Source organism: Mastigoproctus giganteus, chromosome 10, assembly GCF_048544385.1.
Source record: "Mastigoproctus giganteus isolate SK-2022 chromosome 10, ASM4854438v1, whole genome shotgun sequence".
NCBI lineage: Eukaryota > Metazoa > Arthropoda > Arachnida > Uropygi > Thelyphonidae > Mastigoproctus > Mastigoproctus giganteus.
Genome location: NC_143584.1, coordinates 43,778,434 through 44,066,791, shown reverse-complemented (window position 1 = coordinate 44,066,791; position 288,358 = coordinate 43,778,434). Strand labels below are relative to the sequence as shown.

The 288,358-nt window shown below is 38.5% G+C and overlaps 1 protein-coding gene across 1 annotated transcript; it reads right to left on the bottom strand.

Moving 5' to 3' along the window:
* Positions 1-123,541: 123,541 nt before the first annotated feature.
* LOC150079004 (pyrokinin-1 receptor-like) lies at positions 123,542-286,841 on the bottom strand. Its single transcript, XM_090382668.1, has 2 exons — positions 285,797-286,841; positions 123,542-124,388 (listed from the first exon to the last, which is right to left on the bottom strand). The coding sequence occupies exons 1-2, from the start codon at positions 286,617-286,619 to the stop codon at positions 123,901-123,903; spliced, it is 1,311 nt and encodes a 436-aa protein (XP_090238794.1). The 5' UTR covers positions 286,620-286,841; the 3' UTR covers positions 123,542-123,900.
* Between the last annotated feature and the right edge of the window lie 1,517 nt (positions 286,842-288,358).

The window sequence follows — 288,358 nt, the reverse complement described above, 5'->3', positions numbered from 1 at the left end:
AACGGACCTTTGTACAGCATCCCAAAGATGCTCCTCAGGGTTCATGTCCGATGAACGGGGAGGCCATTTCATGGTGGTAAAAATCTGCGGAATGCTCTTCGAACCATGTTCTAGTCACGAAGGCTCTGTGGGGAGGCGCATTGTCCTGCTGGAAGAGTCCATTGCCCTGTGGGTGCGTGCTGACCATGAAGGGATGCAGATGGTTTACAAGGATGGATACGTAGCCTGGACCGTTCAGAGATGCGTCTAGATGTACTAGAGGTCCCAACGTGTGTCAGTTGAACACGCACCAGACCATTACCGACCGTCCACCTGCCTGAACAGTTCCTTGTTGACGTGACGGGTGCATAGCTTCGTGAGATTTCCGCCAGATACGCACCCTCCCTTCCGCTTCAAATAACTGGAAACGGGACTCATCGAACCAGGAGACCCGTCTCCAATCATCCAAGGTTCAGTGCCGATGTTCTTTCGCTCATTTGAGGCGTATAGTCCTGTGTCGTAGTGTTAGCAATGGGACTCTGGCTCCCATAACCTATTGCGGCTAATGATCTCCTGATAGCCTTGGTGGAGACGTTTCTGGCACCTGTCTCGTAGAAGTCGGCGGTGATTTGTGCCACTGTCGCTCTCCGGTTGGCTTAAACAATGCGAGACAGACGTCGACGGACACGTTTATCCACCACTTTTTACGCCCACAGCGCTGTCCACGATGAGATGTGATTCCGGAAATTACGTATTCCCTATACATCTCTTGATACTGTCCAACGGGGACAGTGCAATTTCTGTACCGCATCCGCGCTAGAGTGACCCATGCCTCGGGCACCCACTATCATCCCTCTTTCAAAGTCAGTTAACTCACGACGTTTATCCATACTGACATCGAATTACCGTCTACGTGAATGTAGTGTACCTATATACCTGCCAAGCGGTGGGTTCGTCCACTAGCGAGAGGAGGGGGTGACGTCGCGTTGCCCAGGAACCAGGTATCCCATGAATTCTACCCTTTCAGTGTACATATACCTAATTTTAAATAATAAGAAAAGCGAAATACAAAGCAAAAATTCAAGACTCGATTGAGGGGATGACCTTTTGAAAATTTCTCAAATCTCCCACATCGCTGATCTCTCCAAATGAGTGATGAGTAGCGAAACCACTATACACCCACAGCGAACCAAATTCCTGAGTTGTGAGATCCGAAGAGTGTCCATGAGCGTTCCTCCTGTGATGTGTTCATAGCCGAGTCGTCAAGGCTGAGGGTACGAAAGTGCACGCACGTTGAGTGACCGTTGTTCAAGCCCGCATGATTACTGAATACGTATAATGTTTTTGTATTCTATCTTGCGAACTCCTCTGACCTTACGTAGTCGTCCTGGAGTAAAACAGAATATTTATTTGTTTAAATTTACTGTCCAGATAAGCACGGACATTTTGTTAACGTGCGATTTTGGTCGTTCAACAGGATGGTGCATCAAATGTCATTTGTTTATTCTCACTGACTTATGATTTATCAATGTCAAGATTTATCTGAAACAGGGAAATATTAGATGCAAACTTCTTTCTTCAAATTTCAAGTATGGAAACCGCACCTAAAAAAAACAGAAATGGAGCTTCTTGAAAGGGTCCAAAGATGGGTAACTCGCCTGGTGAGATCGGCAAAAGGGCGTCCTATGAGGAAAGACTTCGAATATGTGGGTTGCACAGCTTACAAACTAGACAACTTAGAGGAGACTTGATTGAGGTGTTTAAGGCTCCGAGAGGAAAAAGTAAAATGATTCTAGAACTAGGGGCCATAAATTCAAATTATGGGGGAGATGTTTAGACTGGATTGCAGGAAGTTTTATTTTATCCAGCTAGTTATAAATTACTGGAATAAGTTGCCTACATGGGTGGTAGAGGCTGACAGTTTGGGGAAATTCAAAGGTCATCTGGATTACCTACGGTAGGAGGGAAATGCATAAGTTGCTTTTTCCTTTTCTTTTATTATTTATTTTATATGCTTTTTAATTTATTTTTTTTCCTTTTTGGCTGGTGTAGCATAAGGCTTAGGCTTCCTTGCACCGTATGGCCATTACTAATTTATTGTAGTATCTGAATTGTGCAGCAGTTTAAAGTCTTTGCGCATATTTGAATAACTCTTTATATAATTATGCAGACATAAAGTTAAAAATTCCATATTAGTGCAATCAAAAATGACCAAGATGGTGTGCGTTTAATTATAACTTCATAGCAGAAGAAAAACCCAGTAATTTTCATGAGTATAATTGTAATTATGATTAATTGCAAAACAACACGCATTGCGTTCTGTAATAAAAATAAATTTGTTTATCCAGAAGCATTCAATTCTGATAACAGTATTTTTGAGAGAAATTTTAAGAGAAACTCGCCAAAGGATATTTTTATTATGAAGCAGATAAATTCCGTATTTATTTGTAAAAGGAATTTCCTTGTGGGACATCCGGACCTCGAAATAAAGAGTCCATCGTGTTAATGAAGTTCATTGTGGCGAGATTTTATTTCGGTGCTTTGATATTCCATAAGATTCCACTGCTAGCGAGAAAAAATCCACCTTACAGTTTTTGTCTAAGCCTTTTTTACTCTCGCGCTGCTTTAAACATCATGTTTGCTCCAAATCGGAAGAGAGCGACAGCTTGATTAGTAGTCTGACAGCTTTTTCCAGATAACGTGAAGTGCAAGGACTGGAGGGAAAAAAGAGAGAGAAAAAATGGCTGCATCGATTACTGCGTCATATTTTGCATGTAGGCCACTCAGTGGGATTATCAAGTGGATACGTCATTAAGAACATAATGCACAAAAACACGAGAAGTGCTTTGATGACAACAACCCAGCTGCCTAAAGTTCACTAAGGTTTTTGTGTGAAAAATCATTAAAGAAGTGTTTAAAAAAAAAAAGAAATGATTAACACTTCGTGTGTGTTTATCGCTAAACATCAAACCGAAATCAAATATATTAAATGCAGTTAAGAAGCAACGATTTTCATATTTTTAAAAATTATTTAAAGGTTAAAATATTGACTTATTTTTCATATTTAAGCTTTCGTCCACTTTTCATTTTAATGTTTGCTTTCGCTCTGACAGCCGGCTCTCTAAGCGAGATGACAGGTTCTATGAGATGCCATGCAAACTGGAGGAAGCAAAAAATAAAGCCCACTTCCTCATCACCTTTTAAAGATAAACAAAGATACCTTTCAAGAGGACTTAGCGCCCTCTCACGGTAAACCATTGTAAACACAGAACATCGATCATGTTTATTTTATGAGGTATTGCTAACCCGCATGTAGACAAAAAATATATATTTTTTAAATAGCTCATTTTGTATTCATGTATTTTTCCTTCGACGCGTGAAGGCAAAAAGCAGTCATTAAAATTCAAATGAATTCTGAAGCAGGCAAGCAGCTGTAATATTTGCATGGGGTATTGGTATTAATGACTCCTCCACCCCTTCCAAGTGTGCGCTTACACCCGTAAGTGTATTTTGTTCCTGGAATAAATGAATAATCGTTTATCGCCAAAACTACAGGTAAGCCTGTCAAGGCCTCATGGATAGGAGCAGGAACTAGAAAAATTTACAGATATAATAATAAATTAGTTACAAATTGGAAGTGTGTGTGCATTTTGTTCACATTGGGTCCTTTGTCCTCTGTAGCATAATAAGGTTATTATTCGCCGGATCTTTGAAGAAAATCTTTAGGTTCGAATCCCTTCTCGTCAAAAGCTACCTAACCTAAAAATACCCAAACCTTGATTCTCTATAGCTGACGATCTATCCACAACTCATTGCCGATTTTGGTGTTGCATTGGGGGGTGACTTTGTGAAAGAAGCTTAGGTTACCCATTCTGGTCCGATGACCGAAGATAAAGGATGAGAACAACCATGTCTGACAGTTCAAAGGTACTAAAATTAGAAAAGTTTTTCTTCCTGAAAATACAATATATTTATGTACTTGTGGTGATTTTTTTCCCTTCTGGGCTTGGATCCTTTCACATCATGTAATTTTGAAAGAATAAGCCAATCTTAACGGAAGTTGTAACTGGTTGGTTTGTACAAAGCTTTTTCCTAAACAATTGGAGTAATTTAACTTACTGTCCATATATTATATCGATATTAACGTGGATGGCTAGGTATCGACAGTTTAATGTATTTAGATTAAAGAACATAAATACTGCAGAATTTTCCTTTACCAGTAGGTATTGAGGATTTTCCAAGACAGATTAATGCGTAGAAGCGTAACCGTTCAGAAGCATTGAATACTATAATTTATTCAATGAAACCCAATAAAAAATTTCGATATCAACAATTCGAAGAAATCATTTTTATTGGTGTTTCCATTTCACATGTCCATCCCTTCTATGAACTTGAGTTTGACTACATAATTACCCCACCAGGTACTTTTCATTCCCTGCTATTCTCAGTGTAGTATCACGCATTTGTTACGCTAATCTGGGATTATCGCTTCCTGTATGAATTACCTTCATTTGTCAATGTTCAATTCCAATTGTCATTACTCAGCCCATCTACCTAATTTGTCTAGATCTTGTTGCAGTATTGATTACCCTGTTTGCTGTGATTAACTACCCTGACAACCTTCGTATCATCTGCAACCGTGGACATAAAGCCTGACATGCCTTCATCAATATCATTAATACATATGTTATACAACAGTGGGGGAGCACTGAAGGGTGACGAGCTCAGCTGATAACATTATTCAAGACGTTCTTGTCGAGTTAGTCCATGTACACATTGTTCTTTTTTAACACCCTCAGTTCATAAGATATTTCATATTTTAGCCTTCACTTACTTATATTTTGATATATCTGTTTATATTAGTTAGATTGCTGATTGATATGTTCTGGAGTCAGGAATTTTCTAGATTTTGCTGCAATGATTGATTTCCAGCAGTTTCTATACTATTCTTCCTCACCCCTCTGTTCCCTGCATGTCAGACATATGTAATAAAGCACACCTCCACAGATCAATCAGTTGGATTATAAGTTAGATGTAACTATAAGCTATAAAGAAAATATTTTTTTCTTGTTCGGATAAAAAGTATGAACATGCTATGGCATGGATCCACACGATTACAAAACAAATTCGAAGATGTGGCTTGTCATAATACTTGCGGAGAATTCCAATTAATTATGCCACTGTGACCGGTGATGGATTCATACTTTTCATCCCGCTCTACTCTCCCATAGATGTTCGACACGAGTTGATATTGGAGGAGTGGGCGGGCTAAGGAGCGAGCCTTTCGAGTATTAACCAAATATGTGGACGTTTCACACAGTTCTTTCGCCTGTTGAAAGCTCCCATCGCAGTTTGGGAAAAAACATTCAGATTCATCAGCGTACTTTTATCCTCTTTAAGGTGTTCAATAACTTATACATTTTTGTATTAGGGGTTTCCCGAGCCGAAGCTCGTAGCCTCGCATTGTATTACATCTGTGAATTACCTTTATCCTCTGTTAATTCATCTCGATCTGGGCACCTGCACATAGTGAGAAAACCTCCCAGTGATGCTGCTGGTCCTTTAGATTAGCATCACTGGGATCCAATGCCGACAGTCTAGGTTCCAGGCTACCATCATGGAATCCAGCGTATTTTCCGTGAGCTCCGACCCATGAAAACTCGAAAAGGGGGATCCTGGAGGTTGAGGGGTCCACTGGGACCACTCGTCTTGTCCTTTAACTTTAAAATTATTATTTCAATGCCACCGAGTTTGTTGCTCATATTCGGATCGTATTTTTGTCTGTAGATGTGTGTTCACAGAACGATTTGTGTGCTGTGCAAGCTAAAGATAATTCACTGCGGAAAACCCCACTCCCACCGCATGAAATTATCCCGCTACAGCCTCATTTAAGAGGATTTCAGAAATTCCTCCAACATATAACACTTTGCAGCCGATGCATGTTGCATTTGTATGAAAGGATTAAGAGACCCAGTGGACATTCCCAAAACCGTTATACCACCATCTCCCCCTCATTGTCTGATTCCAGAAACACATTCGACTTGTCAAAGACAAAACAGGATATCCACATGTCCTTATGGCTTTGTTCTAGAAGACGCATCAATGAACCTCAGAACATTATTTTTGTAATTTATGCATTACGCTACCTTGCTGAAAAATATAAGCATTCATCGTTTATTGACTGAACCACTAATGCAGTGTTTTCAGAATAACCAGGCTTTTTCTCATTCTTGCGTATCTTCTTTACATAGATAAAGTCGCGTGATCTGTGCTAAAGTTGCTGTAGAAATTGAAAATGTAAATACTAAGACTATGATGATGTATGCAAATCTAAAGATAAGTTTCCAAATCACTGAGTTGGTCATTCAAAGCAAACATAAAATGGCAGTTTCTCGTGTGGTTGAATAAATAACTTTCTCTACCCACGACGCGTTGTATTTTTTGTGTTATTACCCACACAGAGTGCGTTTAAATATTTACTTTGAACAAAAATTCCAACTGTAACTTTTCTCTGACTTCCTCCACCGCTTTTATTCGAAAGAAACTTTGAGAAAAACAGAAAATGCAATCAGCCATCAGAATGTTCTCCTTCAAGGGTTAGACTAAAAGTATGAATAACATGCTTAGGCTAAACAGACAGGAGGCAACCAGACAAACACTGATGCTGCTTCGTTAACATATTTCAAGCCTCCTCTCCTCATTTTAAAGTCAAATAGAGAATTGATATGCATACTCTTGAGAAATTGAAGCCACAATCGAACCACGTAAATCATTACATAGAAACATGGTGATATGCTTGGCTAATTTAACCCACGTATACCTCATTAGAGAAAACTCTTATTTATTTATTTTTTTGTTACATTTTCCCATCCACCTTAAAGAAAATCTCCTGGAATATGGTTCAACATTAAGAACGAATAAGAAATGTATGTTAAAGCGTAGAAAAGTTTTATCATGTAGACTTTTGCTGCCATCTAGGAATGGACATGGAAACTAAAATCCTTTGTACTAGAAATTATTACTGTGTTTTTTAAAAATATAATTTTTTTCATATATCTAAAGTTTTAAAATTCCATATATATATATATATAATTATTATCTGCTTGCTGGAAAGCTGGAATATTTTACTATTTGAATTTATTATTTATAGTTAAAAAAGAAACGTATTTGTTTATAAATAAATATAATATGTACGTTTATTAAAATGTATTTTTTTTTTTACACACGTTCTTCAGAAATAGTAATCTCGTGCGCACGCTGAATAATAAATGAAAATTAAAACAATAATTATCATTTAAAACAGTATGAAACAAAATGTCATTAATTTGAGTCTATATCTTTAATAAACTTGGGTTTAGTAAATAAATGTAAAATTCAAATCTTTAAAACGTCTTCTTACCCGGAATCGAACTCTACTTTACTCATGGAGGATTTAACTCCAGGAGATCAGCAACATAACTCTTGTCAGCGTCCAAGTCCAACTTATTTTAATTGTTCTGCCTTGTTTTATAAGTATATTTTTCAAAACATGGTTTGTCAATACAGCCTAACAACAAGAATGTTTTAGATCTTATTTAAACCTCCAAAATGCTTCCAGCAGGAAGTACCACGAAGATTTAATTAAGCAGACAAAACGGTTCTCAGACACATTCTTCATTGGTATGGAGAAGTCGAGGTTCAATTCGTCATAGACTGGAGGGATTTCTAAAGTCCTCTTCAGTCGTGGCTGTTAATCGATCTCAAGTGAAAGCGGGTAGGGCTTCATCTGTGATTTATGTCAGTTTTTTCAGCAAGCCCAACATGCAAATCGGACTTGAGCACGCACACTTGTACAGACATAAACCACAGTGGTCAACAGTGGTTCATGTTACGCCTAAAACACAACAACAACATCCTTTATATTGAAATCGACGTTTACTTGGACACTGACATGTGAACAGAGTTTCAAAATCTTCTATTTTAATGTAGTTTTGCTTTGAGAAATTTGCAGCCACCTGTTGGATTAGAGTATAGGTTCCCAAAATGAGATTAAAACAGATGGCAGAGTATTTTCTGTGAAGAAAATCTTTTATATCTTTCTTCGATAGCCTGTATCAGTTAAGCAAAGAAGATAAAGAAAAAAACAACTTTGGTTGAGTTCCTCACGCGATTGCATGTAGTTCGTGTCAAACTCAAATTCAGACTTCTTTTTTAAGGTGGCTTAATAAGATTTCGTACATTTGGAAGCAAAACGTGATGGAAAGCAAGGCAGCGATTTATCTACAATCACAGCAATTTAAAAAAACCCCAGACACGTTTCTTACTAAGATCCTTTCTAGATAGCTCTTTAGATTTCCTGACTTACTTTCTTTCAAAGATAGTTGTGCACAAAACTACTGGAAGAGAATTAACAACATCCGCTAGTGTCTCCAGACTATTAAATGAACCTCCTTTCCTGTCACAAAAATCAACGAATGGTGCTTCCTATTCGGAGAGAAAGCGGGGTCAATTGTAATTTATGTCCGTTCGTTTGTTGGGGAGCCCTCGACGAATACAAAGTCGCCTAGAAATCTTCACGCAATGGCGTTTCTTCTCCTTAAGCCCTATTTAACGTAGTTGGTTTCTCTGGTTGTTTGGAGTTTCTCGCTAAGCTTCTACTATTTTTATTTTTGTTACACTGTGCGCGCGCGTGTGTAATTGAATCATAAACTTGGTCTCTTTATTGTGGTGTGTGTGTGTGCTTCGATGCTCTGAATGTTCACCAACGGGAATCTCTTGTAAAGTTCATCGTACTGTAATTCAATAGTTCTGTTTTCAGTGTGTTTATGGAAACTTCAGCATGTGCTCTGTACTGCTAAATATATTCCAGACAATTCTAGGATATTTTAGGTCATGGAGTCTGTAAGATGGATACGTTACTTAAGATGAATATTTTTAAGATTACCATGCCTTCTTAAATTTTTTTCTTAGAATAGTAGCCGCAGTATTTTGATAATTTGCCGAGCAGTGTTCAATTCATTACGCCATTACCGCGTGGCACGAATGGACTGTTGGGATACTTTAGATGGTAATAGATATCTAAGAATGGATTTGAGACAGCGTATTTCACCACTTCTGGGGTAGGCAGAAGTGGCGTAGCAATTAACAGATGTCGGCGAAAGATAGCACTTTTCCAGCTTCCTCTTCAGTGAAGTAACATTTCTTGGCGAAGGCTGTCAGCGCTAATTTACGAGTATCTTTGCTTTACTGAAGAAAATAACTCTATTCACTGCTCTCTGTGGGAACAAACGAGTGCTCTGGGAACGAGGATATATTTCCCTGTGATTTATTCCATTCCCCTGGTGACCCAATCAATATTTTACTCGTGTTTGCTTTTGTTTTTTCTCCCTTCTGGACCCTAATTGTTACTGTGATGGATCAAATTGCATTGTTTGCTTTTATTTTGTAAATTGAATGCGGGGCCTTGTTTTTAAATTTTATCTTAGATTAATTAATTTTTTTTCTTAATCTCTCGTGTAATGTTGATCTTATTTAATGAATTTGAAAAGAATCTGTCTGATGGCTTCATATGATGACATCCAATGTTTCCTTTTTCTTCCCTACGGCAACGAAGAAATGGGTGAAGGCCATGGACATCTATTAGTTATGGCAAACTGCCTACACACGCGCGTAATATTGAATTAAGTATATTTTCTATAAATACCTCATGCGCAAAATAGAAATCACAGGAAAAAAAGATACCCTCACGATTAGCGCAGTGGTTACGATCGTTTTTACACTGCTTGCGGTCACATCCCGTTAAGGCAGACGGAATTACAGTTTTCCAATTGTTGATCAGCATCCAATGAGATTTCCTGAAGTTTGAGTATTTTTCTTACCTCGGTGAGTTTGAGAATGGTCAAGTGAAATACATTGGACTGGAAATATATTCGAAATGAAGGACGACAGTTGCCTTCCTCTCAGTGTGCATGAAGGAAAAATTACATCTAAATGTGAACCAAATCGAGTTAAGAAGACGTAAGTCGAAAATTAGAAGACCTCCTGTCATCAAAATAGTTGGCCTCCCATTACGACTAAACGAGGAGGTCAAATACCCTGGTCTCTACCTCTACTCCAAACTTACCTTTAGCATTAGTTGAGGCATATGATGCAAGAAAGCAAGCTTATAAAGCATCAGACAAAAAAGGACCTTTCCATTTCACCCATCCAGTCACTCCAAATGTTTGTCCAGTTCTTCCTTTTATTTATTTAAACTATCAACTTCCACAACAACAGATGGAATTTTGTTCCAGCAATCAACTACCCGCTGGCTAAAGGCAAACTTCCGCACATCTATCCTACAACTGTCTTTCCTCAATTTGAATTTATACCCTTGCAGGCAATTATTCTGAGCGAGAGAGAGGGAGAATACCATCAGCATTGAGCATGCTCAAACCATTCAAGGCCTTGTACACCTCAATCAGATCATCTCGCAGGTGCCTGGTCTTCAAATGCTGCAACTTGCAGAACTTAAGCCTCTCTTGGTAAGAGCACCCCTTTGTTCCTCTCACCAATCTTGTTGCCCTTCTTTGTACTCGTTCTAGCAACTCTACATCTTTCCTAAAACGAGGCCTCCAGACCTGTACGCAGTACTCAAGGTGTGACCTGACCATTGCCTTATACAAAGGAATAATCACCTCCTTGTCCCTGCTAGAAAACTTCCTATATATTATTGACAAAACTCCATGACCTGCTTTGGCAGCTCGTCTGCACTGCTCAAAGAACTTCATATCTGACTGCACACCTTCTTTCCGCACCTGAAATATCTTGCTACCAAGATACAAAAGTATGCTGCCATGATCAGGTGTATTAGCAGGACTGACTGGGGGGCTGAAGAACAAAGCACTGACTCTGATCTATAAAGCCGTTTTTGTGCCAAGAGTATGTTGCGGAGCCTCAGTCTGGTGTCCTTATGCTGTAGCTGAGGGGAGGATGACCATTTCACACTATAGTTGATTTGGAATGTGAATGTAAAATTTGTATTGTTAATAATTGTATACTGTTACTATACCATTTCTATATGTATGGTGGATTGTCCAGATTTTTTTGGACAGGGGCGCTTTACTCAATAAATGAAAATATCCCAGGGTCTCCCTGGAGAGAAGAAACAGGCAGAAATTGTCATTCATACAGCGTTTCATTCTACTCTCCGTGACCAGGGCGTGCCGCACTGTCAGCACCCCTGCTGTCCAAGTTATAGCAGGATGTATCACACTGCATCTTGAAGTTGCACGTAGAGGACTGTTCTACCGGTTAAGGAGAGGACTACCAACTCAAATCCTGGGACTGGAGCTTGGACTGGAACCTGGCCAATGACTCTTAAGCAGGAAAAGAGACGCATCTCCAACTACCTCCTAAACCTATGACAAGAAGAATGGAACTACACTGAGAAGGGACGTACTACCAACAAGTTTCTACTCTCAGTCAACTTCACCTTCCCCAGGCCTCCTCCCTGGTTTTCCCCCGGGCTGTCCAGCCTACGATGACCCATGCCTAAGACTACTCACGAAAATACAAGGATCTCCACAGAACCAGGGACACGTCCTCCTAACTGATGAATCGACATATGCTGCTTTCTCATGATTTTCGCAGGCTGTACTCACTATCAAACGGACCAGGCGCTCCAATACTAGAATTGGAAGGGCGCCACGCTTACCCCCACTGGGGTAGAACTATGCTACCTCCCCCGAAGTAGTAGGTTCATGCTAGCACTTCAAGTGCGTGATCTGCAGTTACTCTCTGCAATGCTAACCCCTGGCCAGGGTAGGATACTGGCACCTCATGCAGGGTGCGGTATCCTCATACTGAGCGAATGGCTATTGGCGCTCGCACAGGGGCACCTCTTCTGTGACTTTCACTACCCTTCCCCAACCCCCACTTCGCCTATACTGCTTGGTGGACCTTCTTCCCTGTTGGTTCGCCTTCTGTCACCCCACATTCTGACCACCTCTACCCTTATCTCTCCGTACGCTCTCCTTCCCCTTCCTTCCTGTTTTTTTTTTTTTTTTTTAACTTGGACTTCGTCCATGACGCTCAGGTGATCCTGGCGGAGACCAGCTAGAGAATAATGGAGCAGCCTGGCTTACCTCCTGGTGCTGGTGGCGGGCAACGTAGGGGCCCTGCAGCCAAGTAGCTAGAGGAACAACAGAACACAATGGCGCCTCCGTAACCAGGTGGGCAGGAGCAGGAGTGCGTAGCACACGCTTCTTGATTAGACCGGGGTTCGAGCCTGTCACCACCAAATACGGAGGATGCAGAAAGGTCAGGGAATGACCATCGCATATCCCCGGAGCAATATGGCCTTAGTTGCTAATGCTCCTAACCAAATAACAACAGAACACGTACAACATGACACACACTTCTGTCGCGCCTTACCCTAAAAATTATGCCACGCTGAGTGGAAAAGATCTTAGTTGAGTCCCGTCGATGATGTGAGGAATTTTTATGAGCCTTTTTCACAATGTAGCTGAGTTAGCGGTCTCAGGCGAGGGTAGCGTGGTTTTTTCTCCCGGAAACTCCAGTTTTTCGAGAGAAACACAGAACAGCACTCAGAAAATTGACCTTAGAACACATGTAATTTAAGGATAATATACACGGAGCAATATGGCGTTAGTCGCTGATGCTCCTAAAACGCTACAACAACAACAACAACAACATATTAAGAAAATTTTTAACATGACTGTAGCTTCCATCGAAAGTGGAGAAGGGATGCAGACAAGCACAATAAAGCTTTCGTAGGTCCCAGTTTAGAAACTGAAGCAACCAATAATAATAAAGCAGGAACTGGAGCCCTGGAAACTAGCAGTGGTATCTTGTGGGATACGCGTTATTCATACCCATCTGATGTTCGGTGTATTATTGTACATGATAGGAGAAACCTGCCTTCTTTGTTGAAATCTGTAGTTGTTGCAATTATTCTACAGAGATTTAACTTCCCCTGAAAGGTAGCGTTATTAATGGTATGATGACTGAACGGAACAGCTGGGGATGATGTTTCCAGCTTGTTTCTGTAATATTCAAGATAATAGACTGGTGGGACCTGATTTCATTCTGCTGAATGTCACACTGTGATGCTCCCTTGTGAGTTGAGTAGATGGAGTCTGCCTTGATTATCCCTTTTGTGACCGAGTAGGACATAGTTAAATAGATCGCTTGCAATAAAAGTGGGCTCATTGGCCAACAAGTTAAGCACTTTGAACTTTAATGTTGGCGATTGCCCTCAAACAGCGCTATGATCATCCTTCTCTTCCGGAAGTCGTTCTGCCCTCACTTTGTTTACGGCCTTTGTTTGAGATTGAAGAGTTGTTGTTTGTTAGCATCGATGTTGCTTGTTAGCGTTATAGCCAGTGTGATCTTGACTATTCAGATATTGGGCGGGTAGTCAGTCGAAGGGATTTGCTTCTTCTGGAGTACAAGATAGCTCGAGAAATAGATCTGTTTCATGTGGGGATGATGCTTTTACATCCGTATTTCAGTTACCGTTGGTAGCTGGAGAGAGAGAGAGAGAGAGAGAGACTCGTTCTGTAAGTGACCTTGAAAACAGAGTGGGTGCAATGTGAGCACGTGGCGTTTATATGTATGAATGGTAAACAGCGCTATATAACCATCATGAATATGAAAGATAAAAAAGTTGCCTCACATCCGTTTGATGCGTCACTCTTTGCAAAGACAATTAAGGTGGAAAACAATTTTGACATATCAAGTTACCACATTATTACTGGGTTGAAAAATACCTTAATTTGAATACGAAGCGCAAACTCTTCCAACTAATCAGTTTATACAGAGAGGGGCGTTACTTTTATTTAATTATAGTTGAAAACACTGCTTCCTGCGTTAACTATTCATTGCTTTTATATATTATTCTGGTGTCTCCGTAGCCAGGTGGGAAGGAGCAGCAGTGCGTACCACACGCTTCTTGATTAGACCGGGGTTCGAGCCCGTCACCACCAAATATGGAGGATGCGGAAAGGTCAGGGAATGACCACCGCATATTCCGGAGCAATATGGCCTTAGTTGCTAATGCTCCTAAAAACCAAACAACAACAACAATATATTATTCACAATTTCCCTAGTGAAATGTTATCAGTGGCAGATTACACTTATTTGTAGCGCTATTTCGATGTATACTAATTACTGAAAAGATAATATTACAATGAAATTATATGAATGGAAGTGTAAGCCTTCTCCAGAGCATCATATTTGTTATGTGCATCTTCTTGTATTATATTTTACAGATATATGTGGGCGGGCGGTTCTTATACATTTTATCCAAAATGGTAAAGAATGAACGCAAAGGCATAAAATTTCCATAAAGTTTCCGAAATAACTTGGAAAATGAGCTACAACAGTTTGTTTTAATCAAGACTAGCTAACCACAAAGAGATCTCTCTCTCTATTGATCGATGAGACTCATTCTGACGTGACGTTAGCATTATGGACCGAGGAAGTGTGGGTCTCTGATAATGACCCTCATGGGAGGTCATTGGCACCACTTTCGTTTCCAGCATTGGAAACGTATGTCCGATAATCGACACAAATGTTTGTATCTTTAGCACTGCTTGCCTTCAGAAAAGATATGTTATATCCGACATTCCATTTGAGAGCTTTTCTGTTTCTCTTGTGAGATGTCAACAGTGCGATTCGGAGAAGTTTCGTCCTCCAAGGCGAATACGACATCGTTTCTGTATAGTTCATTCCTGAAAAGGAAAGAATGTTCGCGGATAAATATCCTTTTTATTGGAACGTTTCACTCACCTGTACTGGGCACTCTATTAATAACTCTACCCGAAAATCGACCCATTAAATCTGAACTAATTTATATCAGTCATCTTATATTTATTCATTAGTTAATTCATTTTAATGAATTAAAATTAATAGATACCAGGAAAAAATATTTAAAAAATTATATAAATTAACATCTAATCTTTAAGAAAGCTTGGGTATTTTTGCTGTTGCCTTACCATCAGTCGAAATCAGCCTAACCTTGAATAGGCGCCAATGCAGCCGTATTCTAAGGAGGTCTAATAAAATGCTACGCGAGATTCACCAATAATTCCAGCACTCCTTAAGAAATAAAGATAATTGGACTATCATTCTTTTCGAGGGATGTCTAGTGATCTGGCTATATCGAAGAATTCAGACACCATATTATGCCGAGAATACGGATGAGCGCTGCGATCTCCTTTGAAATCGTAATTTCTTCAATGTAGAGTAATTCCTTAATTCATTCTACTGCCCTCTTTTACTTTTAATTTTGCCTGTAATTTACTTTAATTATAAAAATGTTTCTGAACTTCGGCATTGTTGAATACATCGGTATAAATTCTGCATACCGATGTAGTAGCGTAGTCGAAAAAAGGCGATTAAAGTCCATTAGAGCTAGTTATGCTTTTTGGTTTATAAACCTACTTTCATTTTCTGAAAAAAGAAACCTGAAATTGTCAACTGTCTTAAGGTCTGTAAGGTTCACCCCATCCACCCATAGTATACATGTTTTTCAAGGTTTATTCTCAGTAGTTAGTAAAATAATTTCCGTATGAACCATATGGACAAAGTCAAAGGGTTCATTCTGTAAAGTAACTTGCCATTATTCTTTTTTCTCGATAAAGATATACTGCGCAGCCAAAGATTAATGGGATTGAATTCAAATAAGACAAAATATGGGTAAGGAAAATGATTTCTTACTCGTCTCCCTAAAAATAGTCCCCAGTGTGTCGAATACACGTGTTGTAGCGTTCAATCGCGCTTTGGAAAACTCTTATAATGGTATATAATTTTGCTATCCTCTGATTGTCATAAACATTATCAAACCTTTCGACCTCATCTTCAACTTAGGAAACAGAAAGTCTGCAAGGGCCAAGTCAGAGGAGTAAGGAAGGTGGTTGAGTACTGAAAACTGCTTGAGAGCCAGAAATGCCGGAAGTTTTTCCCCATCACACAAACAGTGCGGAACAAATTGAGTACTGTGTCCACTAATTTCGGGGCTACATGGTTTTGGTCCTTTCGAGGATCGTCTGCTATATTTTCTCTGCCACTTTTAAAACATTTAAACCGCTGAAATGTTTGTTCGAACAGAGCTTCCCCGATAAGCTGATCTTAACATTTTATGTGTTTCAGTGGGAATTTTCGCAAGCTATACACAACTTTATGTTAATCCTTTGTTCCATTCTTTGGTTTCTGACAGTGACGTTAGACTCGATGCACAAAGAACTTCAGTAAAAAAATAACTGTGCCGAAGTGCAGAGGAACGCCGTTCTGGTTCTTCACACACTCACTGGCCAAGAAATTAGAAGCTTTTTGCAATCGACGTGAGCAGATAATCGATTGGGTTATGTGGAAGATAGGCGATCTTTCCGATTTTCAGAATTATGTTATTTTTGGTGCACATTTAGCTTGAGCCACAATTGAAAAAGCAAAGAAACTCGCTGATGTGACGAAAGCAATCATCTTAAAAGTATACAATGAGTAGAAAACGGGAGGAGAATCTAGCTTAAATTGGAAGTCGGTACTCTAAGAAGGAGACCGCAAGAATTTAAAGTGAATTTTGCATCAGAATAGAAGGTTCAGTATGCGGCAGACTGAAAAATTCTTAGACATCGTACAATGCGGCGAAAGTTCAAGAATTTGGGATTCTGTATACGGAAGCCACTTCTTTCTTTAAAAAATCTCTATGGAAGCCACTTCTTTCTTAAAAAAAATCGAAAGATATGACTGGACTGGTGCCATCAACGCTAATTCTGGACTGTGGAAAAGCGTAAAAAACCATGTGGTCTCAAGAGTCTCGATTTACACTCTTTTCACCAATGGTGAAAAGAGTGTAAATGAGTGAAAGTGTGGCGTGAACCTCATAACGCCATATATGCAGACTGTCTAGTGTCCACTATTCAAGCCAAGCGGCTGTAGATGATGTTATGGCATGAGATATGTTCCGTTGGTGCGGACTGGGTCCGTTCATACCGTTAGAAGGTCGTGTTACCTCCAATGATTATATTTCTGTCGTATCGGGCCAACTTCACCCCCAAGTGGTTCATTTTAACCGGATGGAGATGGATTATTTCAAGACGACAATGCAGCTATCCACCGTGCAAAAATCGTATCTGAATGGTTCGAGGAACATTCCCAAGATTGCCAACATCTACCATGGCCGCCTAATTCTCCAAATCTGAATGCAGTTGAGAATGTCTAGGCTATGTTGGAAAGGATAGTTCGGATTCACGGTACTTTTCTGTCAATAAGATAGCAGCTGACAAATATACCTTTTGAGGAATGGTCAAATCTGGATCTAGATTCCCTCTGACACTTAGGTGGAATCCATACTACGACACCACACAGGTACTGAATAATTTCTAATATTTTGGCCAATGAGTCACTTTGTTATTAAAAAAGTGGATACAACTTCAAGTTAAAGAAAAAACAAATTGAGTGAATGAACAGTTTTACAGCTGAATGCTGTGTTGTTACTGGGCGTGATTCGTTCTTACGCTTTTATAAGGAATGTGCACTACAAAATATTTATATATGAAATAAGTATTACAGTTAAAACATTCTTCAATTTCGTCTTTCCAAATTGTGATGCATTTTATAATCCGAAGCGTCTTGTAGTGAAAAAAAAATACAGTTTAAAATAAAGGCTGTGCTAAAATGATTTTAATTATTATGGCAGTGATTATTCTCAGTTTGCAATCGCTTTTATAATTAGTATTTTAATACAAGATAATTATGTATAAATCCCAATTATTATATAGTAATATAATACGCAATAATCCATTAAAAATTTTTTATTATAACAATTAAGTTTACATTGCCAAAATTTATATTTAAAATTTTAAAATTATTGAACGCTCTGTTTCCGAAGGAAAACCAGATTTCCACGATAACAGCAGCATTTTTCTAACATATCCAAGAATATTATCAATAAAATTTGATTTGCTGTTTCTCTTGAAGTGTAATTATGATTGGGTTGTACTCGTTCGTTAAACCTTTGGTGAGTCATTCATTAAGATGTGTCTTTGATTAACGTGGTTCCGAAGAACAGTGCCAATGACCTCTTGGAAAATGCAAAGATCAATGAAGCTGCGTAATTTTTCCCGTTATTTGAGATCAGCGATTAAATTCCACATTCTCTGACAGTGAACTACCGGGACAGTCGATTATCCATTGTATATATCGATGGGCTTTCTAAAAAATCGAGTTTGTTAATTATCCCTAAGTAATGTGTAAGGTGAGATCTATAAAATAAAAAAGCTTATGAGTTCCCCTGTGTGTATACTCCAGGCATTACACCTTAGTTGTGCAGTAAAGTAGCCAGTAAGGCATAGATTTCTATCCTCAGTTTGTTTTTTTACCATGTCATGCAGAATGTAGAATTACATACGCATATTATTGGATCCATAAATAGATTGTAATATTGATAGTCCAACAGTTTTAGGTAGCTTTTCAGTCTGACCGACACGCTGCTTCCTATCACTATTCTGAGTAATCTTCCTTATTAAACACCCATTGGCTTAACGGAAAGGTATTGAAAGTTATAACCTTGAAGCCTTGGCCTTTTACTAAAGAGTACTTTTTTTATAAACCATCGACTAATGCGTTCTTTCAGCAAGGTGGCCAGTAACAAAAGATCTTAATGTCACCTTCATTTTGCTTCACCAGATTTCCTGATTTCGATCTATTGTTAATACGAAACCATCCATCATAGTTCAGCGTCGCTGCTAAGATGTAAAAGATAGTAAACAGGACGCGTGTCCTTCTAAATACTACGTGATTCGCAGAAATCAGTAAAATTTTAAACATTATTTTTGTTTAGGTTAAGGGTACTCTTTGGTACGCTGCTATATTTATACATCCAGGTTTTTATCGGTCTACTACATATAAAGTAATTGAAAATTCTGTTTATAAGAATTAATATATTAGCCTGAGAAATAATAATAGAGCAAAGTTTAATGTCATATTCAGAGGATAAAATATAGAAGAGTTCAAACTTAACCAGCTAACTCATTTTATTTAAATATTCAATAGAAAAGGCTATTTTAAAGGTTAACCCTGAAGGACACCTCTCTTTGTAGCAAACACTCCATAACCGAAACTGAAAGGAAGTCCGTGAATTTTCTGCTATTTTATTAATCTGTCATGCAAGACAGAATGGAAGATCGTGACTTGTCGTTATAAATCACATCGATTTGTCGGCATTCCCCGAAACGCCAAGAGGTATAACGTCAGAATGTACTTGAATTCATGGCTACTGAAACTCCACGTTTGAAAATGTGAGCAAATACATTTTAAGCAAGGAGTGGAAGTTTTTTGCGTTAATCGAATTAAAGATGTGACTTTTCAATTACGAAAGCATGATTATAAAAACAATTATAGTGAATGCAATTGGACGACTGTTTTTAGCCTATTTTTTGAGTATGTTCAGGCGCGTTAGCATAATACGCCTGTTGTCTTAACTATGCAGTCTGTCTGACAGCATCTAATATCTCGCGACTCCCAGTGGATGGATTTTCATGAAATTTTATATTTCACTCTTTGAGAACAATTTTTCGAGCTGTCCCAGATGTCATTTAAATCGAATCAATAGAAATATGTCAGTTATTTCTTTGTCCGTCCGACCTATTAATATTTCGCTATAATGTTTTTTAATATTTCATTGAATATATGCGACACCATAAACTCCGCTTAATTTTTAGTAACCCCCTCCCCCCATTTTCAGCGTACAGTTATTTGATGACGAATTAGTTATTTGATGTTTCGCCATCGGGTTTCATGACAAAGTCAGCAAGCCAAACAGAGGATCCAATATTTTATCGCTCTTTGCATCTATGCCGGGAATAAATAAATAAATATTAATTTATTGCAAATAAAGCAAGCCCATCACAGCACTAGGCTAGGGGCATAAACTCAGTACAAAGGAGACAAGTATAAAAACAAATATACTGTATAGCATATTCTATATATACATTAACAACGAATATGAATTATAATGATCCAAAATATATATTGCAGAACACCACATTCGGCTCTCGGATGCAGTTACTGGGTTGCAGGCAGGCAGCTGTTTTTATTTCTCATCATTTGATTGGAAATGAGACTCCTGTAGGCTTCAGAGTTGAGCAACCTCTTACAATCAATGCTGTGATAATTTATGAGGTGAAGGGATGCATTGGGGAACATCCTGTCCATTTGTTTTAGTCTGGAGAGTTTGGATTTGAATTGTTGTTGGTTTCTTGAGTTTTCTCTGTTGGTGGGAGCTGTTATGTTGGCTAAGTTTGGTGAATCGGTTGCAGAGGTAATTAACTTTGCAAGAGGCATGACTCCAGACTCTTTGATCATCTATTCAAGAGGCTTTGTTTTTACGTTTTTATAAAGTTGTTGCCTGGATATTGTATAGGGAAAACCAAGTTTACTGTTCAGCCATCTAAGAACCCAGTACTCTAGGACAAGGAATTTCTTGACGGTAACTTGAGGAGCGCCAGAGCAGATTTCGGAGGCATAGGACGGAATGGGAAAAATGCATCTCTGAACAAGGTTTATGACTGTTTTTCTATCTTGAATCGCTGCAGTTTCTTGCTTGATCAGCCATTTTGATTTTTTAATTTTTTTAGCAACATATACATAGTAAGAATTAAAGGAAAGATTTTTGTCAAAAACAACTCCTAGGTCTTTGTGAGCATATACATTTGGAATTGGAACACTGCAAATTTAATTTCTATGTGGTTGGGTTGTTTCTGTAAGGAATAAGTTATTTGAGCAGATTTGTTTGCATTTATAGTCAGATTGAGATTCTTCAGATACTTGATGATTCCGCACATCTGTAAATTCGCATCATGGCTAACCCTGGAAATGTCATCACAGGATTTGGAAATAATAAACAACTTTAAAGTATCGGCATAAGCCAGCAGATTTGGATTTTCTTGTAGAAGTGGTTGTAGAGATGCTGAAAATATAGTACTGGAGAGAACACCTCCTTGAGGAATGCCTGTTGTAGTTGTGACGAGAATGTTATCGGTATTAGTGAGGAAGATGAGATTTCTGTGATTTAGACTGTACTGTAGATAGGATATAACCATTGTGTCAATGAGAAAATGATTTTTTAGTACTTCAATGGCTTTCTTGTGATCAATGTTGTCGAAAGCACCTTTGATATCCAAGTAAAAGACATCGCATTGTGCGTTATCTTGAAACGCAGTTTGGATGCGTACAATGGTGTCAGCTAGGCTTGTTGTTGTGGAGCGCCCTGTAGGACTAAAATGCATGTTGACATGTGCATTAGCGAAGATCGCATCCTGGAGATATGGCAGCATGATTTTATCAATACTTTTAGTGATTATTGACGATACAACAATTGGACGATAGCTTATATGGTTATTACTACTAGCCTGTTTTGGAATCAGGATAATTCTAAAAGGCTTCCATAGTCTTGGAAGGAATGGCTGGGAAATGCACCTGGAAATAATATGAACTAAAGAATCAATGATGAATGCACTGGACATTTTAATATTAAAACTAAGGATGCCATCAGGGCCTTCACTACTATCAATTCGTAATTGGTTAATAATTTCCTGAAGTGTATTTTGTTTACAAGTTGGTTGATTAGCAGGGCTTGACTAGGAAGCATTTCATGTTGCACGCGATTTGTGTGTTTATAAGAATTGAATTCTTTAAATCTGCTTTGCATATCTTCAGTGCAGATGTCAAAATTGCATGTTTCCATATTGAATTTTATCCATTCCAAAGTCTGGTCATGCTGCAAGGTAGCTATTGTTTTTGAAGAAAGTGCTGTTTTGTTATGCTTGAGCCTGAACCATTAAATAATTTTTGTACGCCCGATTTTTTTTGAGCTCAAACAAAGCTCTGCTCTTTTTACACTTTATGTATGTTGATGAAGTGCTGTAGAGCGCAGCTTTCATATTTAAATTGAATTTATAGACCTCAATTGTAAGATGAATATCTGCAGCTGCTACCGATTAAGGCAAATCTAGATGCCAATATGCGATTTTTTAGGAAGAAATTAAATTCTGCTAAAATATGAGCAGGATTGTTAAAGTTAGTAGTAGCAAGTCGACTTGGAGACACGTTAAAACAGTTTCATTCTTATCAGTTCTTTCGTTAACTTTAAAAATTTATCTGGCTGTTATAATTGGTGATTTGTTTCTTCTTTTTATTATATTTTGGACAGAATTTTTACGCTGGAAGTTTGCGCATTTTGCAATAGACAAGAATTCGAATTAATAGTTCTTGGTTTCGATGGTGGTGGTGTGTTAATATTTGCTGGCTTACTTTTCGATCTATTGCTGCCAATACTAAAATAGCATGGTCCTTCAGTCGTCCATTTTATGAATGGTACTCCTGTTATTGATGGTCTTTTCTGTTGTTGCCGTAAAGGCTAATAATGATCGATGCGTAGTTCGGAAGTATAGATGTGTTGTCATTTGTTGCCTCCACAACTGGATTTAGATTTGTTGACGAATTATTCCGTTTCCGGCTTATTCGTTTCTGTGCGTTTGCCTGTTTCTTGGCAGACACATATTAAATGAAGCTTTTAAGATAATTATCCTTTGTAATTTACCTTTAAGCAGGGAGTGGCAAAATTTTGAAATATGGTGGAATGTATTGAAGAATGATTCTTGATTACAATGCTATTAATTTGGGCATTTGACATAAGTCATTTCATTTCAAATAAAAAGTCAGAGATTCTTTGGAGAGCACATATCAGTCAGCTTATGTTGTCTGCTAGGTGCTCTCGGTGAATACTCGATGGATTTCAGTCGATCCAAAGGAGAAACTTAAGATATGTGAAACATTATACAATGCAGATTTCTATTATTTCTATCTCGTATTTCTATTCTGGCATTATTGCAGCTAGATTGAAACAGCACATTGATATGACATTCCTGTTGAATTATTTACAACAACCCTGTTGCCGGTGGGTCATTTTTCGCTGCTCTCGATTCGAAATAAATTTTATTTCGTTTGTAATTTAATATTAGTGCAAACTGTTTTTTTTTCCTCTAATATTGCGCAGTGTTTCTCCTGTTTCCCCTTCTTCAATACCAGTATAGATAGCATAGTGATCAAGCTAACTTGCATGTTATTCAAAGTAAAAAAAAAAAAATGATAGCTGTAAGAAGAGAAATGGTAAGCGGCGGTAGTGGCCTCTGCCGACACTCATTTACTTCCTCTTATCTTGGCAACTGGCTTGTGACTATTATTTCCGACATCCACTTGTCACAAACGATCAGGACCTAATGTACAAGGGGATGTTACGCACGTCAAGCATCCTGAATGTAATGGACTGCAGACCGAACCCTCCTTCGGGATATAAGGTCGTTGTTCTTCATAACCAAGTTAGGCAGGACAGCATATTTTCTCTTTTTAAATATGTTTTCAAGTCTGGAATGTTTTTCACGTTTTGTTTTAATACGGGTTATCTTTTTAATGGGGAATAATGTTTCTTCTTTTCTACCATTGTTTTACCCCCTAACACATTTTTGGTTCATTCAAGTAGGAGTTTCTCTCTATCAGAATTTATTTTCTTAAATACTCCAGTTATAGGAGGAGCTTAATTTATTGGAATAATAATTATATCATGTTTTTTTTCCATTTCGGTTGGAGGTTCTCCGTGAAGGAATAGTGGCTCCCCACCTTTTCAGTGTCTGCGCAGTAGCGCAATGGTTATAACTACCGGCCTTCCCAAACCGGGTACAAAAGGCCCAGGTTCGAATCCCTTCAAGAACGGATGCACTTTCATGGGCTTTTTCACTCTGTGGCAGAGTTAGTTAGTCTCAGGCGTGGGCATCAAGATTTTTTCGTCCAACACAACAAGCAAAGCCATCGTGGGTAGTTCAGTTAGTAGGATCGCCGTCCTCCCCACACCGTGTGGAAAAGACCTGAGTTCGAATCCCATTGACCTTTTTCACAACTGCACATGAGTAAAGACCTCAGATTCAATTCTTGTAACAGCGAAGGAATTACATGAATGGAATTTGCTGCGTTGATCCCAGTGAACCGACCCCGTCCAAATTCCTTAAACTGTGCATAGCAACTCATGTTCAAGGCATCGTGGACTACTAGACGGTCATTCGCTTGTCGCTTTGTTTGCCCGATAACGTTTTATAACACCTACAAATTCTCAAGTTAGAGATATAACAGACTTTTTCTTGGTTCATTTTTTATAGTAGAATAGGAACTGTCTCCTTAATTTTGTGTGGCCTTTAATTAAAACGTTATGGATGATATTCATTATTTTTAGCTTAATTAATGCATGTAATGCGAACATAAATATGAAGTAAATCTGAATAGAAAAACTATAAACTGATCATTGGATCGAATCAGAAGTATCCCTTTTATTGTTTCCCTTCGGCATTTTTAGCTGAGGCAAAACGACAGCAGTGCTCCCATAGTTCAAATATTTGTAACACTACCCATGTTTCTTTTTCTGGCAGATGTACATCATTTTTTGCAATATCTTCATACTAATAACTCAAAATGGCAATTTGTGGCTTAGGTTATTATTACTTTTCGCTGAGGTGCAATTTGTTTTCATTAAATCGTTTGAGCGAATACATCTAAGTGATATTTTGAATGATAGTTTGATTTTTTTTATTATTTCCTCCCTTTCTCATTTTAATCCTATATAATCTCCGATGGATTAATAAGTACTGAGTAGTTTTCATCAGCAACACCCTCCTTGTGTAGAAATGGACTGGTCTGTGTCGTTGGTGAAGGCTCAAAGTCAAAGGCTCAAAGCTGTGATATAAGAATGTAGTTCGAACACATGGAGATCAGTTTCTGAGTGTTTGCGAGGAACAATAGGTTGGCGTTGAGATCTTTCCGACCTTGAATATGGAATGAGTGCGGGGGCAAGACGCGCAGATGCCAATATCTCGACGATAGCAAACATGGTTAACTGATCGCGTTCTGTAGTGTTACCAGTGCACTGTAATTTGTTTACCAGCGATCGAACAACCAGCCAACTGTCACACGTGGGCAATCCAGTTGACGCCCGTGATGAGGGTCTTGTGTTTCGTCGTATAACACAGTAGCAACGCAGCACAGTGGCCCAGCTACCCAGTACAAAGTAAGACTAGCAAGACCAATATTCAAAAGGAACATGAGCTAGATATTATCTCTCACAGACTATGGCAGTCGACAATCTTCACGTGTGTCCATGCCCACCGCGAGACACATAAAACTGCTCCGTGCATAGGCTCGTTAGCACTGACACTGGACCACTGGCAGTGTAAATCTGTCGCCTGGTCCGATGGATCCCGTTTCCAACTATATTTTGCTGATGGGCGTATCTGCATTTCAAGAAAGCAACATGAGGTCACGGCACCTGAATTCAATGTTCGTGGTGTTCGGCAAGCGAACGTGGCATTCCAAGTTTGCTTAAAACATCATACGCAGTACGCATGCATGCAGTACCTGGTAGTTCGCGAGTGGGCATCCCCTGGCAGAGATCTATCGCAGATGAAGAACTTAGGGCATCAGAAATTTTATTTTACTCGTATGAGCAATTTAAATCTTTTTTCGCTTCTGGGATCCCCCAAGAAGGCGCTATCTAATCCATTAGATGATACCTACAATACTTCTGTAAAAATACCTAGAACTGAGAGTACATCACCACCATCAGTGAAACCACTTTTCCTCATTCTCCATCCCACCGGAGAGTAAGCAATCGGGAAAATATCATTCTTCTTCTTCATCGATTCGTCGAGAAACGATTAGAAGATTGAAGGATCTCCAAAATCTGTACAGAGACTGCATTCTGGAGACCTTCTAGTTGAAACTTCATGTCCAAAACATGCCCACCAAATCCTGAGATTGACATTGCCGTGGATTCCGACGAAATATTAATGACATCAAGGTCCTCCTCCAAAGTCATGAGCCACTTTACTTTTGTTTTTCAGGAGACATACCTGAAGAAAAATGAAAATCTTTCCTTGGATAATATTACAGTCACATGTAAGGACAGAAGTGGAGATGGACCTGATCACGAAGGAGTTGCTATCCTTGTGGGCAACCAGACTATTTAAAACTATACGTCTTACACAAACTTAGAAGCGGTTTCCATCCGCCTTGCCGTTGAGTTTTTAATAGCCATCTGTTGAATCCGTTTGCCACCTGGGAACTGATATCCTCTATACAGAATTTGATAATCTTATTTTACATTTGCATTCCCATGTTCTACTTCTCGGGGATCTCAGTGGAGATAACACTCGTGGTGTAGTGCTAACATTAATGGAAGGGGACGTGTCATAAAGAATATGCTCATTGACAGCGTCTCCTTTCTAAATGTCGGAACTAACATCTTCCACTTGCCTACCCGTACGTTTTCTGCCGTTGATCTCTCTCTCTCTCTCTCTCTCTCTCTCTCTCTCTCTCTCTCTCTCTCTCTCTCTCTCTCTCTCTTTCCCCCCATCCGTCACTTATTTAGGAGGTGGAGGAGAACCCGAAATAGAAGCGGTTACTTCCCTGTGATAACTGCTCTAATTAGCGGTGGAAGACTGATCAGACTAACTGAAATTCGTTTCAACATCTGGCTGAGTTTGACACCACTGTAGCCTCAATCACTTTTGCGCCAATAAAACAGAAATCAAATCAAATCTGATCTCTTTCAAAGCCGGACTTCTTCAAAATGTAATTTGTTTCAGTAACATTTACCTCTATTTCAAGATTTTAAACAGAGAAAATATGAAAATTGGCAACTCTTTTGTAAGTCCCCATTATTTTTGCAGTCATGTGGTTCAGTTATTCTTTTTCACGCGCTTGAATTCTATATCCAAATAAAGGAATTATTATCAATCAAAAAGGAATGATCGATGGTGGAGTAAGAGCTCAAATTGACTTCTTTTGATGTATGTAATAATTCTAATGCCTTTGCTTTTCCATCTTAATGTGCCCATTAAGGATTTAGCCATATCATTGCTGTACCTCAGAAAAAATAAATCGCTTTCGCTTTACAGGGAAATGGTTATGTTTAATTCCTTAAATATCGCTGTAAAAAAACCCTTCCAGCACGAGCATTATGTAGATTTTGGGAAGTGGCCTCATTAGAAATGGAAACTTTCAGTTCTTCCTGCCAGCTGTATTCCCTGAAGATATGACAATGGCGAAGAACGGGTCATGACTTTAATTCTTTAGTTGAAATTATCGAAAGATAAAATGTAATAATGGATTTGTCTATTTTGGAAACCCCAATGTGTAGTTATCCATTAACCAGCTTTCTTTAGATTGTATGGAAAGTTATCTCAGAACAAACAAGATAGGAGAAAGACAGTATTGATTCTTTTAGGAAGAAGTTCTGAGAATGATTACTTTAAAACAATCCATTGTAATAAAATATTAGACATTTCTCAGTTCAGTTCTGTTCAATACTGTTCAGTTCTTTTAAATGAGAGGATTAATTAATAGCAGATAAAATGGCCAGTCGGTTATTTGCCTTTAAAACGATATAATTTTTTTGAGAATAACAGTTCATGTGACTTACAATACCAGTGTACGTGCGCATTCCTGCGCGTGTTATGAGTTATATTTCCACGAAATGGTGCGCATCTGTAAAAATTCAACAATTATTTTATGGCAGACAAAATAAAGGAAAAGTGCCCGTTTCATCTTCAGCCTTAAAGTCGAACGAATATTTTTGTTGGTTCATGGGGATCAAACGTAGAGCAAAACTAGAGAATATCGCGCCGAAGAAAAGTTGCTTGGAAGAAAATCCGTCTATTAGGAACGGTTCGCGGGCATTTGGGGCTCTCTAAAGTGCTAGGTGTATGGAAGCGGTCAATAAATGTAAGTTGAGGGAGAGAAGATCGCTTGGTGATTTGTGATGGTCTGGGCATTGCTCGCTAAAAGAAACAATTCAAAGGACGCAGATGGAGGCTCGGAAAGAACTTGCGGTAATATGTCCTCAAGGAATGAGAGGTGCTGGATGCTGTAAGGAAATTGAAAGATAAGGAGTACTCTCATGGGATTTGAACAGTACTGCATGTCAAAGGCTTTTGTAGTCAGAAATGTGCCGAGAGTCTCTCTCTCTCTCGTTTCACAATCTTCGTTCATATTTACTCTTCTTCTTTCCTGCATTTTCATCTTTAATGTCTTATTCCTGTTTTTATATTCTTTTTCCATCCTATTTGAACTCTGGATTTCCATATTCGCAGCGTACATATTTGATTGTTTGTGCGTCTGTATATAACAATCATAATTCGTTGATAAAAACACCAGAGTGACATTTAACCGAAAAACATTCTTCTGGTTTCTTTCGCATGGCTTTAATGGTTGTTCAAGAATTTATAAGGATCCACTACAACGTAGGGTAGTTGTTTTTTTTTTTCCTTCCTTCAAGTTTCTTTACTGAGCTGTCACTGTAAGGTGCGATGATTAGAGCCATTTTTAATGAACTTTGTCGGTTCTTCTTTTTCATACTTGGTGAATAGCCCTTTTGTGTAGATTGCAGCGGGGTGTCTTAGAAAGCAATCGATTGTACTCAGCTCTTTCAAAGTCCTTTAACTCACTTGTGGTGGATTATAAGATTAGGAAGTGGGGTAATTTGATGGTGTTCTTGTAGCCTGTAGGTTGCGCTCTGAATTCTCCGATTCCTTTAACTTCGTGTCTGCGAATGCTGTTTGCTTTCTCCTAAATATTCTTCCAGAAATCAATACTAAAGAGGCGTTTGATGTACAGTGTTTAATTTCGAGTGGCTCAATGAGCATTATAAAGTTACCTCGTGAAGTTCCTTTGGACACAAAAAGAGCCACATATTGTTCATAAAACATTTTTTTTTCATATAAATGCGCGTAATGTTTCTGTAATTGCAGTTAGCACTCGATGATCCTTTCATCTGACTGGAATAGAATGATGTTGATTTATTTTACGATCATATTTAAAGAATCCATTTCTAAAGGCACATTTGTGAAGATCCTAGATGTCGTATTGTTTATGACACGTTTCTTCTACGTTAAATATTGATGCGTGATTTCACACTGATAGCCATGGAGATTTAAAGATGGTTTTACTGTAGTTGAAATAAATTGTGCATTTTGGCTTCCAAGAAACACTTGCTGGCTTTAATTGTTTTTGGCTGCACCTAAAAATTAGCCATTAAACTCCAAGAAAAACTTGAGTTAACTGAACTTGGAAAGGCAATCTGATCTAGCTTCAAGATAATGTGAAATAGCTGCGTCTGGAGTGGTGTTTAAATTTACCTCTTCATCTCGAAACTTCCAAATGTTAGAATAAAATCATCAATCAAAAAGATGCACGATGCTGAGGTCATAAGATTTATCCGAGGATCTTCAATAAAAGCTTTCCTTAAATTCTTAGTTTTAACTACAAATATCCCTGTTTAAGTATACAGATGGAAAAAGTCTACTTCTTGATTTATGGGTTATTCACTGGATATAATGTTACATTATAAAAGAATTAGTTCTGTTCTAACTCTTCAATGAGGGTTGTAGTAACCGATTTCAGTGGAACTAGTTAATTACAGCCCTAGTTTTCAAACCCGTAATGCGAATCAGTTTTTCTCATGGATCTTTTTCTCAACCTGGCTGAGTTGGTCTCAGACGAGGGTAACATGGTTTTTTCTTCCGAAAACTCGGGGTTTTTCGTACAGCAAACAGAAAATTGTCCACAGAACACGCGCAATTTGCAGACAGTATACACAGAGCCTAGTTGCCGATGTTCCTGAAACCAACAACAACAATAACAACAATATCATGCATAGATATAACTTATTATTGGAACTCTCATGCATTTCTTATTATGAATCACCGGCCACTATTATTTATTCTCACAAAATGTTGCTGCGGCCAGTTACGACCATTATTAATGCAGCGGGAGATAAAGAGTCCTAGTGCTGACGTATTGCATGTAGTAGAGGAACATCTCTCAAAATTGTATTTCTTACTGGATTAAGAACGTTGTGGATAAACTAAGAGCAAGGCATCCTACCTGTTTTGATCAGTAACCAAAACACATGAAATTCTGAATGTCGCCGCACTGATTCACCGCGGAATCAGTGTGGCCCGCAAGACATTAGATTAGTCCTTAGATTTTTCAAAATACGATTTCTGGTGATCAACATTTGTATCTACAATTTAATTTTTTTTTACCTAATAATTAAATACGAAAATCTGACATTTATTATTCCATAATATATATTCTTATTATATTGGTTGTAAAAATAGCGTTAAATATGGAGAATGACGCATAAAACATCATATGAAAGATACAGTATTTCGCAAATTGTTGGTTGGAAAATATTGCAGAGGGCGTGTGGTAATACAGGAGTATGTAGAGTAGTAAGTAAAGCAGAAAAAGTTGGAAATGTTCAATCATAATTGATATGAGCTTGTTGAATTTGTACATTAGCAGGTGGTGGGATGCCAAAGTGCAGAACCAAGGGCAAGATAGATTTCGGAGCTTTTCAACATTCTGAAGTCCTTCATCTGGACCATCGTAGAGAATCAGAAGGCAGTTGGCTTTGCCAAATCCGACTAGGGAGACAGCGCACTTTGAGGAAAGGAGATACCAATAGATCAGTTAGCTGTGTTTCCAAAAAGCACACCGAAAGTTGAAAAGAAGGATCCAAGAGATATATGAAAGCTAAACTCTATACAAAGAGCTATGTTACTGGCGACCCATCGAATCTGCCGTACAGTCTCTACAGCAGCTCTCCAAGTTATAGCAGGCACCCTCCCTCTCGACCTTTACACAATCTACAAGGGGCTCTGCTATCGAATTAAAAAATGTATTCCGGCAACGATCCTGGATATAGAACTCTCAATAACTACGGATATAAAGCAGGAGAAATCTCGATGTCTCAATAAACTCTTCAATGTATGGCAGACCAGATGGGATTCTTCTACTGTAGGGGTTGTAACTCGGAGTTTTCTTCCGGAGGTAACCTTTGCAACCACTAAAAATAACGCCCGATGGTTCTCCCTCAGCCTCTAATCATCCTTTCTCATTACCGGACACGGTTCTCTAAATGAGAAACTGCATACACTGGGACTCATCGACACTCCATACTGCTTTTGCGGACAAAGTGAAAGTTGGAAACACTTGCTTCTAGAGTGTGTACATTACAACGATATCAGAAACCGTCTCCGGAATAAGATCCAGGACTTCCCACCAGCAGATCTGCATCAACTGATATGTACCCAAAACAATCTCGAAGCCTTCCAGACCTTTGCAGCTGAGGTATTTGCCTGGAGGAGGACACTGATCGTCAGTCACCGACGTGGAAATGCCGATCATTAACAATTCCACTGCCAACTGAAAGTCACCCCTTCTACTGACTATTTTTTTTTTTTTTTTTCTAACCTCCGTTCTGCATTGTTTCCGGGTCCTGCCCTGGAACTAGGAGCAGCTTTGGCTCACCTTTTCTTCTTTCCCACTATGTGCAGGATAGATAACCACTCTTATTATTTTTTTTCTTTTTTTTTTTTTCTTTTTCATTCTCTCTCTGCTGGCACCCGATTTACATCTTTCTCTTCACTGTAGCCAGGGTGTGGGATTAAAATTATTTATTTATTCCTCAATTATTTTTATTTTTTATTTATTTTTATTTTATTATTATTATTATTTTTATTTATTCTTTTTTATTTTTCCTCAAACCTGCGTTCTGCACTGTTTCCGGGTCCTGCCCTGGAACTAGGAGCAGCCTTGGCTCACCTTTTCTTCTTTCTCCCTCTGTGCAGGATAGATAACCACTCACATTTTTTTCTCTTACTCTCTCTCTGCTGGCACCCCGACTTACATCTTCCTCTTCACTGTGGGATTAAAATCATTTAATTATTCTGTAATTATTATTATTTATTATTTTTTTATTTATTTATTTTATTTTATTTTATTATTTTTTTTTTCGTTTACTTAGCTTCATTTTTTTTTTTTTTTTTTTCATCACAGGGAATTTATTTTATTTTTCTTATTTTATTTATTTATTTATTTTTTATTATTATTATTTTTTTATTTATTTATTATTTATTTATTTTTTTGTTTTTTTGCACCACGGGAAATACGTTTCTGTTTTTAGTTTATTTAATTTTTATTTTATTTATTTTTTTCCCCCTCTCTGGAGTGGGCCCCCAGAGAAATCTGGCCCACCTTTTGGCAACATCAGGTGGTTCAGAGTCTCGTATCGAGACAGTACGTGCTCCATTGGGACTGGCCCACCTTCCCGTGGTGTGGACGAGTACCCAGAATCATCTATCCAGGTGATTGATGCTTCTGGGTAGCCAAGAGGCCAGAACATAACAACAGAACACACACACACACACAATACACAGAAACCGACGTCACACACATCTGGCCCATTTGTAGTGATACAGTTCTTCACAGAGATACGAGGCGGAGTTGAACTCACGTTCTAGGAGCCGCCCTTTACAAAAACACATGTCCACATATATGAACGTCCAGATGCAATTTTCAATGTGCATATTGTTCTCAGCATGTTGCGCCAACAGATGTTCTCAAAACAGCTGTCTCCACAACACTTTCATTACGAAAGTTAATGCACGGCGACGAATTGAGTGGGTGTTATCTTTGAGGAATTTGCCTCTGGTGGAGGCCAGTTCTTCGAGAATTAATAAGTATGTTTCTTTCCTTGTGGAATTTGGACATGACTCGACAAGGAAAAGTCACCAAATTCTTGTCATGTGTACTGTTAGTCTGTGAGAATTTGCAGGATCATTCATTTTGATTTTTCTCTCCAGTTCCCCGCTCTCGAAAACTATAGAGTCTCGGATTGGGCCCCCATCTCGTCTGAAGGCCACAAGGACCACAATTTCGAACGTTAAACATAACTGACAAATATCTGCTAGCCGATTCAGTAGATTTGTATAACGGTGGCCCGTACGCAGTAAGAAAATAACACGTAGCAGCACAAAGCAAAACTAAATTGCAAACCATGAGCAGAATTAAACAGAAAATAACCAGAATATAGATGGTATTATATTTTTTTATTTTATTTACTTTTTATATTCTTTGTTACATTAATTTAAACTTAATTTCCCTATGTTACACCATAGCAGTGGCCCGGGATGCTGAAACAACGCCCATACCGCCATCTATATCGTGATTATTTTCTGTTCGTGGTTTGCAGTTTGGCTTTATTATATGGGGTTTTTTCACAACCTGGCAAAGTTTGTGGACCATGGGAAAGGTTGCACGGTTTTATCTCGCATAAGTTCCGGTTTTTCGTTCAGCAAAGCAGACAAATCTATCACATAATACAGTCACAAATATATTGATGCTTTATAGCCTTAGTTTCTTTGCTGATTGAAAACCAATGATACCAACGTGCCCGTTTGCGTAATATTGCCACAATAGTGAATAATCGACCAAAAGGTCTACGTAGATCAAGGCACTTCATGGCTTCTGGTACCAATGGACCAAGTCCAAACCATCTAAAGTACACAGTGTTGAACCCAAAGCTACGACTCCCTGAAGATGGTTAGCGTACTTATTGATGTTCCTCTGGAATCTTGGGCTTGCTATACGATGATTTCCACAGACAGTATGAGTGAGGACGAACTTCCCACTTTATGATCTTCAATCTTCGAACACCTGCCACATCTATCACAATAGATTTTAGGATGTTCTTCCCACTACTGCACAGACAGATCTGCGAGATTAAAACTGGTATGTGAGAGCCGATATGCATGCATGGATGGACTCCTAGCACTGTACACAATATTCATGGAAGGAGGAGCCGAATACTTTTCCTCATACAGTGTAAATTCATATCCCAACGATTGTTTTCCATCTGCATTGATCACACTTTGGTTGCGTTAAAACAAAAAGCCCAATCTTTGTTAACCCATCTTGAGAAAACATTTTTGCTTCATGTTCATTCTCTGGGATACGTCCCAATTCCATTGAGTGGAACGCAACCTGTTTCTGTTCCCTTCCCTTCCCAACCATAACGAATGGTAAGTTTTATATACGATTGGGAAGGGAAGGGAAATGGGTCGTGTATCAGTGTCTGCCTGATATATCGTTTAACAACTTGTGGCGGTAAAAACATGCTCTTACATTGATTATATGCTCTTACATTGATTGATTAGATGCTCTTACCAACTTTTCTTCACGAACTGGTCATTTCTTCTTGTTCTCTGCACTTAAACTCTCAACTGGAAGCCTAAGTGATGTTAAGTGCTGCAAATTCATATTTCCACTTTTTCTATTGTTTCCAAAAAGTAGTTTTAAGGAGCTAAAGACATACATCTTTCCTTATTCACTTCTGCTTTTCCTACCTTTCCAATATTTCTCCTAGAATTTTTAGCAATTTGTTCAGAGCCTTTCTTCTTAGCTTAGTAATATTGTTCGTTAATATTTTATTTCCCCCCACTGGTTCGATAGAACGCAAGCTGAATGAAGCTATCATTCTTCCAGCGAAAAACGTGATGTTCTGTTTGAATTGCCTTCTTTATTTAAGCTCTCCCGTGCACGCATTCTATCCGGATCGCTTAACTATTATTAAGAAACTCTTGCAGTACGTTGCCTTTTATAAATAAATGACTACTTTAATTTGTTTCATACTGTTGGACACAAAGTGTATACGAAAACAGCATCGTCAGATATTTCCTTTTGTCTACGAACAGTATTCTTATCGACACCGACCATGCAGAGAATTTGACTTAATTTCTTTTCAATTATAAAATCGCGCTTATGTAGAAAAAGAATAATAGGAAAAGCACTAAAACCAGTGAGACAGTATGTCTCTTTGCGAGTTTAGGGTTTATCAATGGAAGAAAATTGTCTAAATTTAAATTACGTGTTTCACGAGCGTAAATTTAGACATTGGTATTGTTGTTTGTACTGAAGAACAGGGCATTTTCCCCTTACCATATGCTTGGGGAGTGATAAACAGCAGCTGAGACAATATGGTGTTCACAGTGACGGCTACGTACAAGCGAGCAAACGAAGTGTCGAAGTATGTGAGCGTGTTTCCAGCAATTTATCGGTTTATTGGATACGTCAATAAGTGTATGTTACGCTCAGAAGTGTACCAATGGACCAGCCCTTGGTGGGAAGGAAGAAAAATTCTATGGAGGACGATCCTCGCCCAAAACTAACTCTTACAGTTGCCAAATAAGATACTGTTTCAAGTATGTGTTTAAGTGCCAATTTGCATGTTGTGGGGGCTGAAAACCTTACTCCCTCCATCTGTGATCGGCTGATTACAGCCTCAATTGTAGTTGAAGACCTTGGAAATTCCAGATCCCTTCAAACTAGTGATGAAGAAAATGTGTTGTGATAACTAAGCTTCAACGGAGCTCCATATTGCAGGAAGGGAAGCTTTGTACCCACCTTTGTACCACCAGTTAAAACTGTTATATTGGACAATCCATCACCTCTATGCAGGTTTGTGTTATTTTAAAAATAGAAATATTTGGTACTATTTTATAGGCGTACTGTATGAAGATTCCTTTCATTTCAGCGTGTGAAAGTCTCTTTCCCCAGCCTTCACCAAGAGGACAGTAGAGAAACTCCTCTGGCTAGGTGATTCGGCTTATCTTTCCGCTTCTCTTGTTGTGACAGAGTGTTATCTTCACTGTTGTTTTCTGTGGCCCGAAGAAGCAGACTTTTTTTGGCTCCCCGCTCCTCTTCTGCGTCTATTCATGCTAATGTGAACAGATTTGCTCCAGATGGCTTTAGAAATTCCCTTCGGTTCGAAGGGAAATTGCTACCCTTGCCGTTAGGAATTTCGGGAGAGAAGCCGATGGCGCGTGACGAGGTGTAATCTTAAACTCTTAGATTATTTTTAGAACCGACAAGTTATGGCCAATTCATTCATAATTTATTCGCGAAAATTTAAATCTTTCTAAGAGTGTTATAAAAATGCTACCTGGCTGGAGGGATGCGGATCTTTTTCCACAAAATTAAATGTGCCGTGATTTGATCTCAGAACTAGCAGGGGTGTTTTACATACAAGGTGGCTGCAATTAAATTGCTTTTAAGTTTTAAGAAATCACGCTTTTCTGCATGAATATTGTTTTAAATAGTTTATTGGTAGGAAAAAATTAAAATGAAAAAATTAATCTGTCCCAATTATATAAATTTAAAAAAAATGCGGTTATTTTCTGAATTCCATATTGAATACCATTTTTGGGCCATGTTTTGGGTTTTACAAAGGGCCATTCATTTCGGTCATAAGGACTGACCGAAATGAATCCATATTAGACCTCGCAGAAGCGAACATGGACACAGAGCTCTGGCCTTTCGAAAAAAAGAAAAACAAAAATCAGAAAATTGATCGCCGCAAACTGGACCCCCCCAAAAAAAAAGGAAAAGACAGATGGATCATTTGCAACTCAAAAAACCAAGCGAAATGCAATATTTAACATATACTTCAATGGAACTGTAGGCGCATGCTCACTAATACCGATGATTTATGTTAAATTATACAATCCGATGGATGTTTGTTTGCAAGAAGCCATGAAGAACTTTACAGTATATAGAAAGGACAAGAATACTCTAAACTTGCATTTGGTGGAACGGCGATTTTAACTCTAAAAGTCCACGGAGTATCCGTTTGTAAACGCAGAAATCGGTGACTCAATGCTTTAAGGAGGCTGGAAAAGATTGCATTTGCTTCCTTCAACTGGAGGTGTAAGGGTTTAATTTGCTACGGTACTTCTTTGTAGAAATGTCTTCCTGTTCGGCTAAGTGGAGCAGGTTTTTGATATATGAAAAACGCTCTCAACTTCATATTTCGGAGATCCAGGAAAATATTCAGAACGTGCTGAAGCTGAAGCTGGGGGTGGGGGTGAAGCACAAAATTCGGTTTCAGAAATGCTTCTAACAGTGATAAAATTACTGCACTCAGTGTATGAAGTCTCATGGAACTGTTTATTAGCAGTCAAAATTGATACCAGAATCGAATCTGAGCCACCAGTTGATAGCATTGTCTTAGAAGAAAGCTAATGATTTGTGGATCAAATAGCTCCAGCTATTTGATCCACAAATAGCTCCAGCTATTTGATCCACAAATCAGGACTAACCTAAACATTGAGTACAAGGCCCGATGTATCCAAGTGGCCAGGAGCGATAATGCGGTAGCGCGGACATTTATTGTAAACTTATTTGACCTTGTGGTCGTACCGGAGTATAAACAAAACCAAATCAATGAACCAAAACAGTGCTCATGATGCAGAGCGTGCGTCGCATAATTGCACTCGGTAGCATTTGTAATCAGTGTAGTCAAAACGTTTTGTTGCGAAGATGGAACTAAACATAAGGTTGAATTATTGTAATTGTCATAATCGAAGGAATGCGAAGTTTCATAATTATTAAACTGAAACTGTTTTCCTTTCATTATTATTACTACTCATTTCCACCCTCTGCTTTCTTAATAAGCACATATTTTAAAGTGCAATCAACTGAATCTGAGTCTATTTATGTGGAATTTATTAATTTGGTTAGAACACATGTTTCTGGTAGATGTATCCAAGGAAAGGTTAACGATGTTTTTCGATTCCTCTCCTGGCGCAGTCTAATTACAATACTTGAAAGCTATCATGCAGAAAATTGTTTTCCTTAATTAGAGAGCTCTTCTTGTTTCCACTTTTAAAGGGAAGATGGAATGGGGATTTGATAGGGTTACAATAGCTTATCGAGCGTGAAATCACGGTAGATTCTTCTAATAAGTAAAAGGAGGAAAGAAACAGCGGATGCATAACACTACAGATTTCATCCATTAATATTATAAGCTGAAAGTTAAACATAGAAGTAATGGGAGGAATTTCTTTGAGCGCTTCAACCTTCTAGAATCTATGAGATTAGTGAAAGTTATATACACAAAGGACGTTGCTTGGTTATCATTATCATTTTGAATAAGAATTAGTTTTCCTGCTGATCGTTAATAATAAATAAATGAATGATCCACATAATTCCCATAATTTTGTTGATTATCAAATCGATCAAATTATGAACTTAATAAATAAACAGAAGAAATAACAGAGATATACTATAAAAATAGACAGATACAAATATATGTATATAAGTGAAATAGATTTAGACTAAGATAAATGTAAATTATTCGCCCTTTCTATTTTTCTAAGGCATGTGAGCGAGACATGGCCCATTTCGCAAGGCTGTTAGAAGCCAGATGTGTATAGAGACGTAAATAAACTTCCGCGTTCAAACAAAACAGTGAAAACTCGGGGCGCATGTGCAGTGAACTTCTGCTGTTTGGTTCGAGCCCAGGAACAAACAGTAGTTTGATTTTATACACGCGAAGTGCGTTGGGAGAGAGAGAGAGAGTGAGAGCGAGCTGCCTCCATTAAAACCAAAATGATACATTTTTTAAACTTAACCCTCATAATCAGAAAAATATAATAACCATGATATATACTACAACTGTGGGAATTTCGTACATTATTCAATCTGCCATTATTCAACTTACCATAGTAGGAGAAATAGATTATTATACTCAAACTATTAGTGCTTAACGTATTGCCGGGTGTTTGCTCATTTTTCAAAATCTGTCATACTTTAACCTATATACTAGGAGAAGATATTAGGTCAGGAGTCTAATATACAAATGAACAACAGGACTTCTGAAATGCCCCTTGTAGATGAAGGTACCTCTGCTCTTATGTTGGCAACGTTTGAGGGCTTTCAGCTACAAATTGATCTTGTAGATCTGAAAAGACCTTCAAATGTTCTTCTGAAAACAACGATTTCCACACAGTATGCCAGATGAGGGAATTTGTTGTTGTTGTAGGGTTTTAGGCGCATCAGCAGTTTAGCCCATATTGCACCGTATATAATATGTCTGTAAACTGTGTGTATGTTCCGGGGTTGGTTTGCTGTGCGCTGGATGAAAACCAACCCGATGAAACAACATCCGAGGGAAACGAACCGTGCCACTCTCGCCTGAGATCGACTAACTGAGCCACGTTGTGGAAAATACCTATAAAATTCGTCGCGTCATTAATGGGATTCGAATTCAGGTCTTTTCTACCCGGTTTGAGGAGGACAGCGATTCAACCAACTGCGCTACCAACGAGGGCAGATGAGGGAGGAGGTGTTCAGTGACTCGCATCATAATATCGGACTCTTTCCGCTGAGTTCCTCTGTTGAAGCGATCATGGACAGCGTATGACTTCTGTGCAGCAGTTCGCGAGTGAACAGAGAAAAGGAAAGAACCAAGGTCATTCGAGGTGGCGTACAATTCATTATCGTGGAGCGTACACACAGTGTATTGCACTGCTTATGGTTAAAATTACAGACAGCTTTGTGTGAACTAACCTTAGATTTTGGGAATTTTTACTTAAAAGATGCTTTCATCAAATACATTGTAAATTTTAATGACTGCGTAGAGAACACGCTGACCTCATTATTTGTCATTCAGATAATTATATTGGAAAGAAATTATAGTATGGTCTGTATTGCAGCCTCTTGAAAAGTGCATTTTTCTGCACGGAAGACTTCGGAGCTATCCACATAGACATCGATTCGTTGGTGGTGGTGGTTGATTGAACAAAATGATGCGAAGAGGGACAGCAAGTTCCAAGGTCTTTTGTTGGTCGATCTGGATATCCGTCCATCTTGGATTTATTTGCCCAGTGCTTTTAGAGTGTTAAATTTTCCAGAAACAATGAGTTGCTCTGACAAAGGAGTCGTCACAAATTGGTAGGGACCTCTATCCAGGTATAAAACAAAGAAATGGAGCTAAAGATCAGAAGAGCTGATACGGCTCATTTCTGATCAACAAGATTTAATGATGAAAATGGGGAAAAAGGGAACGGCAGGGAAAATGATAATTTTCCCTGGCGTTCTGTTATAAATGTTCGCCTTATGTTATAAATAAAATTGTGACAGAAGACGAGAGTTTGTATTTTGTAAATACTCGCCAGTTTGCGTACTCGATTTTCAACCCAAGGTCTAATGTAGAACTTCTAAGCTTTTTCAGACTCTGAGAATGAGAACTATCCTATCTTTAGGTAAGCTTTTTTCTGCGGTTTAAAAGAGATACTTGCGTTTTAATTTCATTCTTATAATTTTCTATTACTTCTGTTAGTTCTCGAAGGAACCGCTGTGTAACCGTTCAATTTGAGCACGATAATTAATGGTGAATAGAATTTCTTGGTGTTATACTTGCGTTGAATATAATTTAATCTTTTGCTAAATAAACTAATGAATGCTAATCGTAATCAGAGAGTTGCTTTGAAAGCTGTGCTAATCTCCTTTAAACGTGTATATGATCATCCTTTCGTTGAAAAACATTCGCTCTATTATCAGATACCTTCCATTTATCAGCTCAGAGACAATCAGTTCACTACGACTACTACAAGGGGACATTCGTATCGCATTTTGCCAGAGTAACAGAAGACTGAGTAATTGATTGGTGCAAATATCGGGATTGATACGGTATATCAACACAGTGTCCCTGACTGATAGTAGGTGAAACGAAAGTTGTAGCTAAGTACAATATGCCTATCTCAGTGCACACACAGATAAGAAAAGTGATAGAGAACCAGCAATAGGGATATAATCACTGGAGTAGCCAGACGTGTTCGCAACCATGAGTGTCGATAATAGGCCACTGTTATCTAAGCAGCAAAACTGCGTGTGTTCTGTACAATATACGTATTCACCCTGATTGAATACGATCACGCAGATTTGAAACTATAAAGTCCCAGTAAGTGATCAAGCCCTGTTTAATAATTTAAATTGCTGCCCATTTATTTTATACATTTTTTCCGGTTTTATATCTTTATCTATAACTACTTAATATTATTTTCCAAAGGATTTTTTTCTGGTAATTTTAAGTAATCAGAAAGAATAAGTTTTATTTAGAGGAGCAAAAAAATTCCTGGGAAGACGGAAGTGGCTTTTTGCACTTTGACTATTTCGCTTCCTGTTTATGAACGAAGGTCACCTTTAAAAAAGTAGTAAAGCTGTGCGTAGAGGAACGAGAAACAGTCGTTTAATAGACCATAAAACATTATTTTATTATTTACAGAATGTACTGGATGGCGAATATCAAGGAATTGTATTATCTTCACATGTTGCGCTCACTGTTCCATGAAATATTGTTGGGAAACATAAATAACATCATGAAATCCATATCGATGCCGAAGTTGCTGATTTACTTCCCAGATACTTCGGCGAATGGTCATCAAAATTCAAATTAAACTCGTGCAGTCAAAAGGTGCAAGCGCTTCACTTTTCAAACAAGATAATAACTAAGCCTAACCTCTGTTTATGTCGAAGCTTAATAAAGAAACACTTTTCTTGAAGATTCCGTATATTGAAAGATTACGAAGAAATATTAGCGTCTTCCAAGATAAACTGTGCTCATAAATTTCATTATATTAATACTGATATGGAATTTATTATATATTTTAATATTTAATTTCATAGCGAAGTTTTAGGTTTAGCGGAAACTTTGTTCTCTGTTTTTTTATTATTTTTATTATTGATGCACTGAGATAATGAATGTCCAATATCATTATTGGAGATTCAGCTAGATACTAAACCAGAAAAAAGTCTATAGTTTAGTCTGCAAATCCGATTTCGCAACAGGCACAGTTAAGGGACAAAACATACCTTCATTGTTTTATCAATGAAATCATCACAAGGCTACTCCAAGAAAAAAAAAGCTTTGTGCTTCAGAGTTGCCCCCCTCCCCCATTATTTTTCGTGTTATCAAATGTTTTTCTCAACTCGAAACAGCATCAATAAAGACAGAAGGAAAGAAAATTACATCTCTATAATCAATAATAACATCTTCAGTGAAGTTTTTCTATTGGAAACGAAGCACGTGTAACTTCCAGACTTTGACATCAACTGCTGCTGATTCTGTTCCTTACGTTGACAGGCAAAAAGGGATTTATGACGGGTGAGTAGTTGAGATGGGTCCGTGGAGATACGATTCTTCTTTCTTGAAGCACTGGTGACGAAAACTTGAAACAATAATTGACAGACTGCCAGTGCGTAATAAGAAGGATAACCAGAAAGAAAAGAAGGTCGTATAGCGAGTGCTATTTTGTGATAGAATGTGCTGAAAATTGGCAGAGTTAGTTGCTAATGTTGCTACCATTTGAACTGTTTAACTACCACAGAATTCCTCTCTTTGAATTGTCCTGGAAGAGTTATTCGCTAGCTCTCATAATAATTGACACTATGATTTAGTTTCTTTCGCATAATGATCCTGCTTTAGTGCCATTATGCCGGCCACTTACTGTGGCTGTGTGGAAAAGGCAACGCCGGGATCAGACTCGAGAGGCGTAATATTTTTATTTTCCAAAAGGCAAATCGGTTTCTCTCAGTCATTAGGAACTGTTTCCTGAAGCGAAACTTTTCACCGAGAGCTTGCCATAAAATTACTTAAATGTAATAGCAGTGCCAAGAAATGTTTAAGGGATGCATGAAAGTTTAAGCCTCGAGTGTCTTGCCGCTGCTGGAAGATAATATTTGGCTTTCTGGTCTCCGAGAGAGACGGATCAAATTTTTAATTAAGAAGTATATTAGTAGTGGGCATTTTAAAAGTGTTTTGATGGAGCTGTATCTTAAGCAGAATTCTCGTTTAAGAATATAAAACTTTAATAAAGGCGACTTTACTTGCAAAAGTTACTTTGTGTTGATATAAGGTAAGGAAATGAAAGGAACGCCATCTTAACTGTAGCGAAATGGAAGAAATTTATAACCTTAACCGCATTTCATTTGGGTTTTTGTCGCCCTCTGCAACAATTTTACTTCAGCATTCCTGGTGTAGTTTTTTACGCTGTATTTCAATAAAGTTCACTTTATTTTCTTTTTACTTCCAGGTCGGTACCGGCTTTAATTACAGTGTGGCTGGCAAACGCCATTAAGAGTACTAGAGGCGAACAAGCGGAAACACTAACGGATTTTTTAACTTCTAAACTCCATCATTCATAATCTGGCCACTAAAAGAATCTCTGCCTGTAGAAAGATGCCTTTTCAGCAAAGTCGTGAAGCTACGGATTGTGGGTCAAAGATTATGGTCTGTTTATAACTATAGTCGAGTATATAATCCTTCGAAAAATGCTGGTTCTTAATGATTTATCTTCGTATAGTTCACGATTAAGAGCTGAAGAAATTCGGAGTACTGTAAGGGAACATATACTGTAGTCTGGAAAGGCGTAGCGTTAGTAGACCTACTGCTTATGCAAACAGTGGATCTGCTAATGAGTTGTAATGGCGCCTTTTACCTGTAGGAAGGTGATCAATGCGTTGTCAGGTGAAAGTGTTAGGATATAGCTTGTGGAAGTAGTGTAGTTCCAAGATGTAAATTGAAGTGCTTGTGTAAACGGCACCTCTGAAGATTGTGCAGGGATTTTTTGCTGCTTTGTTTAGCCAGAGTAGGATACGGTTCAAGGCTGATGAAGATATTGATATATGATCGTGGTGTTAATGCTTAGATGATGGAAGCGTACAGAGCAATAGGATAAATGCACCTTTGTCTGCACTACGATTGATTAAAATTGCATCGTAGAACTCCACTAATTCTTGATGTATATTCTAGAGAGCAGCGAGTTTCTACCGAGATCCCTTGAAATTACGTTTGAATAAGATTCATCCCCGGTGACTTCAAGATCATGTTAACTCTTGACCTTCTATGAAGGTAACAGAACTTTCTGTTACCCGTAAGTCATTTTTCTTGTATTTGTTGGCGAAAAATTGCGCTTTTTTCGAGGCATTTAGTTTGAAGGCCTTGAAGATATTAGAGGGCAGTATTTACTTTCGAGCCGACCGGGCTAGCCGAGTGGGTAAAGTACCTGCCCGGCAACCCAAAGGTCGCGGGTTCGATTCCCGCCTCGGGCTTGGATCATAGTACTGCAAAAACCTTGGGAGGTGCAATATGGCCACAGAAGCCGATGCGCCAACAACTACCAAATCAATCAATCAATCATTTACTTTCATGTCTGGAATTTATCGCGGATATTTTTAAGTACATACCACGACTCAAGGCAATGGGTTCCTTAGTAATTTAGTTATCTTAAATTGAGATTTTGTTTTGTATAACTGGATATTGTTCACCCCTGGGACCTTACTCTCCATCACTCTCTGTTGCTGTTCTAATATGCCTAACTGGATGTTGTTCGGCATGTTAGAACACCTGGGACCTTACTTTCCATCACTCTCTGTTGCTGTTCTAACATTATTTAAAGCGGAGTATTACGATCATCATGATGTAGTTTGCTTGCCGTGATCAAAACGGATACATCTAAATGTTTCCAACATGAAATGACATTCATATTATTTTTTTGATAAGCGGATCATTGCTCATAACCCGATTATCTCATGATGTCATGTCACACTCAGTGCCCATCCTTACAGCGAAACCAACCGCCCAGTTAAAGTGGCTCATGAAATCAATGCGGCCACCTAGCTTATTCCACTTCAAAGAACTCAACATGTTTCGATGTATTTCTTCGTTTAAACTTTTTGTAAGTGAACCCATCCGATTAATACACCATTCATAGAGTAAATGGGTGTGCATTTATTAGTAATCTTCTGAATTTTTCCATTGGTATTTCATACAGTTGTTATTTTTTCTCATTTAGTAGTAGTATTGGCGTCTCTTAGTTGCATTCATGATTCCCATCTTAATAGACTTTTTTTTTGTTTCTGTTAAAACGTTTAATATCAGTTCTGCTTTTTCTCTGTTGTTTTCTTAATGTTTTACGGTTTCTTTTCTGAACTGTCACCACCCTTTATTTATTACCGTTGCTTATTATTAAATGAACTGAAATAAAAATCTGGTTCTGAAGGAAGCGTAAAAAATTGTTTTATTAAACAGGACAGAAAAGATCTGCGTCAAGATAATGTTTCATGCTAAGTAGTGCCACGATGAAGTGGGAGAGTTGACGTGCGATGAAATATTCATAAGAAAAATATGAGTGTTTCATCTAAAGTAGAACAGCGTACTGGTATCGTAAGGGGCGTTGTAAATAAAACAATTTCTTCTGTACATGATTTATCATACGGGTATCAAATGCTGCTTTCTATTCGTAGCGTTAATTTATTTAAATAATCGGAATAAAGCGATTGGACTCATTCCAAGTTTTAAGTGTGCTGGCGACTGATGGTCTCTGCTTGATTCCAGCTGATGCTCACACAACGAATGCCCAACCTCTCGTGGCTGCACAGCGTGTAGGTTTGATACTCACGGTGAGTTATACGGCGTAGCGAATGTCCCGATAAATAAAACCCATTATCCAAATTAAAAATTCTTTCTTGGGTCATTTACCTTGAAGTCAAAAATTCAGATTGTTATCTTCCTTCCACTTATTAGATGAAAGAAGAAACCTATTACAGTCATTGCCGTACTGAATGTCGTAGCTAGCACATGCATTTTATAGACACATACACGAGAAATACCAGCTTCTGGTCAGATGAGTATTTAACCAAAATGCTGAACCTATAATGAAAAAAGTGTGAGAGGCAGAATACATCTTTTCCTTCTCCAGTTTGACGGTATCAAGTGTTCAATTATGTGCACTTTCAGTATCTCAAAACCAGAAAAGGCACTAAATGTCCGAGTCACAACTGCTTTCTGTTGTTCTCACAAGACAGAGTACTACTACATTATATCTAAGATAAAAAAACACGGCAAAGAGAAAGCATAATAGGATGGCTCAGTGTTATAATCTTTGCACAAGAAGAAATGGACACAAAACGGCCATACATTCTAAAACGTCTAAGCAAAAGATTGAAAGACGAAACGCATCAGGCCCTCGTAAGCAAATCGAGGGGTCCCCAAGACAAAACATTGTACAATGGTACAAAACATCTGTCTTGATATAGGTTACCCTATCCTGTATCTCGCGCAAAAATCAAATGCCCATTTTAGGTGCCATGATATGGACATTTCACTTTTTACATAAAATTATTAATTTTTCAAATATCGACTTCCTTTGGAGGATTTGCAGTGGTAAGGAATAAATATTTATATATTTATTTTTGTAATTCTTCCCAACAGAAGTTTTCAACTCTGTAAACGCAGTTGTCAACTTAGCTCTATGTTCAAGGCGATATGACAAGATGGATGATCTTAGCCTTGGGTGTCATTTGAATTAATTGAGGTACTCTCCAAAAATGTGAGCTTAAAGGTAACTAGTGTTTATGAAGCGTGAAAACATTATTTGTTTAAGAATAAGAATAGAAATGTAGAGTAAAAAATTAACTTTAAAAAAATCCAAAAAATGTTTACTGTTTATCTCATAAATAATAGGAATTCTGTTTTCTTTTACGTGTATTTGACTTCCCCCTGTGAATATGTTCCCCCCAACCTCCCCACAGCAGAACGCTGTTGTTCAGTGAGAAATTCATCCTTCAGATGTGCAAACAAGAAATTACTGCGTTTTAGAATTGGATTGCAATTTATTAACATCCAGCTTTAATCGATGTACCAAAACCAATACTGGATGAAAGAACTCGATTTCTTTTGGACAGACAGAAGAAAAAGGAAATCACCCAGGGATGGGTGGAATTTAACCAAGGCGTGGTATATTTTTATATGTCTCACTTCCCCTTTTGATTTTTCTTTGCTGATAGAGGATATGTAAATAATTACGGATTGTAAACTGACAATCACGCCAAATAACATCACACTTTGCCTATTCGTAAAAAGAAACTTTTCAATTAAACACGTGTCCTTGGAAGTTTTCACTAGAATTTCAGTTGTTTGCTCATCTCATCCGCTTAAGTCTTCTGATTTCGAATTCACTATTAGAATATTTACCATTCTTAATGATTCTTAACTCCATTTTCATAATTAGATTTATCATTATAATCCCTGATTATTGGAAGCGCTTAAACATGGCTACAACCTAATAAATAGGCAGCAGTAGACTGAAACTCTCGTGTACCTGATGGTAAGTTCAGAACACCGAAGAAACATATCACCCAAGAATAGCTCGCAACTGTCCAGGCATCACGAAAGACGATTTTCCATGTTCGCCATAAGATTCTTCCTTCAAAATCATCAGCCGCTGCATTACACACTCTTTATACTGTTATCCGCTCACCGCTTTGCTTTATAGTACATATAAAGGCGTTTTATAGCTGCTTTAGATTCCTGTTTTAGGACGATAACACACATGCTTGACGTGTTAATGTTTACGTCTGTATACAGTATGACACATTTATGAATGCAGATTTTCAGGAAAATCCGTCCATTCTTTCAAGAGGTCAAGTTCAGTGACGAGTAGAGTATTGAAGGCGGTTGCGGAAGTCACAGAGTCGAGTACAGCACCACAGAGAGGGATATAAAGATTGAAAGAGCAGAAATTGAAAAGGTGAAGTCATATACTTATCTTATACAAGTCATTAGCTGTAATAATGGTAAATGGCTGGAAGTCAAGAGAAGTATAAATTTTGGATGGATAGCATTCAGGAAATATAGTCACACGCTGGAGAGCAATATTCCAATTTGTCTGAAACGTAAAATAATGAACCATGTATACTCCCCACCACGATTTATGGAAGTGAAACTTGGGCACTCACAAAAAGAATGGAAGAGAAGCTGAGAACTACACAGCAAAGAATGGAACAAATTATATTAGGGACCACACTGTTGGATAAGAAGAGAAGCACGTGGATTAGGCAGCAAAGTAAAGGACATTCTTATCGAAATTGAAGAACTGACATGGACTTGGGTAGCAGGACACATAGCTCGAATACATGATGACGTGGTGGGCTAAGAAAATAACAGAATGTTGCATAAGAGCAGCTAAAAGGAAACCTGGAAGACAACGGAGATGGACAGATGAAATTCAAGAGTTCGTGGGCAGTAAATGGATGGGCATTGCACAAAACAGAAGGAACTGGAAAGTTGCCGAAGAGGACTTCATTCTGCAGTGGATTGAAAATGGCTGATGATGAAGATTTGTCCAGTTACTTAGAAGAGTAAGGATTATAAGAATGGTCTGCTGTGTACCGGCCAATCGTAAAACATTAAGCTAGCAAGTAGCTTACGGCACTGATTAGGGTTAAAACCCTGGGAGATAAACCCTCCAGAAGCAAATAGCGAAGACAGGGGATTAAATGTAGACCTGGAGTGTGTAAGATTCAAAATCTTACAGAATAAAAATAATAATAAGTTTGTTTTTTATTAATTAAGAAATAGGAGTTCTTGTTGCTAGTGAATAAGATAATAATATCATCTGATTTCAATAATAAGAATTTTTCAGCATGGAATATAAACTTAATGGGTAGTAAGTAATAAAAGCAGAGCCATTAGCCATCAACTTCCATTATAAGCAGGGAAACTACTGTAAAGCTTCATGAGTCCAAACAACAACAGGCAAATTAAGGTTTATGCGGGGTCGAACTTAGTAGAGACAGCCAGTCGTAAACAGGAAGTGGTTTCTTGACCACCACACAAGTTTCCAAATATAGGTGCTGTGGTCAGGACATGTGATTTTCGTGGTTTTAGAACGCTACGGGGACAAAGGCGTTATATGAGAGGGGAAAGTTGTTTTTTTGGATAATCGGCAAACAGCAAAGGGCACACCGTATGGGAGAAAATCTGGTAGAATTGTAAAAAGTGGGTGTATGGTAACACGTGCTACTGGGCAGGCTGAGTATAGGCCTTCTAACAAATCAAATGAGAAGAATTCGTAAATGAATATAGGATTGGAAGGAGTCACTGAGAATAGGCGTGGCGAAATCGGGATTGAGATGAAGGAAAAAGGCAGTGAAAGGATTGGAAAGGGACACAAAGTTGAGATTTTGGCGGTGTGAGTGAAAATGGTTTAACAGACAGAGTTGAGGTTTTTTGGTCAGTGTGAGTGAAAATGGTTTAAGGGACAGAGTTTAGGTTTTTGTCGGTGTTTCTGAAGATGAGTTAGTAAGAGAGAAAGTGGAGATTTTGGTTAGTGTTAGTGAAATGAGTAATTCTGTCAGAGTTGAGCAAGTTTTTGACAAAGTTTAAGATGGTATAGTCAATCAGTGTCAGTAAGTTGAGTATTGTAGTATAAGTTAGTGTTGGAGAGAAGAAAGGGGATCAAGTTAAGATGTAGCAGTTAGTCAATCCGTTAGCCAGTAGCAGACACAGTTTTGTTTCAGTAAAGAGAGTTAAGAGTTTTTTTTACAGAGTTCAGTATAGAGCAGAAGACAACTAAAATAGTTGAGAGAGCAGCATACGGCGAAGTTAGCTCATTGTAGGATAAACAAGATGTCTGATGCCCAGGAGATAATGGAGCTGAAGCTGATAAAATCCGGAGCCGGACCGAAGGGAGAACAAACGTGCTGACCAGATGAAATGAATCGTTTTTTTAGGAGCAAAGGTACTCGAAACCCAAGAAGCAAACCCGAAAACTCCTGTCGTACTCTCCATGGGTTTGTGAGATGCGTCCAGATGGAGTTGACCTGCTGTTCACCGCGAGAAAGATGAAGGACATGCCGCAGAGCCTCAAGATAACTAAGTAAGTGGCTAGTTACATAAGTATTCTCATATACACAAAGAACTGTAGGAACCCAGAAATTTAAGTAGCAGGACTTTTAAAAGATACTGTGTATAAGAATTACTCAGTTGTAAGGATAGGTTATTGTAGGATATGTGTTGAAGGACATTAGCCAGGGCAAGTTAATAGATATATAAGTAATTTTGGAAGGGAATACATATATATAAAATATTTGAAGTAATTGATGCCTTGTTTATAATTGCTTGATAGGCTTCAATTAAATATGTTTTGGATGGGAATTAGAAGTGAGTGATGCCTGTTAATAATCATTGTGATAAGTAAATGAATAAGTATTGAATTATGTAAGAAATAATAGGAAGAGGATTGATATTTTGTTATTAATGGTTTTAATTGATGCATGATCAATATATGTAGGAAATAATAGAAAGGGATCGATTTTTGTTATTGATGGTTTTAACTGATGCATGATTAAGATATATATGTATAAGATGAGACTAGATCATGTTGTCATATGTTTGGGTTTAATCATTTTGGTTTTGATGTATTAATGTAAATATGTACAATAAACTGAATTTTATATATAATCTTTGTGTGTTTTTTTTAACATAAAAATTTTCTGTGAAGTTAATAGTCAGATGCGCAAGTGGGGACTTATTCTAAAGTGGAAACTAATCACAAGGGGGATAGATAAAGATAATAATAAGTAAAAGAATAAAATCAATATATATTAATATAAAATAATAAAAAAAAATCCCCACCCCCACAAGTGGTGCCTTTCGAAACTTCACAAATAACAAAATTCTACTTTAAGTAAAATTTAATCTTAACTTGGAGGCAGGTGTAAAAATTAAAGGATGCACTCTGAAAGTCATACTACCTCCAAAATGACAGCAATGTGTTATCTGTCACCAGAATCCTGATACCATCGTTAAATGCATGCATATAGCCGTAATTTTTGTACAGCTTGTCTACATCCATCATTTAAAAAATTAATTAAAGAAAGGCAACTAAAACGGTCTTGTGATTTTTGTCGTGACAGTGCAAGAACCAGCACAAAACCCGATCTGACAACTAAAGAATTAACCTCTGAAAAAAAAGAGAGATAAAGTTCCCAGAAATATCAGGAGAGCGGAAGAATAACACCCGGAGATATCTCTCAAAGGGAAAATCCGATCACAGCTGATAACTCAGTTTGGAAACCTGATCAAAGAAATGGCGATAAGTGCAGCCAACCGATCTATGGAGAGTTAATAAATACACTTACGGACACCAGACGCCCTCACTAATCACTTTATTCAACTTACACAGGACTATTTACCTCAAATTTCTGAGCCCATATCCATCACTCTGCCTCAATGCAACTATAAATCTCTTACTGAGGAGATGCACTTACTTCGTGAGGATAATAAGCGGATATCAGCAGGAATTCATCAAATGGGATGTCGTATCGAAGAACTCAACCGTTACCTAACAATTGAAAGTGTACAGCAGGAGAACCGAAGTGAATTAAATGGATTCCGCCACTGTAAGAAGCAAAATCAAATAGGAACTAACTGGGAGAGGAGGACAACCAACGCTCAACTTCACTTTGAGGTGCGCTTCTTCAAATGGGAATCTTTCCACATCTCTGGCAAAGATCAGGCGCAACATGCTGTGTACTGCCCTCAGACACCCCAGAGTTCCAGAAAGAAAGATAACACAGTAGATTTTTACCTAACTGGCACTCCACGACATGCTACTACAGGTGATAACTGAGTGTCTGTAATTCAGCAATCTTGTCCTCCACAGACCAAAAATAGCTCAACAGACTTCCTCAAAACACAGTCTTTATCAAAATATCTCAGATGATGGCAACCAGATGAATATAGAACAAGGGTTGGCAACCTCCGGTCCGCGGTCCTTTCCAAAATATAAAAAGACGGGCTGGTTATTATATATATTTTTGAAGTAATGGAATTTCTGGCGTAAATTTAGAAAATACTGGCGCCTCCGTAGCCAGGTGGGCAGGAGCAGCAGTGCGTAGCACACGCTTCTTGATTAGACTGGGGTTCGAGCCCGTGACCACCAAATACGGAGGATGCGGAAAGGTCATGAAATGACCACCGCATATCCCCGGAGCAATATGGCCTTAGTTGCTAATGCTCCTAAAAACCAAATAACAATAACAACAACAACATAGAAAATACTCCTCGCATTGCTACGACAAATATTATAGCAAAGATATCGATTCACTGACAAAAATAAATAAATAAACAGTATCATAGTTCTCATCAAATATTAAAAATAAAATATTGCAAATTTTGTTACTGGAATTGCATTTGTATTTTTGTAACATTATCTTGAATTTGTATTTCGCTTTTAGGTTTTACAGGTTGTCCACCCCTGGTCTAGCATCGCAAAATCAGCATTGCGATGGCGATTAACATTGAATCGCTACTCCAGTGCTCCCCCAAAAATAAATCCTTCCTGTGCGCTGTTTGCAGCCATGCAAGTGACGGCTGCAGGAGAAAACTCCTGCACTCAGATGCTACAAAATGAAGTAATTAAAACCACACAGGTTGCTGAAACAAGACTGAACATGGTAGATCCACCACCATTGACTTTCCAACGCGTTGGAAAGGAAATAATGAGGGTGGCACCACCCTCCTGCCCAGGCCTAGCATCCCACCCTGGCCTACAACATTGCCGCTGTTTGTGTCACAACTAAATCGGTCAACAAAGGGGTCGGACATGCGTTGGAATATGGGGTACAGGTGGGAGTGAGAGCCTTGAAGACGAGACACCGAACTTATGCCTCACGTCATTTCATGTGCCCCTGAGAAACAGCTTATACTGCAATATAAATATTTTTGTGCTAGACCTCGAGCGGTTGCCCCCAGGCAACTAAACTGAAGAAGTTTAGTTTCCAGTTAGATTATAAAAGGAGGTTTTGACTGCCTTCTTTAGTGTCCAGTTAGACCACATCCCGATCGCCTACGAAATTTTGCTGGTGCAAACGCTAGATGCAACTTACCACACCCGTCAATGTAAACGGCCAATAACGTCAAAAACAATCTTTTCAGTTAAGTATCTGAAACCTAAAATAATTCTTAAAACACCTAAGGGAGTTTAACTGTCAGAATCTACGTGTATACCTTCCCTCCAAGGGAAGCGTTGTTCTGCTTTGCTGAAGAACTCAGACAAGAATCGCTGGCTGGGGCATCAAAAGAATTTTGGATCACATCCAGAACGTCACAGTGATTCAATTCTGACATCACACTCGCTTTTCATCTCAAGTAGAAGGCTTACTAACGATGGAAAAGGACTAATAATCAACAGGATCTCATTACCTATAAAAGGGAATGAGCTTTAAAACAAAATTCGAGTGTCGCATCCTGTCAATCATCAGCTTCCGGAAGCTGATGTTTGACAGGATGCGACACTCGATTACACGCGTTTACTCGAAAACAGTCTACGACGGAAGCGAAAACCTTCATAGAATGGACAAAATTGTCCTTCGAGCATCCAATAAGCAGCATAATCAATCCGTCTTTCCTGTGGTAGGGCCCAAGAGCAAACCAGTAACCACTAATTTCACCATCTCTCCTACTGATTGACATCATAAAGAAGCTATCGCTAAAGTCAGTAGTAGGTCTGGACGGATTACCGCTCTTCATTTTGCAACTATGCAGCGTCTACATTGTTGATATTCTGGTGCATATTTTTAATCATATTGTCACCAGCGCGGATCCTCCAGAAATTTGGCACCTATTTTGTGCACCCAGTACCAAAATATAAGCCTCCGAAGGGATCGAAGGGCTACAGGCCCATCGCTAGCAGCTGTGGATTCCTGAAACTCTTTGAGAAGGCCATTCAACTTGCACTTACAGAACACTGTTTCAACCACAGGCCTCGCCACCTCCACACGACAATAAAAAGCACGTCTACAAGTACCAACCTGCTTGACACACTTACACGAATATAAAGAACCCTCAGCAGCCGAACGCAGTTGATGTCGTCTTCTTCGATGTGAAAGCAGCATATGAGTCTGCTGTGTCAGTATTGATGCATTAATACATATCTGGGAGAATTATTTCGACGTTACGGGTAATGCTCTACGAATTTTAGAAGCAATTCTAAAACCTAGACAGCTTCTGGTTCTCATCAAAACTATCAATATAGATGCCTGGTCACTAGAGGAGTAGCGCCGGGAGGAGCCCTTCCCCCCTATTGTACGCAGCAGCTCTTGAACTTTTCCTTACATCACAACAGGACTTTTTGTCTTATACGGATGACATTAACCTGTACATAACATCAGCTAATTCTAATCAAGCAGCTACCATCGATCATCTGCAAATAAAAAAACACAACTAGAAATGTATCTAGATTCAATCAGTTTAGAACTTCATCACGCTAAATCAGCTCAAATGACTTTTACAAACAAATGATTAAGGAATAGATATAAATCTATATCGCAGGGGAACCTGTAGGAAAAGTCATTAGGACTTAGGCTTAACGTGGGATGAGGGGCTGACATTTCAGCAGCATCTAAGCGTCACAAAACGGAAGACCGATGCAGCACTGTGGCTGCTACGTCAAGAGCTCGCAGGAATAAATGACCCCTCCTGCTTAATATCCTATATATTCAACGCTTCCTTTATCCCATCCCATACCATTATATTCCTCCATCATCTGGTCCTCACCGCCCAAAACCTACCCACTTTATCAAATTTTTCGGGTTGGAGTACTGGATCCTTAAATGGCTTAATAGAGAGGCAGTATACCATTTCTAGATCTATGCTATACTCGAATTTAGAGGTAATGCCTTGGAAACAGCAGATTGCTGCACGAATTATTCTAACACTTACTAAACTTATAACCGGACTCAGTGATGCTCCCATAATCTACGATACCGTAACAACTTGCAGGACGCTTCCAGACTGACCCTCGACTTCCTCTTCAAGCAGGGCTAGACAATCTAGGCCGCTTAAGTAATATGTTTCCCTGAAACACAAACCCTACCCCACCAAAGAAGACCTTGTTGAAAGAACCACACCTCGTCTTATTAAAACCATCTGGAGAATCTACCAATTAAACCACTGAGACACTAAAGACTGTATTAGTAGAAAAACTTGCCAGGGATTTGAAAACTACTCGTATTAAATCAATACGCGAAACCAATGTGCTTATAGAGACAGCCACCCTCTAGGAAGCACAGTATCATCAACGATCCAACTGTTTCCTCCATTGGCCTAACTGCTGAGGCCCCTAAGAAGAAAGGGCCATGTATCATTATCTATAATGTTGATAACGCGTCATCTTGCATTACACGTTGTCAACACCACATGACCTTCTACAAGCGATCCATCAATGCAACTTTCAGTGCGAGGGTGACTTCTTGGATGTTATTCAAGCGATCAAACCCAGATACAAAACAAAATCAAGATTTTCCAACTCAACAAATTGGGTCATCAAATTATCCCCATTTTCCTGTGGTAGATACTCTTAAAAAATGGCAGTAGTTTTCCAAGGCGGATCAGTCCTCATTTCCGCGATACGTTTCAGTCCCTAAGTGTTTCAGGTGCTACTGCTTTGGGCACACCATACACATATATACTGCCATACCATTAATATCCGGACATCCCCAGTGGATGGAGAAACAGGTTTATGCATGCAGCACGTCACGGAACCGGCTATAAATATACACAAAGTGCGTTAGTTGTCTGAAATTTTGATTTAAAATCGATAAAATTTCGCATAGTTTTCTAGGGTGGAGCTACCATCGCTTCCGCGAAACATTCCAGTCCCTAAGTGTTTCTGGTTTCGAGGGTGTGCGGGAAGATGGCGGCAGCCAGTTTGAGTGTTCCTACACGATCGTTTTAGAAAGTGTTTAGTGAAAGAATTAGAGTTGCCAATTATTTGGTTGTATTCTAGTATATTTTTGTGCTGTTGTGTAAATTTTCAGGTATTTGTGGAGAAATTGAAGTTGAAAGTTTACATTTGCATTATGGCTGTCTTACACCTACAAATGGCCGCCATTGTAGTATTAATCATAGTGATCGTGATGTTAACCGATTGCTTTGTGTAGATCGTGTTATTTGTGTTTTATTAGTGTTCAGAAGATTCAAGAGTTTCGTGAGTTTCTTACAATTCGTTTTAGGAGTTAAATTCAGCTAATTTTGATTTTTAATTTCAATTTATTGTCAGTGGACTTCTAGTATTGTATTGTAAAATTAATTGAAAGGACAGTAGGTTTATTTTCTAATAGTTGATTTGTATTTTAATATAGGGATATTTTCCTCTAAATATTAGGGGAGATTGGTGAGATCATTCATTCTCCCCCCCCCTATATTGTGCAAGATTAAAATATAGATTGTTAGTTTGATAGTTTGAAGTTGTGGGTTTGATATTTTATCAATTGTATGGAGTTGTTGTATTTAACGTGGGTTGTGTTTTTAAATTATTTATTATATTTTACTGACTTGGCCTGTGGGATCGCTGAGTCTTAAGTTACTAACCAGTATTATTGTAAATAGTCGGATCAGTCAATTATTGATTGATCCTTTTAATTGTAAATAACTATATTTTATTTATATATTACTAATACAAACGTGCATTATGACTAATGAGAATAAGGAGATCTTTTACTGGTTCACTTCCAGACCTTACTTGAGGTAGCAAGTATATCTGATGTTGAAAATAATGAACAAAGAACAGATGATTCTGATACAAGTTATTGCTAATCTCAGAAGGTTGGTAAAGAAGTAACGAACGGCTAAACGAGTAAGGGAAGATCCGGAAAGCTCAAGTGATATTTCGTTAGATATGGCAGTAGACGGAATATTGGGTTTTGATGGAAAGAATAAAATAAAGGACTGTAGGTTCAAACTAAGAGAATTACGTTTTAGGAAAGATTATAAAATTCCTAGTGTTGTGACTGGAGACATGCTGGATCTTTGGGGAAGATTAGAATTAGCAATAATAGATTTACAAATTCAGAATAAAGTTTTTTAGAAACTAAATTGGTAGAAAAGGAGAAAAAGAAGGATTCTCAAAAGTCATATGCCCAAGTTGTGTCAAAAGAACAGGATTTAGTAAGACAGCCATAGATGGCTGTTGTAACTTTTAATTATGATAAATTTTTATCTAGTGAAGAAATGAAGCATGAGTTAGCGAAAACAGTAAGACCAATGTTGCAAGACATTAAAGTTACAAGTGTAAGAGCAATGAAGGATAGGAAGGTTATTACAGAGACGGATTCGGACCGAGATCTTAAGAAAATTAAACGTTGTATTCAGTTAAAGATCTTGGCATGATTTTGAAGAAACCTAAGAGATTTTCAATCTTTAGGTTTCTTCAAAGATTGAAAATCTCTTAGGTGTTTCTTGGGTACCAGGGGTACACAAGCTGCTAGTCTTTGATGTTACTGAAGAGGTTACTAAAGAGCAAATGATTGAACAAATATGCCAAAAGAAGTTGAGTGATTATGGAATTACAACAGATCAGGTTGTAATTCCATAATCATGTTGAACATGGAGGAGGATATTCCAGTTTTGTCTATTAATAAAATTAAAGGAATATTTACGATTGGATTTTACAGATGTCTGGCTAACCATAGGCTATTCTTAAATAGTGGCAAGCTATTTATTAACTGGGACTCAAGCCGGGTGCGGAACATTGTAACAGTAACCCAATTTTATAAGCGTTTGGCCAATAGGAATGAAACATTCTGTGGACACAGTAGTGCACAGGATCAGTTATTTAAGAAATGTTCCAAAAAAATTAAAGCTTCCTAAATCTATCAATTGTTGGCGTAAGAAAATCACCGCTAAGAATAGTGCAGTAAATAAACAGTGCCCTGAATATGATAAAGTATTGGAACAAAATAAGAGGAGGATTGATTATGAGTAAAGTATAAATACGTTTGTATTAAATGTTTTATAAATAAATGTTCAGCAGGCAAAATATGTGGCATCTCAGCTATGTTGGGTGGCGGAGGAGTGATCCTATTACATTCTTGTGTAGGAACCCTGTACTTTTAAAGGAAAAGTAAGAGGATATCCGGGTACATATAGAATCATACAAAGTGGAGAACTCTAAACACATTCTTGAAATTTTTGTTAATTTCTCTGCGGCCTTTAATCTGTTATGATGGTCAAGTTTGTTTGCTGCCGATTGCCCTCTTCCTCTTTATAACCTTCTAAGAAGTTATTTTGAAAATCGTACAGTTTCTTTTATTTCTAAGTCTAACTCCGCCTCCCGCTCTGTCATTAGAAGCTGCCCCCAGGGCTCTGTTCTTGAACCACTCGTCTGGAACATTCATTAATTTTTTCATTCACTCACTATCAGTTTATTAACACAAGGTTCACCCCATATACAGCAAGTGGGCTAGGAGGGTGTACAGAAATTTTAAAATATACATTATACACTTTTGTACAAATTTTCAGATCTTTACAATTTAATTATTGTATAATAATAACTATTAAATAGATTTATACATTTGCTTAATTGTATTCACTTTGAAATAACATATATCTTGATAATTGAAGAGTTAAATACGTAGGTTGACTTCTTTATCAGCAACTAACATAACAGATTTATTTATTTTCATTATATCATTGCATTTAATCGTTCATATCATCAAATTTCTAATAAAAACTGCTCAATTTTCACAGCAATCCTGGTGATTTAGTCCAGATTTGGTCTATAATTTGGCTTCTGTAGGTTTTATTGACTTCACACTTTACCGGATCAATGGAGAAGGTGTTGAAGTGTTCAATGGTGTTACATGGGAACATTCCTTTTAGGGAGTCCAAGTTTGATAGCTTCATCCTAAGTGGGTGATGGCTTCTATTTCTTCTTCTTGTTAGTGCGATGATATCTTTTATTGATGGGGCATCAATATGGCGAGTTAGCATAAGCGTTGACCGATTTTTTCTGAGGCGAGTGAGCTTCCAGGAGGTCATGCCTAGGTTGACTAGTAGAATGGATTTCAAGATGGTAAAGGGGTTCCCTCCCAGACAGTTTAGCCACCCCAGAATCCAATATTCCATTGACAGAAATTTATTACATCGAGAGGTAGGTGCAGAGGACCAGATTTATGAGGCATGTAGTGGTATGGGTTTGAGACATCTATTAATGTATTGTCCAATCAGTTTAGTGTTGTGACAGCCTGCAAGCTCCTGGAGGATAGCCCAGAAGCAGCATAGGTCTTCTTCTTACTAATACATGATGATTAAGTAAGTAAACTTATTGGAAATTATAAACTAGTGTTAGTGTATACTTAACTGTAACATTTCTCTCTCTGTCTCTCTCTGGGAACTACAACTTACTGTTATTCATATTATTAATATTTCAGTTGAGGTGTAGGCCCAGCTGCAATTTTTGCAGGTCTGGGAAGAATGCAGTGGGTCTGTTTGTGTTGTTAGTACTGTATAAATAAATGGCCTACGTAGCCCAGTGGTCAGGAACGGGAGTGCAGTAGCACATGCTCTTTGAGTAGACCGGGGTTCAAAGCCCCTGACTGCTAAATACGGTCGATCTGCTAACCAGCACTGGACCAGCGTGGCAGATTATCATTCTGTCACTCTGTCTTTTATCTTCTTTCATTCATTCTACATTGCATTTCCTAGCTTTACTAGCTTACTGATATTTTTCAGCTAATCTACTTCCTGGCAACTTGTACATCTCCCTCCCCTACATGGTTACTTATTTAGTGTGAGCCCCCCCAAGTGTTGTCGGGGCCCCCAACACATCACAGGAGGGTTGTCCTGGGGGTACCCTGTTCAACCCGGTTAGTCTTATCAGGTTACTGTCAGGGTGGTGAATCTATTCTATTTGAAAAATTAATACCTTTACATTATTGAATCCCTTTTGATCCAAATTCTTCAGTGGAGATCATCTATAAACAAGGATCGTTAAAAGGATTAAAGGGATCGACAAGAAACGGAAATCCCTTTACCTAGCACATTAAGGGATTTCCGTTTGAGAGGAGGGATTCAGTTCCCGGGAACTGAAAGGGATCTGAATTCATCATCAGAAACGGGAATCCCTATTGCATAGCATATTAAAGAATTTCCGTTTGAGATGACAGATTCAGATCCCGATCAGTTTCCGCCTAAAGAGGGATACAAAAATGGATTTGAAAGAATAAACAACCTCTATATGAAAGAATGGGATCGTTATCCCTAACAGAGATGGATACCCGTTTAACAGACGGATTCAGTTCTATTTGAAAAATCAATATCTTTGCTTTATTCAATCCCTTTTGATTCAAATTTTTCAGTAGATTCATTTGTAAACAGGGATCGTTAAAGAAATTAAAGCGATCACCAAGAAAGGGATTTGAATCCTTCTTTAAAAAAAAACGGCAAACCCTAGTATTGACGGATTTCCGTTTGAGAGGAGGGATTCAGATCCCGTTCAGTTCCCGCATAGTGGGATTCACACTGTCATAGAAAAATGAATTTGAAAGAAAAACCCTATGTGAAAGAATGGGATCGTTAACCCTGACAGAGATGGATATCCGTTTTACTGGCCGATTCAATTCTATTTGAAAAATCAATACCTTTACATTATTCGATCCCTTTTGATTCAAATTCTCCAGTAGTGATTTTTCTATAAATCGATAAAGGCATTAAATGGATTGAACATAACGGGATCTGAATCCCTCATCACAAAAAATGGCAATCCCTAGCACATTGAATGATTTCCGTTAGTGAGGAGGGATTCAGATCCCGTTCCGTTCTCGTTCAGTTTCAGCATGAAGAGGAATTCACATATTCATAGAAAAATGAATCTCCTATTTGAAAGTATAAACAATCCCAATGTGAAAGAATGAGATCGTTGACCCTGACAGAGATGGATACCCATTTTATCAGAGGGATTCAAGTCTATTAGAAAATCAATACCGTATTGAATCCCTTTTGATTCAAATTCTTCAGTGAAGATTCATCTATGAACAGGGATCACGAAAGGGATTAAAGGGATCGACAAGAAAGAGATCTGAATCCCTCATCATAAACTGCATTCCTAACACTTTGAAAAATTTCCATTTCAGAGGAGGGATTCAGTTCCCATTAACTGATCGGGAATTGAAAGGGATCTCAATCCCTCATCACAAACGGCATTCGTTAACCCTGACTGAAATGGATACCCGTTTTATCAGATGGATTCAATTCTATTTGAAAAATCAATATCTTTACATTATTCAATCCATTTTGATTCAAATTAGTATTAGTAATGGCCGCATGGTGCAAGAAATCCTATGGCTTATGCTGCACCAGCCAAAAAAAAAAAAAACGAACAAAACAATGATAAAAACAAACAAACAAAAAAAAAATAATAATAATTAATAAAAAAGAAGGAAATTAAACCTATCATCCTATGCGCTTCCCTTACCCGAAAGTACTATCCAGATGACCTTTGAATTTCCCCAAACTGTCAGCCTCTACCACCCATGAAGGCAACTTATTCCAGTAATTTATAACTCGCTGGCTAAAATAAAACTTCCTGCAGTCCAATCTAAACATTTCCCCCCGTAACTTGAATTTATGTCCCCTAGTTCTAGCATCATTTATGATCTTGAAAATGTCCTCCTCATTCATTTTACTCATGCCTCTCAGAGCCTTAAACACCCCAATCAAATCTCCTCTAAGGTGTCTAGTTTCCAAACTCTGCAACCCACATATTCGAAGTCTTTCTTCATAATAACGCCCTTTTCCCGATCTCACCAGGCAAGTTACCCGTGTTTGCTCCCCTTCAAGAAGCTCGATATCTTTCTTTAGGTGCGGTCTCCATACTTAATAAATAAATAAATAAATATTCATTTATTGCAAATACAGCAAGCCCATCACAGCACATGGCTAGGGGCAGGTAAAAATACAACGGGAATGACATAAAATAATCGAGTATATGTACATAGCAGATTTTATATAGATATTAACAATGGCTAGGAATTTTAGTTATGAATTTAAAAATTGCAGAACAGGACATTTGGCTTTAAGTTGCAATTACTGGGTTGGATTATTTTTCTTCATTTTATCGGAGATCTGACTCCTGTAGGCTTCAGAGTTGATTAACCTGTTGCAATCAATGTTGTGATGATTTATGAGGTGAAGAGATGCATTGGGGAACATTCTGTCCATTTGTTTGAGCCTGGAGAGGTTGGATTTGAATTGCTGGTTTCTGGAATTTTCCCTGTTGGGGATAGCTATTATATTGACTACGTTTGGTGAATCGCATGCAGAGGTGATTAACTTTGCAAGAAGCAGGACACCAGACTTGTTGATCATCTGTTGCAGAGGCTTTGTTTTTCGGTTTTTATAAAGCTGTTGCCTGGATATTGTATGGGGAAAACGAAGCTTACTATTGAGCCATCAAAGAACCCAATATTCTAGGACAAGGAATTTCTTCACGGTTACTTGAGGAGCACCAGACCAGATTTCGGAAGCATAGGACAGAATGGGAAAGATGCATCTTTGAACATGCTTAATGACTGTTTTTCTGTCTTGAATCGCTGCTGTTTCTTGTTTGATTAACCATTTTGCTTTTTGAATTTTTTGAACAACATATAAATAGTGGGCATTAAAGGAGAGATTTTTATCAAAAACAACTCCAAGGTCTTTGTGAGCGTAAACATTTGGGATTGAGACATCTGCAATTTTTATTTCTATGTGGTTGGGTTGTTTCTGAAGAGAATAAGTAATTTGAGCAGATTTGCTTGCATTTATATTCAGATTGAGATCTTTCAGGTACTTGATGATTTCATAAATCTGTGAGTTCGCATCATTGATAACTTTGCGAATATCATCATTGCCTTTGGAGATTATAAATAACTTTAAATCATCGGCATATGCCAGTAGATTTGGATTTTCTTGTAGAAGTGGTTGAAGAGATGCTGAAAATATAGTACTGGAGAGAACGGCTCCTTGAGGAATGCCTGATGAGGTTGTGACGAGAATATTGTCAGTACTAGTGGGGAAGAGGAGAAGTCTGCGATTTAGGCTGTACTGAAGATAGGAAATAATCATTGTGTCAACGAGAAAATGATTTTTTAGTATTTCAAAAGCTTTTTCGAGATCTATGTTGTCGAAAGCACCTTTGATGTCAAAATAAAATACATCGCATTGTGCCTTATCTTGAAACGCAGTTTGGATGCGTACAATGGTGTCAGCTAGGCTTGTTGTTGTTGTGGAGCGCCCTCTAGGACCAAAATGCATATTGACAGGCGCATTAGCGAAGATTGCATGTTGAAGATATGGGAGCATGATTTTTTCAATAATTTTAGTGATTATTGACGAAACAGCAATTGGTCGATGGCCGGGATGGTTATTTCTGCAAGCTTTTTTAGGAATCAGCGTAATCCTGAAAGTTTTCCACTGTCTTGGAAGGAATGGCTGGCAGATGCACCTGGAAATGATATGCACTAACGAATCAATGATTTATACGCTGGACAATCTAATAATAAAACCAGGGATGCCGTCAGGACCTTCACTACTATCAGGGCGTATTTGGTTAACTGCACGCTGAACTGTATTCTTGTTCACAAGTTGGTTAATTAGCAGGGCTTGATCCGGAGACACATCATGTTGCACTTTGTCTGCTTGTTCATAGGAATTAAATGCTATAAATCTGTTTTGTATACCTTCAGTGAAAATGTCAGATCTGCGTGTTTCCATATTGCATCTTATCCATTCAGAAACTAGATCGTGCTGTAAGGTAGCTGTTGTTTTTGTAGAAAGTGCTTTAGCGTGGACATAACATAATTTTTGTATGACTGAATTTTTTTGAGCTGAAACAGTGCTCTGCTCTTTTTATATTTTATGTGTGCTGATGAAGTGCCTTATTTCTTCCACTGTCTGTGATATTTTTGCTTACTTTTAAAGTAAAGTTTCAGGTGGGATTTGAACCAAGGTTTGGAGTGAGAAGATATTCTAACGAGTTTGGATGCTGACTCTGTTTTCAGTTGATTCAGCCATTTTATAAGAAGAAAGGTGGCGTCCTGTATAGGAATATTTTTGAGAGAATCCCATGGATAGTATTTTAAGAGCTGCAAAAACTTTTCTTTCTGAAGGAATTTAATTGATGATATTCTTTTAGTGATTTCCAGAGGGGAGCGAAGATTCCCACAGCAAATTGTTGCTTGCAGTTCTATATTTTTGTGGTCAGATTTAAATGCAATGTTCGTACTAAGTTTTTCATGCAGTGGAAAGTTAGAGTATACAAGATCAAGCGCTTGATTACCTCTTGTAACAGGGACGTTGATTTTTTTAGCTCCTAGAACTAAAAATGAGTTGGACAGCAGCTTCATTTGTAGATTATATTTGGGCAGGGGAAGGTGAAAGTCGCCCATTATAATGATGTTAGTTTGAGGCTTAAGGACAGTAGTGATCCAGGTTATTACTTCATTAATGATGTCATCAGTAGGTCCAGGCGGAATATAAATATTGTAAATTTTAAGCAGAGAATCCTCAACTTGGATTAGTAGGGAAATTCCTTCAAAGTTGAAAATATTAGAGTTGTATATGTTCAAAACTTTAAAATTGGATTTTACAATCATTGCTGTCCCACCACCTCTACGATTAATTCTTGATGTCATGAATGGCGTGTAGCTGAGATTCTTCGGCAGTAGGAAAACATCTTGTAAAGATTCCTGCATCCACGTTTCAACTAAACATATGATGTCGCGCGATTCTTCAACCATTAATGAAATAAGCGGGGACAGTTTATTTTTTATGCTTCTTACATTTTGAAGAAGAAGGCTGAGATGGACATTCGTGTTAGAAGGATGTTTGCAAACAGATGTATTAGGTGGCAAATTAAATGATGGATTAGGGTGAGAATTAGGAATATTATTCTCTAGCTATGCAGAGAATTCAGCAGATTGAGAATTAGTTGGTACCTTTTCACTAGAGTTGTTGACCGATCCTCCAATAGCTCCATAAAATGGCACGACGAGTAGACCATTTGGCCAGATATCAGGATTTAGATATTGTTGTAGGTCACAATTCTTTAGCTCAATTCTAAATGATGAATATGTGGGATATTTCTTTCTTATTTTGAACGCTCTACCTGGAATTTCTAGTTCTAATAGTAGCTGGTCCATCTGCTGGGAAGTAGTATTGGGGTCTAGTCTGCTAACAAAAATGTTACTACTTCTAGGCGTCGAACTATTTCTGTTTCTAATTTTAATACAGGACTGCATATTTCTAAGTAGTTTGTAGGCAAGCCATTATGGGAAGGCACTTCAGGATATTGCTCAGAGCGATCATTTTGACAGTGCACTACAGATTGCTCGGTTTTTGTTGATTACTAATAGTGGTAGATATCGGTTGTCTGCCTGTGTCAACGCGTTTCAAGGAAGCACGATTGTGTTCTCGGACAGAAAGAGAGATAGAACTTGATTTTTGGGGTCGCGCAGCTGTTTTTTCTGGAACAAATTCAGCATCTGGACTGAGGACTGGAACTGCAGAAGCCTGATGAAAAGAAGGGTGAGGCACTGGATGGCTTTCGACCATAGCCTTTAGTTCGAGAAGCAGGTGGTAGAATTTACATTGCTGATCTTCAATTCGAAAAAGATGCTGTTTAATATCTTCATTTTCTCTAAATTGTTTCCTCAGCATTTGTTCCAGGGAAGCAAATGGGCGATCATTGTTTGGGGCTGTTGAAGGCAGGGGGGGAAAGATAGGAAGCGTCATCCGTTTGGGCGGAGGCATCTTTAGTTGACTTCCTTGTATGGTCTGAGGGCTTAGGAAATTGAACTATATTGACGGGGGGAGACGAGGGATGGTCAATGTTGCTAAGGAGATCAGCATCTGTTGGGGTATCCTGGGAATCCAGCTTATGCTGACTAGGAGACTGTAAGTTCGCACTTCCCTTGTTAGCACTTTTGCATGAAGGGCATCTGAAATTGTTTTTTACTTGAACACAGTATTCCAAGTATGGTCTAACATAAGCCTTATATAATGGGATTATCACGTCCCTATCTCTACTTGCAAAAGTTCGATAGATCATCGATAGGATACCATGGGCCTTCCTTGCAACCTGTTTATAATGCTCAGAGAATTTCATGTCTGACCGTATCGCAACACCCAAGTCCCTTTCCTCCAGTACTAGGTTTAGTTGAACTCCACCAAGTGAATAAGTTATTTTGGGATTACTGTTTCCCAGGTGTAATACCTTACACTTTGTTGGATTAAAGCACAGCTGCCATTTTTCTGACCATTCCTGAAGTCTATCTAGGTCTCTCTGAAGAAGCTCAGCTTGACAGTGATCATTAACTACTCTACCAATTTTAACATCATCTGCAAATTTAGACATCACGCCCTCTATTCCTCCATCAGTGTCGTTTATGAAAATTAAAAACATTGGTCCTAATACTGATCCTTGAGGAACCCCACTTCTTACATCAACCCAATCTGGGGAATAGCCATTTATCACAACCCTCTGCCTCCTGCCCTGAAGCCATCCTTCTATCCATCTAAGAATTTTCCCAGTGATTCCAACCCGTTCCAGCTTATAAAGCAACCGCTCATGTGGAACTGAGTCAAAAGCTTTGCTGAAATCTAAATAAACAATGTCGAAATTATTCCCTAAATCCAGCTTGTGAGTGACCCTTTCGAAATAGCAAACCAGATTTGTTAAACATGATTTTCCCTTTACAAAACCTTGCTGAGTATCCTTGAGAATTTCAATTCGATCCAAATGATCCTGAATTCCACCCTTGATCATTGCCTCCATGATTTTCCCTACTACTGAAGTCAGACTGACAGGTCGATAATTTCCAACTTCACTTTTAGAGCCCCCCCCTTATGTATGGGAGATACATTTGCACTTTTCCAATCCAAGGGAATCTCCCCCGAGTCTAGTGATGCTCGCATAATTAGCCTCAATGGTTCAGTGCACTCGCTGGCCGCCTCCCTTAAGGTTATATGGTATATTCCATCAACTCCAGGAGCCTTACTGGTCTGTAGGCTCGAAAGTTTTTTCATTAAATAATCTTGCAAAATTTCAATATCATTAATTACATATTTTTTAACTTCGCTCCCACAATTTCCCATTGCCACAAAAGGCTTTTCATTTGTAAATATCGATGCAAAATAACTGTTGAGTTCATGTGCAACGGCAGCTGGTGTATTTAATACTATCCCCTTTCCCTTACGTAAAGGTCCGATCTGGTTTGTCCTGCTCTTCTTGGCATTTATATATGTGAAGAATTCTTTATCCCCCCCCTTTGCTCTGTTTGCTAGTGATTTCTCATAACCTGCCTTTGCCTGTCGAACCTTTTCTGTGGCTCTATTACACATCACCTTGTAGCTGTTATAGGCTTCAGTACTTTTTATTGCTCTGTAACCTTTCCATGCCACCTTTTTCTGCTCAAGTAATGTGGCAACTTCACGATTCATCCAACTTGGAACCCTCCTCGTGGAGTATTTTTTAATGGTATATACGCATTCAAGGCATTTGTGATTAATGTTTTAAAAGCGTACCACAGTTCAAATGTATTCATTTTCTGCACGATATCTACCCAAATTCTTTAGAGAAGATTCATCTATATAGAGGGATCATAAAGGGATCTACATGTACATTTAAATATTTCCGTTTCAGAGCAGGGCTTCAGATCCCGTAAACTTATCGGGAACCGAACGGGATCTGAATAACTCGTGAGAAACGGGAATCTTTTTCCTAGCACATTAAAGGATTTCCGTTGAAGAGTGAGGGATTCAGATGCCAATCACTTTCCGAATAAAGAGGGATTACCACCTCAGAAAATGAATTTGAAAGAATAAACAATCCCTATGTGAAAGAATGGGATCGTTAACCCTGACGGAAATAAATACCAGTTTGATCAGATGGATTCAATTCTATGTGAAAAATAAATTTCTTTACATTACTCAATCCATTTTGATTCAAATTCTATTGTGAAGATTCATCTATATACAGGGATCATAAAGGGATTAAAGAGATCGACAAGGAAGGGATCTGAATCCCTCGTCACAAGCGGCAATCCCTAGCACATTGGAAGATTTCCGATTGAGAGGAGGGATTTCAGATCCCATTAACTGATCGGGAACTGGAAAGGATCTCAATCCCTCATCACAATCGGGAATCCCTTTTGCCAAGCACATTAACGGACTGCCGTTTGAGAGGAGGAATTCAGTGAGTACACATAAAGAGTGATTCACACCTCCAGAGAAGGATACCCGTTTTATCAGTTTTATTTCTATTTGAAAAATCAATATCTTTACATTATTCATTTCTTTTTGATTGAGATTCTTCAGTGAAGATTCATCTATAAACAGGGACCGTTTAACGTAATAAAGGGATCGACAAAACAACTATAATATGAATCTCTCATCACAAATAGCAATCCCTAGCACTTTGGAAGATTTCCTTTTGAGAGGAGGGATTCAGTTCCCATGAACTGATTGGGAACTGAACAGGAGCTGAATCCCTCATGAGAAACGCGAATCTTTTGCCTAGCACATTAAAAGGATTTCCGTTGGAGAAGAGAGATTCAGATGCCGATCAGTTTCTGCTTAAATAGGGATTCCTACCTTCATAGAAAATGAATTTGAAAGAATAAACAATCCCTATGTGAATGAATGGGATCGTTAACCCTGACACAATGGATACCCGTTTTATGAGAGGTATTAAATTCTATTGGAAAAATCAATATCTTTACATTATTCAATCCATTTTGATTCAAATTCTTATGTGAAGATTCATCTATAAATAGGGATCGTGAAAGGGATTAAAGGGATCGATAAGAGAGGGATCTGATTCCCTTATCAGAATCGGAAATCCCTTCAGCCTAGCACATTAAAGGAGTTCCGTTAGAAAAGAGGGATTCAGATCCCGTTCCATTTCTGCATAAAGAGGGATTCACACATTACTAGAAACCTGACAGAGATGGATACCCGTTTTATCAGGGATTCAGATCCCGTTACCGTTTAGATTACGGGATCTAAATCCCTGCTCTGAAATGGAAATCGTTCAATGTGCTAGGGATTCAATTGTATTTGAAAAATCAATATCTTTACATTATTCAATCCGTTTTGATTGATATTCTTCAGTGATGAGCCAACTATAAATAGGGATCGTGAAAGGGATTAAAGGGATCGACAAAGAGGAATCTGAATTCCTCATCACAATCGGTAATCCCTTGCACGTTGAAGGATTTCAGTTTCAGAGGAAGGATTTGGATCCCGTAAACTTATAGAAAAATGAACAGGATCTCAATCCCTCATCAGAAACTGAATCCCTCTTGACTAGCACATGAAATCAGTTACGATAGAAAAGAGGGATTCAGATCCTGGTCAGTTCTCGATCAGTTTCCGTATAAAGAGAGATTCACACCTTACAGTAACATGACAGTGGCAGATACTCGTTTTATCAGATGGATTCAATTCTATTTGAAAAATCAATATCTTCACATTATTCAATCCATTTTGATTCAAATCCTTTAGTGAAGATTCAACTATATAATCAGGGATCATAAAGGAATTATAGGAACGAAAAGAAGGGGATTTGAATCTCTCGTCACAAAAGGCAATCCCTACAACATTGGAAGGTCTCCGTTTTAAAGGAGGAATTTGAGATCCCGTTAACCAATCGGGAACTGGAAGGGATTTCAATCCCTCATCAGAAACTGGAATCCCTTTTTCCAATCACAAAGGATTTCTGTCTGTGAGGAGGGATTGAGATGCCAATCAGTTTCTGCATAAAGAGGGATTCCCCACCTTCATAGTAAAATTAATTTGAAACAAACAATCCCTATCTGAAGGAATGGGTTAACCATGACAGAGATGGATACCCGTTTTATCAGAGGGATTCAATTCTATATCTTTATCATTATTCAATCAATATCTTTACATTATTCAATCCCTTTTGATTCATATTCTTCATTGAAGTTACATCTATAAACAGGGATCGGTAAAGGTATTAAAGAGATCGACAAGATTGGAATTGAATCCCTCATCACAATTAGCAATCCCTTGCAGGTTGGAATATTTCCGTTTGAGAGGAGGTATTCAATTCCCATGAATTGATGAACTGAACAGGATATGAATCCCTTTAGCCTAGCACATTAAAGGATTTCCATCTGAGAGCACGGATTCAGATCCCTTTCAGTTTCTGCATAAAGAGGGATTCACACCTTCATAGAAAAATGAATTTGGAAGAATAAACAAACTCTATCCAAAAGAATGGGATCGTTAACCATGAGAGAGTTGGATACCCATTTTATCACACAAATTCCATTCTTTTTGAAAAATCAATATATTTACATTCCCTATTGATTCAAATTCTTCCATGGACATTCATCTATAAACAGGGATCGTTAAAAAGATTAAAGGGATCGAAAAGACGGATATGAATCCCTCATCACAAAAGGCAATCCCTTGCACATTGGAAAATTTCCTTTGGAGAGGAGGGATTCAGTTCCCATGAAGTGATCCGGAACCGAACAGGATCTGAATCTCTCATCGGAACCGGGAATCTCTTTTACCTAGCACATTAAAAGGATTTCTGATTGAAAGGAGGGATTCAGATGCCAATCAGTTTCTGCTTAAATAGGGATTCCCACAGGCGCCTCCATAGCCAGATGGGCAGGAGCAGCGTAGCACACGCTTCTTGATTAGACCGGGGGTCGAGACCGTCACCACCAAATAGGGAGAATGCGGAAAGGTCAGGGAATGACCACCGCATATCCCGTAGCAATATGGTCTTAGTTGCTAATGCTCCTAAAAACCAAAGAACAGCAACAACAGGGATTCTCACCATAGAAAAATTTGAAAAAATAAACAATCCCTATGTGAAAGAATGGGATCATTAACTCTGACACAGGGTACTCGTTTTTGTGAGGGAATCAGTTCTATTAGAAAAATCAATATCTTTACAGTAATCAATCCATTTTGATTCAATTTCTTTAGTGATGATACATCTGGGATCGTGAAATGGTTTAAAGGGATCGATAAGAGAGGGATCTGATTCCCTCATCAGAAACGGAATTCTTAACACTGAATGATTTCCATTTCAGAGGAGGGATTCAGATCATTAAACTTTTAGGGAACAGAACGGGATCTGAATCTCTCATCAGAGAAGGGAATCCCTTTATAATCCCTACCACAATAATGGAGTTCCGTTAGAAAAGGATTCAGAACCCGTTCAGTTCCTGATCAGTTTCCGTATAAAGACGGTTTCTATCTTCATAGAAACCTGACAGTGGCAGATACCTTTTTTATCAGATGGATTCAATTCTATTTGAAAAATCAATATCTCTACATTATTCAACCCCTTTTGATTGAAATTGAGTGAAGGGTCAATTATAAACAGGGATCGTGAAAGGGATTAAAGGGCGATCCCTTTAATCCCTTTCACGATCCCTGAATCCCTATGTAAAATTCATCTTTTATATCTAAAAGATGAATTTTAATTCCATCATCACAATCAATAATCCCTAGCACATTAAAAGATTTCCATTCCAGAGGAGAGAATTGGAACCCTAAAAGTTAACGGGAATTGAACTGGGATCTGAATCCCTCGACAGAAACCGAAATCCCTTCAGCATAGCACATTAAAGGAGTTCCGTTAGAAAAGGGGGATTGAGATCCCGATCAGTTCCCACATAAAGAGGAATTCAGATCCTGATCAGTTTCTGCATAAAGAGGGACGTTCAGTTACCGATAAGATTACGGGATCAGAATCCCTCCTCTGAAATGGAAATCGTTCAATGGGCTAGGGATACAATTCTATTTGAAAAATCGTTATCTTTATATCTTTCAATCAGTTTTAATTGAAATTCTTCAGTGAAGACTCAACTGTAAACAGGGACCGTGAAAGTGATTAAAGGGATCGAAAAAGAGGAATCTGAATCCACCATCGCAATTGGTAATCCTTTGCACATTGAAGAATTTCAATTTCAGATGAGGGATTTTAAAGAGGGATTCACACTTTACAGTAACATGACATGGTGATCCCTTGTAAATTGATGGATTTCAATTTCAGAGGGATTCGGATCCGGTAAACATCGAAAAATTAACAGGATCTCAATCCCTAATCAGAAAGGGGAATCCCTCTGGGCTAGCAGATTAAAGGAGATCCAATACTAAAGAGAGGTTCCACATTAGTTTCCACATAGAGGGAGGGATTCATACCTTACAGTAACACGACAGTGGTAGATACTCAGTGGTAGGTACATTATTCAATCCCGTTTGATTGAAATTCTTCAGTGAAGAGTCAACTATAAACAGGGATCGTGAAAGAGATTAACGGGATCGAAAAGAGACGAATCTGAATCCCTCATCACAATCGGTAATCCCTAGCACATTGGTAATCCCTAGCACATGATCTCAATCCCTAGGGATTGAGATCATGTTCGAAAAACGAACATGATCTCAATCCCTAATCAGAAATGGGATTCCCTCCGGGCTAGAACATTAAAGGAGTTCCAACAGAAAAGAGGGATTCAGACCCTGTTCAGTTTCCGCATAAAGAGGGATTCAGATCCTGTTCAGTTTCCGTATAAAGAGGGATTCAGATCGCATTCAGTTCTCAATCAGTTTGCGTATAAAGGATTCACATCTTCATAAAAACCTGACAGTGCAGATGCACGTTTTATCAGATGGTTTCAATTCTATTTGAAAAATCAATATCTGCATTATTCAATCCCGTTTGATTGAAATTCTTCAGTGAAGAGTCAACTGTAAACAGGGATCGTGAAAGGGATCGAAAAGAGACGAATCTGAATCCCTGATCACAATAGGTAATCCCTAGAACATTGAGGGATCTCCATTTCAGAGTAGAGAATCGGATGAGGAAAATTATTGGGAATTAAATGGGGGTCTGAATCCCTCATCAGAAACAGAAATCCCTTCTGCATAGCACAATAAAGGGGTTCCGTTGGAAAAGGGATCAAAGGGATCGTGAAAGGGATTAAAGGGATCGACAAAGAGGAATCTGAATCCCTCATCAAAATCGGTAATCCCTTACCGATTATTCACTGAAGGATTTCAATTTAAGTGGGATTCGAATCTCGTAAACTTATCGAAAAATGAACATGATCTCAATCCCTAATCAGAAACGGGAATCCTTCTGGGCTAGCACATTAAAGGAGTTTCAACAGAAAAGAGGGATTCAGATCCTGTTCAGTTTCTGTATAAAGAAGGATTCAGATCCCAATCAGTTTGCACATAAAGGATTCATGTCTTCATAGCACAGTGGCAGATACACATTTTATCACATGATGTCAATTCTATTTGAAAACTCAATGTCAATATCTACCTTATTCAATCCCGCTTGATTGAAATTATTCAGTGAAGAGTAAACTGTATAGAAGGATCGTGAAAGGGACTAACAGGATCGAAAAGAGAGGTATCTGAATCCATCATCACAATCAGTAATCCCTACCACATTGAGGGATCTCCATTTCAGAGGAGAGAATCGTATCCTGAAAGTTATCGGGAATTGAAAGGGGGTCTGAATCCCTCATCTGAAACGGAAATCCCTTCTGCATAGCACATTAAAGGAGTTCCTTTAGAAAAGGGATCACAGAGATCGGGAAACGGATTAAAGAAATCGAAAAAGAGGAATGTGTATCCCTCATCACCATTTGTGATCCCTTGCACATTGAAGGATTTCAATTTCAGAGGGATTGGGATCCCATAAACATCGAAAATTTAACAGGATCTCAATCCCTAATCAGAAACGGGAATCCATTTGGCTAGCAGATTAAAGGAGTTCCAGTACTAAAGAGGGATTCAGATCCCGGTCAGTTCCATTAGTTTCCACATAAAGAGGGAGGGACTCACACCTTACAGTAACACGACAGTGGTAGATACTCAGTGGTAGGACATTATTCAATCCCGTTTGATTGAAATTCTTCAGTGAAGTGTCAACGATAAACAGGGATCGTGAAAGGGATTAAACGGATCGAAAATAGAGGAATCTGAATCCCTCATTACAATTCCTAATCCCTTGCATATCGAGGGATCTCCATTTCAGAGGAGAGAATCTGATTCTGAAAGTTATCGGGAATTGAACTGGGGTCTGAATCCCTCATCAGAAACGGAAATCCCTTCTGCATAGCACATTAACGGAGTTCGGTTGGAAAAGGGATCACAGGGATCGCGAAAGGGATTATAGGGATCGAGAAAGAGGAATCTGAATCCCACATCACAATTTGTAATCCTTACACATTGAAGGATTTCAATTTTTGAGTAGGGATTCGGATCCTGTAAACATTGAAAATTGAACATGATCTCAATCCCTAATCAGAAACGGGAATCCCTCCGGGCTAGCACATTAAAGGAGTTCCAACAGAAAAGAGGGATTCAGGTCCTGTTCAATTTCCAATCAGTTTGTGTATAAAGGATTCAGGTCTTCATAGGACAGTGGCAGATACCCGTTTTATTAGATGGTGTAAATTCTATTTGAAAAATCAATATCTGCATTATTGAATCCCGTTTGATTGAAATTCTTCAGTAAAGAGTCAACTGTAAACAGGGATCGTGAAAGGGATTAAAGAGATCGAAAAAAGACGAATCTGAATCCCTCATTACAATCGGTAATCCCTAGCACATTGAGGAGTCTCCATTTCGGAGGAGAGAATGGGATCCTAAAAATTATTAGGAATTGAACGGGGGTTTGAATCCCTCATCAGAAACAGAAATCCCTTCTGCATAGCACATTAAAGGGGTTCCGTTGGAAAAGGATCACAGGGATCGTGAAAGGGATTAAAGGGATCGACAAAGAGGAATCTGAATCCCTCATCACAATCGGTAATCCCTTACGCATTGAAGGATTTCAATTTCAGGGGAGGGATTCGGATCCCGTAAACTTATCAAAAAATGAACAAGATCTCAATCCCTAATCAGTTACACGAATCTCTCCAGTCTAGCACATTAGAGTTCCTACAGAAAAGAGGGATTCATATCCTATTCAGTTTCTGTATAAAGAGGGATTCAGATCCCCTTTAGTTCCCAATCAGTTTGTGAATAAAGAATTCAAGTCTTCATAGGAGAGTGGCAGATAACCGCTTTATCAGAGGGTGAAAATTCTATTTGAAAAATCAATATCTACATTATTCAATCCCACTTGATTGAAATTGTTCAATCAAGCGGGATTGAATCAGTTATCGTCAACTGAAACATGGATCGTGAAAGGGATTAACGGGATCGAAAAAAAAAGAGTAATCTGAATCCCTCATCACAATCGGTAATCCCTTACACATTGAAGGATTTCAATTTCAGGGGAGGGATTCGGATCCTGTAAACTTATCGAAAAACGAACATGATCTCAATCCCTAATCAGAAACGGGAATCCCTCCGGGTTAGCACATTTAAAGAGTTCCAACAGAAAAGAGGGATTCAGATCCTGTTCAGTTTCCAATCAGTTTGTGTATAAAGGATTCAGGTTTTCATAGGACAGTGGCAGATCCCCGTTTTATTAGATGGTGTAAATTCTATTTAAAAAATCAATATCTACATTACTCAATCCCACTCGATTGAAATTCCTCAGTGAACAGTCAACTGTAAACAGGGAACGTGAAAGGGATTAAAGGGACGAAAAGAGACGAATCTGAATCCTTCATCACAATCGGTAATCCCTAGCACATAGAGGGATCTCCATTTCAGAGGAGAGAATCGGATCCTGAAAGTTATCGGGAATTAAATTAAGGTCTGAATCCCTCATCAGAAATTGAAATCCCTTCTGCATAGCACATTAAAGGAGTTCCGTTGGAAAAGGGATCACAGGGTTCGTGAAAGGGATTGAAGGGATCGACAAAGAGGAACCTGAATCCCTCATCACAATCGGTAATCCCTTACACATTAAAGAATTTTAATTTCAGAGAGGGATTCGGATCCCATAAACTTATCGAAAAATTAACAGCATCTCAATCCCTAATCAGATATGCGAATCTCTTCGGTCTAGCACATTAGAGTTCCAACAGAAAAGAGGGATTCAGATCCTGTTCAGTTTCCAATCAGTTTGTGTATAAAGGATTCACATCTTCATAGGACTAATAGATGACCGCTTTATCAGATGGTGAAAATTCTATTTGAAAAATCAATATCTACATTATTCAGTCCCGCTCTATTGAAATTCTTCAGTGAAGAGTCAACTGTAAACAGGGATCGTGAAAGGGATTAAAGGGATCGACAAAGAGGAATGTCACCATTCACGGTCATCACCATTGGTGATCCCTAGCACATTGAAAGATTTCAATTTCAGAGGGATTCGGATTCCGGAAACTTATCGAAAAACAAACATGATCTCAATCCCTAATCAGAAACGGGATTCCCTCCGGGCTAGAACATTAAAGGAGTTCCAACGGAAAAGAGGGATTCAGATCCTGTTCAGTTTCCGTATAAAGAGGGATTCAGATTGCATTCAGTTCTCAATCAGTTTGCGTATAAAGGATTCACATCTTCATAAAAACCTGACAGTGCAGATGCACGTTTTATCAGATGGTTTCAATTCAATTTCAAAAATCGATATCTGCATTATTCAATCCCGTTTCAATGAAATTCTTCAGTGAAGAGTCAAAATAAACAGGGATCGTGAAAGGGATTAAAGGGATCGAAAAGAGACGAATCTGAATCCCTGATCACAATCAGTAATCCCTAGAACATTCAGGGATCTCCATTTCAGAGTAGAGAATTGGATGAGGAAAATTATTGGGAATTAAATGGGGAGACTGAATCCCTCATCAGAAACTGAAATCCCTTCTGCATAGCACCTTAAAGGGGTTTCCGTTGGAAATGGGATCACAGGGATCGTGAAAAGGATCAAAGGGATCGATAAAGAAGAATCTGAATCCCTCATCACAATCGGTAATCCCTTACACATTAAAGGATTTCAATTTCAGAGAGGGATTCGGATCCCGTAAACTTATCGAAAAATGAACACGATCCCAATCCCTAATCAGATACGCGAATCTCTCCAGGCTAGCACATTAAAGGAGTTCCAACAGAAAAGATTCAGATCCTATTCAGTTTGTGTATAAAGAGGGATTCAGATCCCCTTCAGTTCCCAATCAATTTGTGAATAAAGGATTCACGTCCTCATAGGACAGTGGCAGATAACCGCTCTTTCAGATGGTGAAAATTCTATTTGAAAAATCAATATCTACATTATTCAATCCCAGTTGATTGAAATTCTTCAATCAAGCGGGATTGAATCAGGTATCGTCAACTGAATCAAGGATCGTGAAATGGAATAACGGGATCGAAAACAGAGGAATCTGAATCCCTCATCACAATCGGTAATCTCTAGCATATTGAGGGATCTCCATTTCAGAGGAGAGAATCGGATCAGGAAAATTATTGGGAATTAAACGGGAGTGTGAATCCCTCATCAGAAACGGAAATCGCAGGGATCGTGAAAGGGATTAAAGCGATCGAGAAAGAGGAATCTGAATCCCTCATCACAATCGGTAATCCCTTACACATTGAAGGATTTCAATTTCAGGGGAGGGATTCAGAATCCCGTAAACTTATCGAAAAATGAACATGATCTCAATCCCTAATCAGAAACGGGAATCCCTCCGTGTTTGCATGTTAAAAGAGTTCCAACAGAAAAGAGGGATTCAGATCCTTTTCAGTTTCTGTATAAAGAGGGATTCAGATCCCCTTCAGTTCCCAATCAGTTTGTGTATAAAGGATTCACGTCTTCATAGGACAGTGGCAGATTCCCGTTTTATTAGATGGTGTAAATTCTATTTGAAAAACCAATATCTACATTACTCAATCCCGCTTGATTGAAATTATTCAGGGAAGAGTCAACTGTAAACAGGGATCGTGAAATGGATTACAGGGATCGAAAAGAGACGAATCTGAATCCTTCATCACAATCGGTAATCCCTAGAACCTAGAGGGATCTCCATTTCAGAGGAGAGAATCGGATCCTGAACGTTATCGGGAATTGAACAGGGATCTGAATCCCTTGTCAGAAATGGAAATCCCTACTGCATAGCACATTAAAGGAGTTCCGTTAGAAAAGGGATCACATGGATCGTGAAAGGGATTAAAGGGATCGACATACAGGAATCTGAACCCTCAACACCATTGGCGATCCCTTGCACATTGAAAGATTTCAATTTCAGAGGGATTCGGATCCCGTAAACTTATCGAAAAATTAACATTATCTCATTCTCTAATCAGAAACGGGAATCCTTCTGGTCTAGCACATTAGACTTCCAATAGAAAAGAGGGATTCAGATCCTGATCAGTTTCCATATAAAGAGGGATTCGGATCCCATCAGTTCCCAATCACTTTGTGTATAAAGGATTAACGTCATCATAGAAACCTGACAGTGCAGATACACGTTTTATCAGATGGTTTCAATTCTATTTGAAAAATCAATATCTGCAATATTCAATCCCGTTTCATAGAAATTCTGCAGTGAAGAGTGAACTATAAACAGGGATCGTGAAAGGGATTAAAGGGTTCGAAAAGAGAGCAATCTGGATCCCTCATCACAATCGGTAATCCATAGCACATCGAGGGATCCCCATTTCAGAGGAGAGAATCGGATCCTGAGTTATTGGGAATTGAATGGGGATCTGAATCCCTCGTCACAAATGGAAATCCTACTGCATAGCACATTGAAGGAGTTCCGTTAGAAAAGGGACCACATGGATCGTGAAAGGGATTTAAGGGATCGACAAACAGGAATCTGAAACCCTCATCACCATTGGCGATCCCTTGCACATTGAAAGATTTCAATTTCAGAGGGATTCGGATCCCGTAAACTTATCGAAAAATGAACATGATCTCAATCCCTAATCAGAAACGGGAATCCTTCCTGGCTAGCACATTAGACTTTCAATAGAAAAGAGGGATTCTGATCTTCAGTTTCCGTATAAAGAGGGAATCAGATCCCATTCAGTTCCCAATCAGTTTGTGTATAAAGGTTTAACCTCTTCGTAGAAACCTGACAGTGAAAATACATATTTTATCAGATGGGTTCAATTCTATTTGAAAAATCAATATCTGCATTATTCAATCCCGTTTGATTGAAATTCTTCAGTGAAGTGTCAACGATAAACAGGGATCCTGAAAGGGATTAAATGGATCGAAAAGAGACGAATCTGAATCCCTCATTACAATCGGTAATCCCTAGCCCATTGACAGACCTCCATTTCGGAGGAGAGAATCGGATCCTGAAAATTATTGGGAATTGAACGGTGGTCCGAATCCCTCATCAGAAACTGAAATCCCTCCTGCGTAGCACATTAAAGGATTTCCGATAGAAAAGGGATCACAGGGATCGCGAAAGGGATTAAAGGGATCAACAAAGGAATGTCACCATTCACGCTCATCACCCTTGGTGATCCCTAGCACATTGAAAGATTTCAATTTCAGAGGGATTCGGATCCCTCTGAACTTATCGAAAAACGAACATGATCTCAATCACTAATCAGAAACGGGATTCCCTCGGGGCTAGAACATTAAAGGAGTTCCAACAGAAAAGAGGGATTCGGACCCTGTTCAATTTCCGTATAAAGAGGGATTCAGATCGCATTCAGTTCCCAATCAGTTTGCATATAAAGGATTCACATCTTCATAAAAACCTGACAGTGCAGATGCATGTTTTATCAGATGGTTTCAAATCTATTTGAAAAATCAATACCTGCATTATTCAATCCCGTTTGAATTTTTCAGTGAAGAGTCAACTGTAAACAGGGATCGTTAAAGGGATTAAAGGGATCGAAAACAGACGAATCTGAATCCCTCATCGCAATCGGTAAACCCTAGCACATTGAGGGATCTCCATTTCAGAGTACAGAATCGGATCAGGAAAATTATTGGGAATTAAATTAGGGTCTGAATCCCTCATCAGAAACTGAAATCCCTTCTGCATAGCACATTAAAGGAGTTCCGTTGGAAAAGGGATCACAGGGATCGTGCAAGGGATTAAAGGGATCGAAAAAGAGGACCCTGAATCCCTTATCACAATCGGTAATACATTAAAGGATTTCCAACAGAAAAGAGGGATTCAGATCCTGTTCAGTTTCCACTCAGTTTGTGTATCAAGGATTCACGTCTTCATAGGAGAGCGGCAGATGACCGCTTTATCAGATGGTGAAAATTCTATTTGAAAAATCAATATCTACATTATTCAATCCCGCTTTATTGAAATTCTTCAGTGAAGAGTCAACTATAAACAGGGATCGTGAAAGGGATTAAACGGATTGAAAAAAGAGGAATCTGAATCCCTCATTACAATTTCTAATCCCTTGCACATCGAGGGATCTCCATTTCAGAGGAGAGAATCTGATTCTGAAAGTTATCAGGAATTGAACTGGGGTCTGAATTCCTCATCAGAAATGGAAATCCCTTCTGCATAGCACATGAAAGGAGTTTGGTTGGAAAAGGGATCACAGGGATTGCGAAAGGGATTAAAGGGATCGAGAAAGAGGAATCTGAATCCCTCATCACAATCGGTACTCCTTACACAATGAAGGATTTCAATTTTTGAGTAGGGATTCGGATCCTGTAAACTTATTGAAAAATGAACACGATCTCAATCCCTAATCAGAAACGAGAATCCCTCCGGGCTAACACATTAAAGAAGTTCCAACAGAAAAGTGGGATTCAGGTCCTGTTCAGTTTCCAATCAGTTTGTGTATAAAGGATTCAGGTCTTCATAGAACAGTGGCAGATACCTGTTTTATTAGATTGTGTAAATTCTATTTGAAAAATCAATATCTACATTATTCAATCCCGCTTGATTGAAATTCTTAAGTGAAGAGTCAACTGTAAACAGGGATCGTGAAAGGGATTAAAGGGATCGAAAAGAGACGAATCTGAATCCTTCACAATCGGTAATCCCTAGAACCTAGAGGGATCTCCATTTAAGAGGAGAGAATCGGATACTGAAAATTATCGGGAATTGGACAGGGATCTCAATCCCTCGTCACAAATGGAAATCCTTACTGCATTGCACATTGGAGTTTCGTTAGAAAATGGATCAGAGGAATCGTGAAAGGGATTAAAGGGATCGACAAAGAAGAATCTGAAACCCTCATCACCATTGGCGATCCCTTGCACATTGAAAGATTTCAATTTCAGAGGGATTCGGATCCCGCATACTTATCGAATAATGAACTATCTCAATCTCTAATCAGAAATGATAATCCCTCTGGGCTAGCACATTAAACTTCCAATAGAAAAGAGGGATTCAGATCTTGTTCAGTTTCCGTATAAAGAGGGATTCAGATCCCATTCAGTTCCCAATCACTTTGTGTATAAAGGATTAACCTCTTCATAGAAACCTGACAGTGCAGATACATGTTTTATCAGATGGTTTCAATTCTATTTGAAAAATCAATATCTGCATTATTCAATCCCGTTTGATTGAAATTCTTCAGTGAAGTGTCAACTATAAACAGGGATTGTGAAAGGGATTAAAGGGATCGAAAAGAGACGAATCTGAATTCCTCATTACAATCGGTATTCCCTAGCACATTGAGGGATCTCCATTTCGGAGGAGAGAATCGGATCCTAAACGTTTTCGGGAATTGAACGGGGATCTGAATCCCTCGTCAGAAATGGAAATCCCTACTGCGTAGCACATTAAAGGAGTTCCGTTAGAAAAGGGATCACAGGGATCGTGAAAGGGATTAAAGGGATCGACAAAGAGGACTGTCCATTCACCCTCATCCCCATTGCTGATCCCTAGAACATTGAAAGATTTCAATTTCAGAGGGATTCTGATCCCGAAAACTTATCGAAAAACGAACATGATCTCAATTCTTAATCAGAAACGGGATTCCTTCCGGGTTAGAACATTAAAGGAGTTCCAACAGAAAAGAGGGATTCAGACCCTGTTCAGTTTCCGTATAAAGAGGGATTCAGATCGCGTTCAGTTCCCAATCAGCTTGCATATAAAGGATTCACATCTTCATAAAAACCTGACAGTGCAGATGCACGTTTTATCAGTTGGTTTCAAATCAATTTGAAAAATCAATATCTGCATTATTCAATCCCGTTTGCTTGAAATTCTTCAGTGAAGAGTCAACTGTAAACAGGGATCGTTAAAGGGATTAAAGGGATCGAAAACAGACGAATCTGAATCCCTCATCACAATCGGTAATCCCTAGCACATAGAGGGATCTCCATTTCAGAGGGAAGAATCGGATCCTGAAAGTTATCGGGAATTAATGTCTGAATCCCTCATCAGAAACTGAAATCCCTTCTGCATAGCACATTAAAGGAGTTCCGTTGTAAAAGGGATCACAGGGATCGTGAAAGGGATTAAACGGATCGACAAAGAGGGAAATGAATCTCTCATCACAATCGGTAATCCCTTACCAATTAAAGGATTTCAATTTTAGAGAGGGATTCGGATCCCGTAAACTTATCAAAAAATTAACAGCATCTCAATCCCTAATCAGATATGCAAATCTCTTCGGTCTAGCACATTAAAGGAGTTCCAACAGAAAAGAGGGATTCAGATCCTGTTCAGTTTCCAATCAGTTTGTGTATAAAGGATTCATATCTTCATAGGACTGGCAGATGACCGCTTTATCAGATGGTGAAAATTCTATTTGAAAAATCAATATCTACATTATTCAAACCCGATTTATTCAAATTCTTCAGTGAAGAGTCAACTGTAAACAGGGATCGTGAAAGGGATTAAAGGGATAGAAAAGAGATGAATCTGAATCCTTCATCACAATCGGTAATCCCTAGCACATACAGGGATCTCCATTTCAGAGAGAATCGGATCCTGAAAGTTATCGGGAATTGAACAGGGATCTGAATCCCTCGTCACAAATGAAATCCCTACTGCATTGCACATTAAAGGAGTTTCGTTAGAAAAGGGATCAGAGGGATCGTGAAAGGGATTAAAGGGATCGACAAACAGCAATCTGAAACCCTCATCACCATTGGCGATCCCTTGCACATTGAAAGATTTCGATTTCAGAGGGATTCGGATCCCGTAAACTTATCGAAAAATGAACATTATCTCAATCTGTAATCAGAAACGGGAATCCCTCTGGGCTAACACATTAGACTTCCAATAGAAAAGAGGGATTCAGATCTTGTTCAGTTTCCGTATAAAGAGGGATTCAGATCCCATTCAGTTCCCAATTTGTGTACAAAGGATTAACCTCTTCATAGAAACCTGACAGTGCAGATACACGTTTTATCAGACGGTTTCAATTCTATTTGAAAAATCAATATCTGCATTATTCAATCCCATTTGATTGAAATTCTTCAGTGAAGTGTCAACTATAAACAGGGATCGCGAAAGGGATTAAAGGGACCGAAATGAGACGAATCTGAATCCCTCATTACAATCGTTAATCCCTAGCACATTGAGGGATCTCCATTTCGGAGGAGAGAATTGGATCCTGAAAATTATTGGCAATTGAACGGGGGTCTGAATCCCTCATCACAATAGGAAATCCCTTCTGCGTAGCACATTAAAGGAGTTCCGATAGAAAAGGGATCACAGGGATCGTGAAAGGGATGAAAGGGATCGAAAAAGAGGAATGTGTATCCCTCATCACCATTGCTGATCCCTAGCACATTGAAAGATTTCAATTTCAGAAGGATTGGGATACCGTAAACTTATCGAAAAACGAACATGATCTCAATCGCTAATCAGAAACGGGATTCCCTCCGGGCTAGAACATTAAAGGAGTTCCAACAGAAAAGAGGTATTCAGACCCTGTTCAGTTCCGTATAAAGAGGGATTCAGATCCTGTTCAGTTTCCGTATAAAGAGGGATTCAGATTGCATTCAGTTCTCAATCAGTTTGCATATAAAAGATTCACATCTTCATAAAAACCTGACTGTGCAGATGCACGTTTTATCAGATGGTTTCAGTTCTATTTCAAAAATCGATATCTGCATTATTCAATCCCGTTTGATTGAAATTCTTCAGTGAAGAGTCAAAATAAACAGGGTTCGTGAAAGGGATCGAAAAGAGACGAATCTGAATCCCTGATCACAATCGGTAATCCCTAGAACATTGAGGGATCTCCATTTCAGAGTAGAGAATTGGATGAGGAAAATTATTGGGAATTAAATGGGGGTCTGAATCCCTCATCAGAAACTGAATTCCCTTCTGCATAGCACCTTAAAGGGGTTCCGTTGGAAATGGGATCACAGGGATCGATAAAGAGGAATCTGAATCCCTCATCACAATCGGTAATCCCTTACACATTAAAGGATTTCAATTTCAGAGAGGGATTCGGATCCCGTAAACTTATAGAAAAATGAACATGACGTCAATCCCTAATCAGAAACTGGAATCCCTTGAGGTTAGCATATTAAAGAGTTCCAACAGAAAAGAGGGATTCAGATCCTGTTCAGTTTCCAATCAGTTTGTGTATAAAGGATTCACGTCTTCATAGGACAGTGGCAGATACCCGTTTTATTAGATGGTGTAAATTCTATTTGAAAAACCAATATCTACATTACTCAATCCCGCTTGATTGAAATTCTTCAGTGAAGAGTCAACTGTAAACAAGGTTCGTGAAAGGGATTAAAGGGATCGAAAAGAGACGAATCTGAATCCTTCATCACAATCGGTAATCCCTAGAACCTAGAGGGATCTCCATTTAAGAGGAGAGAATCGGATACTGAAACTTACGGGATTTGAATGGGGATCTGAGTCCCTCGTCACAAATGGAAATCCCTACTGCATAGCACATTGAAGGGGTTTCGTTAGAAAAGGGATCACACGGATCATGAAATGGATTAAAGGGATCGACAAACAGGAATCTGAAACCCTCATCACCATTGGCGATCCCTTGCACATTGAAAGATTTCAATTTCAGAGGGATTCGGAACCCGTAAACCTTTCGAAAAATGAACATGATCTCAATCCCTAATCTGAAACGGGATTCCCTCCGGGCTAGAACATTAAAGGTGTTCCAATAGAAAAGAGGGATTCAGACCCCGTTCAGTTTCCGTATAAAAAGGGATTCAGATCCTGTTCAGTTTCCTTATAAAGAGGGATTGAGATCGCATTCAGTTCCCAATCAGTTTCCGTATAAAGGATTCACATCTTCATAAAAACCTGACAGTGCAGATGCACGTTTTACCAGATGGTTTCAATTCTATTTGAAAAATCAATATCTGCATTATTTAATACCGTTTGATTGAAATTCTTCAGTGAACAGTCAACTGTAAACAGGGATCGTGATAGGGATTAACGGGATCGAAAAAAGAGGAATCTGAATCCCTCATCACAATCGGTAATCCCTTACACATTGAAAGATTTCAATTTCAGAAGCATTCGGATCCCGTAAACTTATCGAAAAATGAACATGACCCCAATCCCTAATCAGAAACGGGAATCCCTCTGGGCTAGCACATTAAAGGAGTTCCAACAGAAAAGAGGGATTCAGGTCCTGTTCAATTTCCAATCAGTTTGTGTATAAAGGATTCAGGTCTTCATAGGACAGTGGCAGATACCCGTTTTATTAGATGGTGTAAATTCTATTTGAAAAATCAATATCTGCATTATTGAATCCCGTTTGATTGAAATTCTTCAGTAAAGAGTCAACTGTAAACAGGGATCGTGAGAGGGATTAAAGAGATCGAAAAAAGACGAATCTGAATCCCTCATTACAATCGGTAATCCCTAGCACATTGAGGAGTCTCCATTTCGGAGGAGAGAATGGGATCCTAAAAATTATTAGGAATTGAACGGGGGTTTGAATCCCTCATCAGAAACAGAAATCCCTTCTGCATAGCACATTAAAGCGGTTCCGTTGGAAAAGGATCACAGGGATCGTGAAAGGGATTAAAGGGATCGACAAAGAGGAATCTGAATCCCTCATCACAATCGGTAATCCCTTACGCATTGAAGGATTTCAATTTCAGGGGAGGGATTCGGATCCCGTAAACTTATCAAAAAATGAACAAGATCTCAATCCCTAATCAGTTACACGAATCTCTCCAGTCTAGCACATTAGAGTTCCTACAGAAAAGAGGGATTCATATCCTATTCAGTTTCTGTATAAAGAGGGATTCAGATCCCCTTTAGTTCCCAATCAGTTTGTGAATAAAGAATTCAAGTCTTCATAGGAGAGTGGCAGATAACCGCTTTATCAGAGGGTGAAAATTCTATTTGAAAAATCAATATCTACATTATTCAATCCCACTTGATTGAAATTGTTCAATCAAGCGGGATTGAATCAGTTATCGTCAACTGAAACATGGATCGTGAAAGGGATTAACGGGATCGAAAAAAGAGTAATCTGAATCCCTCATCACAATCGGTAATCCCTTACACATTGAAGGATTTCAATTTCAGGGGAGGGATTCGGATCCTGTAAACTTATCGAAAAACGAACATGATCTCAATCCCTAATCAGAAACGGGAATCCCTCCGGGTTAGCACATTTAAAGAGTTCCAACAGAAAAGAGGGATTCAGATCCTGTTCAGTTTCCAATCAGTTTGTGTATAAAGGATTCAGGTTTTCATAGGACAGTGGCAGATCCCCGTTTTATTAGATGGTGTAAATTCTATTTAAAAAATCAATATCTACATTACTCAATCCCACTCGATTGAAATTCCTCAGTGAACAGTCAACTGTAAACAGGGAACGTGAAAGGGATTAAAGGGACGAAAAGAGACGAATCTGAATCCTTCATCACAATCGGTAATCCCTAGCACATAGAGGGATCTCCATTTCAGAGGAGAGAATCGGATCCTGAAAGTTATCGGGAATTAAATTAAGGTCTGAATCCCTCATCAGAAATTGAAATCCCTTCTGCATAGCACATTAAAGGAGTTCCGTTGGAAAAGGGATCACAGGGTTCGTGAAAGGGATTGAAGGGATCGACAAAGAGGAACCTGAATCCCTCATCACAATCGGTAATCCCTTACACATTAAAGAATTTTAATTTCAGAGAGGGATTCGGATCCCATAAACTTATCGAAAAATTAACAGCATCTCAATCCCTAATCAGATATGCGAATCTCTTCGGTCTAGCACATTAGAGTTCCAACAGAAAAGAGGGATTCAGATCCTGTTCAGTTTCCAATCAGTTTGTGTATAAAGGATTCACATCTTCATAGGACTAATAGATGACCGCTTTATCAGATGGTGAAAATTCTATTTGAAAAATCAATATCTACATTATTCAGTCCCGCTCTATTGAAATTCTTCAGTGAAGAGTCAACTGTAAACAGGGATCGTGAAAGGGATTAAAGGGATCGACAAAGAGGAATGTCACCATTCACGGTCATCACCATTGGTGATCCCTAGCACATTGAAAGATTTCAATTTCAGAGGGATTCGGATTCCGGAAACTTATCGAAAAACAAACATGATCTCAATCCCTAATCAGAAACGGGATTCCCTCCGGGCTAGAACATTAAAGGAGTTCCAACGGAAAAGAGGGATTCAGATCCTGTTCAGTTTCCGTATAAAGAGGGATTCAGATTGCATTCAGTTCTCAATCAGTTTGCGTATAAAGGATTCACATCTTCATAAAAACCTGACAGTGCAGATGCACGTTTTATCAGATGGTTTCAATTCAATTTCAAAAATCGATATCTGCATTATTCAATCCCGTTTCAATGAAATTCTTCAGTGAAGAGTCAAAATAAACAGGGATCGTGAAAGGGATTAAAGGGATCGAAAAGAGACGAATCTGAATCCCTGATCACAATCAATAATCCCTAGAACATTCAGGGATCTCCATTTCAGAGTAGAGAATTGGATGAGGGAAATTATTGGGAATTAAATGGGGAGTCTGAATCCCTCATCAGAAACTGAAATCCCTTCTGCATAGCACCTTAAAGGGGTTTCCGTTGGAAATGGGATCACAGGGATCGTGAAAAGGATCAAAGGGATCGATAAAGAAGAATCTGAATCCCTCATCACAATCGGTAATCCCTTACACATTAAAGGATTTCAATTTCAGAGAGGGATTCGGATCCCGTAAACTTATCGAAAAATGAACACGATCCCAATCCCTAATCAGATACGCGAATCTCTCCGGGCTAGCACATTAAAGGAGTTCCAACAGAAAAGATTCAGATCCTATTCAGTTTGTGTATAAAGAGGGATTCAGATCCCCTTCAGTTCCCAATCAATTTGTGAATAAAGGATTCACGTCCTCATAGGACAGTGGCAGATAACCGCTCTTTCAGATGGTGAAAATTCTATTTGAAAAATCAATATCTACATTATTCAATCCCAGTTGATTGAAATTCTTCAATCAAGCGGGATTGAATCAGGTATCGTCAACTGAAACAAGGATCGTGAAATGGAATAACGGGATCGAAAACAGAGGAATCTGAATCCCTCATCACAATCGGTAATCTCTAGCATATTGAGGGATCTCCATTTCAGAGGAGAGAATCGGATCAGGAAAATTATTGGGAATTAAACGGGAGTGTGAATCCCTCATCAGAAACGGAAATCGCAGGGATCGTGAAAGGGATTAAAGCGATCGAGAAAGAGGAATCTGAATCCCTCATCACAATCGGTAATCCCTTACACATTGAAGGATTTCAATTTCAGGGGAGGGATTCAGAATCCCGTAAACTTATCGAAAAATGAACATGATCTCAATCCCTAATCAGAAACGGGAATCCCTCCGTGTTTGCATGTTAAAAGAGTTCCAACAGAAAAGAGGGATTCAGATCCTTTTCAGTTTCTGTATAAAGAGGGATTCAGATCCCCTTCAGTTCCCAATCAGTTTGTGTATAAAGGATTCACGTCTTCATAGGACAGTGGCAGATTCCCGTTTTATTAGATGGTGTAAATTCTATTTGAAAAACCAATATCTACATTACTCAATCCCGCTTGATTGAAATTATTCAGGGAAGAGTCAACTGTAAACAGGGATCGTGAAATGGATTACAGGGATCGAAAAGAGACGAATCTGAATCCTTCATCACAATCGGTAATCCCTAGAACCTAGAGGGATCTCCATTTCAGAGGAGAGAATCGGATCCTGAACGTTATCGGGAATTGAACAGGGATCTGAATCCCTTGTCAGAAATGGAAATCCCTACTGCATAGCACATTAAAGGAGTTCCGTTAGAAAAGGGATCACATGGATCGTGAAAGGGATTAAAGGGATCGACATACAGGAATCTGAACCCTCAACACCATTGGCGATCCCTTGCACATTGAAAGATTTCAATTTCAGAGGGATTCGGATCCCGTAAACTTATCGAAAAATTAACATTATCTCATTCTCTAATCAGAAACGGGAATCCTTCTGGTCTAGCACATTAGACTTCCAATAGAAAAGAGGGATTCAGATCCTGATCAGTTTCCATATAAAGAGGGATTCGGATCCCATCAGTTCCCAATCACTTTGTGTATAAAGGATTAACGTCATCATAGAAACCTGACAGTGCAGATACACGTTTTATCAGATGGTTTCAATTCTATTTGAAAAATCAATATCTGCAATATTCAATCCCGTTTCATTGAAATTCTGCAGTGAAGAGTGAACTATAAACAGGGATCGTGAAAGGGATTAAAGGGTTCGAAAAGAGAGCAATCTGGATCCCTCATCACAATCGGTAATCCATAGCACATCGAGGGATCCCCATTTCAGAGGAGAGAATCGGATCCTGAGTTATTGGGAATTGAATGGGGATCTGAATCCCTCGTCACAAATGGAAATCCTACTGCATAGCACATTGAAGGAGTTCCGTTAGAAAAGGGACCACATGGATCGTGAAAGGGATTTAAGGGATCGACAAACAGGAATCTGAAACCCTCATCACCATTGGCGATCCCTTGCACATTGAAAGATTTCAATTTCAGAGGGATTCGGATCCCGTAAACTTATCGAAAAATGAACATGATCTCAATCCCTAATCAGAAACGGGAATCCTTCCTGGCTAGCACATTAGACTTTCAATAGAAAAGAGGGATTCTGATCTTCAGTTTCCGTATAAAGAGGGAATCAGATCCCATTCAGTTCCCAATCAGTTTGTGTATAAAGGTTTAACCTCTTCGTAGAAACCTGACAGTGAAAATACATATTTTATCAGATGGGTTCAATTCTATTTGAAAAATCAATATCTGCATTATTCAATCCCGTTTGATTGAAATTCTTCAGTGAAGTGTCAACGATAAACAGGGATCCTGAAAGGGATTAAATGGATCGAAAAGAGACGAATCTGAATCCCTCATTACAATCGGTAATCCCTAGCCCATTGACAGACCTCCATTTCGGAGGAGAGAATCGGATCCTGAAAATTATTGGGAATTGAACGGTGGTCCGAATCCCTCATCAGAAACTGAAATCCCTCCTGCGTAGCACATTAAAGGATTTCCGATAGAAAAGGGATCACAGGGATCGCGAAAGGGATTAAAGGGATCAACAAAGGAATGTCACCATTCACGCTCATCACCCTTGGTGATCCCTAGCACATTGAAAGATTTCAATTTCAGAGGGATTCGGATCCCTCTGAACTTATCGAAAAACGAACATGATCTCAATCACTAATCAGAAACGGGATTCCCTCGGGGCTAGAACATTAAAGGAGTTCCAACAGAAAAGAGGGATTCGGACCCTGTTCAATTTCCGTATAAAGAGGGATTCAGATCGCATTCAGTTCCCAATCAGTTTGCATATAAAGGATTCACATCTTCATAAAAACCTGACAGTGCAGATGCATGTTTTATCAGATGGTTTCAAATCTATTTGAAAAATCAATACCTGCATTATTCAATCCCGTTTGAATTTTTCAGTGAAGAGTCAACTGTAAACAGGGATCGTTAAAGGGATTAAAGGGATCGAAAACAGACGAATCTGAATCCCTCATCGCAATCGGTAAACCCTAGCACATTGAGGGATCTCCATTTCAGAGTACAGAATCGGATCAGGAAAATTATTGGGAATTAAATTAGGGTCTGAATCCCTCATCAGAAACTGAAATCCCTTCTGCATAGCACATTAAAGGAGTTCCGTTGGAAAAGGGATCACAGGGATCGTGCAAGGGATTAAAGGGATCGAAAAAGAGGACCCTGAATCCCTTATCACAATCGGTAATACATTAAAGGATTTCCAACAGAAAAGAGGGATTCAGATCCTGTTCAGTTTCCACTCAGTTTGTGTATCAAGGATTCACGTCTTCATAGGAGAGCGGCAGATGACCGCTTTATCAGATGGTGAAAATTCTATTTGAAAAATCAATATCTACATTATTCAATCCCGCTTTATTGAAATTCTTCAGTGAAGAGTCAACTATAAACAGGGATCGTGAAAGGGATTAAACGGATTGAAAAAAGTGGAATCTGAATCCCTCATTACAATTTCTAATCCCTTGCACATCGAGGGATCTCCATTTCAGAGGAGAGAATCTGATTCTGAAAGTTATCAGGAATTGAACTGGGGTCTGAATTCCTCATCAGAAATGGAAATCCCTTCTGCATAGCACATGAAAGGAGTTTGGTTGGAAAAGGGATCACAGGGATTGCGAAAGGGATTAAAGGGATCGAGAAAGAGGAATCTGAATCCCTCATCACAATCGGTACTCCTTACACAATGAAGGATTTCAATTTTTGAGTAGGGATTCGGATCCTGTAAACTTATTGAAAAATGAACACGATCTCAATCCCTAATCAGAAACGAGAATCCCTCCGGGCTAACACATTAAAGAAGTTCCAACAGAAAAGTGGGATTCAGGTCCTGTTCAGTTTCCAATCAGTTTGTGTATAAAGGATTCAGGTCTTCATAGAACAGTGGCAGATACCTGTTTTATTAGATTGTGTAAATTCTATTTGAAAAATCAATATCTACATTATTCAATCCCGCTTGATTGAAATTCTTAAGTGAAGAGTCAACTGTAAACAGGGATCGTGAAAGGGATTAAAGGGATCGAAAAGAGACGAATCTGAATCCTTCACAATCGGTAATCCCTAGAACCTAGAGGGATCTCCATTTAAGAGGAGAGAATCGGATACTGAAAATTATCGGGAATTGGACAGGGATCTCAATCCCTCGTCACAAATGGAAATCCTTACTGCATTGCACATTGGAGTTTCGTTAGAAAATGGATCAGAGGAATCGTGAAAGGGATTAAAGGGATCGACAAAGAAGAATCTGAAACCCTCATCACCATTGGCGATCCCTTGCACATTGAAAGATTTCAATTTCAGAGGGATTCGGATCCCGCATACTTATCGAATAATGAACTATCTCAATCTCTAATCAGAAATGATAATCCCTCTGGGCTAGCACATTAAACTTCCAATAGAAAAGAGGGATTCAGATCTTGTTCAGTTTCCGTATAAAGAGGGATTCAGATCCCATTCAGTTCCCAATCACTTTGTGTATAAAGGATTAACCTCTTCATAGAAACCTGACAGTGCAGATACATGTTTTATCAGATGGTTTCAATTCTATTTGAAAAATCAATATCTGCATTATTCAATCCCGTTTGATTGAAATTCTTCAGTGAAGTGTCAACTATAAACAGGGATTGTGAAAGGGATTAAAGGGATCGAAAAGAGACGAATCTGAATTCCTCATTACAATCGGTATTCCCTAGCACATTGAGGGATCTCCATTTCGGAGGAGAGAATCGGATCCTAAACGTTTTCGGGAATTGAACGGGGATCTGAATCCCTCGTCAGAAATGGAAATCCCTACTGCGTAGCACATTAAAGGAGTTCCGTTAGAAAAGGGATCACAGGGATCGTGAAAGGGATTAAAGGGATCGACAAAGAGGACTGTCCATTCACCCTCATCCCCATTGCTGATCCCTAGAACATTGAAAGATTTCAATTTCAGAGGGATTCTGATCCCGAAAACTTATCGAAAAACGAACATGATCTCAATTCTTAATCAGAAACGGGATTCCTTCCGGGTTAGAACATTAAAGGAGTTCCAACAGAAAAGAGGGATTCAGACCCTGTTCAGTTTCCGTATAAAGAGGGATTCAGATCGCGTTCAGTTCCCAATCAGCTTGCATATAAAGGATTCACATCTTCATAAAAACCTGACAGTGCAGATGCACGTTTTATCAGTTGGTTTCAAATCAATTTGAAAAATCAATATCTGCATTATTCAATCCCGTTTGCTTGAAATTCTTCAGTGAAGAGTCAACTGTAAACAGGGATCGTTAAAGGGATTAAAGGGATCGAAAACAGACGAATCTGAATCCCTCATCACAATCGGTAATCCCTAGCACATAGAGGGATCTCCATTTCAGAGGGAAGAATCGGATCCTGAAAGTTATCGGGAATTAATGTCTGAATCCCTCATCAGAAACTGAAATCCCTTCTGCATAGCACATTAAAGGAGTTCCGTTGTAAAAGGGATCACAGGGATCGTGAAAGGGATTAAACGGATCGACAAAGAGGGAAATGAATCTCTCATCACAATCGGTAATCCCTTACCAATTAAAGGATTTCAATTTTAGAGAGGGATTCGGATCCCGTAAACTTATCAAAAAATTAACAGCATCTCAATCCCTAATCAGATATGCAAATCTCTTCGGTCTAGCACATTAAAGGAGTTCCAACAGAAAAGAGGGATTCAGATCCTGTTCAGTTTCCAATCAGTTTGTGTATAAAGGATTCATATCTTCATAGGACTGGCAGATGACCGCTTTATCAGATGGTGAAAATTCTATTTGAAAAATCAATATCTACATTATTCAAACCCGATTTATTGAAATTCTTCAGTGAAGAGTCAACTGTAAACAGGGATCGTGAAAGGGATTAAAGGGATAGAAAAGAGATGAATCTGAATCCTTCATCACAATCGGTAATCCCTAGCACATACAGGGATCTCCATTTCAGAGAGAATCGGATCCTGAAAGTTATCGGGAATTGAACAGGGATCTGAATCCCTCGTCACAAATGAAATCCCTACTGCATTGCACATTAAAGGAGTTTCGTTAGAAAAGGGATCAGAGGGATCGTGAAAGGGATTAAAGGGATCGATAAACAGCAATCTGAAACCCTCATCACCATTGGCGATCCCTTGCACATTGAAAGATTTCGATTTCAGAGGGATTCGGATCCCGTAAACTTATCGAAAAATGAACATTATCTCAATCTGTAATCAGAAACGGGAATCCCTCTGGGCTAACACATTAGACTTCCAATAGAAAAGAGGGATTCAGATCTTGTTCAGTTTCCGTATAAAGAGGGATTCAGATCCCATTCAGTTCCCAATTTGTGTACAAAGGATTAACCTCTTCATAGAAACCTGACAGTGCAGATACACGTTTTATCAGACGGTTTCAATTCTATTTGAAAAATCAATATCTGCATTATTCAATCCCATTTGATTGAAATTCTTCAGTGAAGTGTCAACTATAAACAGGGATCGCGAAAGGGATTAAAGGGACCGAAATGAGACGAATCTGAATCCCTCATTACAATCGTTAATCCCTAGCACATTGAGGGATCTCCATTTCGGAGGAGAGAATTGGATCCTGAAAATTATTGGCAATTGAACGGGGGTCTGAATCCCTCATCACAATAGGAAATCCCTTCTGCGTAGCACATTAAAGGAGTTCCGATAGAAAAGGGATCACAGGGATCGTGAAAGGGATGAAAGGGATCGAAAAAGAGGAATGTGTATCCCTCATCACCATTGCTGATCCCTAGCACATTGAAAGATTTCAATTTCAGAAGGATTGGGATACCGTAAACTTATCGAAAAACGAACATGATCTCAATCGCTAATCAGAAACGGGATTCCCTCCGGGCTAGAACATTAAAGGAGTTCCAACAGAAAAGAGGTATTCAGACCCTGTTCAGTTCCGTATAAAGAGGGATTCAGATCCTGTTCAGTTTCCGTATAAAGAGGGATTCAGATTGCATTCAGTTCTCAATCAGTTTGCATATAAAAGATTCACATCTTCATAAAAACCTGACTGTGCAGATGCACGTTTTATCAGATGGTTTCAGTTCTATTTCAAAAATCGATATCTGCATTATTCAATCCCGTTTGATTGAAATTCTTCAGTGAAGAGTCAAAATAAACAGGGTTCGTGAAAGGGATCGAAAAGAGACGAATCTGAATCCCTGATCACAATCGGTAATCCCTAGAACATTGAGGGATCTCCATTTCAGAGTAGAGAATTGGATGAGGAAAATTATTGGGAATTAAATGGGGGTCTGAATCCCTCATCAGAAACTGAATTCCCTTCTGCATAGCACCTTAAAGGGGTTCCGTTGGAAATGGGATCACAGGGATCGATAAAGAGGAATCTGAATCCCTCATCACAATCGGTAATCCCTTACACATTAAAGGATTTCAATTTCAGAGAGGGATTCGGATCCCGTAAACTTATAGAAAAATGAACATGACGTCAATCCCTAATCAGAAACTGGAATCCCTTGAGGTTAGCATATTAAAGAGTTCCAACAGAAAAGAGGGATTCAGATCCTGTTCAGTTTCCAATCAGTTTGTGTATAAAGGATTCACGTCTTCATAGGACAGTGGCAGATACCCGTTTTATTAGATGGTGTAAATTCTATTTGAAAAACCAATATCTACATTACTCAATCCCGCTTGATTGAAATTCTTCAGTGAAGAGTCAACTGTAAACAAGGTTCGTGAAAGGGATTAAAGGGATCGAAAAGAGACGAATCTGAATCCTTCATCACAATCGGTAATCCCTAGAACCTAGAGGGATCTCCATTTAAGAGGAGAGAATCGGATACTGAAACTTACGGGATTTGAATGGGGATCTGAGTCCCTCGTCACAAATGGAAATCCCTACTGCATAGCACATTGAAGGGGTTTCGTTAGAAAAGGGATCACACGGATCATGAAATGGATTAAAGGGATCGACAAACAGGAATCTGAAACCCTCATCACCATTGGCGATCCCTTGCACATTGAAAGATTTCAATTTCAGAGGGATTCGGAACCCGTAAACCTTTCGAAAAATGAACATGATCTCAATCCCTAATCTGAAACGGGATTCCCTCTGGGCTAGAACATTAAAGGTGTTCCAATAGAAAAGAGGGATTCAGACCCCATTCAGTTTCCGTATAAAAAGGGATTCAGATCCTGTTCAGTTTCCTTATAAAGAGGGATTGAGATCGCATTCAGTTCCCAATCAGTTTCCGTATAAAGGATTCACATCTTCATAAAAACCTGACAGTGCAGATGCACGTTTTACCAGATGGTTTCAATTCTATTTGAAAAATCAATATCTGCATTATTTAATACCGTTTGATTGAAATTCTTCAGTGAACAGTCAACTGTAAACAGGGATCGTGATAGGGATTAACGGGATCGAAAAAAGAGGAATCTGAATCCCTCATCACAATCGGTAATCCCTTACACATTGAAAGATTTCAATTTCAGAAGGATTCGGATCCCGTAAACTTATCGAAAAATGAACATGACCCCAATCCCTAATCAGAAACGGGAATCCCTCTGGGCTAGCACATTAAAGGAGTTCCAACAGAAAAGAGGGATTCAGGTCCTGTTCAATTTCCAATCAGTTTGTGTATAAAGGATTCAGGTCTTCATAGGACAGTGGCAGATACCCGTTTTATTAGATGGTGTAAATTCTATTTGAAAAATCAATATCTGCATTATTGAATCCCGTTTGATTGAAATTCTTCAGTAAAGAGTCAACTGTAAACAGGGATCGTGAGAGGGATTAAAGAGATCGAAAAAAGACGAATCTGAATCCCTCATTACAATCGGTAATCCCTAGCACATTGAGGAGTCTCCATTTCGGAGGAGAGAATGGGATCCTAAAAATTATTAGGAATTGAACGGGGGTTTGAATCCCTCATCAGAAACAGAAATCCCTTCTGCATAGCACATTAAAGCGGTTCCGTTGGAAAAGGATCACAGGGATCGTGAAAGGGATTAAAGGGATCGACAAAGAGGAATCTGAATCCCTCATCACAATCGGTAATCCCTTACGCATTGAAGGATTTCAATTTCAGGGGAGGGATTCGGATCCCGTAAACTTATCAAAAAATGAACAAGATCTCAATCCCTAATCAGTTACACGAATCTCTCCAGTCTAGCACATTAGAGTTCCTACAGAAAAGAGGGATTCATATCCTATTCAGTTTCTGTATAAAGAGGGATTCAGATCCCCTTTAGTTCCCAATCAGTTTGTGAATAAAGAATTCAAGTCTTCATAGGAGAGTGGCAGATAACCGCTTTATCAGAGGGTGAAAATTCTATTTGAAAAATCAATATCTACATTATTCAATCCCACTTGATTGAAATTGTTCAATCAAGCGGGATTGAATCAGTTATCGTCAACTGAAACATGGATCGTGAAAGGGATTAACGGGATCGAAAAAAGAGTAATCTGAATCCCTCATCACAATCGGTAATCCCTTACACATTGAAGGATTTCAATTTCAGGGGAGGGATTCGGATCCTGTAAACTTATCGAAAAACGAACATGATCTCAATCCCTAATCAGAAACGGGAATCCCTCCGGGTTAGCACATTTAAAGAGTTCCAACAGAAAAGAGGGATTCAGATCCTGTTCAGTTTCCAATCAGTTTGTGTATAAAGGATTCAGGTTTTCATAGGACAGTGGCAGATCCCCGTTTTATTAGATGGTGTAAATTCTATTTAAAAAATCAATATCTACATTACTCAATCCCACTCGATTGAAATTCCTCAGTGAACAGTCAACTGTAAACAGGGAACGTGAAAGGGATTAAAGGGACGAAAAGAGACGAATCTGAATCCTTCATCACAATCGGTAATCCCTAGCACATAGAGGGATCTCCATTTCAGAGGAGAGAATCGGATCCTGAAAGTTATCGGGAATTAAATTAAGGTCTGAATCCCTCATCAGAAATTGAAATCCCTTCTGCATAGCACATTAAAGGAGTTCCGTTGGAAAAGGGATCACAGGGTTCGTGAAAGGGATTGAAGGGATCGACAAAGAGGAACCTGAATCCCTCATCACAATCGGTAATCCCTTACACATTAAAGAATTTTAATTTCAGAGAGGGATTCGGATCCCATAAACTTATCGAAAAATTAACAGCATCTCAATCCCTAATCAGATATGCGAATCTCTTCGGTCTAGCACATTAGAGTTCCAACAGAAAAGAGGGATTCAGATCCTGTTCAGTTTCCAATCAGTTTGTGTATAAAGGATTCACATCTTCATAGGACTAATAGATGACCGCTTTATCAGATGGTGAAAATTCTATTTGAAAAATCAATATCTACATTATTCAGTCCCGCTCTATTGAAATTCTTCAGTGAAGAGTCAACTGTAAACAGGGATCGTGAAAGGGATTAAAGGGATCGACAAAGAGGAATGTCACTATTCACGGTCATCACCATTGGTGATCCCTAGCACATTGAAAGATTTCAATTTCAGAGGGATTCGAATTCCGGAAACTTATCGAAAAACAAACATGATCTCAATCCCTAATCAGAAACGGGATTCCCTCCGGGCTAGAACATTAAAGGAGTTCCAACGGAAAAGAGGGATTCAGATCCTGTTCAGTTTCCGTATAAAGAGGGATTCAGATTGCATTCAGTTCTCAATCAGTTTGCGTATAAAGGATTCACATCTTCATAAAAACCTGACAGTGCAGATGCACGTTTTATCAGATGGTTTCAATTCAATTTCAAAAATCGATATCTGCATTATTCAATCCCGTTTCAATGAAATTCTTCAGTGAAGAGTCAAAATAAACAGGGATCGTGAAAGGGATTAAAGGGATCGAAAAGAGACGAATCTGAATCCCTGATCACAATCAATAATCCCTAGAACATTCAGGGATCTCCATTTCAGAGTAGAGAATTGGATGAGGGAAATTATTGGGAATTAAATGGGGAGTCTGAATCCCTCATCAGAAACTGAAATCCCTTCTGCATAGCACCTTAAAGGGGTTTCCGTTGGAAATGGGATCACAGGGATCGTGAAAAGGATCAAAGGGATCGATAAAGAAGAATCTGAATCCCTCATCACAATCGGTAATCCCTTACACATTAAAGGATTTCAATTTCAGAGAGGGATTCGGATCCCGTAAACTTATCGAAAAATGAACACGATCCCAATCCCTAATCAGATACGCGAATCTCTCCGGGCTAGCACATTAAAGGAGTTCCAACAGAAAAGATTCAGATCCTATTCAGTTTGTGTATAAAGAGGGATTCAGATCCCCTTCAGTTCCCAATCAATTTGTGAATAAAGGATTCACGTCCTCATAGGACAGTGGCAGATAACCGCTCTTTCAGATGGTGAAAATTCTATTTGAAAAATCAATATCTACATTATTCAATCCCAGTTGATTGAAATTCTTCAATCAAGCGGGATTGAATCAGGTATCGTCAACTGAAACAAGGATCGTGAAATGGAATAACGGGATCGAAAACAGAGGAATCTGAATCCCTCATCACAATCGGTAATCTCTAGCATATTGAGGGATCTCCATTTCAGAGGAGAGAATCGGATCAGGAAAATTATTGGGAATTAAACGGGAGTGTGAATCCCTCATCAGAAACGGAAATCGCAGGGATCGTGAAAGGGATTAAAGCGATCGAGAAAGAGGAATCTGAATCCCTCATCACAATCGGTAATCCCTTACACATTGAAGGATTTCAATTTCAGGGGAGGGATTCAGAATCCCGTAAACTTATCGAAAAATGAACATGATCTCAATCCCTAATCAGAAACGGGAATCCCTCCGTGTTTGCATGTTAAAAGAGTTCCAACAGAAAAGAGGGATTCAGATCCTTTTCAGTTTCTGTATAAAGAGGGATTCAGATCCCCTTCAGTTCCCAATCAGTTTGTGTATAAAGGATTCACGTCTTCATAGGACAGTGGCAGATTCCCGTTTTATTAGATGGTGTAAATTCTATTTGAAAAACCAATATCTACATTACTCAATCCCGCTTGATTGAAATTATTCAGGGAAGAGTCAACTGTAAACAGGGATCGTGAAATGGATTACAGGGATCGAAAAGAGACGAATCTGAATCCTTCATCACAATCGGTAATCCCTAGAACCTAGAGGGATCTCCATTTCAGAGGAGAGAATCGGATCCTGAACGTTATCGGGAATTGAACAGGGATCTGAATCCCTTGTCAGAAATGGAAATCCCTACTGCATAGCACATTAAAGGAGTTCCGTTAGAAAAGGGATCACATGGATCGTGAAAGGGATTAAAGGGATCGACATACAGGAATCTGAACCCTCAACACCATTGGCGATCCCTTGCACATTGAAAGATTTCAATTTCAGAGGGATTCGGATCCCGTAAACTTATCGAAAAATTAACATTATCTCATTCTCTAATCAGAAACGGGAATCCTTCTGGTCTAGCACATTAGACTTCCAATAGAAAAGAGGGATTCAGATCCTGATCAGTTTCCATATAAAGAGGGATTCGGATCCCATCAGTTCCCAATCACTTTGTGTATAAAGGATTAACGTCATCATAGAAACCTGACAGTGCAGATACACGTTTTATCAGATGGTTTCAATTCTATTTGAAAAATCAATATCTGCAATATTCAATCCCGTTTCATTGAAATTCTGCAGTGAAGAGTGAACTATAAACAGGGATCGTGAAAGGGATTAAAGGGTTCGAAAAGAGAGCAATCTGGATCCCTCATCACAATCGGTAATCCATAGCACATCGAGGGATCCCCATTTCAGAGGAGAGAATCGGATCCTGAGTTATTGGGAATTGAATGGGGATCTGAATCCCTCGTCACAAATGGAAATCCTACTGCATAGCACATTGAAGGAGTTCCGTTAGAAAAGGGACCACATGGATCGTGAAAGGGATTTAAGGGATCGACAAACAGGAATCTGAAACCCTCATCACCATTGGCGATCCCTTGCACATTGAAAGATTTCAATTTCAGAGGGATTCGGATCCCGTAAACTTATCGAAAAATGAACATGATCTCAATCCCTAATCAGAAACGGGAATCCTTCCTGGCTAGCACATTAGACTTTCAATAGAAAAGAGGGATTCTGATCTTCAGTTTCCGTATAAAGAGGGAATCAGATCCCATTCAGTTCCCAATCAGTTTGTGTATAAAGGTTTAACCTCTTCGTAGAAACCTGACAGTGAAAATACATATTTTATCAGATGGGTTCAATTCTATTTGAAAAATCAATATCTGCATTATTCAATCCCGTTTGATTGAAATTCTTCAGTGAAGTGTCAACGATAAACAGGGATCCTGAAAGGGATTAAATGGATCGAAAAGAGACGAATCTGAATCCCTCATTACAATCGGTAATCCCTAGCCCATTGACAGACCTCCATTTCGGAGGAGAGAATCGGATCCTGAAAATTATTGGGAATTGAACGGTGGTCCGAATCCCTCATCAGAAACTGAAATCCCTCCTGCGTAGCACATTAAAGGATTTCCGATAGAAAAGGGATCACAGGGATCGCGAAAGGGATTAAAGGGATCAACAAAGGAATGTCACCATTCACGCTCATCACCCTTGGTGATCCCTAGCACATTGAAAGATTTCAATTTCAGAGGGATTCGGATCCCTCTGAACTTATCGAAAAACGAACATGATCTCAATCACTAATCAGAAACGGGATTCCCTCGGGGCTAGAACATTAAAGGAGTTCCAACAGAAAAGAGGGATTCGGACCCTGTTCAATTTCCGTATAAAGAGGGATTCAGATCGCATTCAGTTCCCAATCAGTTTGCATATAAAGGATTCACATCTTCATAAAAACCTGACAGTGCAGATGCATGTTTTATCAGATGGTTTCAAATCTATTTGAAAAATCAATACCTGCATTATTCAATCCCGTTTGAATTTTTCAGTGAAGAGTCAACTGTAAACAGGGATCGTTAAAGGGATTAAAGGGATCGAAAACAGACGAATCTGAATCCCTCATCGCAATCGGTAAACCCTAGCACATTGAGGGATCTCCATTTCAGAGTACAGAATCGGATCAGGAAAATTATTGGGAATTAAATTAGGGTCTGAATCCCTCATCAGAAACTGAAATCCCTTCTGCATAGCACATTAAAGGAGTTCCGTTGGAAAAGGGATCACAGGGATCGTGCAAGGGATTAAAGGGATCGAAAAAGAGGACCCTGAATCCCTTATCACAATCGGTAATACATTAAAGGATTTCCAACAGAAAAGAGGGATTCAGATCCTGTTCAGTTTCCACTCAGTTTGTGTATCAAGGATTCACGTCTTCATAGGAGAGCGGCAGATGACCGCTTTATCAGATGGTGAAAATTCTATTTGAAAAATCAATATCTACATTATTCAATCCCGCTTTATTGAAATTCTTCAGTGAAGAGTCAACTATAAACAGGGATCGTGAAAGGGATTAAACGGATTGAAAAAAGTGGAATCTGAATCCCTCATTACAATTTCTAATCCCTTGCACATCGAGGGATCTCCATTTCAGAGGAGAGAATCTGATTCTGAAAGTTATCAGGAATTGAACTGGGGTCTGAATTCCTCATCAGAAATGGAAATCCCTTCTGCATAGCACATGAAAGGAGTTTGGTTGGAAAAGGGATCACAGGGATTGCGAAAGGGATTAAAGGGATCGAGAAAGAGGAATCTGAATCCCTCATCACAATCGGTACTCCTTACACAATGAAGGATTTCAATTTTTGAGTAGGGATTCGGATCCTGTAAACTTATTGAAAAATGAACACGATCTCAATCCCTAATCAGAAACGAGAATCCCTCCGGGCTAACACATTAAAGAAGTTCCAACAGAAAAGTGGGATTCAGGTCCTGTTCAGTTTCCAATCAGTTTGTGTATAAAGGATTCAGGTCTTCATAGAACAGTGGCAGATACCTGTTTTATTAGATTGTGTAAATTCTATTTGAAAAATCAATATCTACATTATTCAATCCCGCTTGATTGAAATTCTTAAGTGAAGAGTCAACTGTAAACAGGGATCGTGAAAGGGATTAAAGGGATCGAAAAGAGACGAATCTGAATCCTTCACAATCGGTAATCCCTAGAACCTAGAGGGATCTCCATTTAAGAGGAGAGAATCGGATACTGAAAATTATCGGGAATTGGACAGGGATCTCAATCCCTCGTCACAAATGGAAATCCTTACTGCATTGCACATTGGAGTTTCGTTAGAAAATGGATCAGAGGAATCGTGAAAGGGATTAAAGGGATCGACAAAGAAGAATCTGAAACCCTCATCACCATTGGCGATCCCTTGCACATTGAAAGATTTCAATTTCAGAGGGATTCGGATCCCGCATACTTATCGAATAATGAACTATCTCAATCTCTAATCAGAAATGATAATCCCTCTGGGCTAGCACATTAAACTTCCAATAGAAAAGAGGGATTCAGATCTTGTTCAGTTTCCGTATAAAGAGGGATTCAGATCCCATTCAGTTCCCAATCACTTTGTGTATAAAGGATTAACCTCTTCATAGAAACCTGACAGTGCAGATACATGTTTTATCAGATGGTTTCAATTCTATTTGAAAAATCAATATCTGCATTATTCAATCCCGTTTGATTGAAATTCTTCAGTGAAGTGTCAACTATAAACAGGGATTGTGAAAGGGATTAAAGGGATCGAAAAGAGACGAATCTGAATCCTTCACAATCGGTAATCCCTAGAACCTAGAGGGATCTCCATTTAAGAGGAGAGAATCGGATACTGAAAATTATCGGGAATTGGACAGGGATCTCAATCCCTCGTCACAAATGGAAATCCTTACTGCATTGCACATTGGAGTTTCGTTAGAAAATGGATCAGAGGAATCGTGAAAGGGATTAAAGGGATCGACAAAGAAGAATCTGAAACCCTCATCACCATTGGCGATCCCTTGCACATTGAAAGATTTCAATTTCAGAGGGATTCGGATCCCGCATACTTATCGAATAATGAACTATCTCAATCTCTAATCAGAAATGATAATCCCTCTGGGCTAGCACATTAAACTTCCAATAGAAAAGAGGGATTCAGATCTTGTTCAGTTTCCGTATAAAGAGGGATTCAGATCCCATTCAGTTCCCAATCACTTTGTGTATAAAGGATTAACCTCTTCATAGAAACCTGACAGTGCAGATACATGTTTTATCAGATGGTTTCAATTCTATTTGAAAAATCAATATCTGCATTATTCAATCCCGTTTGATTGAAATTCTTCAGTGAAGTGTCAACTATAAACAGGGATTGTGAAAGGGATTAAAGGGATCGAAAAGAGACGAATCTGAATTCCTCATTACAATCGGTATTCCCTAGCACATTGAGGGATCTCCATTTCGGAGGAGAGAATCGGATCCTAAACGTTTTCGGGAATTGAACGGGGATCTGAATCCCTCGTCAGAAATGGAAATCCCTACTGCGTAGCACATTAAAGGAGTTCCGTTAGAAAAGGGATCACAGGGATCGTGAAAGGGATTAAAGGGATCGACAAAGAGGACTGTCCATTCACCCTCATCCCCATTGCTGATCCCTAGAACATTGAAAGATTTCAATTTCAGAGGGATTCTGATCCCGAAAACTTATCGAAAAACGAACATGATCTCAATTCTTAATCAGAAACGGGATTCCTTCCGGGTTAGAACATTAAAGGAGTTCCAACAGAAAAGAGGGATTCAGACCCTGTTCAGTTTCCGTATAAAGAGGGATTCAGATCGCGTTCAGTTCCCAATCAGCTTGCATATAAAGGATTCACATCTTCATAAAAACCTGACAGTGCAGATGCACGTTTTATCAGTTGGTTTCAAATCAATTTGAAAAATCAATATCTGCATTATTCAATCCCGTTTGCTTGAAATTCTTCAGTGAAGAGTCAACTGTAAACAGGGATCGTTAAAGGGATTAAAGGGATCGAAAACAGACGAATCTGAATCCCTCATCACAATCGGTAATCCCTAGCACATAGAGGGATCTCCATTTCAGAGGGAAGAAATGGGATCCTGAAAGTTATCGGGAATTAATGTCTGAATCCCTCATCAGAAACTGAAATCCCTTCTGCATAGCACATTAAAGGAGTTCCGTTGTAAAAGGGATCACAGGGATCGTGAAAGGGATTAAACGGATCGACAAAGAGGGAAATGAATCTCTCATCACAATCGGTAATCCCTTACCAATTAAAGGATTTCAATTTTAGAGAGGGATTCGGATCCCGTAAACTTATCAAAAAATTAACGGCATCTCAATCCCTAATCAGATATGCAAATCTCTTCGGTCTAGCACATTAAAGGAGTTCCAACAGAAAAGAGGGATTCAGATCCTGTTCAGTTTCCAATCAGTTTGTGTATAAAGGATTCATATCTTCATAGGACTGGCAGATGACCGCTTTATCAGATGGTGAAAATTCTATTTGAAAAATCAATATCTACATTATTCAAACCCGATTTATTGAAATTCTTCAGTGAAGAGTCAACTGTAAACAGGGATCGTGAAAGGGATTAAAGGGATAGAAAAGAGATGAATCTGAATCCTTCATCACAATCGGTAATCCCTAGCACATACAGGGATCTCCATTTCAGAGAGAATCGGATCCTGAAAGTTATCGGGAATTGAACAGGGATCTGAATCCCTCGTCACAAATGAAATCCCTACTGCATTGCACATTAAAGGAGTTTCGTTAGAAAAGGGATCAGAGGGATCGTGAAAGGGATTAAAGGGATCGATAAACAGCAATCTGAAACCCTCATCACCATTGGCGATCCCTTGCACATTGAAAGATTTCGATTTCAGAGGGATTCGGATCCCGTAAACTTATCGAAAAATGAACATTATCTCAATCTGTAATCAGAAACGGGAATCCCTCTGGGCTAACACATTAGACTTCCAATAGAAAAGAGGGATTCAGATCTTGTTCAGTTTCCGTATAAAGAGGGATTCAGATCCCATTCAGTTCCCAATTTGTGTACAAAGGATTAACCTCTTCATAGAAACCTGACAGTGCAGATACACGTTTTATCAGACGGTTTCAATTCTATTTGAAAAATCAATATCTGCATTATTCAATCCCATTTGATTGAAATTCTTCAGTGAAGTGTCAACTATAAACAGGGATCGCGAAAGGGATTAAAGGGACCGAAATGAGACGAATCTGAATCCCTCATTACAATCGTTAATCCCTAGCACATTGAGGGATCTCCATTTCGGAGGAGAGAATTGGATCCTGAAAATTATTGGCAATTGAACGGGGGTCTGAATCCCTCATCACAATAGGAAATCCCTTCTGCGTAGCACATTAAAGGAGTTCCGATAGAAAAGGGATCACAGGGATCGTGAAAGGGATGAAAGGGATCGAAAAAGAGGAATGTGTATCCCTCATCACCATTGCTGATCCCTAGCACATTGAAAGATTTCAATTTCAGAAGGATTGGGATACCGTAAACTTATCGAAAAACGAACATGATCTCAATCGCTAATCAGAAACGGGATTCCCTCCGGGCTAGAACATTAAAGGAGTTCCAACAGAAAAGAGGTATTCAGACCCTGTTCAGTTCCGTATAAAGAGGGATTCAGATCCTGTTCAGTTTCCGTATAAAGAGGGATTCAGATCGCATTCAGTTCTCAATCAGTTTGCATATAAAGGATTCACATCTTCATAAAAACCTGACTGTGCAGATGCACGTTTTATCAGATGGTTTCAGTTCTATTTCAAAAATCGATATCTGCATTATTCAATCCCGTTTGATTGAAATTCTTCAGTGAAGAGTCAAAATAAACAGGGTTCGTGAAAGGGATCGAAAAGAGACGAATCTGAATCCCTGATCACAATCGGTAATCCCTAGAACATTGAGGGATCTCCATTTCAGAGTAGAGAATTGGATGAGGAAAATTATTGGGAATTAAATGGGGGTCTGAATCCCTCATCAGAAACTGAATTCCCTTCTGCATAGCACCTTAAAGGGGTTCCGTTGGAAATGGGATCACAGGGATCGATAAAGAGGAATCTGAATCCCTCATCACAATCGGTAATCCCTTACACATTAAAGGATTTCAATTTCAGAGAGGGATTCGGATCCCGTAAACTTATAGAAAATGAACATGACGTCAATCCCTAATCAGAAACTGGAATCCCTTGAGGTTAGCATATTAAAGAGTTCCAACAGAAAAGAGGGATTCAGATCCTGTTCAGTTTCCAATCAGTTTGTGTATAAAGGATTCACGTCTTCATAGGACAGTGGCAGATACCCGTTTTATTAGATGGTGTAAATTCTATTTGAAAAACCAATATCTACATTACTCAATCCCGCTTGATTGAAATTCTTCAGTGAAGAGTCAACTGTAAACAAGGTTCGTGAAAGGGATTAAAGGGATCGAAAAGAGACGAATCTGAATCCTTCATCACAATCGGTAATCCCTAGAACCTAGAGGGATCTCCATTTAAGAGGAGAGAATCGGATACTGAAACTTACGGGATTTGAATGGGGATCTGAGTCCCTCGTCACAAATGGAAATCCCTACTGCATAGCACATTGAAGGGGTTTCGTTAGAAAAGGGATCACACGGATCATGAAATGGATTAAAGGGATCGACAAACAGGAATCTGAAACCCTCATCACCATTTGCGATCCCTTGCACATTGAAAGATTTCAATTTCAGAGGGATTCGGAACCCGTAAACCTTTCGAAAAATGAACATGATCTCAATCCCTAATCTGAAACGGGATTCCCTCCGGGCTAGAACATTAAAGGTGTTCCAACAGAAAAGAGGGATTCAGACCCCGTTCAGTTTCCGTATAAAAAGGGATTCAGATCCTGTTCAGTTTCCTTATAAAGAGGGATTGAGATCGCATTCAGTTCCCAATCAGTTTCCGTATAAAGGATTCACATCTTCATAAAAACCTGACAGTGCAGATGCACGTTTTACCAGATGGTTTCAATTCTATTTGAAAAATCAATATCTGCATTATTTAATACCGTTTGATTGAAATTCTTCAGTGAACAGTCAACTGTAAACAGGGATCGTGAAAGGGATTAACGGGATCGAAAAAAGAGGAATCTGAATCCCTCATCACAATCGGTAATCCCTTACACATTGAAAGATTTCAATTTCAGAAGGATTCGGATCCCGTAAACTTATCGAAAAATGAACATGACCCCAATCCCTAATCAGAAACGGGAATCCCTCTGGGCTAGCACATTAAAGGAGTTCCAACAGAAAAGAGGGATTCAGATCCTGTTCAGTTTCCAATCAGTTTGTGTATAAAGGATTCAGGTGTTCATAGGACAGTGGCAGATACCCGTTTTATTAGATGGTGTAAATTCTATTTGAAAAATCAATATCTACATTATTCAATCCGGCTTGATTGAAATTCTTCAGTGAAGAGTCAACTGTAAACAGGGATCGTAAAAGGGATTAAAGGGACGAAAAGAGACGAATCTGAATCCTTCATCACAATCGGTAATTCCTAGCACATAGAGGGATCGCCATTTCAGAGGAGAGAATCGGATCCTGAAAGTTATTGGGAATTGAACGGGGATCTGAATCCCTCGTCACAAATGGAAATCCCTACTGCATAGCACATTAAAGGAGTTCCGTTAGAAAAGGGATCACAGGGATCGTAAAAGGGATTAAAGGGATCGACAAACAGGAATCTGAAACCCTTAACACCATTGGCGATCCCTTGCACATTGAAAGATTTCAATTTCAGAGGGATTCGGATCTCGTAAACTTATCGAAAAATGAACATTATCTCAATCTCTAATCAGAAACGGGAATCCCTCTGGTCTAGCACATTAGACTTCCAATAGAAAAGAGGGATTCAGACCTTGTTCAGTTTCCGTATAAATAGGGATTCAGATCCCATTCAGTTCCCAATCACTTTGTGCATAAAGGATTAACGTCTTCATAGAAACCTGACAGTGCAGATACACGTTTTATCAGATGGTTTCAATTCTATTTGAAAAATCAATATCTGCAATGTTCAATCCCGTTTGATTGAAATACTTCAGTGAAGAGTGAACTATAAACAGGGATCGTGAAAGGGATTAAAGCAATCGAAAAGAGAGCAATCTGGATCCCTCCTCACAATCGGTAATCCATAGCACATCGAGGGATCTCCATTTCAGAGGAGAGAATCGGATCCTGAAAGATATTGGGAATAGAACGGGGATCTGAATCCCTCGTCAGAAACGGAAATCCCTTCTGCATAGCACATTAAAGGAGTTCCGTTAGAAAAGGGATCACATGGGTCGTGAAAGGGAATTAAATGGATCGACAAACAGGAATCTGAAACGCTCATGATCATCGGTGATCCCTTGCACCTTGAAGGATTTCAATTTCAGAGGGATTCGGATCCCGTAAACCTATCAAAAAATGAACATGATCTCTATCCCTAATCAGAAATGGGAATCCCTCTTGGCTAGCACATTAATGGAGTTCCAACAGAAAAGAGGGATTGAGATTCTGTTCATTTTCCATATAAAGAGGGATTCAGATCCCATACATTTCCCAATCAGTTTGCATATAAAGAATTCACATCTTCATAGGACAGTGGCAGATACTCGTTTTATCAGATGGTTTCAATTCTATTTGAAAAATCAATATCTGCATTATTCAATCCCGTTTGATTGAAATTCTTCAGTGAAGAGTCAACTATAAACAGGGATCGTGAAAGGGATTAAAGGGTCGAAAAGAGACGAATCTGAATCCCTCATCACAATCGGTAATCCCTTGCACATTGAAGGATTTTAATTTAAGAGGGATTCGGATTCCGTAAACTTATCGAAAAATGAACATGATCTCAATCCCTAATTAGAAACGGGAATCTCTCTGCGCTTGCACATTAAAAGATTTCCAATAAAAAAGACGGATTCAGATCCTGTTCAGTTTACGTATAAAGAGGGATTCAGATCCCATTCAGTTTGGGTATAAAGGATTCACATCTTCATAGAAACCTGACAGTGCAGGTACACGTTTTGTGAGATGGTTTCAATTCTATTTGAAAAATCAATATCTACATTATTCAATCCCGTTTGATTGAAATTCTTCAGTGAAGAGTCAACTATAAACAGAGATCGTGAATGGGATTAAAGTGATCGAAAAGAGAGGATTCTGAATCCCTCATCACAATCGGTAATCCCTAGCACATCGAGGGATCTCCATTTCAGAGGAGAGAATCAGATCCTGAAAAGTTGTCGGGAATTGATAGGGTTCTGAATCCCTCGTCAGAAACGAAATTCTCTTCTGCATAGCACCTTAAAGGAGTTCCATTATAAAAGGGATCACAGGGATCGTGAAAGGGATTAAAGGGATCGACAAAGAGGAATCTGAATCCCTCATCACCATTGGTGATCCCTTGAACATTGAAGGATTTCAATTTCAGAGGGATTCCGATCCCGGAAACTTCGAAATATGAAGAGGATCTCAATCCCTAATCAGAAACGGGTATCCCTCTTGGCTAGCACATTAAAGGAGTTCCGATAATAAAGAGGGATTCAGATCCTAGTCAGTTATATTAGTTTCCACATAAAGAGGGATTCACACTTACAATAACTCGACTGTGGTAGATACTCGTTTTGTCAGATTGATTAAATTCTATTTGAAAATTCAATATCTTTACATTACGCATTCCATTTTGTTTAAAATTCTTTAGTGAAGATTCATCTATATACAGCGATCAAAAAGGTATCAGAAACAAAGGGATCTGAATCTCTCTTCACAAAAGGCAAGCCTTTGCACATTGAAGGATTTCCATTTCAGAGGAGAGATTCGGAACCCAGAAATTTAGGAAATGGAACGGGGGTCTGAATCCCTCATCGGAAACGAAAATCCACACATTAAAGGAGTTCCCTTAGAAAAGAGGGATTCACCTCCCATACAGTTCCCGATTAGTTTCTGCATAAACTTGGATTCAGAACCTGTTCAGTTCCTGATCAGTTTCCACATAAAAATGAACTCACACGTTAATAGAAACCTGAAAGAGATGGATACCCATTTTATCAGGGATTCAGATTAAATTCAATTACGGATAAGATTACGAGATCTAAATCCCTCCTCTGAAATGGAAATCGTTCAATGTGCCAGGGATTCAATTCTATTTGAAAAATAATTATCTTTGCATTATTCAATCCGTTTTGTTTGAAATTCTTCAGTGAAGAGTCAACTGTAAACAGGGATCTTGAAAGGGATTAAAGGGATTGAAAAAAGAAATCTGAATCCCTCATCACAATAAGTAATCCCTTACACATTGAACGATTTCAATTTCAGAGGAGGGATTCCGATCCCATAGCTTATCGAAAAATGAACAATCTCAATCCCTAATCAGAAATGGTAATCACTCTTGGCTAGCACATTAGAGTTCCAATAGAAAAGTGGGATTAAGATCCTGTTCAGTTTTCGTATAAAGAGGGATTCAGATCCCAATCAGTTTGCGTATAAAGGATTCACGTCTTCATAGAAACCTGACAATGCAGATACACGTTTTATCAGATGGTTTCAATTCTATTTGAAAAATCAATATCTACATTATTCAATCCCGTTTGATTGAAATTCTTCAGTGAAGAGTCAACTATAAACAGGGTTCGTGAAAGGGTTTAAAGGGATCGAAAAGAGAGCAATCTGGATCCGTCATCATAATCGGTAATCCCTAGCACATAGAGGGATCTCCAATTCAGAGGAGAGAATCGGATCCTGAAAGTTATCGGGAATTGAAATGGGGTCTGAATCCCTTGTCACAAACGGAAATCCCTTCTGCATAGCACATTAAAGGAGTCCCGTTAGAAAAGGGATCACAGGGATCGTGAAAGGGATTAAAGGGATCGACAAAGAGGAATCTGATTCCCTCATCACCATTGATGATCCATTGCACAGTGAAGGATTTCAATTTCAGAGGGATTCGGATCCCGTAAACATCGAAATATGAACAGGATCTCAATCCCTAATCAGAAACGGGAATCCCTCTTTGCTAGTACATTAAAGGAGTTCCAATAGTAAAGAGGGATTCAGACCCCAGTCAGTTATATTAGTTTCCACATAAAGAGGGATTCACACTGATAGTAACACTACTGTGGTAGATACTCGTTTTGTCAGATTGATTAAATTCTATTTGAAAATTCAATATCTTTACGTTATGCAATCCATTTTGTTTCAAATCCTTTAGTGAAGATTAATCTATATACAGCGATCATAAAGGTATTAAAGGGATCGGAAACAAAGGGATCTCAATCCCTATTCACAAAACGCAATCCCTTGCACATTGAAGGATTTCCATTTCAGAGGAGAGAATCGGAACCCAGAAAGTTATCGGAAATTAAACGGTGGTCTGAATCCCTCATCGGAAACGAAAATCCACACATTAAAGGAGTTCCATTAGAAAAGAGGGATTCAGTTCCCGATTATTTTCTGCATAAAGAGGGATTCAGAACCTGTTCAGTTTCTGCATAAATAGGGATTCAGAATTTCGGTTTCCACATAAAGAGTGATTTACACATTAATAGAAACCTGACAGAGATGGATACCCGTTTTATCAGGGATTCAGATCAAGTTCAGTTACCGATAAGATTACGGGATCTGAATCCTCCTCTGAAATGGAAATCGTTCAATGTTATAGGGATTCAATTCTATTTGAAAAATCATTATCTTTACATTATTCAATCCGTTTTGATTGAAATTCTTCAGTGAAGGGTCAGCAGCTATAAACAGGGATCGTGAAAGGGATTAAAGGGATCGAAAAGAGAGCAATCTGGATCTGGACCCCTCATCACAATCGGTAATCGCTAGCACCTTGAGGGATCTCCATTTCAGAAGAGAGAATCGGTTCCCGAAAATTATCGGGAATTGAAAGGGGTCTGAATTCCACATCAGAAACGGAAATCCCTTCTGCATAGCACATTAAAGGAGTTGCGTTAGCAAGGGATCACAGGGATCGTCAAAAGGATTAAAGGGATCGAAAAGGAGGTATCTGAATCCCTCATCACAATCGGTAATCTCTTACACATTGAAGGATTTCAATTTAAGTGGGATTCGAATCCTGTAAACTTATCGAAAAATGAACATGATCTCAATCCCTAATCAGAAACGGGAATCCCTCTGGGCTAGCACATTAAAGGAGTTACAACAGAAAAGAGGGATTCAGATCCTGTTCAGTTACCAATCAGTTTGCGTATAAAGGATTCACGTCTTAGAATAGTGGCATATACCCGTTTTATCAGATGGTGTAAATTCTATTTGAAAAATCAATGTCTACATTATTCAATCCCGTTTGATTGAAATTCTTCAGGATCTGAACCCCTCATGAGAGACGGGAATCGCTTTTGCCTAGCACATTAAAGTATTTCCGTTTGAAAGCAGGGATTCAGATGCCAATCAATTTCCGCCTAAATAGGGATTCCCTCCTTCATAGAAAAATGAATTTGAAAGAATAAACAATCCCTATGTGAAAGAATTGAATCGTTAACCCTGACAGAGATCGAAATACGTTTTATCTGACGGATTCAATTCTTTTAGAAAAACCAATATTTTACCTTATTCAATCCTTTTGTTTCAAATTCTTCAATGAAGATTCAGCTGTAAACAGGGACAGTGAAAGGTTGTTGTTGTTTTGATTTTTAGGAGAATTAGCAACTAAGGCTATATTGTTCCGGGATATGCGGTGGTCATTCCCTGACCTTTCCGCATCCTCCGTATTTGGTAGTGACGGGCTAGAACCCCGGTGTAATCAAGAAGTGTGTGCTATGCACTGCTGCTCCTTCTCACCTGGCTACGGAGGCGCCACCGTGAAAGGGATTAAAGGGATCGACAAGACAGGGATCTCAATCCCTCATCACCAACGGCATTCTTAACTTTGAAGGATTTCCATTTAAGAGGAGGGATTCAATTCCCATTAACTGAAAGCGATCTTAGGGTTAAGGAATTCCCGTTGCTCCTCATGAGCAACGGGAATTCCTTAACCCTAGCACATTAAAGGATTTCCGTTAGAGAGGAGAGATTCAGATCCCAATTATTTTCCCATGAGTTTCCGCATAAAGAGGGTTTCACACCTTCAGATAAATCTTGACAGAGATGGATACCCATTTTATCAGACGGATTCAATTCTACTTCAAAAATCAATATCTTTACATTATTCTATCCCTTTTGATTCAATTTCTTCAGTGGAGATTCATTTATAAACAGGGATCGTTAAAGTGATGATCGGAAAGAGAGAAATCTGAATCCCCATCACAATCGGTAATCCGTAGCACATTTGAAGATTTCCATTTGAGAGGAGGGATTCTGTTCGCATTAACTGATCAGTAACTGAAAGCAATCTCAATCCCTCATCAAAACCAGAATCCCTTTTGTCTAGCACATTAAAGGATTTCCGTTTGAGAGGAACGATTCAGATGCCAATCAGTTTCTGCCTAAAGATGGATTCTCACCTTCGTAGAAAAATGAATTTGAATAAATAACAATCCCTATGTGAAAGAATGGGATCATTAACTCTGAGAGAGATGGATACCGGTTTTATCAGAGGGATTCAATTCTCTTTGAAAAATGAATATCTTTTAATTATTTAATCCCTTTTGGTTCAAATCCTTCAGTGCAGTTTCACCTATAAACAGGGATCGTTAAATGAATTAAAGGGATCGACAAGAAAGGGATCTGAATCCCTCATCAGAACCGGTAATGCCTAGCACATTGGAAGATTCTTTTGAGAGTCGGGATTCAGTTCCTGTGAACTGATCGAGAACTGAAAGGGATCTGAATCCCTCAACAGAAACGCGAATCCCTTTAGGATTAAAAGGATTCGCGAACATTAAAGGATTTCCATTTGAGAGAAGGGATTCAATTGCCTATCTGTTTCCGCCTAAAGAGTGATGCACCTTAGAAAAATGAATTTGAAAGAATAAACAATCCCTTTGTGAAAGAATGGGATTGTTAACCGTAACAGAGATGGATACCCGTTTTATCAGATGGATTCAGTTCTATTTGAAAAAAATATATCTTTACTTTATTAATCCCTTTTGATTCAAATTCTTCAGTAGATTCATCTGTAAACAGCGATCTTTAAAGGGATTAAAGCGTTCGACAAGAAAGGATCTGAATCCCTGTTTAGAAAAAAACGGCAGTCCCTAGCATTGAAGGATTTCCGTTTGAGAGGAGGGATTCAGATCCCGTTCAATTTTCGAATAGAGAAAAATGAATTTGAAAGAATAAACAATCCCTATGTGAAAGAATGAGATCGTTAACCATGACGGAGATTAATACCTGTTTTACAGGATTCCGTTCTATTTGAAAAATCAATACCTTTACATTATTCGATCCTTTTGATTCAAATTCTTCAGTAGTGATTCTTCTATAAACAGGATCGTTTAAAGGGATTAAATGGATTGAACATTACGGGATCTGAATCCCTCATCACAAAAAACGGCAATTCCTAGCATATTGATTTCCTTTGAGAGGAGGGATTCAGATCCTGTTCCGTTCTCGATCAGTTTCAGCATGAAGAGGAATTGACATCTTCATAGAAAAATGAATCTTCTATTTGAATGTATAAACAATCCCTATGTGAAAAAATGAGATCGTTCACCCTGACAGAGATGGACACCAGTTTTATCAGAGGGATTCAATTCTATTAGAAAATCAATACCTTTACGTTATTGAATCCCTTTCATTCAAATTCTTCTTTGGTGATTCATTTCTGAGCAGGGATCGTTAAAGGGATTAAAGAGAACGGGATCTGAATCCCTCATCACAAAAGGGAATCCCTAGCACACCGAAGTATTTCCGTTTCCCAACAATTATTCCTTGACCTAAAGGGGATTCACTACTCAGAAAATAAATCTACTGAAATAGAAAACTGCTGTTGCTCACTTTAATGGAAGTAGGATTCTTAATCTAGACATCTCTATCGAATGTCTATCGAGACTAATGTGGGATTGTCTATCCCTTTGATTTCTGTGATATTAAAGTAATGGACAATAACTAGATCTGAATCCCTCATCACAAACGGCAATCCCTAGTACATTGAAGGATTTCCGTTTGAGAGGAGGGATTCAGATGCCGTTCAGTTTCGTCATAAAGAGGGATTCACATCTTCATAGAAAAATGAATCTCCTATTTGAAAGAATAAACAATCCCTATTTGAAAGAATGGGATCGTTAACCCAGACAAAGATGGATACCTGTTTTATCAAAGGGATTCAATTCTATTTCAAATGAATACCTTTACATTGCTGAATCACTTTTGATTGAAATTCTTTCATTGGAAATTCATCTCTGAACACGGTTCGTAAAAGGGATGGCCCAACAATTATTTCTTGACCTAAAAGGGATTCCTTACTTAGAAAGGAAATCTACATAAATGCTATACTATTCCTTTAATATCTCTGATATTAAAGAGACAGTATCGACAAGAACGGGATCTGAATCCCTCATTACAAATGTAAATCCCTATTAGATCGAACGATTGCCGTTTGAGAGGTGGGTTTCAGATCCTGTTCCATTCCTGATGAGTTCTAGCATAAAGGATTCACATATTCATAGAAAGATGAATCTGCTCTTTGAAAGAATAAACAATCCCTATTTGAAAGAATGGGATCGTTAACCCATTCGTTAGAACATAATCTGGATCCCCTTCTCTCAAACGGTAATCAATCAATCTCACACGGAATTCTGAGATAGAGGGATTTACACCCTCATAGAAACACGAATCAAGTATTTGAAAACGTGAACCTTGTTGATCATGGAATCGTTACCCGAGAGGATTTAAGTTTTATTAGAGGGATTCAATTCTAATTTAAATGAATACATTTTTTAATTGATGAATCCCTTTTTGAGTCATTTTTTTTTTCATTTGGAGATTCATCTCTGAACAGGGGATCGTTAGGGTTTCGCCTAAAAATATTCCTTGAATCAAACTGAATTCCGTACTCAGAAAGGAAATCTAATTAATAGATTTCCTTTTTAACCGAAATCCCTCAAAATGAGAGCGATTTCTAGGATTAAGAGGGATTCACAACCACAGAAAGACAAAAATTCCCTATTTGAAAGTATAAACCTTTAAGAAATTGGTTCTTACCACTGAGGAAGAGGTGTCCAATTTTTATCAGGTGGATTAAATTCTGTTTTAAATTAATTCCTTTACATTCAATTTCTCTTTTGATTAAAAATTCTTTTTGGGCGATTAACTCTGAACAGGGGTTCGTTAAAGGGTTTGGCCTAAAATATTCCTGGAACCAAAAGGGATTCCCTACTCCACAAAGGAAATCCACTTATAGAGAAAATATAATTAATTTGATAAAGGATTCTTTAACAAGAAATGGAGAACTGTGATATTAAAGGGATTCATCAGAACGGAATCTGAATCCCCTTTTAACCTCCTCATCTTTCGGAAATCTCTGGATCTGAGAGGCATTTTCGGGATAGAGATTCACACAGCCTCATAGAAAGACGAAACTCCTATTACGAAGCATAAATATTGATACAAATTGGACACTTTACCCTGTCATAGAGGAATTCAATTTTGATCAGGGGATTCAAATTGATTTTAAATGAATTCCATTACATTCATGAATCCCTTTTGATTCAAATTCTTTAATTCAGTTCATCTTTGAGATTTACTTTAGATATTCGTTTGGCTTGGATGTTGACTCTTGTAAAAGCGTCATGGGGTTAAAAACCGAGTGGGGATATGGTGAGGTTTCGCTCTCGAATTCCGTCCCTCTAAGCTTTGTATTTCGTCGCTGTTTTTGATTTACATATTAAGAATGCTCAAAAATTTGCGACCAAGTCCAAAATAATTCTAACCGTTAATCTTCTTGTGCAAAGGAATGAGCTAATGTACATACAGGCTTTTGTTGGCCATTTTTAGTTTCTGTGACCTGAGGATTAAAATTTTGCAACCCATGCGTTACGTTCTCGCTGAGTGCTGCTCATCTGGAACGTGATTTTATGACGTGCATGCACCTTTATTTAAAATTCCTCGAGCGATCCCTAAAAGTGAGTTCGTCGAATTTTTCAGAAACTTTCTCTCATGAGACGTTAGTTAAGTAAATTGCGTGTGTTCTATTGAATACGATGTTTCTCTTTGTCCTTTTTGCTAGATTAAAAACCAGAATGTTGGAGAAGGGGGTTGCAGAAAGAGGGGGAGAACGTACAAACGCCACACGAGACCGACTGTCTTGACAAAGGTGTCAACGAAGCACATTAAAGTTCCTCCCAAGTTGATCATAACTATTTCGCTGCTGCCAGGAGTATATCTAAAATTGAAAATATCAGATTAAGTTTGATAGTCGAACTATCTTGAACGATATATATGTAAATTGCATTATGTATATGTTGCCTTACATTCCTCATCCAATTATTATTTGTGAACACTGTCTTAAAAATGAATTCATTTTTATATCCTAAACGTCATCGGACACACAGCCTTCATCGCGTGTATTTATGAACCCCCTAACCGCCAGTAAGTAATGGAGCCATAGTTCTGTAAAGTGTAGTAAATAAAAAGCGCTGTGTTTGATGATGACCCGGTTTCTTTCCTACAAAGCAAATTGCTTTTAACATTAAAGAGGCACGGAGACATCAGTCACAACAAAACTAAGAAGGGAGCAAAGAGGAAACGCAAGATATCGCCTGTTTTAAAGTATCACTAATAATAAAAAAATTGTCGCGAGTAAAATGGGAACAAACACGTCAGTTTCCAAAATGTAGAATCGTAAATCAGTTCCAGCTTGGCAAAACAACATCAGGATGAATGGACGTCGCCCAAACAGTAGAAATCACAATTTTATTCATTCCACTCAGAGATTTAATTCTTCTGAAAGTCCAATCTTAAGAAAGACAACAGAAGCATTAGGAACATATGAGAAAACAGATATAAGTTGCAGTTATTAGCATTCGAAAAAAATTTCCTCTCTCTGCTTTCGCGTCAGCTGCTATTTGATACATTCACTTCGCAGTTCCAAAAAATTACGTTTGGCACTAAATTAAACCTTACCATTCATTAAATTAACGTCTCCGAAGAGATGTTTCATCCTAATTAAGATAATGAGATACGTTAACCACTTAATTAATTATTCGCAGCATTTCTTTTTGCTAATGAACAATGCTGTTTAAAGGGCACACAATAGAGGTGCTTGGTGAAAGATGCTGAGCAGCCAATGTTACGTTATGATGTCAACGTCTTTTTATGAGAAGCTGATGAATAAACAATCATAAAATTAATTAAATTCGTTTAAGTAAATTTTGAGCAGTCGATATGAAATGGAAAAGTATTTATTCTGGATTAAATTTTTTTTATAAAAAAAGGGATGACGTGTAATATAGAATGTCCAAGTGTTATGTGAATAACACTGGACATTCTATAACTTATATTTGTTTCTGAAGTCCAAAAAAAAAAAGGGCTTGGTTTGCTTTTGAAGGAGTCTCCCTTGTAATCCCCTACTCCATGATGAACGGTCGACCCAGGAATCCTCGTGCAACCCTCTGGTTCGCATCGCCGCTTCCTCTCCACTTCGAGGCCTTTTCATCTTCCCGGAGGCGAACAATTCATCACTCGCTTAGACGGTCTCTCCTGGGGCATCCGATGGATGTGCCCATAGCACTTTGAAGTTCGACACTCCAGGCAATCCGCCACCTTTTCTCGCAAATTTAATCTCTCCAAGATGGTCTCTATGAAAGCGAGACACACGCAAACTCCAGTAAACCATCCATCTTAACAGCTATTATGCGACTCTTCTGCCTCTCACTCAATGTCCATCCTTTCCCCCACCATACGTCAAAACACTATAATTTGAAGTATCATATTCTTGGTCTCTCGTCGAATGTCTCGACTCCGCAACACACCATTCAGGTTCCTAACAACAGTGAGGGCCATTTGCAAATGTTAAAATGAAAGTATTAGGTAGTCAGAATTTTTATTTTGGTTTTTAACATATTTAAGTTCAATAAAGTTGTTAAATTTGGAAAAATCATATCTTTATAGTAAAAAAATCAGTGTTACAATGAACATACTACTGTATTCACAAATAAAGGAAATGCCTTACGAGAAATAATAATGGGAAAGAATCCATGTTACGTGTTTCCCTCGATCTGTTTCTGTAAAGTTGGCGAGATCTATAAGTGATTGCCATTATGAGTTCATGCTTGTGCCATCCCTCTTGAAGACACTGAAATCAAACCAACACCAGCAATGTCAGATGCAGTTCAGAATCGGCATGGATGAAAGGTGCGAAATGAGTATCATTCAGCGCTGTTGAAGTCACAGTTCGTAGGTTAAAAGCATTGCCATCAGCAATTGAATATCTATAATTTAGTAATAGCTGTGAAAAGCAAAATATTACAGAAAAAAAATTAACAATAATATATTAAATTCTCAGTAAAAGCAGTGGAAAAAATTCAAATTTTACTAAAATTAACAAAGTCTGTTTTTGTTAAAATAAAGCCATTGTTTATTAAAATTAATTCATTATATGCAAAGTCTTTGACTGTGACAATGTGACGAAAGATTAAATTTAATTTAAATGAACTAAAAAATAATTCAAAATTATTCAAAAGGAAGTGTATAAATTGTAATGAAAAGCGTATGCTTCCCATAACTGATTTATTATAAGGATGAATGTCTGCTGTCCATAAGATAATTGATCATAGTCCACAAGTGCAACAAATATATTTAATTATATCATTGGATACAGGAATTACAATAATTTACAACCAACATGAATTACAGAATAGAAATGACTTAAGTTGTACAAACAGGATGACCGAGAAGGATGGTACACTGAGAAGCGAAATTATAATACTCGGGCATTTTTATGGTCGCATAAAGGAAGTTAAGTAACCATCATATGTTACAAGGAGTCGTGCATTTAAGTTGAAAGAATGTCATATTTGGAATTCTTAGAAAGATGCTTTATCGGTAATTTACTATCGCAAACTTTCGTGGTATAGAATTCACTAATCTGCATTATGAAGGAAATTTAATCAATGTGATTTGAATATTACTGCAAAAATTGGGCTGGAAAATTTTCATTCTGGATTGGACACGACTTTAATGCATTCAAAAAATCGTCCTAGCAGAGAAACCGATACTGAAAATTATTTCTCGATGAACAATTTTAACTGGAATAGTTATGATTTTATTTACACCCTTAATACTTGTATATACAGTAGATCAGATTTGGAATTTAAGAGCCTCTTTTGTTTTTTGTACAGTTCAATTTATTTGTATCCATTTGTTCATTTTATTTTCTCTCCAAGTGGTTGCTTAATGGAGAGAATAATACTTCTCAATATGAGAAAAGTTGATATTATTTAAAAATCAAAATAAGTGTTCCAGAACTGACTCTCGTATATACTACTAACAAAATGCACGTTGCGAGTTATTACCGTTGTGCGATCAGTTTAGAAGCTCACATTAGACCAGACCTAAAACAGGACTGCTATTCCCAATTTTGCATCAGCCATTTTGCTTGTATTTTCTGATCAGAATTTTCACATCTACAAGTAAGCGAGACAGAAGAGTTGGCTTCGAGGTTGCTGGGGTCCAAGGTCAGTTTGTATACTCTTTCTGGACCACCACCTGAAACCAGCGGTATCAGTATGATCGCTGCCCTCTCCCACTTTGAGGACAACATGAATTTTTGTTATTTGGCCACTTTCAATTCAACTTGGCAGTTTTGCTCTTCACCATGGACCTGATGAATACCACCAGGTATGAATATGGAATGAGTCGCTAATGTTCATAATAAAATATTAGCTCAAGATGATTAAATCCTGGCCATGGCGAGAGTGTATACCATACTCTTAGATTACTGGTGTATAATCCAAAAGAATGGTATATTATATTACAGAAAATAAGGAAACGTTTTGATCCGAAAGGTAAAGTTTTTAGTTGTAGTATTAGAGGAAGAGTTGAAAAATACGAAATAGATAAAAAGAGATTAGAAATAGGAATGAAGGGAAAAACAAAGAAACAGTAAATTTACTATTTTTGGACTAGACTAACGAGGTTTCTTTTTAGCGTCGTCTTCGATTTCCACGATAGTGCTTTCCCACAGAAACATTACTGTAGTTCGAAGGGTTCTCCGCCTCGTATATTTTCTATAAAATGAGGGAGATACGAAAATAGCCATCGCAGAGGAGGATTATTTGCTGCTCTAGCAGTGAGGAAAGGACTACCACTGTCCTCTAATCGATTAGTCATAGTGACACCAGTGAAGCTGAAATACTGAAGTGCGAGTACATAGCTCCTCCACGTTTATAAGTCCTCCATCGTTTAGCTTCACCCAGGGATGGTTATTGGTTTGAATGAAATATAAAAAAGAAAACAAATTATGCTCACAGGAGATCAATTGCCCCGAGCTAAATAGGATTTTCATCTTTATCAGTACCATTAAGCTTTCTCCACTCGATAAAGTATTTCTTGAGTGCTGCCGCGTCTGGGTGTTTACTTTTTTGGGTTACAGGTAATAAAGGGGAAGGTGTTGCGGAAGGCTTTCGATATGGTTGGGCGCATTAATCCAGGTTGGTAATTTGGAACAGTTTCAAACAGTTTTTCAGGGCTCGTTATTCAAGGACGTGTTTACCTCTATAAATTCAACTCATAAAAAGGCGAGTAAAGCAATTTAGTACACAGATGACACACTATACTGACAACTGACAAAACTTGCTTTCCATTTAATGAGTACCCTCATGCGTGACAAGCCTCTCACTACAATTAATATAAAGGTATCGGCACAGCAGGAGTGTAAAGGACATTTTGTACCTTTGTATGTAATATGATATGTTCGTATGATATAAAGGATGGAAAAGAATAAATGAAAAATGTAGTGGAATGAGCAAAATCCGGCAGACAGAGATAAAGAAAAATTGAGACAGAAAAATGCGGGGAAAGATAATGCTGGCGAAACAAATGCTCTTCAGCTGGACAGAAAAATCTCGCTTACAAAAATCTATTTGATGTTCGCTTACCAAGTCGGTGCACAAGGTATTCTCAAAGAACATCTGCTTATCTGTTGTTCACAGCTTGCCTTGCAAGTTTTGGATATGCAGAAACTTTCCAACAAGCAGAATAGATTAGTAGCTCATTGTTTCAGCTTGAAACAGAAAATGGCTACTTTCAAATCGAGGTGGTTTCCTCTATTTATATTCTCCTATACTGTAGAATGCTTTCTACTGTTATAAAAACACTAAGCTTTTTTTCTTTTTAAATAAAATGCTTTCAAGCAGATTACAGATCGTAAAGATGTCACTGACCTTAACAGAAACATATGGTTAATGGTTCCTGAAAAGTTATGTCACCGTTTATTCAAAAATAATCCTAAGCGATGGACAGGATAATATTCCACAAATCTAATCTACATGTTAACGGCCAGAATTATAAACGAAAGAAAGTATTTATAATGCGTGAGCAGCTTTTTTGATATTATATGTTTAAACATTTGGAAGATGTTAAACGTTAAGGCGATTCTATTTATAATAAAATTCAAATGTTGAAAATTTTTAAATAATTTAAAATATTTACGTTTAATTAAAACATTATTCGAGGCTTTCGCATTTATTTTTACAAAATGAAAGAACTGCAGTGGTGTGAACAGTTTCAGATAAAATGAATAAAATGAAAATATAATTCCCACATGGATGGGGACATTTGAGCCACTGTTCCACCGGCGCTTTGTGGCGCATTTTAATCCACTGCGGTCAGCTTAATTCTAAGCAAAAAATCTGTTGTGGCGCGAATGTCCCAGACGCAAGTGTCCCTACACGTTCCACATATTTAAGGACTGAATGCGAAGGTTGTCTTCGATTTTATGTGGAGCATTAAAGTGGCAATAATCTCAGTGGAATGATGCACTGAGCTTGCTTATGTCTGAAATTCGCAGGCAGAAAGTCTGCTATATTCAATAATGCGGATAGAATGACGAGAAGCAATAAATGAATGGTTGTCAAACAAAATTGCCCGTTTATTTAATAATATTCACTCGGTGATTTATTCTTATCCAAACTGCGCGTGTGTTGTAGGTTATAAATACAGCTTTCTCTGTTATTGCCTACACCATATGAGAACGGTTGTGTCCAATATTTGAACCTGCACCAGTCACAAAAAGTACAGGGCCGAATTTTTTTTAAATAAGTGAAATTGAAAACATTTTCTTAGGCTTACAGAGTCCATAATTGCAAATTGAACACGACACGATGCTAAAACCTTACATTTTTCGGCAACTCCACAACAGAAATATATATTTTTTTACTTTGCTGTAATTTTGCAGCGCAAAAATTGACAACTTCTTCGTACACGGAGACTGAACGCTTTTCTTGAAAAGATTCTCGATTTTCGTCAGGAATTTGGCTATAATAGCATTTCTATGAGGCCACACGAATAATTTATCAGTTTGTGGTAGGTGAGGGCATATCGTATGTACAGAACGAGAGAGAGAGGGGAAAGTAGTACAGAAAAGACAAAATCCCCAATAAATTTCCTCGAATGAGTATTCACAATTGAGGTGTACTATCATTCGATACTTTGTTAAATATTCTCCGGTAATGTGGAGGAAGGTGCAAATCGCGAGCACTTCACATTCATACCAAAGCGTGACTTACATTACAACACCGTTTTGGTACAACAGGAACTAAAATACTTTCTCGGAATATTAAGTCGTTGGAAGATCACATTGATCGTATTCTTTAAGGTAGCAAAGAGAGATCACACATGTGACACCGGAACTGCTAGATGACCATCGAGCAGTGCCACTTTCTCTGGAGTTTTTTCACCTTCGCAGATATTACTGCACGATCGAGAAACCGCTTTATGATGTACGGTCAAGTTGCAAGAGAGCGACCTTCTTAAAGGAACACCAGCATTCTCTTGGCACGTGAAACTAAGACGAAAATCCTTACTGTGGCATTCCGAGTAGTTATGAGTTGAAAATGTGACATCGGGAATCTTTTTCTGTAGAAAACATGGACAGCAGGCGCTGAATGTATCTCTGAATGCTTGCCGATATTTCACAGACATGAGCTGGTACAGAATTGGATTCATTGTGGCGCTGAGGTAGTAGGTGACCCCGGATATATACGTCAACACGGTGAAGATAGTAATAACTGCAGGAGTTGGATCTCTGCTGTAGATAGCCAGCAGCCTCTGAGCATGGAATGGTGACCAGCAGATGAAAAACGATACAACCACAGCCACTAAAAGAAAGTTAAAAAAAAACAAACAAACAGTTACATATTTGCCATTAGAAAACATTTCTATTTAAAATTAAAATTTGAAAATTCAACTGCAGCTTTTCCCAAATGTGATTCACGTCTCTCCAAATATATACGTTTAATACTTTGTTCCACTTGTTTGTGGCTATTGTACTAATTTTAATTCAAAGTGTAGTTTTGTTTTATTTTGATTAAAGGTGTAGATAAATGCTGAATAAAAGAAACTCACTTCTGTTAAAGTTTTCCTTAAAATAAGTTCGCTTTAAGGTGAAAATTAGCAGTTCAGTTTGAAGGCAGAGCACTTATAGGATTCGTTAAATATCTGCAAACCTCAAAATCAACATCATTTCGAAACCGGTGTTTATTCAGTCGAAATGCTTAGTACGATTAATGGAGTTACTATTAAAACACAGACCGACTAGCCTGTGGCTGTGTTACCGTCTGTAAGGAAATAATAAAAGCACCAGCAGGCATTTAGGTTTAACTTCTTATGATAACACTAGTGTTAGTTGGCTCAAACAAATCTCTCTTCTGTTTTCTTTTGTTCCTGTGAGGCAGGAAGCTCCAGCTCTTCAGGAAAATTAGACCGACTTCCGTCATTACACAATCATGCCATTATCTGCTTCTGTTAACAAACGAATCGCACTATTAAACTTCATTAAGGAAATGAAACGGATATTTTTCATACAAAGCAAAACAAAGTACCCATCGTGCACTGCTGTCTCTTTGCCACTACAGAAATTGGAGAAAAATGTTCTTTTTCTCTCTCTCTCTCCTTTGTAAATTAATATAAAATTTACTTTTTATACGCTTAAGTTGTATATACTTCCTTCTCATCAACAGAAAAAAAATTCTACGTTAAACAGGAGTATAATAAATGAAATTTTATCCCCTGTACAGACGAGGACCATATTTTAACATTCTCTGTGACGTCATCCAATGGAAACTTAACCAAACTGAGTCCTTGCGTTCAGGAGGAAGATTGTGAATCTGTTAAACTCGTGACTTGCACCTTTAAATTACCAACTTTAAGTAAGCTAGTAATTCTTCATTTAATCCTAACATTTCCATAATTTTTTTTCTCAAACTATCTTCCTTTCGTCCACCCTTTTTCATGGTACCTTTGTCATTCTGTGCTATTCCGTTCGACCTTTCTTTTCGCTCCATCCATCCATCTTTTTATATTTTCAATATTGTTTTTCCTCCATTTATTCCTTTCTCTCTTCTGTAAAATTTTGTGAATACAATCAGAAGGAGGAATCCTGTTATCATCCGCATCCCAACTATTCCCGGTGTCTATTGTAGTATCCTCCCTTCCTCACAGTTTTCACAACTAGAAATGAAGGTTGGTGATGCAGAAAGGAACGGAAATATCGGTAAACACACCGCTGCTTGGGAGAGAGGGAGGGAGGGAGTGCTCGCACACGCGTGTATTTAATCTATTCCACTGTCACTACTACCGCATCACGTGCAAAAGGAAGTCGCTTTGGACATGTCCCTACTCATTGGCTCTCTGTTACATGGTCGGAAGTTCAATGGGCCGTTTTCGTGTTATGGCACGCTTCACTGGATATCGCCCTTGTATTTATTATACTTGGTCCACTAAAAGCACAATGAAAACCATAGAAGAGCGATGAAAGAAGATATGTTGGGGTGACGCATTTCGATTCATCCTGTCAGCTTCCGGTGAAGGTCTATTCTTACTGACAGCATTTGATTTAATAATGAAACAGCCAGGGAAACTCAGTAATAAACTAAAAAAAAAGTTGCAGTATATGGTAACCTGAACAGGCGCACAATAAATAGTTTTATATATAAATGACACCATTATTACACTTAGAAGTGAATAAGTAAATGAATAATAAAGTACTTATGAGTTAACTATTAAAAGGAAATCCGAGTGGTTCTTACTATTCATTATTTTAATATGTACTTATGCATTGATGCTGAAATTGTAAACTATTTTACGCATACACAAAACCCATTCTATGCGAATTCTTTACTCAGAGAAGTTCTCAGCGAATTTCTCTTAGGGCGTATCACTTTTTTAAAGTACGCACCTTAAACAAATAAGAGTGGCCCGTACACTGCTAGCTAAGTCTGGTAAGTGACTTTCGCAATGATATCCAAGGTTCATGTAAAATTCTTGCAGACATGGATCAAATGATATGTTTCGCAATATCAACAAAGTTGTCTGACAACAGTAACGCTCATTTTAAGTAAATAAAATAAATTACGCCTAAACGCAAGATAATTGGAATGATTGGAAGGAATTTCGGGAGTGAAAAACTTCTGAATATCGAGTTGGTACGATTCCTTTACTCTCTGTAGTTACCACAAGCTGAAATGGTGAATTTAGAAAACGAATAAAATAAAAACAGACTGTTCTATTAGACCATGGAATTAAACACCTGCAACAAAGAATAAAACGTGAAACACCATCTTGTGCAACGATTAACAGATATGATAGTTTGAATAAATCCACAAAAAAAAACCCAAAAAACTGAGTTAAAATAAAAGAGAATGAACTAATTTTTAGCTTTTAATAGTGAGCAACAACTGTTTGTAAAAATATATCTGCTATAAATTCTCTGGTACATAAATTTTGATTTGCGGTAGTCTAATTCCAATTTGTAATAATTTTATATCTTGAAGTTTTTATGCATCACATAAGGGCGTTAAGAGTTATACAGAAGATGAAATTAAATAAATTTACTCTACTTTGTTCTATTCATATTGCTCTGTACAAGCAGAATCATGATTTTATTATAATTACGATAATTTCGTTTCTTGCAATTGGAGAAAAAAGTCGGATAACTGGAATTCTACTGCACTTGCTATTTAAAAACATAACGCAATGTTTACGTCTGTACCATTATTTGGGCGAAATTTCTGGTCTCAGCATTAGCAGAGGCATATGATGAAGAAATCAAGCTTATACAGCATGAGCCAAAAAAAAAAAAAAACCCGACCTTCCTATTTCACCGATTCATTCGCTTTAAACGTTTGTCCAGTTCTTCCTTGAATTTATTTAAGCAATCAACGTCCACAATGACAAATGGAAGTTTGTTCCACTAATCAAACACTCGCTGGCTAAAGGCGAATATCCGCACATCTGTTCCCCCCCCCGAGGTGCATAACCTGAGCAAGAGAAAGAATCCCATCAGCACTGAGCTTGCTCAAACCATTCAAAGCCTTATACACCTCAATCAGATCACCTCGCAGGTGCCTAGTCTCCAGACGCTGCAATTTGAAAAAATCAAGCCTTTCTTGGTAAGAGCAGCCCTTCGTTTCCCTCAGTCCCGTTGCCCTTCTCTGTACTCGATCCAGCATCTCTACATTCCTCCTAAAATGCATCCTCCAAAACTGTATGCAGTACTCAAGGTGTGGCCTGATCACGGCCTTATACAAAAGGGACAATCACCTTATCCCTGCTATCAAAATCCCTGTATATCATTGACAAGACAACATGAGCTACTCTTTCAGCCTGTCTGCACTGCTCAGAAACTTCATATTTGACTGCACAATTACCTCAGGTCTTTTTCATTCTCCACCACGCTGAGTGTAGTACCGCGCAGTTTGTACGTCACTCTAAGGTTACTGCTACCCATATGCAGTACTTTGCATTTGATAATGTTAGACTTCATTTGCCACCTCTCAGCCCATTTGCTCAACTTTTCTAGATCCTGTTGAAGCAGCGTACTGTCATTAACAACCCTGCCAACCTTCATATCGGCTGCAAAATTGGACTTAAAGCCTGATGCGTCCTCATCAATATCATTGTTAAATATAGAGAGCAACAATGGGCGCAACACCGAACTCTGGAAGATACCACTAATGACATTAGCCACGAAGAGCAGGTGTCCATTGATTACCGCTCACTGTCTTCTCCCACTCAGCCATCCCTTTAACTTGCCCTTAATAACACACTGCACCAATTTGAATAGCAGTCATATATGTACAACAGTATCGAAAGCTTTCCTGAAATCCAGTATACGGTATAATTTTTTTAACCAGTTCCTTTGTGACCCACATCCAATCAAATTGGTTAGAAAAGACTTTCCCTTAACAAACCCATGCTGTGCCTGAACTATAACTGCAGTTTTGTTTAGATGATCCTGTAATGCTTCTTTGACCAATGCCTCTCCATTAATTTACCAGGGGCAGAAGTTAAACTAACAAGTCTGTAATTACTCGTATCATCATTTGATCTCCCTTTTTGAATTGGGAATAACATTTGCACATTCTAATCCGTGAGGACCTCCCCTCAATCTAAGGATGCTCTCATAATTATGGCTAAGGGTTGTCTGCCACGAGTCTCGTCAGTTCATCTGACATCCATTTAGGCCTAGACCATGAACAGTATTTCTAAGTTGGCACGAAAAAACCTAGAAGCTTCCAAGCTTACTTCCTTAGTTGTCTCCTTTAATATAACTGGGTAGATTCCATCCACCCCAGGTGCCTTTCTTATGTTTAACTTCAAAAATGTCCTTCACTTTTCTCTCAATTATTACAAAGACATTTAGCTCCCTGTTAGAGGTTAATAAACTTCTAGCCTCCGGAGAAATATAGCCTTAGTTGCTAATGCTCCTAAAAACCAAATAACAACAACAGCATTCTAGCCTCCACTTCCCTAGTAAAGAATTCCTCATGTGTCAGTTGTAGAGCAAAATATTCATTCAGTTTGTCAGCTACCTGAGCATGATCATCAACAATCGAACCATCGATATCAAGTGGACTAATCTGATTCATCCCTTCCTTCTAGAGTTAACATAAGTAAAGACATCTTTTCTGTTTTTCTTTGCATCCTTTGTCAAAGATTTCTCGTAATCTGCCTTCGCTTGCCTAACCTCCTTTGTAACTTGATTAGAGACTAGCTTATATCTGGCATAGGCTTCTGTGTCGCCTGATAATTTATATGCACCCATGGATTTTTCTTCTCTGCCACGAGTCTCGTCAATTCATCTGACATCCATTTAGGCCTAGACCATGAACAGTATTTCTAAGTTGGCACGAAAAAACCTAGAAGCTTCCAAGATTGATTCCTTGAATGATTCCCATTTAAATTTGCTGTCAATAACATCAGCAGTTGGTCCCACCGCATAGAATGTAAAAACTGTCTGAGACCACCACAGTCACCCAGCAGTCTCTGAAATCCCCAGCACCTTGATTTCCAGGCGGCTGCTGCTGCTACTCATTCCAGTAGATGCAGTGCAAGAATCACTTCCACCTCTGCCTGCTTCCATTGTTAATCTATTATTCTGTGAATCCCCACCCCCAAGCTAGCAGTTTTCCGACCGATCTAATACTGCGTCGATAGCATCAAAAAATATTCTTATACTATTTAAGACTTTCCTATTCTTTTAGAAGTCTCTTGTTAACAAGTACAGACCATCCTTGCCGCGTACTGCGCAAATGCTCAGTTTACAGGAATTAAAAAAGGAAAAAAAAAGATCACATTAGTACTGTACGAACCAACTCGCTCTGATAAATTTAGTCGATGCGCTAAGGATCTTTCTCGAACAGTTTACTAGCCATTGTATTTAAGTTAAGTAAGTGAAATACCCCCTTATTTGATGGATATAAACAATATTTCAAATATAACAACGAGAATTTGGTAATGCAAAACCATATACCTAAAAATACAAATGAACTCCATGGAATTGTTGCCATCGAGCACTCCAAACATCCATGTAATTGACTGGGCGAATCGATATAAACATGCCAGACAGTGGACCAAACATAGTAACTCGATATTCAAGCGCGTACATGTCTTGGATAACAAGCAGTTGCCCTGACCACAGAGACATCTTTGCAAATGTGGATATTTACTGCTTCCTGACCACAACGACGAAAATATCAGGTCATTAATTCGTAACTCGAGCGCTTCATCGCAGAAACCGCAGAATGCAATAAAATCCGAAAACAGAAATAACAGGTGCAAAGATTACCACAATCAGGATCATGCATTTTATGCAGGTTTAGAAAAAATAAAATAAAATAAAATAGAAAGTGTAATCGATAACAATTTAAGTGAAAATTTAAAATTCACAAGATTTGATGTTTGCAGGTTCGCTATAGGTATTATGAAGTGACACATCGCCGTCTACCACTCATTTGGGGAAGTCTGAGTTCGATTCCGTCGACGAATGGAGGAATTTCTGAAGTCCTCTTCATTCGAGTCTGTAGTTAGTAGATCTCAGGCGGAGGGAGAAGATCCCCCGTGAGTTATTCAGATTTCTCAATCAGGACGATATGCAAATCGGCCGGAGAATACACTCTTCAACAGACATAACAGAGTGTCAACAGCTCTGGCGAAACGTTTTTTCCCAGGTGTTCATCTGCCCATAAAGAATACGAAAAATTGACAAAAGATATTTTCTCCGAAGCCCTCAAAGTATTGAGCCCGCAAGCGCTCAATTGCTCCCCGTTAAATCCGTTCGTTGGTACGAGAACAAAAGGATGAGACATTCCATTTAAGGTACCTTTGACAACCACTTCCCCGATTGAAGGCCATCCGTGGACGTCTCAAAACTTTTAGACCAAAAATAGGCTATCGCCATTAAAATAAAATAAATAATTAACCTAATTAAATCTTAATCAAGATCAAACAGGTGATGAGACCACTTAGCCCTGATATAAAATATTTATCCTTGAGATTACTTCTCCAGTCATTCAAATGAATCGAATTTCCATCCCTGGGAGACGGAGCTCTACTATCCAGCTCTTAATAACATCCACTGTTTGAAAACATTATGTACGAAATTATTAAAATATGTAAAACATCTTTTATCAATAAACATCAACCACAGAGTTTTGTGAAAACTAACTGTAATCTTAAATCAGCATAATGAGGACAATCAAGCATCACATATTGATGTCTCTTCCTCTCCACATCTAGTACTATCCATACGGCCTAATTGGGATAATCTTAATGCCAGTCCATGTCCAATTAATAGGAAAACTGCATGCATACCAAATGGAACCATGGTCTTTTCTTTACATCAATAATGTCTACTGTAGGGGCAAAAAGATGTAGGTTGCCTACCCTTAATACTTTCGTCCTATCTCTGTTGACATAAAGCATATTTCAGTTAATATCCTTTTCTTCTCTATCTTTAAATCATTTCTCGTCTACAATCGACTTATACCAGGACAAGATGTTATTCCTAATACAATGACAGATATAGTTTTCTTCATTAAATCATACCAGAAAGGGCAATTAACAAATCCAGATGCAATCTCCCTGAAAGTACTTTTGTTGACACTGTCCTACAAGCGCGAGTTCTACCTAGAATGGCAAATCTCTGCACTTGATTTAGTCGATACTCTTATCTACTGTATGCAGCCAAGCTCCAGAAGCATATGCGACTATGGGGATAAATAAGCAATCATATAGAAGATTTACTGATCTCTTTATACCCCAGTCAACTCTTATAATTCTTCTGAGCTTAGCATACAACGACCTTATCTTATTTTTAAGAAAATTAACATGCTCAAGCAAAGAACATGCACTCTTCCCAGTACAGACCAAAGTACCTATAACAACCTTAACATAATGCAGGGAAATTTCCTGTTCTCTAACTACCAGATTCCTATTCATACTCAGCCGTCCTTTAAGCAACATAAGGACTGTTTTTGTATAAGATATTTCAAGTTTTATAAATCCTACTCCAGTCTAACTTTCCTGATATTCCCTGGCATGTAATTTTATTTCAGACCTTGAATTTCCATAGACAGCCAGATCATCAGCAGAGGCTATAAATTCAACATTATGATACTGTCGTTTTAGTTTTAATAACTATACTTCTGCAACTATCCTGTTCACTATCTCGTGTGGAAAAAGTTCGTTCACAATCTTAATTGAATCATACCATCCTATAGCATATTGAGTTTCATTGGCAACTGTGGAAGTAACATTACCGAATCTATATTTTCAGTTATAATTTTGAAAGAATTCTACAGATCCTTTGGACCTTTGAAAGCCACATACTCCTGTCAAGAAAGGTGGTTAGATTTATTTATTGATGACACAAACTTTACGTTTTTCCTTATACATTGCCTTATGAACATTCACCTCTAAATTACCTAATCTCCTCTCCTACGACAATAACCTCTTTAATTTTGTTAAATTACGATTCCACCAAAACATTGGACGAGCAACTACGTTCAGTTTAGCCATAAAATTATCAGACACCTTTGTTTCTTGTAATTTCTCAACAAATTGAGAAGCATTTAAACTAACCCAATCTATTATATCAATATATCTCATAAACACTACATCAAACTTATCCCACTCAATTGTCTTAATTAGCGTACAAGTTAGTGGTAGAGCATCATTGTCTATACGTAGCCAACCACTAAGCCGTTACAAAAATTGCGTCATTTAAGTATATCTCATTGTGAATACCTTCACGAGTTACTATGAAATTGCACTACCTCGACCAAGTAACGCCTCACCAATGACTACTGTTACTTATTCTCAGCGGGTAACCACCACCCGGACGGAACCGTTTCCGTTTCAGAGCTTATTGGCTCTTCATTGGTGGATGGGCAGGTATCCTGGGGTTGCAACGATTACAACACAGTTGCGAAGTCTGACTCCACAGTATGAGAGATGCCTGATGGTGTACCGTAATTAATTACTGTACAACATCAGGCACCATGTACGATCTGGAAAAAAACTCCCGATACTTTTGCTCCTTTATATCTTTCAGTGTCTTCAACGTGAAAATTCGTTTTTGTTTTTTCTTAAATTTAACTGGAATCAATCCATCAGAATCGAGCTACCGATTCAAATAAATTGATAATTCTATTTAAATTTAAGATTAACTTAAGGTGATTTGTGGTTTAAGAGTGTAGCCACTCAGCTTGACGTCGCTCTCAGAGCCATCAAAATATCAAGGGTCTCTTCTCACATTATCTCTAAAATAAAATCTATAAAAGACTAAAAAAATAAAATCGGCCGATGAAGCAATAGACACTACAATAATCATCAACAAGACTATCAGAAATACAACAGTACCTCAAAGATTTGACCTGCAAATTAACCCTGCAAAATCCGCCATCATGGTCTTCTCACTGAAACCCACACCAATCATAATTCAGCCGGCGAAGACGGAGTCTTGATTCCATGCGTCGAAAAGCAGAAAGACCAGTGTTTCTTTGATCGAAAATTAAGATTTCATCATCACATTGAAGAACTCAGTGCTAAATTCAACAGGAAACGGTGGGTTGCCAAGCAGCACTTGCTACATATTCATAACACAAATCTGATGACAACGTATGTTGACATGTATAGTATCATATGTAAGGCGGCTCCCAAACGCTAGTTCAACTCCACTGTGGTACACTGCGATGTTACAAAAACTCTGAAGAAACGCAAGAAATGTGTGTAATGCTATGTTTGTGCCGTGTGTGTGTTATGTTGTTTAGCTGTTTCTGCCAGCTTTGCTATCAGGAAGCAACAAGCATCAGGGAGGTGCGTCGTGATACCCGTCGACGCCGCGAGGAGGCGGGCCACAACTGAGCGCGAACCGCAACAAACCGAGTGTCACGGATTGAATGTCCAAACCATTCAAAATATGAGCAAATAAAATAAAACAGTAAATTAATAAAAATTATAAAAATAAAAGGAATTAAAAGTTAAAGAAATAAATTTAAAGTAAAAATAAATTTTTGAAAAAATAAAATAATCAGAAAAATTAGTAAATAAAGTTTATAAATGAGTAAATAAAATAAAATAAAATTCAGAAAAAACAAAGATAAAAATAAGTTAATAAAATGAATAAAAATCCTGCACCAGTGCAAGGTAGTGCCAGCAGATGATCGCGCCTTGGGACCAGCAGGAGATAGAAGTCAAGAAGACACAGTCACATCATTCGGCGTCGTACAAGTTTGATTACCAACTGTCCAAGTCGGTGCTGAAAATGGTACTTGAGCTAAAAATTGGTGGTAGAGACGATGGTGGTGGGCTCACGAGATGGCAACGATGGAGATGCTGGTCTGCACTGGATATGCTGGTCTGCGCTGGAACAAGAGTAGTTCCTGAAATTGGGGCACTACCTGATGAGTTTTCCACGTCTGGCAAAGGCTTTATGTGCAAAGTCTTGCAGAAGATGAAAAATTTTTCTTTGGAGTCCAAGAGAGTCGACTCATTGCCTGGAGAAAATGGTTGGGGTACAGCAGACAGAGAATGACGAAGATCCAAGTAATATGGGCAGGTGAAAAGAACATGCTGCCATTTTTCTGGGCTGCCACAGTTACAGAGGGAAGAATCAGACAAGTTAAACACAGCAAGCAAAAACCTCGATAAGCGATTTGGAGGTCCAGCGGTAGGCAACCGTTTAAAACCTGGAACGCAGCTGTCGGGAAAGTGCGACAGGTAACGACACATCATTAAGAGCATACGTCTTTGGATAGAGGAGAGTTTCTCTTGGATGGCAATCTTCTTAGTATACCAAAATCAGGCGCCAGCGCCATAGGTACAAATCGGAACAAACGCCACTTTGTACAAAAGACGAAGGGTACGATGGTTAATACCCCAGGATTGATGCGAAAGACGGACAAGCATATATGTATTACTTGGCTATTTTATCATGAAGGTGCAAGATATGTTTCTGAAAGTTTAACTTACGATCTAGAATAATACCTGAACTTTATGTGAGTCAACCATGGAGAGAGAACGACCAAATATTTTAACAGTCGGAGGCCTGAAAATGTTAAGGTTACCCTTAAGATAAAAAAAAAAAACTTAGTCTTGTTAGGAGAAATGGTAAGTTTATTAATAACGGACCAAAAGCACAGATAATTTATAATGCTACTGGCAGTACTTTCCAAAGAAGTACGAGAATTACTAAGGATAAGAAGTGTTAGATCATGGGCATATGCTATTTTAGAAGCATTGGGAGTTGAACGGAGAAGCCACTCATCTAGAACCAAATCCCAGACGAGTGGACCAAGCACTGAACCTTGTGAGCATTCTCGAGAGACAGAGCAACTAAGTTGAGGAGTTCTTGAAATGACTTGTACAGAACAGTGGAGAAAGTAGTTGCAGGTAAGTTGTAGAGTTATGAGGAGCATTGAGCAGCCCTGAGGCGAGCAAAGAAGCTGTCTCGCCAATGGGTGTCAAAGGCTCGAGAGAAATCTACGAAAATAGCCACAGAATATTTAAAAGTGCAGTTGTTTACTCTAGAGAGAAGGTCAACCAAGGCCTCCTCAGTTACACAGCCTGGACGAAAACCAAAACGGTCAGAGGACTTTAATGAGCGTTCAGTAAATAGACAATCTAGAAGGGCAGAAATAAGTCGCTCAAGAGTTTTACCCAAGTCGGACAATAACGCAATAGGCTTTAGCAAAAATAGGAGTGCCAGATTTGGGAGTTAATTTTAATAATGCCGTCTTCCAAAGGACAGGAAAATTGCCTCGTTCAAACATTTATTATACAGTGTGACAAAGACAGATGGATGGAGTTTGTGTAGTCGCTTAATAAAAATACCCTCGAGATTATCACGTCCAGGACAGCTATTATTGATTTTTGAGATTGCGAAATCAATCTCCACCTGGCTGAAGCAAGGAGTGGATTCAAAAGTAAGATAGGCATTGTTGATCTAATTTGTTGGTGAATACGAAGATCACAGCACGGGGCCATCTGGGGGAAGAAATGCATCAAGTATGGCATTAACAGTGCGAGTCCAAGTCAGGGTTTCAGCATTGTAAGAGTCAACAGACTGGTAAATTTCTGAAGGGTGAACCTTGTTTCTAGAGAGACGACGAACCAAACAACAAGGGTCAGAAATACCTGAGGTTAAAACAAATGTTCTACAAGTGAACCTTTTACTGTCCTTTATGGCCTTGGCATATTGCCTTTTGAAATTGTGATATTTATTTTTAAGCTGCTCAGCATCTGTGATTGGCCAGCTCTACTATGTCGTTGGAAGGACCGGCGAGCACGAAACACACGACGGCGTAAGATGGACAAGTCCTGACTCCACTACGGTGTTGGATGTTTATGTAGTACTTTCCTCTTAGCAGCACGAGAGCAGGCTTTAAATAAAGCGTTCTGGGCATACATTGCATAGTCAGATGCAGAATAATTAGCAATAATATTCATCGCAGAGTCCGTGAATGAGAACTGAAGAGCATCATCAGAACGAGACCATTATATACGTTTAAGGGAAAAGCGGCGAAGGTCCTCCAAAGGAAAAGAAGTATCTGGAGAGGAAGACTTGATCACAAAGGTAATAAGCTCTGTGATCACTAGAACAAATGTCACAGTTAACAGACCAGTCAGAAACAGTGGAAGCGTTGGCATATGCAGTTACAGTTATGTCAATATTACTCTCTCCAGATGTAGAGCTGAAGGTACAAGGCATGTCAGGCCGGTTGAGAGTAAGGTGATGAGAGAGTAAGAATTCTTCGATAAGTCCGCCTTTAGCGTCAGAGAAAGATGAGAACCAGAGCAGAGACTTTGCATTCGCATCTGACATGATGAAAAGGTGGGTGGAACCAACAGTAGCAGTAACATTATCAAGGTATTTAAGATAAATAGTGATATCAGAAGTAAGTGGACATTATAAAGAAACTAGGAAATAAGAAGTGCTAGAGGTCGAAATATGAATGCAAACAGCATGTTGTGTGGTAAGACTTGATTTTGACAACATTCAGATTAGCGTTTGTATTAACAAACACAGAACGCGGTAGCCAGAAACTTTGCCTTGATGATAATGATTCTTGAAGGGCCAGTATGTTAAATTGAACATCCAGATATTGCCGAACTTCGCCTGCAACTAGACGAGACTTGTGTGCATTAAGTTGAAGGATACGCAAGTCAGAAGTGATTGAGCCGTTTGCAGTATCAGATAAGATAAGAACATATATCAGGACGATGATCTTCGAAGGTGTACTGAATGGGATAAAGTTGTGGGGCTCGGCCGCAGACAACAATCAAACCATTAAACGCCGCGGAATACTAGCTCCTGAAGTGGGCTACCTGAAAGTGTCATCTCCCACCTAACGGAAGGCACCTTTCCAACATCCTGGAAAGCGGTAACCCTGATACTTATATTGAAAAATCCGGAAAAGCCACCACAAATTCTAGCCTCCTACCACTCGATTGCCTTTCTCTCTCTAATGGCCAAGTTAAAAGAACGCTTTCTTCTATTTCGCTTAACCTTAGCTTAACCGCCAGATATAAAGAACATAAACTTCCAAACGACAAGCAATTTGGATTCAAAGCAGGTTGCAGCACAGAAGATGCCATCGATAGATTAATCACTCAAGCAACCCACACAGCCTTTAAGTACTCCCTTTCAATCATAGTTGACTTCGCCTTTGAACCACTATGGTGGCCAAGTGTTCTTCGGAGGTTTTGGCAGCCAAATTTTTCCAACAGCTTAAGGTCTAACTGGCAGAAAAATCAAAGTTTCCAGAGAGTGACTAGGTACATCCACCGAGGTTGTCTGTAGGGCTCAGTGCTTGGCCCGTTCCTCTGGTCGATTGTCTTCGACGAGTTCCTGGGCGCGGACCTCGGAGGAGGGGGCTCAGCCCTTGGCCTTCGCGGATGATCTTGTCCTTTTGGTACGTGCCGATACTCTGAAGACAATTGCAAATGGAGTATTGGTGATACTTCAGAACTGGGCGGCCCTGCACAACCTTACTATCTCAGAAAAAAAAACAAAATCCATACTTCATAAAGGCAGGCTACAAATCAAGAGACCACCTACAATGAAATTAAACTTTACCCTCATACGACTGTACACTGAAGTCTAGACTCGGGGCTTACCTTCCGCCACCACCTAAAGTATCTAGCCAGCAAAACTCCAAGGTAGCCTGCTATGATAAGGAGGAGTCAGCAGGGTAGACTGGGGGCTGAAACGCAAGGCCCTTATCTTTATATACCAAGTGATATATAAAGATATAAAGATAAGGATATATAAATAGATAAGGATAAAAATATATAAAGATAAGGACCTTGCAATATACGTACCAATTGAATTGTGTGTTGTGATGCCTCCATCTGGTACGGACAAGCCATCCTAACAAGAAACAAACGTAAGCTGGATTCAATGCAGAGGTTCATGCTCCTTTCAATTTGCAGGGCGTGTCAGTACTCCTACACTGCAGGTAACAAGTGGATGACAGTCACTATTTTAGAAGTGGTTAAAAGAGGGTTTTTATCACTTTTATGCAGAAAAACTGTTCCCCTTGCGTGAAGTGCAATATTTGGTACATGTAAAAGATAATGCAAATTATTCAAATACTCAGTGAGTATTTGAATAATTTGCATTATCTTTTACAAAGCTCGGGCTGCAACTTTAACCTGCCATCTCCTCACATAAGATACCCATTAAGGACTTTTTTTGGTTTTCCAGATTTTGATCCAGCAGATTCTCCGCCATGTTTAAATAAATGTACTCCACCTAATTATATGTAAACAGTTTGTCTGAAGAAATTAAATTTAGCTCAAAAGAGTAGAGGAAAGTAGGGTTTAAATTTAAAAGAAATTGTTTTTATCAATATAAATAAATTCTAATGTAATCTTCTTCTTCTTGACGCTGCGAGCTGGTTGATAATTGCTCTTTACCCTCAGGAGGGGTGGCTAATAAGGGTACTCCTTTGCCTTTAATTTCGGTTCGTAAGAACCGAAATTAAAGGCAAAGGCAACTCATCCACTACCAGTAATGCGGATGACTTCACAGAGAGTTATTTCTTTAGAAACTGAAGAGTTGAGAGCGAAGATCCGAAAAGACGGGAATGATACAATGCTGCTGCCTCCGTTCTTAATTTAGTGCTTATCGACCCACCAACATCCCCCTGACAGACTGCGTTCCGCCTCTTGTAAATAGCGACTATCGGATTTACTTTTTATTGTTTCCCCCCCCCTTTTTCCCCAAGGCCCAGACCTTCGCTTTTCTGTTCTCCTCAAGCTGTTACTAGCGGTTTACAATGCGCAAATGTGGCTCGTGACAGCCTTCCACAACCAAACCACAAAAACCATTTAAAAATATGTCTTAATAATTTGCAGACAAAAAGCATTACATAAAAATGTCTTTATAATTTGCCTTAGCAATCCACCCATTGATTATGGTCTGTTACAGTGTTCAAGTGATAGCGTCCAATTATTGTATCAGTGACATGTTTAGTAGCCTACAGGAGGTACAAAAAGAAACATTCTTTTAAATTTAAATTAAATGCATAGTTAAGCCTGCTGTTTTCTTCATACTGTATTTAAAAAAAAAAAAACTTTAAACATACGCTATTTATATCCAAGTTATGCAATAATCAGCTACATCTATTATAATAAGAAAGATTCTTCTCCCTGATTGCTAGACTAATAAATGATATCAAACGAGGCTATATCCGAAACCGCAAGTTATTTTAGCTGCATAAAAACACATGTAATTACGAGAGTCCATTATTTATGATGAAGAGGGAATATATAGTCCTAAAATCAACCAATAAAACTCTCAAGCCCACGTTCTTTTTTTTTCGGAGTCAAACTATACCATCATCAGACATGTTGCAGATGTGTCCAGTTGACCCACAGTTTAGTAACGAAACTGCAAAATCTCCTAGTTGTAATCTAATGCAAGTTGTGTAGTTAATAAATTTGATGAAGTAGAGCTCGTACTTGTCCAGGCTACAAGTTTCGGCGTTTGGAAACTGGATTCTTGCTCCACTTTTCCTATAGGTGCTTGGGATTCTGCTTCAACTGTGACGATTCTATCTCTTCATTGTTGTCCCAAAACCTCCAAAAACGCATTCGATTCAATTCATATCGGGGTTGAAAATAGCACCACATTATTGTCCTCAAACCATCTTTGCCCTGACCGCCCTTTGTATCACGAAGCCTTATCATAATAATGAAAATGCGACCCCCACCTCTCTCGAAAAAATTACCACAATAGTTTAGGCAGAATCCTTCAGAATTCACAAGAGTGGGTCTAGCAAGAAGAGAGAAAAGTTGTTTCATCAATGACAACCATTGGACTAATTCAAAATCGAAAACAAGTAAAAGATGCTCATACCATCAAAGGAGCAGTATAATCTGGGTAGCTATACGCCATACTCCTATTCGTCCATCTGGAGCACAGGCTTTGTGGAGTGATTCATCATTTCACATTACGTTTTGGTTGCTGTAATGCCCAATATTTTCGTATTCTGCAGAACAATATGCGATGCTGTGCATTGCTTCAGCTGACGAGCAGCTGCGAGACCACTGTAGCCCATTAGTTCAAGTGCTTTTCTGATGGTTGTTGGTCCTAAATTTGTCCCTGCTCTGTGAACTCTCTCTCGAGTCGGCTCATCAAAAGCGCCTTTACGATTTTCTCTCACTTTTCGTTTGAATGTCAGCATGTCCTGGGGGTCGGTTTACAGTTATTTGTCCAACGATTACAAACGAAGTTCTTATGAAGGGATCTAAGTCTCTTTTCATGTCTCATTCCATTTCATCAACCTATCAGTGAGTATATCTCTATTTTATACACTGAATGGCCACTTTATTAGGTACAGCTATATTATCTCCCTTTAGCCCTAAGAACAGCATGGCTCCGTTATGGAGCCGGCATGGATCAGCATCCCTGTGGACGATCATCCATGCTGACTCAATTGCTTCTCACTGTAATAAATTGAATGGTTGCGGATCTCTACTTTAGAGAGCTCGTTCCACCTCATCCTATAAGTGCTCAATTGGAGTGAGGTCTGGCCTTAATGTGACACTCCATAATTGTACAGAACTGGCTCCAGTTCTGTTCAATTTTGGAGTTGTGACACGGCACATTATCCTGTTGGAAGAACCCAAGGCTTTCCTTCGCCGAAAACAACTGCTTGCATCTAGACAGCCACCTCCTGGCCACTCTTGATGCTTGGATCCAACTACACTAGGATTCCATCTCATGGATCAGCCTATGCAGAGAACTTCACTAAACAGCTAGATTCACTAATCCTAGTTCACAGAATGATCATGCTGACACTATCCACGGAACTATTTTTTTCTCCTGTCCAGCACCCCTCCCTTTATATACATATATATATTTTTTTTCCTTCCTCGCCTTGTACTTGAGGCAGGATTTTGCGCTGATACTCGGGTTGGGGTTTCTGGGCACGAGACTGCCCAGACTGATCACACATTCCACCAGTAGTGACGGAACTCTTTTTTTATTACTTATTTTATTTTTTACCATATTTTTAATGAATTAAATTTATTTTATTATGTTATTTTGAATGATCCCAAAGTTGCTTTGGGATCATTCAAAAGTACGGGATTGTTAGGACCCACAAAGATCCAAGCTTAGTTGATTTCCCCAGATGATTGCCTTTCTGGTGACAAAGTGGCCAGAAACAACTAACACACACACACACACACACACACAACATCACACATATTTCTGTCCTTTTACAGAGATTGTAATCATCACAGTGTACCAAGGTGGAGTTGAACTGACTTTCCTGTGTCGCGCTACATAAGAACTATACATGTTGATGTGCTCTTTGATCTCTGGAAATAGCCTTTACTTCCCAAAGATGAGTCTGTCATATATGTTGGAGGATAGTACGTATTGAGTCGTTGTTGTTGTTGTTATTTGGTTTTTTAGGAGCATTAGCAACTAAGGCCATATTGCTCCGGTGCGGTGGTCATTCCCTGACCTTTCCGCATGTTCCGTATTTGGTGGTGACGGGCTCGAACCCCGGTCTAATCAAGAAGGGTGTGCTACGCACTGCTGCTCCTTCCCACCTGGCTACGGAGGCGCCACGTATTGAGTCATTCTTGTGTGGAGTTAAGTTGTGTGTGGGAAGACAAAATGATTTTAGAAGTATGTTATAGAGTAGATTATAGTGATGAATGAATTTAACATCTTTATAGGTAAATCGAGTGGGCGAGAAAATCAGAGCGTCTTATTATGGTGGACTAAACTCCCAAGAGATTGATTAAATCTTGATTGGGCAATCACCTAGTAGCAAAACTATCTGGGCGACTGTTTTCTATGGCATAATCTCAGAGATGCCTTAATGGACAGAAATATTGATTTGGTTATCAGTACGGATTCATCAGATACAAAGAACCACTGGAAAGTGATAATCAATGTTTTAAATGCGAAATATTGCTAAGAAAGAAATATTGCTAAGAAAGAAATATTGCTAAAGTTAAAGTGGTAGGAATTTTCTTTCCACAAAGGGGATTGCAGTAGTCTTGAACATTTAAGTTCTTTTCTGGATAAAATAAAAGTTTAACAAATCAAATGAGAAGTGCATTTATCTCTATCACCAAGATGTACCCAATGTGGTAGACCATGGTAGTAGAGATGAAAGACGGTCATAAATGAGTGGATTGTTTTCTACAATAAATAAATATTAGTCTTCAAAAGTTATTCAAGAGATTAGACGAATCATGCTGATTACGAGAAGTGCTTAACTAAAATTGCAAAGAACATGACAGCAGTAGAAAGAAGGGAATCAATACATATCAGTCAACATGACATTTATATTATTTTTAATTTAGTTTATTTTTAATGCCATCCTTACGCTTTTTCAAACATTTCGCATCTGGAGGTTGATAAACAGAAGCCGCTACTAAATGGAAGTTGAAAGACTTCAAATTGAAAATAGAATAGAAGCGAAATTATTACAATTAAAAGTGAACAAAAGCAAGGAAAGCTGATGAAAGCTATCGAGTTGCATTGAAGGAAATATCAAAACAGACAATGAAATCTTTAGTTGTTATAATGAAAGCATCCTTGTAGTCAGAAACTGAGAGAATGGAGATGTTCAAACGTCTCTAATGATCACAAAGGTGGCTCAAATAGTAAAATTGTCTTTGTTTAGTGGGGTCGTGAACTAATCTGATTAAGCTATTTTGAGGCCGTCACAGGATAGTTGGACGCAAAGAATAATTTCGGCATGATTTACTAAGATTTCATTTAACCTATCTGTACTGAGTGGCCACTTAATTAGATACGCCTGCCCTTTTCATGAAATAGAGCGCTCCTTCAGAAACATCGTGTTTCGTATCATACAATATTAAGTAGGTGGAATGATACAATAGGGATGCTGTATGTCTGCAGTTAAGTGCAATAATGGGAAAGTCGAAAGATTTAAGTGATTTTAATATGGCAGTCGGCTCCAGGCGCGCCGGTATGAGTATCTGAAAAATGCAAGTTTGCTGGGGTTTTCGTACAATTGTCTCAGGTGTGTCGTTATGGGTCCAATAACCAAATAGCATCCAGCCAATGGTGATCCTGTTATCAAAAGCAGTTCGTGTGGTGAGAAAAAAAACTTGTAGTTCAGAAAAGGATTTAAATGAAATCACAAGCCACCACTAGCTGTTTAGATACCACCAATTGTATATAAGAAGAGCATTATTTATTCACAACGTTCCTAACATAGTTATGCGTCTTCTTCAGTGTGCATTTTTCTCTTACAGTATACAACAGATGAATTCGTAGCTCCATTGAAAGCTACGAGTAAATGTGTTTAACTGGAAAGGAGCGCAGAATAGTCAAGCGCTTCACTTTGTTTTTAAAACTACTTAAATAACTTTAACATGAAAGTACGATAGTTGTTTTCTTAACGGGCGTTTTTCGATTATACTATACATAATTTGTAGCACCAAGCTTTTCATATTCTTGAACAATAATCGATGACACTTCGTCATATAACATTCTAGAAAAACAATAATACTTGTTTACCAGTAGAGCCCATTTTACAAGAATTTCTCAATAAAAATGTTTTCGAACGAGATACGAAACCACTGACTAACTTTAGGGATGTCGTTACTCCTTTACCACTTGGATTTCTGATACTTATCGAAAGAGAATATGAAAGTAGAAGCAAACCGGACCTCCATAAGATTAGCAAATACCACTATGTTCTTTATTTGGATACCAGAACAACCCATAGAACACACACCATATACAATGAACTGTCGTTTTAGATGGTTGTTAGCTGCGCGCGCTGGTCCCCAAATGGCCTGGTGTAAAAGGAGCTAATACAATCGTGTCGTAGAGATAGAAATATGTGTTGGTTATTGTGACGGCTTAACACGCCACACGCATGCGGTTCCTCCTCAAGTATTTTGATGCTTTTCAGTAGAAACTCAAATTACAGTTATTTGTCCAAATCGTAGGTTTATTCCTCCCATAAATCCGCTCCCTTTCGATATAGCGATCGTTCTCTCTAAGATAAGACAAGTACATCATTAATTACAGCCCTTTCACACAGTCACCTTCTATCCACACCATGTCACGAGAGGTGTAATACGAAACAGTCTGTCAATAGCTCCACTCGCTGTGGATCATTTAAAATGGGTTCGTTGTTTCCTATACATTTTAGGTGGAATAGCAGAATGAGAAGTCTAAAAAGAAAAAAAAAATAGTAACAGTTTCATTTCCGTTGTCCTGTAGAATTTTCAAAATGGAATAAACTGTTCCATGGAATAGTTTATTCCATGGAAGAAACTATTCAATGGAATAGTTTATTCCATGGAATGGAATGGAATAATCATATACTGGGAGGTCTTAAATTCCCTTCTTGGCAGTACTTGGTAACCATTTAATCAGAGAATGACAATTTAATCACAGAAGAAATACCAAACAAAAATAAACCGCATGCATTAAAGGTTAATAGTGAGGGTGGGATAAGCACTCACCAAATGCTGAATGCTCTAAACCCGAAGCGCATTACCACGAAAGTTTCGGAGAAGGAAACAAAACACAAGCGCGACCGCGAAACAGATCGATATCTAGTAAGCGTGTAAAAAAGAGAAAACAGAGAAGGAGAAAAAATTCTGAAGTAGATGTGAGCAATCAGAAATAACAGTGACAGGCCGGCTTACACAAAACAAACTACAGTTGCAGGAAGAAAACCCAAGACGACCGACCACATTAAGTTGGATGCAGTACGAAATAAGGTGCGGCCCTCTCCTGACTGGTTTGCTTCTCACGCTAGTCTCGAATATTGCGATATTTCTTTAACGTCTAGCTTTGAGGTCCTTAAAATGGTCCATAAGATTTCCGATTGAAATAACCGAAATAAATAACATTGCGTATGGGAATAATTAATTTATCAGCGCCTTAGAATTAAACCCTTGCTCAAATTACTCTATTATACTGTAATGCTCATTAACTATGATACTTAATTAGCAGGTGTAAAGTTTTGTTCAAAGATTGGAGAGTGAACACAAACCATGAATCATTTCGTTGCCCAGTAGATAGAATGATGCAATTACTGATTTCTCCCATTATATGAATTTGCCTTACAGTACAGAATGCACGTCTGATTTTCTGATCCTGCACAATTATCTGGGACTCTAACAACCTTTAACACTGAAATAGGGCATAGGCCACAAACTGTGACAAACTCTTTAATGATATTTAATGAGGAACAAAGATCATTCTGAAAATCTTTAACTTAGCTTTCTAATGCGATTTCGGTAAATATTCACAGTTTACAAAGTGACAAAAAAACATTTCTTTCATTTTCTTCTCAACATTTGTTCATAGAAAAATAAGCCAGTAAATATTGGTTTTGAAATCAAAGTTTGTTTTCTAAAATATAAATAAATAAATTTATCACGATAGTTTAGCTACAGTTTTCATTAGAAAATCTATTTTGTTGTTCTGAGCCTCTACATTTATATTTTATAACGATTGCCTTTATGCATTTGGCTAGAATGTGGTCTGCAATATTCAAAGCTTTTATGAATTTTTCTTTTCATTTTCTATCATTCATCTCGTGGTTATATTCCACTTTCTTTTTTAAGTTAATTTTTGGAAAAGCTTTGTATTTCACGTGCTGGGAACGTGATTATTTGTAACGTTTGAAACATTAAATGCATTTTTGAATCCATAAAATGCGTCGCTTAAAGTAAACGAGTATAAACAAGCAAACGTTTTCTTAGTATTCAATTTAAAAAAAAAAAAAATTAGTGCTTTAGACTATTTTAGATGTTTTTATTTTGTAGTTTGTAGTTTGATACAAGAAAAATATAAACGTGAACAAAAGTTTATTTCCTTTTCTCTCATGTTAGAGCTGTACCATTTATTCTTACGATATATAATTCATCGAAGTTTCACTTTCCATTTTTCCTGAAGAGCGTAAGAGATTGATGACATGATTGCGGCTTATCAACAGCTGTCTGTTTGATCATGTCTACACGGTCATACGTTTCTAAGCACGTTTTTATTTATTCTGAGACAGCCTGCAATTTCCTGATCCAATAATCCAAAGTTATGTCCAAAAAGTTAAACTTCGTGCTAAATATAATGCATCAAATTGGATTTTTTGGAGGACGCGTTTTATAATGTTATATCCATTAGTCTTAAAAATATTTTAATTTTTATAAAAAAAAATGTCGAATAATTTCTAGCTTTTATCAGTTCTCCAAAAATGCTCTATGTAATGTGACATGTCGCTTCAGAAAACTTTGGTGTTTACTGTCTGTAAATTGTGTATATTCTGCGGTCGACTTTGTCTGCTGGATAATAAACCCGAGTTACCGGGAGAAAAAACCATGCTACCCTCGCCTGAGACCGACTAACTCAGCCACGTTGAGAAAAATACCCATAAAAATTCCTCACATCATTTATGGGACTCGAATTCTGGTCTTTTTCACACAGTGTGAGAGGTCGGCGATTCTACCAATTGTGCTAGCCACGAGGGCTGTAGTAAATGGTAAGAAAAGTGCCTTTGTGGTAGATGGTGAGAAAAGTGCTATAAGTCCCTGATACACTGTCATACCCTCCGCGAAGCGCATTAGAAGCAGTACAAGATGGCGTCAGAGTGATACTTCGAATGTAAAACAGTGCTGTATCATCAAATTTCTGTTAAAAGAGAAAGTGAAACAGGCTGAAATTCTCTGCAGGTTAAGTGTACAATATTAAAAAGAGAGCCTATCACGTACGAGTAAGGTTGATTGATGCGACAAACTTTTCGAAGGCCTGATGAAGTTGCTAACCTACCTCGTTTTCGTGCATAGTCGACAGCTGTCACATATGTAAACAGTAGCCGCGTCGAGGAGCTGATTTTGGAAAACAATCGAATTACGGTGCCTGATACTGCATGGAAATTGTGCATAAGTGTTGGAAACATAGAGGAAAGGCAAATTCGTGAGCACTTATTATGCAAGAGTGCGCATGCTGATTCCGAAACATATGAATCGGTTTGAATTGAAGGAAAACGCATTTCTGCAGCTAATAGTGACAAGACATAGATAACTCATTCCAGAATAAAATATGTTCAACGTGGAATGGCACAGCCAAGGATTTCCAACGCCCAAAATGTCCCGATAGCCTTCATCTGGCGTGATCACAGCAAACATCTTTCGGGATTTGGTTCTTATTGATTTTGTGCCACTTCATTCAATAGGTAATGCTCGTCATGATAGCAACTTGCTTCTCAATAATAGGCACAGAGTAGTTCGCAAGTGTTAAAAATGCATTTATTTTTAACCGTATTGGTACATTCTTAGAGAGCACAAGGGCCTCATACTTTTTTGCTGCACTGTATCTGTCATACGATATTTACCTCGCCGGAGAAGGCAGAATTACTTTCGCTTTCGCATGGGAGCAGAGCCGCACCCACGAAATTCCAAAACCACCGTCCGACGCCTGCCGTACGTTATTTACTCGTTCGGAGCGGGCAAGCGTATTGTTGACGAAAAACAGGGGAGTTAGATTTTCGGAGAACACTACTAGTATTGTGTTTGATTCAGGCATCAGCAGAGTGTTTATTATTTCATAGTTTCTTGTGTCGGAGTAGACGATTTTATGTCCGTTTTGGCTTTTGGGCGAGCCTCATACAAACATGTAATTCTTTCAACGACTTTCATAAATCGGATTTTCGGTTGAGTCTGAACGCTGTAAAAATACAGTTCCCCAGATGTTTTTCCGTTTGACGAAACTAACTAGAAGGGAAATAGGGGGGAAGGAAGTTCGGTTAACAGTTAGGGTGTGGGGATAGTTGAAGTGGGAGTTCTAGGCAGTTGGAGCTGAGCCTTGGAGAGTGAGAGTTGGTCGGTGAATGAGCTGTGACTTGTAAGGGCAGTTAGCGGAGTTTGAGATAGGATTTTGTTAAGATAGAGAGCCGTCGCAATGATAATTTTTTTTAGAATGTGAAGAAAATATTCTTAAGAAGGGGAAACGAAAAGTCGGAAGAAGAAGAAGGCTAAAAACTCGTTAATGAGATATAGGAAGGAATCGAGATGAACTACTGTCCTTTAACTACAGTTCCTGAGGCGTTGCTGAATTATTCGGGTAAGTTAACCCTCGTTATTTAATTATAAACGGAACTTTAATTGCGCTAAGTCGAACATACTTCCATCCCCCCCTTTTATATATTTTTTATGTGCTTAAAGACATCGATCCTCACGCACACTCATACTTTGATGAGAGTTTTGTTATTTTACTTAGCATTTCATATTTAATAGATACTATAACTTGTACATGAATACCGGACGTTATTTAATTAGAATTAATTATAATTAAATATTAAAACTGAATAATCCTAATTAACATTAAAACTGAATATTATAATTAAATATTATAACTGAATATTATAATTAAATATTAAGACTGAATATTAATCATGGCCTACAATCTTACATGTTCCACCAATGTGGTGTAATATTCGTCAGCTACGCGATGTATGAACGCTCTTTGGCTGTCGAATGTTCATGAAGAACATAACAAGTTGAAAACCCATACCATTATTAATTAATCCGTTGGTTACCTAAATATGTAAAGGTATAAAAGCTCAAGGCTATTTTACTAAAGACTTATACATTGTTTTGTCTAACTGTATTTTGCAACAATTTAGTATGTTTAATAAATCATGTTTTGTTTGCTAATTTTTGCCTATTGATTACTCTCTGATGACACATGATTTCTTTGAATGGATTACTGATAAAGAACTGTTAATGCGGCGCTTTTGATTCTAATCAAATAGAAAGGAGTCAAAGGTGAAAATAATCACAACGCGATCTTGATGTTGCAGATTTGCTCAACGTCCATCTGAGTAAGTTTTTAGAACACGGGATTTGTCCTAACTAACTACTAGACGATTACATGAAAGCCAGGTTTCTCCGGATATAAATATTAGTGTAACTCTTGCAAAGAACATTTGATACCTAACTGACACATCACACCATAACTGAGAATTGCTGGAACCCTAGCAAGTTTATACTACAACGGAGAAAAAAAACCTGCGCAACACTGGTGCCGTGACCAGGATTCAAGTGTGTCCTTTCAGGATGAAAAACCCGATTTATATGAATGCCCGTAAATGATTCTGATGGTTGTAGACTGAGGAACGTACTTCTAATAGAAAGGATTGGGACAGCACTGATTTTTGTGTGTACAGAGACTAGTCATAGGCATTTTTTTTTTTACAGCAGTACAAATAAAACAGACGTCTCCAGGAACACTCATTTGAACAACAGGCAGCAACTTGTAATGTTTTAAACTAGAAAATTTATCAAAAATTAAGAATAAAATGAGTTGCTACATGTTGTAACACCTTTTGCTTTAGAATTGCTGATTATTAACAATATATTTCTGTTTCAGCTCAACGGAAAGGTAGGTTTTACACCATTTTGGGGGACATTAATTTTACACAGACACTAATTAGGCCAAAAATGGAGGGACAAAGCCCCCAAACCTCGGGTATAGAAAATTCTGTTCCACCTTTTGGAACCCAGGAGACACAACCCCCTCCCGAAATGGGCAGACCTTATTTGGCAAATATTGCTGGTTATTTGGGTTTAGTGCCAGTTTTCTCCGGCAAAGTAGATGAAGGTCCGTCTGTTCAATATTTTTTTGAAATGCTAGAAAGTGTAGGACAATTAGCACTTTGGGGAAATTGCGAATTAATAGCTGTCTGTAAGTCCAAAGTTCGCTCTCTTGCTGCGGAATTCCTCGCAAATTCTGTAGACTTACGTAAAGAAAAAGATTATAGTGTGTTTAAAAATGCATTTTTGGCTCAGTTCGAAAAAACGGAACCTAGTGTGACATGTCTACATAATTTTTCACATGCTGTACAATTGCCTAATGAGACCGTAGCAAATTTTGCTACGAGGGTTAAAAATTTGGCCCGTTTAGCGTTTAACACGAAAAGTGAGTTGCCAGAGGCATTATCAATATTAGATCAGGCAATGCTGGCTCAATTTCTCAGGGGCGTTTCAAATAAGATCAAGAGGCTGGTTCTTTCACAAAATCCTCTCACCTTCACACAAGCAATTACAGTGGCGAAACGAGAGGAAACCAACGAGCTTATTACAGAAACAAAACACAGGTCAATTAATGCCATGTATAGTCAGAATAACAGTGATGGAGAAATATGGGACCAACAAGAAAACTATCTTAAAGAAATCATTAAGCCATTACAGGACCAGATAAAAGACCTACAGCAATCGCTACATACACTAGCTGTAAATAATATTACACATAATAATTTAAAAACACAAGGCACAGATAATAACAGGTATCATCCAAGCCAAAATTTTAATACGGAAACTTATGCATCCCCCCCTTTCTGCAATCACGTAGCGTTCCCCGTAAGGCACTCACAGTCAGGAAGGGCGCTGCTAGGATATGCTACGAATGGGGTCAACAATCACGAGTACCGACGCTATGGAGAACCGAATTATGACCGGAAGCATGGGTTACCGAATCACATAGACGCTAGGGAGCAGGGACAGAATCGTTTTGCTGGCTGCGGCCGTTCAAGCAATCGCCGGCCGGCACCGAATTTTTCTTCTCGGCATGATTGGCGCTCGACGCGCGAATACACTGCAGTGCCAAAAAATGGGACAGCCTATGTTAATGGAAAGAGTAGTAATTTTAATAGAAATAGAGATACAGTAACAGATAAAATCTATAATAACAATCGAAATAGGGATAATATGAGCTCATTTACAAGGGAAAGAAGGGGAACACCCAGAAATGAATGTACCTTTGGTCAAACTCAGCACAGATCTATTTTGGGAAGATCACCAAATCATGTAGACTATAGGCAAAATGGGGAGAGGTATTTATGACAAAGAAGGAACATGGTGCGAAACGGAAGGAACTTCCAACGCAATAAAACCGCTTCCCCTCGCCAGAATTTCCATAGATTTGATAAATCTTATGCCTATCAGAGAAATATACAACATGGGGTGTATATATTAAATAATGATGCCAAACTGCCGCTAATTAATGGGTATGTTCAAGGCATCCCAGCCAAGTTTTTGGTGGACACGGGAGCAAGTGTATCGCTTTTAAGCACAGATTTATTTAATAAAATTAAGCATGATAGATCATTGAATCCCAGACGTCCAGATTTAACTGTAACTGGAGTCTCAGGTTATGTGGTTCCAATACATACAGAAATTACAGTAAATTTTAAGTTAGATCAGGCGACTTTTCGGGATAAGATTTTGGTAGCTTCAGGAAATTTTAAGGACCAGTACGATGTAATCTTAGGATTAAATATTTTAAGGCGATTTTCGTTTACATTAGACTTGGGTAAGGGAATTATACACTCTGCCCCTTTGAACATTTGCTTAAGGGAAGAGGATAGCGAGGAGCAAGGCGTAAGAGACCAGTATTTGAATTTAAAACCATCGGTAGCCAAATTAACTTCCAAACATTTGATCCCCGCCTCATCAGAAACAGTAGTAACGGCTGTTTGTAACCATCTTGCTGCTTCTGCCGAACAGTTAGTGTTGACAGAACCTAACTCTAACTTAGGTCGTGATGACTTGGCAGTCAAATGCTCAATAGACAGATTAGGTCCAGATGGCAGAGTGTCTGTTCTTGTAGCCAATCTGACTAATGAAACCCTCCACCTTCCCAAAGGGATGAATATTGCTAGTCTTGAGGGTGTTAGGGATAATACAGTTGTTTTTACAGGTGAGGAAGCTAATGAGAAAACTACAGCTCCTGTGACTTTGCAAGACTTTGACCTCGATCACTTGACAGATGATCAAAGGCATAAACTGTCTGATTTGTTATATGAGTATAGAGATATTTTCGCTAAATCACTAGCTCAGTTAGGAAACTCGAAGGTGTTAAAGCATAGGATTAGACTGACTGATAACATACCGGTCAAGCAGACAGCTTATAGAGTTCCATTTTTGTTAAAAGATGAAGTTCGAAGGCAGGTAAATGAACTTTTGGAAGCCAACATCATACAACCAAGCCATTCCCCATATGCGGCGCCAATTGTTTTAGTCAAGAAACGAGATGCTAGTTACAGACTCTGTGTGGACTTTCGGAGATTGAACGCTAAGACTCTCTCTGATTGCTTTCCTCTCCCTCATATTGATCAAATACTGCAAACTCTTGGTCAGGCGCGATATTTCTCTTCGCTCGATTTGCAAAGTGGTTTCCATCAAATTGAGGTGCACCCAGCGGATCGGCACAAAACCGCCTTCACCACTGGGGAATCTTTGTATGAATTTTCCCGAATGCCATTTGGATTGAAGAACGGGCCCTCTGCGTTCGTAAGGGCCCTCTCCTTGGTGCTTCATGACCTTGGGAAGGAATCCATTTTCGCCTACCTCGACGACATAATTATTGCTTCGTCCGACCTGGATTCTCATTTTTCGAAGCTGCGAAAGGTTTTCCAGCGTCTGAGAGAATACGACCTTAAGCTAAAACCTAAGAAATGTGAGTTCCTAAAAGAACAATTAAAATACCTTGGGCATTTAATCAATTCTGAAGGTATTCGCCCCGATCCCGACAACGTGGCTGCCGTTCGAGAGTGTCGAGCCCCAAGAACTGCGAAACAAGTGCGATCTTTTCTAGGAATGGCAGGATTTTACAGGAAATTTATTCCAAATTTTTCAGAGATTGCGAGACCTCTAACAAATTTGACGAAGAAAGAAACACCATTCGTCTGGAACAGCTCAACGCAGCAGGCTTTCGACCAGTTAAAGACTGTTCTGACCACCCCACCTTTGTTGGTCTACCCTGACTTTTCCCGACCTTTCGTGGTATCTGCTGATGCATCTTCATATTGTGTCGCAGCATGCTTAGAAGTACAGATAGATGAGAATTCTAGACAGCCAGTAGCTTATGCGTCTAGACTGTTAAAAAAGTCAGAATTGAACTACAGTACTACTGAGAAAGAAGCCTTGGCTATAATCTTTGCAGTCATGCAATTTAAACCTTTTCTAGTGTCAAATCATTTTACACTAATAACTGATCATCAACCATTGAGCTTTTTGCTTAATTTAAAGAACCCATCGCCTAGATTAGCCCGCTGGAGCATGTTGTTGCAAGAATACGACTTTCAAATTGTCTACCGCCCTGGTCGAGTTCATTCAAATGCAGATTTCCTTTCTAGACCTGTGTTAGAGGAAGATGAGTCACAGAAAAAGCACAGGAAACAAAGAAATATGAAGGTAGTCGCTCCAATATCAACAGAGGCAAATCAGGAACCAGTGATTTTTCCTCAAAATCAAACCAGAACTTTGATCAAAACTCTACAGAGAGAAGATCCGATCTTGCGGAAATTAATCGAAGCGCTAGAAGGAACACTCCAGGCATCAACAAGAGTGCCAGATTCCTTTTATATGAGTAATGATGGATTATTGTACCACTATACTCTGTCTGGCTCTGGAAACACCCGAGAAGACCCAAATGAACAGTTAGTCGTTCCAGAAGGCCTAAAGGGGGAAATCCTAAAATCATGCCATGACGATTTACTTTCTGGAGGTCATTTAGGGTTACAGAAAACACTGGAAAAAGTCAAACGGGACTTTTTCTGGACAGGCATGTATGCAGACGTCAAGAATTATATTGAATCTTGCCCATCTTGCATGGAACGAAAAGGTTATAATCCTAAAGCTAAAGCGGCTCTGATGAGAGTCCCAGTCGAAAACGCCCCTTGGGTGAGGGTGTCATTAGACATTTTGGGACCTCTCCCAATGACACTGAAAGGAAACAAGTATTTGCTGTTGGCAGTTGACAACTTTACTCGTTATGCCGAAGTGGTCCCACTGCAGACTCAAAAAGCGGATGAAGTTGCTACAGCTTTTATTAATAATGTGATTGCTAGGCATGGAATTCCTAAGTACATTCTTACAGACCAAGGCACAAATTTCATGTCCTCTTTGGTACGACAAGTGTGTGAGAGGTTGAATATTCATCAAATTCATACGTCTCGATATCATCCGCAAACAAATGCCAAAGTAGAACGTCTAAATCGCACCTTAGCAAATATTTTATCGCATGTCATAAATGAGGCTCAATCAGACTGGGATGAAATGACGCCATTGGCGATAGCTGTGTACCATGCAGCAACCCATAGTGCTACTCAGGAATCGCCCAACTTCTTAATCTATGGCAGAGACTTGGTGCTACCATCTGACCTATGGCATGGAAAAACCAGACGGAGCTATGCCTCGTTAGAAAACTACTCAGAACAAATGTGTGCACGTCTCCAAAGGACTTATGAGATTGTGTCTCAACATTTGGAAGAGGCTGTACAGAAACAAGAAGAACGCAGAACTGCTGTGGCAGTAGATAAAAATATTCGTGTTGGAAGTTTAGTTTACCTGTTCACACCTAAGATAAAGACAGGTACTACGAAGAAACTGGCCCGATTAAGCTCAGGTCCATACCGGGTAATTAATCAAACCTCTTTGGTCAATTATGAGATACAAAATCTGTATAACCCAAAGGACAGGCAGATAGTGCATGTGGATCGGTTGACAAAGGTTGTCGATCGGAAAGTTTTTCCCGAACTTAGAATAGGAGAGGAAGAAGAACCCGAAGATAGTGAATCACTGGATCAGACATGTACAGAGACAGTGCCGAAGGAAACTTGGATCTTTGATGAGCCCATATTAGAAGAATGTGCTTTGATTCCACCAATACACCCCAGACCTGTGAGACCACAACCAGATAGAACGGTGAGTTTGCCTGTATCAATCCCATTGTCATCTCTCCCATCGAGGAATCAGTGGAGGACAGAGCCGTCTGGAAGTTCAGACAGAATTACACAGGTACCCACCCAGTCCCACCCATACAACTTACGTAGCCGTGTGACTCACCCCCCTCCTGTGGTGTCTAGTATCTCTCCACCACAAAATGAAGTAGTGCCCGAGTCAGTTCCAGTTAGAAGAGATGAGGCAGAACAAAATTATCCTACCATAGGAACAGAGAATCAGAGGAGTGAACCTCCAGATCAAAATAGTGAAGAACAGAGAACTGCAGACCCAGATGAACAACCAAGTATGGTGGATAGGACCTTTCAGTGGATGCTAGGAGTGCCACTGGCAGCGAGGTTAAACCGACGAGTTGAAGGCGAAGGATTTGATTGGGCAGGCGCACTTAGAGATGCTTGGAGAGATTAAGAAAAAAAAAAAAAAGAGAGAAATTGTAAGATAGAAACCCTGAAGAATGAAAGAACAGTGTGGGAGGAGGCTCACTATTGTGTTTCCTCTGTCTTGAAGGAACAGGACAATTTTTCTTTGTTGGAACAGGAGAGGCACATGAGAGTGACATTTCTTTTCTGTATTTATATGTAGTTAATTGGCAGGCCTTATGTATATGTCAGAGGCTAGCAGCCGAATCGTATTGGCTAGCAGAGTTGGATCATAGATTGTTAGGAACCCACCAGTTATTTTCTACAGAATGTGTTTGATGCCACCAAAGCAAACGTGGATCAGGTTAGACACAGTGGGACCTGTGTTGACTGGTGAGCAAGCCCAGTTTTCACCATATGGAAAAGGTTACCTTAATAAGAAAAAAAAGGGGATAAGCGAAGTTATGGCAAACAAAGGATCAAAGAACGTAACCATAGAGGTGAAGATATTGATCATTTTTGTTGGATTCTGTCAGTATGTTTTATCAGCAGTTGTGTAAATAGATGGAGCAGCAAGCACAGAGTATTGAATGATGATGGTGGAAACACAGGAAAAAAAGAAAAAAAAAAAAAAAAACCTAAATTCCATGTAAAGTAGGAATCATTATCCGAAAAAAAAAAGAAAAGGGGAGTAAAAGGAGATTAGCACTACAGCTTCTGATCAAATATGACCAGTGATGGAATATTTCTATTGAACAGACATTATTATTTTTTTTGCACAAACATATCAAGTTTATAAAATTATACAGGATTAAATGCAGAGAGGAAGGGTGCATTTTGTCTAGGGCATGGCCAGTAAGCCCCTGGTTACTTTTGTTTTCTCTCTCTCTCATTGCATAGCTAAAATTTAAGTTCAGGTGATTGGATCCAGAGAAAAAAAAAAATCATATTTGGTTCTTTCATTTTGGGGACGAGGTGAAGCAATTGTCCTGGGAACGGCTGGTTCCACCCAGGTACTACTTGTTTTGTCTTTTTCCTGAAGAAAAGACTAAAGGAAAAGAAGGTAACATCTGAATTTCAAGGTCTACACTTGGGATCCATCTCCCTGTGCTATTTTGGAAAAAAAAAAAACAAAACACCTCTCAGTTTTGCTCTCAGATAAGGATGTGAAACAACACAAATCAGATTTCTAGTTCCATAATTAAATTTTTTCAAATAAAGTTTACCTACTATTGAGGACTCCATCATGGATGAAATTAAGGGAGTGATTGATATCATATGAATGTAGATAAGTCAATATAGAACAAACACATAGTTAATATCAACTATAATGAAAAGGAAACGGAAACAAGTCTGCTGAGTATTGTACTCATGCTCGTGCCTTCAAGATTCCAGACTGCTGATGAATAAAACACTGTGTTAATTAGGAAAATCAGGGGCGATTTTCAAAATAAGAGAATGGTTTCTAAGTATTTTTTTTTGGATGGGAATCTTGCTATTTTTCCATGCATGACATGTTTTGTTTTGCAAATAAATTGAGTGATTCATTTCTGTAATGGAATGTAAGGAAATCGAGAAAGTGACATTTGAGGTTGTGAGTGAGAACAGGAAGAGTGAATGAAATGGGTAAATGAGAAGTGTAAATGACCTAAGATATCCCTCTCCTGTGATGTAAAATAACAGGAGACGGCGTAAATGAAACAAATCTTTCAACTGAAAGGGAAGAGTGAGGAGAGAAAGAGTGAATAAATAGAATTATTCTCCTTGCTTGTGTTTTTTTTTTCTCTCTTCCCACTTGCAGTTACATCAACATTATTAGTCAGGAAGGTGTTAAATTTTGTTACCAAACTGAGAGCCTTCCTCCTCACACGGATGCTGTGGCTGTGGAGAGCTATGGCATACAAAGATGTGGGCCAAGATGGTGTCCATGCAAAACCATTGAAGACCTTGGTGCTCAGTCGGCCCAAGAAAACCCCGGCAGATTGTTAATCATCCCCTTCAACAACAGGTTGTTTGTTGATATCCTGTGGTTTAGAGGTGAAGAAGATGCACCCTCAGCAAAGGAGATTCTCATAAATTGGATGTGACAATCAGTACATGGTTTCAGTTCAAGAGCAAGGAGCTCTCAACTTCTTGACCCTCTGGGTCATGGATCGACCTGATTGCTATGCCGTGCTAGTCAATTCTCACCAAAGGGGTTGAAAAGCACAATTCCTACAGGAGACCCTTCCCTTTAGAACAGTAGTAGACATAAGGGACTTCTCCTTGCCCAGATAAAGAACTATTACCATTACCAAGAGACAACCCTTTCTTGTGTCCTTGGAAACGCTTGGTGGAGCACTGTGCAGTGCACTCAACCAATACCTCCATTCAGTAGCTTGAGTTTAAAGGACTAGTGAAGTTGGAGAAGGCTACTGACCAGATTGAATGTTGAGATAAATAAGGACTGATATATTACTGTCAGATGTTCATGTTGAACAATTACATAATATGTTTTCATAATAATCACAGTTTGTAACCAGTTTATGTTACTGCAGTATTGAATTATCATGTATGTAATCTTAGCTCTATATATATATATTAGACATATATAACCATTGAATGTCAGACATTAGTATTGTACAATTTCTGAACAGGTGTAGAAGTGACTGACAGAAGTGCAACATCTGTCAGAAGTATTTATGCACTGATTATTATTATACTGCATAAATAGTTATATAATCTCAGGGACAATTACTTATCAATTAATCTAATATGTTACTCTTTATTTCTTTTATATTTTTGTGGATGTAGCCATTGTAATTGTTGGTTCCTTAAGCATTTTTTTTTGTATTAAACCCTGACTATGTATTGTAAGGGATGGCTAATCTACGTTCAATTTAGCTTAAATATATAATTACACAAAGGTTGAAATAACATTATATATACAATGTACTGTCTTGGTTGTTAATTGTCATAGATGTGAATTCTGTTTTGTGTTAGATATACATCATATTTTGTAAACAATATTAGAAACAAGGACAGATATTAATACTTTTGTACTTCTATTTGTTTCATGTCATGTTACTGCATCGAATGGTGATGGATGTCACACATCACCTACATCCTCCATGTTCCAGAGGAGATGAACTCTTACCGATTCTTCAGATAATGAAAGATAGTTTCTCCAATACGACAGAACTTTGATGGTCCAGAACCAACAATAGTGAACAAAAAGAACATCCTACAGCACAATCAATAAACAGAAATGAGTAAAACCAAGAGAGACACTGTCATAATTCTCCAAGAACACTTACCATTTTTTACTGTGTTAATTTTTTTTTTGCTGCAAAGATTGTTGTTGTTGTCTCTCCAACCAGGTAAGGTTGTCATGTGCAAAAGTGTAAAAACATGAACAGTAATTATCCTCAGACAACAATATTTATGTATTGTACACTATGTGTTGAACACAGTGTTATATTTGACACCTTTTGTTTAATTTAGGTTAATTTGATTATGTAAGAGGAAAGATGTCTGATTTTCCCCCCCTAAAGGCCCCATGCTCAATCTTTGAGTTTGTGTAATGCTTTAAATTTTGAGCATGTGAAATTTTCTTTTCACTTGCGCAAAATCTACTGGTGGCACGGAGGGGTGTTAAAAATGCATTTATTTTTAACCGTATTGGTACATTCTTAGAGAGCACAAGGGCCTCATACTTTTTTGCTGCACTGTATCTGTCATACGATATTTACCTCGCCGGAGAAGGCAGAATTACTTTCGCTTTCGCATGGGAGCAGAGCCGCACCCACGAAATTCCAAAACCACCGTCCGACGCCTGCCGTACGTTATTTACTCGTTCGGAGCGGGCAAGCGTATTGTTGACGAAAAACAGGGGAGTTAGATTTTCGGAGAACACTACTAGTATTGTGTTTGATTCAGGCATCAGCAGAGTGTTTATTATTTCATAGTTTCTTGTGTCGGAGTAGACGATTTTATGTCCGTTTTGGCTTTTGGGCGAGCCTCATACAAACATGTAATTCTTTCAACGACTTTCATAAATCGGATTTTCGGTTGAGTCTGAACGCTGTAAAAATACAGTTCCCCAGATGTTTTTCCGTTTGACGAAACTAACTAGAAGGGAAATAGGGGGGAAGGAAGTTCGGTTAACAGTTAGGGTGTGGGGATAGTTGAAGTGGGAGTTCTAGGCAGTTGGAGCTGAGCCTTGGAGAGTGAGAGTTGGTCGGTGAATGAGCTGTGACTTGTAAGGGCAGTTAGCGGAGTTTGAGATAGGATTTTGTTAAGATAGAGAGCCGTCGCAATGATAATTTTTTTTAGAATGTGAAGAAAATATTCTTAAGAAGGGGAAACGAAAAGTCGGAAGAAGAAGAAGGCTAAAAACTCGTTAATGAGATATAGGAAGGAATCGAGATGAACTACTGTCCTTTAACTACAGTTCCTGAGGCGTTGCTGAATTATTCGGGTAAGTTAACCCTCGTTATTTAATTATAAACGGAACTTAATTGCGCTAAGTCGAACATACTTCCATCCCCCCCTTTTATATATTTTTTATGTGCTTAAAGACATCGATCCTCACGCACACTCATACTTTGATGAGAGTTTTGTTATTTTACTTAGCATTTCATATTTAATAGATACTATAACTTGTACATGAATACCGGACGTTATTTAATTAGAATTAATTATAATTAAATATTAAAACTGAATAATCCTAATTAACATTAAAACTGAATATTATAATTAAATATTATAACTGAATATTATAATTAAATATTAAGACTGAATATTAATCATGGCCTACAATCTTACATGTTCCACCAATGTGGTGTAATATTCGTCAGCTACGCGATGTATGAACGCTCTTTGGCTGTCGAATGTTCATGAAGAACATAACAAGTTGAAAACCCATACCATTATTAATTAATCCGTTGGTTACCTAAATATGTAAAGGTATAAAAGCTCAAGGCTATTTTACTAAAGACTTATACATTGTTTTGTCTAACTGTATTTTGCAACAATTTAGTATGTTTAATAAATCATGTTTTGTTTGCTAATTTTTGCCTATTGATTACTCTCTGATGACACATGATTTCTTTGAATGGATTACTGATAAAGAACTGTTAATGCGGCGCTTTTGATTCTAATCAAATAGAAAGGAGTCAAAGGTGAAAATAATCACAACGCGATCTTGATGTTGCAGATTTGCTCAACGTCCATCTGAGTAAGTTTTTAGAACACGGGATTTGTCCTAACTAACTACTAGACGATTACATGAAAGCCAGGTTTCTCCGGATATAAATATTAGTGTAACTCTTGCAAAGAACATTTGATACCTAACTGACACATCACACCATAACTGAGAATTGCTGGAACCCTAGCAAGTTTATACTACAACGGAGAAAAAAACCTGCGCAACACAAGTAAGACATGAGAAACCGTAAAGGAAATCTGCTATTTCGCGAATGGGCGTCCCCTCGTAGAGCTCTGTGGTGGTGAAGTACTTAGGGCATCAGAAATTTTTAATTTACTCCTATGAGCAATAAAAATCTCTCCCTCTTTTATTTCTTCAGTCCCAACAAGGCCTCCTGCCTAAACAGATGATACTAACACCAATTCTGTAAAAAGAGCCAGAACTGAGGATACAACACCATCAATAACATCACATTCTCCATTGCATCGGAGAGAAGACAATCGGGAAAATGTCGCCCTTCTTCATCCAGAAAGGATTAAGTTCCGTATAGTCATCTGGAACGCATGATCTCCAAAATCTGCGAAAAGGCTGTGTTCTGTAGACCTTTTAGTTGAAACTTCATGTCCAAAATATTCTGAGCAAATCCGAAGGGCCATAAAATTCTGAACTCTTCACGTAGTGTCATATCAGAATAGGATCATCTTCTTGTCTCCAAAGAAGAAATCTGCTCTGAATTGACAGCTGTCATTCCTTGATCTTTCAATTCAGAGAGAATATCGATGCAAAAGGATAGGAATCTCGTTCTTACTGGAGTTTTCATCCTTACATTCAACACCCCACGGCCTCAAAGTTCATTCAATAAAAACTACTTAAACTGCCCTGTAAGGATTCCAAATCTGCTAAGGTGTTTTAAGTGCCAAAAGTAAGATCACTCACTAAAAACCTGTCGTGGTAACTTCCTGTGCTCCCAAAGAGCTGAGAGCATTGAGTGTTCAGCTTCAAAGGCAGTTTGTACAAATTGCCAAGGGAAGCACCCTACATATTCTTGAGCAATGCCAATGATGGAAGGAACAGAAAGACATTCATAAACTAAAAATATCCTGTTAATAGGCCAGGAAACGCAATCAGCCAGCTTACAGCGTCAGACTCGCATATGCCCAGGTTTCTGGAAAGAGAGCGTTCTTAACGCAAACAGAAATGATCTTACCATTCACAAAAAAATCCTGCGCAGAAGGACCAATCAGCCACCATTGCTATATGTGTATCTGCCTCCTAATGCTCTACCGGTAACCATAGATAAGACTAAAATACCTGAAGAACCCGCCTTGTAACACAGGAAATGATGAATATTGAGGAAAAGGAGGTATAAGACGATTCACTCTTGGAATTTTTTGCGGAGAAAAAAAAAAATGAACACAGGATGACATCCATACTTCCTCAACAAAAGATGAATCCAAGACAGAAAAAAAAAAAAAAAAAAAAAAAAAAAACAGCCTTCGGAAGCTGTTCGATGGATCCAAAAGCCAAAATAATGGCCAAATTCACACAGTAAAAATTGCTGTGGATTCCGAAGGAATGTTGACATCAAGAACTCCATAGGAACAAGCTGCTGTGCTTTTTTTTGTAGGAGACATATCTAAAGGGAAATGAAGACCCTACTTTGCGTAACATCAGCATGATACGCAAAGACAATTGGGGATGGACCTGCTAACGGATGATCTGGCGATCATCCGTTAGCAGGTCCATCCATTCTGGTGGGCAACTATACACCTTTCCACTTACAACCACCATAGAGGCGGCTGCGATTTACCTCTTTATAGGGTTTCTTCTAACATTTTGTTAAGTTATATTTGCCATCTCAACGTCTCCCAGACATACATGAGGAGTTATTCAGCGAGGGGAATGCCAGAGGTGTATTCAATTCTAGCAGTAAGCTAGAGAATCTTGTAATAACTGAGAGCAAAGTGGAGGAGAAATTGTTGAAGATAAACACAAGAAAGGCACCTGGGGTGGATGGGATCTATCCAGTTATATTAAAGGAGGCAGCAAAGGAGGTAAGCAAACCCTTAGCCATAATTATGAGAGCTTCCTTGGACTCAGGGGAGGTACCCATTGACTGGAGATGTGCAAATGTGACCCCAATTCACAAAGGGGGATCAAAGGCTGACACAAGTAATTATAGACCTGTGAGTTTAACTTCTGTTCCCGGAAAATTAATGGAGGCACTGGTGAAAGAAGCACTGCAGGATCATCTAGACAAGACTTCAGTTATAGCTAGGACACAGCATGGTTTTGTTAAGGGGAAGTCTTGCCTGACCAATTTGATTGGATACTATGATGCAGTCACAAAAGAACTGGATGCAGGGAATAACTTTGATATTATATATTTGGATCTTAGAAAGGCTTTTGATACTGTTGCACATGGAAGACTGCTGCACAAATTGGAGCAGTGTGGCATTGGAGGCAAGTTGCTGCTATGGATAAAGGGGTGGTTGAGGGGGAGAAGACAGAGAGTGGTAATCAATGGACACTGCTCATCGTGGACTAATGTTATTAGTGGAGTCCCTCAGGGTTCAGTATTGGGGCCTTTATTGTTTTCTGTATTTATAAATGATATTGATGATGGTATATCAGGCTTAATGTCCAAGTTTGCAGACGATATGAAGGTTGGCAGGGTTGTCAAGGACACTACTGACACTATGCTGCTGCAACAGGATTTGGAAAGGTTGAGCAGATGGGCTTCGAGGTGGCAAATGAAGTTTAACATTGACAAATGTAAAGTACTAAATATGGGAAACAGCAACCCCAGAGCAGCGTATCAACTCTGTGGTACTACACTGACAGTGGTAGAGAATGAAAGGGACCTGGGGGTGGTGGTGCAGGCAGATATGAAGTTCTCTGAGCAGTGCAGACGAGCTGCAAGAGTAGCTCATGGTGTATTGTCAATGATATATAGGAATTTTTCTAGCAGGGATAAGGAGGTGATTATTCCCTTGTATAAGGCAATGGTCAGGCCACACCTAGAGTACTGTATACAGGCCTGGAGGCCTCATTTCAGGAAGGATGTAGAGCTGCTGGAACGAGTACAGAGAAGGGCAACAAGATTGGTGAATGGAACAAAGGGGTGCTCTTACGAAGAAAGGCTTAAGTTTTGCAAATTACAGTGTCTGGAGACTAGGCACCAGCGAGGTGATCTGATTGAGGTGTATAAAGCCTTGAATGGTTTGAGCATGCTCAATGCTGATGGGATTCTTCCTCTAGCTCAGAAAAATCACCTGAGAGGGCATAAATTCAAATTGAGGAAAGACAGATGTAGGATAGATGTGCGGAAATTTGCCTTTAGCCAGCGGGTGGTTGGTGGGTGGAACAGACTTCCATCCCTTGTCGTGGAAGTTGATAGCCTAAATAAGTTTAAGGCTCAGCTGGACAGGTATTTCGAACGAACAGAGGGGTGAAGTGGAAGTGGTTATTTTTATTTATTTATGTTACTTTTTTTTTTTTTTTTTTTTTTTTTTGGCTGATGCTGCATAAGCTTGCTTTCTTGCATCAAATGCCTCTACTAATGCTAATGCTAATACCTTGGTGATCTCATGGTGCAACTGCCTGCTGCTATTCTTTTAATAGGAGATCTTATTGGACATAATACCATGTGATGTAGTGCAGACACTAATATGAAGTTGTGTTAAAAGAGCTCTTGCTCGAAAGTAACGAGCCTTCTTTTCTAAATACAGGAACGAACACTTTTTTTCCCATATGCCTATCCGCACGTTTACTGCCATTGATCTCTATCTGCTCTCTTTCTCTCCTTTCTTCGTTCACATGAGAGGTTGAAGAAAATCCCTATGTGAGTGATAACTTTGCTGTGATATCTCTTCTGACTGACAAAAAGACCTTGCTAACCATCAAGGATATTTCAGTGGAAGTTTGATAAAGCTGACTGGAATGTCTTCGGACATCTGGCGCAGTTAGACATCACGAGTGAGCAAGGAGTTATCCGACGTCAGGCCAAAGGGAATCTTGAATCCGTTTTACCTTCTCCATAACCCAGGCTGCTAGCTCAAAAGTAGTGCGGGATAAGATTCGGAAAATGAAGGTAAAATATCCACCATTCCTTTTAGTGATCTAGAGCATAAAAGATGTCCAACTGTAGTTGCAAATATTCTAGGGGAAGCAGTTGCAAAATCTCTGCAATAACTATCACCGCTCTCAGATTTATTGGCCGTAAAAGAGAAAAACGAAAAGCGTTCTTTAAATTTCCCTTCAAAAGTCTAGAACCATACAACAAGCCCTTTACTCAGGAAGAGTTAAGTGCAGTACTCATTCTCTTACGAGCAAGTGCTGTGGGGCCAGATGATAACCACTATGAAATGGTAAACCACCTTTCAACACAATCTAAGGATCATTTAATATAATGTAGTTTTATTTAATATAATCTTTCTTTGCAAATAATTTCCGGATTCCTGGAGGAAGTCAATCGTTCTTACCTTCCCAAAACTAGGAAAGGATCCCAGAAACCCAAATAACTATCCTCTCGTCATTCTTATATTATAGCTGTTTGTGCAAGAAAGTTCTGGAAAGAACAGTTAATTCTTGCCTTATGTGTTATTTGGAAACAAATGAGTCTGCTTTCCAGGACATAGTGTGGCTTCCGAAGAAACAGGTCCACTCTGGATCATTTAATCAGGCTCAAACCGTACATTCTGGATCATTTAATCAGGCTCAAACCGTACATTCCTGAAGATTTTATTATATAGGAGCATCTGTTAGTTTTCTTTGATATCTAAAAACACACAGCCAGACGATTTGGCATATTTGGTCTTAGGCGGTAACCTCTCTGTTTTCATTAAACCTTCCTACTTAATCCCAGATTCAAATCCATGTCGAATTCATACTCTTTTCCCCCCCCCCGTATTTTTCCACCATTAGAGAGTAGTTCCGCAGGAATCTGGAGCGAGGGCGCACAAGTACTCGTGTTTTGAGTGATTGTTCAAGACCGTGGCTGCTAAACGCGGTGCTGTTCCTTGTATGCCCTTTATCTTGTGAACTCTTCTACCGTGTGGTCATCCCGGAGTATAAACAGAAAATTTATTTAAGTGTGTTACTTTTCTCAATCAAAATAAACTATGACAGAACAACTTCCTCCAACAGTAAATAATGCCCCTTACGTTGATGATGTTACTATATTTTTTCATTAGTGCAATAGAGGGGTCATTGAAAGGCAACTGCAAAAAGCCATTGATCATCTTTCATCGTGGATATTAGCTAATGATTTCATATTTTCGTCACAGAAGATCGTTTGTGTACACTTCTGTCACAAATGGAAGCTTCATCCTCACCCAGAGTTAAAACTAGGGTAAAATATCATCGCGGTGGTAGCAGAAGCTAAATTCCTAGTACTGATTTTTGACAAGAAGCTGACTTTTTCTACAACATATTCATTAGATGAAGAAAAGGTGTGCAAAGGGGCTTAATATTCTACGATCCCTTTTGTCAATTTCGTGGGGTGCAGATCGCTGTACCCTTCTTCGTCTCTACTGAGACCTTGTTCGTTCTAAACTTGATTATGGTTCTCATTAATGAACCGAACCATCTGTCTCTTAGATGTAAGCAGTTGTCCTCACGGTATGCTTTTAAATTGAAATTCCAACAACCCCATGTGGGGATCACTTTTAGAGCCACAATGGGAAAATGGTAGCTCAAACGGACACCTGACGGACTGCCAACCGATCCGTTGGTAGCTTGTTCAAAGGCTACCAACGTCAAGAAGGTAAATATAATGTACTAAGGTACATTTTTATTTTTTTACTTGGTGCATTATGGCTTAAGCTGCCAATGCACCATAAAAAACGAAATCAACCAACCCGTTCTGCTCACTATACAGAGTTATTTCACCCTCCCTTTCCTTCCAGCACTGCAGTACACAGCCTCATTAGTTACCAAGAAACCTTATGGGTCTAAGGAAACTATTTAATGCATTGAAGACTGCACAGAAGACGACTGTCTTCTGCTATGATTCTTATTTAACAGAGAGACACCTAATAAAGATGATATTCAGTTGGTTATACATTCAAGTGTTCATTATGATTCCCAGTCGCAGTGTGTGTGCCTTTCTCCATAATATAGGGAGTTTGGTTCTCGAATTCTGCAATAGATTGATACAATGGCATAAAATGACGAGTCTGAGTCCTGGCGTGAGGTAATTTTTGCGCATTACATGCACTATAGGCCACTGAATTCATCCATAAGTTGAGACAAACTAAAAGATCGCCGCCGTGAACTGATCGGTGTTTTAGCCGACCTGAAGACAGTCTTCATCAGCAAGCAACGAGCATATAGGAAATGGAAAAAAAAAACAACAACCCTCACCCCCACTCAGAATTTCATTCTATACAAAAAAAGAACGAGTTATCTTGCTCATTTAAACTCAAGAGACAAGCACAGTATCGTCTTTTAACCAATAAACTACAGCAATCCAAGCGTCCATTTGCAAACCACATCAAAAGATTTGAGCTGAATAAAGAGTTATTTTATTCATGGGCGGAAGCTAACTTTGCAGTCTTTATGACAGATGACAATAGCTCATATTATCCTTTCTATCACTGTTCGAAACGTTCTTTTCTTTCCTTCATAGTATTTACTAAAGAAAACCATTTTAAAGTTATTAATGGGCTAGCAAATAAATCCACTGTCGGGCCGAACGGATTTCCGAACTTCATGATAAAAATCAGCAGTGTTTTCATTGTGGATGTCTTACTCAGCATCTTTTACGAAACGTTAATATCAGCATCTGTACCTCTCATTTGGTCAGAGTACCTAGTGAAACATATTACAAAGAATGCGAGACCGAAAAGTGAAGGATTTTCAACCTACATCAATTGGATGTTCCTTCCTTAAATTATTTGAAAATCCCATTCTTGCACAGTTAAGAGACCACTTCTTCCATCTTAGGCCTCCACATCTTGAAACGCTCTTCTGCATCGATTTAGTGCTTGGCAAAAAGGCCTAACCAGATATAATCTTTCTTGATAAGTCTGCACATGACAGAATATCGGTACTCGCTTTGTTAGCAATATTAGGGAATTTCAATTCAGCATGACAGGCTCTCTTCTCGCAGTGCTGAGACAAATCTTACAAGAGAGGCATTTCATTGTCACTCATTAGCAGTTCCAGTGCCGCTATACTATCTTCAGAGGTGTTCCTCATGGGAAAGTGCTGTCTGCTGCCCTTTTTGCCGCAGCGTTGGAATCTCTTCTTGCCAAGCCGTAATATTTTATCATATGCAGACAACCTTAAATTGTTTTTCACCTGTGACAAATCTAAGGAAGCACACACAATTAAACAAATATCGGATATCAACAGCTAATATAATCAGAGTCGGACTGTAAATAAATCCACCAAAATCGGCGCAGATGACCTCCACTAAAAGGAAGATACCTCTACCGTTACGTCTTAATTTGGAATGTCGATCATCAAAGAGACCTCGGCTTGTCATGGGACAGAAACCTTTCCTTCCAACATCATTTTAGAGAAGCAAAAAATAAATATCTTGCTGCCCTTCGGATTGCTCAACAAGAACTGGTTGGATTTTTCAATATAAAATAAAGAAATCGCCCTTTATGCCTCAGTGATTTGGGCACCGGCACCATCAACATATCCGAAACAGTATATACGGCTGGAGTAACGGATAGGATGGCTTAACCGAATAGTTGGAAACCCCTTCATCTTAAAGACAGCCTTACTCTCAACTCTTGAAAACAACCACAAGAATGCTTATAATTACGAACATAGGATCCTTCCCTAACGGGGAGCCTGATACTCCAAACATCCATAACTAACAGAAGACTAACAGAAGAATTACAGACTAATAGAACACAGATACGTTCATCCTTTGATCAGCTGAACTGTTTGGACAACATGTTCCCGACAACATTCTCAAATTTGTCTACGACATGGACATTGATCTTTGGAGGATTTGCGTAGATAGAAGTCACAAAAAGATTGTTTTTGAAGAAACCTACGTCATGCTACAATTCTGAAACAACCAACGCCTAATGATTTTATACGCTATGATGTGATAACCAGATATTGAAGTGTTACGTTAACTCTTATTACAAAATGTTAAGTTTAACAGTGTAAAGTCTATTTTAAGTACATTAATGCTGTTGCATAACCTTCTTTATTGATCATCGCCCCCTCTCTCTGAGTACATGGCAATATTTTAGTTGCCAACAATTATGCACTCTGGTTCATAAACACAGTGAATGAGCTGATCTTGAAAATAGGGGATTATTGAATAGTAGTTCTCTATTTCCAAGAATGCATTAAAGGAACTAAACCGTGGTATGACATGTCAGCAAATTTATACGCCCTTTCAGCTTCTTGCCCCCGATAATTAAGCGTTCCCATAATTCATTAACTACAGAAAGGCCTCCGAGCACATTCACTAACAATTCATCATACTTGTCCTCTGCTCACTGACAGGTGGCAGCTCAATGATTGTATTTGGTCTTTCACAACCGCAGTTATTCATTTATCACATACACGAGGTAGATAACCGTGTTCACCCATCCCATAAGATGTTTCAAATGTTTTACTTGTGAATACGGTTAGGATACGAAACAGTTCGAGGACACGCGTTTTCTTAAGCTGAAATTTGGTACATAAATTAGCAGCGCTGTAGTGGATAAAATATAAGCGTTAATATTTTACTGTTATTTAATTTAACTTTCAATAAAGATTGTTTCAAAATTTGCTCAACTATTTTAAGAAATGTTCTGTGACCTTTTATAATGATCGACTATTTGTTGATGCCATGATATTTAGAGAATTATTTTTAAGTAGATATTTCTATACAGCCTTTCTACGCTTGTTATAACTTTGCTGAAATAGTCATTTTGCTCCATTATATTTTGAGGATGTGTTTATCTTTTCATTTCTGAACTTCTCCACCCCATTTTGGGGAGATTTTAGAAAAAAAAAAAACACCACATCTGTCAATCCTCCTATAGAATTTCTAGAGGCAACAATTGCAAGTTAAAAGCCTCGTCTATAAGTCTCACAACGAGTCCAATCAGATTTTACACATCAGGTATTTTTGTACGTATTTTCCAGAAAGGCTCTTTTGAGAAGCTTAACGACTTGAGATAGGAAGTTATCGATTCACAGAAAGAAAAGGTAATAAGCTGGCAAAAGAGGAGTTATCGACCTAGGAATGAGAGATTGCTGAAGACTTCAGAAATGTTGTTTAAAAGGCAAAGAAAATACTTCCATTAACAAATTTAAAAAAAAGAAAGCTGAATAAGATACTATCGCATCCTATATTGGCTTTTAGAATATTAGACTGTGCTAAGCTGGCTTCCTCCCCTTTTCCAGGAAATGTATTTGCTCTGGCAGCATTGCTATTTCACGTATTATAAGTGTCAATAGAAGGAGTCGCTTAATCCTATATTCTCATTTTTCACTGTGGAATTGCAGTAGCGGCTCATTTGGCTGGCCTGAAATCTTCCATCTTACAAAAATATATCCCCACGCAGTCCTTGTGTGCATGTACCATGGAAACGAGGCCCTAACTTCAAGGACAGGCACACACTGCACTGATCTAAATCTGTCTATTCTTTATTTTCCCGGGACCTGCCGCATAGAAATGGCTGTCAAATGTAGCCATTGGCCAGTGAGTGATACTGAGCAGGACGTAAGTGATAAGGGTGATTGCCCATCCCCCTCCCTCACTTTTTCACTGTCTAACCATTTTTCTCATCACATATCTGGGTCACTCTTTTCTGTCCATTCATCAGTATCTGGTGTCGCCTACATGTTTGCGATGTAGGAGGCGGCTCGGAATTAGGGGTGATGCGATCTCTTTATGTCAAGTGTGACGCTGTGGAAGTTGAAGAGAACGTCGCTCAAGGGGTCATATCTGGAAAATGAAAAGACGGAAACCAGGTCTAAATATTACATTTGGAGTCCATCTCTACAGTGTGGGATTTGATAGTGGTGCAAACGTTGCAGCCTAGGTAATAAAGAAAGCTTGGAAATGGAAATTACATATTAGAGTGGTTTGTCTTTGCAGCGATTTGGTACTGATCTCTTGACTGAACAGAGGTTGATGAAATTGTTACTGGATATGCCACTTTTGTAACAATCTTTATTGAAATAACTTTCAATAAAGATTGTTTCAAAATTTGCTCAACTATTTTAAGAAATAGTCTGACCTTTTATAGTGAGCGACTATTTGTTGATGATATGATATTTAGAGAATTACTTTTTAAGTATATATTTTTGAATAGTCTTTCTACTCTTGTTATAACTTGGTTGAATTTGCTATTTTGCTCCATTGTATTTTGAGGATGTGTTTATCTTTTCATTTCTGAATTTCTCCACCCCATTTTGCGGGTAGTTTAGAAAAAAAAAACATCACATCTGTCAATCCTCCTATACAATTTCTAGAGGCAACAATTGCAAGTTAAAAGCCTCGTCTATGAATCTCACAGACAGTCCAATTAGCTTTGCAATTAACAGTTAACGAAAATTATGCGAGAAAATGGTACAGAAAATTAATAAGAAAAGGGACACTGAACGCAGGAAAAACCAAAGGGCATTGATGCGAAAAAGCTAATAAAGAATCAAAGTGGTTAAGTTTGGAACAGCTCGCAGAAGGATTATGTAGTCACAGATGAAAACTAAATTAACTTTTTTTGTAAAATAAGTTTGTAAAATGCAAATTGCCTGATAATTTCATCTGTTTATCTTCATTTCAATGGCGTTTGTTTTTTATCCTCCAAACTTCAACATCTGCTAGTGACGTTGTAGAAGTTCTCAATTCCTAAAAGTACTTGGTCGATTAAATCATTAGAAATTTTCGCAGGAGGACGTTGTTGTTTAGATCGTATTGCAATTATTATTTTTTATTAATCCACGCACACGATTAGTCTCCTGGAAAAGTTCTTATATTGGAAATACAATAGTTTCTGTTTTGAAATAATCAAGTTTCTTTTCCACTTGATTTCGACGAAAGTTAATTTCTCTCACGAAATGCATCAACCAAAATGTTTGTCTCAATATTATCTAACAAAACGTTTCTTACAACTAGTAAGTTGAGTACTGCTTAGATTCAAAAATAATCTAAGACATCGCGGAAGCTTTTAAGATCAGTGATCGTTGTAGTCTTTAGCGCGATTAGCATTTGAGTCCTGGTTGAATCGATATATGCCGCATCATCAATTTTTCGATAGCAAGGGGGGAAAGGGGGAAAATCCCAAGGTTTTTTGGCTGCATGGAATTTCTCCTTATCCTGTCGTTCTATCTCGGAGATTTGTGAACTATTGAAATCTGTTTGAGTAAAGATAAGTCGATTTTTCAAAACTCCTTGAAAGCCGGCCCGCATAAGACCATCACTATGATGTCACAACAAAAAGAGTGTCTCTTTGACGTAAATCCGCTTTTTTTTTTTTATCCCTTTAATCTGGCTGACGGGAAAGCTATCCGAAACGTAAAAGGAAAAGTGCATTCGAGCACAGCGAACAGTTTTATTACTTTACTTGTGCTGTAGTGAAAAAATATTTGTAATGTCACATCCAGAAAAGGAAATCTTGGCCTGCTTCACTGATTTGCTGAAGCTACGCTAAGAACCACGAGGATACTGATTCAGTGTTGCATGCTGGTCCGTTTCACAGTGGGATTTATAAACTCTTCCGAGTGTTGGGGGTAATTAATAGCCCTGCTTAATAATAATAGGAAAAACTAACACGCTAATGCCAGAAAGAATATCTTAGTTGTATATATGCAGGGAAAGGAAATATGGTGGAGGTTAATGGGCGGAATTCTCAGGTTTTCTTAATAGAATAAGAAAGTATTTTTAAAAGACATGCACCAACACTGAAGGGTAGCCTGTGAAAGTATACCAATGTAATCCGAAAGAAAAAAAGTTCACACCAACTAGATTTATTTATGGGCAATTAAAGTGCCACTGGTAAATCATCAACATAAGAACAGTACCGGAATATTCGCACGAAAGGCTTAAATACTTGATGCTGCAAAGATTTACTACACTTTTATTTTCCTTTGATTCCTTTTCGATAAGAAAAAAAAGATTTTCCTGCTTTATACGCTGTGATTAGAAGAGAAAATTGCCAAGCAGTTAACGGGCAATTTGTCTTTATTGCTGTATCCTGACGGTCTGGCAGCTTCCATAGAAGGTTGTTGCTGATAAATGACTCTCACAATGTCCAAATGATATCAGTAAAAACCTCCACGGTGTCTGGTCTCTTAATTGAATTGCTGAGGTACACTGCTCCAGTTTTCGTTTATTTCTTCGATAATAATTTCCTTTAGAAAATTAAGTGTTTCCTTTTCTTGTACTGTTGAAAACGAAAGTCTCAAATATTATAATTGGCAGTTTATACCACAGCCTAAAAGGGAGGACAGACGAATGAATTTCCAGCTGATAAAGGGATTTACTCTGCTAGATGAAAGCAGCAAATGGAGGATCATCGTCATTATATAAAACCGCACAGCTTTTGAAATGTAGAAAACTCTGGTTGGCTTAACGGTGGTGGAAAAAACCTTTCGTTGGATTAAGCACATTGATATTATCAAGTGATAACTGAATGTTTTTTTTTTTTTTTAATTTTATTATTGAAAGAGCTTGTACACTTGATGTACTTCCTGTTTTGAATAAGGTATAATTACCTTTTATATGCCGGTTTTAATGAATAACTATCAGGGACATGTTACTGTAGAATCCTTGAAGCGATCACATCCATGCATCAGCTCTCTGGGTCAATAAAATTGTCAAGTGACAATAGGACTTTTTAATGTAGGGACGACTGCAAAATGAATACTAGCACAATATTACTAGACCTTTTTATGTAGTTAGGAGGGATGGCATTTCCTTGTTTGTCTGAGCGCTTAAAACTCTTGGCACGGCCCTGACAACTAACTGACTATTGTGTTTGCAGATTAGCTAAAATTTCAACTTCATGATGCATTAAATAAAAATGAATTTCCTCGCTGTTATAGAACAAGTAATCCTAACCCCCACGAAAAACATTGTTAAACTTTAGAACCATTTTAATATTTCTAGATTGATTGTTTCATATTTTTCTGAGGACTCGATAGCAAGGGCACTTCGTGTATCTGTTTGTGGTTTTCCTATAATTCTTTGAATTTGTTTTGATGCACCTTAATAAAGGAGATTATTATTCATCTTGGCGCACCTGCGATATACAATCTAAAACAAGTGTTTTTCTGGTGGGAGATTTAACTGGATTGGCTCCAGGCATGAAAAATAAATAGAACATCTTCTGAATGAAGGGATTTTATTTTTGTTGTTAAATCACACGGAAATATAAGAAATTGTTTATCTGAATACTGGGCTATTGAGGTAAACAATTTCCTATGTCCAAATACAGTACTTTTAATTAGAATATTGTGTTCAATCCTGGAAGAACGTCATAGAGCTTCTAGAAAGGGTTAAAAGAAAAGCAAACAGATTAGTGAGGGATGATAATCGATGTGCATAGGCAGAACAATTTTAAAAGTGCGGACTGCAAAGTTTAGCAACTGGACATCTTGGGGAAGGGATCTGATAGATGTATATAAGACCCTGGAGGGAAACAGAAGAGTGAACGAAGGAGTTTTATTTTCAATGGCAGAAGATAGAAGGGCCAGGAGATACAAATACTAAATTTTGAACGAAATGTACTTTCAAGCAGCGTGTTGTAGATAACTGGAATAAATTTTCCTATCATAGTCATCGAGGCAGTTTAGCAAAGTTAAAATCAGAATTGGATAGTCAGTTTTTAATGACGCCTGTAATTCTAATACTAATCCAATATATGAACATGCCATATGCTTAATAGAATTCATTCATTCTTTAAATGTTTCAAATATAAAATGAGCAAATAAGAAGCTTCCTATTTGCAATAAGATTCTAACATCAGTCTAGTTGCACTGAAACACTGCTCTGCCTTGAGTGGAAGCAGTTTAACTGCTTCCACTCAAGGCAGAGCTGTTAGAACCAAATGTATCTTCCTATGATTCATTTGAAAGTATGAATACCAATCTTGTCAGCAGAATGTTAAGGTTACTTAAATGCATGCTTATAGATTTATATGGCGAATAATACAGCACATCATCAGGGTTTGCTGTATTATCTAATACATGATCCGTCGTTGGAGGATCCTATAAAGTCTGAGGGAGTAGGGAAAGTGCGGAACCTGACATTTGAGCAACGCAAACATGTTAAACTGACTTATTTGCCTGGGTTTCTTCAGGAACAAGATGTCCACTCCATATCTGTATCCATTCAAGATTCCGTGCTTTTCGAATGATACGTTAATAATCTATTACAGGAATTAGATTATTCGGCCGTCTGCTTCTTCATTCCCCACAATACCAAAGTGACCTGATATCCAGCATAAATTATTTTTTTGTTTGGTGACAGTAGTGAAGTTCAGATTGGATGTCTTCCACTGCAGGATGAGGATCAAATACTGTGACCAACTAGTCTGTATAGGTTATGGCCACAAAGAACGACTGCAGAGTTTACCTAATCCACCAGATTAGATAAACTCTGCAGTACAATAAGAGACATTGAGTTAGCAGCTATGAAAGAAGTGAAAACAACTGCGGCGCCCACATGATTGAGAGATTTCGCTCCATTTTGTATATTTGATATTTATTTGTATTCTCTGAGATACGAGTAGCATGCAGTTGTATATTATGGTATGGCAACGCATTTTTATCCCACTCTTTAAAGTATTGCAGAGTGGTGTAAGAGTCTTTACCAGGCGAGTCAGGTTTCAGCATGTTAATGAATGTTACGAGGTGGGGGTCAAAACCTTCTGAGAAGGGAGTATAAAAGACATCGGTACAATTTTTTTTTCCGAACTTCAATATACATTATATTTAATCTGCAAAGTTTAATCCTTCAAAAATTCTTTATATTGAACATCAAATCAGGCTTGGGGCCAGATCTGAACTGTTTTCATCATTGTTGGTGTTTTAGTGTTAGCGTTTTCATCATTGATGCACTCCTACGTATCTTTAATGGAATCCTCACAACGCAAAGTTTCCCAACAGCCTGGAATCAATCTATTCTCCAACCAATCCCCAAACACAAGGAGCTACATCAATTTCACAATTCAGGCCAATAATGAAAGCCTCACGTCTCCTCAAAGTCATGGAGAAATGCCTTCTTCCCATTCTAACCAACCAGGTTCTACCATGTGAATCATCATTCATTCACTATGCCTTGAAACGCAGGTCCACCATTACCAACCGACTGCAAACCACCAACACCATTCTGGGGACTCTACAAGGTAGGCCTGAGATGGCAATTGTTTATCTGGATATCCAGTCTGCATTCGACAGCATAGACATCCAGCCCCTCCTGCAACTTTGTGAGGACGGATACGAGATAAAAGGCAATATACTGGAATTCTTGAAGTCGCTACTTACGTCCTTCAACTTAACTGTGAATAAAAAATCTTTCACAAGGAAAGTTTGTGTAGGTGTTCCCCAGGGCGGAGTTCTTTCAGGGCTCCTCTTTACGGCTGCCATCCACCCATTCCTGTGCCAGCAAACAGAATTTATCAGTTATGCAGATGACTTGAAGCTGCTCTATCGGATCAACGGGACCGCCCGACCTGATTCTGTTTCTGAAACCATTATCAACAGCCTTAAAAATCTGATTACATACTTGGCACAGTTTTCTCTTAAGATAAATCCAAACAAATCTGCACAAATTGTGTTTTCACTCAAATCAAACCCAACGCAACTAAACCTGCAAATCCAGAGAACCCCCATCACCTCCAGTCACCAAGCACAAAGATCTCGGCGTTATACTCAGTTTCGACCCTAAACTCAGTTTCAAACACCATGTTGCAGACATTCACAACAAGGTCTGCAGATTCAGATGGCTCGCCAAACAACACCTCCTTCATGTCACAGAGTCCGAGTACACGCTCCAATACATATACCGGTTTCTGCAGCCAGTCATCACCTACGGTTCAGAAATCTGGGCGCCGGCAACGAAGACGACGCTAAAAACCATTGCAATCGATGAGTACTGGCTTCTTCGGTGGGTCCTCTTCAAGCGTAATCTGCCACCACTCACATATACTTCAGATATCACCCAACTTCTAAATTACAGAAAAGTCCCCAAACGGATATTCACCCTCCGCTTGCTCGTGTCAATTAAAATGATAGCGGGTGAAGTCAATACGCCAAGTTTTTGGCAGATGTGCAATTGGAGGATTCCCCCCGAAACCCTTAAGAGCTCTCTCTGCAGTGGCGTGGAGGTTCAGGATAGGGGGATAGATTCCTGCCCATGGAGATGCTCCACAACGTCCAGGAGATAGTTGTGGACTACAAAAAGTTCATAGAGAAAAAAATCGTACAGAAGACGCATCATGAGGGAACAGCTTTCGTCTTCATTTCCCATGTTAATATCAATTTTAAATGTAAAATATGTAATTACACGTTTTATGTCCTAATATATGTTTTATGTGATTTTTCATGTATTAGTTATTTCATGTTAAACCCTTAGCATTGTCGCTGTTGTGGGTATTATTGCATCAGGCAATCATGTAACCATTCACTGCCTGCAATAAAGATATTATATATATTTAAAAAAAAAAAAAAAAAAACTATACGGGGATGAGTTATTGTTCAGATGCACATTCAGGAATTTGTCTGTGCAACCAGGGCTTTATGCATGAGGGCATTGTCGTGGAGAAGCAGAACCCAAAGACCAAACTTTCCTCATCTGTTTTTCCGAATTGCAGCTTTTAACTTTGACATAAAGCTAACAAAAATTCCCCTGTTATTGTGGTTTTCAGGTGCAAGGTAATCAAATAACAATCCATTTGTGTCCCAAAAAATTAAAATTGAGAATGATCCAGACGTTGGATCATCCTCAATCTCTCTTTTGAACTCCACCTTGTAACAAAATGCTTCCCCAAACATTCTGGTTAGTCATCCTTTGATGGATTCTTTAGCATTTCTGCCCTATTTGTGCAAAAATTTGATTTCTGAACAATGCTCGATTTTCATTTCTTCTGACTACCAACCAACAAATTAAATTTTAGAAATGGCATATTTAATAAGACATTAAGCTATCAAAAAACCTATTCTTTAATTTATTAATGTTTTATATACCGTGTACTCAGAACTTTTTGACTACTCGTTCTTAGATACAAGTTTCAGTTAGGTAACAATTCTTTTAAAGTAAGTCCTGCAGGTCGAAGCCTACTAGGCTTAACTTCATAGAAAGGAAACTATTGAGGGTCATAGAGATCTCTGGCTAGGATGAGCAGAAAAGCATTGTAGCATAGCGACACTGAAGAGCGTATCTTCCGAGAAAATAAAGATTCATTTCGTAGTATACAGGCTTTGCACAGAGGAGGCTGGAAAGGCCCGATGGTTGTCCAATGAGCACTGTGTTGAGACTTGTAAAGCATTTTTCCTGGCCGAAGCAGACACAAAGGATCCATAATCTATCTCGATCCAATTAGTGCTTTATACAAGTAGTATCTAGTCACTGTGTACATCCCATATGATGGTCAATACGGCTCGAAGGATGGCGAGTTTCTCTAGGCATTTCTTTTGGAGATGCGCTATATGAACCCGCAAGTTAAGTTTGTTATGATGTAAATCTTGAAGGATGTTGTACCTCGTGGTATCAAAAACCATTCTCATTATCTAGACACCATCAGCATTTGTTGTCATATAACAAGTAAATTATGTTAGCTTGTATTATGTAAATTATGTTTACATATCTAGAGTGGATCGGTTCCATAAGCCACACTGGTGATCAACGATGATATTCTGTGTTAACAGATCCAAGTAAGTCTGTGATATACGATCTTTTCTAAACTGTTGGTGAGAAGGATCGGCCTGGGGTTATTTGAAAAGGAGTAGGAGGGATTTTTCTCTGACTTTGGGAAGATTAATACAAAATTATGCGATAAATGTGGGTACGTATTTTATTAAAGCTATGATTGTAAAAAAATCAGTAGGGAATGCATGGTTTTGTTATTTCATGATGTAGCAGGTTCCATCCGGGGACAACATTATTACTCGAACAGTGTTGTTTAACAGTTGTGAAAGTGAAAATTATTGAAATGCTATTAGTTTAAATGACTGGTTATATGGAGAGACCTATAGTCACAGTCCCTTTATTGACAGGGTTCTCTAGTCGATTTGCCTCTTTGCTAGACAAGTAACACGAGGTTCCGGAAGAAGAAACCATTCTACCTTTGCCTGAGATTGACTAATTCAGCCATAACAATTCCTTGTCATTGACGAGATTTCACCCCTCAGGGTGGAAAAGACCCTGATTTCGAATCTCGGGGAGGATTACGGTGATTATATCAACTGTGTTACACGTGAGGGTAAATCGACCCCTAAAGACACACACCGCTCTCTTCAAGTACTGCCCTTCGTAAAATAGTAGTAATTTCCCCACTTGTCACTCGTTTAGTCTTCATTCGATTTCCGTCGAAGAGTGGTTGAATTTCTAAAGTCCTCTTTAATCTAGTATGCAGTTAACGATCTCAGGCGGTGGAATAAAGTTCCTCTATCGTTATTTCTGGTTTTTCAGCCTTCACAAAATGCAAATTGGCCACTGAACACACAAAATGATTTAAGCGTTGATCCGCCTAAAACCCCTCAACAACTTTCAGTACTTATTTTTCTTCCACGATTTGGTTGCAAAATGGGCTTCATATATAACAGAAAATAATTGTTCATAGCGCATGTCACTCTTCAATTGCACCCACTCAAAATTAGAAAACCTTTTTGAAGTGTATTTTGACCATATTTCAATGTGTAATAATGCATTATGTAAATTTTATAGCATTACACATGTATTCAAAAGAAATTTCGGATTATAAAAACCCGGTAGTTTCTTCACTTGTATGAACGCTTTCAATTATTCAATTATTCTTAAATTCACTTAAATAGGATGCCTCTATTGTTTTTAAAATACAACTATAAAATGAGTATTTTTTATTATCTTTTAATTAAAATTCGGTAGATGTTTTTCCATTAAAGATTGTTTTTGTTGAAGTCACGTGCACGTTATGAAAGGTTCCGATAAGACATCAAGAGAAAAATTCTATAAAATGTGGTTCATTCTTCACTAATAATGGAAGGAATTGCTGCTAAGCTACAAGTCAGGCTGAAGCAACTAAAGAAGACGAAGAGTGCACAAAAAATATGAAGCCTCAGGCGGTTTTCCCACTTAAGAAGTCAAGTGTTCAAAATCACGGTGGCTTTCACAATCAAGAGAATTCACTGCCTTCACTTGCGATTCAGTTGTGTTATTCCAAACAGAAGCTAAAGGCATCACTGTATCTCATTATAGCCATCAGTTGAGGCATATTTTCTTGGCCCTAATGCTCCATGGCATTCCTTTGAAGAGTTCAGGCCGAGATTAGTGCTGTCGACACTGCGGAAAATCTCGAGACAGTTGAAGCGTCATTTCTCAGATTAATGTTCACACTAGGTGTCAATGCTGTGGTTACGAGACGGAAAATTATGCATATGTTGATGTTGCCAGAATAATTAATGGAAAAGAGAAGGATGATGCAGAAAATGCTGTGCCAGGAATAAACTATTGCAGCAAAACATTTTCTTGTTTCCTTCGTGTATTTAGGCGTCCAAAAAGTATATCTTTAATTTTCATTTAGCATTATTTTATAAATCAATACCAATATTAATTTATGTCTGCCGTTCTCCCGTTTCAAAAAAATAATAATAAATATTAATCTGACATTTAAAATTTTCAAAAATTGAATAAACGAATTAAAAACAATTGCGAATAAACTGACTGTTGTATACTAAGCATGGCATTTTTGTAAAGACAGGCTGAAAATAAAACATTGTGTTAAATTAATATCTGGCTTAATTTTTATAATGTAAAATTAAATTTTAAATTGCGAGTTTATAAAAATTATTGCATTAAAATTATTTAATAAATAATGTAAATATAAAATTCTGTTAATTGTACTTGTATAGTGTAAATCTCACAATATGAAAGCTGGAAGCTTCAGGTTCCATAGCTCGGAATAGCAGTCTCTGAAATACGGGCCTCTGCGGCACCTTCTCTCATGAAACCCATCTTCGACAGCGAATACTGAAGTGGGCAACCCACAAACATCGCCTTCCCTCCCAACAGAGGCCCACCAACTTAAAATCCTATGGCTGCCTCAAATAATCCGCATGAGGAGAACTGCGACCACTGTCAAAATGCTGGTTGAAAAAAAATCAACTCCCCTGACATCTGGGACATAATGCCAGTGGTATGTGCCACCTCCTACCCTAAGAGCCACTCCTCTTCTTCAGCTACAGCGGAACAGGCTGAAGATCTGCAACCAATTTCTATCCGGCCAAGTACTTCCCACAATACAAGCCGTGATAATGATCGGAACAGACCTCCAGAAGTTCTCTTCGGATGGCAATTGCAGGCGCTCACTGGTCCCGCTATTATATGGTCCCTGATGTTGACTCAAACTGATATTCCCACATGCTATCTGAGGCGCAGAACGGCACCTCGCATGTAAATTGATGAACTCTTTCACATGAAAATGCGAAACTGTATACAGACCAACTTAAAGCACGCCTGAGATCAGCGAAATATGCAGACTTAAGAGCATACATACATATGTTTTGTAATTACTTTGTGCAAGTGTACGTGTATATACCTTCGTGTACTGTCAGCCTCAGAACTTGTATATACTTCAGCTATATATTTGAATATTCATTGATATATATCATGTTTTAATTTACTGTTTTAATTCTCATCTATTTGTGATACACGTTTTCATGTTACCCCATAACCTTGTCAGCTCCTGGCTGTGGAGGGCACATATTGTATCTTTGCTGTATATGTACGATACATGTAACGTGGTTACTATGTACACAATATAGTTCAATAAAGATTTCTTCTTATTATTATTTTACAATAAACTCTTTCCTTCTGTTCTATCAGCTGTCTGATAACTACGTGAAAGTTTAAACACAATCGACTGCTATTAGAAACTCGTACCAACAACTAAGAAGCAGTCTATATTAGACAACTGTACAGATGCATCACTATCCGAGACAGCTTTCGGCAGTTCACAATTGCGACACTACTGTCCGGTAACTGCTGTCTGGCCTAACCTCATGTCCATACTAGGCTTTTCTGAAATACTATGGGATTCGTATTCTGGAACAAAGTTCAGTATACTGCTGATAGCAGTTTGGCCACATCGTACATTTCCTTCCGTTAGCTGTTAGTTACCGATCTCTATTCGAGGAAAGACATCCCTCAATTTTTTTTTTCTCTGGTTTGGCAGGCGCAGGTTACCACTCAAGCAAAAATCCCTTTATCTGATATGCTAGTTCAAGGACCCGAGATAGATGTGTTTCTATCCACACATCTACCGAAAGAGTCTATCGGATTGTTTACGGCGACCCTAGAACCTAGCAAAGAACTCGAAATCTATCGACTTTCATCACTTCTGATTCCACCGCATAGTTTGGTACCACCGCTTTGGAACACATACCGTGGTATTGCATAACACCAAATGAAACAGTTAAAATTGGTAGTATACTGCAGTGTAATCATACGAGCAACATAGCCAATTAGCCATTAGAATCAGGTCATTCTGAGTTGGTCACCACAGAGATGTTGATTCCCCTCTTTTCCTCATTATCACATCACTGGACACGTCCGTCTTCTTGGACATTATAAACCGTTGAAGGTTTCAGGTTTTCTTATTGAAATCAACGTGGTGCTGGATGATAAAATTTATCATTCCAACACCACGTTGGAAAGTGAGTTTCTAATTGCTGTTTGATATTTCCAAATTAACACCATCAACTCAAATGAACGCTAATTTCGAAATTAATACAAGCTTTGTAGTTTTTTACAAAGTAATAGCCAAAAAGAAGTTCGTATATAAATGAAGCTAGAAGAAAGAAAAATCTTAATTTTTCCAGATGGAAGACAGCCAGGAAACAACGCTATGAGCAAGTTTAAAGCGTTACTTCTGAGGTTTTGGCGTAGTGCCAAATTGACAGTTCGCTTCCATCAGATTGGACTCTTTATATTACCGTGTCTCTTTGAACGCATAGTACAGATATAGCAGTTAATGCATTACATATTTCGCTTTCATTGTAGGAAATCCACGATCATCCAAGATGACAATGACAAGAAGAGCGAACAGAGACACCCATTTTGGAATACTAACATTCCCATGTGAGATGAGATCGTTTGCAATGGCAGCAGTCATGCTGTGTCTTTATCAAGTTATGGCCGTCAGCTCCCATGTACGCAACGAACTAAAGATGTATAAAAGCAGTGACCTGTTTCTTATCGATGTCACTATATTCCGGGAACTGTTTTTGTCGCCTTCAATGACTTGTTTCCAAGGCAACGAAAACAGCTGCAGTTAAACATTACGGACAGTTAAGAACCGTTTATCTAAAACGGGGATATGGCATGTCTTATGGAGGCTACGATCCTAAAATAGGGACCACCAACCCCCATCCTGTAAGTAGCATTAAATGTAATGAGAATCTACGTACCGTGCATTATCCTTCAACTCTTTGCGACTCGGGAGGTAATTCATTAACGCTGATCTATAGCTTGACGGGGACCTTGGCAACAGATCAGTTGGGCTAAGGTGAGCGTGAAATATCCATGTTCGGCTCTTTTAATGAGGAAAGATCATCACTTGCTTTTCGATTTGCACTAATTTACTGCAATGCAGATTCTATGAAAACAAGTTTTATTAGCAGCATAGAGAGATTACCGGTTAAATGCAACTCAGTGCTTAATATTAAAGATATTTAACAAAAACAATGAGTGGTACTTTAAACATGTGGTACAGTTGGTGTGTGTGATCCCCATTCACGCACATGCACAGAAATAATTCAGTACAAAATAGTATTATACAACTGGTAATATCCACACTTCGAAGTACATTCGGATTAAAAATTGTCATATCAACGTGGGTCTGATTTCTTATTATTATTGAGATGTTGTAATAAATAACTGCAGCGTTGATTTTGAAGTAAACTGTGTTATTAATATTGAAACCAAAACTACTCTGTGGTGCAAACTAAATATTTTCAACATGACCACGTTGAGTCAATGCATGCTGGAGACGTCGTACCATTGATTCTTTCCAAATGATTCCCAACCATATCACCATGCGTTTCAGTGCAATCCCTTATGAAAACATCGAGAGAATTTAGGTAGAGTGGCTTAGCTGGTCCTCTCACGGGACCTCCTTGCCCCATCCACCATCCTCTAAATTTCTCCTTCAAGTATGTTGTCATCTCTTTCGCATATGGTGATGCGCCATCATATTGTATCCACATCCGAGCTCTTGCTGTAAGAGTCAATTTCTAATAAAAGTGGTACTTCTCAAATCATGCTGTAGTGAGCAGATGTTTAAATGTCTTCTTTCAACGAAATGCGGTCCAATAAGGTGGTTCCGCTCACACCCCACATTTATTGAAATTTTGTACTGAGAATTATTTTGAATCACCTCATGCATATTCTCGTGAGCCATGTTTGACAAGTGTTACTTGTATTGTTCATGCTATCTTGCTGTTGTTGTTGTTGAAGTGGGGTTTATTGGCGCAAGGGCTGCTATGGCCAAAATGCGCCTATAACTTTAGATTGTTGGTCTATATGTGAAAGGAATTGTTCTAGAAATGACTGTATACGTTTATCATTTTTAAGTATTTAAACAGTTCTGATAGATTGGCGTCATCTCCAAGTATATTATCTAGTTGCAAGGGTTTTTGTGAGTTGATTAAAGATCTGAAACATTCAATTCTAGCTGAACCATAGTGTGCACATTCAATAATGATATGTTTCACTGTAAGAATAGAACTACAGTGCGAGCAGAGAGGAGGCTCTTCTCCTAGCAGTAAAAAAAGGTGCGTTAGGTGCGTATGACCAATTCGTGCTCTTGCAAGGACGACCTCTTCGTGCCTGGTTAATCGGGAACTAGATCTCCATAGCTGTGGGTTTTGTTTTATTTCAAGAAGTTTGTTTGATATCTGATTATGCCACTTTTCAGACCACATCTCTGTACATATCCTCCGTATGATTGGCTTGTAATCAGAAAAAGGAATTGGGATGGGATCAGAGCAAGCAGGGTGTTTTGCTGCTTCGTCTGCACGCTCGTTTCCTGGAATTCCGACGTGGCTGGGTATCCAGCAGAGAGTGACAGTCAGCTTATTTTTATTGAGGTGATATAACTGTGATCTGATTTGTGTGAGAAGTGGATGGGAAATTTGTCGATTTTCCTGTAGGGCATTCATTGCACTTAAAGAGTCTGTGTATATTATGACCTGGATATTTAAAAGATCATTAAGGAGATTTAGAGCCATTTTGATTGCATATAATTCGGCAGTAAATACACTGCATTCACACGGTAATTGTACAGAAACAGTGGATGTAGGACTGATTGCTGCAGCTCCCACGGATATATCAGTCTTGGATCCGTCTGTGTATATATGAAGACTGTGAGCATTGGTCAATGCATGGTCCGCATGTAACTGTCTAAGATTGTGATTTGATAGGGAGTGTTTTCCCCACTGTAGAAAATAGTTGTCGCAAAGAGGTATATACATTGTCCATGGTGCTTGTAATACATCTGCAGCTTGAGAGATGTTTCCTAGACAGATGTTCCAATTTTTGGTTAGCTCTTGTAGCCGGATACCAGCAGGTTTGTTTTCATTGGGTTTATTTTTATACAAATTTTCCCACTGAGGTTCAAACAGATATGTCCAGATGGGGTGAGAAGGGAGACTACGTAGTTTGGCTGCATAGTTAAGGAGCAATACTTTTCTCCTAAGATGTAGTGGTGGTTCATTGGCGTCTATATACAAACTTTGCACTGGGGAGGTCTTAAAGGCTCCTAAAGCAATTCTCAGAGCACTATGCTGGACTGGATTGAGCCGGGCTAGTACTGTCTTACGCGCAGAGTCATAGACTGGGGCTCCATAATCTAGTCGAGATCTTATTAAAGTACGATATAAGTGTAAGAGTGTGAAGCGATCGGCTCCCCATGTCATAGAAGAGATAACTTTGAGAATATTCATCTTTCTCATGCACTGAGTTCTCATTTGCATTATATGTGCCTGAAAGGTAAGTTTAGTGTCCAGTACTAAACCCAAGAACCGGATATTGTTGCTAAGTGGTATTAGTTGAGCTCCTAACCTTAGCTCAGGATCTGGATGAAGCTGTCGCTTTTTACAAAAGTGAATAGCAGTGGTTTTTGTTCTGGATAGGCGATAGCCATTGTGGGATGCCCATGACTCTATTTTGTTTATTGAGAGTTGCAGTTGGCGTTCAATGGAGCACATATTTAGTGAATGACAGGATATAGTAAGGTCGTCTGCGTAAAGATAAGTGTCGACATTACGCGGAATATTATCTGTTGCATTGTTCAGCATAACTGCAAAGAGTGTTGCACTAAGAACTGATCCTTGTGGGACCCCTTCTTCCTGAACAACCTTTTGGGATAGTGTATTGCAATAACGCACCTGAAATGTTCTATTTTGGAGAAAGCTCTGTATGATTAGTGGTAGCTGGCCCCGAAGTCCTGTGGCATAGAGATGTTGAAGTATGCCATAACGCCAGGTTGTATCAAAGGCTTTTTCAATGTCCAGGCAGACCATGACGAGATGTTCTCTACGGATGAAAGCATTCCGTATGTTGGATTCTGCCTTGATCATAAGATCTAGAGTTGATCGATTTTTCCTAAAGCCATATTGATTTTTGTCCATTACCGAATAAGATTCTAGAAACCAGACTAATCGAGCATAAATCATTTTTTCCATTATCTTACCAAGGCAACTGCTGAGACATATTGGTCGATAGTTTTGTGGTTCTGACTGATCCTTTCCAGGTTTAGGAAAGGCTAGGACGATTGAGTGGCGCCAAGAAAGAGGGAAGTAACCTTCTGAGAATAGCCGGTTGAAATATGCCAGTAGTGAATTCACAGCTTGATTGTTTAGATGTTTAAGCATCATGTAGTATATTCCATCAGGCCCTGGTGCAGTATTCGCTGATCGGTTTAGGGAGCTCTCTAGTTCCAGTAATGTAAAAGGTCTGTTATATGAGAGAGATGCCGTTGTATGAAAGTTCAGTTTATTCTTTTCTGCGTTGGCTTTATGCTGTTTGAAGGCAGGCTCGTATGCTGCCGTGGCTGATATTTGAGAAAAGCATTCAGCCAGGACATTTGCAATGTCCACTGAAGAAGAAAACTCTTTACCCTTCCAACTTAGAATAGGCGTTTTTTCTGGGAGGTATTTTCCATTTAGTTTCTTTATTTTATTCCATATTTTTCTACTTTCAGTATTTTTAGTGATGGTAGAAGCAAACCGGATCCAAGAGTCTTTTTTTGCTTTTTTCTGCACGTAACGTGCCTTGGCTTTGAGTTTCTTAAAATTAATTAGGTTCTCGGTTGTTGGATGCTTGCGAAAGAGATTCCATGCCTTATTCCGTTCTTTTTTAGCATCTCGACAATCACGATTCCACCAAATATTGGCATGTCTATGTGGACCGATTGTGACTTTGGGTATGGCACTGGTTGCAGCTGTTATTATCTGTGTAGTAATATGATCGGTAACATCATCAATAGGCTGGTTTTTAATAACTTGATCATCAAAGGAAATTGCATTGGTGAACTTGTTCCAATCTGCTTTGGAGAATTTCCATTTTATGGGACTGATTATATGTGAGGTTCTATTTGTTTGCAATTTGCAAATAATCGGGTAATGGTCGCTGCTCAGTGGGTTATTTGAGACTGACCACTGAATGATTGGGAACAATTTTGGGGAACATATTGATAAGTCTATGGCAGTAGATACTCCGGTTGGAAAGTGAATATAGGTGTCAGCACCAGTATTTAATAATGTGAGATTCTGGTTATTAATAATTGTTTCAATGAGTTTTCCTCTTTTGTTTATCTGGGGTGATCCCCACATAGGGTGGTGCCCATTGAAATCTCCTAGCAGAATAAAAGGCGATGGAAACTGCCTTATAAGTTCCTCCAGCTCTTTCACAGTGAATTCTTTGTTTGGGGAAAGGTACAGTGAGACTACTGTTAACATAACATTCAGATCAATTCGTACTGCTACAGCCTCTAATGTGGTCTGCAGCGGGATCTGTTTTGTAGGAACCTTGTTGTCGACAATTATGGCTACACCTCCTCTTGTTGAATTATTGTTTCTGTCCTGTTGATATATACTATAGTTTTTGATCACTGGAGTCACTTGTGGGGTTAGATTGGTTTCTTGCAGGCATAGGATAACTGGACTGTGTTGTTTGATTAGTTCATAAATATCAAAAATATTGCTTCGTAGACCTCTACAGTTCCATTGTATAATGCTGTGCATTATTTAGTTTTAGAAATTGTGTATGGTTCTGTCTGTTTTTTGTGTCCTACCTGTTTGCCTCGATCTAGTTTGATCTTTTCTTTTTTTGGAAAAGTGGGGCGTCCAATTTCCATATCATCTTCTGCATGTAGGTCTAGTATTGGTTCATTCTGTAGGGTACCAGAATCTATATCCATATTTGTTGAGCATGTTTGGTTTGAACTGTTTGGGGGTGATGCTTTTGATTTTGCAGTTTCTGGTAGGGTATCAGAAGCGGTTGGTGGAACTGTTAGCGGGGTATTGCTAGCAGAAGTTGCTTTAGATTGTTCTGTAGGTGACTGCTGTGGGGATGATAGCACTGATCGAGCCCAATCAGCAATTGAAATGGATGGTGGTACTGTTACTGCCGTTTGTGTTGCTGTTGACTGATAGTTTTTGGTTGCTGCAGCATATGTAATTTTTGGCATATCAAGCATAACTTGCTTCCTAGCTTCCTGATAGGTGACCTTTTGTTCGACTTTGTACTTCTGAATCTTTTTGCCTACTCTCCAGAGTTCGCAATTTTTTGAATACGCTGGATGTTGGCCTTTGCAGTTAGGGCATTGTGGCTTTTCTGCAGTGCAGTCAGTTTGTGCATGATCTTTGGAGCCGCAGTTCGGGCAAGTAGTGTCCCCTCGACATACTGTTTGCGAATGTCCAAATTTCTGACATTTAAAACATCTGATTGGGTTGGGAATGTACGGACGTACTCGGCAGTTTAGGTATCCGGCTTTCACACATGATGGTAAGGTAGGTGTATCGAACGTTAAAATAATGTTTCTAGTTGGAACAAGTTCACCGTCCTTTTTAATCATTATTCGTTTAGCCTGGACGACTTTTTGCTCTTTTAGTTCTTCGATTATCTCATTTTCAGCGACATTCATCAAGTCCCACTCAGCTATTACTCCTTTGGAACTATTTAGTGTAGCATGAGGGGTGACCTGTATAGGTATTCCTCCAAAATTTGATAATTTTAGTAGAGCCTGAGAATGCTGATATTTCGCTGTTTCAATTAGTAGATCCCCGGATCGGAGTCTTTTCACCATTTTCGGTGAACCAGCTACGCTTTCTAAACATTTCTGAATTAGAAATGGTGAAAGGGCACTCATAGGCTTGGATGAGAGAGAATGGAATATAAGGAATGTTGGGAATTCCTGCTGATTCTCATTTCTACGTTGTCTTTTGGTTTGTGATACGTCATGTTCGGTTTCAATCAGGTCATGAGTTGAGCGTTTAGGCTCAAGTGCGGGATAATTGTCGAAATCCATGATTGCTCCTTTTTGCCCCGGAGGATAACTTTTCCCCCAGGTTACCGGCCCCGCCACGTGGAGGCAGGAGCGGTGCCACCAGTGACCAAGCGATCAGAGGTTAGTGGTTAGTCTGTTATATAAATTAGTTCAATATACAAGAAGAAAGGTACCTTTCCTTTCTTTTTTGAAGAGCTTGCTTCTTTATTCAGAAGAGCAGAAATTAAATAATTTTGTAAATAAAGACTTAAATTCTCAGTAATCTGCTGATTCTGGAGAAGTCGCTTTGAAGTTCACTTTTTAAATTCGCTTTGATCACTCGCTTGGCACTCGGGGCCATGCTATCTTGCATAAACAAAGCTCTATCTGTGAAAAGAATGTCATCCAACATCCAAGCAATCAACAAATGATTACATAAATAAAAGATGTTATTTCTTTTATTTATAAATAAAAACAATTTAACCAGACTTGAGAACGCGGAACAGCAGTCGTAAAAAAAAATTCTCTAAATACTTGATCGTAAACTTTGATTCACTGTATTCAAAATTTCAATTTTGACAAGGGTTGTTTAGAACCATCAGCAGCTTTTACCACATTGCTCAGTTCTGTATTGTGTGAAAAATTGGACCTTACGTAAGGTCCAATACTGGGTACCTTACGTACACGGTCCAATTTTTAAGTTGTGCGGGCTGAAAAAGCTAGAAAAATTCACAGAGGAAACCCCCCCCCCCTACTTCCACTCCAAGGAGCGCTCATGCTCTGCAGCTGGTGCAGAGCATGAGCAATTTTCTCCTTGGAGTGGAAGTAGGGGGGGGGCTTCCTCTGTGAATTTCGTCGCCTTAGCATTACTATTGCAAAAACCAATAAGTACACTCCCCCTAAACGTTGGAATCACAGCGCATGACAGATTCTATACAGTTTTCTTTCTTTTTTTTTTTAAATTAGTTATGACAATGTAAGATTTTATATAAAAAAAAACCACTACAAAGAATATATTTTTTTTTTTATAAACACTGAAAAATTTACAGCAAACAATATTGAAATGCTTATTATTAAAACTATACTGATCAAAATATCCCCCACCATATTTTTGTATCGCTGCCTTACACAGACGAGGCATTCTGGCGATTAATTGTATAATAATATCTTGACTAACATTATTCTAAGCAATCTGCAAGGTTCCCCATAAATTTTGGGAAGATGATTAGACTTCAAGGACTTTACGATCTAGGTGATCTCATAAAATCTCTATTGGGTTTAAATCAGTGACTGGGGTGAGCACATCATAATTTGCAATATCCTCTCCACTGTTGTTCAGTTTCTAGAAAGTCCCTGCACAGCTTAGCGCTGTGATTTGGGTCATTATCTTGTTATAATATAAATTTTTTTTTTCCACAAAGTCGAAGTCCAGAGGATTTAGCATTAGTAGAAGCATATGATGCAAGAAAGCAAGCTTATGCAGTATTAGCAAAAAAAAAAACCCCTTCCACTTCACCCCTCCGTTCGTTCGAAATACCTGTCCAGCTGAGCCTTAAATTTATTTAGGCTATCAACTTCCACAACAAGGTATGGAAGTCTGTTCCACCAACAAACTACCCGCTGGCTAAAGGCAAATTTCCGCACATCTATCCTACCACATCTATTCAATCTGAATTTATGCCCTCTCAGGTGATTATTCTGAGCAAGAGGAATAATCCCATCAGCATTGAGCATGCTCAAACCATTCAAGGCTTTATACACCTCAACCAGATCACCTCGCTGTGCCTAGTCTCCAGACACTGTAATTTGCAAAACTTAAGCCTTTCTTCGTAAGAGCACCCCTTTGTTCCATTCACTAATCTTGTTGCCCTTCTCTGTACTCGTTCCAGCAGCTCTACATCCTTCTTGAAATGAGGCCTCCAGACCTGTATACAGTACTCAAGGTGTAGCCTGAGCATAACCTTATACAAGGGAATAATCACCTCCTTATCTCTACTAGAATAATTCCTGTATATCATTGACAGGACACCATGAGCTACTCTTGCAACCCGTCTGCACTGCTCAGAGAACTTCATAACTGCCTGCACAACCATCCCCAAGTCCCTTTCATTCTCTACAACTGTCAGTGTAGTACCACAGAGTTGATACGTTGCTCTGGGGTTGCTGTTTCCCATATGTAGTACTTTACATTTATTAAACTTCATTTGCCACCTCTCAGCCCATCTGTTCAACCTTTCCAGATCCTGTTGCAGCAACATAGTGTTAGTAGTGTCCTTGACAACCCTGCCAACCTTCGTGTCGTCTGCAAACTTGGACATTAAGGTTTGATATACCATCATCAATATTATTTATAAATACAGAAAACAATAATGGACCCAACACTGAACCCTGAAGGAGTCCACTAATAACATTAGTCTACGATGAGCAGTGTCCATTGATTACCACTCTCTGTCTCCTCCCCCTCAACCATCCCTTTATCCATAGCAGCAATTTGCCTCCAATGCCACACTGCTCCAATTTGTGCAGCAGTCTTCCATGTGCAACAGTATCAAAAGCCTTTCTAATATCCAAGTATATAATATCAAAGTTATTCCCTGCATCCAGTTCTTTTGTGACTGCATCATAGAATCCAATCAAATTGGTCAGGCGAAACTTCCCCTTAACAAAACCATGCTGTGTCCGAGATATAACTGAAGTCTTGCCTAGATGATCCTGCAGTGCTTCTTTAACCAGTACCTCCATTAATTTTCCTGGAACAGAAGTTAAACTCACAGGTCTATAATTACTTGTCAGCCTTTGATCCTCCTTTGTGAATTGGGGTCACATTTGCACCTCTCCAGTCTATACATTTGTCAACGTTAAACTTCATTTGCCACTCCTGAGTCCAAGGAAGCTCTCATAATTATGGCTAAGGGTTTTCTTACTTCCTTTAATATAACTGGATAGATTCCATCCACCCCAGGTGCCTTTCTCCTCCACTTTACTCTCAGTTATTACAAGATTATCTAGCTTACTGCCAGAGTTGAATACACCTCTGGCATTCCCCTCCCTGAATAACTCCTCATGTGTGAATGTAGATGCAAAATATTCATTTAGTTTGTTAGCTAACTGAGCAAGGTCATCAACAGTTGAACCATCGATACCAAGTGGACCAATCTGATTCATCCCCTTCCTTCTAGAGTTTACATAAGTAAAGAACTCTTTGCTGTTTTTCTTTACATCCCTTGCCAAAGATTTCTCGTAATCTGCCTTCACCTGCCTAACCACCTTTGTAACTTGGTTACAGATTAACTTATATCTATCATAAGCTTCTGTGCCACGTTAAACATTATGTTTAAGAATGTTTTTATAGCCTATTTTCTTAACTTTTTTTCAATTATGACGATGTCACCCACTCCAGAAAAACAGAAGCAACCCCAGATCGTGATGGAACCACTACCGTGCTTAACTTTAGGGGCTTAATAATGTGGCACCATTTTTCCTTCAGTTGATTGTCTCGCATAAACTCTACGCCTGGATACAAAAATTTCAAATATGGATTCATCCGTCCAGAGTACGTTTTTCCACCCTTCAATTATCCATTGTTGATGGCTCTCAGCACAAGCCAACCATTTATTTCGGTTTTCCTGTTTTAATAAGGATTTTCGGACCGCTACACGACCATGAGGTCCTGCTTATTTAAAAGGGAGTTTAACAGTGAATGTAGACACGGGAGTTGCTCTGTTCGTACTGAACTCAGCTTGGATTGCAGATGCAATAAATCGTCGATTGCGTTTAGAAATCAGTGCTATGATCTTACTTTGTACTTCCTTGTTATGCGAAGACTCCTAATCACGGTTTGTCCTTTAAACTGCCAGTCTCCTTGAATCGTCGAATGGTAGTTTGTATTCCTTTAAATGAAACACCTAGTTTTTTTTGCCGATACGTCTCATGGAATAACTTTCTTCATACAGAGTTATAACAGCACTTCTTTTATAAACACTCAGTTCCTTATTGCTTCCATGTTTATCACGACACACGCGAAACTTACACCAAACACTCTTTCTGGATGACAGGATTTTATAAGTTACAGCTCTTATTCTTCAATTTATATTATTACAAAACACTCCAAAAATCATCTACAACCTTCTATAATATTGAAACATTGATTTCACTTTCTAGAATATTCCCGAATCCCATACAACTTCCTTCCAGATTCAGGAATCTTCCACACCTTTCTGGAATATTCTCGAATATTATTTAAAGGTTTTTTGATTTTTATATATAATAGAAAATATTTTAATAAAAACTGGTAAATAGGCTGGCCCTATTTAATAAAAACTAAACGCTTTTCCAAAGTTTCCGTAATGCAACTACGGACTAGGAGTTGCAAACACTGACCGAACACTTGTGAAAATGACCAACTCATGCAAGTCTCGTCATGTAAACTCTTCAATTTTCCAATAAAACACTGCATGTCTCAGTAACGTTCAGAAATCAATCCCATGTTGATATAACAAATTTATTAAGAATGAGCTTTAAATTTACCAAGAATGTGCTCCTGCAGATTGGACAGCACTTCCAAGGACACCCTCTGTATATAGGATTGTCATATATTTAAAAGGGGTTACTAACGGAATCACGAGCGAAAAAACCTGGCAAAAGACTCAAGAAAATGACTTTACATGCGATTAATAACTGTGAAATTAAACCAAGCGGAGATAAACTGCTCTAAAGAACCAACTCTTCTGATGAGCCTGCCTAGATTTGTAATTGGTGAGGTGCATACAAATACGGTAGTGAGTCCTCCATGACAGTAGTAGTTTCTCCACTTAGCACCAGTTTGGAGAGGCCATAATTCGAATCCCGTTGGGGGCCGGAAGAATTCTTAAAGATCTTGTCAATGGGTTTGTAGTTAGCCTATCTCAGGCGAAGGGAATAGTTTCTCCCGTGAGTTATTCCGAGCTTTAACAGTCCGAACAACATGCAAATCAGCTCATGAAACACTACACACACTTAGTATTAATAATAAGTAAGATAAAACAGAATATTCATATATTCCAGGTCACACAAGATAATCATCCAAAAACAGAATGAAGTTCGTGAGATCCAGTCTTCTGTTATTCCCTGAAATTTCATATTTGTGTCCATTCCCATGTTCGTGTCTCACCAGAGGAAGAACAGACCTTCCTCCTTTTAATCAGTTCCTCATAAACCTGAGTTAGATCTCACTGTAGATGTCTAGTTGGTAAACGTTGCAATCCACTTAGCCGACACATGAAGAACGCCCTTTAAGCCGTTCTTCATGTGTTGCTTTGTACTCATCACCCATCTGGTGGCCTTCTCTGAAATCCTCTCCAGAGGTTATATCTTTTTTTTTTTTTTTTTTTTAAATTGTGGTCTCTCTCCAGACCTGAATACAATATTCCAAATGCGGTCTAACCATCGCCTTCTAAAGAGGGATAATGATATCCTTCTCCCTACTGACAAAGCTCCTATAAAATAAGATGATTGAATAACTCTAGAGGACATTGCATATCCCATGATTTTGGATGCTTGTGCTGGTAGCTGTTTTAAAAAGTAAGACTCCTGTATGCAAATTATATCCACTTGGTTTTCGTCAATGACGCAGCGAGATCTCTGGGAATTGATTTGTAGTGTTTTAATTGGAGAAAACTATGTTGTTAACAGATCCATTTTGATTTTTAGGGGTATTAACTGTGCTCTTCGTATTGTGTTCTTTGTCTCAAGTTCTAGAGCTCTTAAAAATTCGGAGTGACCTCAGAAACAGATGACGAATACCCACAACCTGATAGTGACATTTATTTCATTTTAAGTAATAAAAAGTGACGTACGCGGAAAAAACCGCCACTTTATTTCCACACCGGAAAACCGACATAAAAGTGGATCATCGTAAAGTAGAGACTGACTATTTACGATACTATTATTTGTCTCAGCGACGTTATACTCGTATCAGTGTTCACTCTTGAACTGACAGTTCAAGAATGACCAGAGAGGAAGACATTGCCCGCAATGTAGGCCTACTTACTGCGATTACATTGCCAAAGAAACCCGAGAAAAAGTAACCTTATCCTAAATTTTAAGTTGCTATCAGTAAGGTTGCAAATGTGGTTAATTCGAAGCCTGTATTATGGCAGATGGAGATCAATCTGAGTTTTCTTCTCATCCTGTTTTGTATGAATATCTGATGAGATGGGGAAAAATGTTTTTCATAATTTATGTTCTTGTTCTTGAATTAAATTTTATTCGGTGTTTATGGCTAAAGTATCATGCAGGTTCTTCCAGCATTTGGGTGAATCATTGGGGATAATGCGGGTTTGTACTTCATTTGCATCTGCAAAGGTTGCACACTAGATCTAACCTTTGGATCTAGTGTGACTCCCATATTTTGGTTCACTCCTGCGTTTGCAACCATGAATATCCCGGTGGCAGGAGTGATTTCAACTTAATCGTTCCCAACTTTGAAATTGACCTTTTACCTAAAGCTTTTGATCCTGTCCCTGATGGAAACCTGCTGCGGAAGAAGTTAGAGTTACTGGTAAGATCTCACGCTGGACTGTAGCCCGGCTAAAAGACTGGCGACTAGGTTATCATAAATGGTGATTCTTGGGGGAGGGATCAGCGTAACAAGTGGGTCCCTCTGTTAATCGGTTCCTACTATTTGTAATTTTCGTAAGTGATATTGACAAGGATATTCAAGGTAAGCCGTTTAATTACGTCATCTCAACATATATTTTAATTACGTCATCTCAGCCAAGTCAACCATTTTACTTTTAGCAGTTCGATGGGTGGTCGAACATTGATTTAACTTTATCAACTACCCGCATTTTTACCAAAATTTTTATTCGCACATTTTTGTAGACTGGACAACAAGATCATAGGACTATAGTATTTTATGTAGGTGTTAATTCTTACAAATTCCTCATGCTCAGTCCCTTTAATGTCCATCACTAGATATTCTTTCAAGCAACCTAAATGGAACAGGTTTGAATAATCCATAAAAATAGCTTCTCACAAGAATTTAATCTTTCAAAATTTGAATCACTTTCTGCTTCTGAATTGTAAATTCAGGATCTGCTAATAAAAGTTAGAGTTACTCTACAAAGAAAAAGATGAGTTATAAAAATTCAACTTATACATGTTCAGTTGATACGGGCCCTTTTATTATGGAAGAACTGACATGTGCAATCTCAAAAATAAATGCCATATCATTGACTTAGTGGAGAATATTTTCACAATTTTTTTTTAATTATGGCCTGAACTACTGTTGTTGTTTAATAAATGTCTCTCTGAGTGTTTTCTCTGACATGTGGAAGCATTCCTCCTGAAAATTATGCATAAATATGACAAATCTCCTAAACCATATCGCGCAATATCACTGCTTGCAAATATAGGAAATATTTTAGAGAGCTTGATTGCACTCCGAATCGTTGAACTTTTCGAATCCACAGGTCAAAGATCTCAGACCAAATACGAGCTTGCTATTTTCATCGATTTTGAAGGCGCTTTTGATTCTCTCTGGTGGGAAAGCTCCCTCGATGTGTGGCAGATTTCACTAAACAACTATACTTCATAATAAGAAATTACTTCAGCAACTGCAAGTTCTAAGTTTTATCCAAAGCACTGTTCTGTCTTAAGACCTGTCACACAAGGGTATCCTCAAAGATCCATCCTAGGAACCCCCCCTCCCTCTTTTGGAAGATTGTTCTTGTTGGCTGGCTCATCAGGCAGTTCGACGAAATACACAAACTTGGTGGTTGTAGCTTCGGATAGGTCGCTCTGAACAAACTGAGCACTTCAACTAAAACAAAAATGTTGATCTTTGGGGGAGGAAGTTGGGCTACAGTCGTCCACCAGTTGTTAACAAGAACAATAAATATATCCCTTTAGTTGCTGAAATTACATAATACAGTAGATGACAGAATCAATTTTATTTCGTGTTATAAATCATCTAACTGGAAAGATTAAAAATAAAAAACCACTGCCTCCTAATTCAGATCTCCCAACTGGACTGGGCGCTTAATCACAGAATGCTCCAACTTTATTACAGTGTTTTTTTTTTTTTTTTTTGTTTCCATGGCCACGTACGGTGCTGGTGCATGGTTTCATAAGGAAAACAAATCCACTTTCCAAATCAAACTGTCAACTCTACAGAGAACGATGTTACTCGCAACTTTAAGGCTTGTAGAATAATTTCTACTTCTGCGCTTCAGATTCTCATTCGACACATGCTTCTGGACCTTCATCTGGTTCATAATGGTTTAATCTACAGATTAAAACGTAGAATTTCCACTGATTTCCTTGGAATTACACTTGACTTGTGATATCAAGAGTGAAAAACTCAGATGCTGGAATAAGTGCCTCTACATCTAGCAAACTTGTTGGGATAACAGTACCAAAGGACGTGTTACCTCTTCTTTTTTCGCCCAATGAAAAGGTGATTTTTTTCTCCTTTTCATTGATGTCAGAAAAGAAATGATCCACACCATACACATTATCAATTCACTGGCCATTGGTCCATAAAGTATATGCTTTTTCACCTTGGCCTTGTTACTAATATGGGCATGCAGTGGTATTGAAGATTGGGGCATATAATTTATTACCGTTGCTTTAGTTTTGTGCTAGAGGTGGGATTTTTCTGGTGCCCGGGTATGGTCTCCTGTGTATGGGATTGCTGGTATCCACGTGTTGCGTACTGAATGATCCAAACCGAGTTTGGGATCATTCAGTACGAGATATCGGGGTCCAACATGGTCCATGCTTAGTTGTGGCTCACGTCCTCGTAATGTAGACGGAGACTGGGTAGTTTTTCCAAGTGATCATCTTCTGGTTGCAAAGTGGCCAGAAAGACCTAAACACACACACACAGCACAAATATAACATTACATGCATTTCTCGCCTTTCTACAAAGTTCTGTATCATCGCAGTGTGCCACTTTGGAGTTGAACAAAGGTTCTGGAGCCGTCCTGCAAAAGATACTATACATGAAGTCACGCTGCTCTACGATTTGTTTTGGAAAACGGTCGCTCTCCTTCCACCCAGTTACGTAGTTGGATATTTTTTAAACTGTTGATGTCTTTTATACTGAATTAAAAATCATTTTTCCAGAAAAACGTTGTCATTGTTTAAAAGACAATGGTTACGGTGTTTCTGATAAGAAAAAGTCTAGAAAATTTATTTGTTTAAGAGCTAAAAGTAATTTAAGCCAGTGCCCTTGGTCTATCGAACAGCGAAATCGGTGCCAAATTTAAAATTACAGAACAGAAAAATGACGGGTTCTATTTAAGTCGGAACCCGTTTTACGACACTAGCTTAAAACCTAATCTCTCATAAAGCAGGGGCTAATTGTGATAGAACCCTTAATGTGATATAAATTCTTCTTAATGTAAATTCTTCACTAAATTTTTCCTTCCAGACTCAGTCTCTTGAAGACTCAAGAGTAGCTTCCAAGGACATCTCTAAAATTTGTAATTACGATAATTATAATTACCCTTCGTATGAGGTTTTAAAAGAATAATAAAATCAGTGTCATTTTTTTAATCCACAATCAACAGCAAATGGACGTCAGAATTGGACTCTTCGGGGTAATGTTCTAAAACAAGATAATAAATGCCGTGCACTAGAGCTTGGAAATATCCATTAATTTTACAGAACGCAAAGGTACATTTGTGCACACTAAACTGAATTTGTCGTTCATATAAACAAAGGAACGGTCTTTGTCGTAATGGAGAGAGAGAGATAATGAGACTATCATCATAAATTTCGCAGCAGCTATTTCACTTTAAAGCGAAAAAGACGTCAATAAATGAACAGGCATGTACGATTAGTTTCAATTCTATCAACTGCATATCTGAAAATGAATGTGATTTGCGCACGTTTTTTCCCTTACACTTTTATGACGTGTCCACGCCCACCAATTGATTTAGTGAGAAGTATGTTCGGAAAGACAGAGGAATGTTATCAAGATAACGAAACGATCGGGCGACCACAGAGATAACAACATAATGATGGGTATCTATCATTGGCGCGTTCTTCGTGCAGCATCATCTTTTAACATCCGTTAGTCCCAGTGATGTGGTTTTGGCCCAAATGCGCTTCTCCAGCAACCGTTGAGCAGTGATTAACAAAAAAAACCAAAAAAAGGTCTTTGAAAGCATTGCAGTATTCAACTGAAAGTCAATAATACGAAGCTGTTGCCAATACCAACAAGGGTAGCAGCAACAGCAGCTTCTTCAGAAGCATCGCGTGATGCAGATTGACGTAATCCGTTTTAACAGAATTATGCTGATGTTTACCCCCCACCCACCCACTCCGGTAATTCCAACGATCACGCTAAAAGGATGCTGATGCTCTGCGCGCTAAAAACTCATACTTTAAGTAAAAGGAAAGGAGAAAAAACATCTCGCCTTTCTTTTAGCTAAAATCCATCCTGTCTCCTGGTGTCAGATACTTTTAATGAAAATCTGCTTTAATCCTATTATCCCGAGAAACTCACTGAACAAAGTACGAAGATAAAATTAGAAACATGTCTTGTGCTTGCTCGAACTTATTTTTCGGGGGTGGCATGAACTCCAAAAATAAGAGGGAATAAAAAAAATAAATAGGGTGTCTAAGAAACGATTCCAGTTCGATGGTAAAGTAGTGCAATACTAAGGTAACTCTTTCAAAAGTAAAGTTTGTTCTGCTGTAAGCATTAAGACCATGGCATTATCCAATCAGTTTAAATTCTGCTGGCTACAAATCTCATGAAAAAAAGACAGGACAATCCTACAGACTTCTTATAATTTCTCCGAGGCCTTACAAGATTATATGTACGAGTACTGCAACTTTCAAGCTAATACACTCATGAGCCAAAGCCTAATGACCCCTGTCTCCACGAGTGGACGCATCTCGCAGCGCCCGGGACTGAATTCATCGACCGGCGCAGAACATACAAATTTGTATATAATAATTCATTTGCCAAAAATATAGGCAAGGCCATTCGCAGCCTTATGGATAGAGGCTGGAATTAACAAAATTTACAGATGCTGTAAAAATAGATTAATTACAACTGAAAAAAAAAAAACTTTAGCGAGCAGAGAAGCGTCTCCTTAATATTGTCTCTAAATACAATATTCGAAAAGCATATTAAGAAGACACTTCTCTGGTATTTATTGGAGTGCTGAAGTCTTCGCGGTTTTTGATCAGGTTCGCTATCTCTTTTCAGTAGGATTTGCTAGAGAGAAACTTCAGATAATCGATTCTGAGGTGATGAATTAGTTGAAGCGCAGAGTTGTGGAACAGCGGTCCATTTGTTTTGTTGGACTGGCCTGTTCAGTTTAGAGATATACAGTTATTTTAGCGGTGTGTTCCGACAGGATGGCACTTCCTGTGGCATAAATGCAGTCAGTGACTGTATTTGTGATGTTGGGGAAGATGCCGATTCCAACAATAATTTACACAGCAGAGATTTACTGGCGGATTATGAGCAGATGCAAGGGATTGATCTTGAAGTTCTGGTACATTTACTGTCTGGCTATTGTGAATGGAAATCCTAATATCTTTATAGCCATCTGAGGATCCAGTACGAGACAGAGAGAGAAAAACTTCTGACGAATTCAAAGGCACAGGAAAAGGCAATGCCTCTCAATGGGGAAACCTGACAGAGTTTGAACAGGGAATAATTTATTGCTGTGGAAGAGGGAGTCTCAGTAATTGTAAGCATTTTCAGCTTGTTCCAGTATCACTATAGTGAAAGTGTGGCGGAATTTAGCGGGTAATCAATGTACGCAGTGCAAGGTTGCGACGCTTCTTGTAGGCTTGCTTCACTGCTGCGTCAATGGTCAATTGCTCCTTGCATCTTTTGCTCATCTGCTTATGCCCCTTCTGCTGCTCTGTTATGGATCTAAAATTGGTCTGTATATTCTTAGTTATGCAGCTGGTCAGGATCTTGTACATTTTTAGAAGACAAGTGAACGGTCTGTACTTCGCCGGGTTTGTTGTCTTTATCCTTGGCCTTCAGTCAGGTGATTTCTTGAGTCAGAGACTCTGGAATTGTGTCAGGGTGCCTTATCATCTGGGTTAACTGCTCCAGTGTGTGCGCGCGCAGTAGTTGGGGCTGTTATCTATCCCTGGGGTATGTCAGTTTGTGACTTCCTGAACTCTTGTATTTCTTCCTCACGAATATATCCCATTCTGTTATCTCTTCAATGTCCTTGGTTTTCTTCCATTCTAGGTCTATCCACGGGGTAACGGCCGTTATGGCTAACTTCGCTTCTCCACATGTTTCTCCAGAACTACTCGAGAGCCTTCTGTTTGGGAGTTCGTTCCCTTCCTTCTTTTCTTGTCCGAATTTCCTGAAGGCTCTCTGGTTTTCATCAAATATACGGTTTTCTGTTTTCCTGTGGGCCCTCTTCAGGTGTGGGCGAGGCCTGTTAGTGGAAGGAGGTTTTGTGTGAGGATGTGAAAATATTCTTCGATCCTCTGATTATGGGTCTCGTGGTTTTTTTTTTGTTGTCTTTCTTGAGAAAGTTTCAATCTTTTGATCAGCTTCGCTGAGTCAGTTGGCCTACCTTCACTCTTAGCTCTTCTGTAGCCATCTCTCCCAAGCTGGTGGTTTGAGTTTTTCTCTTTGCGTTTTGTTTTCTGTTGGTTCTTCTGTTTATCAAGGTGGTTGCCACACCGACACGGTACATGGCTGTTCGGATAGTGCCTTTTTTACTTCATTGGTTGAGGTAATATGGCAGTATTTTCCGATTGATGTGGTCTGTGACTTGCCAATGTTGTCCTTGGTTCCGTCCTGTAAACAGAAGATTCATGTGAATTGTTAGTGTTGTTTATGTCAACCAATATTATGTTGACTTATGTTAATTAATGTTGCCCTGATTTATGTCAAGATTGGTTTGTGAAACAAGGTTTATGACAAACATTTCGTAGCCATCTCATTGTGCTTGTCGGCAGGTTTGAAAGTTGTAGCGGACAGACTAGACAGAGCTGTCTATTGTATGTAATTTAATTACATAATGTTTTCCTGGTTCTCAGGAATTCAGACTTTGAGCATATTTAAAACAATTGTTGTATATATCTGTTTAATATAATAATTACTGTTTCTCGGTGGTAGTGAGGATAATTTGTGGAAATTCTCCACTTGTCGGCACCCACTGGTATTGCACTACATCCGGTGAGTGAGGGACTTGTGCATTCGGCACAAACAGATAACATAAACCTGGGCTTGGAGATGGCCACCGGGCAGCAGCTGCCTTGTATTGGAGGTAGTATATTACCTCACACATGTTTTCAGGCTAGCTTTATACGCCAAAACAGATGAACTAGGTGGAGATGGGCTTTTGCCTAGGAGCCACCCTTGATTCTGGGATACACGTACGCAATGCACCAGGAGGTCAAATATAATATAGTATCTTATATGTGTCACGAGAATGCCAATTTATATAAAGTTGTATATATATCTTCTTGTAAGTATTATACACATATGTAATAATTGTGTACAAATAAATGGAAAGTGACTTGCCACTGAATTCTGCTTCAGTATGGCATGGGTCTTTGTGGAGTCCATTCCCTCGAAAACTGCTAGTTCTGGTTCGGTTATGTCAGTATTGGTTCTGGTTATGTCAGTGGTATTTGGTCCTTCATATCATGCTTGATATTTTCCAACATTGCAGGAGCTATCAGGTTCTTCGTGAATTGGTCCATCTTTATCCGGTTATTCGCTTTCGGTGACCTGGAACCGTTCCAACCACTTGACGTGTATTTTCGTCCTGTACATTGTCATTTAGGTCTCTAGCTTCATTATTTCATAGTATGCTCCCATGATGACCGTTAGATTTCTATGTACCACTTCAAGGATTGGCTCTTTCCTCCTTCATGGGGTATTCACTAGCGCAGTTACTCAAGCACTTCCAGTTGTTTAGGCTGGGTTGTCTTGCCATTCAGTAGTGGTAGCCTACGGAAACAGCCCCACCTGTTCCACTGTCGTCCTCTGGAGACAGACTCCGACTTTTCGAACTATCCCCTGCCTAAGGCCTGAACGCGAGTGACTTGATCCTGCGCCACACTCGATTCAGTATATGCATTATTTTTACTTCTCATCTTCATTCACCTGTGGAGGTAGACTGTTTAGTTTCTTATCTTCATCAAGCTGTGGAGGTGGACCTGTTTAGTTTTAGCTTTTGCATCCAGTTGTGAGTGGTAGTCATTGGAAGCGAGACCAGATAGCACCACTCTGTCTCAGCCATCATTTAGAATTAGAAAAGTAGGTCCGATTAAGTGACTTTCGCGATTTTTTGTCCTCTCCCTGGCGATTTTTTTTCTTCGTCATCACATTGGTTGTCAGCGCTGTAACCACTTGGCTAATCGCCCCCTTATATTTTAAAGGTGTGCATTCCACATTCATTTATTTATTTATTATTATTTTTTTTTTTTTTGCTGGTACTACTGGTTTGAGCTCCCAGTGGTACAGGATCTGTTGACATCCACTTGGATTGATTTGTCCTCCAGTGAATGTGGGATTCTTGCCTTTTCACGTTTTTTTGATAGTACGGGTATTGCTGTGATCTGTCTCCATGTGGCGTAGATGGGTACTAGGGAGCAGCCTTCCTGGTGATTGCTGCTCCCTAATAGCCAAGTGACCAGAAACAACACAACAAGACACACACACAATACTGATCTCTGGCCATTTCACACAGTTCTGCATTTCATCAGTGTACCATCAAGGAGTTGAACGAATGTTTAGGTGCCACCTTACATAAGACAACCCATGTCCACATATCTATCTCGGCATCGTTTCGGACCTAGTTTTGCCCAACATATGGTGGCCGTATATCTAGATGACATCGGACTCCTTCAACAAGAATACCGGTCCTGTGGACTTCAGCGATCTCGTAGAGCCGATGTCACGTCTGGTGAAAGCTGTTATCACATTATTAGGCGGTTGGTTATAATGTTTTGGCTCACGAGTGTACTTTATTTATGTATCGCCCTTCACATAAAATATGACACGCCTAAATTATGGGAGTGCGGGAAGGACAGATTGTCCAAGTTCGAATTCCATCAATGATGAGAGGAACTTATGAAGGTCTCTTAAGACGTTGCTGAGTGAGCTGATGTCAGAGGGGAGGATTCTTCCCTCAAGATTTTTCCCAGTTTCGTCCCATCCTGTAAAAAAACAACCTGTCCTTAGCAGTGTGCGATTCACTGATGGACTCATGTCTTCGGTTGCTTTGGTGCAATCTCTTTCAACTCTGATGGATTCTCTTTTTGCCTTGCTTTTAATTTCATATTGTCGTATTATCCCGGATGGATTTAGTACGACTTTTGTTTTGTTATCGGGAATTTTTAAATTCACACAATGAAAGTTTCGGTAATTAAGTAAGAAAATTAGATGGCGATAATTTTTTCTCAGTCAGATAATCAGATTTTGTTTAAAACCTAATCCTCTTAACCAACATCATATTAAAAAGAATTAATATCAGCCTATATTGCGACTCCATTTTACCGAAGAGCGATGTAATAGCATCTCTGCACCCAGGGGGGAGGGGGGGAAATATGACAGATTTCTTTCAAAATGTGAAAGAATCAGATTAATTCTAGAAGGATTGCGCAAAACATTTTGTGCATCGCCACAGCATTCTGCATTTCCACTTATTTCTCGCCACGAATATAATTGGATTTCTGTCAGGACATGGCAGTTATTAGATCACCCGTTGCCGAGATAAAGCCAATTATTTTCAGACTTACGAGTTAACAGCATTGGATGTATTATTATAATCCCTCTTGGCTTAACTTCGCTTCATTTAGGCGATCTCGAAACTTGTATTAAAGACACAAAATTAATATCTAAGTCGCTCGCAGAAAAGCCTTAAGCATTGTCCACGAACACCACTTTTGTACCGCTGACATAATTATCACTCTGAAAGGATCTTTTCATCCCAGTAAAAGTAAAAGATGCGTATTAAAAAGCTCTTGTGTGACTCGAACAGTTTTGATGAAATCATAGACCTTTTAAGCATTCTATAAAGTTTAAGGAAGTGCTTATATTGCAATAGACACTTCTCACTAAGCGAAGAGGCTAACTAAATCTAGATAAATACTTTAAGAATTGATTTAATTAATTAAATTATATAATTAAAACAGTTTTTAGCATGGCGAAGCTTATCTCTGATTCCATGTTTAATGCATAAGTGATATGGGAATAAACATGTTGAGAGATCATAACGCGGTCGCTCATAATTAATTAAATGTGAATAACATTAATTAAAATAAGAATCGTTGAATTCGTCATGTAAGTTCAACCCCCCACCATATAATTTCTTAATAATTGAGTACAACTGGATTCTCTGTTCATTCTTGTCATGGGACCAATAAGGGAAAGATTTCGCAGCTTTTGCCAACAGAGTAGAAGACTGACTCAGCAGCGAAGTCTTTCCTGATGATTTCAACATGGAATCCAGCAACATCGCTAGTTATTAAATACTGCAATTTAAGTTTAGGAATTAAATGAGATATTGTGAAGATGTGGAGTAATAAATGAGTACTATTATTATCACCTTATGCGATTTTTAACACCCGGTTACGGATGTTACTGGTACCAGGTGTGTAGGGCGGTTGTTATATCCGGTTACTCTTATTGGTCGAGCAACTTTGACTTCCTGCAGGTGTTTAGGATGGCTGATTTCTGTCCTGGCAGCATGTCTGCACTGTTCAGAGAATTTTATGTCCGACGGCACAATTACACCCAGGTCTTTTTCATTCTCCACTACCCTGAGTGTAGTATCATACAGTTGATATGTTACTCTGGGGTTACTGCTACCAATGTGCAGCACCTTGCATTTGTCAACGTTAAACTTCAACTGCCATTTCTCAGCCTATCGACTCAATTTTCCTAAATCTTTTTTTAAGTAATTCACCCTGATGACTGTTGTTAACCACCCTGCCAACCTTTGTATCTGCAAACTTAGACATTAAGCCTGATATATCTTCATCAATATCATTGATAATTATTGAAAACAACAAAGGATCCAGCACCGAACCCTGTGTTACCCGGAATTGGGAATTCCCTATGTTTCAGTAGACAATTCTTTGGTAGTCTTTCTGTATTTGTAAAGACTCCAGGAAGTCCCTCAACAAAAATGTCAACACAAGCATAAGTAAAGATTTTAGGAAATTCTTCAACAAAAACGGAGGAAAAAATCTAGAAGATTTGCACTTATAGAAAGAAAGACTAAAGAAAGACTCAAGAGAAACACAGACGTGGTTACTGTCCCACAATTCTAAATAAATCTCTTCAACTGATTGTCAACTAGAACCAATAACAGACAAAGTGACTGCCATCGATATTACTCCCAAAATAATCACAACCCCCAACGCATCCTCCAAACTTTCAATTTGATTAGATTTCCAAACCTTAGCAGCAACCAAGAACAATTCGGCTAGAGGCAACAGCGATTCTAGCAGCATCTCACAGAGCAACTCCTCCACTCTCTAAGCCTTCAACAGCGTTCAGCGCGGCTAGCTGCGAAGAGAAGCCTTATGTACAATCCAGAAAGTGCAAACTCCCCACGTGGGCCTTCTTTGCTTCTGAACTTTTCTCTGAATACGGTCTTTCTGACTTAGGTAGAAAACTCCTAGGTTCGAATCCCGTTAATGACGCGAGGAAACTGAGCTGTTTTCACTCCGTGGCTGACTTATTCAGTCTTAGGCTTAAGCTAGTAAGATTTTTCCCTTCCAGGAAGTCGGGTTATTCGTCCGGTGCGAAAAGAACAATTGACCAGAGAACACACACAATTCACGGACATGAAGACATGGGCAGATAGCTCGTGGGTGTCCCGATATGACAGTTTATTTTCCTAGCTTCATTATATCGGTGTATAATGATATCATTTCATAATTCTATATCCTCAAAGATGAAGGAACAACAGTTTCTGGTAATGTTCAGTTATTAATTGCTGATACTATCGAGGCAGTATTTAGGTGGGTCGGAAAACTGCTAGTTTGGGGGGGGGGGATTCACAGACAAAGATTAACGGTAGCCGCAGGCAGAAGCGAAAGTGATTCTTGCACTGCTTCTATTGTAATGAGCAGCAGCCTAGAGGGCAAGTTGATGGGATTTCAAGAGCTGCTGCGAGTCATCATGGAACAAGTACATCGGCTGTGTTAGGGTAACTAACAGTATGAACAGATGTACACCAATTCAAATGCCTCCGTAGCCGAGTGGTCAGGAGCGGGAGTGAAGTAGCACACGCTCTTTGAGTAGACCGGGGTTCAATCCTCTGACTACTAAATACGGTCGATTTGCTAACCCGCACTGGACCAGCGTGGCAGATTATGGTCCATTTTCCCTCAGCATGAATTATTGAGGAGGCTTCCATCCTGCAGTGGGTTGATAATGGCTGCAGTTTACTTTTTTTTTTTTTTTTCATGTTCTACAGCAACATGTTCGAGGGGCAACCAGAGTACCCTTGATCTGATTATCAGCAGTGATGACGCATGCATTAGGAATTTGCAGATAAAGGAACCACTGGGTGATCACAGTGTACTGATGTGGGATTTACTTAAAGATGTAACTACGATCAAGGATAAAGGGAAGGTGACTACAGAGGTCTCAAACAGTTTTTAAATTCTATAGAGTGGGATCAACTGATGATGCTACAAACGGCGAATTCTAAATGGGAAGCCTTCAGGGACTTAATTTTTGAGGCTACTAGGCTTTTCATACCAGCTAAGAAATACTGTTCAAGGTTCAATGGATGTCGGATGAATTAACGAGGCTCGCGGTAGAGAAGAAAAATGCATGGATGCATATAAATTATCAGGCGACACAGAAGCCTTCGCCTGCCTAACCTCCTTTGTAATCAAGTCACAAAGGAGGTTAGGCAGATTATGAGAAATCTTTGGCAAAGGATGCAAAGAAAAACAGCAAACAGTTCTTTACTTATGTAAACTCTAGAAGGAAGGGGATGAATCAGATGGGTCAACTGTTGATGATCCCGCTCAAGTAGCTGATAAACCGAATGAGTATTTTGCATCTACATTCACACATGTCGGATGAATTAACGACATGTCGTTAATTCATCCTTGAATAACGACGTTATTCAAGGAGGGAAATGCCAGAAGTTTATCAAACTCTAACAGGGAGCTAAGTGATTTTGTAGTAACTGAGAGCAAAGTGGAGGAGAAATTGTTGAAGTTAAACATCAAAAAGGCATTATAACTGGATAGATTCTATCTACCTGGGGTAGATAGAATCTATCCAGTTATAATGAAAGAGGCAGCAAGGGAAATAAGCAAACCCTCAAACTTAGCCCCCTTTTATGCATGCGTTTTGTGTCGCGCAACAGCCGACGGCAGATTGCCGCGCGTTTTCTAGGTTTATTTTATGCAACATTTGTCGTCCTTCAAAAAAAAAAAAAAAAAAAACTAGGGCGGGTGGACAAATCGTATCAGTGCTGCCAGTGCCTTTTCGCATTGGAGAGTGGAAGATGGATCCGTGCGTGATCTATTTTGCGTATGGGGTCATTGCAGTGAAAAGGCGGAAAAGAAGACGGCTGTCCATCCCGTCAACAGTGCTAGATTTGTAGATGGGGAATTTCATAACCACCACGGAAAATTAAGAAATGTCTGTAGCATCGTTTGATGAGCTGGTGGTCAAATTCCAAGGAAAGATTCAAGTTAGGCAAGATTTGGTGCAACGCTTGTAATTTTCTCCACAAGAAACGTTGGCAATAACTCTCAGGTAAGTCTATAAAAATAAGATTAGTTTAAATCCGACAGCGCGGTTGGCAGCACTGATGTCTAGACAGCACACGACAGACAAGTGGCGCGTTTGCACAAAAGGACCAATTAGACACCATGTACTTAGAAAATTCGTGCAACTTTTTTGTCCCTGGCGTTCTGTAGGACACGACGGTATCGTAAACGGACGACAGAGCATAAAATGATCCATTTGTTCCCGGTGATTTATCGAACGGATGTTGCGCGACACAAAACGCATGCATAAAAGCGGACTTAGCCATAATTATTGAGAGCATCCTTAGAGTCAGGGGAGGTTCCCATGGACTGGAGATGTGCAAATGTATCCCCAATTCACAAAGGGGACTCAAAGAGTGACACAAATAATTAGAGACCTCTTAGTTTAACTTCTTTTCTGGGGAAAATAATGGAGTCACTGGTTAAAAAGGTGATGCAGGATCACCTAGACAAGACGAGAAGTAATAGTTAAGACACAGCATGGGTTTGTTAAAGGGAAATGTTGTCTGACCAATTTGATTGGATACTACGATGTGGTCACAAAGGAACTGGAAGCAAAAAATAATTTTGATATCCTTTGGAGCGGTATGGCATTGAGGGCAAATTGCTGCGATGGATAAGGGGATGGTTGAGTAGGAGACGGCAGAGTGGTAATAAATGGACACTGCTCTACGTGGACTAATGTTATTAGCGGAGACACCCATGGTTCGGTGCTGGGCCTAGCCCATTGTTTTCTGTATTTTTGATACCCAACGAGATTTCTCTATTTAGGAAGCGAAGCGTAATTATTCGACATGTAAGAGTAGGCAGCTCGTGAAGGATTTGACAACATGAGATGTAAGAGTGCCATTTTAGCAATAATTTTTACTTATTAGTTACGTGAAAAATGATCTTTTGCACTAATTTAAAACGTAAGTTAAGTTACTTGTACTTTAGACTTTATATCCCTAAATATTGCAAAAGGAATTCGACCTCATAATTCCACCATTGAGCCGGTTTGAGGAAACAGAAATTTGAAGTGGGCTCTGATTCCACGCTTATCACACCATTATTAATGTTACCTGTTTAACTGAGGAGCTGCTTGCACATTAAAAAGAATGTGTCTCATGACGTGTCCCAACCCTATATCTCTCTCTTTACAGCTTGGTGCGATCAGATGTGTGGAGTTTCTAGTTTCATTTCACATCAAATATCGACCCTTGTCACAAGTAGAATCCAATCTATTCTCAGAATACTTTCTCTTGATTCGTTTCCACGTCATATCCAGTATTGCGTGTTCGACCATCTGTTTCTTTCGCTATAACTGTAGTAAATGTGATTCCCCGGTCAGTGACTTCAATTTCCCAGTGGAGGTGTAGCAGCACAGACTCCTCCATACAAAGAGCATAAATATTCTCGTTAATGGGTTACAATTTCCTCGTTCGAAGAAGCAATTATTCCTGATTTACGTTCACTCCTTTCTATTACACATCGATGTCATTTCCGATAGACCATTGGATCAAACTTTCTCGAACTGCCGACTGAAGCAGATTGTTGCTGCTCTTATATGGGCAACTCATTCTGCTTAAGTATCGATATTGAGGGACCCCACACAAACAACCTTCGAATTTTTCTGATTTCTGAAAGCTTTATGGTTGTAGATTAAACGAGCAACCAAAATTATCGACTTCATGGTCATAAATTGCAAGAGCAGAGATGGAGTGAGGAGAAATATTGACACCTTAAGAAACCTGGGGCGCTCTTAAAAGCAACAGTATCGATTCAGTGCCTTTACTTACACGACATCGCAGCCGAAAGGTTGTTTGCTACTGCTGGAGAGTTATGTTGATCCGGAAACCAAAGATATCCACTGTAACACAACGCAGCCATAACCGACTAACCAACAACGCGTAGATCACGATGAAGCATAATAAATGAGGAAATCCATTAGCGTTGTCATCAGCATTCCAACCACAGGCATTTTACGCCTAATAAGGTCATAGGGTAATCTACAGAATCATTAAATCATCCCCTTTAAGCCTACACAATCAAACCGGACAATTAGGAGCACGAATTTCACTAACTGGCACGCTAATGCAAAGAAATTAATTGAATTAGCCCACTGAGAATGCCCTTTATTACATGGTCCAGATACATCATTTGCAAGTCGGAACTAGAATTTCTAACAGGATTACTCGGTTCTTTGATACCAGAAAATGGCTGTTTATCACCTTATTCCATTAATGGACAGTACACACCCCTTCATTGTTCCGAACTTCCTCAAACAGCGGCTCTAGACATGCAAGTATCTGAATATTAGGTCTCCATAGTAACACTGTGTGCACTGTTAAAGTTGATACTCTATGGCAATAACGCTGTGGAGAAACTGAGAGGAAATCTGTCTAAATCAGTGTTCCTTAAACACGTTGCTGTCAACCTCACTTCGGATGAAGCAGTTGGTGCATGTTATATATTTGTTTAAAAGGTATTAAATCCTTGACATCATAGCGCAAAAAGAGACCCGATTTCTATTTTTAAAAATAGAAAATCCAACATTTAGAATATGATGGCAGACAAGGTCACGACGAATTAACATATCTGTCTGTAGGCGTGCATTTTATGGTCGGTTTTTGTGTTTTGCGAAATGAAAATCCCAACCTTCTGGAGAACCCTTTGCAACTTCGGAACGAACAAAGTCTGCCACGGTGCAGGAAAATTCCATTAAAATTCTCTAATATGGCGCTCAGCAGCTCAAAATCATCAAATGTTCTTTGCCATCGAGTTTTGGTAAGGTGAGCGGTGAAAAAACAGTCAGTCAAAATGGAAGCTGAATAAAAATGCTTTGGCCTCGCGCTTCAGATTCCGAAACTGTCTCAAAAATAAAGTAAACCTGATTTCAACGATCAAAAATGATGAGATTAACTAGTTCTGCCCCAAAGATGGGCTCTAATAAAGTGGAGAATTGCCATCCCAGGTCTATGAGCGACCCCTACTCTAAAAGTATTGTTTGCTCTTATATCTATCTAACAGAGACCTCTGCATTTTGCCCAGTTAACAGAATACGCCATCTAATGGACATATTCATTCTTCATCTGTCCAACAAATTGATGCAGAACTCGAAGAGCGACCCTTGCAGTGCTCAATCACACCGTCTTGTGATTGAGCACTGCAAGGGTACTGCAAACTATTCAATATAATTAGGGCACCATCGTCCTCTAATTATATTGAGGACCTCTGAAGGATTCAGATAACCCTGATGGATCCTCTGATGGATTCAGATAACCTCTATTTTTTATGTTATGTTTTTTTTTTTACTTGGTTTATTCTGTTATTAATTTTATTACCCTTCCAGCAAACTCTATAACAGCCATCCGCCATGTCAGTATAGTGATTGCCTCTTGTCACTCGTTTGGAAAGATCTGGGTTCAATTCTTAATTGGCGGAATTGAAGTCCCCCACTTCAACCGAGGCTGTAGTTAGTCGATCGAGGAGAGTATAGAGTTTCTGCCTTTATTCCCGGGTTTTCAGCCACACAACATGCACATCGACCGTAAACTCACACACACACACTTTTATAGACATAATACACAACGGAACAATATAGCCTGTTACTGATGAGCCTAAAACCCAACAACAACAACTAACGGATCGTACAGTCTGCGAGACTGTCGTGGACTGAATAAGTAGGAATAAACCTCCACTCGCTTCACTGTAGGGGTTTAAGTGTGTGTACCTTCGCATTAATCAATCTGTGTTAGCGCCAAGTCGGTGCTGCTTTATGCATAGAAATTAAATAATCTTAAGGGCTTCAGACAGTGTCTCAGACGGAACGTTAGTAAGGCAAATTATAGGACTTGCCCACAGTCTGCTTTGATACGGAAGCCAAAGGAGGGTCTGCAAAACGTATACGCTCAATTGTCCAAATTTGGGGAAACATTTTGGTGGTTTTAAAACTATCTACTGATAGTAGTGAACAGAAAGTCAGTGTACAAAGAAAATCGGATGAAAAATGACTGATACATCACTGTCACATAGCTCGCAGTATAAAAAGCCGAACAGCTTCGTACGCTACAGCAGTGATAATCTGCATCTTGTTGTGAAAGTCAAAATGATAAAGTAGAAGTTATGGGACGTAGTAAATATATCACGGAGTTTCAAAAGGGCGTCGAGTTCTTCCATATTGGAAACGGCACGCTTATCGGTTGCTCACGGCCCACTATAGTTAAAATATACAAAGAATGATGTTGAAGGGGTCAAACCTCTTGCCGACAGAACTATAAAGGATTACGCAGTGTGGATGTTCGTGGTGAGCGAAGAGCGCAGTAGTTTGTACGGACTCGACGGTAGATCACTGTGCAACAGGTGACATCGCAGTACAATAGGGGGAATGCAAGAACAATATCCCAAATGACGATGTGTCGCACACTCAAAACGTACACATACGTATTTACGACATGAGTGTTCCCCGAGCCAATGGCTCAACAACACAATTTAAAATACACAGTTGAAATGAATCCACTTAGCCTCTGCGACCACCTGCATCAGTCAGGCATATTGGCGAGTTACTCTCCCTACCGCGAAGATGTGGGATTCAACTCTCTAGTATACGACTGATCTAAAACCTCTCACGAACACAAATTCTAAATACAATACAGCTCCATATTTACATAAAACTTTGGTATACTAATAAAACATTGTATAAATAAACTCTATATTCAAATAAAATCGATATACAAATAAGCCCATATACAATATTTACATAATTCTTTCACACTTCACTCCTTTTATTAAAATTACGCTAAGTACAAACTTTATAAGAGCACGACAGTTGTGCAAACTATCAAATAACTTCTGCGACTCAAAGAGAATAATCCGCCCCACTTGGCGGAACAATTCACTTTTCCTCTTCTCCACATGCACATAATGAACCCTGAACAAGACCAAATCGCTGAACAAACCTAGCCTTCAGACCGTGTCCAGTCACAATCAGCTCCGGCCGTTTCGTCACTTTCTGAAGCCACACTCAGACGTATGGTATTCCACAGCAGATGACCCAATAGATACCTCACCGCTGATCATGTCCACGCTAAAGCACAACAAAAGAGCACTTTCTACAAAAACAACAGCTACCTTACAGCACGATCTAGTTTTTGAATGGATGCAATATGAAAGCAAGCAATTCTGACATCTGCACTGAAAGTATGCAAAACAGATTTAAAGAATTCCATTCTTATAAACAAGCAGACAGCGTGCAACGTGATATGTCTCCCGGTCAAGCCCTGCTAATTAACCAACTTGTGAACAAGAATACATCAGCGTGCAGTTAACCAATTACGCCTTGACAGTAGTGCAGGCCCTGACGGCATCCCTGGTTTTATTATTAGATTGTCCAGGGCATACATCATCGATTCGTTAGTGCATATCATTTCAAGGCGCGTTTCCTAGCCATTCCTTCCAAGACCATAAATGAAAACTTTCAGGATTACGCTGATTCCTAAAAAGGCTTGCAGTAATAACCATACCGGCCATCGACCAATTGCTGTTTCGTCAATAATTACTAAAATTATTTAAAAATCATGCTCCCATATCTTCAACATGCAATCTTCGCTAATGCGCCTGTCAACATTTTTGGTCTTTGAGGGCGCTCCAAAACAACTAGCCTAGCTGACATCATTGTGCGCATCCAAACTGCGTTTCAAGATAAGGCACAATGCGATGTATTTTATTTTGACATCAAAGGTGCTTTCTACAACACAGATCTCAAAAAAGCTTTTTAAATACTAAAAAATCATTTTCTCGTTGACACAATGATTATTTCCAATCTTCAGTACAGCCTAAATCGCAGACTTCTCTTCTCCACTAGTACTACAATATTCTCGTCACAACCTCAACAAGCATTCCCCAAGGAGCCATTCTCTCCAGTACTACATTTTCAGCATCTCTTCAACAACTTCTACAAGAAAATCCAAATCTACTGGCGTATGCCGATGATTTAAAGTTATTTGTAATCTCCAAAGCCAGTGATGATATTCGCAAAGTTATCAATGATGCGAATTCACAGATTTGTGAAATCATCGAGTACCTGAAAGATCTCAATCTGAATATAAATGCAAGAAAATCTGCTCAAATTACTTATTCCCTTCAGAAACAACCCAACCACATAGAAATAAAAATTGCAGATGTCCCAATCCCAAATGTATACGCTCACAACCTTGGAGCTGTTTTTGATAAAAATCTCTCCTTTAATGCCCACTATTTATATGTTGCTCAAAAAATTCAAAAAGCAAAATGGTTAATTAAACAAGAAACAGCAGCGATTCAAGACAGAAAAACAGTCATTAAGCGTGTTCAAAGATGCATCTTTCCCATTTTGTCTTATGCCTCCGAAATCTGGCCTGGTCCTCTTCAAGTAACCGTCAAGAAATTCCTTGCCCTAGAATATTGGGTTCTTAGATGGCTCAATAGTAAGCTTCGTTTTCCCCATACAATATCCAGGCAACAGCTTTATAAAAACCTAAAAACAAAGCCTCTGCGACAGATGATCAGCGGGTCTGGAGTCATGCTTCTTGCAAAGTTAATCACCTCTGCATGCGACTCACCAAACTTAGCCAATATAATAGCTACCCCCAACAGGGAAAATTTAAGAAACCAGCAATTCAAATCCAACTTCTTCAGGCTCAAAAAAATAGGCAGAACTTTCCCCAATGCATCCCTTCTCCTCATAAATCATCACAACATTGATTGCAACGGGCTACTCAACTGTGAAGCCAACAGGAGTCAGATATCCGATAAAATGAGGAGAAATAAAAACAGCCTGCCTCCAACCCCATAACTGCAAATGAAAGCCATGTCCTATTCTGCAAATTATTTTTTAATTCATAAGTATAATTCCTAGTAATTGTAAATGTTTATATGAAATATGCTGTGGATTCGATTATTTTATGTTATCTGCCCCTAGCCATGTGCTGTGATGCTATGAATGTAAGTAGAAACGGACATCACCGAAATTGAAACTGAGACTACGTATATTTGTGAATGAATAAAAGTTTTTGAGGTTTAGATCCTATGGTAAGTTTTTATATTATTGACTCTTCATGACGCACTGAGTACGAAGTAAAGGTGAAAATTAACATATGAATTAATGAAATATTTGGATATATGGCGTACACATGTACAACAAAAATATATCCAGCTCCAGGACATAATTTGGCCTCAACAATGTCCCTCCCTGCAAAAAAAAAAAAAAAAAAAAAAAAATTGCAATCCCCGCCATCTAAGTTGTTTGCGACCTTGCGGACTGTTGTGATCCACAATTAAGAACTCCTGAAATAGAATAAGATCTGCACAATATAGATCCATCTTCAATTTCCACGTCAAAAACGATGGTTAACAGACTCCATTAAGAACATCTCTGGCAGTGAAGAGAGGAGAAGAGAAGAAAATAGACCAATTATAGCGAAGAAAAAGTATTAACTGAAAGCGTAGAAAAACAAAGTAAGAAGAATATAATGAAATATGAAAAGCGAGGAATAGCAGAGAGAGAGACTGTCATATAAATCTTTGTCTTTACGCAATCCTACATCACGAGACACTTAATGAGTTCGCGCGAGTGTAGTTTGTCGCTCTGTTCACATTCCATCACCTTTAGCAACTTTTGCAGCGACACCGCGCACCTTTTACCTGGAGAGATATGAACTTTGGGCTGCACAAGATACCGAGTTGATTATAGATGGCCTGTCGTCTGCAGATGGTTCTGATTACTTGACGAATACCGATGGTGTAACTTACGTGTCCGCTCCCTCTAATTGTATCAGCAGGGGCGTCTCCATTATCAGTCCTGGTACAAATGGCCAGCGCCAAAGCTGCTGGAGAAACCCTACATTATTTAACTACATCTGCAGCGTAATCTTTTTTTCGTCCATCTAACAAAATCCAAGGAAGCTATTACTGGGTAGGCAATGTGGGTGTGTGCTGGAATGGAAAATTAGTTTCTGCGCTACTTATAAAGATAATTCACAATCTTTAATTAATTAACTTTGAAGTAAACCGCTTCCTGATGCGCCAGTCTTACCTATATTAAATTGGTCTGAAAGCTAAAAATACGTTTCAAGTGTCTAAATATAAAAATAAGCATTTCAGCTAGAATCAACCCCGGTCTTCTTTCGAACTGAAGTAAATGTCGACTGAAAGCGTTATAATAAAGCGTTATTAGAGCAATATAAATAATGCCGAGATATAAATGTCTCGATTTCGTGCCACGTTGCTAGTTTGAAGAGCACTATTACCATTTTGATTAAATTATTGACGCGCAGTACCTTCTTTGCTAAATTAAAGCGCAAATGCGAGTCAAAAAGGGAAAAAAAAATCACTTGAAGGCGCGAACTCCAAAGTATTCTTAAGATCTGTACAATGCTTTGATACCCTAATCAAGAACATTCTGTACAAACTTATTCTTCCCCTCTAAGAGATGGAAATGAAAATTACTCTTTAATAAAAATCGCCCTCCCATCTAATGCTTAATGCAAAAGATGGCTTTTGCTTTTCACACAGGAGCGGATATTAGGCAGATCATAAAAAAGATTCTAAAGATGATTTCCCACTGAGCGAAGGCACAAAATGAAGAGTCATCAGAGAAAAAGAATATAGAAAATGGAATTACTCTTCTCCTTCTTCATAACTGAAACATTGCAGTCAGAAAAGAATGTTGTTAACTTTAGCTGGAATGACCAGGAAAATCACTGAAAGTGGATACCTTGAGAAATCGATGATTGTTGTGGATCTTCGAGGCAATTTTCAAATAAACTTCTTTAGTGAACAAATGCTTTTTAATGAGTTATTGCAATGAATAATGCCATAAATTTTAACCAAATGTTATAAACTTTGCACTGAAGACAATGTTTACAAAGGATCCGATATTTATGGTATTAGCCAACTGGGTTTGTTTGTCATGTCTTTCCTGATGTGGTTCATTAAAATTAAAACAAAAAAATCCTTTTACAGCGACATTTATTCATATTTTCAAACATTCATTTAGTCCCCTTTTCACCAGGAACCAAAGAAATTTACTTCGTCTTTTTTGTATTAATAGTTCCACCCTGCTCATAATTTACGTAATTCTCATCAAGCGAGTCAAATTAAATTTGCTATCGTGTAAAGCTCATTTCTTTCAAAGACCACCCAAATATGTTTATTTCAAAAAAACAAAAAAAGGATTGTCGAACCTCTTCCAGAGTTCATTTGTTAATTTTTTACTTTCTTGTATTTGTAAATTTCCCATTCTTCCGAGTAATCTCGGAGATCGTGCTGAGCTAAGATGAACACCATTAAGCACCTCCCATGTCCTTATTCACTTAGGTTAATGATCGTAGCCGTGCTGTTGAGGTCTTGCGTAATCGCGCCTTCCTAATCTCTTAATGTGCTCACTCTTCCTGTTGTTCGTGGAAAAACCTTTTTGTGAGGAGAAAGTCAGAAAAAGATTATTGGATGTGATTGGAATGAAAAGTGTGGCCGACGTGAATCTCTCCCATTTTAATCTGGAAGCATTCAAAAATTTAAGTCGCTCATCGCTGAATGTATTCAAATGTTGTTTTGTTGGAGAAGAACATATTTATATGTGACTGCGGACACATCGATAAATTATTCAAAGTGGGGGTGTCTAGTTTCGGTGTGTGAAGAAAATTTCCTACATTCTCTTTCCATCTATGATTGGTAACTCAACCCCATTGTTTTGATGTCTGGAGAATAAGATATAAATCTTTTAAATTCCCAGTTTATTGTATCAGCAGTCCACACTAGTTTAGCATATTTATCACACTAACTCGGAGTAACACACCATTTCATTAAAGATGGCAGATAAAAATGCACTTCTTCCTCTAACCTTCTTTCTCACCAGTTTCTTTTATTTTGCCACTTTCTGTTCCTTGTGATATACCTTTGGTTGGTCTGCAGATCTCTTAATTTCTTAGTATATTAATTTTCTTTAATTCTTTTGCTAATTTCGTCTCTCTCGTACTTTATTCCTTTTTTCTTTCCTATTGCTGTTTCTTTCTCTCTCTCTCAGGTTATCTATTGTGATGCAGTGCAACTTCATATATTGTTCCAATTACGTGCCAATCTGATCTGTTGCTATTTATCTTTGACGATTGTTCCCAATATATCTGTCTAAATGGACTCTTGTTAGAGTCATTTTCACGGGAGAGTCGTTAGTCATCCAAGGATAGCATCCTAATCGTTTTGTTTGCTGATAAGAAAGGAAAAAAGAACAAAGAAAATTTTCTTTTTTCCTCTTTCACCAAACTTTCTTCTCATCCATCCAAACTTTCTTATCGTAAATTTACTCTTAAGCTAATTTCAGCAAAGATTTTTTTGTGGCACACCGCATTTAAAGAATTAATGGTTCAACTCCTGCTCATCTAGAGGATTTAATAATTTATCTTTAACACAGCTGTTTAGAAAAACGGTTCTTTGAATAATTTCATCTATAAATTGTTCCAAATGAAAGATTGTATTGGTAACTGAACGCTTCTGTAGGCTGGAACATCGTGATGAATCTACGCAAGGTAGAAGTTACCCATTCTAGACAAATATGAAATTTGTACAAGGCCCGAAATTATGATAACTTCCTATCCAGGTTCTCTTGTTTTATATTATCTTTTGCAATAGGTGTGCGAGTGCAAACGGTTACTTTATAACAGTCATTAAATATGTTCAAATAATAATATCGAAATGCCAGTGTATGGATATTTTTTAAGGCTCTCAAATTTATAAATTCGTTTCAGAATGAAAACAGTAAGACACTTTGTAGATTGCTTCCAGAAAAAGTGAGTAAATGTAAGCCACCTGCCGATAATATAGCGAAGCATGTATCTCAGAGCCCTAAAAGCAACAAAGGAGTATTCAGAACGTGACACCGATACAGACAGCGAATAATAAGTTCAGTGAACTATCCATCACACTTCTAGCCAAACGTATTCGGAGCATCTTGGGTCGATGCACGGTCTCAATTGCAGAACAAACGATAGGAAATATATTCCGTGGAGGATTTACGTGGAAATCTTTTTATCAGACCTCAAGTAGATACAGTTGTTACCCACTTTTCAATCAAACAGCCTATTTAAAAGGGCCGTGCCATGATTACAAAGAGAGAGTCTTCGCAAAAAAAGAAATCCACACGGAGGTTTGGCAATATGCGACAAGTCTTGCATATGAGAATCGGAAGGACCGAAGTCAGAATGAAAATAGCTTTTTCTTATCACACGAGGCGGGGTGTCAGCTACAGCGAGATGAAATAAGAAATATGATACATATTGATCAACAGCCTTCCAAAACGATACCATCAAAAGCAACTCCTAAACCAACCCGCAGATGCCACTGTTATGTAGAAGAGCAAATGCTATTGCGCATATCAGAGAGCGTGTTTCAATTAAAATGCAATGTAAAAAACCTTTTGGGCATTCAAACTTTAAAGAAAAAACGCTTCTCCTTAAAACTGCTAAATAATGCTTCATTAGGTTTGATTTTTGTCATTTCCACGTGTAGCTTTGTTGCTGCATTAATTTATAACCTGTTCAAACAAAAACGCTAACGGATACATTGATTACATCAACAAAAAAAAGGGGAAGAGTGCGTGCGTGTTTTTTTTTGATAGTTTACGAGTAATGATTAAGTTGTTTGCTTTCGAGAAACTGCTCTAAGACCTTTGTTTTTTGTTCGGTTTAAAATGATATCTTCTTTCCCCATTGGCTTTTTAGCATCAGTTGTCTCTAATTAAAAATAAACTGCATAAATAACTTTTTTCAGAAGAAAAACTGATCATTGCTTGGGCAGCCAATCCTAATGGAAACTCACTAAAAATACACGAAAAGCGACTGACTGTTGCCTAACCTTATAATTCAAAATAATGTGAAATTCAGTATCCACTGATCCCCTTTGTAGATGAACAGCGTTTTTAGCATTGTTTTACAGAATAAAAGAACAAAACGCATTTCCTATAAATAGCAACTTGCTTTCTTTTAATCTGAAGGGGACGACGGAGTTTGTCTTCGAATTGTTTCCATCAATGTCCTTGAACACATTCTGATTTCAGAAAGGATCGTTTCGTATTGCCACTGTTGTAGCAAACATTCAAGCGAGAAAACAGAAGTCTGATGACATCGTTCTCAAAGAACAACAGGATGGACATTTTACAGTGGTGTCGTAAAGAAACAATGCGAACCACGTAACTGGAAATTCCTACGTGTATACTGACAATTAAATATTGACCTTTGATTTGCAGTGGAACGGGACAGGCAGTAGTAAATGCCGTGTCGGTCTGGAGACAACAAGGGAAGGTAATGGTGGTGTTCGGTTTCTCGGGAATATCCAAGGAGACAGGCAATTTTTCATTGGAGGCAAGTGACACAGCGCAGCTGCCTTTTGGCGAGGCCTCGCGACACGGACAGCCTTTATTGATATTGATGAGGGGCGTAGTGCTGATAGAAATATCGAGGGGGTGGGGGAATAGTGTAATACCATGATTCATGGTGACTCGAGACGTTTTACATTAGTTTCTGAAGCGTGCATATTTAGCTAGCGAGGTGAGGGGTCAAGGGTTATTAAATAGAGTTATCCAACTATTTTGTCAGATTAGCAAAAACAGAACAAACGAAAATCTATCAATTAAATTAAGGGGTCAGGTTCAGGGACTTCAATTTAAACGACTCATCTCTCGTGCTCTCACTAAGTGTAGAAAAAGTAGCAGCATTTTGAAAGCGTTGTCTGCATTTTTTTGTCAGTTCATTATGCATTAGAAAATTGCACCTTCAGAGATCACAGGCAAGTAAAGCATAATACCTTCGCAATAATTAATTTGATTTAAGTTGCTGGTTTTTAAAGTGTTGTACCATTTTAACGCCACTTGTCACTCGTTTAGATAAGTCTGGGTTCGATTCTAGTCTATGACTGGAGGAATTTCTAAAGTCCTCTTCAATCGCTGCTGTTGTTAGCCGATCTTAGGCAGAGGGAGTAGGACATCCTTCCCTTGAGTTATGAGTTTTTCATCCCACACAACCAGCAAAATGCACACTTGTATAGATTTAATATACAGCAGTGCAATGTAGACTAATGCTGATACGTCTAAAGTCTTACAACTCCTTTCAGGCAGAAATAATACAATATTATTATTATTATTATTCGAGCAGAAGAAGATGGTAAGAAAAGAAGTGTATAAATTGCTCCAGATCCTTTACTAAAACTTATATAATTTGATGTTTTAACTGTAATTTTTTTAGTTGACTAATCGAGATTAACTTGTATTGTGAACCAAAAAGAGACCAACTCTAAATTGACTATGAATAATCAAAGTACTTTCAAACAATGCAAATACTGAAATTTATTTATAATTTATAATGGATCTCCTGGAGAATTCCACTCAGACATTTAGCTTATCTGAAAGTACTTTAATTGGGTAAATAAAGCGATAAAACAAATCTGAAAAACAACAGAAGAATCAGCCATTGCTTATATATAAGAATTTTTAATATCCTGAAAGAAAAGTCTCAAAAAGCAAGTCTTAACTATTGATTCTCAAGGAGAGCATGAGAAACGATTACTACAGGAAGTTAATGGAAGGCTCGGCCAAAATGAATAGCAATTTTTAATCGATAATATTTGAAATATCGGGATTTCAATTTTCAAATAGTAATGATCAAGCTCATCTTTAAGTCAAATGATTCGCATATTAAAATTAACTTATATTCAATTAAATAATAAATTCCCGAATAAAGCAACTTTAACTCTTCAATTTTCTAGTTATGCTAGCAGGAGAGCCTGGATGCAAAGAACCCAAGCTTTCTTGATAGCATAACTAGAAAATAAAAACTAAGATTGCTAAACTAATTTCAGATGATCTATTTCAAAATAACTCTAACAGCTGTCTTCTTTAATGGCCATCCTACTGTAAGAAATAAGTATCTGTCTTGGAAGACAATTTTCTACGCCAAAAAAACGTTCATATTTGTTTGAATAAACAAAGGCAGAATCTATATCAGAAAAGATGAAACAACAAACAGTTTATAATCTTCCGAAGTTTCTTAGTTCATAGTCTTAAGTTTTTTTAGTCGAACAAGTTCAAATAACATTGAATCTAATTTATCTTTAGTGAGTTAGATTAATGTTAGGTTAGGTTAAAATAGGTGTCCATGTGCACTAAGCTCCAAAGCAACTTAGGATATGAGACATCAGTATACTGTGTCTATAATTGCATGTATTTACAGTCGGTTTGGTTTTTTGCTGGACGAAAATCCCCAGCTTCTGGGAGATGAAACCGTGCAGTCCTGGTCTGAGACTATTCGTTCACTTTGTAAAAAGAAGAGTCCGTAAAAATTCCTTGTGCCATTGACGGGATTCGAATTTCTTAGCACTTTTTATATAGAAATAGTAAAAAAATAGCAACGCAGTATACAAATTGCTTTTACAATAAAATAATCCAACTAGTAAGCAATTGAAGATTAAAAAAAAAAAGAGTCTAACCAAATTAAGAAGCAAGATAAACTTTGGATGACACCTGAAATTAAAGCTTTAATTGTTCAGAGTAAGTTGTTTCAATAAATACAGGAATTGTCCTAATGGGATTTCTCATTATTATATGGTTTTGAGAATGCGAATTTATAGATGAAAATGAAGGTCAATAATCAATAACTTAATATGTAAAAACATCCTGTTAAGAATAATTATCTTAATACTTCATCTTCACTGTTCCAACCTAAAGTTGGGTCAGATGAGTCAAAGCCTTCCATCTTTTTCTGTCTTCCCAAATTTTGTCTTCTATCTTGTCTCCAACTCAATTCCCATTATTTCCAGCATCTTCTCTAATCTGATCTCTCGCCTCTTGTCCATTTTCATCCCATACATTCTTATTGGTAATCTGTCTAAGTTCATTATCTTCATGTGTTCAAACGTGATGTAATCATCTTTTGGCCTGGCCTCTAAATTCCGCAGACATAAATCCCATCGAACATCTGTGGTTTGTTTTGGAACAGCAACTCCGATCTGCGGCTTCTCAACCACGGACCTTACAGGAGTTAAAGGATCTGCTGCTTACTTGTTGTTACCAGATACCACAAGACACATTTAGAAATCTTGTAGCATCTATACCTCGCCGTTTTGACTGTACGTGGAGGACCAATTGGGTAGGTGGTCATAATGTTTTGGCTCATCGGTGTATTTGGAAAATTAGTCACGGATGAGAAGGAAATCAGGAAAGAGTGGCAGGACTATTTTGCAACCCTGCTTAATGCTAAGACAAGGGGAAGGAAGATGGTGTAAAAAGAGCAGAATCCACAGTGGTGGGAAAAAAAAAAGAGCCAAAAATTTGGTCTCGACAAAGTAAAAGAAGCAATGAAAAGATGAAGAATGGAAAATCACCTGCTGTAGATGAGTTACCGGTGGAAGTTATTAGGGCTACAGGCAATATTGGACTAAATGGCTTTAAGATTATCAACCTAGTTTGAAAAGAGAAAAGAATACCAAATGCTTGGACACGAGGAATCATTATACCAATTTCTAAGAAAGGGGTAGAAGAGAATGCAATAACTATAAGAGAATCACCCTATTATGCCACTGTGCTAAAATCTTTGAGCGAATTCTTGAGACAAGATTTAGGAATAAAATAAAATTGAAGAAAAAGAGAGGGAGAGGATGAGGGAAGAATAGTATAGATATAGAAGAGAAAGGTCAACAATTTACGTGATATTTGCCGTAAGGGAGTTGCTAGAAAGACATTGGCAGGTTGCAGATAGCCTTTTTCTGGCATTTTTAGACCTTGAAAAGGAATATGAAAGTGTGCAAAGAGAAAAAGCGTTGGAAAGTTTGGAGAAAATGGTAATAGATAGGGAGGAGGTAGTGATGATTAAAAAAATGTTTTTAAAGTGTGAGGACAAAATTTGGGGACTCAGATTCCTTCTCATTATCCAATGTACTTCAACAGGGTAGTGTATTATCGCCATTTTTTTATTAATGTCATGAACAAGATCCTTGCAGATGTGGATGATTAAAAAGAAAAAGGTGAAATAGCAGTGTTTACAAATGATGTCCTCTGGGCAAACAGGGAGGAAAACGTCAAGAGAAACTAACATATTGGGAAAGAGTAGTTAGTGAGTATGGTCTAAAGATAAATGGTCAGATAAGCAGAGAGATGGTGATGGGAAGAGGAGTGTAAAATTGAGGAAGGAAATCTTGTAAGTGCTGGATAATTTTAAGTACCTAGGGAGTTTATTAACAAAGGATGGCAGCCTAGATATGAAAAAATAATTAGGAGAATAGCAGCTAGTTAGTTTCTTCTGTAATGTTAATAGCCTGTTTTGAGAGGAAAGTTCCAATGAAGCATAAAAAAAACCGATAAATGGGGCATATTTGGTCTCTATATTGACATATGCAGCTGAGACGTGGAGGATAAATATAAAGTATTCTAGCAGAGTCCAAGCAGTAGTAATGAAGGTGCGAAGGACTATACTAGCTGAAACTAGAAGAGAGGAAATAAGAAATACTGATATATGGGAATAGAAAGTGCGACAGTAGATGATTACAATCACGTTTGCAATGGTTTGAACATACGAAGATAACTCAGATTATCAAGAAGAATGTTTGAGATGAAAATGGACAACAGGAGGCGAAGAGATAAGATTAGAAATGATGTTGGAAACAAAGCGAATTGAGTGGGAGACAAGATAGACGTCAGAGTGCCCGGCACATGGATGACTGGACATAGGGTATCCCAGCAGAACATCGCCCAAAGCATGACAACGCCACCACCAGCTTGTTTTCGTTCCAAGGGGCATCCAGGCGCCATTACTTCCCCAGGTAAACGACGCACATGTACCCGGTCGCCCACATGGTGCAACAGAAAACGTGATTCATCGGACCAGACGACCTTCTTCCAATCACTCAAAGTCCAGTTTCGATGCTAGCGTGCCCATTGTAAGTGCTGTCGCCGGTGAACCGTGGTTAGCATGGGAACTCGGAGCGGCCTGCGGCTATGGAGCCCCATTTTCAGCAGGGTTCTACGTACTGTGTGTTGTGACACATTACTCCCGTCACCACAATCGCCCTTCTGTTGCGACGTACCACCCGAGAGACCTTCGCTCACCTCGAGCATCGAGGAGCTGTGTTCGTCCAACACCTCGCCGGCAGTTCGTGGGTTCCCCCTCCTCGGACCACTTTCGGTAGGTATTAAACCACGGCTGACCGTGAGCATCCCACTAGCCGTGACGTTTGGATATGCTCTGACCCAGTCGTCTGGCAATTACAATTTGGCCTTTGTCAAACTCGCTTAAGGTCCGCTGCCTTTCCCATCTGAAGAACAAGAGTAACATTGATTAACGGAGCTCAGTAGCAGATGTTTTTTTACACCGTGTCCCGACCCGCGCCGCAGTTCACCTGCAGTTGCTGTAATTTGCATAACGACTCGCTGGTCATAATATTTTGGCTCATCGGTGCATATCGACTAGGAACAAAGGATTTTCATTGTTCCTTTTCTTATTCCTCAACAACCCACATATTTTTATTTCCATTAATACCGTCTAATTTATGTGTAAACTCCTTCCATCTTTTATCCTCTTCCTTCTCTTTGATTCTCATTATATCCTCTTTGTCGTCTTCCAATTGTCTTCATTAATTTCCTGAACGCATCATTCTTCGTGATAATACGTGCACTAATAAGCATCTTTTCATTACTGACAACGTTGACCTATTTGCTAATTTTTTTTCAATTATAATAATTATTATAATACAAAGATACGCGTATGGTACTCTTCAATTTCTGCAACGTGACTATACCTTGCGTAATATTAAATCCTTCAGAAGAAATTATTCAAATTACAGATAGTCAAAAACAAATTCTTACATCTGGAGAATATCTCTGTTAAAGAAGTGAAACTGCATAACCACTTATTAATGAAGCTACATAACCACTACAGATATCATTAATTACAAAAGGGAGTATATCTATCCTATATAATCACCTTTAGGATAACACCAAGTATATAAGACAGAATCGTGGTAATTGGTGAAATTATAGGCCTCTTTCTGTCGAATCCCTTCAAATTTGGATGTCATTAATTTAATAAGTAGAGTTGTTATATTTCTCTGTCGTGGATTCTTTACTCAATTATGATTATTTAGATTTCAGCCAAAGCTAATAAATTTGCATTTAAATGTTCTAATTAAGTTACGTTACTAATTCGAATCCTGGATATGCTCTGACCTTCTAGAAAGAATAAGAATGTTGGAAGCATAAAAAAAACAAGAATGCCGAGATTATTAAAATGTAAAACCCTTTTAATCAAATCAATATCAAATAATGTTAAGGTTGAGTATGGCTCTGTATTTACTTCCAGGCTAAGCAGATGGGGGAAGGGGGTGATACATCACTGCTCTACAATTCGCTGTTCACCTAGTGAATAGTGTTTCTAGCAACTCAGCTAGTTTCGAAGGAGTTAATGTTGCAGCACAGAAGATGCAGCGGTGATGGGGAAAACTTTGGGTCCGGCATACAATTTATACATACATGCATGTATGTATGTTATAAAGAATTTCAAAACTAGGGGCTATGAATTCAAATTACGGGAGAGGAGGTTTAGACTAGATCGTGGGAAGTTCTCTTTTAGCCAGCGTGTTGTTGGTTATTGGAACAAGTTGCTTCTGCTGGCAGAGGTAGACAGTTTGAAGAAATTCACAGGTCAACTGGATAATTACGGACGTGAGGAGGGAAGCTCAATTTTTATTTTATCTATTTTTTTTTTTTTTTTTTTTTTTTTTTTGCCAGTGCAACAAAAGCCCATGGCTTCCTTGTATATGGCCGTACTAATAATAATATATCAGTAGTCAAGGAAATGTCGAAGCATTTCTTTGGTTATAACTTATTGTTGTTGGGTTTTTAGGCGCATTAGCAACTTACGCCATATTGCGTTGTATATACAGGGTGAACTCAATTCGTTAAACATGTTACATTTGTAAAAAAATACATGAAAATGAGAAAAAAATATATATATATATATATACACAAAATAAATATAATAATAAAATCTTCTTCAGTGATGCTTGAAATGCTCAGCTAAATATTTTATTTTAGTTCTTCTGGCTTTGAGTTATTTTTGCACATATTCTCTTTCAAAAATCCCCAGAGATAGAAATCTGGTGGTGATATGTCTGGAGTGCGTTGCAAATATTTCGAGAATTGATTTGATCACCAAAGAATTCGCGCAACATCTTCGTTGTTGAATTTGCCACATGTATGAGCCGTAGCTCATACATGTGGCAAATCTTGCTCCATCTTGCTGAAACCAGCAGCGTTGTTCATCGCATTCGAAATCCATTATTATTTCTTGGTAACGTTCAGCACTTACTGTATCACTAAAGAAAATGGGACCAATAACTTTCCGTCGAGAGACAGCACACCACACACTGACCTTCAAGGAGTGCGACGTTCTTTCTTGAAAGATTTTCCGCACTCCATATTCTACTGTTCAGCATTAACGTATCTACGTACTCAGATGAAACCACGCGTCATCAATATCTAAAATTTTATACAAAATGTTAATACGCTCTCAAACGAAGAGTGGAAACCTACAGCATTGAATTCGCTTTTCCCCTCTCCGGTTCCTTGAGTTCCTGCATGACATGTACACGATATGGATGGAGTTTTAAAATCTTTATAGCCTTACGTACACTTCTATAAGATAATCCACTCTTCTGCGAAGATTTCCTCACGGATTTTCGTGGATTTTGACGAATATTGCTCGACCAGAATGTTTTCTATCCTGCACACTCCACATGGAAACACTTCAACAAGACGAGATATATTGTCGATTTATTTGGCACAGGAGAACCGGGAAATACATCACAATATTCGTTGCACTTGCGAAAAATGCATATTTGCACTTCGTCTGTTGACAGATGGCCGTCACAAGGCTGTTACAAAATCACGTGACCTGTGCGGTTTCTTCAGTGCTGGTTTAGTGACTGCTGTGCATCTGTTTATGGTAGGAGTCCAGCTGCCATATATATATATATATATATATATATATATATATAAAAATTGATATTACATGCAAATTTCTTGTGTTCTGTGGTTGATTTGTTTTTGCTGGACAAAAAACTGCTACCCTTTACTAAGACTAACTAACTCAGCCACGTTGTGAAAAAGTCCATAAAAATTCCTCTCGTCATTCACGAGATTCGAATTCAGGTCTTTGCCACCCAGTGTCGGAAGACTGCGATTCTACCCACAAGGGCGACTATTCTTAATAAGAAACAGCTGAAAAGAGTTAAGATCCAACTGATCCTCTCATGCAAATACACTTGAGAAATCTTAAATTCATCGCAAAGAAATCGTTATAAAAGCCTAAATCACGTTAAACTTAACGGGCTTAAGTCCATCTTCGGATAGTGGGGATACAGAAGATCTTCTTTCATAGTTTACCTGACCTATGGACGACGTATCGAACGATGAGGCGCTCATTTCAGCGCCTTTATTCCCCCGGCTTTCATTCAGTTGTTCTAAATACAGAATGAAGAAAAGTTATGAGTACTTTATGTTATCAAGTAAAAGAAAATAACAGCTACTGAGGGGGGGGGGGGGGGAGGCTTTTCCACATTTGTTTTTTTAATGCCTTTTCGGATGACTTTCACATTCACTTTGATGGGAAATAACGAAAACCATTTACTGCGCATTGCGCTACGCACGTTAATGGCTGGCATTGCCTTAATGGGGTCGTGTTTCTATTTACGTATCCTCTGCATCCAGTCGGTTCACCGAAGTGTAAAATGGCACTTCGCAATGTGTCCTGCGTAATATGAATTTCTAACAGAGATTTTTCGCAGAAATTTCGATAATCTCGAAGTTCAAAAGCTTTCAAGCGAAAAATACCGCCAGTTCTCGGTTTTAATTTCTTTATACAAAACACGGGTGTGAAGTTAGGAGTTTAAAAAATAAATATATAAAATAACTTCAACGTATGCCAAATGGGATATAAATATAAAATCTTATAAAATCATAAACACTCGAGGAATGTTTATATTTGCTTCAGTTTGCACTTTAAAAGATTAAAAAGCATCGCATCCCATCCCATCCAATAACTTCATCAGTTACAATTCCCCAACTCTCATATTTATGGAATACGGAAAGCAGATAATTATGTAAATAGAATAAACTCTTAAATATGGCACTCTAGGAGATTGAGAGGTGCAGATTTTAATTTTCTGGATTTTAGAGATATATCTAGTGGTTTGGTAGTTTTAGAGGAGCACATTTCAATCAATCTTCACAAACAACTTAATCGACTTAGCAATTATAAATATTCGCATCTGTAAACATTTATAATGGCTATCTAATTACTGTAATTATCTTATCTAATTCTAAAACTTAGAGCTCTGATATTTCAGGTACTCATCAAAATCAAGATTCCTCAAACCTCGGACGAATTTTATGAAACATGCTGAAATTTGTTTCACTTCCAGACACTTTACCAACAAACTAGGCGTGCATGTTGATAATTAAGCTTTAAGCAGTCCTCTACACAATGGCGCTGAGTGATGCTGTAATGCCTCAAAAGTTATCGGTCCACCTTATTATGGAATATTCAGTGATCATTGGATGAATAAACAAGCTGGTTGGTTGTTGTTACCTGAAAGGTGCCACATGCTACTCAATGATTCAACTTTTGTCGTTCTTGTTTGGAACTACTGATCCGAAGGTAGATATCGTTCCTGGCGATCTTAAGGTCCTTTTAAAAAAGCTATTTCGGAGGAAAAGCGGAAATATGTGAGTCGTTCAATGGAAGTGAATGAACCTCTCACATCCTTCCGCTGGAAATGGAAGTTTAATAGGCTCCATTTTGCCGAAACATGGTTAAATTGCGTTAATGTGATGTATCATCTCATGGTCCATGGGTAGTGGAAGTGAGTCCATGTTAATACTTTGAAAATAAAATATAAAAAACTTCTATTATATTTAAGTTGTCGTATATCATGTAATGTTCCTTATAAGTATACCGAGTTAACTTTTTTTTTAATGCGATGTAACTCCATATAGTGGAACGCAGAACTGATCAGAAGAAGATGCGTTTTTTCAGCTCTAGGACTGGAAAAACGCATGTCGTAGGGCTTATGATGGTCGTTTGCGAGTGGCAGTGAACACAGGAGAAATTAGATAATGGCAAAATAAGAGTATTACAAAGTATTCGTGTATCTAATTAACTATTAGCATGTTTATCAATGAAATGTAAAGAGAAGTTTATCGATGGAGTTAATGTGAATGGGTAATTTTGAACGTGGCTGTGGTAAAAAGCAAATGTTAGAATTTAGACTTAGGAACAGTTGTGTGTATAATGCATACAATCATAATTATAATCTTACAACACGATACATTGCAAAGTTAAACAGAACCGTGATGTCAACTGACATTTCACCAATTTGACATACTCAAATGGTATGTCTTGTTGAACTTACAGTACCCAAAGAAATATCAAATAAAAAAAAAAAAAAAAAAACTCTTTTGGACAATAAGAATAGGAAGTAGGTGCATTTTACAGTGCTCATAATATACTAGTATGTAATAATTTATTCAACTACATATTTTCTACGGATCTCTGATATCTCTAAAAATAATAATATGTCCGAGTACGAATTAAAAAGCCAATAATAATATTAAGGAACCTCGGGATTTTGCGAAACACAGGATAAGAACCACTAAGAAGAATGCAATCATTGTAAGCACGATTTAATTACGAATGTGAATTCAACTTAAGGTTCAAAACTCAATTTGTAGCGTTTGGTGCTGAGGATTAGAGTTCAGCTGAAAAATAACAAGGAAAAAATGATTTCATATCTTATATTTCCACCATTTATTAAGGTCGTTTCCAAAAATAGTGCAAACATTTGTTCCTTTTCACAAGATCTTCAAATACATGCCCAAAACGCGTCAGTGGATCAAACAGAAATCTGCGCCTCGCTGCAATTATCCAGCTCAGTACGTTGAAGATACGTCAGTTTCAAAAATGCTCGATCACTTCCATTGAACGAACCTGTCACATCCTTCCGCTTTTCCTCCGAAATAGCTTTTCTAAAAGGACCTTAAGATCGCCAGGAACTATTTTGACTTTTTTTATGCCATTAGTGTTGAATAAGTTGTGTGCTTTCAAGTAAATGATTTTTTCAGAAACTTTCAACACTCGGTTACAATTTTTCTACAGATGCAAGCGCGCATCAATAAATCATAAGAATACTCCAAATTAAATGTTAAAAGTGTGTTTTTGGTGACGTTAGTTGCCTTCAAAACAATACACAAATGCCAACTTAACGAATGACAAAAGAATAAGGCGGAAGGGGATAGCCACTTAACTGTCTCATTGTTAAAACATGTCAGGGCTTATTTCACTCTAATTAGACAGTTCGCTGAATTGTGTTTTCTTCCTTAATGGCAAGGGTTTAATTGTAGGTCAGCTCTGTGGATACTCCGCAATGACAGCTTGACATACAACCATCAAGACCGCCTTCTCTATTCTTGTGTTAATGCAGCTCATCAACGGTTTAGTAACAACAACCGCGTTTTTTTCTGTTCTTCATCAGTCTCTCCCACTTTCTTCCTATCCACTTGTTTTTCTAATCAGTACCTTATGTCTAGAATCTAACACCAGCAATTTATCCAAAGTAAGATCGAGTATAAACAAAGCTTTAAGCGAAAATCTTACCGAGAAATCGCAGTATTTTAGGTTTGCAGTCTTTTTTTTTTTAATTGGAAAGTGTCCATCAGCTGATTTCACAATATTACTCTGCATTCCTTGCATTTTCTGTTAGCTGGATTGCACTGCTCTGGTTGCAACTTTTAGAGCTGTGGGCCCTTAATTGATATTCTGCCAAAAATTGTTCTTTGGTTTGATGCCTTGAAGTTTTATCATTACTGGAATTCCTTCGTCACTTTACGCCAGACAGAACTCGTTGTGGCTGTTACTCCAAGGAAGTACCTCGTAGAGATAAAGCGCTAGTGAGAAATGACACAATGGCAGTGTCTGTGTATTTGGATAATGGGGTGATATATGAAAATAAGAGATTCCCTAGGTATATCATTAACCAATTACGAGATCAGAAGAGATGGGTGGGGGAAAAAACATTAATTCATCGAGTCTTGTTTTTTTTTTATCATTTCCCAGAGTGCAATATTTAACGCTAATCTTTAACTTTAGACCGATCGATCCTCTTTCTGACTGTTTTTAACATACAAGTAGTTTTCAGATTCATTTTGAAGTTGAGTAATATTTTAATTATAAATGGTTTTTCCTGCACTGATTTCCATAATTCCTCAATGTGAATCTGCTGATTTCAATCCTAATTTATGAGCACTTTGGCCATCATAAGGCATCACTTTTTAGCATAATTTCAGTTTATGTTACTTCTGCTTTCAGTCGATGCTGCCTGAATAAGCATTCGTAATTTATATCTTCTCGAGAGAATTTCGGTTTCATATTTGCAAGTGTCAGTAGTGATAGATGCGAATTATCTTCAGAACGGTGCAGCAAAGGATATTTGTTGACGTCAAGTGGTGGTAAACAAATGGCATAATTTATATTCACTCGATGATCCAATTGTGTTTCCTGCCAGAACAACCCATCAAATAGAAACTGACAAAATTCTTAAAAATGTAAGAAAACTAAAGTCTTTTATGTTCTCCTTTTGAGAGATGCATCGTTTCAAAAACGAAATATTACCATACGAAAAGCATATAAAGCGAACAGCTTAAAACAGATATTTCATTCCCCGCCATATCGATGATCGTTGTCATAAAAAACGTCTACATTTGGTTTCGATATTTAAAATTTGAAGAAACGAGCAATTTTTTAAATTCGCCAAAATGGAAGTTCGTATAAATCGGATTGCAATGTTGATACGAACCATAATAATAGAAAATATAAACTTTAGAATTTATGGCTTTTGTTACCAAATGAATTGCATATTTATTTAAAATTTGCAATTTAAAAAAAAACGGACTTCTAAATTTTGCATCTCTAAAAAATTATTTTGGTTCCTGAAGCTTAATAATAAGATCAAATAAAACTAAAAATTGCCTGAATAAAAGTAGACTTCAGAAAAATATTTTAAAATGGTGAAAGTATACTATACAGAACTTAAGATGCAATACTTGCATTTTTTAAACTTGTTCAAGCATCTTTGTCTCTTAAAAGGATTAGAATAAACCAGACTTCATCAATTCCAGAAGTTCTTCGAACGAAGGTGAAGAAATGCAAACGCCAGAACCCAGAGCATATTTCCATATATTCTAAGTGGTTCGAATTAAAGTTCTAGACAGTATTCGGAAGAGGGAGGAGATACTAGCTAGAGCAGCAGCAGTGAAGATGAATGTTATCTTCTCCATTTTTGACTAACAGTAACAGATTAGTGCACGTGGGTATTTGAAGTAATATTTTTAACATCCCACTAAAGTTTGTTTTAGTCGCCAAATGATAAACTCTTCTCTGAATTTGGAAGTGTATCCAAAGAGCGGGTCCTTTTTTTATATAGAGAAGTCTTACCTAAATCACCAAGGCAGAATTTCTGAAACTTCAAGTCCAAAATACACAGCAGTAGATCTATATTTAAAAGAAGCAAAATCTTTCTGGACGTTGGTATATCACCAAAGTATTATAAGTTGGAATTTGTTTTCCTCCCCCACTCTTTTTTCTACTTTAAATATCTTTATCTGGAACCTGCACCATACGTAAATAAAGGCATGAATAATCGATTACAATATGTTATCGACAGTCGATGTTTATATCTTCCATGCATTATTCTGTGACAAGGAAATATGGTTTTATCTTTACTTCTATATAAAGCTGCTGACATAGCGAAATAAATCATATGGAAGATTTTTTGCCCATCTCTGTGAATATACTTGACAATTTGTTAGCGAATTTCGCTCCAGTCTAGAAGTGCGTTCTTTTCTAATGGTTCCTTGGAAAGCATTTCGAAAACACCTCAAAGTAGAGCTTAAAGACAAATAAAACATGAATTGGAATAAAACGAAAAATGTACAGAAAGATAACGTTGGACTAGTTGATTTTTGTGTAAAAATTTAACAAGTTTCATATAAACATCTTTATATTAAATAAAAAATTAACGTTCAGTGTGGATAAAGCCCTTCTTAAAACCCTTAAAGTTTCTAATCTTAATTTTTTTTCTCAAATTTCTCCATTGAAAGCGTCAAAGCTTGCCTCTTGAACGGTACAATAACTAAGACAGCTGATTGAGAATCCTCCCACAAATTATTTTTATTTATCAAAAAATATCTGCAAGATTTGACACATATTTCAGAAAAATTCCAAGTGAAAACATTTACTGTAATGCATTGCTTGATCTATAATTCAAATGTAGAAATAAAATGGAATTCATACTAAATGCAGGTCTCTCGAAATGAGATAGTCGTCAGGATAATACGAGCAGAACGCAGTTTAAAGTGTATACAAGACACTACCCATTCTTCAGGAGCACAGGTTTTGAGAAGAGGAAAAATGCCATCAGATGTGGATCATCTAGAGCTTCTTGAAGTATCGTACCCTGATTACTGACATTGACCAACCTATCCACTTTTGTGTCATCAATATTGACCCTTGTGGATCACATAAGTCCACAAAGATCTTGCAGATGACCATCCATCACCACTCTGTCTCCTACCCATTAACCATCCCTTTATTTACAGTAGCAACTTTCCAACTCCTGCCACACAGTGTTCCTTCAAGAGCTATTGCAACCGCATGGTAAATGCTTTCCTTCAGCTCATCGATATCGAGTGGGGGAAGCGAAAGAAACCCGATCTTCCACATAATCACATAAGAAACAATTAAGTGAGATGAGATCACGTGGCAGACGGTGGGGGGAAGGCAATGTTCTTTTAGAAGTGTGGAGGTCTTTCAGTAAATCATACTAGTCTTTATTAAAATAAAAGTATGTATTATTTTAATATAAATTGGTGGTTTAAATAGTCTAGAATTTTAAAAATAACCTCGTTAACGAGTTCATTATTTTTAAGTTTGATTCCTTTGCACTGTTTCCGAAGGATAGAGGATTTGGTTAATGTAGTATTAACCTCATAAGAAATCTTCAATCGCAAAAATTCCTAAAATAGATACCATTGGTGCCTTTTGTTCTTGAGGGATTTGCTGAAGATGATGTTTTTCATTATGATATTTAAAGGAAAATATCTCTTTCGACTCAACTCAGATGGTTGTATTGAGTGGTTTTTTTTTTTATTGAATTATAATACATTTAAATCTGTGCCTCACGCTAGTTGGATGGTAATTTCCGTTTGAGTTTACTACAAGTGTTGTTTTGTTACTGCCTGAGCATGTTGAGAATTAAGAATAGGCAGCGGACGAGATTTTGCTTCTTTCCATGGAATGTTACTCTGTTTTTCGTTTGTGTTTCTTTGTCTTGTTTAGATTTTCTGCTTATTCTGAAGTATAATGGGTGTTCTCGTTTTCAGTCTGTGGACTTTGCTATGTGCAATGTATCCATAGGTTAAGAAATGGGTTCTTATACATTTTCTTTTTCATTTGATCGTCAGTTATTCGACTAATCCTACCAATCCAAATTTGCTAAAAAATCATTCAGTAGGATTAAAAATAGATTCATTACGATGACTATTTTGCAGAGGTTTGGCGAACGAAACGAGCATGGGCGGAGCCCCATGGCACTAAATACACTGCCCTACCATTAATATCCGGACACCTGCTTTAGACAAAAAAAGCTTTTATTTGTGTCATTTAATATTTTGTGCTGAAACTTTTTGCCTTTATGACGGCCTTCAATCTTCGCGGCATACTCTCAACCAGCTTTTTATAAATGTCAGGTGATATGTTCCTCCACTCGGCCTTTAACGCAGCCACCAGTTTGGTCTTGTTCTTTGGGCTATCTCGACGTGCACGTACCTGAAGATCCAATGCATCCTAAAGATGCTCGGCTCGATAGATCAGCACTCTGGGCTGGCCAATCAAACTTTTCCACACCAGTGTCCTTAAACCACTCTGTTACGACCCGAGCAGTATGGCATGGTGCGTTGTCATGCTGATACAGGTATGGGCCTTCCCTGAAGCATTGCCATAATGTTGGAAGTGCATAATTGTCCAGGTTGTCCTGGTATTGCACAGCATTCATGGTTTTGTCGACAAATACTAATGGGAGCAAGCCAAACCATGAAAGAAGCCCTGCACCATGACACTGCCTCCAACAAACTTAATTGTTGGCAGGATACAATCAGCAAGGAACTGTTTCCCTGGCATTCGCCACACCCAGGAATGGCCATCGACTCGTCTGTCCATAGGACTGTTTTCCATTGCTCTACAGTCCAGGATTCGCGCTCCTTACACCATGTTTATCGGCGTCTAGCATTTGTTGAGGTGATCAATGGCTTGTGAACAGCTGCACGACCATTGTAAACCATATCATAGAGCGTCCTTCGTATTGTACTAGTGCTGACATTAGTCCCAATACTTTCAACAGAGGGGTTTGGGTGACTTGACACAATGGCAAATTACGATTTGCGCGCACAGTTCTTCGCAGAATTCTCTTGTCCCGTTCTCTTAGTTTTCCTGGTTTACCAGGCTGTTTTTTGGCAGATTCAGTCCCATTCCTCTCCAATTTGCATATGACGTCACTAACCGTTGACCTAGGAATCCCCAGAGTGACTGCGATGGCGCGTACAGAACGCTTGCTTATGTGACATCTGACTATCATTCCACGTTGGAATTCTGTTGAACGTGTCATCTTGCATGCCCACTTTTCCAATTGTCTGTTCGATGCCCAGTGTGCATATTTATAGCAGGGTCTGTTACATGTTGCACGCATAGTACCTATTTCCCCATCCATGAAGGGGTGTCCGGATATTAATGGTAGGGTAGTGTATATAAATAATAAATTATTACTATTTGGTAATTCTATTAATCACACGTAATATGTAATACACGAGTTATATTTCAAATTTTTTAAAAAAATCCAGGCGGAAATATGTAAAATGTAGGTTACAAGAGCACTTATTATAATAAAAAAAATTGAGTGAATATTTGTTTATACTGGAGTATAAACAAAGAATTATTTTAAACTTTAGATTTAGTAGTATTCTTGTCCAAATGATTAGCTGTAAGCTTCTTTGACCTATGTGGTTGTGCCAGAATATTTAAACAGAAAAGTTTGTGTATTATTAATTGTTTAGTAATTAATTGGAAAAAGTTAGTTTACTTTTTACCAGGTTTATCACGGAAAATGGAAAAATTAAACATGTCTGAAATTTCATACATTGCTTAAATTACCTAACTTGTTACAGTATATGGCACCTATATCAGTGATGTTACGACTATCAAAACAAATTTCCCTTTGTTTCATTACAAATACACAGGACTCAAGTGGGAGGTATAATGTCATTTATTTGAAGTGGAATTCTACCACCAAAAGGGTTCTTTTAAGTATTACTGTCCTCTCACTCATCAGGGCATCACTCGATGAGAGGGAGTTATAAAGTTGATGAACAAAAGAAGACATATCATCGATTCTAATAAAAGTACACGTTGGTCAATAGTTCTTATTGGTGGATTGATCATCTATTAATATGTAGGTATTAGCGCATGTGCATTGAACTTTTTTTGTTCTAGTTTTGTGCTTTATGTGCACGTGAGAATTGTTTTAGAGAAGTACGTTTTCGTTTTATATTCGTGCTAAATGGTGGGTAATCTAAGTATTCTTCACATTAAGTAGCGCTTATGTCGCTTGCCACCATAAAAAGATTTTAAAACATATATATTTTTTAAGTGGCAATAAAAAGCAGAGAAAATTTGATTAAAAAACCGCGGAGAAGACAAACAAGGTCCAAGTGAATCTTATTTGTTCTCGCCCACTTTTTAAAATAAAATTTACGCTTTGGCGTATTTTTTCGGATGTAACTGTTCAAATATGAATGCAATTTTGTTTCTTTACACAGAACATGAATCAGCCAAGAATATCTCAATGGAGTCCCCAGAAAGACTCCAAACTATGACAGATATAATTGATGGTATGGTGGTGAGGACTGCAGCAAAGTAGTTCCAGTTAGTTAGATGGATTCTAAAGACACACTAACATGCGTGGCCTAATTTGGAAACCCATGCTCTTTAATAAGGAGCATATGGCCCACTGTACGCCACAGCTTAAGAATTAAAAATTTATTCCAACTAATGGTTTTATTGAAGTCAACATTTGGACATTCAAACATTATAGTAACCTTCTTAATTGACCAATCAAATTTCCGGAACTACCAAACTTTAAATTGACTTTATTTGTTAAATATACCTTATTTATTGTTAACGCCCTTAATGACAGCATAGTGGTTTCGCTATTTGCGACTTGTTTGGAGAAATCTCGGTTTAAATGCCGCCCTGAATTCTCGAGAACCCTTTCAATCGTGGTCGTAGTTATCCGATCTGGGAGGCGAGATGGGGAGAAGAGAAGGAAGGAGAGTAGTTCCTGGTCTTTTAATCCGCACAACGCGCATAGCGTTTTGTGGAAGGAGCCACCTGTGGTTTCCCGCATCTGCACCATAGTACTTTGGAAAGGAATACAGATTCTCTGTAAAAGCCAGAAAAAGGTAATGTCTGGTTTGTGTCAGAGCAGCATTATGTTCTGTTGTTGTGTCTCTGGCTTCTTGACCGCAGGTCCACTAATGGGACCCCACGTTTCCCACCACCACTGGGAGGAGAGTCAGGCTGCCCGTCCGTCATACTCTGACTGACATAGTGTCGCCTGCATTTCCTGACAGAGGCAAAAAAAAAAAAAAAAAAAATGTTGAAAGGAGACTCTAGGAAAAAGAAGTAGAGGTCAGAATGAAGGAAAAAGGAGTGGGTGGGCAGATAGGGGAGATTATCCACCCTAAATTAGACGAAATTTGTGTTTGTGATTAATATTTACAGGAGCCAGATGCCCCTGTAAGCGAAGAGGGATAAAAGTCAAAACGGACAGGCGTCCCTGTGATCGCAGAGGCCAATGGCACCCAGTAATCCCGCGCTCCAGAGAGCCCCAGCATCCCGCACCAGAAGGTGCCAGCAGAATCCTACACAGACGGGTTTGCGTAGCATCCTGCCCTCCAGAGGGCCAGCAATCTCGAAGCCGTGGCAGTGTCCGCGAAATCCTATCCTTGTGGGTTCGCCCAACGCGCATATCGGCCGCTTAACACGCACTGGAACCAAGGTAATAAACACAATAAAAACAACAGGTAAAAAAAAAAGAAATTAAATAACTTTAACTTAAAGATTTAGAAATCTCTTTAAAAATCTCGCTCTCGCAAAAAGAGGAGGGAGAGAAAGATACTACTTATAAATATTGCTGAGAAAACTTTTGGAGTGCCCACATCTTGCTATTCTGAAAAATATTTAATATGTTTAATGAAATTGAGAGATTTAATGACTATGTATTTCAGTTTACCGTTTAGACGAGATAAATTACTTCATTTTTTTTTTTATCTTCCTTTAGATTGTTCTAGCTAATGCTATTTGCATCTTACGCGTAATTAGATTCAGATACAAAAATCACCGGGACTAAACTTACTAGAACCGGAAATTATGAAAAAGGTGGCGGAGTACAATCCAGAGCTTCTCCTTAATCTCTAACTATTGTCTCCAGTGTGGATGGTTCCCAACAGACTGGGAAATGGCGAACATCAGGCTAATTTTGAAAAATTCTAGCAAACCACATGGCCAACCAGATTCCTATAGACCGATCTAATAAGCAAGTTGTTTTAGCATCTTCTAAAACAAAGAATAGAAACATATTACAACAATGCCAAATTACTGTGCCCAAATCAATATGGATTCAGAAAGGGTCGTTCTATTGTTGACGCCCTGGAGAACATGATTGAGGGTGCAAAGAGCATTGACAGAAAATTATTTCTTAGCCATCTCAGTGGATTTTTCTGGAGCTTTTGATGCACTCTGGTGGCCAAGCATTCTCAGCAGACTCCGTCCAGCAAATCTCCCTAGCAACCTGTACCAATGCATAAAAAAATATCTATCACAGTTGAGCATAAACGTCAGGACACTATATAGAAAAGTTACGTGCCAAATCTACAGAGGATGTACCCAGGGCTCTTTCCTGGGCCCCCTACTATGGAACATAATACTTGAGTTCCTGAACATAGCAGAATTTCCAGTCTCAAGCATATGCAGACGACAAGTATTTACCCTTGTCGCAGATACTAGATCCCAACTGGAAGCCACAGCAAATAGAACACTCGCCACTTTACAGGACTGGGCCTGGCACAACCACCTGGAAATCGCACTAGTAAAGACAAATTCAATCCTATTTATAGGCTCACTGAACGTAGCGAGGCCACCACAAATCAAAATCCAAAGGAGAACCATCCGGTTAATAACCGAGATGAGACATCTTTGAGTGATCTTGGATAGGAACCTGTCTTTTGAACCACACCTGAAATATCTACATACCAATATTTGAAAATATGCTGCATTTGTGGCAAGAATCGCACGTCATCACATTCTGACTTCGTGCCAGTTTACACAGACAGGTTGAAGTCTATGTACGAAGGAAGCATATGTAGGATCTGCTGTTGTCTTTACAGACACCACGATATCAGAGCAGATTCTCCCTGAATGCAGTATATTTACTGCAGAGCTATAAGAGTTGGATCATATTAGTAAATGTCAATACCAACGGTTCATTTTATATTCCGACTCTCTCAGCGTCTTGCAAGCTTTACTAACTGTGAGATACACTGATGAGACACACCGAAGGCTTCCAGGTATTGCCTTGGCTCCGAATTCCCCAGACATCAATGTATATTGCTGACAGGTGTAAGGCAACTTCAGTTGCTTTACACCTATCAGCAATATACATTGATGTCTGGGGAATTTGGAAGTAATAAGGAAGCAGCACAAAGGTGTAAGGTAACTGAAGTTGTCTTACACCTTGGTGCTGCTATCTTATTACCGTAGATAGAAATTCTCTGAAATGTTCATAATAAGGAAGCACATCAGGGTCTGATGATGATTCAATATAATGTCATCCATTAGTTGTCCTATAACAGACAATTTAGGATGAGATGCAACTGATTCTTTCGTCTTAGTATTGGCAGCATGGTGCAAGAAAGCCTATGGCTTATGCTGCACTAGCAAAAAAAAAAAAAAAAAAAAAAAAAAAACGAATAAAACAATGATAAAAAAAATAATTAATAAAAGAAAAGGAAATTAAACCTCTCATCCTATGCGCTTCCCTGACCCGAAGGTACTAATCCAGATGACCTTTGAATTTCCCCAAACTGTCAGCCTCTACCACCCATTTAGGCAACTTATTCCAGTAATTTATAACTCGCTGGCTAAAATAAGTCCTGCAGTCCAATATAAACATTTCCCCCCGTAACTTGAATTTCTGTCCCCTAGTGCTAGCATCATTTATAATCTTGAAAATTTCGTCCTCGATCATTTTACTGATGCCTCTCAGAGTCTTAAACACCTCAATCAAATCTCCTCTAAGGTGTCTAGTTTCCAAACTCTGCAACCCACATATTCGAAGTCTTTCTTCATAAGGACGCCCTTTTGCCGATCTCACCAGGCGAGTTACCCTTCTTTGCACCCTTCCAAGAAGCTCGATGTTTTTCTTCAGGTGCAGTCTCCATACTTGAACACAGTATTCCAAGTGTGGTCTAACAAAAGCCTTATATAATGGGATTATCACGTCCTTATCTCTACTTGCAAAAGTTCGATAGATCATCGATAGGACACCATGGGCCTTCCTTGCAACCTGTTTACAATGCTCATGGAATTTCATGTCTGACCGTATCGTAACACCCAAGTCCCTTTCCTCCAGTACTGGGTTTAGTTGAACTCCACCAAGTGAATAAGTTATTTTGGGATTACTGTTTCCCAGGTGTAATACCTTACACTTTGTTGGATTAAAGCATAGCTGCCATTTTTCTGACCATTCCTGAAGTCTATCTAGGTCTCTCTGAAGAAGCTCAGCTTAACAGTTATCTTTAACTACTCTACCAATTTTAATATCTGCAAATTTAGACATCATGCCCTCTATCTCTTTGTCGATGTCGTTTATGAAAATTAAAAACAACAGTAGTCCTAATACTGATCCTTGGGGAACCCCACTTCTTACATCAACCCAATCTGAGGAATAGCCATTTATCACAACCCTCCGGCCCTGAAGCCATCCTGCTATCCATATAAGGATTTTCCCAGTGATTCCAACCTATTCCAGCTTATAAAACAACTGCACATGTGGGACTGAGTCAAAAGCTTTTCTGAAATATAAATAAACAATGTCGACATTATTCCCTAAATCCAGCTCGTGAGTGACCCGTTCAAAATAGCGAACCAGATTTGTTAATTTGACGATGATGTCTTTGTCATCATCCTCTTGTTCTCCATGAAAATTTTCTGCAATCTCAGAAAAAAAAAAAAAATTGATAACCCGGATCACCATCATTTTCGAGCCAGTGTTCCACATCATTCTCAGTTGCATTTTTTTTTTTGTTGCCAGTCATCAGAAGAGGGTCCCGAAAATTAGACGCCTCAACTCCCTTAAAGTCCATTTCAGGTTCTAGGTCGTACAACTTCCAAGCATTAGCCAAGGTAGTAATCTTCATATCTTTCCACACAGCTGTTAAGTTGAAGATAGCAGATCGGATGATGTATGCATGTAAATTTTGTAGTGTCCTGGTGCCTCTTGTATCTTCTTCTGCGTCTTCCAAAACAACCATCACCTCTTCCATAAACTATTCTTATACAACCTCTTACAAGCAACGATTACACCCTGATCCATCGGCTGTATCAGCGAAGTAGTGTTAGGAGGCAGAAAAACTTTTAAACATCCTTGTTTAAAAAACATTTAAACATCCTTGCTAACTAACCTCTCAGCATTAAGGTGAGAAGGTGCATTATCTAGTAGTAAAACAGCCTTTGCTTCATTAGAAGGAACGTTCAGCACATCAGACTGATGTGCGACGCTATGAGATATAGATTAGAAATTTGTTGTCCGTTAAATCGGGGTCCAATAAATTGAGAGCCTACTGTATACATTTGTTAACCCAAAAACTTGGTTAACAGTTTTAAACGACTTACGAGTCACCGTCACTTACTGTGATAATTGACTGCCATAGCAACCATCACCACAGTAACTGATGGTGCGTTGCTTTATGGCCATCCTGATTCACCAACTTTGTTATTCAAATAATCTGATGGTAGAATGGCCCAGACAACAATGTTCTTTACATTATTACCTGTTCGTAGAGGTGAAATTGGCTTTATGTTTTCCGAAAGAGTTGGCCAACCTCTGATAATCTTCTGTATCATTTCAAAAAGAAGTTGCAGCGTAATTTTGCATATCCTGGACAATTCTTAAATACTTCGTTGTGCACAGTTCTTGCGCATCTTCACTCCTTCCAAACACGCATTGCAATTAAATTTTTATTAAAAATCTAGGAGGAAAAATGTAATGTATTACAAAATATTTGGTGATTTACGATGTGAATGGTGTTCAGTAAAGGGAAGACAATGACTTTCATATATTAGTTAATTAATAATATTAGTTATTTACTCTTCAGTTCTCTTAATTACAAAAAAAAAGCTGAATTTAAGAAATAAAAAGCGTACGCGCCTGAAATGCAATTAATTTCAGGTCAAAGACTGAGGCAAAGATCTAAGATCTTTGACTCAGTCGGAATACCTCTAATTGTCCTTAATCGGAATACCTCTAATTGTCCTTAAAAACGTTTGCTACTAAGGGATTGTCTCTTGCATTCCTGCTTACTCTCCCTCAACAAGGAACCAGCAGTAAAACCCCATAATTATACGATCCCAGCGACCTTGGTATCGCTTTTCCATCGTGGAAATATCTTGATGAAACCGCTCCCCTTGTTCATCACTTACATTACCAGATTTTTGGGGGGAAATTCGAAATGGGAAAGAAGAAAATGAATTTATCGACATTCGACAGCCCATGTTTTTGTAGCACTCGAGAAAATTAGACACGAACATTTCATAGTTGTCTTCTTTTCTATTACTCAAAAAACCATATACTACCGATTTAAATGATCGCCAAGTTAGCAATTCAACCTCCTTTAACTGGGTTTCAAACAGATCGTCTTTCAGGAATTTCCTAATTTAGGGCGCTACAAAAATTCCTTCCTTAAGTTTGGAATATGATAAATTAGGAAACTTCTCAAGTATGCAAATCCGTTACCTTCTTTATCTAGTCCCTTCACGAAATTTTTCATCAATCCAAGTCTGATGAGCAGGGGTGGAAGAAGAACCTTGTTTGATTCACTAAAGGAGTATATTTTACATTACACTGTCCTGGTATGAACTCGTCCCGCTTGTCCCAATATTGCACAACAATGTTATTCTGTCGCACGGCTATCCACAAACACAAAAAACAATATTTTGAGAGCCGACCATATGTCCTGGTATTTAATAGCATGTAGAAATTAGACATGCTTTCATGACTTTCTTTAAGTCCAACTGAATGAAACACAGGTCCTGTGTTTCATTCAGTTGGAATGAAAACTGATGGAAATTCATTGCTATTATGAAGCAAAACTGCTTTTAAACTTGATTTTGAGGCATCTATGACTAAACGCCATTCATCTGACTCATACACGACACCTAGTTCTTTCAGAAGTCCAATAATGTCTTTGCAAAAACACATGCTGTCCTCCGTAGCAAAATATTTCGAAAACTTTGTCTTTTTCGCAACACTGAAATCTTTGTTCCTGCTGCGAGTATATTCCACAGCAGGGAATATATCTGTAGATTTTTAACCCTGAGAATATGTCACTATCAGTTAATACTTGGAAAACCTTGGCACAGCTTACAAAAATCCTCACCAAAAATGCATGGTGACTTTCGAAATCTACGCATAAAAATTTGTTAAAAACAGCATTTAAGTTCTTGGAGGTAACAATCGTGTTGGTAGTGTTATCGTTCCTATTGCCATGTGTGCGTCTGTTCCTCTGTCCCTTCAACTACTAGACTCTGACCAGTCTACAGGTAAGGACTCTAATAATTTGGCAATTCAATGCATTCGAATATCTTCAGAAATAAAAACCAGATAAAATGCAATTATTTTTGCAAGATAAAATACTGCATACTAGTGTAGTTAAATTTCCAATATCAATGACCTAAATAACCCTAAAGAAACCGAACGGCTAAACTTTGATTAAACTTGTTTTCTTTCATCATCCGACAGTTTTTACATTTCCCAAGAGGTTCGAGTTTAAAAACATTTCGTAATTGACTTCTATCTATTGTAAAAAAAAGAAGAAAAAAACGACCACTAGACTTTAACCATCGAGTACAACAAAATTATCTACGTCAGAAAGTAGAATTAAAGCTACTGTTGAAGATGCCAGAAGTTACGATCAAAGAAGAGAAAGATATTCTTCAAGCACCCATGGCTGAGCAGAAGCATGGATTCTATTAAATCGCAAACGACACCGGGACAAATTGGGACATGTGAATTGCAGTGGAAGGAAGCAGACGTGACTGATATTGAAGAGAAGATGGCTCGCAGACCGTATCAACTGGTGCAAAAGTACCACGGAGAAGTAAATAAGAAAGCGTGCCCTTTTCTGCTTTCCTACTTTGCAGAAGCCATTAAATTTATATCGCTGGACCACAACAAATGAATACAATACATTTTTCGAAATATATATTTCCTTCCAATGCAATAAAATGCGCCTCTGTAACCAAGAAATACTGAGTTAGTTTCGTTCACGAAAAATAAATCCGAAGAGACCATCACTTACTGAATGCATCGTCGTTGGATGTTGATATTTCCGATTGTAAATTATTAAACTGTGTAATGGAAAAACATCTTCGATGACAGCACTTTTCACTGCGCAGAATCCCACTAGTTGCTAATTGTCCGCGAACAGTCAGTTAGGTTATGTTGGGTGTATGTTAAGCGTCAAAGCAACTAAGGCTTCAATATACATACAGTAGTGTCTCGAATTGCGTCTATTCTTCGTCCTGTTGGCCTTGGATCGGATGAGGAAACCGAGTTTCAGCGAGAAAAATCCATGTAACCTACTAACTCATCCACGTTGTGAAAATACGCCCTTAAAAATCCCTCGTGTTATTGACAGGATTCGAACTCCTTTTCTATCCAGGGTGGAAAGAGCGATTATACCATAATGATACACCATATATAATACCATATTTTAAACATTAAAATATTTAAAAATTAGAAACGGCAACTTTCTGCTGATTTCTTCTGTTTTACTAATCTTACATGCAAACGGCGTGCCCTTTTGTTCTCCTGAGTTGCAAAAGCCATTAAATATATCTCGCTATACATAGGTAAGTAGAAAGTGAAGAAGAGAACTTGAACAAAAGGTACATGAAAAATAAAAATTAAAAAATTAAAAAAAAGTACCTAATGCTGTAGGTACCATGATTTCAACCGTCGAAACCACTGGAAAGAGAAAAAGCAGCAAGGCCTCTGTTTCTGAGATGAAATATACGTGGTTGAAACAGTGAAGCCAAGAATTTTGAATTAAGCGGTAGCGTAAGTTTGCTACCGCTTAATTCAATATGGTTTACCACGATTTCTATATGCTATTAAAAACAACGCGCTCGCGAGGTTTCTTGCATTCAAGTCCAACAAAACAGATTCCAAGATTGAAAAAAGCAGAACATAGAGCGCTCTTGAGGACTTATGGCAAGCCAGATGGACCAACAACGTGAAAGACCAGATTAGATGTCAATTCATACTCGAAGACTGACGTGTCACCAAGGCAAGGCTTAAACTGTTCCAGCCCAATCTGGAAACAACCTACCTTCTTACTGAGCACAGATCTGTCAAGATCAAATTACACAACCTCCCCCAAAATGTTTCTGCGGCCAGAGGGAAAATTGTAGCTGTGTTTTACGTTCTTGCAGTATCTATCTAGAGTTGAGAAACAAAGTATTTACTGAACTCAACCATCCTTCCTACTAATCCAAGTTTTTCTTAATATCGCAGATATCTTTCTCTACCTATGCAGCTACTCTAGATGAACAACAATCCGCCATATAAACTCAAGAAACGGCACATTAATCGCACTCATCGGGGTGTTGAGTGACACTAGCAGTGCTTTTGTGGGCAACGACTGGTACCACACAAGAATATAAATACCTTTCACACCTCTTGTGGAGGAATCCAAGTCCCATTTTGTTCCATCTACTTGTCATTGGGTGTAAATGCCTTTTATTTCTTGTTATTAATTGATAAGGCCATATCTATCTCTCACGTGATCTCTTGAATTAATTATGATTTCCCAAAGGGGAAAGTGTACCAGCAATCCATGGCATATTATGCTGCTAGAAATCATCACTAACAGATGAATAAACCTGAGCATGAAGGAATGCGCTTGTCCTAGGTAGACGCTAAATCAGCTATAACTCTGTTATAATCAAATTAATGTATATCTTTATTACATAATTAAAGCTTAATAATTTTGTGAGCGCTGCTTTAGCCCCCCATCGCCCATAAAAAAATGTTGGGACCGCCACTAGTTCAGCAGTTCAAGTTGGCTGTGGCATTCAGAACTTTGTCCACGACTAAAGGTACCTAACATATACAACTGTAAACACACCTAACACCACGACATTTCCACCGGCAAGCAGCCTGTAAATGATGAACTACGCAAAATGGGAACCACTGACTCGTACCACTGTCAAAATTCCATGGCCCTGCATGGACTTCAAACCTCGTTTAGAAGTGTAGGGCGCAATCTGTTGGAGGTTACATTTCATAGGAAATTTTGAAGCCAACTATGAGGAACAATTCCTCCATCTTAATTGCTTATTAGGAATTGGTGGAGGAGAGCTGGAGATTTGATTGTCAATAGATTGATCTGTAAAAAAAAAATTTATTAACCTGAATATTTGGCGAGCATATTGCAAAAAAGTCGAACAAATACAAATACAGCTATTTTTATTTTTGTACAATTTGCATGAAAAAAAAAAAGAAAAATATTCATACATTAAAATGTAGTTTTAATGCAGTGTTGTTAGATTTACACAGTCCATGCACGCTTCGCGTGTATTATTATGCAAGACTCGTGAACGTGGTGACATTTGTGAACAGATACACATGTATGGGCAGGGGAAAGAGAGAGACCTTTTAAAAAAGAGAATATAAATATTATACAGTTGTAATTAAACTGAACGGATAAGTTTAGAGAAAGCAAAACTACAGTTTTATTAGGCGTTCTATAAAATTATAATCTTAATAATTAACTATCAAAAAAAATGGAAAAATCAATTTAAAACAACGAGCCCGATTTGTAATAATGTTATCAGATATTTATATATTACTTAATAAGAAAAAGTTCAATGGATGTTATATTTTCAGCGTGTTTCTTTGGTCCCTGGAAAGCTTTTAAGATCAGTCTCAGCTGCCCCCTTCCCCCCTACAGAAATCTATTCAGATGAATGAAGTATATTTTGCGTATTACTCTAGAACGAAACGTCGGATCGAAGCCAAATTTTCAATCTATATTCTGTTGGTCTTTGGGAAAATTGCAGAGTTCAGATTTCACGTCCCTCGTTTCCTCCTTAACTCCCATACAAAAATCGGCATAATCGAAAGTATGGTTTCTCATTAATCGAAGATAAAAATGCGGATTGCTATCAGATTTTCAGAATATATTTTGTTTGGGAGAGGAGCTCTGATTCATCTAAAAATATCAATGCTTGCTTACAATATTTAGGAACTTCGTAAGAAATTCATGCCAATGGGTCGACTTATTTTGTTATAAATCATGAATTAGTACTATCTGCTAACGAGCTTGAAATATAATGCACTGACCCAATTAATAACTTATTAATATATCTCAAATTGTAGGTTTTCGCATCGAGAACTATTAATAGCTGGAATATTCTTCAATATATGTCGGTTGTATTGTAAAATTTTGAAAATATTCCCATATGAACGTTGACGTCTTTAGGAAGGACTTAATCTTTACAAAAAATTGTCTCCAGTAGTTCCTTTTGGAAATAATCGAATTTCAACTATTCTAACTTAATGAAGTAAATATTAGACATTAGCCAAGTCCATTTGTTACTTTCTAATTCAGGACGGAGCTGTTATTGATAGTTTGGCTAAAATAAGTGAAGAGTCTGTAAAACTGAGATTAAGGGATAAGATTATTTTCCCATTAAATATCCATCACTGGTTTCTAAGTCATTATGAGTTTGGTAATAAAGACGTGCGACTGGTAATTAACATCAGGCTAGTTTCTTTTATCTCGCTTTGAAATAGTGTGGATGATAGTGGAGTAGTTTGCATACAAGCAGAAAAAATGGGGTATTCGCGTTCAACAATATACTTTCATATATGTTATTTACCGAGTCGGATATAAAAACAAGATGGTGAATTTGAGTAAACCATTCATATAATTTAAAAATATGGTCCACATTCATGATTCGTTCACTTTGCCGATTTTTAAACAAAGACATGAGGGATATATCCTCTACTCCAAAAGGTATAACACTATTTTCAGTCTATTATCATGCAATAGTCCATAATGGATGGGGTGGTCACCATTCAGTGATCACTGAGTCTGGATATAACAATAACAAGTGTTACAAAATTGCATTTCAATGAACCTTTACTAATACAATACTTAACGCTTCAGCCAACCTCTGGCCTTATTTACCCACTGTATCCTCGTCGGTAGTCTACGAATCAATTTCTGATAACGCAAAGGCGGTATTTTTGTCCGACCTCTTTCAAGTCGATTCAGCTAGACCAATTCATGGTCTACGTGATGTCGAGGAACTAGAAGGGGATTCGTGTGCTACTCCTTTCGTGAGGCGTAGTGAGTTGAGTACTCCTACACGATCGTATTAGAAAGTGTTTAGTGAATTAGAGTTTTTGATTATTTGGTGGGATTCAAGAACCTTTTTCATGTTTCAGTGTTAATTTTCAGGAAGTTATTTCAATTGTTTTATGGAGAAATTGAAGTTGAAAGTTTATACCACAAATGGCTGTCATTGTAGTATTAATCATAGTGATCGTGATATTAAGTGATTGCATTGTGTAGAGTGTTATTTGTGTTCTCTTAGTGTCTAGAATGTTTAAGAGTTGCAAGACATTTTCAAGTTTCTTATAATCAGTTTTAGGAGTTAAATTCAGGTATTTTTGATTTTTAATTTATTGTCATTGGACTTTTAGCATTGAATCGTATAATTAATTGAAAGGACAGTAAGTTTATTTTCTAATAGTTGAGTTGTATTGTAATATAGGGGTACTTTCCTCTAAATATTAAGAAAAATATTGGAGATATCATTATTCCCCCCTCTCTGTCTTTGTGTTCAAGCGTAAATATAGATCGTTAGCTTTTGATAGGTTGAAGTTTTTTTTCAATTGTATGGAGTTGTATTTAACATGGGTTGCGATTTTAAATTATTTATTATGTTTTACTGACTTGGCCTGTGGGATCACTGAGTCTTTCCTCTATCTGATGTCGATAGTGATGAACAAAGTCTTGTAGAATATGTGGATATGTCTGAAGAGGAGTTAGAACAGGTTAAGGTTAGTAAAGAAGTAAATTTGGTATCCGAAAAGCAAAGAAACCTGGAACAAATTCTAAAGCTAAGGGTAATCCAAATAAAGAATGTAGTGTTCAACTGGAAGTAATGGATTTAGAATTAATAAGTCAAACTCTCAGAAAACCAGGCAGATAAAGAAAAGAGACCGGCTAAACGTGTAAGAGAAGATCTGGAAAGCTCAAGTGATATTTCGTTGTATATGGCAGTAGACAGAATATTGGGTTAAGATGGAAAGGATAAAATAAAGAACTAAGTTAAAACTAAGAGAATTACTTCTTATAAAAGATTATAACATTCCTAGTGTTGTGACTGAGGAAATATTGGATCTTTGGGATAGATTAGAATTGACAATAATAGATTTACAAATTGAGAATAAAGTTTTAGAAATTAAATTCGAAGAAAAGGGAAAAAAAAAGGATTCTTCGAAGTCATTTGCCCAAGTTGTATCAAAAGAACAGGATACAGTAAGACAACCAAAGATTGCTGTTGTAACTTCTAATAATGATAAATTTTTATCTAGCGAAGACATGAAGCAAGAGTTAGTGAAAACAGTGAGACCAATGTTGCAAGACATTAAAGTTAAAAGTGTAAGAGCAGTGAAGGATAAGAAGGTTATTATAGAGACGGATTCAGACCGAGACCTTGAGAAAATTAAAGGATGTCTTCAATTTAAAGATCTTAGTATGACTCTCGAGAAACCTAAGAGAATGAAACGCAAGCTGCTAGTCTTTGACGTTAGTGAAGAGGTAACTAAAGAACAATTGATTGAACAAATATGGCAAAGGAACTTGAGTGAATATGAAATTACGTTTTGTCTATTAATAAAGTTAGAGGAAAATTTACAACTAATTGGATTTTACAAATGTCTGGACATATCCACCGGCTATTATTAAATACTGGTAGGCTGTTTATTAACTGGGACTCCTGCCGGGTGCGGGACATTATAACAGTAACCCAATATTATAAGTGTTTGACCTACGGACATATTGCAAAATATTGCAGGAACGAAACCTTCTGTGGACACTGTAGTGCACAGGGTCACTCTTTTAAGGAATGTTCCAAAAAATTGGAGCCTGCTAAATGTATCAATTGCTGGCATAAGAAAAGCTCCGCTGAGCATACTGCAGTAAATAAGCAATGCCCTGAATATGTTCAAGCATTGGAACAAAATAAGAAATGGATTGATTATGAGTAAAGTTATAAATACATTTGTTTTAAATATTTTACAAATAAATGCTTACCGGGCAAAAGATGTGGCATCTCAGCTGTGTAGGATGGTGGAGGACCCTATACCTTTAAAACGGAAAGTGAGGGGATATCCGGGTACATACAGAATCATACAAAGTGGAGACATGCCTCTTGCTGCTGTAATAGTTATTAATCCACGGTTAGTGGTTACCATGATTACAACCTTGTGTTTTGATTGTGGGGCATGTCGTGAAATAATGACACCTACTGGTTCTGTGTACCTGGTGTCCCTTTACTGTAAGTATAGTGATATTATTGACCCCTATATACAATATTTGGAAACGGTGGAGGGTGTCCTGCGGGGGAAGCCTGTGATTGTTGAGGCGAATGCAAACGCCTCAACAATCACACTGGGGAGCTGGGAAATACCAATGAAAGGAGATTGAGGATTTCCTTTGCTCCACTGGGTGCGGCGTCATCTTACATTAATATTATTGTTTGTTTCAATGCTATTTTAGGTAATAATTCATAATTGGAAGGTTCATGGTGCATTAACTACAAGTGACCAGAGTGGCATTTCTTTTGATTATTGTGGGGTTGGGGTGCCTGGCTGGAGACTAGTAGGTATAATATCAGATCTATGAACTGGGATAGATTTGATAACTATATTCAGGGTCAAATCAGTGGCGTTGTAGACTGGGCTCTATGTGGTGCTGTCCAAAAGGCAGAAATCTTAAATTTTAAAGTCAGCAAGTCAGAATTTGATGAGTAGAAAAAATAAGTGTTTTAAATCTGTACCGTGATGGAATTCATATTTAGATGAATTAAAACGTAGGGTAAGATCTGCTATAAAAAATTTCAGAGGGCAAGACAAATAGCTAATCCTGCTTTAATCATGGAATTAAACAAAGCTATAGAGTTAAAAAGAATGAATATTCATTGAAGATTAGACAATATAATCGACTTGCATGGCAATCATTTGTTGAACAGGTTGGAAATGCAGATCCCTGGGACCCGGTCTATAAGGTTGTCACTGAGAAGTTAGCATTAGATAATATTGCTTATTCTGTACTGGATGGGAACCAGAAGGATACGGTACCTGGGCTCAGTCGGTCCGGCAGGTCTTGTCAGAATTGTTTTTAAAAGATAATAAGGAGATGAATACTGACTTACAGAGATCCATTGAGGAATATATAATGAGAGAGAGTCCCCGTTTACTCGAACTGAATTAGATGCTGCTGTTAATATAGTAAGGGATGGGAAGGCGCCGGGATCGACTTTGAGACACATGTTGTAAAACATTTTTATTCTATGTTCCCAGACATAATGTTAGATCTTTACAATACGTGTCTACTAGGAGTTTTTCCAAAATTGTGAAAAACCGCGGTCCTAAGAATGATCCTGAAGAACCCGAAGAAGTCCTTGAGTGAGCCAACGTCATATCGTCCAATTGCTTTGCTTCTAATCTTGGGAAAAATTTTCGAGAGGCTGAAAATTTCCAGATATCAATTTAAATGTGAAAATTTACATCTCTTCAAGTAAACAATATGGTTTTAAGAAGGGCCTGTCGACCGAAGATGCGATATGTAAACTTATTAGGATTGTAAAGGGAGAATCAAGATGATATGTCCTCGGCTTAATTGTCGACATTAAGGGTGCATTTGATGCCTTCTGGTGGGGTAGCATCCTCTGCAGGGCGAGAACTTATATAACATCTTGCGGGATGACTTTTTGGACCGTAGTGTAATTGTTCGGTCCTCTCTTGAGAAGGAGATTTTTCAGGTCGAACGGGAATGCCCGCGGGCGTCTATCCTCGACCCCTTCATGTGGAACATGGTTTTAGATGAATTTTTAGGGCGTGATATGGGGGGACTCACAGGCCATCGCCTCCGCTGATGATTTAGTTTTGCTGGTTCCTGGTAACTCCAGGAGAGATATTGAAGACAGGGCCAGTGCCCTATTCAGGGATCTGTTGGATTGGAGTACCTTGCACAAGCTTAATATTCCTAAAGACAAAACTGTTACTATGTTGCCCGGGTAGTGGGGGCGGTACTTGAGGGTCGGCTGCTTGCGGTCGAGAGATGGAGAATACATGAGTTAATGAATATTTGGCAAACTAGATGGAATGACTCTGATAAAGGCAGAGAAACCTACGCTTTTATTCCCTCCGTAACAACCGTGAATTGGAAATTAAGATCGTGGTTGCAGTTCACTTGAGTGCTTGTTTCCTGCTATTGGGCATGACAATGTCTAGGCTAAGTCAGTTTGGTTTGATCCCTTCTGGCTTGTGCTTCTGTGAGGCGATGGAGACTGGTCTTCATGTCATGCTCTATTGTCCCTATTATGAAGATCTGCGCAGCACACTTGAACGGGAGACCTTTAATTTGGATTTGGATACCTTGCCGGATTTGTTTGTAAGTCGAGTGTCCTTTAAATGTTTCTCAACTGTTGTTAATAATGTTTAAAAGGAGGGCCATGTTGTTAAGTGATAGTAGAGGTATTTCGTCACAAGGTATAGGAATAGCAGCCGAAGACACTGGATAACACAATGTGCTATTTAGTGCAGACGGGCTAATATACCGGCTCTGTTTTTATAGAGCACATTATGTGAAATTTTATTGATATTGAACCAAGATTTAATTGGAAATTTTAGAAAGATTTATTGTTATTTATTTATATATTTTTTATTTTATTTAATTATTATTACGTTGATTATGAATACATCCTTAAAATCAAAGGCTGTATACATGGTCTTTGGACCTTGAGAATTAGTGCATATGGGCCTAGGCCCTGGAGGCACGTATGGGATGAATTTGTTAATATATGTATGTATGCAAGTAAGTCGATTCAGCTACTGACTGCTGGCATAGTCCGAAACAGACGTTCTATTTCATTCCAGAGGTGTTCATTGGGGTTAAGGTCGGGCTCTGGACAAGCCACTGAAGCTTTTGCACGCCCGTCTTCAAACCAAGATGTGGGGTTGCAAAACACCTAGTGACGGTGGACTATGTCACTACGACTGTCCAGTATGGCATGGTGCATTTTCATACTGAAACAGTAAAAGGCTCTCGTCGTAAACTGTCACAGTGTAAGCAGAGTAGAATGGCAGTGCACTGAACTTCAAAGGTAACGTTCTTCGGGCATGTGTGTAATGAAACTTACCCAAATTTCGATACTATGTAATTCTCCACATATCTTTGTACTGATTTCTTGTGGTCTCTTTGAACATCTGGCTGAGGACTGACAGAAGAATGCTACCGTTGAGCTACTTACGGTCTCTTTCTATTCAATATCAATTTCTGCTGTCTAGCCGAACGTTTCTTGTCTGTATTGGCAACCATGATGTTTCCATTTGGTAATTACATTAGCTACCATTGATTATGATTCTGCAGTTTTGCTGCAATGACTTCGTTGGAAGTCACTACTCTCAGTGTGGCTACTGTACGTCGTTGATTTATTTAGTTGTGCCGTTAAAGCTGTTGTTTTGATACTCATTCCTGACACGTGGATGGCAGGTACGTTTCATTTTTCCAAATACCGGGTGTGTACGTATACTTTGGCAATATAGCGTATATAAATATGTCGGCAATCGATGACACTAGTGACAAAAGCAACACCCAAGACTTCGCCAAATGATACCATGAAATAATTTCATTTAATTATCTTTACAAGAACATTGTCACGAGGAAAAATAGGCGTGTTCGTGTTTTTATTTAAATTTTTCGAAGTCAACACCCGAAATCTCCTCATCCCACTTCACCTTCTGCACGAGTTTTGAAAATAGACGATAGTTTCTTACTCAATTCCCTGCATTCCACTGGTCCCGATTAAAAAAAAATCGGTAACTTCAGTTTATGGTGCTTGTCCGTGCGACAAGGAGTAATGAGCATGTATAGTTCCACAGGCTGCTTGTTGCTGATTGGCAGATGTACTAATGCGAATAATTAATAGCTTTTACTACAGTATACTGAAGTTTAACCAAACTACTAAGTAAAAAAGGTTTGGTTAATTTTTACGATTCAAGCGAGAAAAAAATACTAATTGCATATTTTTTTAATCCCCCCCCCCTGAAAATCGTATAAACTAACCGGGTGGTTCTCAATCTTTTTGACCGAAATACCCCCTGGAAGTTCCTAAGATTATCTTAAGCACAAAACGCTAAGAAAGGGGCGTTTTTCGGTTTTTTTTTGCATGTGTGCGCTGTATTATAGTGGAAACAAAAAATAATCGCTACTCAACTTTAAACTAAGAAAAATGTATTATTAATACTCAAAATTAATAAAATAGACTTACTTAGTGAATCTAAGGAGAGACCTGCTGCGACAGATCAAACTAACCAAGCCAGCGGAACACTAAAAAACTTTCCTTGGAGTGACATGTCACAAGAGGTATCAATCAGTTCCTCTTCTTTTGTGGGCAGTACAGAGTAGTTTCGATTTTTCAAGAAAGGGTTAACTATCCACCTCTAATTTTCAATGTTTCTATTGACAGGAAAACATTCTTCAAAAGAGATGGATAGCTGTGTGAGGTGATCAATTATTGCATTCTGTAAGTCTGACTCTGCAGAGATATTTTTTTCGACAAAAGTATAGAAGGTATCATTGTCCTGCTTCAGCTCTTTCACCAAAGGATAATTTTATCTTTGAATGCAGAGATTTTATTATTAGCCATGAAAAGTGTCGTGTCTTTACCTTGAAATGATGGATTCAGTGCGTTTAGTTTGTCCAATACATCTGCAAGGTATGCAACTCTTTGTGAATTACAATCACTAGACAAAATCGATGAATCTCTGTAGTTTATCTCGAATTGTTTTTCTTGTGGCTTCAGCTTTACGATCAGTAAGAAACATCACAATTTCAAAGCGTAATTCAGAGAATCACATCAGCACTTTACCTCGAATCAACCAACGTGCTTCGATTTAAAAAGGTAAGCAATCGTAGTTAAGACACGAATTCCATTAGTCTTAAAAATATCTTTCAGTTTTGCAGGAATGTTTTTCACGGCTAAATTTTCCCTGTGGAGTATACAGTGACTACTTCAACAGGAAGGGTGTGCTACTGCCTTGATTCTCGTAACAACACCTGAAGTAGAAGGCCAAAGCTATGCAGGCACCGTCAGTATAGACGTCACGAACTCAATTCTTCCAGTTGAGTTACCGAGCACCAAAAAGCTGTCAATATTTTCAAAAATATCAGCTCTGTTATACCGGTTTCCAAATCGTCGCAGATAAGAAAGTCTTCGCACGGCTCACCATTACACAGGTATCGAACAACAGTTTGGCTACTGGCAGTGCTCTCATCGAGTTGCAAGTTAAAATAAGGTACGAGAGATCGGTTGAGTAAAGTAAAATTCTTCTTTTTACAGTGCCATCAGAGAGCGGCATCTATTTTATTTTTGGTGATTCGTTGGGTTCAAATATTGCCTCGCACGGGTCAATGGCGCATGGCATTATCAAATTTTTCAATAATAGTGTGAGCCTCTCCTTGACAAGCAATGAGATAGCTCACTTTCGGTGAAGCAAAAACCACCCACAGCGAGAATAATCCTACCCAGGTTCTGGCTTTGTATGGAATAGTCTAGTCAGCGTTAGTGATTATAATCCTGTCTCGCTACGGAGAATAAATGCTGTTGTTAACTGCTTAAGTAGTATGTGTATAAAACTGAAACCTATATTTTCCAGTGAAAAGGCTAATCATGTCAGCAAATAAGTCTGAGGAAATTTCTAACCAGATGATGGTCGAATGCAATCGATGTTTAAAAAAGTGTGCTGTCTAACGAAGCAGTGGTATGCAGCTCATAACGCCAACCATCTGTTAAACGATGTTGTAATACAAAATCGCTCGGAAGGCTGCCCAGCAGGAGAAGAAAAATTTTATTTGCAATCTGGGCAAAAGCAAAAAGGATAAATATTCAACCATAGGAATCAAAAAAAGGTCAGAGAATCATCGAGTGATAACACTAGCAAACAAAATAATTAAATAATTTTTGTATGGGAGCAAAAGTTGCAGATCCTAAAGGAAACTAACCCTCTGATTCAAAAATACTAAAATTGTCCCCCATCACATCACCATTGAATTTAAAGATATATTGAACAATTTGAAGTTGTCATGCAATAAATAATAATACGTATACAATGAGTCTTATTCATTTCAAAATATGTCCACTTTCATTTCACCTCTTAAGAAACCAGCGGTAAATCCTGGAAAGGCAGTGTCCCAGAGATTTTTTCCATAGTGGAAGTGTCCTGATGAACTCCTTATTCATCATTTATATCTTCCAAATCTTGAGGGAAAACACTGAGATGGGAATGAAGAAAATGAATTTTCAAAGACATTTGGAAAAGAGATTTATAATTATCTTCTTTCCTTCCAAGAAATATGCACAACTCTTTTAGATGATCGCCAAGCTGCTCGGTCAGTATGTTGTAGTTTGTTTCAAGTACGTTACCTATGAGGAGTTTCTTTATTTGAGGGCCCAAATAAAATTCTTGCTTTCAAATATGCATCTGTTAAATTGGAAAATACTTCCCAATAGGTAGGAAGCTGAATCCATTTCCTTCTTTATCCAAGGCCTTAAGAATTCTTCACTAATCCAAGCTTTCTTTGCAAGTGTAGAAGATGAACCGCTTTTGGTTCAACCAAATTATATTACTTATTCTCATTTTCCCACTGCAGACAGTTTTTATGTTGCATTACTGACCCAAAAAAATAGAAAAAGTATTTTATAAAACCTTCTTGTAGACCACTGAGTAATCTAAATTAAGATCACCATAGACATTCCAAGCAAAGTCGGATACTTTATTATACTCAGGATCTTGGACATACTGTCAGGTTTTTTCAAGCCAAAAGTTGAAGTGTTTCAAAATAATTCCTTATGGAAAGACGGAATGTGTTTCTAGTAACTTCTACTTGAAATCAGAACTCCATGAAAATCAAGGAGTTCTGCTTGCTCTTTAGGAAAGTGTAAATCACGATTAAGTCGTTCAACCCTTCTTGATTAATTAAGAGCGGCACGTTATGATTTTCTGCTAGGTAGTCCAAATCTGTTGAAGCAAAGTCTGCCACACAAGAATCCTCGCTATATTCATCACTGCTTCTTTTATCCCATGATTTTAGGGGTTCTGGTAACGACAGATCTTCATTATGTGGAAGAGGCCTTATTGCAGATGATATGGTTTATGGATTGCTTTTTTTTTTTTTTTTTTTTTCTAAGTATCACTGACACTTTTGCCATGTAGTAATAGCAATCGCCAATGTGGCTGCGCGGTTCTCGCCACAGATTGCACATGTTAACCCTCCTCAACATTAATGCCATCTGTAAGCACATGTAAACATTATTTGTAGTTAATATAACAGATCAGATCTTCTTACCTAAATTGTGATAATATAGTCAGTAATTACTGAATCATGACCACCTCATCCGTAATGGACTACTTCATAGCTCGCAGTATAAAAAACCAAACCAAACCAAATTATTCTGGTATAGGATACAAAGAATCCTATACCAGAATAATTTGCATCTGGTCGTGCAAGTCAAGTGATAAAGTAGCAGTTACGGGACGTAGTAAAGATATCAGGGCACGATTGTGGAGCTTGTGCGTCTGGTGCTTCCATATCGGAAACGTCGCGTCTTGTTGGTTGCTCACGGCCTACTGTGGTTAAGGTGTACAAAGAATGATGTCGAATGGGTCAAACTACAGCCCGCCAACAGAATTGTTAAGGATTACGCGAAGTAAAAACGTTCGTGGTAAGCGAAGAGTGAGCGAGTTGTACGGGCTCAACGGCTGGTCACTGTGCGACAGTTGATATCGCAATACAAAATGGGGAATGCAAGAACAATATCCAAAATAACAATTCGCTGTACGCTTAGACGTATGGGGTTCCACAGCAGATGAACCAAGAGAGAACCTCTCCTCACTGCTGATCATCATCGACGGAGAATGCCGTGATGTCAACAACATGGTTGGACAAGTCCAAATACCTGGTACAACACGCCGATGGCCGCTTTCGTGTGTGGCTCAAGCAAAGAGGCCACAGACAGATTGCGCATGGTGCCAAGCTGTCCAAGGCAGATGGCGGTGGTTGCTGAATATGAGGCATGTTTTGTTTTAGTAAGAACTACGATCTCTCGGTGGGTATGGACCAACGTTTTTTAAGAAATCATGTGCACCCTGACATGTTGCATTTTTTCGGGACAGAAACAGGATTTTTCAAGAGTATAATGCGCCATGTAATCGGACGCATACTGTGCAAAAGTGGTTCGAGGAACACAGTGAAGGTATCCGTCTTGATTGGTCTCCAAATTTCCCTGGCCTAAATCCAATTGAACTCCTGTGGGATGTTTTGGAACGGGAAGTAAGGCATATGGACACAACTGTCATAACATCCCACAGGAGTTCAATTGGATTTAGGTCAGGGAAATTTAGAGACCAATCAAGACGGTTATCTTCACTGTGTTCCTAGCTCCGAAAAGCCTTGTAGACAGCGTGGATGCAGATCCCTACGAAGTTTCAGGCATCTACCTAGGCGAATAGGGCTGTTATCCGTGCGAACGGTTGCCGAACAGTGTTTTTTTCCAATTGTTACATATGCGGCCAGCATAAGGTTTCACAGAACCAAACTTATTTCAGTTCAAACCAACATGGACAGTGTCCAACGGACCTTTTTTGCTAGTTCTCCTGAGAACTTGTAGAATACAGTAGTTTCAACTGCATCTTTGCAAGCTTTTGCAGACTTATTACCTCTGAATCTGTATCTCACGTACAAAGGTTATGCTTACTATATTCGTAAAGGATATCTCTAACTTTTGCTGAGTTGACCTATGATCCCACTGCCGATCCAAAGAATGAGAAGGCGAAATCTTGGACTGAGCTCATTTAAGATGGCAAGTGAGATGGAATTCCTCGACCAAAGGAACAGTGACCAGGTGCTTCATACCCGATATTAAATCGACTTCCTCAAAACGTAATCAGCTTTAGTTCTACCCAAGCTTTCTTACATCATACATTCTAACTGGCCACAGCTCTTTGAATGCTCGTCTTCAATTCAATCTAGCTACGCCAGATCCCGTTTCTGCAGCGCCTCTGAAGACTGCAGTCATGTCTTATTCTTTTGCACAGCTAACCAAGATTTAAGACAAACATTATCTAGTACAGTGCATAATTTCTCTCCTGGAAATGAAAGATATCTTATTGCAAATCAAAATGTGCAAATCATTGCAAATCAAAATTGCAAATCACAGTTAACTGCGTTGCAGATTTTTGAAATGCGATTTGCAATCCTTTAAATTAGTTAATTAATGCCACTTTTATCTTCGAAATTAATTGGCATCGGTTTCACGATTTGAACATAGGTTATCGTGAGTTTGGTAGAATTAAAATCTGCCAACTCTATATTGGGTCCCGCTTAAAAAGATTCGAAAGTGGTTCTAATAAACAATCTTCTGTAATTTCAATATCGCTAATTTCTTATTGCTCAGCTTCTCTCGCTGTTTTTCCTTGCCGTGAATAGTCTTTCAGCTTTAAAGATCGATGTCAAGTACCTGTTTCAGTTCATCAGCTGGGCTATCTACGACTTTCCAGTATCGAATTATTAGAATGGCCGATACGATTAGATCTTTGCTTCTTTGTATTCACGTACACGAAAAGCTCCTTGTCGCAGTTCTTTGCTCTCTTAGTGATTTCTGTGATCCACACTGTGCCAGTCTTATCCTCCCCATTGTACCATTACAGATAAATTTACAACTGTAGGCCTCGGTGCATTTCGACGCGCCTAGCCATCGTTTTCTGCTCTTTTAGACCAAATCACATTATTCATCCATTTCGGCATCTTCCTCCTCGTCATGTATTTTCGTAATGGTAAGTATGCGTTCCATAATTCACGTATCTGTGCTCTCCCTTTGCAATTTTAAATTAAGGCCACGTAGCGTTTATAGTCTCTTTTCCGGAAAACTGCGCCTTGCCCTTTCATAACTGCAATCTCTCCCCTTCATCATTAACTTAGGACTGCCTGGTCACTCGCCGCTAAGGATTCCCAAACTCAGTTGTATGATGGTATCTGGTTCTTGTATCTAAAATATCCTCACCCTTTAATTCCATAATAGGCACATGTAGACAACAATCTAGTAGTTGATTTAAAACTTAGTATTAGTCAATATGGAGCAAGGAAGCTCCAGGCTTTTGCTACATCAGCAAAAAACCAATAGATAAATAAATCAATAAAATAAACTAACTGTGTGACTCTCTTCACGCAGGTACCCATTCAACTGACCAATCAGTTTGGCCGATGGAAGCAATTTATTCCAGTAATTAATAGCTCGCTGGCAAAAAAGAACACTTCTTGCAATTCGGTCTAAACCACTTCCTTCGTAATTGGCTCTCTCAGCAAGTGACTTTTCCTATTCAGACTTGTGCTTCCTAATCTTTTCTGTGGCACTATTACAGATAAACTTGTAGCTATAATAGTTTTCAGCACTTTCCATCGCTCTTCGTCTCCCATACCATCTTTTTTCTACTATGTTAAATTGTCTAGGTCATTATTCATCCAACTCGGTATCCTCCTCATGCTACATTTCCTTAATAGTATACATTCATGGCTTTTGTGACTATTTCTTTAAATATATTCCATAACTCTAATGTATTATTCACCTGTGCTATCTCTCCAATTAAAAGAAGCTGTTTAGAACGTCAATCTGTCATAGTATCCTTTCTTGGAATTAAAATGCCTTTGACTATAATAACTGCCACCCCTTTCTCTCTCATCTGAGCTCCGTGATCACACCCAAATGTTCCTATATTGACAGCCCTATTATGTCATCTAATTCGTGAGTGTGATCAGCTCTACAACTGATTAATTACAGCTAATTAATCATTTCTCTACTAGGAGAAAACCATCTTCACTACACTTTCCCTCAACATGTATGATAGGAGACCCAGACGAATTATGAGTTGAATTACCAACCTATCAGTGCAACATATGTGGGAGGCGCAGTTGTCATCAGCCCCAAGTTCCTTAATAGCCAAAAATTCCAAGACGAGGCTTGGCTCGTCTTGGAAACGTGTGACGTCTTGCTTGCAATAATACTACTAAAAACGGTTAACACCACTGCACAATATGCCCCTTTGTTCGATTAGGATCTCACTCCAATGCTTTGTGGAATCTGAAGTACACATGGCTTTTTTTTTTTTATTAAAGCAAGAGTTCCTCTATATTTGGAAAAGTACTCAAGTTTGCAACCGTATGTTACTCAAGAGAACGAGCGCAATTTAACATTGAAAAATTAAGAGCTGTAACAGCACACCTTGACGTCCAACAGCAGCAAGGGAAAACCCCATGCAACTTAAGGACCCATAATTTTCATAGTCAGCTGGACCCAGACTAATGGCTAGAGCATATCACTAAATTTACCCTTAGGACAGCCAAACCCTCTTCTACGTCCCGGTAGCACAACTAGGCGTTCTACGTTCCATCACTATGTCTATACATCAGCTGATAGTAGTGATAAATTCGTTTCCAGCGACTGTCATCGCTGGGGCCCACTGAGATCTATATTCACCGGAATTCTGACCACAAGACCATTTCCTCAAGCCTGGAACAGCTACCTAATAATACCACTACGCCTTCTGAAATCAGTCCACAGCGATGAACTTCCTTGCAACCACACGTGCTATACTGGCTACTTTAGAACGGCACGAGAAACTCGCTATCACGTACCTAGATATTGAAGCTCTCTTTGATGCCATTAGCGCGTCGTAAGTCCCCGCCTTTCTTGAATCCCACGATCTTATGGAGAATAATGTCCGCTACGTCAGGGTATTGCTCCTCCATGACAGGGTACTACAGGCTGATGCCCAGTTTACAGCCATCATCACGACTCTTGGTCGTGACAACCAGAAAGTCATTACGTACGCAGACGATATAAAAATTCTAATGCAGATTACTCTCATAAATGACCTTGAAGCCACCATATATGTATTAATAATAGTCTTATCAACATCGCTTCATATCTCACACAGTATGGACTATCAAGTAATGCCCAAAAAACAAAACTAATAGTTTTCCCCTCAAACCAATCCCAACAGTAATGAATCCAACGCTCAATGGAAGGGTAATTTTACCACTCATACTTCGGAATAGCATTTGACTAAAAAATTTTGGTTTCTTGCTCACGTAGATAAGCTTGAGTCCAGAGCCATACGTCTTTGATGGAAAAAAAAAAAAAAAAAAAAAGTAATCATTGGATCACCCAACAACCAACTTATATGCCGATTGTATTATATCCATAAATTGTGTGCTTGCTGATCGATTTTCTGGAGGAAAAACTCGACTGGGGACCTTGCTATCCACGTCTGAGACCTACTAACTCAGCAACCTAGTAAGAAAAAAAAAGTTCTCTCCTCCTCGTGCCATTTTGACGGGATTCAAACCGGGAATTTTCCACCGTGTTTGGTAAGGGCGGTGATTATAACCACTGTGCTACACGGAGATAACTTCATTTATGTCACCGAATCTCGTATAATGAGGAAATGCATTGAAATAGTAGTCTATACTCCACTCCTTTGTGTCGCAGAAGTGTATGCATCAACAGCTGTCATAATGAAGCCATTCCTTGCTGCAGAATTCTGGCTCCTTAAATCAAATTTATTAAACAATGTTGAGATTCTACTAAGTAGCTGATAAAACAATTAATTACTTCTGGTCCATTTCGAAGTGAACTGCTAGAATTTAAGGATTACCAGAACAAATGAAATTTTTAGTAATTGAGCACGTAAGTCAATCATTGCTGGTGTGTTGCAGGGTACAGCAGTTTCAAGTATTGACTACTTTTACAAGATTTTAACGATTAATCTGCGGGATATGGAGCATCAAGTATTTTAAGAAGTTCGATTTCTTCTGAAAATTTACCATCACCAAACCATAGAGGTTCCAGATGACTGGCCCATGTTCCAGTACAGGAATAATAACACTTTATAAGCCTGATCCATAAAAACAATATTCTCATCTCTAAAGGCTCAGTTAAAGGTGTCCTAATGACGTCATATATTGATAATCAAAAGTTTTACTTAGAGTATCAATTTCATTTAGCTTGCTAGTTGAAGAATGGTAGAGGATAGAATATATCAAAAGAAAACTCGCGAAAAGTTGAGGGAAGTTTACGAATGGTAAATATGCATAAGACCTTTCTGCCACATCTCTGGTTACTTTTACATACACAGTACTTTCTAGGTATCTCGGCATCATTTCGCACTTGTCAATTATGCATGCATTATGTACATATTAATAGTCTTAAGGTCAGCGGGGCAACTGTGCTCCTCCAGTGTGAAAAATGACTCTTTACAAAGTTCCAAAGGCCCACTTCTATAACTATATGGAAGTCCAAGATTGCATTTTATTCACACCTTACTAATGCTGCATCAAACACAAGCGGATACGTAATCTGATGCACACTTTCACCATCAACACTGAAGATCTGAATGAAAGGAAATGCAGTGTTATTTGGTAATGATGTTTGCATTATAAAACAGTAAGTTATAAATGGTAATAACGAAACTTGCTAATTCTTAAGCCCTAAGCAATGGAAACTCTTAAATTCAAATTATTTTAATTGCTCCGGAGTTTGTCACTCATATCCATGTTGTGTATTTGTCTGTAAAATGTGTGCGCTCACAGGCCGATTTGCACATTATGGGGCTCTCAATCCATAATGGATTGAGATTGTACAGTGGAAGCTGCCTTGTTTCATGATGTTGTCGAGCTGTCCAATAAAATTCCAGGACTGGTGCTTAAGTTCGAATATAAATGGAAGTTGTTAAAACTTCCTCCAATAGATGCTACAGGCATTGTCCATTATGCTGACAGCTTGCAAGTAACAACCAGTTTCGTCAGTAGCATTAACGATCAAGACGATACTAAAGTTTCTCGACAAACAGAATGTCATCCAAGGAATTTTTGCGTGAAGGGAAAGAGTCAATGATGCGTTCTAAGTACAGGTGCTTCAAAGACTACTGAAACGCATTTCCCAGGTGATGCAACAAATTCGAGAATAAAACAGCTGGTTCTTGTTGCACGACAATGCCCCAGTCCATTAAACACTTGTTATGAAGGCATTGTACAGATTAATCGTCCACCCTACTCTTCCGATCTAGCGATAGCGGACTTCTTCCTCTTTCGCAAGGTGAAAACTGCCCTGAAAGAGATTTCGGGATGTTGAGGACATAAAATAAAAGTAACTGCTGAACCAAACATCTCTTTGCACGCCTTCGCCGACTCTTTTCAGAAACTTTTAGAACAGGGTATTAAGTGCGTTCAATTAGGTGGTGATTACTTTGAATAAAAGTGAAGCCATTTTTGAGTTCCTTCACTTTGTGTTCTTTTTAATGCACCATTCCTTGAACTTTATTCCCACACCCCGTATAAATAAAAACAAAGGCTTCAGTAACCCCTCAGGTATTCTCTAAACTGGGCTTTAATTAGTCTGCAAACAAACGTCTAGTAAGTCCACTTTTCAATTTTGAAACATGTTTAACACGTTTCTAAGCTTTGTGTATAGTTTAAGTACTGCATAATTTGCTATAATTGATATATTCGTGCATTTCTTAGGCACGAAGCTTAATTTTAAGTTAGCAGATATTAAATTTGTGTAAACGCGAGTTCTCAGCGTCCAACACCGAAAGAGGATGTGAACCCAAAGACGAATTATAAATCATGTCCAATGCTATGTTTCTGTCAAATTGTTTGCAAAAAAAGTCGGGTCACAGCATTCGAACCCCAGGCCTTTTCCGAACGAAAAGATAAAATTACGATGTGTCCAGTGTGCTGCCATGAGAAAATATTCCTTTTGAAGTACATGAATTGTCTGGAAAATATACGTATACCAGCAATCGCTAGTACACAAATTAGATGCTTGATGTTTATCAAATATCCTAACTTAACCATATTTCTCCATTACAAATGATTACAATGTGTCAATACAGACCAGCAGCTTTGGGCTACTTTTCTTCACGAATTTTCATGTTAAAAATACTTGGCAACTCCCACAGTACAGAATATGGTATGGATAACACGTGGCCAGAACTTCTGATTCTGAAGGCGTATCGAGCGGAAAAGCAAGATGGAGGGAGATAATTGCAAAAGGGAATGAAAAATATCGCCACTATATGCGGAAATAATATTGAGGAAATATTTGTTGGTTGTGATTCTTTGGATGGAACCGAAAATAAAATTACGAGGAAAACTACTATCTGCTGTGATAACATTTTATCGACAATCTATTATTGGTCTTGAACAATCGAAAAATTTTGCAATTTTTCAAAAATAAAACTTTTGAAGACTTGGAAAGTTTCCTCCCTTACCTGAAGCTGTATGAGTTCGGCCAAATGGCAGCACAGTATTGCTTCCATAAAATGAATACATATCTAAGCATAAATCATACTTTACATGAGTATTTCTCGACCTTTCTTTCAGCAATCATTTTTTATACCACAAACCCTTTAGTTCTGAAATTTTGGATTGCATACATACTTTTTTTTTAAACAGTGTGTGAGCACCCCCCTCCTTATACGAGGGGCGTCTGAAGGGTTTATTTCGGAAGTCTGATAACATGTTACTTTTTAACTTAATCCTCTTTAGAGTCAATACACTTGTGCCAATGATGCTGCAATGTGTTGATTCCGGTTGCGAAGAAAGTTCTCTCTTGGGCCTCCAGGAATACATTCACTGCAGTAATGACGTCACGGTTGGTTGGAAAATGGATGCCGGCCAGGAATTTTTTTTTTTCAAATTAGGAAATAGGTGAAAGTCCGATGGTACAAGATCTGATGAATGCGGGGAATAATCCAAGATTTCGAATCCGCACTCATGCAGCGCAGCCATGACATTGACAGACTTTTGAGCAGGCGCGTTGTCCCGGTGGAACATGACTTCTTCGCTGAGTTTTTCACGACATTTTTATTTAACGTTCTCACAAAAAATCCACATAAGGCCTGCGTAATACGACGCTCTGTGACTGTTTGGCCTTTCTGAGGGTAATTCACTAGCAACAGTCCATTAGTGTCCAAAAAAACCGATGCACTCATCTTGCCAGGAGAAGAAATTGACTGGAGGGGGGAGAAGAGATGCGTTTCACTGTTTGGACTGCTCTTTTGTCTCTCGCTGAAAGTTATGAACCCGTCTCACCCATGGTCACAAACCTTGTAAGGAATTTGCTGGATCTGTTGGAAAATAATGCAAATGCTCACTTGACTCGACAACTCGTGTGGTTTGACCTGCTGTCAACAACTTTGGAACCCATCATCCTGTCCTCCAAGATACTGGCAATGTACTGAACTGTCACTCTTCGATCGCTACGCTGTCAACAATGTCTGGAGAGACGCATGTTGCAGGTCTTCTACAGCATGATTCATCTTCCAGGCTCTCCTCACTCATTTAAATTCTGCAGCCCATTTAACCATGGAATAGGAAGGACACCCTCCCCCAATGTTGCAACCATATCCTCGCATGAATTTCCTATGGCATTAGTTCCCTTTTTTTTCTAATATTGGATGACCGCACAGTGACCAATTTTGTCGTCTTTCCCCATTCACACAACTTTGTCCACTTCCTGTAATTAAAAAGTCGTTCGGAGATATTTCACGTTTCCGAAAGCTTCACAATTAGTTTTTTTTATAGTTATAGGCTGGTGCAATATCCAAGTTGCCAGTCGTATTCTCCATAATTCCTAACTACAGATGGCTTTTCTGTGGAATTCTTGGTTAAAATTTATACATTAGAAAACAGCTCACAGTTCAGTAATAGCAAGTGCAATAGAAATATTTAGAACCATGGCTGTCTTTTATACATACTTATTTCACTCCAAGATCCGAGCTTTTTTCTTTTTCGTCTGGGAAGAGTATGTCAAAGTTGAGGGGTGGGGGGATGCAGCGTACTGCCTAGTACTTTCAATGGAGCATATTCCGGTAAACTGATTTACGAACTTCAAGATGCGAAAACTTCAAAGACTCCGTGTCTAGTTAAGTGTAAACAGTGGAAGTTTGGAGTGAAAACGTGTCTCTTCTCTACAGATGGAAGTCTGATCTATTGTAAAGTACGTGACATCGAAATCCAGCGAGAAACTTTTCATTCTTCAGAAGCACTGAAAGGTGGAAACACCAAAAATAAAAAGCCTTTTCACAATTTTGAACAGCTCTTAAAAACAAAATAATAAATCATTCGAAGGAATCGATTTTCTAAAGACCAATTCACCGTGATTACATGAATTCCTGTACATAACCCAAATGAAGATTTGTGGAATGCTTTTATAAAACGGCAAAAATATTAGCAAAAAAGTAAGACACCAAAACGTAACTTTATTTCACAAAGCCAGGAACAGATGCGAGATTTGCTGCAAATGATTTGGGTAGACTACTCCTTCAGAGGTTAGAAAAGTGCTTATTATTCACATAGTATTTGGAACTTTACAACGATAGAGAAAAGTGAAGGGGGGGTATTATAAAATAGTATTGTTTAGGGTAGATGCTGGTGTGTTTTACCAAATGGCAACCGCCATCTTAGAGTCAAAAGTGTTCATTAAGGTCCCTTCCAGAGCTGAACTTTCAGAAAAGTAACTCCCTCAAACTCAATGGCCGTTATTTACAATAGGAACCTTTATCTGGCTAGGGATAAATGGTGGTGCTTTTTTTTTTTTTTTTTTTTTTTTTTTTTGACGTGAAAATTATAGTCTTTTTATTCTGCCGAACAGTTAAACTAGCCACAGAATGCACGCAATTTACAGACATTACTGACACTCATAGCCTTAGGTGGCTCGCTCATATTCAGCCCAACTTAACCAAATCCACAACAGCAATGTCTCACTAAAGTACTTTTAAGACACTTATCGATTCATTTCCAAGTGAAGCGTATTTCCTTTAAAAATAAATCGGCGCATTATTTTGAACTTGACCGTGGTATTGAGGTCATTTACGATCATTTCTTTCTGCTCGTTGTGGTATTTTGTGTTTACAAAAATGAGAAGTTTGACAGTAGGAACAAACAGAATTGCTCTCCCAGTGAGGGCTTTTTTTTTACGACCAACCGAGATCTTACGTACGCCACTATAAGTTCTAAGTTGTATTCATTTTTATAAATGCATAAATTAACGAAAGGCTAGTTTCTTTACGTAGCTAAAAGCTAATTAAGTTTCTAGAAAATGCATCAGCATGAGTTACCACGTGTTGCCTCAGTCCTGACTTTCAAATACACAGTATTGCTGCTAAAGAAAATATGATCGTATAGTATTCGAATGACTAAGTGATGAAAGGAAGCGGACGTTTCCTGAATCTTCAAAAACTAAAAATAATAAATAAAAATAATTCCCAATCACTCACACCATCCCCATAAGTGATTATCCGATTCCTTAAAATTCTCCGATTTAGCCGCCTAAGCAGGAAGGTAATGTTTCATAACAATCGAGCCTTTGTTTGCCCCTCTTACCACTTCTGCTATTGAAAAATGTACCTCACTCATTCATTTTATTGATACCCTTTGAGGGAATTATATACCTCAATCAGGTCCTTCCCACGGCGTTTAATGGCAAAAAAAGTGGGGGCACTTATTTCTTTTGCAGACCGAACCTTCTTTTTCAGAAAAAAAGGCGATGAGAAGGGCGACTATCCACTTCTACCTTGAAACTCCACTCCTCGACCACTGTGGTAGGCAGTTTAATTCAGTAATGTACAACACGCTTTGCAATGGTAAACTACATGAGCTCCAACTTCAGATACTCCATAAAATTTTATATTTATGACCTAGTTCTTATTTCTCCTACCATTGAAAAAATATCATTTTCGTCCTTTTACCGATTCCCTTCAGAGCATTACATAACTCAATCAGATTCCTCCCTGAAATGTCCAGTTAATATACATTATGATGTCCAGGGCAGTGACGGGAAATGCGCTCAAGGACAACCCGAGTATTAACTTTATTATTCTTCATTCGTTATTTATATATAAATGGTCATTTATAAATCGTACACACATTCAGTGATCACTGAATTATGACCACCCCATCTATAATGGACTGTACCGGATAGTTCGCAGTAAAAAAAATCCGAACAGCTTCGTACGCTAGAGCAGTGGTAACTTGCATCTGGTCGTGCAATCAAAGTGATAAAGTAGCAGTTATGGGACGTAGTAAAAATATCACGGAGTTTCAAAAGGGCATGATTGTGAGAGCTCGCGCATCGGGTGCTTCCATATCGAAAACAGCACGTCTCGTCGGTTGCTCACGGTCCACAAACAATGTCAAGCAGGTCAAACCACCTCTCTCCAACAGAACTGTAAAGGAATACGCAAGGTGGATGTTCGCGGTTAACGAAGGGTGCAGCGCGCTGTCAGTTGTGCGACAGTTGACATCGCAACACAATATGGGGAATGCAAGAACAAATCCCAAATTACGATGCGCCGCACACTCAGACATATTGGGTTCCCCCATCAGACGACCCAAGAGACATCCTCTCCTCGCTGCTGATCATCGTCAGCGGCGAATGCTGTGGTGACAATAATATGCTCGTTGAACACTGGAGGAATGGAAACGAGTGTGCTGGTCGGATGAGTCCAAATACCTGGTACGAATTGCCGACGGACGTCTTCCTGTGCGGCTTAAATAATACGAGTCCATGGACACCATCTTGCATAGTGTCTACTATCAGGCAGGTAAGTGGCGATGGTTACTTAATATGGAGCACGTTTTGCTGGCAAGAACGAGGATAGTCGGATGAGTCCAAATGTCTTGTGTGTATGGACCAAGGTTTCACTGGTAAAGTCTGTAGACATGTATAGTAGCTTATATAGGGCGTCACCTGAACGTTATTTCAACTCCATCGTGATACTGAACTATGTAAAAGGCCAGGGGTGTGTGTGTGTGTGTTTCGTCGTTAGAAGGCGATCACATGAAAAGCGTGCAGGTGAGTCACAACTAAGAGGGAATCATGGTGGACTTCGAAATATTCCGTCCAGAATGTCCAAAAGCGAGTTTGGGACTATTCATTTAAAAAAATGAAAAGCCATTGGTGGAATAGAAGGCCAGCGGATGTGAGCTATCCCGTACCAGGGAGCCCAAACCCGGGCACTAGCAAAATTCCGCCTCTTAGCATAAAAACAGAATAAAATAAAAATATAAATAAATAAAAATAAAGATTAAACAATCCGCCTGAAAGCCTCTCTCAAAAGGGCTATCATAGAAAAATAGAAAAAAAAAAAAAAATATATTGATAGGATAGCAGCAGACAGAAAAAGAAGAAAACAAAACAAAAAAAAAAAAAAAAAACAAAGAGAGAAATAAATATAAATCCCGCCCTGAGAGCCAGCATAATGCGCAGTGCATAAGACAGACGCCATATGAACCCCAGTGGCATACAAGAAGGAAAAGAATTAAAATGATACATTAGAATATGCTATATTGATTACTCAGAGTGAATGGTGATTCTGAGATGTAGTGGAGGACGTCACAGGCGGTACAGAGGCAGAGAGGCAGAAAATAGTTTTGAGTGAAGATATCTTTGAATTTTAGAAGTTCAGTTTCGTGGTCAGGAGAGAAGAGACTGCAGAAAGCAGCTAGGGGAAGACGAAGGCCTTTGTAGTAGGGACAGTGATACAGGACATGTTCCAGTCGTCCACTGTGACAGAGTGAAGTATCGGAAAGGTGGAAGGAAGGAAAAGGAAGCAACAAATAAGAACTTAATAAAGATATCCGGTGAGAATAAAGTGTAGAGACTAGGTAAAAACCATTTTTGCAGAGAGCTATAAAACAAAAGAACCGTGAGGAATGAATTGAGGTAAAAACGCCCTTAGATGAATATCATTTTGTAGACCAATGGTAATTGCTAGAAGAATTAATAATTGCAGTTCCGGCATCTCTTAGAAGACCCTGTACACCCTGCCACGTTGCATATTTTTCCGGCACAAAAACCGAATCTTCCAAGATGATAATACTTCGTGTCATCGGACCAGCACTGTGCGCGAGAGGCTCGAGGAATTCATTTCACAGAATGTTTTGCAACCATTCAATTAAGGTGCCTGTAAACTATTTCTCTGAAGTTACTCGACGATCATCCATCGCCTTGTCATGAACTGTATTGATTTATTTCCTGGGATGGTTGATAGACATCCACTGCGATTCTTGTCTTCGATGTTGGTTCTGCTACAGTTCCAAGTTTTTTTTTTTTTTTTTAAAGTTGCATATGATGGAGCTGATTCTCCTAATACACTGCCATGCTCTCATGAATATTCTTTCTAGATAACCCCTTTTTTTAAAGCTCTTTTATTACGTTTCAGTGTTCAGTTTTCTCCATTTGTGTCCGCTCGAATTTCAATGACTTAAAGAAAAAAAACTGTTCTAAATTATGAACTACAACTTTGCATGGGTCATTTGCAAGATTCAAATTAGTAAAAAATATATACGAGAATACGACAAAAATACATCCACTTCCACGAGAGACTAGCAGCTTAATAAATAACCTTCGCGCGCGTGTGGGTTATTTATTGTGTGAGTATGCGTAAGCAATATTATACATGAGCGGGTAATGTTTAATTGCAAAGTTGTTGTTGGAGCGAGTTCTTTAACGCAAGGGCTAAAATGATCAAGATGTTTTATTTGTGTGGAGTGAAAATGTGCGTTAAAATGAGTTAATCAATTTTTGATAGTTGGAAAACTTAGAATGGAATTATCCCCAATAACATAACTGAGCTGAAGAGATTTCTGTAAGTCAGAGAGGGATCGGAATGATGCCAATTTGGCAAACTGATAGAGTGCATTCAATAAGAACATGTTTTACAGTCAGTGGCAAAACACGGTGCGAGCAAAGTGGGGCATCATCTCCTAGCAATGAATATACACGCTCTGGCCAACACAACCTCTTCACGTCTGTTTGATCGGAAGCTGGATTTTCAGTTGTTGGATTCTACTTTGTTTCGAAGCTTGTTATATACCGGTTATGCCAAATTTCTCTACCTTTCATTGCATACTCTGCCTATGATTGATTTATAATCCGTATAAGGAATCTGTATGTGGTCATTGTTGCTTTATCTGCACGCTCATTTCCTGGTATTCCAGCATGCTCAAGTAACAGAGTATGACAATCTGTTTACTGTTATCAAGTTACGATATCTGAGATCATATTTGTTTTAGGAATATGATGTGAAGAGTGAAAATTATCTTGGAGAGCCGTCGCTGCACTCAGTCGCTACAGATTATGGTCTTCGGGGTGAAATCATTAGTAAGAAAGGTCAAAGCCATCGTAATGGCATAGAACGGTGAGAGCATTGCATTCCTATGGTAATGAGACATTGATGTGGGTAGGACAAAAGCAGCACCCACAGCTGTGACACTTTTGGAGCCGTCAGCATAAATTTGTAGAGTTTGTATTATTTTCATGTCCTGGTGAGGTTTGGTCAGATGCATATTCCACTGCTGAATTAGCTCTTGTAGACGAATTCGTGTAGGTTTGTTTTCATGGGATTTATTTCTAAAAAGGTTACCTATTAAGAGTCACAGAGGAATGACCAAATGGGATGAAAAGGAAGACTGTATTTTAACCTCACAATTAAGGAGCAGTATCTTTCTCCGAAGGTGAAGTAGAGGTTCATTCGTTTCTATATGTAGAGGTTTTAGATTGGCGATATCCTGAACGTGCAGAACATTCCGGGGAATGTTCTGCGCTAAATCGTTTATTCTAATAACAAAGAGCGCTGAGCACCGATCCCTGGGGTACACCACCTCTTTGGACAAGAGGTTGCGAATCATCATTGTGATAACGTACTTGAAAAGTTCTACTTTTAAGGAAACTCTATGGTAGTCGACCTCTGAATCCTATGATATAACATACAGATCTTGAATAACGTCATAGTGCCAGGTGGTGTCAAAGGCTTTTTAAATATCCGGGAATACCATGACAAGATGTTCTTTTCGGATAGAGGCGTATGTGGAACTCGGCTTTCGCCATAAGATCTAACGTGGTTCGATATTTGCTGATGCCATATTGCTAACTGCGTGGGATTCCGGATACCATAAAAGTCTATTGTGAATAATCTTTTCTAACGTCTTGTCCAAAAAGCTGGTAAGGGATATTGATCTATAGTTGCGTGAATTCGTCTGACATTTCAACAGTTTTAGCTTTCCCTAAACCTGGAAAAGGTTTAGGAAAAGGTTTAGGCAAATGACTGACAACACCATGCGCTACGACAGTAACATTCGGAGAAAATCCGATTAAAAAAAAGGGGGATTTAGGGCCTTTTGTCTAGGTGCTGCATGAGATAAATCCCGTCAAGACCTGATACCCATTAATTAAATTTGTTTAAAGCAGTGGTTCGCAACCGGTGTGCCACGACCCTTTTCAAATATTCCGCGAGAACAGGAAAATTTCCATTGAGTTAAATGGCAATAACTATTTCGATGGACCGCTAATATTCGACTTTTAACTTAAAGTATGACTTCAGTGATAAAAGATTGGGAACCATTGGTTTAGAGCACTTTTGACTCCAACATTGTAAAGAATTTATTATATTGATTAGCCATTTCTTTCCTCAACATTGTTCTCTAACAAATCAGACCAACTTGGATAGCTCTGTTAACCTTGGCCAAATTGAAATCCATCTATCAAACATCGCCTTCCTTTGGTGATGTTGTTGAATGCATCAGCGATTTCCTTCGATGGTCCCACTTCTTTACCATCTTGGCTCTCCTCTGCAACCTTCTGAGACTCCAGCTATGTAAACTCCGTTTGTCAGCTCTTCACAATGTGAATTGAGATTTTCAATCAGCCTAATACTCAAGGTCCAATTGACAAGCAAGATTGTCAGTTGGACAATCTTGCTTTAACGGCGTATTCTTCGACTGTTTACCTGAAATCTTAATCTTTGAGAAATTGAAGACAGGTCAGACCAAACAACATTCACATTCGTTGGATTGATCTCATCTCGGGTTGTTGCAATATTTCATATTGCATCGTAGATGCCCTCATGGGTAGCACAATTGGTAAAATGGGCTTTTTCTAAACCGGGTGGAAAAGACTGGAGTTCGACTCCCGTCGATGACGTGAGGATTTTTATGGGGATTTTTTTTTTTTACAACGTGGCTAAGTTAGTCGGTCTCAGGCGATGGCAATATTTTTTTTCTCCTGAACTCGGGTTTTTGGCCAGCAAACAAAAATCGACCGCAGAACGCATGCAATTTACAGACAGTATAAACGGAGCAATATGGCCTTAGCTGCTCCTAAAACCTACTACAAAAACAGCATCATAGATATTGTAGCCCTTTCAGAAATCCCCAAAGGTCATGCCATCCCTCTGTGTACCTTGGATAATTTTAGCAAACGTTCTGCGTAGATAGTACACCTTTAGGATTGGTAGAACCCTCTGATCCGCAGCTGTGTTTATGCTAATAATCTCAATTCTGCAATCAGTGAAGAATGAAAAAGGAACTGTCAACGACCAGCTTAAGTTTGAAGGGAATTGTTCCTTTGGTTTAAACTATTGGCCTGTTTGATATTGTAGCCTTTCAAGAAATCATGGTCATCAAATCAAATTATTATATTAGGGCCACCCGTAATCTTTTACATATACCCGTATACACTGGTGTGCAAAACTTAAGGACCAACACTATTTTTAAAAGTTGCAACCACAAAATCTTTACTTAAGGTACTCTCTTTACTGATGAGAGTAGATTCAGTCTCAGCAGCGATTCTGGCGAAAGGTTGGCACACTGTATCACCCCGCAAACATCACTGAAAGGGATAGATATGCCGATCGAGGTGTTCTCGTCTGGGGGAGGCGTTATCTTGGATGGACGTACACAACTCCAGATACTGGAAGGCGGTACTGTAACCGGTGCACGCTACTGTACTGAGGTAATAATTCCCCGTGTGTCTGTTCCGAGTTGCCATTGGCCCCGAGTTCGTGTTTATGGATGATAACGTCACACCCCATCGCACTGCAGCTGTGATATGCTTTGGAAAGTGAGGATATTGTTCGTATGGATTGGCCTACCCATTCCAACGATCTAAATCCCATCGAACACATATTGGATGACTGGTTCTTAAATTTTGCACACCAGAGTACGTATTATGACTGTAAATAGAGTGTTCTGTGGTCGATTTGGACGAAAAAACGTAAATAGCAAGATTTTTTTCCCCCAGTTTCTGGGGGAAAAAATCTTTCTATCTACGCCTGAGACCTACTAACTCAGCCACGGAGTGAAAAAAGCCCAATAAAATTTCTTGCGTCGTTGGCGGGATCCGAAGCTAGTCCTTTTCCACCCGGTGTGGGGAGGACGGTAACTACACCACTGTGCTACCCGCGAAGACCCCTCAAAGTCATGTCATCCCTCTATTTACCTAATATATTTTAGCAAATATCCCGCGTAGATAGTACACCTTTAAGATTGCTATAACCTTGTGATCCGCTGAATGAAATTCATCCGGACATCGAAGTTGTGTTTTTGCTAATAATCTCAATTCTGCAATCAGTGAGGGATGACCAAAGGCACTGTCAACGATCAGCAGAAGTTTGAAGGGAATTCGTTCCTTTGGTTTAAACTATTGGGCTGTTTGTTTGTTGTAGGATTTAAGACGCATCAGCAATTTAGGCAATATTGCGCCGTATATGGTATGTCTGTAAATTTTGTGTGTTTGTGGCCGATTTGCCTGTTTTCTGGAGAAAAACCGTGCTACCCTTTTACTTCAGACCAACCAACTAAACCACGTTGTGAAAAGGCCCATAAAAATTCCTCATGTCATCGACCAGACGCGAACTTGAGTCTTTTCTACCCGATGTGGGGAGAACGGCGATTCTACCAACTGTGCTACCAGCGAGGGCAACTATAGGCCTGGTAATAATTCTTCAAGTCCCAAAAAATTCTACGACCTAGTCTCAAACAGTTTCTAGCTATTGGAAAATTCACGCGCAGTTGGCAACCCCATATAATTTCAAAGTTCAGAAATGCTATTTTCACGAAAACGTGGAAGATTAAATAAATGTTGCTCCAATGTACGTCAATCATCGAATGCAATGCCTCTGCACATCTTCCGAGGCTAACTTAAAAGAAAATTTCTCCACTATGGAACCAGGACTATTATGCTCAGTGTTGTTAGACTTATGTATTCCGTAGCTGAACGTTTGCTTTGTTTTAAATGTAAATCAGGGTCTTTTTAGGAGTATGACTTTTTCTGTGCATTCAATTTGGTACTCCAGCAAATACGAGTATCAAATATTGAACAACAGCGTTCCCAAGATGAGTTATTCTTTTCAGAGCTATTTCTATGAATTCAAAGAATAAAAAAAACCATGACTGTGCCAGTTGAATAAATTTAGCAAATTTTGCCATTAATTCTAACAAGATATTAAACAACACTACACTCCAAGTAAATTTTAAAGGCAAATAAAAAAAATAGTTTATTGAAACAAACTGGAAGGAAAACTTCAAAGAAAACATTTCAATAACCCAACAATTTTGAGGCCAATTTTGACGAAGTTTCCTATGTATGTCATTCTCCCAAGAATTTAATTTTGCCATTCCCTCGGGGATGTCTCTAAATGCATCAGCCATTTTCTTGATTAAAAATCATCGATGGACCAGTTGATACCATGTATGTATGTACGCATTGCATAAGTACATTTTTTTTTATTTAAATATAAGCTGAAGTAAACACGTTCATATACGAAGACCAGTTGATAAACTTCAATATCAGGTCCATCAAATTTCATCAACGTTTGCTTGATAGAGGGAGGGGGGAAGGGATGACCTTGACGTGTTTTGCAAAACAACCCTCAAAACAACTGCATCAGCAGTGTAGTTTCATAACCTACGTACGAGATTTCAACCGCTTATATCCAGGGTTTGTTGAGATATTCGACATCGTAGTGGAAAGCTTCTTTATAATCACTTTTATAAAATCATGCAGCTAAATAGATTAAAAAAAACACAATAATAATGGTTCACAGATAATCTTTTCGCGGCTTCAAATAATTAATTCACGATTCTTGCTGGAATTCTAAATCTTTTCCCTTCATATTCAAAACAGAGTCCTAATTGATTTTTACGATAACTTCGACGACATAAAAGGCATTTAATATTTGGAGAGTGCTGGGGGGGTGTGTGTGTGTGTGTGTGTGTGTGTGTAAAATATGAACGTCACTGTAGGGAATTACTGCTAATACCATGCTAATGAAGTTTATACTTCAAACTGTTTCTCGATCGTTTTTATTTTGTTTTGAATAAAAAGTAAAAATTCTGGAAGAGTAATTGATAAAATAATAATTTGAATAAAAATTCTCCTTCCTTTTTTTTTTTTTTATAAATTAAAACTATCATTTACAAAAACATACTTAAGTTGGCATAGGATTTGATAACACATTACATTAATTTCCAGTCTGATTATGTGAACAGAATAATCGCCCATTTCATTTATTTATGCATATAACTTTGAAAACAATAAATAAAACAAATAATTGCAATATTTATCACCTAATTAAGTTTTTCGAAATTTGTTCACATTTGTCCGTGATTAATAATCTCATTTTATCGATATTCAGCCGTTATTTTATTTTGCTGTACTCTTCAGTGGTGAATCCTAGGTCAACAACGAAAAATAAATAAATAAAACCTGATCGGTATTATGATTTTGAAAAAATAAAAGAAATGTCCATAAATGGAATGGGTTTTGGGGCAGGATCACGTGAAAAGCCTTCATCAGTAGATAACTAGAGAACTGAGGAACAATTTTCTTGTCCCGTTTGGAATTTAAAAAATGTATAATTGAGTAAATATTGAAGACTGATAAACCACTCTAAAATTTCTCTAGAATTACAAATACATGCGGACTACTACAGACAATCAAATGTTAAAGCTAATTAATATATAGTTGCTGTCCGTGTGTGTATCCAAATTAAGTATTTGGATTAACAGAATTAATGAAATATTTGTTTAAGTAAGCGAGATTACTGTATGGAATGATACCACTAAAGACCTTTAGGACAGATTCATTCTAAACTAGATTCTAGTCTAGCAGAAGGATTCTGACGACCTCAACATCTGTCAAAGACCTTAATTATCAGAACTGAACTAGCATTAATATAGTTGGGAATGGAACCAACATCACTTCACTGGATTCTCTCAGCAACCTCAACACCAACCATCGCCTGCGGATGGAATACCGATGCCGCCCTTGGGACAAGTTGTTCGGGTCTCAGCTATTGACTCCAAAATGTTAGTATACCTGATATTTCTATTTGAACAGCTCGCAGTTCGTGTAAATAATCAAATCCCTAGCCAATAGCTGTGATGGGCCGAATTGCTTATTTGTATAATTGTTGGAATTACTAAAACCGCACATGTACAGATTTCTTAAAAGTGGTTATTCAGAAATCATAATTGAGTAAATGATCCTATTGCTTATAATGCGTATAGGAATGTTTCATTTGTAGCACGAGAATTACCTATATTCTACTACTGTTTCATAAAGCATAATTTGGAGGGGGGCATAATTATTGAAGCTATCCTCCCCGCGAATCATCCTAAAACTATTTTATGTGGGACAAGAATTGAAAAACTGAACGAGCGTAGTTTCTAGGATTACTACTTGAATTGTAATCCTCTAAATATTGTTGACTGTGGTGTCAAACAACAAATATTATTATTGCTTGATACCATAAACGGATCTAATGATCAAATGTGAATCATGGCGTAATAGCGATGATTATGAAACATGTTTTATAATTAATGCTCGTATGTGGCATAATAATCACTTAAAACATTCTTTAAGATATGTAATTATTAATTATCTACGTAATAATCATTCCTGTTTATGATGGGCAATTATTAATTATGATCGTAATAAGCAATACTGTTTAAGATGCGCTATTATTGCTACTAACGTTTTATGATGCAATGTTTGTTTGTTATTTGGTTTTTAGGAGCATTAGCAACTAAGGCCATATTGCTCCGGGATATACGGTGGTCATTCCATGACCTTTCCGCATTCTCCATATTTGGTGGTGACGGGCTCGAACCCCGGTCTAATCAAGAAGCGTGTGCTACGCACTGCTGCTCCTTCCCACCTGGCTACGGAGGCGCCTTTATGATGCAATGACACTGAGACCTTTGAGAACTGCAAAGAAAAATGCGTGTTGCATGGCTACAATGATTTCAATGTTGAACATTCATCCGAGTGTTTTCATGATGTCCTGGGAGATATGGCTGAAAAGGTAGATGAGATGCATACAAAGTATCCCAGTGTAGTAAAGTGTCTCAGTGTGGAGACTGATATTTTACTGCTACTGCGCATGCTGTCCCACGACTGCGGAAAACTGAGGCCTGTATCGACTCCCATCCTTAGACTCGGTCACTCAACCTCCCTAAAGGCCACAACTCGTTTGATTTTCCAGGCCAAGACGAGATAACAGCAGAGATTCCCACAGCTCTAGATAACTTGTGCCTCCCCCTCCCCAGGCCTCAGCACTATAGATGATGGTGCAATCTGATGTCACATGCAATAAGGAAATCCCCATTTATCCGTACTCGCACAGACGGCCACTGAATGCGACGAAGGACTAATCAGTGCAATGACTTTCCCTTCCACTTCCGCCTTTTCAGCTCTAATAAATGTCTTGCCTTATTATTTCATATCAACTCACAACTCGGGAGAGTGGAGTGATACGTTCTCAGTTCGAAATGCACCATTGCGATATAAATTATTAATATGATAGAGGCATCATTACAATAAACCGAAGAAGCTTCCATTAATGCAAACTATTTGTCACTTTTTTTGTCGATAGGTGTTTAGCAATTTCATAGGAACGGTTAAAACATCTGCTGGTAAATAAACGACCCACAGTAACAATGGATCCCTGTGGAAAGGCAATCTCGCTACTGATTCCTATAAGTCATTTGTCATAACAACTAGTGTGCAGCAAGTCACCATTGTCCCTTCCCCCTCCCAGGAGAATTAGGATCTATATTATCTCAAGCAGTCCATTGTATCCATCTTCTGTATGTTTGATTTCACTTAAGCAGTCAGATTATGAAACTGTTTGATTTCACTTGAGCAGTAATAGATCATTGCTCTAACAGGAAAGCTCGTTCACTTCATTACGCAGATCAATAATGTATTATCCTTGCTTTCGATGCATTTGTTTCGATTGTATTCGTTGATGTTTATTTATTTATAAGTATTTCTAATGGAAATACTTAAAAAGTAATTAAACCAGACTCTTCTTTCTAGCGAAAGAAATACGAGGTATATCCCAAAGTTTTTTAATACAAATATTCATAAACAAACAGCTTATGCAGATGTAAAAAAAAAACATTTTAATTATGTCAAAAAACAAAACAAAATAACTGGTTCCTACTTGCGACAACCGCTGGTTTTGAACAAGGAATGTATCTAGGTGTCTTTTTCGCAGTTTGTTGGGTTTTATGGGTTTCAAGATTATAAAATATTACATTAAGCAGTAACTTCCTGGTGTATAAATACATTAAGCAATAACGTCCAGGAATGTTTTGAGACTTAAATTAAATACCAGCAATGCATTATACTTGCTAAAAAAAACTCTCGCAAATTTCAACTTTAATTAAAGCATGATATGAAAAAATTACTCTTTTTTAAAAAATTAAACATATACCTCCTAAAATAAAATGAAGATTATTTAATATAGAATAACAAGAGAAAGCAAACCAGATGCAAAATAAGGAACCGTTTATAAAACAATTCCATGAGAGATATGAATTAGTATTCATAGATAATGGACAAAAATACAAGACAATTACGATGAACATGTTTTGCTTTCTTCAAAAGAAAAATTCGTTCAGGGGACTTTCTCCATTCCTCACCAACAGTTAATAGCAGCAGATAATAACTTTCCTTTCCATGTCCCAACATTTTCGATTTAACAAGCAGGATACACCATTTGTCGAATGAAAAAAGGCATTCCACGTTCCGTGTATGAGGTATAGTCAGAAGCCATTACTCGTAGCCGCAGAATCCTCGATAAGAGGATTCGAAAAATCTCATTTTAATAACGTTGTGCCAAAATATCCAACGTTTGAAAACGGGCAAGGAGCGTATAACCACTTATAACTGTCTTTTACCACCAGATGACAAAAAGGTTGTGGCACCCTGCTCGTTCCCATCCCTCGAATCAATCTTTTTTTTTTGTTGTGCTGTTATGTTTTTTTGCACCAAAGGAACTAAGGCTGTGGTATCAGTGTGCTTCTGTCGGAAAATTGCGCTTGCACCCTTTGGTCGATTTGCTTGTTTTGTTGGATGAAGAACTCGACGCTTTTTCCACACAGCGCAGAAGAATAGAATGGTAACGACTGCGCTACCCGCGCAGGGAATTAGGATGTCTGAGTCCTGGATTAAATAAAACATACCACAGTTCACCTATTGTGAAGGAACTTACAAATGCATGAAACCTCTTTCTGATCGTTCGAATGTGTAGGTCCCTTCCCCGAAAAAAATTAACACAGCCATGATCTTTCCACCTCTTCTAGATAATTAATTATGACACCATATTCCTGAAAACACCAGATCAGAGCTAAAAGTGAACTAAGCATATCGTTAAGACAGGTTTCTTGCGTGTCGTTTAGCACTCCTTTCACTACATGTGGCCGTCCTGGAGTAGAAAAAAAAAAATTATGGAAAGCAACTAAAAATCCTATTAAGCAAAAGGGTTAAATCCACTAATATTCATACGCATATTAAAATTAGATTATATTTGATGAACACCGTGTAATGGTAAAGGTTGCACAACCTATTAGCATTTATTAGTGGCCTCCCGATTATGTTATAGCAACAGTTCTTTCGCTGCTCTCTTACTTGCAGATATCTTTCATTTCTTACTTTAAAAACGACATCGATTTGATTTACAGATTTGTACCTCCTTTTGTTAAACAGGATAGGAAATTTCACTATAATTCCAGTTCCTATTTAAGTAACTATGAACTGGAACTATAGTGCAAATAAATATTGGTACACATGCCCATCTCGGGAAACAGTTTTATTGCATTTCTTAGAGATGATAAAAGGTCCAATCTGACAATAAATGATAATAATATTTATGTTAAGAGTGTGTTCATATATATCTCGATATGAATGCAAGAGAAACTGAAGATCAGAGAGAAGCATTTAAAATTTCATCGTGATTACATTCTGATTAAAAGTTTTCGGGGAAAAAAAGTCCTAAACTTTTTTAACCGAAAACGTTTGATAATAAAATGAAAATAAAATACCTTTAAGCATTTACTTTACTGTTTCTATTTCTCTCTACTCTCCTTCGACAGCTTTTTGCTTTGTTACAAGAATTGCTTATTTGTACACTTTATCATCTGTATGGGAAAATCGACACTAAATTCAGTAAAATTGTAGATTATATTGGGACAACAACTGAAATCAGTAGCTACGTTAAAAAAGAAAGTATGTAAAAAAGTATAATGAGTGCAAATGAAGATCAATAGTGAAAACCAGATTCGTAAACACACTTGCAACTGATTGCTTCACCCGAAAAAAAATTGAATTTTAGCAAAACGTAATGGAAAAACGAGAAAATTGAGATGGAAGCTGGAGCTCAAAGTTATTTAACTCGCTGTGGTATCCAGATCATTTCATCTACATGAAGCGCATGGTTCATTTACTTATGGAAATTTATAAAAAAGCGCCAAATTATTAAGAATTAAATTATAACTGTAATAAGTTGAGACCCAGGGAAAATGGAAAAGTTCGAGTTACCTAACATCTTCACCACTGCTCTTCTGGAGCTCATGCTCTGTCGCTTAACTCCGGCACCTCCGTTCGCAGCTTCCGGAGAATTATCACGGTGGCCGACGGTTGAACGTCGTAGGCGTAACCCTATCAAGATATACAACACTGATATGACGCTAATGGGCAAAACAAAGAAGAGAAAAGTCGAGATCTCAAAAGCATGCAGTAACGGTTGCTTGATAGCGCAACTAGCACTTTCCCATAGCACTTCTCCGTCGACTGTCTCGTATACGATCCCAAACTGAAGAGCGAGAGGGATGGCACACAGAGCAGCTACTGTCCACACCGCTAAGATTGACCGAATAGCTCTCGGCAGATGGGACATGGTATGGGCTCTTAGGGGATGACAAATGGCTACGTACCGTTCCACGGTGAAGGCCGTGATAGTTAGGATAGATGCATTTGTAGACGTTTCCGATGTTAACCCTCGAATCACGCAGAAACTTTCCCCAAACACGTACGGATATTTCTGCCACAGCTGGTACAGTTCCTGAGGTAGACCCAACACCAACAAAAGCAAGTCAGAGATGGCCAAACTGAACAGATAATAGTTGGTAGCTGTATGCATGTACTTGTTGTGTGCAATCACCACACAAGTTGATATATTTCCCGCTACGCCGGTAACTAGGATCACGGCATACACTAAGGTCATAGGCACCACCGTAGAAAGAGGATCACGCTTTGGAACGATGTCCATATCGGTAACGTTCGCCACCTCGGTTACCGAATTAGACACATTCTCCGGAAACCAAACAACAGCTACGGTCACTTTGCTGAAATTTGTCTGCATTTCGGGTATATTCTTCAAAAAGGGAGAGAAATTTGGGGATTGTGACCATCCAACACTCGGAAGGCCTGCTATTTTGTGGCTAATTTTGAAGGATGTCAAAACTTCTTGACACTCTTGGATAAATCCGTATCAAAGAATTTCATCCACTATCCCGGTAAAGTAGAAGAAAAGTTAACGACACCACCACCATCACCTCCACTACTAACCCCAAAACATACACACTCGCTGGGTTCAGTTTTGATTCTTGTAACAGTCACATCAGTGCGGTATTAACCCAGGGACATTCTGGAGAGGCGCGCGCCTGCGTAGAACCCTAGAGTAACAAGGCAGGCTGAGTGGACGAACTCGAAACAGATCGATACAAGTGTAGCATCGAGCTAGTGGGGAGAGACCCCGGCCGGAATAAACGTGGGCGACCGAACCTCGTCACCACAGAACAGCTTGCAGAACTTTTGCTGAAAGAAATGTGAGGCATTTGAATACAAGTCGGCAGGCTGGCTGGAAATGGACAACCATAAAACAAACGAGATAGGAATTCAGAAGGGATGAAGAAACAAGGGGGAGGTCTGAAACTTCGTTACCTTGTATTGGTACTCGCAATTGACCTGTCGGATGGCCGTATGTAAGCACTGCATACCGCGAATGTGAATTATTCTCCAAAAGAATAAAATGTAACTGTGTTATCCACACAATTGTCTGGATAACCTCGGAGTTCAAAATGAAACCTCCCTCGACCAATCTGTACGATATCTGAGCATGTCTATCATCCATTTGCAGTTCCAGCTTTCCTCAGGAAGATTAATCATCTGTCTTCTCACACTTAATAGCTATCGCCAGGAACTAGAATTGCTCTAAAGGAATATTTGAAGGAACACCTGAAGTTTTCTTACACTATTCCTGTTCACTGAAGTAACCGCGTGATAACCACTACTGCTCTAAAATGACATTATTAAAGAGAATGATTTTAATTTTGTTGGATAATTTCAATTAGAACAATCATCACATGACCAAAAAATTATTTTCGTTGCGTTCGGACGGTTATACATCTTACGGAATTGTACCATACACACAAATCATATTTATAATAATAAACAAATACTCTTTTATTGTTCAAAGGAGGATATACAACTGCAATCCAGGATATAAGCTAGGGATTAACGAAGATAAGGTTTTCTCAAATTCTTTAGCAATTGTTTTATTATTTAGATTATACACAATTCTGAAAAAAAAAAAAAAATAAAAAGTGAAATACTCGTATAAAATTTGAATGGCTATTTACCTTAGTAAGAAATTAATGTCGCTAAATATGTCTGGAGGATTTACACGTGTATCACAATGAATGAATAGGAGGATAATATTTAATATTCCCTCTTTCAAGAGTTTTATTGAAGTACACGGTAGAAATAGAAATTAATTATAATATAAACAAGTTAAAAAGCTCTTTTATTGATATCTCCATTTTAAATGGAAGTCATCCTTGACAGAATAGTGTTTTGCCACTTGTCAGTCGTGTAGAAAGATCTGGGCTCGAGTTCTCTCAGAGTGGAAGAATTTCTAAATATCTCTTCAAACGGGGCTGCTGTAGTTAACCTATCTCAAGAGGAGGGAGTTATGTTCCCCTTGACTTATTCCGGGTTTTTCAGCCGCAAAAAATGCAAATCGGCCCATGAACTCACACTTGCACAGACATAATACACAATTTCGCAATATGGCCTAAGAATGCGCCTAAAACCAGCATC

Coding starts and splice junctions, on each gene's coding strand:
- LOC150079004 (XM_090382668.1), bottom strand. CDS start 286,619: ATGCAGACAAATTTCAGCAAAGTGACCGTAGCTGTTGTTTGGTTTCCG. Junction 124,389..285,796: donor AGCAGTGGTGAAGATGTTAG/GTAACTCGAACT, acceptor ACTTTCTTTTAG/TGGCTGTGGTTGTATCGTTT.